At 44.9% G+C, this 283,759-nt stretch overlaps 3 protein-coding genes and 1 pseudogene across 9 annotated transcripts; all 4 read right to left on the bottom strand.

Moving 5' to 3' along the window:
- Nucleotides 1-33,327: 33,327 nt before the first annotated feature.
- LOC135527153 (uncharacterized) lies at nt 33,328-43,367 on the bottom strand (annotated as a pseudogene).
- Nucleotides 43,368-53,023: 9,656 nt separating this feature from the next.
- eif2s1a (eukaryotic translation initiation factor 2, subunit 1 alpha a) lies at nt 53,024-57,276 on the bottom strand. The gene is made up of 8 exons (XM_064953348.1): nt 57,127-57,276; nt 56,300-56,548; nt 56,125-56,204; nt 55,722-55,873; nt 55,391-55,497; nt 55,152-55,249; nt 54,796-54,939; nt 53,024-54,220 (listed from the first exon to the last, which is right to left on the bottom strand). Exons 2-8 carry the CDS (start codon nt 56,538-56,540, stop codon nt 54,095-54,097), a joined length of 948 nt encoding a protein of 315 aa, XP_064809420.1. The 5' UTR covers nt 56,541-56,548; nt 57,127-57,276; the 3' UTR covers nt 53,024-54,094.
- A 641-nt stretch (nt 57,277-57,917) lies between these two features.
- pals1a (protein associated with LIN7 1, MAGUK p55 family member a) lies at nt 57,918-113,116 on the bottom strand. The gene is given in 14 exon segments (XM_064953347.1): nt 57,918-61,461; nt 61,778-61,888; nt 62,036-62,238; nt 72,323-72,490; nt 73,790-73,933; nt 74,578-74,761; nt 76,263-76,502; nt 76,932-77,075; nt 81,546-81,623; nt 89,546-89,754; nt 91,005-91,420; nt 91,422-91,551; nt 102,491-102,622; nt 112,879-113,116. Coding segments are annotated over 12 exon segments (2,124 nt in total). The 5' UTR covers nt 91,472-91,551; nt 102,491-102,622; nt 112,879-113,116; the 3' UTR covers nt 57,918-61,284.
- Nucleotides 113,117-115,909: 2,793 nt separating this feature from the next.
- Nucleotides 115,910-250,819, bottom strand: gphna (gephyrin a). Of its 7 annotated transcripts, none has more exons than XM_064953340.1 (24): nt 250,713-250,819; nt 207,782-207,860; nt 191,345-191,402; nt 190,408-190,536; nt 187,163-187,324; nt 186,920-187,093; nt 185,531-185,698; nt 184,894-185,028; nt 183,847-183,981; nt 144,674-144,716; nt 144,341-144,478; nt 136,839-136,883; nt 129,277-129,369; nt 129,061-129,116; nt 127,937-128,056; nt 127,503-127,561; nt 124,857-125,010; nt 124,331-124,452; nt 124,009-124,096; nt 121,116-121,189; nt 120,916-120,980; nt 118,278-118,381; nt 118,058-118,154; nt 115,910-117,858 (listed from the first exon to the last, which is right to left on the bottom strand). In XM_064953340.1, exons 1-24 carry the CDS (start codon nt 250,774-250,776, stop codon nt 117,725-117,727), a joined length of 2,496 nt encoding a protein of 831 aa, XP_064809412.1. In that variant the 5' UTR covers nt 250,777-250,819; the 3' UTR covers nt 115,910-117,724. The 7 variants fall into 7 exon arrangements, with proteins under 7 accessions (XP_064809412.1, XP_064809413.1, XP_064809414.1 ...); XM_064953341.1 differs by having other exon boundaries at nt 190,444-190,536; XM_064953342.1 differs by lacking the exon at nt 136,839-136,883.
- Between the last annotated feature and the right edge of the window lie 32,940 nt (nt 250,820-283,759).

Here is a 283,759-nt window from a genome sequence, read left to right as displayed (position 1 = left end):
AGCAATTATTAGGAAATGGAAGACATACAAGAACACTGATAATCTCCCTCGATCTGGGGCTCCACGCAAGATCGCACCCCGTGGGGTGAAAATGATCACAAGAACGGTGAGCAAAAATCCCAGAACCACACGGGGGGACCTAGTGAATGACCTGCAGAGAGCTGGGACCAAAGTAACAAAGCCTACCATCAGTAACACACTACGCTGCCAGGGACTCAAATCCTGCAGTGCCAGATGTGTCCCCCTGCTTAAGCCAGTACATGTCCAGGCCCGTCTGAAGTTTGCTAGAGAGCATTTGGATGATCCAGAAGAAGATGGGGAGAATGTCATATGGTCAGATGAAACCAAAATAGAACTTTTTGGTAAAAACTCAACTTGTCGTGATTGGAGGACAAAGAATGCTGAGTTGCATCCAAAGAACACCATAACTACTGTGAAGCATGGGGGTGGAAACATCATGCTTTTTGGGGCTGTTTTTCTGCAAAGGGACCAGGACGACTGATCCGTATAAAGGAAAGAATGAATGGGGCCATATATCGTGAGATTTTGAGTGAAAACCTCCTTCCATCAGCAAGGGCATTGAAGATGAAACGTGGCTGGGTCTTTCGGCATGACAATGATCTCAAACACACCGCCCGGGCAACGAAGGAGTGGCTTCGTAAGAAGCATTTCAAGGTCCTGGAGTGGCCTAGCCAGTCTCCAGATTTCAACCCCATAGAAAATTTTTGGAGGGATTTGAAAGTCTGTGTTGCCCAGCAACAGCCCCAAAACATCACTTCTCTAGAGGAGATCTGCATGGAGGAATGGGCCAAAATACCAGCAACAGTGTGTGAAAACCTTGTAAAGACTTACAGAAAATGTTTGACCTCTGTCATTGCCAACAAAGGGTATATAACAAAGTACTGAGATCAACTTTTGTTATTGACCAAATACTTATTCTCCACCATAATTTGCAAATAAATTCATAAAAAATCCTACAATGTGATTTTATTGATTATTTTTCTCATTTTGTCTGTCATAGTTGAAGTGTACCTATGATGAAAATTACAGGCCTCTCTCATCTTTTTAAGTGGGAGAACTTGCACAATTGGTGGCTGACTAAATATTTTTTTCCCCCACTGTACTTGATGTGCAGGCTTTTGATTCAGCCCCGCTCAAACACAGAGCCAGTTTATCAAGGTGCAGTTGAGCAGCTCATTTCTAAAATGTGGTTTGTTAGAGGAGGGCTGGAATAAAGGCCTGTACATACATTAGCTCTCCTGGAGGACGGCTGACCACCCTTGATGTATAACATTGCAACCAAATATGTTTTATGACTTATGATATAATTCACTAATTTAGTACACGGAGTGTACAAATTCTTAAGGACACATGCTCTTTCCATGACATAGACTGACCAGGTAAATCCAGGTGAAAGCTATGATCCGTTATTGATGTCACTTGTTAAATCCACTTCAATCAGTGTAGATGAAAGGAAGGAGACAGGTTAAATAAGTATTTTTAAGCCTTGGGACAATTGAGACATCAATCAAATGTATTTATAAAGTCTTTTTTACATCAGCCGATGTAGCCAACAGAAACACAGCCTAAAACCCCAACAGCAAGCAATGCAGATGAAGCAGCACGGATTGTGTATGTGTGCCATTTAGAAGGTGAATGGGCAAGACAAAATATTTAAGGCGCACCGGTTTGTGTCAAGAACTGCAGCATTGCTGGGTTTTTCACACTCAACAGTTTCCCATGAGTATCAAGAATGGTCCTGTAACAATCGTTGTCCTCCTCGGATGAGGAATAGGAAGGATCAGACCAAAACACAGCGTGGAAAGTGGCCATGTTAATTTTAATAAATAAACTGAACACTGCAATAACCAAAAAACAACAAAGAGAGAGCGTGAACGAAACAAAACAGTTCTGTAAGGTGAAGACACACAAAACAACTACCTACAAACACAGGTGGGAACAGGCTACCTAAGTATGGTTCTCAATCAGAGACAACGATAGACAGCTGCCTCTGATTGGGAACCATACCAGGCCAAACACAGAAATACAAAACATAGAACAAAAACATAGAATGCCAACCCCTACTCACGCCCTGACCAAACCAAAATAGACATAAAAATGGAACTAAGGTCAGGATGTGACAGGTCCACCACCCAAAGGACATCCAGCCAACTTGACACAACTGTGGGAAGCATTGGAGTCAACATGGGCCAGCATCCCTGTGGAACGCTTTCGACACTTTGTAGAGTCCATCCCCTGAAGAATTGAGAATGTTCTGAGGGTGAAAGGAAAGGGTGCAACTCAATATTAGGAAGGTGTCCTTCATGTTTTGTACACTCAGTTTATATCAAAGTACAAATGGCTATGGTAGGCTACAAATGTTTTTATTAAGCTGAAGCAAGCCCACAAATTGTCTTCAGGAAATGTACCTTTCCTAATTCAGTCATGTTTATCTTAGCTACCTTGGAAGTATTTGCAGGCTGACTTGCATCAATTCATTTGCAATGTCCCATACATTGGATTCTCAAATCAACTGGAAGTATCTACAGCCAGATAATCCAAAAGAAAGGCTAAATCTAATATATTTTCCTAAAATTAAGATGTGTTTAAATTAATCAACTCTGTATGTCTTTTTTAAATGAATCAACTTTATATATATATATATATATACACATATACATACACATAGATATATACACACTACCGTTCAAAAGTTTAGGGTCACTTAGAAATGTTCTTGTTTTAGCCTTTTAAAATGATTAACTTGGATTAGCTAACACAACGTGCCATTGGAACACAAGCGTGATGGATGCTGATAATGGGCCTCTGTACGCCTATGTAGATATTCCATAAACAATCTGCCGTTTCCAACTACAATAGTCATTAACAACATTGACAATGTCTACACTGTGTTTCTGATCAATTTGATGTTATTTAATGTACAAAAAATGTACTTTTCTTTAAAAAACAAAGACATTTCTAAGTGAGCCCAAACTTTTGAATAGTAGTATATATATATATTATACTGTACATATAGTTTGTTTTATTGGTTCAAGTCTCTATTGAAACATGTTTATTCTGAATGAGACTAACCAGAATAAATAAAGGTTAAATCAATCAAATATTGCATTGTCGAAACCTACTCAGGAAACCCTCTCTCTCTCTCTCTCTGTGTGTAGAGCACCCTACAGAGCTCCCCACTGTGTGTGTGACAGCTAGCTATGCCCTAGAAACAGCCTGATCTACACTGACAGTCTCTGACACACAACCTGCTAGGTACACACACGGACACGCAGACACACACTGAGACACACACACACACACAGAGACACACACACACACACACGGAGACACACACACACACACACACACACACAGACACACACACACACTCACCTCCCAACCAGCAGCAGGCTACAAAGCTCTCCATTTTTCTGCAACGATATAATACGTTTCAGACCGCAAACAGTGTGTGTGTGTGTGTGTGTGTGTGTGTGTGTGTGTGTGTGTGTGTGTGTGTGTGTGTGTGTGTGTGTGTGTGTGTGTGTGTGTGTGTGTGTGTGTGTGTGTGTGTGTGTGTGTGTGTGTGTGTGTCTTGCTCAACTCCTATGCTGTAACAATTAGTGATGGGTGAGTGACAGGGTTGTGCTCCAGCCGGGTAGAGGCTTTTGGCCCTGTGCTGCGTGGTGGATTACAATTCAAAACATGAAATTGTCTTATGTAATACATAGTAGTGCAGACGATAACACACTGCTGACGACCAGCCATGGAGCAGCTGTTACGCAATCCATGTTTGACCTTGCCAAACACGCGCACACGTATGCACGCACACACGGGAAAGCGCACACACATGGGAAGCGCATGCACACACACAAAATCTAAATGTATGTCACATGCATTGGATGCAGAAGCTGGAAACAACATACACACACACACACACGACGTGGAAACATGTTGTGCATGCATACATTTTTTGGAATGGTTTGTGATTAGGGTAACATTGAGATTCATCAACGTAAACACATTTTTGTAGACAAATACAAAAAATGTTTTACATTTTGAAACACATAAAATGTTTCAGTAAATGAGTGAAGTAATAAAATGATGCGTAAAAAGAAACAGGCTTCACGATCAAACTGCTTCCAAAGTCAAGTCAACAAGCTGCAGGTAGAACATTTTAGAATGGTGAAAATGATAGCATTGATGCCTTGACAGAACAACTGTAAGACACCACATTTGTGATAGAAAACTTTGATTGTAATTGCTAGTCATTTAGATTTGGTGTTCCGTTTAAAAAACGATGACAATATACAGTATATATACAATATACAGTACCTACAGTATAACCAATATACAATATACAGTACATATACAATATACAGTACATATACAGTACATATACAGTACCTATATACAATATACAGTACATATACAATATACAGTACCTATATACAATATATAGTACATATGCTATATACAGTACACATTTGCAATATACATTACATATACAGTATAGGTTGGAGACTTAGAGACTTGTCTCGAAGACACTCCTGCATCTTGGCTGTGTGCTGAAGGTCATTGTCCTGTTGGAAGGTAAACCTTCAAACCAGTCTGAGGTCCTGAGCGCTCTGGAGAAGCTTTTCATCAAGGATCTCTCTATACTTTGTTCCGCTCATCTTTCCCTTGATCCTGACTAGTCTCCCAGTCCCTGTCACTGATAAACATCCCCACAGCATGCCTCTGCCACCACCATGCTTCACCGTAGGAGTGGTGCCAGGTTTCCTCCAGATGTGATGCTTGGCATTCAGGCCAAAGACTTCAATCTTGGTTTCATCAGACCAGAGAATCTTGTTTCTCATCGTCTGAGAGTCTTTAGGTGCCTTTTGGCAAACTCCAAGTGGGTTGTCATGTGCCTTTTACTGAGGAATGGCGTCTGGCCACTCTACCATAAAGGTCTGATTGGTGTAGTGCCGACGAGATGGTTGTCCTTCTGGAAGGTTTCCCATCTCCACAGAGGAACTCTGGAGCTCTGTCAGAGTGACCATCGGGTTCTTGGTCACCTCCTTGATCAAGGCCCTAATATATACAGGTGTGTGCTTTTTCCAAATCATGTCCAATCAACTGAACTTTCCACAGTCAGTGAGGTGACATTCAGTGAGGTGACATTCAGTGAGGTGACATTCAGTGAGCTGACATTCAGTGAGGTGACATTCAGTGAGCTGACATTCAGTGAGGTGACATTCAGTGAGCATTGCTTGCATTGCATTCAGTGAGGTCACATTCAGTGAGGTCACATTCAGTGAGGTCACATTCAGTGAGGTGACATTCAGTGCGGTGACATTCAGTGAGCTGACATTCAGTGAGCTGACATTCAGTGAGGTGACATTCAGTGAGGTGACATTCAGTGAGCTGACATTCAGTGAGGTGACATTCAGTGAGGTGACATTCAGTGAGCATTGCTTGCATTGCATTCAGTGAGCTCACATTCAGTGAGCTGACTTTCAGTGAGCTGACATTCAGTCAGGAAACATTCAGTGAGCATTGCTTGCATTGCATTCAGTGAGGTCACATTCAGTGAGGTGACATTCAGTGAGCATTACTTCAGTGAGCTGACATTCTGTGAGCTGACATTCAGTGAGCTGTCATTCAGTGAGCTGACATTCTGTGAGCTGACATTCAGTGAGCTGACATTCTGTGAGCTGACATTCAGTGCCTGTGAATAAACACTTTGAGAGTTTGCCTCAGTCTGCCTAGAGTGCCAGGTGGACGGGGTTTGCACTTTTAATTATTATTATTATTTTTTTGAACCTTTATTTAACTAGGCAAGTCAGTTAAGAACAAATTCTTATTTACAATGATGGCCTAAGAACAATGGGTTAACTGCCTGTTCAGGGGCAGAACGACAGATTTTTACCTTGTCAGCTCGGGGATTCGATCTAGCAATCTTTCAGTTACTGGCCCAATGCTCTAACCCCTGGCCTACTTGCCACACTTAATTGGACGTTTCTATTGAATCCATTGCAACAGGCAAGCTAAATCAAAAACAGAAATCGTAAAATTATTTAAATGAATTCAAATTGTATTGGAAGCCGGTCTGGTAGCTCTATGAACATCTGTTCTTACAATCTGTTTCTTTGGTGGGCTGCTTTCATAAAGATAATGTCTGTATCCCAAATGGCATCCTATATAGTGCACTACATTTGACCAGAGACTATGGGGCTTATAGACGATAAAGAGAATAGGGTGCCATTTGGGAAACAACCGGTGTGGTTTCTGTATCCGTCCTTCATCTGCAGTATTTAAAAGGCCCATCCATATTAATTTGACCATGGCCATGCATTATTACAAGTGATAAATAAAAAAACACATTATGGAACAGCGGGGACTGTGAAGCAACACAAACATTGGCACAGACACACACACACACACACACACACACACACACACACACACACACACACACACACACACACACACACACACACACACACACACACACACACACACACACACACACACACACACACACACACACACACACACACACACACGCACACACACATGCACACACGCACAACAGGGTGTTGTGAAATCTGTGAATGTATTGTAATGTTTTAAAACTGTATAAACCGCCTTAATTTTGCTGGACCCCAGGAAGAGTAGCTGCTGCTTTGGCAGCATCTAATGGGGATCCATAATAAATACAATCCCTTAGTTATTACGAAACTGTAAAATGTTAGCTTCCTTATTATCAACATACAGCTCAACTGTAACACATTTAGTCATTTAAAATATGCAATGATATGATTGGAGCGCAGATAGAGATGTCCCTTGCCAGGTCTTGTGATTAAGAACGTCTTCTGGCCCCCTAGTTACAGTGGTGGAAAAAGTAAAAGGTAAAGATACCTTAATAGAAAATGCCGCAAGTAAAAGTGAAAGTCACCAGTAAAATACTACTTGAATAAAAGTCTTAAAGTATTTGGTTTTAAATATACTTAAGTATCAAGAGTGAAAGTAAAAGTATAAATAATTTAAAAATCCTTATATTAGGCAAACCAGACAGATAGCCAGGGGGACACTCCAACATTCAGCCATAATTTACAAACTAAGCATTTGTGTTTAGTGAGTCCTCCAGATCAGAGGCAGTAGGGATGACGAGGCATGTTCTCTTGGTAAGTATTTTGAATTGGACCATTTTCCTGTCAAAATGTACTTTTGGGTGTAAGTGAAAGTGTATGGAGTAAAAAGTACATTATTTTCTTGAGGAATGATGTGAAGTAAAAGTTGTCAAAAATATAAATAGTGAAATAAAGTACAGATACTCCAAAAAAATGACTTCAGTAAAAATACTTTAAGGTACTTCTTAAGTACTTTATACCACTGCCTAGTTATTTGCTATAGGTAGGTTATGACTGAAATTCAACCTCAAATTATTGTTGTGCATAGTTGTGTACACTTGCTAGGGTTTACAAATTCTGGAAACTGAAATTGCCAGGTTTTCCAGGCATCCTGGTTGTGGGATTTCCTGATATCCTGCTTATTCCCTCCTGATTCCAGGAATCTTCCAACCAGGATTTATGGAAAGTTACCATACTTTTACCACCTTTACACTTGCTCTTTGAGCCCAGGAGTAGAGAGGCACAAGTCTTCTCACATACCACCTACAAGTAACCGTATTAAAGATGGATGATTGACATGTGAGGACACCAATGGGGCGGCATTCAGTGCGGGTTGCTGAGAACATCATTGGGTGTTCTCAGCCAGTTTGCCCACCTCCTCTGACTAAGGAGCTTTCTGTTTTCCTGCATCTTCACTTGTACATCAAACACCTGAAAAGCGTTCTTGAAACAGAGGAAGTTGCAGTCTATAAGCCCTGTGGGAGACAGACTTGTAACACTTTACTTAAAGGGGGTATACATAAGGCGTTCATAACCCTTTTATGAAACCATTCACAACACCTTTATGAGTGTCAGAGTCTTTTTCTTAGCAACATTTATAACACATGTATTCAGCATCATTCACGAGGAGTCTTCCAAATAAAAGTCCATTCGATGAGATCTTTGTTTCATCCACTGAAGATAGGATGAGATCAGTATTCAGACGGTACGAGCAGTTACCAAAGCCAGCCATTATCATGTGAATATTGGAAATTCATTTAATTCCAATTATGAGCTAAAATACCCTGAAGAATCAGACAACTTAATTTCATAACTTAAATCTCGTGTCTCATTTACGCTTGTTAGGTTAATTAACATTGAAAATAAAGGTTGAATTTATGTGCCAAATTATCAAAGCTATATCTAATTATTTCGATAGCGTTGCTCTGAATGTGCATATTTGACTATTGCCGTGAGAATTGAACGTCTTTTGAATGTCCCTGAATTTGAAGAGAAGCTAAATGTACCATTGTTGAGTGGTATTTGTCTAGAGAGTTGAAATTCTCAAAACACATAATGAAGACTTAAATATTATTTTACAACTGAAGGGAACATATTGCAGATGAAATGCATGCTTCGAAGACAACTTTTACCTCCATTCCTATTGAGTTTTTAGAGGGTAAAGTTATTTGAAACTGCAGGTGAAAACAAAGCATGACGCGACCTTCAATAATATCTTGTGTATGATTTAACCTGGTGTAAGACCACTGATGTTAATGAATACATTCAACATAATAATAATAATCTTTTTTTTTATTGAAATTGTGTGACTCATTGACAAACTGTTTGCCAGATGTACAAAGCTTCCATGCTTTTGTTCTGCTGACAACATTTATTACAGCTTTGTTTGTCCATCAAAGAGACAATGGGGGGAAGCAAAGCTGTCAATGCTAATGGAAATGTTAAAATGTGATACATCAAAAAAGTTGAAGTCCATACTGTTGAATAGAATACACACAATACGATGACAGTACTTTGCTCCCATAGATTGGGTGCCATACATCCACATGTAGTGTACCAAGAGAACACACCTATGAATGCCTATTAACTTGAAAGGAATGTATTTCAAAGAAATCCTTTTCTATTGTCACAAGGGGTGTGTCAGCTGTCTCCTAGCAGAGGAGCTGTCACAGACAGCCAAGGCTCAATCTAACCAGCAGGGAGGAATTCACAAGTTCACAACTTGAAAGAAAGCTTAGAGCCTTTGATCAGGGGTGCCAATGTAACCATACTCTACTCGTTATGAGAAAGAGAGAGAGAGATTCAAATATATACACTGTAATATCTTTATTATTTGGGAATTTCTGTAAGTGTAATGTTTACTGTTAATTTGTATTATTTATTTCACTTTTGTATATTATCTACTTCACTTGCTTTGGCAATGTTAACATATGTTTCCTATGCCAATAAAGCCCCTTGAATTAAATTGAATTGGGGGGTGAGGGGGGGGAGAAAGAGAGAGTTGGGGGAGTGAGCACAACTAGACACAACTACGACACCATAATTAACAAAAACAGGTCACAACTCCTACAGCTCTGTCGCATATGCTGGGTATGTGGTGACTCCTACGGTAGGTACACCCAGGGTTGGGAAGTAACGGATTAGATGTTATCCGTTAGATGTAAGGGATTACAACAAACGGTAACTATAACTCAGATCACAGATTCAGAAATGATGTTTGTGAGAAATATTTGTGTTTTCAATAACATTCAAATCAGCATTGAAAATGTTTAAGTTTGTTTCACTTGAGTGAGTCTGACCACAAGTTAGAGACCACTATGATGACACACCAAATGTGTTTGATGGATCGCGGGAAAAGAGCAGGAATAGGTTTTTGTAGGCTACAGTCCAAGCTACAGTACGTCTTCCAATGGTGCGACTGTTGTCGGCATCCAAAGATTATCCAACTTGAATAAACACCTGGAGGTAAGGACGACAGCAGTGGTGTAGTCTCCGAAGACACGGATATCACTTATTATTACTTATTTATATATAATTAACACATTAACGTGAATCACACTGCTGCTCTCTCATTTAGCTATTTGCGCCTTACGGATTGTGGTTGTTGTGGATGGCTGTTCACAAATCTAAATGTGTATTTGAACACAATAATGGTTGAATTTAAGCTGCCTATCAATCATTGTTTTTGAAACGAGTGGACAGCCAGTGAAAATTCGCCCTTGCAACAGCTGCACAGTGTGGATCCCAGCCTATGGAATAAAAGTGTTTTTTTTATTGCTCAATCTAATTCATGTTGAGACAAAAAAATCCATGGGCCTAATGGAACCATGCTCAAACGCACACACTTTCCATAGACTTAATTAAAGGGGCAATCTTTAGCTGCTACATCCATTTTTGGCCTTCTAAATATATATATCCATTGATTCCTGAAGAATATAACTTATAAATGCCTCATGCCTAAGTTCAACTGTCACACTCCATGAGAACCCAAAATATAAGATTGTTTTTCTCTAATGTTTGTAAACATTGTAAATGTAAAGGTATAGCCTCATAACACGGTTAAAACAGTCATTTTGATATCATGGATGGTCAGTCCTTGCATCCATAGCTCTGTCTATTAATCTGAGAGTGGTTACATTTCTCAAGGCCCATCCCTCAGCTTTTTTACCAAAACAGAGAAGGGGCTTCCGTTTGATTTTTTTTTTTACCTTGTCAGCTCGGGGATTCGATTGCAACGTTTTGGTTACTTGTCCAATGCTCTAACCACTAAGACTACCTGCCGCCCCATTTTGTTATTGTTTCATCTGTGCACTTTATACAGCTGCATATTATCAAGATATCAAAGTGTCACCAGCAAGAAGGTAAATAAGGGGCCTATAGCAAATGCAGCATATGGCATTCAACACGAAAGAGAGGTTGAACAGACTGGTAATAGGGGTTGCAACAATGGCGGCGGATCATTTTAGAAAGAGAGGGTCCAGATTGCCTAGCCCAGCTGATTTGTACTGTCCAGGTTTTGCAGCTCTTTCAGAACATCAGCTATCTGGATTTGGGTGAAGGAGAAGCTGGGGAGGCTTGGGCAAGTAGCCGTGGGGGGTATGGAGCTGTTGGCCGGGGTTGGGGTAGCCAGGAGGAAAGCATGGCCAGCTGTAGAGAAATGCTTATTGACATTTTTGATTATCATGGATTTATCGGTGGGGACCGTGTTCCCTAGCCTCAGTGCAGTGGGCAGCTGGGAGGAGGTGCTCTTGTTCTCCATGGACTTTACAGTGTCCCAGAACTTTTTGGAGTTAGAGCTACAGGATGTAAATTTCTGTTTTTATAAGCTAGCCTTTGCTTTCCTGACTGACTGCGTGTATTGGTTCCTGACTTCCCTGAACAGTTGCATATCGCGGGGGCTATTCGATGCTATTGCAGTCTGCCAAAGGATGTTTTTGTGCTGGTCAAAAGTACTCAGGTCTGGAGTGAACCAAGGGCTATATCTGTTCTTAGTTCTATGTGTTTTGAAAGGAGCATGCTTGTTTAAGATGGTGAGGAAATTACTTTTAAAGAACGACCAGGCATCCTTGACTGACGGGATGAGGTCAATATCCTTCCAGGATACCCGGGCCAGGTCGATTAGAAAAGCCTGCTGCAGAAGTATTTTAGGGAGCGTTTGACAGGGTGGTAATTTTTACCTCGAACCCATAGCGGATGCAGGCAATGAGGCAGTGATCGCTGAGATCCTGATAGAAAACATCAGAGGTGTATTTGGAGGGCAGGTTGGTCAGGATAATATCTATGAGGGTGCCCATGTTTACGGATTTAGGTTTGTACCTGGTGGGTTCCTTGATAATTTGTGTGAGATTGAGGGCATCTATCTTAGATTGTAGGACTGCTGGGATGTTAAGCATATCCCAGTTTAGGTCACCTAACAGAACGAACTCTGAAGATAGATGAGGGTGCAATCAATTTGCATATGGTGTCCAGGGCACAGCTGGGAGCTGAGGGGGGTCTATAACAGGCGGCAACAGTGGGAGACTTATTTCTGGAGAGATTCATTTTTAAATTAGAAGCTCGAACTGTTTGGGCAGAGACCTGGAAAGTATGATAGAACTTTGCAAGCTATCTCTGCAGTAGATTGCAACTCCCCCCTTTGGAAGTTCTATCTTGATGGAAAATGTTGTATTTGGGTATGGAAATCTCAGAATTTTTGGTGGCTTTCCTAAGCCAGGATTCAGACACGGCAAGGACATCAGGGTTGGCAGAGTGTGCTAAAGCAGTGAGTAAAACAAACTTAGGGAGGAGGCTTCAGGGCCTGGGTTAACCTCCACATCACCCAAGAAACAGAGGAGGAGTAGGATGAGGGTATGGCTAAAGGCTAGCAAAACAGGTCATCTAGTGCTTGGGGACAGAGAATAAAAGGAGCAGATTTCTGGCCGTGGTAGAATAGATTCAGTGCATAATGTGCAGACAGGGGTATGGTGGGGTGTGGGTACAGTAGAGGTAAGCCCAGGCACTGAGTGATGATAAGAGAAGTTGCAGCCCTGGACACGCTGGTTATACAGGGTGAGGTCACCGCATGTGTGGGAAGTGGGACATAGGAGGTATCTGTGGCATGCAGAGTGGGACTAGGGGCTCCGCAGTAAACTAGAACAATGATAACTATCCTAAACAACAGTATACAAGGCATATTGACATTTGAGAGAGACATAAAGCGAGGCATAAAGTAATCACAGGTGTTGATTGGGAGAGCTAGCTAAGACAACAACGGGTAAGACAAAAACAGCTAATCAGTTAAGACAACAACAACAGGTATAATGGTGATGAATGGGCAGAGAGGGTTGGTTAACTACACACAGGGCCTGAGTTTGGGGCAAGGGCAGACAGATAAACAAATAATCAACAAAGTGGAGTACTGTGATAAATGAACAGTCGAGCAGGCATCAGCTATGTAGCCAAGTGATCATAGGGTCCAGTGAACAGCAATAGCAACAGTAGCAACAGCAAATGACTTAAATGTAGATGGAACAGGGAAGCTGCGGGGTAGTCGTTACTATGCTAGCACCCGGGAGACACGGCGTTTAACTTCTTACATCTATGGGGGCGCTATTTCATTATTGGATAAAAAAACGTGCCCGTTTTAAGCGCAACATTTTGTCACAAAAAGATGCTCGACTATGCATATAATTGGTAGCTTTCGAAAGAAAACACTCTGACGTGTCCAGAACTACCAAGATATTTTCTGTGCGTGCCCTAGAACGTGAGCTTCAGGCAAAACCAAGATGAGACGGCATCCAGGAAATGAGCAGGATTTTTGAGGCTCTGTTTTCCATTGTCTCCTTATATGGCTGTGAATGCAAGAGGAGTGAGTCAACCCTTTCTGTCGTTTCCCCAAGGTGTCTGCAGCATTGTGACGTATTTGTAGGCAGATCATTGGAAGATTGACCATAAGAGACCACATTTACCAGGTGTCCGCCCGGTGTCCTGCGCCGAAATTGGTGCGCAAAAGTCAGCTGCCAGTATTTTTCCATGCAATTCAGAGAGGAAAGCAAGCTTCCACGAACGATATATCAATGAAGAGATATGTGAAAAAACACCTTGAGGATTGATTACAAACAATGTTTGCCATGTTTCGGTCGATATTATGTAGTTAATTCGGAAAAAGTTTTACGTTGTAGGTGACTGAATTTTCGGTTCGTTTCGGTAGCCAGATGCAATGTAGAAAACGGAACGATTTCTCCTACACACAGACGCTTTCAGGAAAAACTGCGCATTTGGTATGTAACTGAGAGTCTCCTCATTGAAAACATCAGAAGCTCTTCAAAGGTAAATGATTTTATTTATTTGGTTATCTGGTTTTTGTGAAAATGTTGCGTGCTAAATGCTACTCAAAATGCTATGCTAGCTTTGCATACTCTTACACAAATTAGTCAATTTCTATGGTTCAAAAGCATATTTTGAAAATCTGAGATGACAGTGTTGTTAAGAAAAGGCTAAGCTTGAGAGCAGACGCCTTATTTTCATTTTATTTGCGATTTTCAGAAATCGTTAACGTTGCGTTATGCTAATGAGCCTGAGGCTTTAGTCACGATCCCGGATCCGGGATGGGGAGTTCCAAGAGGTTAAAGTTAGCAGGCCAAAGTAAGTAGAACCGTCTGCTCCGACATCTGGCAAATGCCGGTTGAGAGCACAGCGGATGGAATTACTTCTGCAGAACAGTCGTGGTGGTACAGCGGGGCGCAGTGTAGACAAAGGGTCCAGGCCAGATGGCAAAAGAGGTATTGTAGTTGTAGTATTTTCGTTTGCTAGCCGGGAGATGTGCCTGGCTCGCGGCAAACTGGTGCTAGCTTCGGGGGAGGTGCCTTAGCCACTATAGCCACTCGGTAGCAGCTAGCTAGCAGCGATGATCCGATGCAAAGGTCCAGAGTTTATGGCAAGTATCCGGTGGAGTAGTGGATTCTAGCCGTGTTGGGGGTAGAGTCCGGGAGGCATCAGCTGAGTAGTTGGGTGATCACAGAGTAGGGCGGGAGGTGAGGCTGGCTCAGGGCCAGCTTTGGGGCTGGGTCACTCGGTGGAAGCTAGCTAGCTGTGATGATCAGGAGTAATGGTCCAGGGTTTACGGCTGGAATCCGGCATTGTAGCGGAGAAAAACAGTCCGAGGCTGGCAGGTATTATCCAGGCTAAAAAAACAGCTCATCAAGACTTTTGGAAGAATGTTCTATGGACAGATGAGTCCCATTACACCTGGCGAAAAACAAACATTCCACAGTAAGAACCTCATACCAACGGTCAAGTATGGTGGTGGTAGTGTGATGGTTTGGGGATGCTTTGCTGCCTCAGGATGACTTGCCTTCATAGAAGGAACCATGAATTCTGCTCTGTATCAGAGGATTCTACAGAAAAATGTCAGGCCATCCTGTGAGCTGAAACTGAAGTGCAGCTGGTTGGAGTCATTGCAGCTGAAGGTGGCACAGCCAGATATTGAGTGTAAGGGGGCACTTACTCTTTCACAAAGGCATTGGGTGTTGACTACTTAGTTTATGTAATAAATTAAATAAGTATGTAATTGTTGTGTTATTTGTTCACTCAGTTTCCTTTTATCTAATATTAGGTTTTGGTTGAAGATCTGATAACATTCAGTATCAAAAATATGCAAAAGTAGAGAAAATTAGAAAGGGGCAAATACTTTCTCGAAGCACTGTATGTCTCTGGAGACTGTCAGGCAACATTTCACTGTATGTAGTCTCTGGAGACTGTCAGGCAACATTTAACTGTATGTCTCTGGAGACTGTCAGGCAACATTTCACTGTATGTATGTCTCTGGAGACTGTCAGGCAACATTTCACTGTATGTAGTCTCTGGAGAATGTCAGGCAACATTTCACTGTATGTGGTCTCTGGAAACTGTCAGGCAACATTTAACTATAGGTCTCTGGAGACTGTCAGGCAACATTTCACTGTATGTATGTCTCTGGAGACTGTCAGGCAACATTTCACTGTATGTATGTCTCTGGAGACTGTCAGGCAACATTTCACTGTATGTAGTCTCTGGAGACTGTCAGGCAACATTTCACTGTATGTAGTCTCTAGAGACTGTCAGGCAACATTTCACTGTATGTATGTCTCTGGAGAATGTCAGGCAACATTTCACTGTATGTAGTCTCTGGAGAATGTCAGGCAACATTTCACTGTATGTTGTCTCTGGAGAATGTCAGGCAACATTTCACTGTATGTAGTCTCTGGAGACTGTCAGGCAACATTTCACTGTATGTAGTCTCTGGAGACTGTCAGGCAACATTTCACTGTATGTAGTCTCTGGAGACTGTCAGGCAACATTTCACTGTATGTAGTCTCTGGAGACTGTCAGGCAACATTTCACTGTATGTAGTCTCTGGAGAATGTCAGGCAACATTTCACTGTATGTAGTCTCTGGAGACTGTCAGGCAACATTTCACTGTATGTATGTCTCTGGAGAATGTCAGGCAACATTTCACTGTATGTAGTCTCTGGAGAATGTCAGGCAACATTTCACTGTATGTATGTCTCTGGAGAATGTCAGGCAACATTTCACTGTATGTAGTCTCTGGAGAATGTCAGGCAACATTTCACTGTATGTTGTCTCTGGAGAATGTCAGGCAACATTTCACTGTATGTAGTCTCTGGAGAATGTCAGGCAACATTTCACTGTATGTAGTCTCTGGAGAATGTCAGGCAACATTTCACTGTATATAGTCTCTGGAGAATGTCAGGCAACATTTCACTGTACCTTAATTTAATCATGATATTACGTTTTTCCAGCTGTCAATTAACACCCATCACTGTGCTCATCTTAGATCACACCACACGTTAGATGCGGACGGTTGGATTATAAATAAATGTTTTTCAGTCGTTAGTCTTTGGAACCATGTAGAGCAGCAGGAGTACTAGCATCAGCATATATTCAGTACTGTACTTGTAGATTCATGTCATGATGTGTCGTCGTAATATCTGAACTTGACATATGTGCATGTACCTCTGCTAACTCAGATCTTGGCATAAATCATGCATTGGTGTCAACGGGAGATATGCATGAAAATCACCCAATTTCCTGGAAAACCTTTTGTATCGCAGATGACACAGCTAAAGACGAGATTTGAAAAGTTAAACTTTGCGTTAGTACAGGCGCATGATGTCCAAAGGTAGGATTCATCCCTACAAAGTCACAGCACAAATCCCCTGTAAGGCTAGGGGTTCTTCTTGGGCCAGGTTCTGGTCAAAAGTAGTGCACTATGAAGTAAATAGGTGCAATTTGTGACGAAGACTGTCTCTCTCTCACCTTTACTCTTGAAGCACACCTCCCTAACTCTCTCTCACCTTTCCTCTCGAAGTGCTCCTCCCTAACTCTCTCTCACCTTTTGTCTTGAAACTCTCCTTCCTAACTCTCACCTTTTGTCTTGAAACTCTCTTCCCTAATTAGCTCTCCTCTCAGAGGAAGCAGACGAGAGCCAGGATCATTCACAACTGCAACTCATTCACAACTGCAACCTGGCCAAGATAAAGCAAAGCAGTGCGACACAAACACATGGGATAAACAAACGTACAGTCAATAAATAACACAATAGAAAAGTCTATATACAGTGTGTGCAAATGCAGTAAGATTAGGGAAGTAAGGCAATAAATAGTCCATAGTGTTAAAATAATTACAATTTAGCATTAACACTGGAGTGATAGATGTGCAGAAGATGAATGTGCAAGTAGAGATACTGGGGTGCAACAGAGGAAAAACAATACAATATGGGGATGAGGTAGTTGGGTGGGCTATTTACAGGTGCAATGATCTGTAAGCTGCTCTGACAGCTGATGCTTAACCTCTTGAAACTCCCCATCCCGGATCCGGGATTGTGACTAAGCCTCAGGCTCATTAGCATAACGCAACGTTAACGATTTCTGAAAATCGCAAATAAAATTAAAATAATGCGTTTGCTCTCAAGCTTAGCCTTTTCTTAACAACACTGTCATCTCAGATTTTCAAAATATGCTTTTGAACCATAGAAATTGACTAATTTGTGTAAGAGTATGCAAAGCTAGCATAGCATTTTGTGTAGCATGTAGCACGCAACATTTTCACAAAAGCCAGATAACCAAATAAATAAAATCATTTACCTTTGAAGAGCTTCTGATGTTTTCAATGAGGAGACTCCCAGCCACATACCAAATGCGCAGTGTTTCCTGAAAGCGTCTGTGTGTAGGAGAAATCGTTCCGTTTTCTACATTGCGCCTGGCTACCGAAACGAACCGAAAATGCAGTCACCTACAACGTGAAACTTTTTCCGGATTAACTACATAATATCGACCGAAACATGGCAAACGTTGTTTGGAATCAATCCTCAAGGTGTTTTTTCACATATCTCTTCATTGACATGCAGTTCGTGGAAGCTTGCTTCTCTCTCTGTGCCCCATGGAAAAATACTGGCAGGTGACTTTTGCGCACCAATTTCGGCGCAGGACACCGGGCGGACACGTGGTAAATGTGGTCTCTTATGGTCAATCTTCCAACGATCTGCCTACAAATACGTCACAATGCTGCAGACACCTTGGGGAAACGACAGAAAGGGCAGACTCATTCCTCTTGCGTTCACAGCCATATAAGGAGATCATGAAAGACAGAGCCTCAAAAATCCTTGTCATTTCCTGGATGCCAAGTCATCTTGGTTTTGCCTGAAGCTCACGTTAAAGGGCACGCACAGAGAAAATATTTGTATTTCTGGACACGTCAGAGTGTTTTCTTTCGAACAGTAGCAATTATATGCATAGTCGAGCATCTTTTTGTGACAAAATATCTTGTTTAAAACGGGAACGTTTTTCTTCCAAAAATGAAATAGTGCCACCATAAGTGTAAGAGGTTAAAGTTAGTGAGGGAGATATGAGTCTCCAGCTTCAGTGATTTTTGCAATTCGTTCCAGTCATTGGCAGCAGAGAACTGGAAGGAAAGATGGCCAAAGTAGGAGTTGGCTTTGGGGATGACCAGTGAAATATACCTGCTGGAGCGCGTGCTATGGATGGGTGCTGCTATGGTGACCAGTGAGCTGAGATAAGGTGGGGCTTTACCGAGCAAAGACTTCTAGATGAACTGGAGCCAGTAGTTTTGCGACAAATATGAAGCGAGGGCCAGCCAACGAGAGCATACAGGTCGCAGTGGTGGGTAGAGTATGGGGCATTGGTGACAAAATGGATGTCATTGTGATAGACTGCATCCAGTTTGTTGAGTAGAGTGTTGTAGGCTATTTTGTAAATGACATCGCCGAAGTCAAGGATCGATGAGATAGTCAGTTTTACGAGGGTTTGTTTGGCAACGTGAGTGAAGGAGGCTTTGTTGCGAGATAGGAAGCCGATTCTAGATTTAATTTTGGATTGGAGATGCTTAATGTGAATCTGGAAGGAGAGTTTACAGTCTAACCAGACACCTAGGTATTTGGAGTTGTCCACATATTCTAAGTCAGAACCGAGTAGTGATGCTCGACGGGCGGGTGGGTGGGGGTAGCGATCGGTTGAAGAGCATGCATTTAGTTTTACTTGCATTTAAGAGCAGTTGGAGGCCAAGGAAGGAGTGTTGTATGGCATTAAAGCTCATCTGGAGGTTTGTTAACACAGTGTCCAAAGAAGGGCTTGAAGTATACAGAATGGTGTCGTCTGCGTAGAGGTGGATCAGGGACTCACCAGCAGCAAGAGCGACATCATTGATGTATACAGAGAAAAGAGCCCGAGAACTGAACCCTGTTGCACAGGCTAGTAATAGGGGTTGCAGCAATTGCTGCAGATAATTTTAGAAAGAGAGGGTCCAGATTGTCTCGGCCAGCTGATTTGTAGGGGTCCAGATTTTGCAGTTATTTCAGAACATCAACTATATGGATTTGGGTGAAGGAGAAATGGGGGAGACTTAGGCAAGTTGCTGTGGGGGGGTGCAGAGCTGGTGACTGGGGTAGGGGAAGCCAGGTGGAAAGCATGGCCAGCCTTAGAAAAATGCTTATTGAAATTTGCGATTATCGTAGATTTATCAGTGATGACAGTGTTTCCTAGCCTCAGTGCAGTGGGCAGCTGGGAGGGAGTGTTCTTATTCTCCATGGACTTTACAGTGTCCCAGAACTTTTTGGAAAGAGCTTGCCTTTGCTTTCCTAACTGCCTGTGTATATTGGTTCATAACTTCCCTGAAAAGATGCATATCGCGGGGGCTATTCGATGCTGATGCAGTATGCCACAGGATGTTTTTGTGCTGGTCAAGAGCAGTCAAGTCTGGAGTGAACCAAGGGCTATATCCGTTCCTAGTTCTAAATTTTTTGAATAGGGCATGCTTGTTTAATGGTGAGGAAAGCACTTTTAAAGAATGACCAGGCATCCTCTATCGACGGAATGAGGTCAATATCCTTCCAGGATACCCGGCCAGGTTGATTAGAAAGGCCTGCTCGCAGAAGTGTGTTTACGGATTTAGAGTTGTACCTGGTAGGTTCATTGATAAATTGTGTGAGATTGAGAGCATCTAACTTAGATTGTAGGAAGGCCAGAGTGTTAAGCATATCCCAGTTTAGGTCAGCTAACAGTACAAACTCTGAAGGGAAAGAGGACAGATAATAAAAGGAGCAGATTTCTGGGGGTGGTAGAATAGATTCCAGGCATAATGTTCAGACAAGGGTATGGTAGGATGTGAGTACAGTGGAGGTAAACCTAGGCGTTGAGTGACGATGAGAGAGGTTTCGTCTCTGGAGGCACCAGTTAATAAGCAAGGTGCATCCAGAAATTAAATTTAACCCAATTTAACCTAACCCCCCTGAAGCCGAGAGGTGCGCGGGGCTGCCATAATTGACATCCACATCTTCGCCGCACTTGGTTAACTGCCTTGCTCAAGGGCAGAACAACATATTTTAACCTTGTCAGCTCAGGGATTCAATCCAGCAACCTTTCAGTTCCTGGCTCAACACTCTAACCACTAGGTTACCTACCAGCCCTGATATCAACGAAACCAAGTTGTTGTTCGTTTTAATAATGCATTCTGTTTGTGTTTTTAAATTTCCGACCAAGGAACTGTAGGAGTATTTCCATTCAATTAATATTCAATAGTTAATACCTTTAAAAAAATATATATTAACTTTTTATTTTTTATTCTGTTCAATATATAAGTATATTTCCTGTTCTTCTCTATGTTGTATTCTCTGTTGTCCCTCTGGAGACTACTCATTTTCACAGACTCATTGTCATATCAAGTATTATAATACAGTAAGAACCACAAAAATCTACTCTTTAAACATGTTTATAACTTCTGAAAGTGGGTCATTGTTGTTCGTTAGGAGAGATGATTATTTCCAGTATGGGCATCTCTGGGTAGGTGTTTGTTCCCCTGTGTGTGTGTCTCTCTCTACCCCCCTCCCCCTTGCCAAAGCAAGTAAAACAGATAATAAACAACAGTGAAATAAACAATACAAAATTAACAGTAAACATTTACACTCACAAAAGTTAAAAAATAATAAAGGCATTTGAAATATCATATATAACACATTATGTCTATATACAGTGTTGTAATGATGTGCAAATAGTACAGAAAGGAAAATAAATAAACATATAGGTTGTATTTACAATGGTGTTTCTTCTTCACTGTTTGCCCTTTTCCTGTGGCAACAGGTCACAAATCTTGCTGCTGTGATGGCACACTGTGGTATTTCAACCAATAGATACGTGAGTTTATCAAAATTGAATTTGTTTTTTGAATTCTTTGTGGGTCTATGTAATCTGAGGGAAATAGACTACCGTTCAAAAGTTTTGGGTCACTTACAAATGTCCTTGTTTTTGAAAGAAAAGCACATTTTTTGTACATTAAAATAAACTAAAATTGATTAGAAATACAATGTAGACATTGTTAATATTGTAATTGACTATTGCAGCTTGAAATGTCAAATTTTTTATGGAATATCTACACAGGTGTACAGAGGCCCATTATCAGCAACTTTTGAACGGTAGTGAATGTGTCTCTAATATGGTCATACATTGGACAGGAGGTTAGGAATTGCAGCTCAGTTTCCACCTCAATTTGTGGGCAGTGTGAACATAGCCTGTCTTCTCTTGAGAGCCAGGTCTGCCTTCTGCAGCCTTTCTCAATAGCAAGGCTATGCTCACTGAGTCTGTACATAGTCAAAGATTTCCTTCATTCTGGGCCAGTCACAGTGGTCAGATGTTCTGTCACTGTGTACTCTCTGTTCAGGGCCAAATAGCTTTCTCGTTTGCTCAGTTTAATTAGTAGATTCTTTCCAATGTGTCAAGTAATTCTGTTTCGTCTCGTCTTGTTTCGTTAACCAAAGAACAACCAGCAAAGACAGTAGCCACCCACACGTTGTTGAATACAATAGTTGCATTTTGTTTGGTTCTAAATAAACAGAGTAAAAACTAATGGACGATTAGTAAAGCTCAAACCAAGTTTATTCACTCACTGGGTCACACAGCTGCATAAGGCAAAGACATGTTCCAACCAGCACGAGCATATACTGTATACCCCACTTTAGATGGAGTCTCCTCCCTTTCTCTGAACCTTAATTGACCCCACCACATACATTCCTCCAACAGATAACCATTCACTTCTGATGTAGCAAGTATTTCAAATTACAACCCAGACCCTTCCATAGGATACCTGATGTCTAACATGTTCTGACAAAATGTAAACATTCTGCATTCCCCTCTCTCCCTCAGTACCATGAACAAGGATATTTCATATTTCAAGTTTAGAAGATTTAGAAGTACATTTTAATTTTGAATAAGTATTTTTTGGGGAGGAAGGCACTACATGTATGCCTAAACTCATTTAGGTAATTCATCGCATCTTTTCCAGAGCAACTGACAATAAGTGCAACCACATATCACCATCATTGCAAGTACAGTAAAACCTTTAAAATAGACAGTATCGGTGTAATCAGTGCGAACAAAAATAACAATTAAGGCATCCATCTTGATTTATCCACTGAGAAAGTAATGTACATACTGTAGCATCAGCAGTTATGGCCCAAATGATGTACAGATACAAATACTGTATATTCCCCCATGCATTAAAACAATGAAATACATTTCTACCTTTGTGATCCCTGCCCGCAACATATACAGATGCTGGATCAAATGGTAATAATCAAAATGAACATAAACAAACTTAACCCCAAGCTTTCGTGAGCTCTAGTAGGAAATGCATTGACATACGTTCTACAAGTTAAGAATAGCTTCTCACTGCATGTCACTGAGGGGATACAACAAGTAGTTATGATTTGTGAAAAGAGCAAAAAGATAACCTCAATCAAGAAAGACCCTTTCAAAGAATGGCCTACTTCAATGACTGATATGTGGATGTCTCCACTACTAGTTGAATGCACTGACTATTAGTCGCTCTGGATAAGAGCATCTGTTAAATGACTAAAATGTCAAATGTAATTACGAAGAAGCGGACATTCAATGTGGTGGCCAGGGGACATTTCAGTGCCATCTGAGCAGCAAGCCAAATTATTTGCATGCCAAGTTGCACACTATACCAGAGAGCTTCATTAACTAAATGAGGTGAAAAATTCTCCATTTGCTAAAACCTCTAATTAATTTTAATAACATAGCTGTTTTGTTATGGATCCCAAATAGCACTACGCAGACACGGTAGAGAAAGCAAGACGTCCCACTCCCTCATTTTTTCTGATCAGGGCGAGGCCATTCCGGTCTACTTATTGGCTCCGCCCTACTGAGGGGGCGCCCCAGAGCGAAACATCTCACTGGCAATTTGTTTCTGGTCAGGCAGGGTGGGTGTGGCGAGCGGGGAAGGACAATAAGTAGACCAGAGCCAGCAGTTCCCTCTTTCTCGTGAACATGCCAGATATTATGGCGTTACATTGGACTCATGCGGAAAAGCATGCTCACACGAGAGAGGACACATCTACTTACACAGACAGGAACATTGAATATTCTTTACAATGCTAAACGGCTTGAGTGAACTATCTTAATTTATCCACCATCTTTGGCACCCATTCCATACATAGTCTAGACTATGAAGGAGATAGAGCACCATTTGGGAAGCAGACCCCGATAATGCTGTCCAACCTCATGTTAGTAATCCCAGTATTTGGGGGAGAGCTCAATCAACTGGTCCAATGAAACCTTGAGAGCTCCTCACTCGATTTGCATAATCACTCAAACACAATTACCTACTTACAAGAAAACATACACGCACGCACGCACACATGACACACACATGCACGCACGCACGCACGCATGACACACGCACGCACGCACACACGCACGCACGCACGCACACACACACACACACACACACACACACACACACACACACACACACACACACACACACACACACACACACACACACACACACACACACACACACACACACACACACACACACACACACACACACACACAAGAAAATAAAGTATCCTAAAGCCTGCACAGTGTGCCAGTCTGATATAGCGTCAGAGCTCATTTCATCTGGAGTGGAGTTGCCCTGGGGCATAAACACAGTCAACAGCCTTCCTTAGCTCAGCCCTCCTAAGGCCTAGTGTTGCATATCTCCATCCTCTTCCATTCTGACCTACAGTGCCCAGGGACAGGCCTACATCCCCAGCAGCAGCCTCTCTGCCAGGGCACAGCAGTCCAACAGCAGACCTGGATAATATTGGGGCAACCCAGAGGGGGCTGACGTTACCACATGGCTTGTTTACTATCATCCTCTCATGGCTCAGAACTGAGTGATTTCCCCTTTTATTTTTTATTTCACCTTTAATTAAGCAGGTAGGCAAGTTGAGAACAAGTTCTCATTTACAATTGCGACCTGGCCAAGATAAAGCAAAGCAGTTCGACACATACAACGACACAGATTTACACATGGAGTAAAACAAACATACAGTCAATAATACAGTAGAAAAATGAGTCTATATACAATGTGAGCAAATTAGGTGAGATAAGGGAGGTAAAGGCAGAAAAAGGCCATGGTGGCGAAGTAAATACAATATAGCAAGTAAAAAATAAAATAAAATAAAAAATAAACACTGGAATGGTTTGCAGTGGAAGAATGTGCAAAGTAGAGATAGAAATAATGGGGTGCAAAGGAGCAAAATAAATAAATAAATACAGTAGGGGGGAGAGGTAGCTGTTTGGGCTAAATTATAGATGGGCTATGTGCAGGTGCAGTAATCTGTGAGCTGCTCTGACAGCTGGTGCTTAAAGCTAGTGAGGGGGATAAGTGTTTCCAGTTTCAGAGATGTTTGTAGTTCGTTCTAGTCATTGGCAGCAGAGAACTGGAAGGCGAGGCGGCCAAAGAAAGAATTGGTTTTGGGGGTGACCAGAGAGATATACCTGCTGGAGCGCGTGCTACAGGTGGGTGCTGCTATGGTGACCAGTGAGGTGAGATAAGGGGGGACTTTACCTAGCAGGGTCTTGTAGATGACCTGGAGCCATTGGGTTTGGCGACGAGTATGAAGCGAGGGCCAGCCAACGAGAGAGTACAGGTCGCAGTGGTGGGTAGTATATGGGGCTTTGGTGACAAAATGGACAGCACTGTGATAGACTGCATCCAATTTATTGAGTAGGGTATTGGAGGGTATTTTGTAAATGTCGTCGCCGAAGTCGAGGATCGGTAGGATGGTCAGTTTTACAAGGGTATGTTTGGCAGCATGAGTGAAGGAGGCTTTTTTGCGAGATAGGAAGCCAATTCTAGATTTAACTTTGGATTGGAGATGTTTGATGTGAGTCTGGAAGGAGAGTTTACAGTCTAACCAGACACCTAGGTATTTGTAGTTGTCCACATATTCTAAGACAGAACCGTCCAGAGTAGTGATGTTGGACGGGCGGGCAGGTGCAGGCAGCGATCGGTTGAAGAGCATGAATTTAGTTTTACCTGTACTAAGAGCAATTGGAGGCCACAGAAGGAGAGTTGTATTGCATTGAAGCTCGTCTGGAGGGTTGTTAAGTACTTTACACCACTGTAGATAGGCCAAATGCAAAAGTCAAAATTGTCTATATTGTAAAAATGCATGAAAACTAAAATTCGCTTTTGGGTCTTAATTTAAGGTTAGGGTTAGGCATTAGGGTTAGCAGTGTGGTTACGGTTAGGGTTAAGGTTTAAAAACAGATTTTATTACTTTATGGCTGTGCCAGCTAGTGACCATTCTGCAGAGCTGCCTCCAGAACAAGATTCATGCAGGCAGGACAGGACAGAGGGGTAGACTGAGGTGAGGCTAGGCCTAGTTCTCTCTGTGTGTGTGTGTGTGTGTGTGTGTGTGTGTGTGTGTGTGTGTGTGTGTGTGTGTGTGTGTGTGTGTGTGTGTGTGTGTGTGTGTGTGTGTGTGTGTGTGTGTGTGTGTGTGTGTGTGTGTGTGTGTGTGTGTGTGCACACTTGTGTTTAGGGCTAGGACTGTGAGGAAGAACAAAAGAAAGAGTAGATCACCTGCTGTTTTGGTGTTGAAGCCTTGTGAGAATTTGTCAGTAAGTGGGTAACGTGCCTCTGCATCTGTTCTATTGGCCAACGTGCAATCACCGGAGAATAAACTGGGTGAGCTCCATTCGAGACTATCCTACCAACTGGACATTAAAAACTGAAATTTCGTATGTTTCACCGAGTCGTGGCTGAATGACGACATGGAGAATATACAGTTGGCTGGGTTTTCCATACAGGACAAAACAGTTACGTCCGGTAAGACGAGGGGTGGTGATCCGGTAAGACGACGGGTGGCGATCCGGTAAGACGAGGGGTGGCGATCCGGTAAGACGCGGGGTGGCGATCCGGTAAGACAAGGGGTGGTGATCTGGTAAGACGAGGGGTGGTGACCCGGTAAGACGAGGGGTGGTGACCCGGTAAGACGAGGCGTGGTGGCGTGTGTTTATTTGTCAATAACAGCTGGTGCGCAATGCCTAATATTAAGGAAGACTCAAGATATTCCTCGCCTGAGGTAGAGCACCTCATGAGTACCCATCAATATATACAGTGCCTTGCGAAAGTATTCGGCCCCCTTGAACTTTGCGACCTTGAACTTCTGGAGAGAGTTTGCTGCACTGAAAGTAAAGGGGCTGAATAATTTTGCACGCCCAATTTTTCAGCTTTTGATTTGTTAAAAAAGTTTGATATATCCAATTAATGTCGTTCCACTTCATGATTGTGTCCCACTTGTTGTTGATTCTTCCCAAAAAAATACAGTTTTATATATTTATGTTTGAAGCCTGAAATGTGGCAAAAGGTCGCAAAGTTCAAGGGGGCCGAATACTTTCGCAAGGCACTGTACCAAGAGAGTTTTCATCTATTTTTTCGTAGCAGTCTATTTACCACCACAAACCAATCCTGGCACTAAGACCACACTCAACGAGCTGTATAAGGCCATAAGCAAACAAGAAAATGCTCATCCAGAAGCTGCGCTCCTAGTGGCCGGAGACTTTAATGCAAGCAAACTTAAATATGTTTTGCCTAATTTGTACCAGTATGTCACATGTGCAAACAGAGGGGAAAAAAACTCTAGACCATCTTTACTCCACACACACAGATGCATACAAAGCTCTCCCTTGCCTTCCATTTGGAAAATCGGACCATAATTATATCCTCTTGATTCCTGCTTATTATCAAAAACTAAAGCATGAAGTACCAGTGACTCACCCAATATGGAAATGGTCAGATGACGCGGATGCTAAGCAACAGGAGTGTTTTGCTGACACAGACTGGAATATGTTCAGGGATTCATCCAATGGCATTGAGGAGTATACCACTTCAGTCACCGGCTTCATCAGTAAGTGCAGCAGCGACCTTGCCCCCACAGTGACCATACGTGCATATTACAACCAGAAGCCATGGATTATAGGCAACATCCGCACTGAGCTAAAGTCTAGAGCTACCACTTTCACGGAGCAGGACACTAATCCCGAAGATTATAAGAAATCCCGCAATGCCCTCCGACGAACTATCAAACAGGCAAAGTGTCAATACAGGACTAAGATTGAATACTACTACACCAGCTCTGATGCTCGTCGGATGTGGCAGGGCTTGCAAACAATTATGGACTACAAAGGGAAACCCAGACGCGAGCTGCCCCGTGACGCAAGCCTACCAGATGGGCTAAATTCCTTTAATGCTCGCTTCGAGGAAAGCAGTACTGAAGCATGCATGAGAGCACCAGCTGTTCCGTACGACTGTGTGATCACGTTTTCCGTCGTCGATGTGAGAAAGACCTTTAATTAAAAGGTCAACATTTACAAGGCCTCGGGGCCAGAGGGATTACCAGGACATGTACTCAGAGCATGCGCTGACCAACTGGCAAGTGTCTTCACTGACATTTTCAACCTCTCCCTGAACGAGTCAGTAATATCTACATGTTTCAAGCAGACCACCATAGTCCCTGTGCCCAAGAAAGTGAATGTAACTTGTCTAAATGACTACGGCCCCATAACACTCACATTGGTAGCCATGAAGTGCATTGAAAGGCTGGTCATGGCTCACATCAACATCATCATCCCGGAAACCCTAGAACCACTTCAATTCGCAAACCGCCCCAACAGATCCACAGATGATGCAATCTCAATCGCACTCCACCATGCCATTACCCACCTGGACAAAAGGAACACCTATGTGAGAATGCTGTTTATGGACTACAGCTCAGCATTCAATACCATAGTGCCCACAAAGCTCATCACTAAGCTTAAGTCACTGGGACTAAACACCTCCCTCTGCAACTGGATCCTGGAATTCCTGATGGGCAGCCCCCAGGTGGTAAGGGAAGGTAACAACACATCTGCCACGCTGATCCTCAACATGGGGGCCACTGAGGTGTGTGCTTAGTCCCCTCCTGTACTCCCTGCTCACCCACGACTGCGTGGCCCTGCATGACACCAACACCATCATTAAGTTTGCCGACAAAACAACAGTTGTAGGCCTGATCACTAACAACGATGAGACAGCGTATAGGGAGGAGGTCAGAGACCTGGCTGTGTGTTGCCACGATAACAACCTCTCCCTCAATGTGATCAAGACAAAGGAGCTGATCGTGGACTACAGGAAAAGGCGGGGCCGAACAGGTCCCCATTAACATCTCCTTGGTGTCCACTTCACCAACGAACTATCATGGTCCACACACACCATGACAGTTGCGATGAGGGCACAACAATGCCTTTTCCCTAATCAGGAGACTGAAAATATTTGGCATGGGTCCCCAGATACTCAAAATGTTCTACAGCTGTCAGGATTTGGCCAGGGTTGTTCCGGGTTTTGGTCACTAGATGCCCCCATTGTGCTTTTTGACCTTATGTTTTTTCCCTTGTTCCCCATTATTATTTGCACCTGTGCCTCGTTTCCCCTGATTGTATTTAAACCCTTAGTTTCCCTCAGTTCTGTGCTCTGTGTTTGTATGTTAGCACCCAGCCCTAGTGTTCTGTGTTTTCTTGTCGATTCCGGTGGATGCTCTTGTGGAATTCTGTTTTTGTTTTTGAGTATCTCTTGAGGCTTTTTTGTGCTATTCCTACCACCTTTTGGATTTGCCATTTTTGTATTGAAGGACTTCTCCTTTTTACTTTATTAAATACACCGTCTTAAGTACTGCTGTGTCTGCCTCATCTTCTGGGTTCTGCTGACTATTCGTGGCTCAGTTGGTTAAGTGACTGTTTCTCACTCCGGAGACCCAGGTTCGTAACCGGGTCCTGACAACAGCTGCACTATCTAGAGAATCCTGATCTTTTGCATCACCACCTGGAATGGCAACTGCTCGGCAGAAGATAGTGTAAAAAATTGTCAAAGACTCCAGTCATCCAGGTCATAGATGGTTCTTTCTGCTACCGCATGGCAACCGGTACCGGAGCGCCAAGTCTAGGTCCAAAAGGCTCCTTAACAGCTTCTACCCCCAAGCCATAACACTTCTGAACAATTAATCAAGTTGCCACCGGGACTATTTACATTGACATATCCCTCCCTTTCTTTTTACACTGCTATTACTCACAGTTATTCATCTATAATTACCTCGACTAACATTGACTCGGTACCGGCACCCCCTGTATATCGCCTCATTATTGTTATTTTCTTATGTTTTCTTTTTTATATATATATATTTTCGTAACACTTTTTGAACTGCATAGTTGGTTAAGGTCTTGTAAGTAAGCATTTCACGGTAAGGTCTACACTTTTGTGACTTTGTGAATTGTGACTTGCTTTGATGTAAATCAAATCTGAGAGTGCAAAGGTGTGTTTCTTTTTTACTTGTAATGACTGTGATATGTGATTGTCTTCATTACCTTAGTGGAATGCACTAACTGTAAGTGACTGGATTAGAACGTCTGCTACTATAAATGACCTAAATGTACATTTGGTCTCTTTCCCAACATGATGTGTTTTCCCTAGGATTCTAGCGTAGTGGGGTGGGGGTTGTGTTAGTGGACGTGGCCAATGTCACAGTGTCCGGACAACATTTTCATAAGCCCTCCTCTTTGCTGCAGAGACAAGATATTGTTGTTTTAAAGCTAATTTCATACAATTCTACACATTTTCCCATGGCTTATGCAGTGTTCTTATGCTATCTCAGTGATTCAAACATAACTAAATCAATCATACCATTACTTTTTATATTTTAGATTCGCCCTGACTGTCTAGTTTTTATTTTGGTGATTGTTACTGTAGTTCTCAAAAACGTCTTAGCTCCATTATCTTAAAATAATTGAATATAGGGGAGACACTGAATATCAATAAAGGCTAGATTTAGAGATTTAGGCTAGATTTATAGAAAATAAATGTCAAAGAAGAATGCAGTCATTTGTGAGATAAATATTTTTGATGGAGTTGTACTTGTAATCATGATTTCTTCATTTCAGATTTGTTTGTGTGAGACAGAGACAGAGCTAGAAATAGAGAGTTAGAGAGAGAGAGAGAGAGAGAGAGAGAGACAGACAGACAGACGGACGGACAGACGGACGGACGGACAGAAAGATAGATAGATAGATAGCTAGAGAGAGAGAGAGAGAGGATGACTCTCTACTAAAACAGACTGGGATTTAAGATTAGGTTCTAATTAGTGTCTCAGCTGGAGTGAAATTGAACAGAGACACACAGAGTCTGAGACCAGGATTCACACACCCTCCCTCTCTTTTACCCAATATCAATAAAGGCTGGATTTAGAGAATAGAAATGTCAACACGAATGTAGTCATTCGTGAGAGTAATAATATTGATGAGGATGTGCTTGTACTCATGATTTTTTCATTTCAGACGGGTGTGTGTGTATATGTTACGGAGAGAGAGAGAGAGAGACACAGACAGACAGACAGACAGACAGACAGACAGACAGACAGACAGACACAGACAGACAGACAGACAGACAGACAGACAGACAGACAGACACAGACAGACACAGACAGACAGACAGACAGACAGACAGACAGACAGACAGACACAGACAGACAGACAGACAGACAGACAGACAGACAGACAGACAGACAGACAGACAGACAGACAGACACAGACAGACACAGACAGACAGACACAGACAGACACAGACAGACGATAACTCTACTAAAACAGACTGGGATTTCAGATTATGTTCTAATTAGTGTCTCAGCTGGAGTGAAATTGAACAGAGACACACAGATCACACAGACCAGGATTCACACACTCCCTGCCTGGGTATCTCTGAATAAGACAGAGTTCACTTTTCATCAACTTCCAGATGGAAGACAAATGATTTTGAATATACAATCCATTTTGGAGGTCGGCTATACATATACTGATGGGTCAGATTGCTCAATTGGCTTGGGTTGGGGCATATTGTTGCTGGCAACTCCAGGGTGGTGGGTTTAATGCCTGCATGGGTCCCATCTACTGTCTGTTTTGACAGTGCCTTCAGTCACTTTGAATAAAGCGTTTGCTAAATGCTCATTTTATTATCAGAATTTGGCTGGAACTGTCATGTTTCCACCTGTCACCAGAGGGCGGCAGAGACCATCCTAGAGACATTAACGACACGGAGGTGTGTCCAATTTGACTCATTATGATTTCCCTGTTAAAAGAGGTGTGTTTTCCATTGTCCTTTGCAGAAGTGTGAATTGGTTACCGTTTGCAGTCGTTTCCTGAAGTAAATGATCATCTCCTTTGATTTGTTGACGTTGAGTGAGAGGTTATTTACCTGACACCTCACTCCCAGAGCCCTCACCTCCTCCCTGTAGGCTGTCTCATCATTGTTGGTATTCAAGCCTACTAGTTTGTTGGTTTCTTAGGTGTACTGTGATCCTGCTGCTACCGTTTCTCAGGAAAGTATTATGTTTATCCTTAACCAATGATTCCTCGTCTCTTCTCTGTATCTGGGTCCAACCGTACCACCTCACAGGAACAAACCCCTGCAAAGCCTGGGGTCCCCAGGACCAGAACTACAATTCCCTGCCTTGTGCGAAGGTCTGGTTGTGACTGAGACTCAAGACAATACAATCTTTGTTGGTCCATTATATGAAGGATACAACAGAAATGTCTTCGTTTTTGCTGTCAGAGTAGCCAGTCCAACCACCCAACTTTTAAGTCACCTGTAGATGCAGGAGATGTCTCTGAGCAAGTCAACCATGTCACAGCACAGCTCGTAGGTCTGCATGTCCACAAGACTGTCTGAAGCGATATAGATCTTGCTGACACGTCAAACAGAAAGGCCTTCTCTATGCCTGAGTTCTGAAGGGACACACATTTTGGAAACCACATGATAGAGTAAAAGGATTAGAAGGTGCAGGTTGGCGTGCTATTGTCTCCGAATCAGAATACCAGCCGTAATTTTCTGTACATTTCCAGATGATTCTACGTGTTGAAATGCCACTGTTCGTCACTACGTATCAGTTGATTGCTAGCACACCACGGCCCCCCTCTGCTTATTGTTGGTCGGATCTCTGCATGACGTGGTCAGAGACATCTCCTGCATGCATCTACAGGTGACTTAGAAATTGTGTGGTTGGACTGGCTACTCTGACCACAAAAACAAACACATTTCTGTTGTTCTGCTCTGATTAAAAGGATGGCAGCTCACTTCACATTATACAGGATCAATGTTGTACACATCAATTATTACATTTGCCCTCTCAGTCTACCAGAGTCAACACAAGTTCACTGACTTACTATATCTGAAATGGAATATTTTGCCAAAAGACTGAACAAACAAATTGGACCAGGAAGGGGATAAACAATATTCATCATTTAGACCAGTGGTTCCAAACCTTTTTCGGTTACTGTACCAACAACTGAATTTTGCTCTGACAGGAGTACCCCTGAAGTACCCCCTTGTGCATTTTACTAGTAAGTCCATAGTCTCATCTGGTAAATTGAATTGATTGGAGATGATTGGGAAAGGCTCACACCCATCTATATAAGGTCCCACAGTTGACAGTGCATGTCAGAGCAAAAACCAAGCCATGAGGTCGAAGGAATTGTCCGTAGAGCTCTGAGACAGGACTGTGTTGAGGCACAGATCTGGGGAAGGGTACCAAACAATTTCTGCAGCATTGAAGGTCCCCAAGAACACAGTGGCCTCCATCATTCTTAAATGGAAGAAGTTTGGAACCACCAAGACTCTTCCTAGAGCTGGCCGCCTGGCCAAACAGACTAATCAAGGGAGAAGGGCCTTGGTCAGGGAGGTGACCAAGAACCCGATGGTAACTCTGACAAAGCTTCAGTTCTTCTGTGGAGATTGGAGAACCTTCAAGAAGGACAACCACCTCTGCAGTACTCCACCAATCAGGCCTTTATGGTAGAGTGGCCAGACAGAGGCCACTCCTCAGTAAAAGGCACATGACAGCCTGCTTGGAGTTTGCCAAAAGGCACCTAGAGAACTCAGACCATGAGAAACAAGATTCTCTGGTCTGACGAAACCAAGATTGAACTTTTTGGCCTGAATGCCAAGCATCACGTCTGGACGAAACCTGGCACCATCCCTACAGTGAAGCATGGTGGTGGCGGCATCATGCTATTGGGGTGATTTTCAGCAGCAGCAACTGGAGACGAGTCATGATCGAGGGAAAGACGAACGGAGCAAAGTACTTCTCCGGAGCGTTCAGGATCTCAGACTGGGGCGAAGGTTCACCTTCCAACAGGATAACGACACTAAGCACACCACCAAAACAACGCAAGTCTCTGAATGTCCTTGAGTGGACCAGCAGGAGCCTGGACTTGAACCCTGATCTAAAATCTCTGGAGAGACTTGAAAATAGCCATGCAGCGGTGCTCCCCCTCCAACCTGACAGAGCTTGAGAGAATCTGCAGAGAAGAATGGAAGAAATTCCCACAAAAAGGTGTGCCAAGCTTCTAGCATCACACCCAAGAAAACGTAAGGCTTTAATCACTGCCAAAGGTGCTTCAACAAAGTACTGAGTAAAGGGTCTGAATAGTTAAATAAAATAAAAACGGTTTTGCTTTGTCATTATGGGGAATTGTGTGTAGATTGAGGAGGAAAAAACTGTTTAATCAATTTTAGACTAGGGCTGTAGTAACGTAACAAAATGTGGAAAAAGTCAAGGGGTCTGAATACTTTCCGAATGCACTGTATGTGGTGTGTAGACCAATACAAGTTTCCATGTAAAGTCCAGAGATTAAAGGGATCTCATACTGTGTAGTTATTTATTTATGAACATACATATTTATGAACATACTAATGAGATACAACAAACACTTTGCTAATTACATTGGTGAAGGCTTTCAAACGTTGCCTCCTCTCAATATTCTAGGCAGATGAATAAGTATAAAAGCTCATTTAAATGTTTTTATTGTAAAGTTTAACCTTGATATTAATAATGATTTAATCTGTAAAATATGTATTTTCTCATATGTTTGTAGTTATAAACTGAGGGTGAGGGTATGAGTTGGGTTTCATCTACTGTAAGATGTTACGAACGACAACAGGTTGTCATAATAGTCCTTAAGCAATATCTCTCACGCTGTTCATTTTCTGTTTGTTTACAAAAGAGCCTTAATGAAAACAAATAAGCAATCTTCTCTTTACACGGTATATTCCTCTTTCTACACTACGATGCCTGATGCCTGACGCCTGATGCCTGACGCCTGCGATGCTTTACTTATTACTGCCACCTATTGGATGAATTTTCAAGTGTTTATAATCAACCATTTGATTCGGCAATGTCATTCACCTTTGTTTCTGTCAAACCACTTCTGCCCAAACAACCAGCCTGGTTGTTCTCTATGGGCCCTGGTCAAAAATGCTGAATTATACCCTATTACTCCTGAGGACAGTTCTGTTAATTATCATCTTAATGTTAGATGGTAGCTTGAAGAGGGCACTGGCCATCCACTAGTAATTCATGCTATGGTAGCTTCATTTGAAGACACCTCCTTATAGAATACCACAGTATGAGTCATAATACCCATAAAACCGAGCAGTCAAACAGGGAAATGCTTTCATTTGTTTTCCCACCATTCATTTTTCCCATAGGGGATTTTAGAAAGACTTAAAATAAGGGTTGTTTCGTGACGTTTTGATATCCGTGTAAATCTCTCTAAGAAAAGGGGACTTTTATCAATATATTTGCCTGTATTTACCCCCCCCCCAAAATGAAATGCCAAATTGCTGTTCATAACGAATTAAAAATGCCATGATGATCTGCCAAATTGAGGCAAAGGTAAGACTCTCTGGATTAACTATCAGCTAACTGTTAGCTAAATGTAGTCATGAATGAATTGGCCACTTTTTACAGAGGTATATTTATTGAACCTGAAAAGATTTTGTTATGGAGCCACGACAGATTTGGCCCTTCTTACTAAATTGCCGCTGACGGTATTACCTTAGATGTATCCTCTCCAAGCTGACGTCAGCCAGGTCGTCATTGGCCCATTTGTATATGACCCTGTGCTTCTAGAACTTAGCGTTGTCCGACAGCCTGTCCACCTTGTGGATAAACACCTCAAAGATGATGTCTGGGTTGACCTTGTAGGCCCTGGTTATTGTGAGGTGGAGCCGACTCAGTGCCTCCTCATCCGAGAGACAGACAAGGACAGGAAACAAAAGTATGTTTTATTTAATTGATTTAATGTGTACAAATGCAGCTAAAAACCTAATTGCAGTAGCACCTACAGGAAAACACGTAAAGCAATAAAGTGAGATACAAAAAAATGTAACTCATAAAGAGAGTTGAATCAGGAATGTAAGGTCCATCACGGTCTGAGTGGTGGAGGGAGGTTCTCACTGGTTTCATACAGCAAGTTAGCTACCTTCTGTTAAAACAGTAGAATAGCATCTAACGCTTTCTGTGCACAACCTGAGTGTAATTAATGCATTTAAATCAAATCAAATCAAATGTTATTAGTCACATACACATGGTCAGCAGATGTTAATGCGAGTGTAGCGAAATGCTTGTGCTTCTAGTTCCGACAATGCATTTATAGTGCCTTATATGGTTACTATTACACTCACAGTAGTCTCTCGTGTCTATCCTTCTAAATTTAGTTTTGTTGACAACGTGAGCGATGTCTGTGCATCCGAAGCTAAATATAGACATGCTTTAAACATTTATAATATCGTTGTATAAAAATCCACAAATCCCTTTTGATGCATTCACAATAGATAACACCATGGACTTAGTGATCTGGACCAAACTCTTCTGTAGCACATAGATGGTTCAAAGACAGCAAAGTCACCAAAAGGAATTGCTGATTGCTGATTGAAGCACCTCACAGTGAGACTCATCAAAGAGGAGTGGAACACATCTAACAACTTTGCTTTTCTACTTTCACTGTACAATAGACAGTTGTGAGAAATTCTTTGAATGTATTTGAACTGAACTGAACTTTATCAATCCCAGAAAGAATCTTGCAACCTAGAATTCTTCAACCAGGTTTTCTGGAAAACCAAGGAGTTTTCAGAAAGTTTTGGGAACTTTGCAACCCTAGCACGGACACCACAGTTTCCATGTAGTCCCCTGTGAGTTGATGATGAAGATGAGGGCCCCTGTTCCTCGGAGATCATCTTGAAAATTCTAATTTTTTGCATAGTCAACTTACACACAGCTCTGACACACACACTTACCCCACCAGACATTCCACCAGGGGTCTTTTCACAGTCCCCAAATCCAGAACAAATTCAAGAAGCCATACAGTATTATCTAGAGACATTATTGCATGGAACTCATATCGCTCAAATGAACAGTAAACCTGTTTTTTTTAACTGATAAAGCATCACCTCACAGCACAATGCCTCTCCCCAAATGTTTTTCTTTTTTGGTGTTGTTTTTTTGTAGTTTTTAACCCATTTTTCTCCCCAATTGGTAGTTTCAGTCTTGTCTCATCGCTGCAACTCCCGTACGGACTCACTAGAGGCGAAGTTTGAGAGCCATGCATCCTCTGAAATACGACCCTGCCAAGCCACACTGATTCTTGACACTGCCCGCAGTAACCCAGAAGCTAACCACAACAATGTGTCGGAGGAAACACCGTCCAACTGGCGACACGAGTCAGCGTGCATGAGCTCGCCACAAGGAGTTGCTAGAGCACAATAGGACATCCCGTCCGGCCAAACCTTCCCCTAACCCGGACGGCGCTGGGCAAATTATGTGACGCCTCATGGGTCTCCCAGTCGCGGCCGGCTGAGACACAGCCCGGGATCGAACCTGGGTCTGTAGTGACGCCTCTAGCACTGCGATGCAGTGCCTTAGACCGCTGCCCCAAACGAGAGGCCGCCTCTCGCCTATTTGACCTAGATATTTTGTGTGTATGTATTGATATGTAGACTGTGTGCTGTTTCTTTATTTATGTTGTTCTTTCCTTGAGCTGTTCTTGACTATTAATGTTCTGTATTATGTCATGTTTCATGTTTTGTGTGGGCCCGAGGAAGAGTAAACACTAAATATTCATACATTTGTTGTATAAAAATGCATAAATGCCTTTTGATGCATTCACAATAGATAACACCACGGACTCAGAAGATATCTGGCCCGAGCTCTTCTATAGCACATAGATGGTTCAAAGACAGCAAAGTCACCAAAAGGAATTGCTGATTGCTGATTGAAGCGCCTCACAGCGATACTCATCAAAGAGGAGTGGAACACATCTAACAACTTTTAGTTTCTATCACAAACCAAAGACACTTTGCTTTTCTACTTTCACTGTACAATAGACAGTTGTGAGAAATTCTTTGAATGTATTTGAACTGAACTGAACTTTATCAATCCCTGAAAGAATCCTGCAACCTGGAATTCTTCAACCAGGTTTTCTGGAAAACCAAGACGTTTTCAGAAAATGTTGGGAACTTTGCAACCCTAGCACGGACACCACAGTTTCTATATAGTTACCTGTGAGTTGATGATGATGATGAGGGCTCCTGTTCCTCTGAGATACTCTCGTAGTCGAAGGTCAGGTCGAAAGGTCGAAGAAGTCGATCTGTCCGGTTATGTCCCAGATCTGGAAGCTGACAAAGGAACTGTTGGACAGGTCCTACCTGCAGAGCTTGTTGGTTCTCACATAGGGGACATAATGTAGAAAATCACCTTAGTTAAAATAAGATTTGATTGTCTGTTTTATTTGCATTGCAGCATGGAAAACTCCTTACAAGACAAAATCATGGGTACGTCCAACCTTCTGCACCTCAGACCCATCAGGAGGATCCTGGGCTTCACCTCCCCACTGAGAGGGTCACTAATACCACCTGGGGGTGGAGAGAGACATGTATTTGGGGGCAGACAGACTGATCAATAAGATCAGTTTTTTCCGAACTCCAGTCCTCGAGTACCCCCAACAGTACACATTTTTGTTGTAGTCCCAGACAAACTCAGAGCAAACAGTGCCTTCTCTGGCCCTGGCGCTAAACTGGCCTAATAACATGCTTCCTCTGACCTTGATAGCTCCCTACTGAGGGAGGAATTACATTTATATTTTGACATTTGTCATGTAGCAGACACTGTTAACCAAAACGACTTCCAGGAGCAATTAGGGTTAAGTGCCTTGGTCGAGGGACTGTCTAGATCCCTGCTGTTTGTTGAGGTTTCCATCTTCCCTGCGACCTGCACTGTCTGGATCTGCAAGGAGTAACAGCGTAGACTACGTTGCTACCATGACAAAGATCAAAGCCGGTGGGAGTACCGTTGAACATGATAGGAACATACAGTACCATGAAAAAGTATTTGCCCCCTTTCTGATTTTCTCTATTTTTGCATATTTTTTATACTGAATGTTATCAACCAAAACATAATATTAGATAAAGGGAACCTGTGTTTTCAAATGACACAAACAATGGATACTTATTTTCTTTATTTAATTAACAGAGTTATGCAAAACTCAATTCTCCTGTGTGAAAAAGTAATTTCCCCCTTATGCTAAAGGTTGTGCCGCCTTTAGCTGAAATGACTGCAACCAAATACTTCCTGTAGTTGTTGATCAGTCTCTCACATCTCTGTGGAGGAATTTTGGCCCACTCAATCAAACTGTCCACTTAGGAAGCAACACTGATTGACAATAAATTTCATTTGCTGTTGTGCAAATGGAATAGACAACAGGTGGAAATTATAGGCAATTAGCAAGACACTACCAATAAAGGAGTGGTTCTGCAGGTGGTGACCACAGACCACTTCTCAGTTCCTATGCTTCCTGGCTGATGTTTTGGTCACTTTTGAATGCTGCCGGTGCTTTTACTCTAGTGGTAGCATGAGACGGAGTCTACAACCCACACAAGTGGCTCAGGTAGTGCAGCTCATCCAGGATGGAACATCAATGCGAGCTGTTGCAAGAAGGTTTGCTGTGTCTGTCAGCGTAGTGTCCAGAGCATGGAGGCGCTACCAGGACACAGGCCAGTACATCAGGAGACGTGGAGGAGGCCGTAGGAGGGCAACAACCCAGCAGCAGGACCGCTACCTCCGCCTTTGTGCAAGGAGGAGAAGGAGGAGCACTATCAGAGCCCTGCAAAATGACCTCCAGCAGGCCACAAATGTGCATGTGTCTGCTCAAACGGTCAGAAACAGACTCCATGAGGGTGGTATGAGGGCCCGACGTCCACAGGTGGGGGTTGTGCTTACAGCCCAACACCGTGCAGGACATTTGGCATTTGCCAGATAACACCAAGATTGGCAAATTCGCCACTGGCGCCCTGTGCTCTTCACAGATGAAAGCAGGTTCACACTGAGCACATGTGACACGTCTGGAGACGCCGTGGAGAACGTTCTGCTGCCTGCAACATCCTCCAGCATGACCGGTTTGGCGGTGGGTCAGTCATGGTGTGGGGTGGCATTTCTTTGGGGGGCCGCACAACCCTCCATGTGCCCGCCAGAGGTAGCCTGACTGCCATTAGGTACCGAGATGAGATCCTCAGACCCCTTGTGAGACCATATGCTGGTACGGTTGGCCCTGGGTTCCTCCTAATGCAAGACAATGCTAGACCTCATGTGGCTGGAATGTGTCAGCAGTTCCTGCAAGAGGAAGGCATTGATCCTATGGACTGGCCCGCCCGTTCCTCAGACCTGAATCCAATTGAGCACATCATGTCTCACTCCATCCACCAACGTCACGTTGCACCACAGACTGTCCAGGAGTTGGCGGATGCTTTAGTCCAGGTCTGGGAGGAGATCCCTCAGGAGACCATTCGCCACCTCATCAGGAGCATGCCCAGGCGTTGTAGGGAGGTCATACAGGCACGTGGAGGCCACACACACTACTGAGCCTCATTTTTACTTGTTTTAAGGACATTACATCAAAGTTGGATCAGCCTGTAGTGTGGTTTTCCACTTTAATTTTAAGTGTGACTCCAAATCCAGACCTCCATGGGTTGATAAATTTGATTTCCATTGATCATTTTTGTGTGATTTTGTTGTCAGCACATTTAACTATGTAAAGAAAAAAGTATTTAATAAGAATATTTCATTCATTCAGATCTAGAATGTGTTATTTTAGTGTTCCCTTTATTTTTTTGAGCAGTGTATGTTGCTTTTGAACCATTTTCATGCACACTTGATTGTTGATTGTGTGTTTTGGATCATTGTCTTTCTGCATGACCCAGCTGCACTTTAGCTCCAGCTCACAGACAGATGGCCTGATGTTCTCCTGTAGAATTCTCTGATACAGAGCAGAATTAATGAGCATACAGAGCAGAATTCATGGTTCCTTCTATAACTGGGCCACTCAAGCACAGTTAAAGACTTGTCCGAAGCCACTCCTGTGTTGTACTGTTGGAAGGTGAACCTTCGCCCCAGTCTGAGGTCCTGAGCACTATGGAGCAGGTTTTCATCAAGGATCTCTCTGTACTTTGCTCTGTTCATTGTTCCCTCAATCCTGACTAGTCTCCCAGTCCCTGCCGCTGAAAAACATCCCCACAGCATGAGGCTTCCACCACCATGCTTCACCGTAAAGATGGTACCTGGTTTCCTTCAGATGCGATGCATGGCATTCAGGCCAAATAGTTCAATCAGACGAGAGAATCTTGTTTCTCGTGGTCTGAAAGTCCTTTAAGTGCCTTCTGGCAAACTCCAAGCGGGCTGTCATGTGCCTTTAACTGGGGAGTGGGTTTCGTCTGGCCACTGTACCATAAAGGCCTGAATTGTGGAGTGCTGCAGTGATGGTTGTCATTCTGGAAGGTTCTCCATCTCCACATAGGAACTCTAGAACTCTGTCAAAATGACCATCGGGTTGTTGGTCACCTCCCTGACCAAGGCCCTTCTCCCCCAATTGCTCAGTTTGGCCAGGCGGCCATCTCGAGGAAGAGTCTTGATGTCTCCACCCGGCACAGCCAGAAGAGGACTGGCCACCCCTCATAGCCTGGTTCCTCTCTAGATTCCTTCATAGGTTCTGGCCTTCCTAGGGAGTTTTTGCTTCTCCACCTGCATTGCTCGCCGTTTGGGGTTTTAGGTTGGGTTTCTGTACAGCACTTTGAGATATCAGCTGATGTAAGGGCTTAATAAATCAATTTGATTTGGTTCCAAACTTCTTCCATTTAAGAATGATAGAGGCCACTGTGTTCTTGGGGACCTTTTGGGTACCTTTCCCCAGATCTGTGCCTCGACACAATCCTGTCTCTGAGTTCTGTGGACAATTCCTTCAACCTCATGGCTTGGTTTTTGCTCTGACATGTACTGTCATCTGTGGGACCTTATATAGACAGGTGTGTGCCTTTCCAGATCATGTCCAATCAATTGACATTACCACAGGTGGACTCCAACCAAGTTGTAGAAACATCTCATGGATGATCAATGGAGACAGGAGGCACCTGAGCTCAATTTCCAGTCTCAAAGCAAAGGATCTAAATAGTTATGTAAAATAAGGTGTTTCTGTTTTTTCAAAAAACCTGTTTTCACTTTGTCATTATGGGGTATTGTGATGCCATTATGGGGTATTGTGATGCCATTATGGGGTATTGTGTGTAGATTGCTGAGGATTTTATTTTATTTAATCCATGATAGAATAAGGCTGTAACGTAACAAAATATTCTACAATGTAGAAAATAGTAAAAAATAAAGAAAAACCCTACAGACACAGTATATTTTACATGAGTTATCTTTTGTTTGTTTTTAGTCCCATCCTTCAGCTCCCCTCAACTCCTCACATCCATCTCTGAACACCATCCAGTCCCACCCTTCAGCTCCACTCAACTCCTCACATCTATCTCTGAACACCATCCAGTCCCACCCTACAGCTCCACTCAACTCCTCACATCTATCTCTGAACACCATCCAGTCCCATCCTTCAGCTCCCCTCAACTCCTCACATCCATCTCTGAACACCATCCAGTCCCACCCTTCAGCTCCACTCAACTCCTCACATCTATCTCTGAACACCATCCAGTCCTATCCTTCAGCTCCATTCAACTCCTCACATCTATCTCTGAACATCATCCAGTCCCACCCTTCAGCTCCCCTCAACTCCTCACATCTATCCCTGAACACCATCCAGTCCCACCCTTCAGCTCCCCTCAACTCCTCACATCTATCTCTGAACATCATCCAGTCCCACCCTTCAGCTCCCCTCAACTCCTCACATCTATCCCTGAACACCATCCAGTCCCATCCTTCAGCTCCACTCAACTCCTCACATCTATCTCTGAACACCATCCAGTCCCACCCTTCAGCTCCACTCAACTCCTCACATCAATCTCTGAACACCATCCAGTCCCACCCTTCAGCTCCCCTCAACTCCTCACATCAATCTCTGAACACCATCCTGTCCCACCCTTCAGCTCCCCTCAACTCCTCACATCTATCTCTGAACACCATGCAGTTTTGATTTCTATTTACCATATATTTTTCAACTGTGCTGTGGTGTTTCTCATAGTTTCTACAGATGGTAAATGAAAGAAACATATTTGCTAAGAGTATTATTTTATTATTGATCTATTGACTATGACTTTTCAAATCGCCCAGCAGTGCTATTTGCAGAGTTAGCTCCAGGTAAATGTTGCAATTCTTCAGCCCTTCCTAAATTGGGACAGTACCAAAACAAATGACATAATGATTCTGTCACTTTGCAGCAAATTCTTCAGAGCTGGGATTGTTGTATCCCCCATATAAACTCAGTAAAAAAAGAAACGTCATCTCACTGTCAACTGCGTTTATTTTCAACAAACTTAACATGTGTAAATATTTATACTGTATGGACATAAGATTCAACAACTGAGACATAAACTGAACAGGTTCCACAGACATGTCACTAACAGAAATGGAATAATGTGTCCCTGAACAAATGTGGGGTCAAAATCAAAAGTAACAGTCAGTATGTGGTGTAGCCACCAGCTGCATTAAGTACTGCAGTGCATCTCCTCCTCATAGACTGCACCAGATTTGCCAGTTCTGCTGTGCCAGTTCTGCTGTGAGATGTTACCCCACTCTTCCAACAAGTCACCTGCAAGATTCTGGACATTTCTGGGGGGAATGGCCCTAGCCCTCACCCACCGATGCAACAGGTCCCAGATGTGCTCAATGGGATTGAGGTCCTTGCTCTTCGACTGGCCATTCCTGTTTTGCAGGAAATCACGCATAGAACAAGCAGTACGGCTGGTGGCATTGTCTTTCTGGAGGGTCATATCAGGACGAGCCTGCAGGAAGGGCACCACATGAGGGAGGAGGATGTCTTCCATGTAACGCACAGCGTTGAGATTGCCTGTGTCATGACGTGGCCCTCTTCGGGTATAGCGAGTGGCTTCCCCCTCTCTCCTTCCAACACCCAGGTTCTGTTATCACAGGTCGTAAATTCCTGGAGGAGACTCTCAGAAAGAGACAGAGGGAACAAAGGAACTTCTACATCACAGAACTTGAGAACTGAACAATATCCATGTTTTGGAGAATGTGTAAACGGTCGCTGGAGAAGCCAGCTAAGACCAGGTCCGGTTTGTTTCATGTTTGTGACCTCATGAAAGACAACACAGTCACATTACCATAACTCTGTTTATACAGGAGCCTCCGTTATGAGGTTTGCATCTAATTATTGTATAAAAGGAATGAGTAAAGATGAAACTATTTGTGAAATTATGTAATTATTATGTGATTTGAAACTGTTAATGTGAGAGAATTGTACTCCCTTTAAAGTTTAACTAAGTCATTGTCCCGCCTCCATGAGCACCCAACATGATCTGGCTCATGGGACAGCCCTTTTCTACTGTTAGGAATAAAACCCCACCTGAAGAAATCCTCTTGAGACCACGCGTACCTCGGTCAGCTGAGGGGGCGAAGGTTGAGCAGAGACAACAAAAACCTCAGTGTAAGCTAAGGTTGTAATGGTTGTTGAATTCCTAACCATACCACGTGGAGCATTGGCTACAGGGTTGGAAATGGTTCAACTCTAAGACTATCGATTCCAACAGAATAAGAGCAAATCTTTGATACTAATTACTAGTCTGCAGCTAGAAATTATGTCAACCTGACATGCGAAGGCCAACAACCGCCAAAACAACTATTCTATAAGAACCTTTCTGAATGGTACTCTGAAGTATCCATTCTAACCACGAAACACTCCAGGGAAGCAGAGAGACCCAGACGATTCCAACAGAAATCATGACGACACTGAGCGTAAATATATATATTGATTGCAATTATTTCCGAATGCGTGAGCGTTCATGTGCAAAGGATTAGCATTCCAATTAATATAATTATCAACTGTGTAGTGTCTCTTTGTTGTCTTTCCCGCTCTTCTCAGTGTCCACCCACTTCCCTTTGTCCGCCAAGCCGTCAAATCAGCTTAGCCCACTAGGGAACCTCATTTCCTTGTAACCATATCTACTGTTTGTTTGTTTATGCATTTCTGCGATTATTTAGTTAGTTAGTAAATAAATTATTAAGACAATAGATGTATGAATGAGTCATAGTAAAGGCTGGGTTCGGGCAGATAACCAACCATTTACGACATTTGGAATGAGACTAACGCGAGGTAAATAATATTTCATTAATTAGAAGACTAATTGATCAGATATTAAAATATCTGAAGAGTTATATTAGGAAAATTATAACTTTGTAATCTGAAGATTTTCCTTAGTGCCCCGACTCCCTAGTTAATTACATTTACATTATTAGTTTAATAATAATAATAATAATAATTACAGAGAATTGATTTGATAAAATAACAGTCTTCACTTTAATGATGCCAAAGACACGACACCTGCAATGACAACAAGCTCAGTCCGATGATGCAGTGACACACCGCCCCAGACCATGACGGATCCTCCACCTGCAAATTGATTCAGCTCCAGAGTACAGGCCTCGGAGCAACGCTCATTCTTTCGACGATAAACGAGAATCCGACCATCACCCCTGGTGAGACAAAACCACGACTCGTCAGTGAAGAGCACTTTTTGCCAGTCCTGTCTGGTCCAGCGATGGTGGGTTTGTGCCCATAGGCGACGTTGTTGACGGTGATTTCTGGTGAGGACCTGCCTTACAACAGGCCTACAAGTCGTCAGTCCAGGTTCTCTCAGCCTATAATGGACAGTCTGAGCACTGATGGAGGGATTGTGCGGATTGTGCGTTCCTGGTGTAACTCAGGAAGTTGTACCTGTCCTGCAGGTGTGATGTTCGGAAGTACCGATCCTGTGCAAGTGGAGTTACGCGTGGTCTGCCACTGCAAGGACGATCAGCTGTCCGTCCTGTCTCCCTGTAGCGCTGTCTTAGGTGTCTCAGTATGGACATTGCAATTTATTGCCCTGGCCACATCTGCAGTCCTCATGCCTCCTTGCAGCACGCCTAAGGCACGTTCATGCAGATGAGCAGGGACCCTGGGCATCTTTCTTTTGGTGTTTTTCAGAGTCAGTAGAAAGGCCTCTTTAGTGTCCTAACTTTTCATAACTGTGACCTTAATTGCCTACCGTCTGTAAGCTGTTAGTGTCTTAACTACCGTTCCACAGGTGCTTGTTCATTAATTGTTTATGGTTCATTAAACAAGCATGGGAAACGGTGTTCAAACCCTTTACAATGAAGATCTGTGAAGATATTTTGATTTTTACGAATTATCGTTGAAAGATAGGGTCCTGAAATTTTTTATTTTTTGCTGAGTTTATATTGGTTGCAAGAATGTTGTATCATTTAAATTGAAAAATACGGCGTCATTTTGTGTATCAGTTCATAAACCATGTGCCATGGAATTGGTACATCAAAAAACTATTTGCAATCTGTATGGCACAGCTGTCCATTTTTTGGTCCTTAAATATAAATGCTATACTTTTTATTAACAATGTTGGTCTTTAATGCAAGGCCGACAGACAAGTTCCTTACTTTCTCCCCCTTCCACTTGCCTCTTCCATTTTTGCAGTTTGTAATTTTGGATAGAGCATACATTTCCATATATTTTTGTTTGCTGCATGTGAGACAACTCCACCAGTCCAATTTATGATATCATTTCCAAACATATATTTTTTTAAATCCAAAAATAATGTTTTGTTTTATCAATTAGTATATTTGAGTTTAACTGCCATTTTTTTCAGTCTTTTCTTAAGTATTAAACTTAAATTGCAGCTAACTTTCTATGTCTTCCTTTAAAAATAGCAATATTTTGGAGACTATTTCATTTTCAAAAAATCAAAAGTGAGAGGTTGAAATTTGAATAAAGGGAAACACTAATCTGCTAGAGATCCCATTCAGATTCGGTCAGATGAAGCAGATGCTAAGCTACAGGACTGTTTTTCTAGCACAGACTGGAATATGTTCCGGTATTCTTCCAAAGGCAATGAGGAGTACACCACATCAGTCACTGGCTTCATCAATAAAGGCATCGATGACATCATCTCCACAGTGACCGTTTGTACATACCCCAACCAGAAGCCATGGATTACAGGCAACATCCGCACAGAGCTAAAGGAGCGGGACTCTAACCCGGAAGCTTATAAGAAATCCCGCTATGCCCTCCGATGAACCAAACAGTCAAAGCGTCAATACAAGACGAAGACTGAATCGTACTACACCGGCTCGGATGCTCGTCGGATGTGGCAGGGCTTTCAAACTATTACAGACTACAAAGGGAAGCACAGCCGCAAGCTGCCAGAGACACGAGCCTTCCAGACAAGATAAATTACTTATATGCTTGCTTCGAGGAAAGTAACGCTGAATCATGCATGAGAGCATCAGCTGTTCCCGGACAACTGCTACGCTCTCTGTAGCTGATGTGCGTAAGATGTTTAAACAGGTCAACATTCACAAGGTCGCAGGGTGAGACAGATTACCAGGACGTGTTCTACGAGCATGCGCTGACCAACTGGCAAGTGTCTTCACTGACATTTTCAACCTCTCCCTGTCTGTAATACCAACATGTTTCAAGCAGACCACCATAGTCCTTGTGCCCAAGAACACTAAGGTAACCTGCCTAAATGACTACCAACCCGTAGCACTCACTTCTGTAGCTAGGTAGTGCTTTGAAAGGCTGGTCATGGCTCACATCAACACCATTATCCCAGAAACCCTAGACCCACTCCAATTTGCATATCACCCCAACAGATCCACAGATGATGCAATCTCTATTGCACTCCACACTGCCCTTTCCAACCTGGACAAAAGTAACATCTATGTGAGAATTCTATTCATTGACGACAGCTCAGCGTTCAACACCATAGTGCCCTCAAAGCACTTCACTAAGCTAAGGATCCTGGACTTCCTGATGGGCAGCCCCAGGTGGTAACGGTAGGCAACACATCCGCCATGCTGATCCTTAACATGGGGGCCCCTCAGAGGTGTGTGCTCAGACCCCTCCTGTACACCCTGTTCACTCATGACTGTATGGCCAGGCACAACTTCAACAGCGTCATTAAGTTTGCCGATGACAACAGCTGTAAGCCTGATCACCGACAACAAAGAGACAACCTATAGGGAGGAGGCATGAGACCTGGCCGTGTGGTGCCAGGACAACAACCTCTCCCTCAACATGATCAAGACAAGGAGATGATTGTGGACTACAGAAAAATGAGGACGGAACATGCCCCCATTCTCATCGACGAGGCTGTAGTGAAGCAGGTTGAGAGCTTCAAGTTCCTTGGTGTCCACATCACCAACAAACATGGTCCAAGCACACCAAGACAGTTGTGATGAGCGCACGACAAAACCTATTCCCCCTCAGGAGACTGAAAAGATTTGGCATGGGTCCTCAGATCCTCAAAAGGTTCTACGGCTGCACCATCGAGAGCATCCTGACTGGTTGCATCACTGCCTGGTATGGCAACTGCTCGGCCTCCGACCGCAAGGCACAACAGAGGGTAGTGTGTGGGGCCTTGCTTCCTGCAATCCAGGACCTCTATACCACCCGGTGTCAGAGGAATGCCCTAAAAATTGTCAAAGACTCCAGCCACCTTAGTCATAGACTGTTCTCTCTGCTTGCACACAGCAAGAGGTACCGGAGCATCAAGTCTAGGTCCAAGAGTCCTCTAAACAGCTTCTACCCCAAAGCCATGAGACTCCTGAACATCTAATCAAATGGCTACCCAGACTATTTGCATTGCCCCCCACCCAACTATTTTACACTGCCGCTACTCTGTTAATTATCTATGCATAGTCACTTTAATAACTCTACCTATATGTACATATTACCTCAATTACCTCGAATTACCGGTGCCCCCGCAGATTGACTCTGTACCGGTACCCCCTGTAGGAGTCATCTTGAAGCCTACCATTGACTATGTACAGATCCAGTGTGTGACAGAAATGCAGGAGTTGTGACTCGTTTTTGTTGGTTGTTTTGTCGTAGTTGTGTCTAGCGGGCATGTTGGGGAGGAAATGCTGTCACCTCCAGTTGTGTGTTTGGACCCGTGTGCTGAGTGTGTCAGGTTCTTGTCCAGTTCTGGTGTTTAGGTCGTCATGGACTAGTACAACCTAGTCTGGAAATGACTGATCTCACCCTCTAGGATGAAAAATCTGTCTTCATTAAAGTATGGGGATTCTAGTGGGGGGATATAGGTAGTACACAGGAGGACATTGTTTTCTGTTGAGATAAGTTCCTTATTCATTTCTAGTCAGATGTAAAATGTTCCTGTTTTGGTTAATTTAATAGTGGGTTAGGTCTGCTCTATTCCAAATGAGCATACCCCCAGAGACGCTTCCCTCTTTCACACCTGGTAGTTTGGTGGGTGGGACTACCAGCTGTCTGTAACCTAGTGGGCAACCAGTGGATCCGTTTCCTTTATACCGTGTTTATTGTATTTCCAATTTCTTTGGTGTATCCCAGGATCAGATAGTACAAACTCTATGTTCCATAATATCTTGTTATTTGTGTGGTTAAGGGTCAGACCATTAGGTGTGAGTAGAGCATGCTGTGTACCTGGTGCATGGCTCTTAGGCTGCAGGATGGAGCTTGGGTTGGTGTAATAGTGGGGGTTGGGCTTGTTGCTCTGCTCACGGCCTGGGCATATGTGTGGAGACGGTGTTGAGAAATTCAACAGCGGATTTCATAATTCTCCCGCACAGTGTTGAACCTCGTACAATCATTCGGAAGTCTTGCGAGATTACAATCTGTTTCACTAAGCGGATTCTGAATGGACAGCGCAGCAGTTGTCAGTCTGCTAGCTACGAGGCTACACATTGTGTGGTCTGGAGTCTTATTCTGTTAAATGACCAGTCGCCACTGTATCTTACTTCTACCTTCCAAATATTCTGGGGTTTCAGAAACCCTGATACGCCATCCCATCTGGTTTGCGCTTAGTGGGGCTATCATTTGTTTTTCAACAGGACAATTACCTGCCCTCCACAATCACCTGACCTCAACACAATTGAGATAGTTTGGGATGAGTTGGACCACAGAGTGAAGGAAAAGCAGCCAACAAGTCTTTAGCGTATGTGGGAAGATGAAAAATGTTGGGAGGATATATTTCTCCCATGGGCAAAGAAATTTAAAAAGGTGTGACGATATTAATTAACAATACTTTTGATCTGAATGTGCAAATTGTCCAAACAGATCATCAAGGTAGATGGATTCTTTTAAATATCTCATTGGACCATAAATAGATTTGGCTATTTTAATCTATTCTGTCCAGATAATGATGATCCACACTTTAAAAATATATGATAATTTATCAAACCTACAAGCAATACAATACTCTATTATTATGGTGGGAGATTATATGGTTATATTTTCTTTAAAGTCAATGGACCCTAAAGAAAATCCCACTACAACCCATCAGCCTCATGCTCTTAAGGAAATCACACTACAACCCATCAGCCTCATGCTCTTAAGGAAATCCCACTACAACCTAACAGCCTCATGCTCTTAAGGAAATCCCACTACAACCCATCAGCCTCATGCTCTTAAGGAAATCCCACTCCAACCCATCAGCCTCATGCTCTTAAGGAAATCCCACTACAACCCATCAGCCTCATGCTCTTAAGGAAATCCCACTACAACCTATCAGCCTCATGCTCTTAAGGAAATCCCACTACAACCTATCAGCCTCATGCTCTTAAGGAAATCCCACTACAACCTATCAGCCTCATGCTCTTAAGGAAATCCCACTACAACCTATCAGCCTCATGCTCTTAAGGAAATCCCACTACAACCTAACAGCCTCGTGCTCTTAAGGAAATCCCACTACAACCTAACAGCCTCATGCTCTTAAGGAAATCCCACTCCAACCTATCAGCCTCATGCTCTTAAGGAAATCCCACTCCAACCCATCAGCCTCATGCTCTTAAGGAAATCCCACTACAACCAATCAGCCTCATGCTCTTAAGGAAGTCCCGATTATCATGGATATGTTGGAACTAGTGGAAATATGGAGCCTTAAATACCCTGACCTGGTGAGATATACATGGTGGAGGCTCACTCAAGCTCGTCACCTTGTCTACTTTCTTATGTCATTCTCGATGGCCCCAAAAGTTAAAAAGTGTTGATAGAGGACAGAATGCGGTCGGACCCTCAAATAATTGGCATATACATTACTCTTACAGAATTTTCACATGACAGGAGAAATTATAATGGACTTTTCCATCATCAAATAGGTGTAGCAGATCCCGTAATTGTATGGGACACTTAACTGTGCATTTAGAGGCCGTGCAATCAGTACTCATCTATAAAAAAAAAAGCAATTTAGGTCCAAAGAGTTCATATTAACAAAGGAAATAGAGAGACTAACAGTACAGATAGTTAGCAATAAAAACTGTACCATAGAGGCACAGAATAAGTTAGAGGAAAAACAAAAAGAACATATTCAAGAAAGAGTGTAAAATATAAAAATAAAGTTACCTGGATGGAATATTGGTAGAAATGCACCAAATTATTTTTTAATCTTCAACATAGAAATGCTACCAAAATGTGAGTCACCCCATGATACACCAAACAATATTTTGAAAGAGGAAGCAAAGTACTTTAAGCATATGCTTTTGTTTGTGTCCATCTCCACTTACCGAAGTTAATTGTAAGGATTTTTTTTCTATGAATAATGTAAAAGTAACAGCTGTACCGAAAGACTCATGTAAAGCTGAAATTGAGGTATACAGTGCATTCAGAAAGTATTCAGATACCTAGACTTTTTCCACATTTTGTTACGTTACAGCCTTGTACTAAAATGGATTAAATCATTTTTGTACCTCAATCTACACACAATAACCCATAATGACCTAGCAAAAAACATGTTTTTAGAAATGTGTGAAAATATATTAAAAAACAACACACATTTACATAAGTATCCAGACCCTTCGCTGTGAGACTCGATATTGAGTTCAGGTGCATCCTGTTACAATTTATCATCCTTAAGATGTTTCTAAAACTGGATTGGAGTCCACCTGTGGTACATTCTATTGATTGGACATGATTTGGATTGTAAATAATGTCATCCATTTTAGAATAAGGTGGTAATGTAACAAAAGTCAAGAGGTACGAATGCTTTCAGAACGCCCTGTATTAAACATTTTTGATGTACTCAGAGGACCGTTATTAGCATGTTTTAACCACTCCTACATAAATCATAGATTATCAGATACTCAACAAGAAACAGGACACAAGTGGTAAATATAAGGAGTCCATACATTTTTTTGGAGACCCCACTTCAGTGTTGTAATGCAAAAATTCTAGCAAAATGCATTGCGCATAGATTTAAAAAGCTATTGTCATATATCATTCATTGTAATCAGACAAGTGTTTTTCATGGACGATACATTGGAGATAATATAAGACAAGTACTGGAAACAATAGAACAGTGAAAAATCTGGGAAACCTGTTCTGATTTTCATAGCTGACTTTGAAAAGGCTTTTGATTAAGTACAAGTGGAATTTATATATACAAATGCCTGGAATAGTCCAATTTGGAAGAATCTCTTATATTGTGGGTTAACCCGAGGTGTAGAATAGTAAATAATGGCTACTTGATGACGTGGCACGCAACCATTGGTTGATGCATGCAACGCCTGAGCAGGGAAACACAACCATTGGGTTGGGAACGTCAGCAGGCCTCCCAGCATGATGGCTGCCACGTTGAGGTATTTGACTGGGAATGCCTCCCAGGCAGAGGTTGGTGGGAGGAGCAATAGGATGGACTCATTGTAATGGCTGGAATGGAATCAATGGAAAGGCGAGAAAAGTGGTTTCAATGTATTATATTCCACTCATCACAATGAGCTCGTCCTCCTATAGCTTCCCCACACTGCTCCCGGGATGCCCGACATGTTGAGGTATTGGGTTGGGCGCCACCAGAGATCTAGGCGTATAGGAAGGGGAGAGAAATATACAATTGATTGAAGGTCCACGAAGCTCCAGTTTACCGCCTCCAAGAGGGTGCTTACTAGCTAGCAATGTTGTCGCTACTGTTAATTCATTTGGCTTTAGTTTGTCAATTAAACATTTAAAACCTTCAATAGCAGTTTTGCTACAGATGCGTGGCTAGCTTAGCCTAAACAGAGATACTATAATGACGAGATGGTCTTGTCTATGCACTAACAATGGGAGTTGTTGTCCCAAAGGCAGGAAGGCAGACAGTCTGCTTATTGCTGTATCCTCACATGGACAGACATGACGTGAATGCGGCATTATCAGAAATTTGGGACCTTTCAGATAAACTTAGGTTATTTGCATAGAGCTTCCTATTGGTTGATTCTGATACTTTCCATGTGGGAAACTCGAGTGTCATCTTTCTACGAGTAAGCAAGTTCCCGACACGACGTGAACACGGCAACTACCACCAATTGCTAACAAGAAAGTGCAGACAAACTACAAATGCATTTCACATTTAGGTGGATGTCACTTTCAATCACTTCTAACCAGACAACACAAATTAATTTTAAAATATTCAACAAAAATAATAATTTGTTTAATGTTATGTGAAGAATGTAGCCCTGTAAACATAGAAATGAACCCAGAGTAAACTCCTAAAATAGCCTTATAAATGTACCCTTATAAGATCCATGCAAGTCCAGGATGAGCAGTATACTTCTCCTTTTCTCTCCAACATTTCACTTGAAAAAGAGTGAGGTGGAAAAAGACCAGAAAACCATTGTCCTTACATGGAGTTGGGGGAGAAAGATAAGGCCACTTTCAAAACGCCTCAATCCTAAAAAAATGTCCTTATTTGCTTGATATGCATATCTAATGACAAATGATATTCCCAGAATCTATCTTCAAGTGAACCTCTACTCACTCTACCTTGGTCTCATCCTGTATGTGTAACAAAGACTTGGCTACAGATCACTAAGTGTGGGACCAAGTCACCACCCCACTAATCTCAGTTAACCCAGAGCAAAAATCTGGAGTCATTTGATCAGATGTTTATGTTTACATAGTCAGTCTACACGAGACGACCACCCCACCAAACCTGGTCCTATTCTCAATTGTATCCTCACTTCCACACAGAGGAGTTGGCTACAGCACAAACAGATTGAACAAGCAGGCTAAACCTAACCCAACCGACCACACTGTTCACCTTAGAGACGCAATTCAAACAGCTAGGGTTCAGTGATAATATGAATGTGTTTATTTTGTCCATTGAGAGAATGCCAGGGGCATTTCCCAGCTCTGTGTTTGGCAGTATGATAGTTAGCACCTGTAGTCGTCTCTCTGGTTCAGTCTTCCTGAGGGTCCCTGGTACTGACCAACAGAGGCTCGTGTTCAGTTGGAGAGACGTTCTAGAATGCACGATTTGATTTGAAATTAAAGTTTGTTGGGGCCTGTATTCATGAAACACCTCAAAGTAGGATTGGTGATCTAGGATCAGTTTAGCCTTTTAAGATCATTATGAATAACATTGACATGGAGGACCTGATCCTAGATCAGCACTCCTACTCAGAGATGCTTTACTAATACTGGCCCTGGACTGTGTATAATTGGTCTTGTCGTTGTATCCAATCCGTCTGTTTTTCTAGTTTAGTCCTCTGCCTTGGCCTCCATCTCTCCATCCTCATCATCTCCGTCCACCTCAGCGTTCTCTCTCTCCAGTCGCTCCAGCTGGCGTGCCAGCTCTGTCTCATCGGTGTCTGTCACAACCTTCGCCTGGAGGGGAAGACAACACACAGGAAGACAAACAAATTGACATTAAATGCGCTATGTCCTGAACCTTCTTGTCGTTTTAATGCTGTTTTAATGTGGTATCTCTGGTAAGATTTCCAATGTATTTATTACATATATCGTCACTTGCAGTTTTCTTAAATAATTCGCCATTTATTTTCAAACAAGTTGAAATTGAAAACAAGTACTATCTCCGGGGTGACAATTTTGCCCATGCCATTTGTTTTTATATTCTCAATTTCAAATTGTAAAATTAAGTTTGCAATTAAATTGGTTCTGCAATGTTGAAAAGCCAATAAGATGTGGACAACCAATTTTTTTCAATTTCAAATTATTTTAGAAGAAATAGAGTATTATTTATGAAAAAGTACAAGAGTGACAGTATATTTGGCCACAACTGTATGACAGGGGTTTCAAGAAAGTTTCCATGAAACCTCCACCACCCCACCCCAACCAAGCTTGGTCTTTTCCATTTCCCCTCTCTTCATGTAGCATCAAAAGACAGCAAAAAATATTTCAGCTGCAAATTGGACAATAAAGTTGCATCCTATTGCACTGACGTCCATCTGGATGTTGAAGACTCCTCTCTTCTCCTCGATCTTCTCTTTGATGGCAGCCATGGCCTGGTTGAGGACAGAGAGACCCTCTGTGCGCTCCAGCGTGGTGGTAGTCATGACATAGCGCGGCGGCGCTATCAAATTAATCTGTCAGAGAGCAGAAGACACAGGTTTATAGGAGATAAATCATGTGTTGGACTATGTTGTTGTGATACACAGACGTTTTCCCGGACACAGATTAAGCCCAGTCTTTGACTATAGAAGTCACTTTTAATTCATGCTTTTTTAGTCTAGGACTATACTATGTCTAATCTGGGTTCAGAAAAACAGACTGTTGAGGGGTGTTTGTTGTTGTTGACCTTGATGGGCATGGCCTCTGTGGAGCAGCCTAGCCCCGCCCTCAATGCTTCTTTGACAGCATCAATGCCTTCATAGCCATAGCAGGCCACCTCAATGTCTGAGGGAGAGACGTGTTAGTAATATGTTAGAATAATATTTTATTCTATCATACTATATCAAAACTCATCAAGCTACTGCTATGTAAATGATGTACAAGTAGACGGGTAAGCTTTAGGTGCACTGTACAGCATGTGCATACCTGCTCTGATTTTGACAGCCTGTGGTGTGAGTCTTCTGTTGATGTTGTCAATGAGCACAGCCTTCTCCTCCTCTGTCAGGTCCAGACAATCTAAAATGGCTGGGTCCCTGTGGGCCAAAACAGACATATTAACACATTCAATCCTGGGACGTCCAGTGCAATAGCTAAATAATATGTCTATTGGTGTGGATCTGCTCTAGAACCATTTTTTCCATTTCTAGTTACAGAACTTCGCTATTTTCAATACATTGAAATTAGGAATGGAAGTAATTTTGTGGATCTCAACAAGAGAATCCCCTCCACCAACCCTGACCAGGATGTCAGTACTCACGCCACAGCCTGTTTGAAGACATCATAGGCTCCGTATCCAGGCCTCTTGTACTTCTCATCAAACACCCAGGCAGTGCGCGTGAACAGGCTCTCCAGCTGCTCCTCCTTAGTGTACTCCAGAACCTCAGCCACATGCCTCAATATGCTGTACACCTGTCATAGTAATATCAATAATATTACATATTTATATTGCGTTTTTCAAAGACCCAAAGTCGCTCATGACAGAAGACACACAGGTCTCGGTTTACCGGCAAAAATATTTGAGTACATATATATAAATCATTTGACACATTTAAAAGTACTATAAGTTAACATAACCAGCCCTTCTGCATTTTCAGCCAAAGGCAAAAGATGACATTGTACTACACTATGAACATGGAGATGTGAGGACTTAGACAGCATACCGTTTTGGATTTGGTGAATTTGTCTTCACACTTGATTGCCTCCTCGGGCGAAACTCTTCTCTTGGACAGATCAATATAACCTAAAGAGAGAGAGTAGGGAAATGAACCATCAATCCTTGGGACCAGGCTACAAGACAAGCCATCACATCCACATAGACAGGACTCTTCCTCTCACCTTTCTCCTTGTCCACTCGGATGACGACCACACACTCGTTGCGTCCAATCCTGATGAGTTTGTTGATGGAGCGGATACGTCTGCGAGACAACTCGCTCAGCAGGATCATGCCTTCGATGTTGTTGTACTCTAACAGGCTAACGTAGGCGCCCATCTCTGCGATGGAGCGCACGTTGACCATCACCACATCTTCCACCTCTGGAAACCTGTGCTGGTAGAATCTACAGCTGAATGACGGCATTCTTCACTCTGTGTGGACGAGAGGATACCATAAAATATATTGCAGAGGATAGTAGCTAGTTATTGTATTCTCATTCTGCCTGTAGCCACTACCCTATGTCATTATGCCAACTCTGAGGTCTGGACCTTTATGGCACAGGCGGTAATGCTTGAAAGAGGCAGACAATTAACGTTATACAGCAAATTATCATAGAACTTGTACCTGGCCTAGAAGCTAGCTAACTAAAGGATGAGCATACGTTAACTTGTATAAGGACAACTTGCTTGCTGCTGTAGCTAGCAACCTTATAGTAACAAAGGTTGCTAGCTACAGTAGCAAGCAAGTTAATGTTAGTTAGCTAGCCTCTAGTTCAGCTACAAGTTTTTTTTTAGCTAACGTTAGTTAGCTTCTAGTTCAGCTACATTTTTTGGTATTATTTGTTAGTTAGCACCATCAGCTAGCTACTGATAATGTATAGAAGAGGATCAGCTGGATAGGATAGCCAGATGAATATGCTAGCTAGCTAACGCCGCTTTGCTGAGTCTCATGCGTTCATCAACAGTTATTCATTCATTCAGAACATAACACTCAGACGTTAAGTACTCGCCTTATAGCTACAGATATATCCAAATCTTGATATTTAACTATATCCTTAAGTTGTTACATTAAAATTGTAGTAATTTCAAAAAGTAACAATATCAAAGATCGAATTCAACTATTTCATCAGCATGCGTGAACATGCGATCTGACCCGGAAGCGGAACTGGAAACCTTCAAAAACATTTTTTTTCTGATAGTGTTTCCACTTAAATTAGTAGTTTTCTTTTCCCCCACAAGGTGTCGCTCTGAGTGTTTTGAAGCAAGTTAATAAATACTAGACATACTGGTAGATCGATTACTCTTTCACATTGAGTTGACCACTTACATACAGTATTACACAATAAAAATGGCATGAACATGATTCAGAAAGGGGCTCCCGAGTGGCGCATCAGTCTAAGCCACTGCATCTCAGTGCTAGAGGCGTCACTAGACACCCAGGCTGTATCACAACGGGCTGTGATCGGGAGTCCCATAGGGCGGGCGGCACACAATTGGCCCAGCGCTGGCCGGGGTAGGCAGTCATTGTGAAAAAGAATGTGTTCTTAATTGACATGCCTAGTTAAATAAAGGTTAAATACAAAATGTTAGACGTCCTCCAGTGATTTGTGAAGTTTTACTGTTGCAAAGTGATATCCCAAGTATAAATACAGTAAAGTACACACATTAAAAGGGCAAACTTCAAGGAGTAGGGTATTCAAATCTTTGGTCTGATGTCATCTGCCTCCCTCTTTCCTTCCTTGAGGAACATTAGAGGAGCAATAGAGAACAGTGCTGAAGAAATGAAAGAACCAAACACTACTTCTACCAATCTGGTCTTTAATTCACATGAATAATTCCTACAAAAACAGATCTACAGGAATAAAAACTTTTTTTATAATATAGTAACCTTACATTCAACAACTCTACTTCCAATAAACAGCTCAACATCTACACAAGGTGTGTACTGCACAGACTGAAGAGATATTATAATGAATAATATTATATGGACAGGGATGACAAGGTCCTAGATCTGTTCTCCAACTCTGAGACAATGAATAAAGCCAATTGTTACAAACTCCTCTGACTATGGCATACATGACAGAAATAGTCAGAGGAGTTGGGTAGAACAAACAGATCTGGGATCAGGCTTGAATTGAGGGGATCATGGAGCCAGTACCAGCAGAACCTCAGTTCTGGTTCCAGAAGCAATATGAAGGGAGGGAAGGGTGGCAGAGTGATCATTCTACAAGTGCATTACTCTGTACATAATACATCTATTTTTAACATTACATATATATCAATGTCAAATATCTATACACCACAATATCATCAATAATAACCCAAATTAAAATGGTGTTATAATGTGTGAAACAGATCTTTGTTAAGACCGTTTCCCCATTGTGTCTACTAGAGATAATACTTGCCTGCTTTTCAGTGAGTCCTGCCTCCACACACACACACACACACACACACACACACACACACACACACACACACACACACGTGAGCTCCAACCTATGAACATACCATCACCACATTTAACAACAAACATACAAACAATTTTTATGTAATTGTAGGCTATTTTTCCCCGCATTTAGGCTTATCGGTTCGTTCAAGTTCATTTCACAGACCCATTTCAATAACACCTCTGAAAACAAAACAGAGATGTATGTCACACATTTAAAATATCACCTGTGGTGAAAACCATCAGATTAAAAATACAGCATAGATGGATCGTTCATAATGAATCTCAGTGAATTAGAAAATGCATTTAATATAATCCCACAGACAGCGGTGCTCAGATACTCTTTAGTGTTTTCTGTGAATAGAATAGTACTGGTTACATTCACTATGGTTACACTCCTACAGAGTAGCACAGGAACTATGCATGATGAATACTGAGATAAAACTAAAACTACCCCAGGAGGGTTTAGTGTCAAAACTTTTAAACACCTCTAATAATCTTTAAATCCTGTGATTCTGGACAGGACAGTTTTGTATTTAGTTATGACCAAGGGTATATTATTTACGCCGATTCTGTTGTAAAATGTTTAATCTGTTGCAAAGCACTTAGCAACAGAAACCATTTATTACAAACGGAAAACGCTTTGGAACGACAAAATGTCTATTGGACAAATTCAGGTAGGTCCCTCCCCATTTAGTACCATTTGGTTCTTTAAATGGTTTGTTGCAAAACGTAATAAATACACCCTATAGCGCTTGGGTAGAAGTGAGAGGTGGTGTTAGGGCTAGTTTATTATCCTCTAGTACTGTGCCGATCCAAAATGAGCAGAACTGGCCTGGTTATGACCCACCATAGTTTAAGACAATGCTGGAGGACAATGTGGAAAGAAAATATCAGAGCCACAGCACAGTAGTGTTGATTGGCACCATAGTTTGAAAAGGGTAGAAGGCAAGTAGATTAGAATGAGGCAGTGACTCTTAAGCACCTCTCAGATCTAATTATTGTTATGTCAAAACACCAGTTAGATAAACCTCCAGCATTGTGCTGTGCTTTAGGGTAGTGCTGACCTGGGTTCAAATAGCATTTGAAATAATTCAAATACTTTCAGGTTTTGCTTTCATGTACCTGGAGTGCCAGATGGGGGTAGGGTTTGCACTTGTGGGACTATTCTATTGTTCAATCAAGCACAGCTAAAGTATTTGAAATGATTCCAATTGTACTTGAAACCAGGGCTGCTGCAGTGGAAAGAGAGCCCAGATGCTGAGATAATGTAATCCGACACCTGGGTGTGATCACCTCACAGATAGTTTCATTAGGTGAACAAATCCCATCCATGATGATACTTGTAGTAGCCTAATCCCATTCCCATCTGCTATGTTAGAGATCAGAGGCACCTTACTGCCAACACTCACGACTATGGCTGAGTGATGTCAGTTCGACATTAGAGAACACAGACACACCTGAACTCACACACGGACAGAGCATGGGTACAACAACATCTGTGTAATTTAGGAGAGACATTCACTGACTGGATAATAATATGTCATACATAGAAGCTATGGGTTCTTCTTCTCATCTTTGAAAACTTATTTAAAATACAATATATTTACAATTATAAATAGTTATCAAAAGCAGGATAGAAGCATTAATTATATTTCTACCACAAGTGCCACGTCTTTACATACTTCCTACCTGGAATGTGAATAGTTAATTTAGTGAAGAGAAATACGGAAACAAAAAAAGGAAAAAAGGACAAATTATCAGAGCAATAATACCTCAAATTAATTTCCCCAGGCAGTCTCAGAAGTGAATAGAAGAGTTCAGTTCAGCATAATAGTGATAAGAGCTGGAACTGTTTCATTCATCTTCAGCTTGTGGTGATTGAGGATCTACCTCCAGTCTCACACAGAGACTGTGGTTGGAGAATTGAGTCAAGCCAAATCATCAGTGGTGTGTGTGTGTCAGGTAGGGCCCTATACATTTTTTAACATTTAAAAAAAAATCTGTAGGATTCCGTTTAGTTTTTCCCCAATACCGTTTTCTCCTTTTAGTTTTTCCAGATTTCTATTTCCCCTTGTTTTTTCAGGTTTTCACTTAAAATAGAAAACAACTAAATTGGATGTTCTAAGTCCACAACAATGCTCAAACCACATCTGGAGACCACTTTTGATGTCTTGGAACATTTTTTTTAAATGTTCATTTTCGGGTGTAGTTACCCTTTAATTCCAGTGCTCGCAAGAGGCCGTTGTTTAGCAGTGTTTTTGTAGCTCACATGCGATGACAGAGTTTGCAAAACAAATACCCACTGGATTGATGCAAATAATATTATTCTGCCAGGTCAGCAGAGGCTACTTGTAGTTAACATTTAAATGAAGGTTTTTGTGAAAGCCTTTCCATCTACCAGAAGACTGTTCATTAGCATCATCGCTAACAGCTACACAAAGTGGTAGACGCACTGCACACGCAGACGAGGAATTATCTTTGCTCATTCAGAAACTTGCAGGAAATAAGAATCACTGATGCATTCTGTTCATGTCTTATGATAAACTTGGGAAAATTAATACATTTAGTTGATCGCCTACAAAGTTCAATAAATGTTAGCATATTGTTGAATTATGTTTCAATGTATTGATTCTGTGATTCCGTTCACTTTCTGTGCATTGCAGATTTTACAGGGCTCTAGTCAGGTTAGCATTGTGGGTGTGTTATACTGCCCCGGCCCTTAGCGTAGCCAGGAGGAGGGGACCCATTGTGGCTCTGTGTCCAGTTTGTTGATCAGCCTCAGCAGCTCCTGATAGGCCTTGTCCTGGTCTGTGTTCACAATGGCTGCATCAAACAGGTGGCCAAAGTTCTGTTCCATCTCACGGGCCTTCTCGATGATGTCACGCAGCTCCTCTGGCTGATGGAGAGAAAGGGTTGGGGATAAGAGAAGGAACACAGCATGTTTCCCCAGGTTAGCTTGATGTTTGTCCTAGCCACTGTGCTTCTGCCTCTACATTGCTTGCTCTTTGGAGTTTTATGCTGGGTATCTGCAAAGCACTGACAACTGATGATGTAAAAAGGGCTTTAGAAAATACATTCGAATAATTATTGATTGCTAGATGTCAAGTGGATGAGCTTGACCAAGACTTAGTAAACCAATCTTACTGACAGACAGGACCCTTTGGGGTCAAAACAATGGAGGAAACAGATGTGGTGTTCGAAGGATTCAGTACCTTTGGGTTCTTGCTCTCTTTGGTCAGGAGGGCTCGCAACCGTTCTTGGGAGGGAGGAGCGATGAAGATAATGTAAGGCTTTAGATCCGAGCTACGCAGAGTCTTCAACGACTGGAGAGGGGATGGAGAGAACTCCCAGTCAGACACGGCAGAACTTATGTTCTCTTATAATACCTCTTCTTTACCCTCTCTGTCTGGCCTCCTCTCCCTCTCAACTCTCTATATTATTTCCTTCCCACCAATCACTCTCCCCCTCACCTGTGTGTGCAGACAGAGCAGGCAGATCTTGCCCATGTTGATGAGTTGGCGGACAGAGTCGGTGCTGGTTCCGTACAGGTTCTTCTCAAACTCTCCTGACTCAATGAATTTCCCCGCAGTGGCGTCCATGTCAAAGGCCTGGCGGGAGACAAAGTGGTAGTCTCTCCCACTCACCTCTACATCACGCCTGTTCCGCGTCGTGTCTGGAAGGAGCAAAAATATAACAAATGATTGACATTTTTCTTGCTAAAGAAAACAAAACAAGAACAGGAGAGTGGAAGGGATACAACAGACATTGACTGAAAAATCATATCTGGAATGGATACAAATGATCAAATTCTATACCCTCTAAATGTGTTGAGGAATATTTACTCCCTACAGTACAAACACATTCTCATTGACCAGATGGTATGCCCCTAAAACATCTAGAATCTTTACTACCTAGTACAAGGGATGCACAATATATTGGTGAACATATCAGAATCGGATGATATTAGCTAAAAATGCCAAAAACGGTATCGGCCCAATGTCTAGTTTAACGCCGATGTGCAAAACCGATGTCAAAGCTGACGTGCATATACAGTGGGGCAAAAAACTATTTAGTCAGCCACCAATTGTGCAAGTTCTCCCACTTAAAAAGATGAGGCCTGTAATTTTCATCATAGGTATACTTCAACTATGACAGACAAAATTAGAAAAGAAAATCCAGAAAATCACATTGTGTGATTTTTAATGAATTTATTTGCAAATTATGGTGGAAAATAATTATTTGGTCAACTACAAACAAGCAAGATTTCTGGCTCTCACAGACCTGTAACTTTGTGGCGAAATCTGCACGGAGCCTTCACCGTGCACTGCCACTTTAAGAGAGCATGAGCACTAAGGAAGGAGGAGATAAAGAGAGCTCATTCAGCTCTTTGGGGAGGGGCTCTTGGCTGGCGCGACAGTTTGATTGTGTTTGCTGTGCTGCAGAAGTTTTGTTTGTTTTTCAGCGTTTGTAGTTTATAAAGTATTTAACTCAATCATCGGTGTGATCGCGCCCGTTATGGATCGCATGGATTAGTAGCAACATTGTTGCGAAGCTTTACCATACAAACCAACAAACCATCGGACAGTCAGACCGTACACCGGCAGGCCTGAAGACCACAGCTAAGATCTCTCTTTTTCTCTCTCTTTCTCTTCCCTCTCGTTCCAGTGCTTTACCCTGCAACAGACTCTCTATTTTTCAAATGCACTTCCCACTGAAGTTCATTAGAGCTGGACTATTATTGCCCTGCCAGAAGTATTTTGATGGACATTTTAGTTAAAAGGGAGGTTGCTTGCAGATTGTGTATTGTTATGTGAACTGTATTGAGGTGAGGTGTACTAATGACATGTGGCCGAGAAGACTGTGGACATTTTTAAGGCCTTTGTTGTGTCGATGAACACCCCCCACATTCATACCCTCTGCACTCATCCACTAGAAAATAATACAGATTATTGCAAATCCTCTGTTGATGACTGGGTTCGTTCTTGTATGAAGTTGCTGTTTAATTGCTCTGCCATTATTAGTATTATTGTATGAGGTATTCTTGTTGGTGTTACCCCTGTGCTGTGATGTGGGTTTTATATGGTGTGTATTCTCTTTTCTCTCCACTGGCTATCTGGTAAACAGGCTACACTCTAGGCAGTCTCTTCTGCTGATGTGTGTGGGTCTGGTAGTGGTACTCTCTCTATTCTACTCTTTTCCTTTCGGCATGGTTAATACCTGCCTGGCGCCCAAACAAAATCTTTCTTTACCCCTCTCTAATAAATACCACTACAACTTCTTCATTAAGAGGCTCCACTGTCCTCCACTTGTTACCTGTATTAATGGCACCTGTTTGAACTTGTTATCAGTATAAAATACACCTGTCCACAACCTCAAACAGTCAAAATGGGGTCAAAATGATCACAAGAACGGTGAGCAAAAATCCCAGAACCACACGGGGGGACCTAGTGAATGACCTGTAGAGAGCTGGGACCAAAGTAACAAAGCCTACCATCAGTAACACACTACCCCGCCAGGGACTCAAATCCTGCAGTGCCAGACGTGTCCCCCTGCTTAAGCCAGTACATGTCCGGGCCCGTCTGAAGTTTGCTAGAGAGCATTTGGATGATCCAGAGAATGTCATATGGTCAGATGAAACCAAAATATAACTTTTTGGTAAAAACTCAACTCGCCGTGTTTGGAGGACAAAGAATGCTGAGTTGCATCCAAAGAACACCATACCTACTGTGAAGCATGAGGGTGGAAACATCATGCTTTGGGGCTGTTTTTCTGAAAAGGGACCAGGACGACTGATCCGTGTAAAGGAAAGAATGAATGGGGCCATGTATCGTGAGATTTTGAGTGAAAACCTTCCATCAGCAAGGGCATTGAAGATGAAACGTGGCTGGGTCTTTCAGCATGACAATGATCCCAAACACACCGCCCGGGCAACGAAGGAGTGGCTTCGTAAGAAGCATTTCAAGGTCCTGGAGTGGCCTAGCCAGTCTCCAGATCTCAACCCCATAGAAAATCTTTGGAGGGAGTTGAAAGTCCGTGTTGCCCAGCAACAGCCCCAAAACATCACTGCTCTAGAGGAGATCTGCATGGAGGAATGGGCCAAAATACCAGCAGTGTGTGAAAACCTTGTGAAGACTTACAGAAAACGTTTGACCTCTGTTATATACCCTTTGTTGGTAATGACAAAGTATTGAGATAAGTCAATAACAAAAGTTTATTTTCCACCATAATTTGCAAATAAATTCATTAATCCTACAATGTGATTTTCTGGATTTTTTCCCCCTCATTTTGTCTGTCATAGTTGAAGTGCACCTATGATGAAAATTACAGGCCTCTCTCATCTTTTTAAGTGGGAGAACTTGCACAATTGATGGCTGACTAAACGTTTTGCCCCACTGTACCTATATAATGTACAGTTGAAGTCAGAAGTTTACATACACTTAGGTTGGATTCATTAAAACTCATTTTTCAACTACTTCACAAATGTCTTGTTAACAAACTATAGTTTTGGCAGGTCGGTTAGGACAACTACTTTGTGCATGACACAAGTAATTTTTACAATTGCTTACAGACCTTCCAAATGGACAATGACCCAAAGCATACTTCCAAAGTTGCGTCAAAATGGCTTAAGGACAACACAAAGCCCTGACCTAAATCCGATTGAAAATTTGTGGGCAGAACTGAAAAAGCATGTGCGAGCAAGGAGGCCTACAAACCTGACTCAGTTACACCAGATCTGTCTGGAGGAATGGGCCAACATTCACCCAACTTATTGTGGGAAGCTTGTGTAAGGCTACCCGAAACATTTGCCCCAAGATAAACTATTTAAAGGCAATGCTACCAAATACTAATTGAGTGTATGTAAACTTCTGACCCACTGGGAATGTGATGAAAGAAATAAAAGCTGAAATAAATCACTCTTATTCTGACATTTCACATTATTAAAATAAAGCGGTGATCCTAACTGATCCTAAGACAGGGAATTTTTACTAGGATTAAATGTCAGGAATTGTGAAAAACTGGGTTAATGTATTTGGCTAAGGTTTTTATAAATGACGCCATGTAAAATTTTGCTCTACACTGCAACACAGCATTCCTAACCTATCGAGCAGTCAACAAGTCGAGCAGTCAACAAGTCGAGCAGTCAACAAGTCGAGCAGTCAACAAGTCGAGCAGTCAACAAGTCGAGCAGTCAACAAGTCGAGTAGTCAACAAGTCGAGTAGTCATTTGAAAGAATAAGATCATTTCAGCAAGACAACTCAAAGGCGAAATCCATTAACGGCAAGATAATGGAATTCATTGCTCTTGATAATCAACCGTTCTCTGTCGTGGGTGATGTTGGCTTTCGTGACTGGTCGAGCACCGGTACACATTAACGTTACCAAGTGCGCTGTTTTTCAAATGTTGCCCTACCAAGTTACACAGTAATAGCTTCACAACATACTATGGAAGGCCATTTGGGTCTTTGCGTGTCCAAAAATATATTTGACGAGTTAAATACGCTTTTAATTTGACACGTCAAATAGCAGTTCTATTGTAGAATGTTGTGAATTTACACGTGAAAGCCAAGCGCCACCACTACTATCAGTAGCACTGTCAAAGCTGTACAAAAACGTCTGCAAACAAGCAACCACCAGCCACGAACAATGTGTTTACAATACCGCGATGGTAATAAAGTAGTATTTGTTCGACTGCAACTTCTGGGGTAGCTAGCTAGATGTAGCTTGGTACCAAGGTAGCACCATTACAACCAGCCTGAAAACAATGACCAGTAGAAACTGCAGTCATTTTTACTATCCTGAGCAATGATTTATGAATTCTTTTGAATAAGTATTAGCTAGGTAGTCATTTGTTGTTCACCAATTGAACTTCAGTTCATGAAAATAAATAGCTAGAGTGAGGTTCTGTTATACACTATAGCCCTTACCATATCATATGTGATGAAATATTATTTGCTGTTGGCTTGTGTGGGTATATGTGTTATGCAACATAGCTGACTTGAGACATTGTTAACAGTTTCAGGGCCATGGGCTTTTCTCGTGATGGAAAAATACAGAATAACATGAAGACAGGAACTGTGTAATGAGTTGGGGGGGGGGCACATTCAGAACGTAGTGTTGCGAGAACAAACAGTCTTTTGTTAGATAACAGGAGCCAGGTGTGAGAACTGTATTGAGTGTGTGAGCGTATAGATATTCTACACAACTACAACGACTGACCGCTGAAGCGCCTAGGAGGCTGGGACCAGCTCGTGCGCCAACAATTAACGATAGGCTGGATGAGTTTAAACTACGCCCAGTCTCTACTCTGACAGGCCGGCTCGGAAGCAGGAACTACTTCTGTCAAGAGTATATTATAATAGCTTTGTCAGGAACAAGTCAGCTCTCTGTTTGCCCTGCGAGATGTGACAGAGAGCCCGTATATACAAAAATTGCATTTACCACTTATTGCTTAGCTGATAAAAAATACATAGTATAGAATTGGGTGACTCAGTGTCATACTTATCCTGATACCAGATTCGATTGACGCAACCCTTAACACTAGCCAGCCCAAAGCTAACGTTATAAGCAGCCAGCAAGCTTCATCTGGCTCGTGAGGCTTGACTGGACCGGGTTGTGAAGCTAGCCACAATAAGGATTAGGCACAATAGTGGAATTTGCAGTTCGCCTTCAAAATAAAAGTACCTATTTGAAAGTAATGCAGAAGGTTACAATTGATGGAATCATGCCATATTTAGACTAGATAATGTTAAACAAGGTTGAAATGTGAAATGGGGTAAAAGTCTACTCGGTGACACCCACAGAACACAACTGTTAAGAGTTTACGCAAATATTAGCGGTGCTGCTCTTATCGTGGGACTGTGACATTACCTCCCCAGTCAGCCTATTGGGTGTATTGACATTCATATTGCACTGTATAGCTTTACCTAATGATTGGGGAGCAATGAAATGGGGTATCAGTCTACTCAATACTCCTCCTCAGAGTTATCAGACTCAAACATCCACGCAGTATTGTTTTTCCTCAGGAATAGTTTTCAATACACATAAGTTGACAATAAATGTGTCTCAATTCACAGTTGTTTGAGTCCCACGATAAGAGCTACGATGCTAATGTTCTCTGGGTGTCACTGATCCACAAACCATAAGTAAGGCTGTACAGTGAAATAAGTATACTCCCAATGAAATTCTAAAGTATAATACATTCAGAGTAATTTAAACAGATTTTTGTCAAATTAACAAATAGTCTTTTGTTGATTTTATAGAACATTCCAACCTCATTTAGCATGATCTATTCAATTATGGCATAATTCTTCTATTTGTATTCATTTGCATCACCGACAATGACAAACTTATTTTGAAGTCCACTATTGTGGCTAATCCTTATTGTGGCTAGCTTCACATAGATGGGTACGACCACAAGAACTGTCTTATAAATTAGGGTTATTTTAGAGGACACCTAGCTATATAGTTAGCTAGCTAACTATAAGCTACTGAAACAGATTTGTTGTTTTGCTATGTTTTTGGGGAAGAACATTGTTTACATCCATTAGTTAGCTTATAATTTTTTTAATGACCAGCACTGTAGGTGTGCGAGACAACTTTACCAGCATCATAGGATAAGTATTGATGAATCGTTGTGACATATGAAATACGAGTGATAATGTAATCAATGTGTAATAACTACGTACAAAATGTATGAACGAGTTAAATTATTATGTGACGTGCAGTAATATTCAGGTCCTGATTGGTCAACAAGCTTACATGACACATCATAGTGTTATGTGACGTGCAGTCATATTCAGGTCCTGATTGGTCAGCAAGCTTACATGACACATCATAGTGTTATGTGACGTGCAGTCATATTCAGGTCCTGATTGGTCAGCAAGCTTACATGACACATCATAGTGTTATGTGACGTGCAGTCATATTCAGGTCCTGATTGGTCAACAAGCTTACATGACACATCATAGTGTTATGTGACGTGCAGTCATATTCAGGTCCTGATTGGTCAGCAAGCTTACATGACACATCATAGTGTTATGTGACATGCAGTCATATTCAGGTCCTGATTGGTCAGCAAGCTTACATGACACATCATAGTGTTATGTGACATGCAGTCATATTCAGGTCCTGATTGGTCAGCAAGCTTACATGACACATCAGTGTTATGTGACGTGCAGTCATATTCAGGTCCTGATTGGTCAACAAGCTTACATGACACATCATAGTGTTATGAGACGTGCAGTCATATTCAGGTCCTGATTGGTCAACAAGCTTACATGACACATCATAGTGTTATGTGACATGCAGTCATATTCAGGTCCTGATTGGTCAGCAAGCTTACATGACACATCATAGTGTTATGAGACGTGCAGTCATATTCAGGTCCTGATTGGTCAGCAAGCTTACATGACACATCATAGTGTTATGTGACATGCAGTCATATTCAGGTCCTGATTGGTCAACAAGCTTACATGACACATCATAGTGTTATGAGACGTGCAGTCATATTCAGGTCCTGATTGGTCAACAAGCTTACATGACACATCATAGTGTTATGTGACGTGCAGTCATATTCAGGTCCTGATTGGTCAGCAAGCTTACATGACACATCATAGTGTTATGAGACGTGCAGTCATATTCAGGTCCTGATTGGTCAGCAAGCTTACATGACACATCATAGTGTTATGTGACATGCAGTCATATTCAGGTCCTGATTGGTCAACAAGCTTACATGACACATCATAGTGTTATGAGACGTGCAGTCATATTCAGGTCCTGATTGGTCAACAAGCTTACATGACACATCATAGTGTTATGTGACGTGCAGTCATATTCAGGTCCTGATTGGTCAACAAGCTTACATGACACATCATAGTGTTATGAGACGTGTAGTCATATTCAGGTCCTGATTGGTCAACAAGCTTACATGACACATCATAGTGTTATGAGACGTGCAGTCATATTCAGGTCCTGATTGGTCAACAAGCTTACATGACACATCATAGTGTTATGAGACGTGCAGTCATATTCAGGTCCTGATTGGTCAACAAGCTTACATGACACATCATAGTGTTATGAGACGTGCAGTCATATTCAGGTCCTGATTGGTCAACAAGCTTACATGACACATCATAGTGTTATGAGACGTGCAGTCATATTCAGGTCCTGATTGGTCAACAAGCTTACATGACACATCATAGTGTTATGTGACGTGCAGTCATATTCAGGTCCTGATTGGTCAGCAAGCTTACATGACACATCATAGTGTTATGAGACGTGCAGTCATATTCAGGTCCTGATTGGTCAACAAGCTTACATGACACATCATAGTGTTATTTGACATGCAGTCATATTCAGGTCCTGATTGGTCAACAAGCTTACATGACACATCATAGTGTTATGTGACATGCAGTCATATTCAGGTCCTGATTGGTCAACAAGCTTACATGACACATCAGTGTTATGTGACATGCAGTCATATTCAGGTCCTGATTGGTCAACAAGCTTACATGACACATCATAGTGTTATGTGACATGCAGTCATATTCAGGTCCTGATTGGTCAACAAGCTTACATGACACATCAGTGTTATGTGACATGCAGTCATATTCAGGTCCTGATTGGTCAGCAAGCTTACATGACACATCATAGTGTTATGAGACGTGCAGTCATATTCAGGTCCTGATTGGTCAACAAGCTTACATGACACATCATAGTGTTATTTGACATGCAGTCATATTCAGGTCCTGATTGGTCAGCAAGCTTACATGACACATCATAGTGTTATGAGACGTGCAGTCATATTCAGGTCCTGATTGATCAGCAAGCTTACATGACACATCATAGTGTTATGAGACGTGCAGTCATATTCAGGTCCTGATTGGTCAACAAGCTTACATGACACATCATAGTGTTATGAGACGTGCAGTCATATTCAGGTCCTGATTGGTCAACAAGCTTACATGACACATCATAGTGTTATGAGACATGCATCTTTTTTTGACAGCAAAGCCCCAACCGTGTTCCATAGAAATCCTGGTTGAGAATGAAACGACTGAACAAATGAACAACGAAACAGCGCAGCAAGTAAGATAAAGAAATAGGTTTTGATTATGTTTTACTGGTAATGGGGACATACGTAATTGCTAACAAAATAACTCTTTGGTCAGTATGGTGTGTGTAACCTTTATTTAACTAGGCAAGTCAGTTATGAACAAATTCTTATTTACAATGACAGCCTACCCCGGCCAAGCCCAGACGATGTTGACCCAATTGTGCGCCACCCTATGGGACTCCCAATCACGGCCAGATGTGATACAGCCTGGATTTGAACCAGGGACTGTAGTGACACCTCTTGCACTGAGATGCAGTGCCTTAGACCACTGCGTCCATGTGTGTGTGTTAACTACACTGCTCAAAAAAATTAAGAGAACACTAAAATAACACATCCTAGATCTGAATGAATGAAATATTGTTATTAAATACTTTTTCTTTACATAGTTGAATGTGCTGACAACAAAATAACACAAAAATGATCAATGGAAATCAAATGTATCAACCCATGGAGGTCTGGATTTGGAGTCACACTCAAAATTAAAGTGGAAAACCACACTACAGGCTGATCCAACTTTGATGTAATGTCCTTAAAACAAGTCAAAATGAGGCTCAGTAGTGTGTGTGGCCTCCACGTGCCTGTATGACCTCCCTACAACGCCTGGACATGCTCCCGATGAGGTGGCGGATAGTCTCCTGAGGGATCTCCTCCCAGACCTGGACTAAAGCATCCTCCAGCTCCTGGACAGTCTGTGGTGCAACGTGGCGTTGGTGGATGGAGCGAGACATGATGTCCAAGATGTGCTCAATTGGATTCAGGTCTGGGGAACGGGCGGGCCAGTCCATAGGATCAATGCCTTCCTCTTGCAGGAACTGCTGACACACTCCAGCCACATGAGGTCTAGCATTGTCTTGCATTAGGAGGAACCCAGGGCCAACCGCACCAGCATATGGTCTCACAAGGGGTCTGAGGATCTCATCTCGGTACCTAATGGCAGTCAGGCTACCTCTGGCGAGCACCTGGAGGGCTGTGCGGCCCCCCAAAGAAATGCCACCCCACACTATGACTGACCCACCGCCAAACCGGTCATGCTGGAGGATGTTGCAGGCAGCAGAACGTTCTCCACGGCGTCTCCAGACTCTGTCACGTCTGTCACATGTGCTCAGTGCAAACCTGCTTTCATCTGTGAAGAGCACAGGGCGCCAGTGGCGAATTTGCCAATCTGACATTTATTGTCAATCAGTGTTGCTTCCTAAGTGGACAGTTTGATTTTACAGAAGTGTGATTGACTTGGAGTTACATTGTGTTGTTTAAGTGTTCCCTTTATTTTTTTGAGCGGTGTATTTAACTGTATTAGAATGCTTAAAAGGCCGCTCAAATTTTAAACGTCGGTTTTGTTTTTTTTTGTCAAGGAAAATATTGGATATTGTGTCGGCCAAAAATGTCATATGAGTGCATCATTACCTCGTACCCATTGTCTGGCGTCAGATAGTGTCACTCCTACACAAAGCTCGCCCCTCAGCCGTCACAGTTCCTGACGTTCGACAATGGACTAGTACCTACATAGATCAGCCTGATAATACATGTACAGTGAATAAGTCCAAGAGAGACTTTGAGGAAAGCCTTCAGGGAGCACTGAGGTGTGCAGTTCAAGGGGAAAGTTCACCTTTGAAAATAAACGTTTGATCAATTTGACACTTACGTGGGACTGCTCCCCCAAATCTGTCTGGCTGGCTGGACAGCAGTCTCTGTCTCAAGTCATTCTGCCCACAGTTGGGAGGACCAATCAGTGCGATGGGTCGCTTTCGATTGGCTGGCTGGTGGTAGAGCGCCATCTCTTCATAGGTCAGGATCTCCTCACTGTCGTTGTCTGGGGAGCAGCAGAGATACAGACAAAGCAGGAACAAGACAGTTTTAGTTTAATTTCAAACACTATTCCTATCTTGGTATAATGAAAAAGACTTGAGCCTGAGAAAGGTTTTTAGTTGAAACGTCAATATTTATCCTGTTCTTGTCATTTCTTTGACTATATCTTGGGGTCATTCCAACCACAGTCCATTAAAGTGAAAATACTAACTTTCATAGTACATGGTCTTTTGGCTAAAGCAAGTGATCTCTCTTTCTCAGGCCTACGACTACTAGGGCTATTTTTTGCTCAGGTTATAAAATAGTAACCCGGGGTATAAGAGATATGAGTAACAGTCAATAGTGATAAGGGAAGAGTAAGTGTGAATAACTTCACATGCATAATGCATAAGCATTAAAACAAGCACAGTCTGCACATTCCAGAACCAGAGACAAACAGCCCCCCCAGCAACCAGGACTCATATTCACCAAGAGTTTCAGAGTAGTAGTGCTGATCTAGGATCAGGTCCTCCGTTCCCAATATAATCTCATACACTATGATCTAAAATACAAAACTGATCCTAGATCAGCACTCCTACTCTGAGACACTGAATACGGGCCCAGGGTACCCATATAGGTTCATTCTACACCAGTCTGCAAACATCTCTGCGACAGCACTCTACCACGCTCTACTTCCAGCCATTTGGTGCATGGGGAGTGGGACTAAGAGACTACGCACTCCACACACGGCACCAGCCATCCTGAAACTGCAATCAAATAACTGCACGACACCTGCAATATTCACTGAGTGTACAAAACATTTCTAAAATCTTCCTAATATTGAGTTGCACCCCCCTTTTGCCCTCAGAACAGCCTCAGTTGGTCGGGCATGGACTCTACAAGGTGTGAAAAGCATTCCACAGGGATGTTGACTCCAATTCTTCCCACAGTTGCGTCAAGTTGGCTGGATGTCCTTAGTGTGGTGGACCATTCTTTATACACACAGGAAACTGTTGAGCGTGAAAAACCCAGCAGCGTTTCAGTTCTCGACACAAACCGGTGCGCCTGGCACCTACTGTCATACTCCTTTCAAAGGCACTTCAATATTTTGTCTGACCCATTAGGGTAAGAATGGCACACATACACAATCCATGTCTCAAGGCTTCAAAATCCTTCTTTAACCCGTCTCTTCCCCTTCATCCACACTGATTTGAAGTGGATTTAACAAGTGACATCAGTAAGGGATCATAACCTGATCGGTCGGTCATGGAAAAGGCATGGGGGTGTGTAATATACTTGGTGAATTCTTCTGGGCTGGCTTTACCATCATTCTGCTTGACGTTGTAAAGGAGCTTCTTCCTCTTCTTCTTGTTCTTCTTAGCACACCACAGCTTTCCTGACTTCTCTGGCTCTTTATCCTCTTCTATGGTCTGCTTCATGGCCTCTCTCTGCTGCTGGAAGCTCTTGCCTACATTTACAAAGAGAAGAGATGTTGTTAAACGGTCTGATGATCTACATTGATGACCTGAGACTGGTCCAGTTTGTTAGGAGGCATTTTATTTATCCTTTAACCAGAAAAGTCACATTCAGATAGACATATTTTTTTCAAGACAGACCTGGCCAAAAAAGCAACACACACACACACACACACACACCTAAAAATAGCATGAGATAGCTTGGAAACCTCAGAAAGTTAAGTTCTCCTTAACAGTCCTTCAATCTGTGTAGAGGCTGGGTAGCGTACCTGGTACTAGCCCGGTCAGGGGCTGGTTGGTGTCAGGGTAGCGTACCTGGTACTAGCCCGGTCAGGGGCTGGTTGGGGTCAGGGTAGCGTACCTGGTACTAGCCCGGTCAGGGGCTGGTTGGGGTCAGGGTAGCGTACCTGGTACTAGCCCAGTCAGGGGCTGGTTGGGGTCAGGGTAGCGTACCTGGTACTAACCCGTCCAGGTGCTGGTTGGGGTCAGGGTAGCGTACCTGGTACTAGCCCGGTCAGGGGCTGGTTGGGGTCAGGGTAGCGTACCTGGTACTAGCCCGGTCAGGGGCTGGTTGGGGTCAGGGTAGCGTACCTGGTACTAACCCGTCCAGGTGCTGGTTGGGGTCAGGGTAGCGTACCTGGTACTAGCCCGGCCAGGGGCTGGTTGTCCTCGTCTCCGTCCCTGTAGGCCTGCCACCAGTTGGGGTCGTCCTGGCTAATGATGTGGAGGATGTCTCCCTTCTGGAAGCACAGGCCCAGTTCCCTACACGGCACGTAGGGGTCATCAGACGGGTCGTAGTCAAAGTGAGCCTTCACATGGACCTGGTGGAAAGAGGACATTCTAGAATTACATTAAGATTCACATTTGTAAATATGGTCATGTAGCAGATGCTCTAATTAAGCAATAAGGCCATATACCACAACCCCCTGAGTTGCCTTATTACTATTATTAACTGGTTACCAACATAATTAGAGCAGTACAAATACATGTTTTGTCATACAATCTGATATACCATGGCTGTCAGCCAATCAGTATTCTGGGCTCGAACCACCCAGTTTATAATCCAAAACAATGTAGTGTTCATAAGGACATATTCAGTATGTGGTGGCCCATGTGGGAATCAAAGCAACATTGGCTATGGGTCAGAACCATGCTGTCCAACACACTAAGAACCATTGGAACTTGGAACAGTGTGAATGCTACCGACAGACGGACATCACAGCCAAGGTTTGGATAGAAGCTGAGAGGAGAGGTGGTCGGAGATGTGTCTGTACTCACCAGTCTCTGATGGACGGGGTTTTTGGTCTGTACTCCCCAGTCTCTGATGGACGGGGGTTTGGTCGGTACTCACTACAGTCTCTGATGGGCAGGGGTTTTGGTCTGTACTCACCCCAGTCTCTGATGGACAGGGTTTTGGTCTGTACTCCCCAGTCTCTGATGGACGGGGGTTTGGTTGGTACTCACTACAGTCTCTGATGGGCGGGGGTTTTGGTCTGTACTCACCACAGTCTCTGATGGGCGGGGTTTTGGTCTGTACTCACCCCAGTTTCTGATGGACGGGGTTTTGGTCTGTACTCCCCAGTCTCTGATGGGCAGGGTTTTGGTCTGTACTCCCCAGTCTCTGATGGGCGGGGTTTTGGTCTGTACTCCCCAGTCTCTGATGGACGGGGTTTTGGTCTGTACTCCCCAGTCTCTGATGGACGGGGTTTTGGTCTGTACTCCCCAGTCTCTGATGGACGGGGTTTTGGTCTGTACTCCCCAGTCTCTGATGGGCAGGGTTTTGGTCTGTACTCCCCAGTCTCTGATGGACGGGGTTTTGGTCTGTACTCCCCAGTCTCTGATGGGCAGGGTTTTGGTCTGTACTCCCCAGTCTCTGATGGGCAGGGTTTTGGTCTGTACTCCCCAGTCTCTGATGGACGGGGTTTTGGTCTGTACTCACGAGTCTCTCTGATGGACGGGGTTTGGTCTGTACTCACTACAGTCTCTCTGATGGACGGGGGTTTGGTCTGTACTCACTACAGTCTCTCTGATGATCGGGGGTTTGGTCTGTACTCACTACAGTCTCGGATGGACGGGGGTTTGGTCTGTACTCACCACAGTCTCGGATGGACGGGGGTTTGGTCTGTACTCACTACAGTCTCTGATGGACGGGGGTTTGGTCTGTACTCACCACAGTCTCGGATGGACGGGGGTTTGGTCTGTACTCACCACAGTCTCGGATGGACGGGGGTTTGGTCTGTACTCACCACAGTCTCGGATGGACGGGGGTTTGGTCTGTACTCACCACAGTCTCGGATGGACGGGGGTTTGGTCTGTACTCACCACAGTCTCTTTGATGGGCGGGGGTTTGTTCTGTGAGCTGGGGATAAGGATGAAGGTCAGGGTTCCGTGCATTTCGGCCAGGATGTCGAAGACCTCGTTGACGTCCTTCCCTCTGATCTCCACTCCGTTGATCTCCAGAACCTCGTCTCCTTCATGCAGCAGCCCGCTGCGCTCTGCCGCACCGCCCTTCACGATGCGGCTTATTACCACGCTGTCCATGTCGTTACGCACTGTCGCACCCTGCCGCACATACACAGGGTGAGGAACAGAGGTTAGTGATAGATACAGGAGGGATTCAACTTTTCTGATATGAGAGATGATGGCTTTGTCTGAAAAGTGTACATTCATTCAAATGTATTTTATAAAGCCCTTTTTACATCAGCAGTTGTCAAAAAGTTGTTTACAGATACTCAGCCTAAAACCTAAATACAAGCTGTCAAATCCTCGATTCCTCCCGTCCTTGATTCGTCGCTACACTCTCAAAGCTCATTGGGAGGGGGGATCCCGAAGGGCAGGACCTTGGAGCCTCTCCTCCAATAAGCTTTGAGGGAGGAATTGAGAAAACAAAGACTGGAAGAACCGAGGATTTGACAGCTGGGACTATTCAGACAGCCTATGTCTACTCATATGATGATTCATGACTGTTGGTGTGTTTTAAAAGAGTCTCACCAGTGGGATGTCCCTGGCCTTCTCCATGCGGACTATCTTGACAGTCTCCCCTCCCCACTGGGTGAGAGCCTCACAGGGGTCAGGGGTCAGGGGCTCCAGCTGCATCTCCTGCTCCGCAACACAGTCATGGGCCAGAAGCACCGCCTGGGGAGGGACAGGGGACATAGGGTTAGCCTTACTGGGTTAACTAACCAGACTCTAGCTGCTAGATGGTTGGATGCAGAGACACAGGTTAGACTGGCACACCAAGACACAGACTCCATACAGTACCTACTGGGGAGGTACAGGGGACATAGGGTTAGCCTTACTGGGTTAACTAACCAGACTCTAGCTGCTAGATGGTTGGATGCAGAGACACAGGTTAGACTGGCACACCAAGACACAGACTCCATACAGTACCTACTGGGGAGGGACAGGGGACATAGGGTTAGCCTTACTGGGTTAACTAACCAGACTCTAGCTGCTAGATGGTTGGATGCAGAGACACAGGTTAGACTGGCACACCAAGACACAGACTCCATACAGTACCTACTGGGGAGGTACAGGGGACATAGGGTTAGCCTTACTGGGTTAACTAACCAGACTCTAGCTGCTAGATGGTTGGATGCAGAGACACAGGTTAGACTGGCACACCAAGACACAGACTCCATACAGTACCTACTGGGGAGGGACAGGGGACATAGGGTTAGCCTTACTGGGTTAACTAACCAGACTCTAGCTGCTAGATGGTTGGATGCAGAGACACAGGTTAGACTGGCACACCAAGACACAGACTCCATACAGTCATGGGCCAGTAGTACCTACTGGGGAGGGACAGGGGACACAGGGGATGTACTGGTCAGAATTACTGGGTTAACTAGACACTTTTATAGGAAACACAACATCCCTCCCTGTCCTCTCTTCACCAAACAGTCACTGGCCAGCAACACTGAAAGGCACAGAGAGCAGTCACACATTCTGGGTTAACTACTAGACTTTTACAATATGCTCACACACCAACTCAGTGGCATTGGTGTCCGGCCTGAGGTTGGAACGTAGGGGTTCGATCCCCAGGCGAGTCACACCTCTCTGCTTGCCAGCCAGCGTTAAGGCGATGGATTGGGGGGCAAGGCCATGTGAAAGACTAGCATCATGTCTAGTGGGTGCACTTGTACATCAAGCTGCCTCACTCTACAGAAACAGGAGATATGCTCCTGCCCCTATGGGCAGTTCTGGCTCAGACAAGGCTTACTTGGAGATAACAATCAGACTTTGTAGGTTAACTTTCAGTGACTTGTAAAGCAAACACACAGGTAGAGATAGGCGCATGAACGCACACATCCACAGAGACCTGTCTTTAACAGTACTGTAGTCTTTACTTCCAGAGCCCCCTGATATTCTTCTATTTCCTGCCCTGAACCTTAGTCACTGCTCTAGCCGGCTACCACCCGGTACTCTACCCTGCAGCCTAGTGACTGTTCTAGCCGGCTACCACTCGGTACTCTACCCTGCAGCCTAGTGACTGTTCTAGCTGGCTACCACCTGGAACTCTACCCTGCAGCCTAGTGACTGCTCTAGCCGGCTACCACCCGGTACTCTACCCTGCAGCCTAGTGACTGTTCTAGCCGGCTACCACCCGGTACTCTACCCTGCAGCGTAGAGACTGTTCTAGCCGGCTACCACACGGTACTCTACCCTGCAGCGTAGAGACTGTTCTAGCCGGCTACCACACGGTACTCTACCCTGCAGCCTAGTGACTGTTCTAGATGGCTACCACCCGGTACTCTCCCCGGCAGCCTAGTGACTGTTCTAGCCGGCTACCACCCGGTACTCTCCCCTGCAGCCTCGTGTCTGTTCTAGATGGCTACCACCAGGTACTCTACCCTGCAGCCTAGAGACTGTTCTAGATGGCTACCACCCGGTACTCTACCCTGCAGCCTAGAGACTATTCTAGATGGCTACCACCCGGTACTCTACCCTGCAGCCTAGAGACTATTCTAGATGGCTACCACCCGATACTCTACCCTGCAGCCTAGAGACTGCTGTACATAGAGTCATTGAACACTGATCACTTTAATAATGTTTACATGCGGTTTCACCCACTTTATATGTATACACTGTATTCTAGTCAAGGCTCATCCTATATTTATTTTCTGGATTTTGTGTGTATTTCTATTACAAGGTACTACTGCACTGTTGGACCTAGAAACACAAGCATTTCGCTGCACCTGCACATCTGCAGATCTGTTTATGCGACAAATAAATTTGATTCATGTGGAAGGAAGAAAATCCAGGAGGAGAAACATGATATAAGAAACCTTCAGTAAGTAGTAACAGACTAACAGCCATATCATCCCCTGGGGAGAAAGGCCTGGTTAGTTACCTCACTAGGTCTACCTTCTTCCTCTCCTCCATCCTCCTGTGTGTTGGGTCATGTTCAGTAGTGCACACTGTAGTACCTCCCTTATCAATCTGTTTCAAACCGTCCCTCCCTACTGAACCTGCCCTGGTGTCTCAGAGGAGCAGCAGCATCACTGGCCTCCTGAGTGGTGCAGCGGTCTAAGGCTCTGCATTGAAGTGCTCGAGACGTCATTAGAGACCCTGGTTTGATTCCAGGCTGTCACAATCGGCCATAATCGGGAGTCCCAAAGGGTGGCACACAATTTGCTCAGCGTCGTACAGGTTAGGGGAGGGTTTGGCAGGGGTAGGCCATAATTGTAAATAATAATTTGTTCTTAACGGACTTGCCTAGTTAAATAAAATAAAAAATAAATTGTAGATGTGGGGGACAGAGACAAGTCTGAGTGTAAGGGAAAGGTAGAATTGTACAGGGCTCAGGGGAAGACAGCTTGGTCACATTGCAGAAGCAGTGTACAGGGCTCAGGGGAAGACAGCTTGGTCACATTGCAGAAGCAGTGTACAGGGCTCAGGGGAAGACAGCTTGGTCACATTGCAGAAGCAGTGTACAGGGCTCAGGGGAAGACAGCTTGGTCACATTGCAGAAGCAGTGTACAGGGCTCAGGGGAAGACAGCTTGGTCACATTGCAGAAGCAGTGTACAGGGCTCAGGGGAAGACAGCTTGGTCACATTGCAGAAGCAGTGTACAGGGCTCAGGGGAAGACAGCTTGGTCACATTGCAGAAGCAGTGTACAGGGCTCAGGGGAAGACAGCTTGGTCACATTGCAGAAGCAGTGTACAGGGCTCAGGGGAAGACAGCTTGGTCACATTGCAGAAGCAGTGTACAGGGCTCAGGGGAAGACAGCTTGGTCACATTGCAGAAGCAGTGTACAGGGCTCAGGGGAAGACAGCTTGGTCACATTGCAGAAGCAGTGTACAGGGCTCAGGGGAAGACAGCTTGGTCACATTGCAGAAGCAGTGTACAGGGCTCAGGGGAAGACAGCTTGGTCATATAGTATAAACTCAGAGCAAGGATGTAGGAGAGAGATTAGGAGCCAACAGCTGATCACAGCTGAATCAACACACTCCTGACCTGAACAAACTCCCAGGGGGATACGGGTTATGCTGAGGGGGATACGGGTTATGCTGAGGGGGATACGGGTTATGCTGAGGGGGATACGGGTTATGCTGAGGGGGATACGGGTTATGCTGAGGGGGATACGGGTTATGCTGAGGGGGATACGGGTTATGCTGAGGGGGATACGGGTTATGCTGAATGGGATACGGGTTATGCTGAGGGGGATACGGGTTATGCTGAGGGGGATACGGGTTATGCTGAGGGGGATACGGGTTATGCTGAATGGGATACGGGTTATGCTGAGGGGGATACGGGTTATGCTGAATGGGATACGGGTTATGCTGAGGGGGATACGGGTTATGCTGAATGGGATACGGGTTATGCTGAGGGGGATACGGGTTATGCTGAGGGGGATACGGGTTATGCTGAGGGGGATACGGGTTATGCTGAGGGGGATACGGGTTATGCTGAATGGGATACGGGTTATGCTGAGGGGGATACGGGTTATGCTGAATGGGATACGGGTTATGCTGAGGGGGATACGGGTTATGCTGAGGGGGATACGGGTTATGCTGAGGGGGATACGGGTTATGCTGAGGGGGATACGGGTTATGCTGAATGGGATACGGGTTATGCTGAGGGGGATACGGGTTATGCTGAATGGGATACGGGTTATGCTGAGGGGGATACGGGTTATGCTGAATGGGATACGGGTTATGCTGAGGGGGATACGGGTTATGCTGAGGGGGATACGGGTTATGCTGAGGGGGATACGGGTTATGCTGAGGGGGATACGGGTTATGCTGAATGGGATACGGGTTATGCTGAGGGGGATACGGGTTATGCTGAATGGGATACGGGTTATGCTGAGGGGGATACGGGTTATGCTGAATGGGATACGGGTTATGCTGAATGGGATACGGGTTATGCTGAGGGGGATACGGGTTATGCTGAATGGGATACGGGTTATGCTGAATGGGATACGGGTTATGCTGAGGGGGATACGGGTTATGCTGAGGGGGATACGGGTTATGCTGAGGGGGATACGGGTTATGCTGAGGGGGATACGGGTTATGCTGGGACAGAGACGCAGGTGAGACACAGCGGTTGCACAGAGACACATAATTAGTCATTCCAGTAGGAATGGATGGATGCCTCACCTGGACATGTGGTGAGGAGAGCAGAGTGTTGAGCTCCAAACCCTCCTTGTGTTGGCTGTTATGAACCATAGACTGGACCTGAAGATGAACACACAGGAAATCAAAGAAAGATGAGGGATAGCAGTCACGCCCAAAACTTGAAACACATTCATGATTTACAGCTGTTCTATCTGATCAAAGAAACGCATCAAAAAGTAACATATCTACAGAAAGGTTTGAAGTATTTAAATATTTCCACCCATTTGATACAATAGGCTACATTTGTTTACCAGATTAGAGGGCATAGGGTTTGTGTTAAAACATTAAGTTGACTGGTTTTCATTTTTTCCTTGTGGGGTGAAAGTGAATTATTCTAAAAGCTGGTGATCCATGTTCTGTTGATGGGCCTTCAAAAGCCTTTAGATTGGCCCCAGGCCCAGGCCATGCAGCCCCAGCCCATACAGGCTCAGCCCCAGGCCATGCAGCCCCAGGCCATACAGCCCCAGGCCATACAGCCCCAGGCCATACAGCCCCAGCCCCAGGCCATGCAGGCTCAGCCCCAGGCCATGCAGGCTCAGCCCCAGGCCATGCAGGCTCAGCCCCAGGCCATGCAGGCTCAGCCCCAGGCCATGCAGGCTCAGCCCCAGGCCATGCAGGCTCAGCCCCAGGCCATGCAGGCTCAGCCCCAGGCCATGCAGGCTCAGCCCCAGGCCATGCAGGCTCAGCCCCAGGCCATGCAGCCCCAGGCCATGCAGGCCCAGGCCATGCAGGCCCAGGCCATGCAGGCTCAGCCCCAGGCCATGCAGGCTCAGCCCCAGGCCATGCAGGCTCAGCCCCAGGCCATGCAGGCTCAGCCCCAGGCCATGCAGGCTCAGCCCCAGGCCATGCAGGCTCAGCCCCAGGCCATGCAGGCTCAGCCCCAGGCCATGCAGGCTCAGCCCCAGGCCATGCAGGCTCAGCCCCAGGCCATGCAGGCTCAGCCCCAGGCCATGCAGGCTCAGCCCCAGGCCATGCAGGCTCAGCCCCAGGCCATGCAGGCTCAGCCCCAGGCCATACAGCCCCAGGCCATGCAGCCCCAGGCCATGCAGCCCCAGGCCATGCAGGCCCAGGCCATGCAGGCCCAGGCCATGCAGGCCCAGGCCATGCAGGCAGAATAGTAAAATAACCACAGCCTAGGCCCCAGGTTCAGCTTGGGTTATGTTCATTAGGGCACGCAGCAGAATGATAGAATGTTTTGCAATGCTAATGAGCGTTGGTTACAGATGCCTTTTAAAGATCCTAAGCACCTAGATTCATAACATATCATACAAATTGCAGCAAAAACCTACATACAGATGTGCTCAAATGTGTTGGTACCCTTACAGCTCATTGAAATAATGCTTCATTGCTCCTGAAAAGAGATGACATTAAAAGCTATTTTATCATGTATACTTGCCTGCCTTTGGTTTGTCATAGAATAAAGCAAAGAAGCTGTGAAAAGAGATTAATTATTGCTTATTCTACAAATATATTCTAAAATGGCCTGGAAACATTTGTTGGTACCCCTTAGAAAATATAATAAATACTTGGATTATAGTGATATTTCAAACTAATTCGTATCACACACATACACATCTCCAATCTTGTAAACCAGTCATTCAGCCGATTTAAATGGACAGAAGTCGTCACTGAGCAGTTTGGTATCATTGTGTGGACCACACGGAACATAGACCAGAGAAAGGAAAGGGAGATTTGTCTGGAGAAGGCACCCATCAAACCTGAGACAGCTGGAGCAGTTTGCTCAGGAAGAGTGGGCCAAACTACCTGTTAACAGGTGCAGAAGGCATCCATCAAACCTGAGACAGCTGGAGCAGTTTGCTCAGGAAGAGTGGGCCAAACTACCTGTTAACAGGTGCAGAAGGCATCCATCAAACCTGAGACAGCTGGAGCAGTTTGCTCAGGAAGAGTGGGCCAAACTACCTGTTAACAGGTGCAGAAGGCATCCATCAAACCTGAGACAGCTGGAGCAGTTTGCTCAGGAAGAGTGGGCCAAACTACCTGTTAACAGGTGCAGAAGGCATCCATCAAACCTGAGACAGCTGGAGCAGTTTGCTCAGGAAGAGTGGGCCAAACTACCGGTTAACAGGTGCAGAAGTCTCATTGAGATCTACAGAAAACATTTGATTGCAGTGATTGCCTCTAAAGGTTGTGCAACAAAATATTAGGTTATGGGTCCCAACATTTTTGCCATGCCATTTTCATTTGTTTTATTACTTACAATATTATGTTGAATAAAAAAAATCAAAAGCAAAGTCTGATTTCTATTAAACATGGAATAAACAATGGTGGATGCAAATTGCTTTGGTCAGTTTCAAGTTATTTCTGAGAAAATTGTGCATTCTTCGTTTTTTTTTGTGGAGGGGTACCAACAAATTTGAGCCCGCCTGCCCCAAATGAAATGGATGACGTAGTACACAAAATGGGGACCACTTTTGGCTTATGAGCATCACTCTCAGAACTACTGGCTGAAATTATACAAAAGTTCAATTTTAGCCAGTCAAGACAAAATCCCTCCTTTACTGTCAACTAAGCTTAACACTAAGCCTATGGGAGGTGGGGTTTTACAAGGGTGGACACAGGCAGAAAACACCCCTCATTTAATTGGTCTCCTCCAGAGCAAGGCTAATCCCACTATGGTGTTGTTTGTGTCTCTAGTATTCTGGTGACGTGGTCCACATGAGGACTGGCCAATAGGACACTCTGTACATAGGAAACAAAAAGATAATAAACAAAAATAACTGACCAAACTGGAATGCTATTTGGCCCTTAACAGAGTACACAGTAGCAGAATATCTGACCACTGTGACTCAAAACTAAGAAAAGTTTTGACTATGTACAGACTCAGTGAGCATAGCCTTGCTAAAGGCCGCCATAGCCTGTCGTCTCTTGAGAGCCAGGTCTGCCTATGTGCACACTGCCCACAAAATGAGGTGGAAACCAAGCTGCACTTCCTAACCTCCTGCCAAATGTATGACCATAGAGACACATATTTCCCTCAGATCACACAGACAAAGATTTTAAAGCAAATTTCATCTTGAGAAAATCCCCTATCTATTGGGTGAAATACCAGTGTGCAATCACAGCAGCAAGATGTGTGACCTGTTGCCACAAGAAAAGGGCAACCAGTGGAGTACAAATACCATACCTGTAGTAAATATAATATAACCTATATTTCATACTTCAACTATTTGCACATTATAACATTTGAAATGTCTATTTTATTTAAAAACTTTTGTGAGTGTAATGTTTACTGTTAATTTCTGATTTATTTCGCTAGTCTATTTCACTTGCTTTGTCAATGTAAACATATGTTTCCCATGCCAATAAAGCCCTTTGAATTGAATTGAGAGAAAGGCAGACAGAGATACATAGTGAGAGAGTGCATGAGGCCCTATTGTGAGTTTCCCTTCTAGTCCAGGTCAGTGAGTTTGAGTTCTTGATTAGTTTGGGCTCTAATGATGGGGGGAGCGGAGTACAGGAGCTGTTCTGTGCTGCTGGCTGGGGCAGAATGAGAAGAATGAGAGGACAGGAGCTGTTCTGTGCTGCTGGCTAGGGCAGAATGAGAAGAATGAGAGGACAGGAGCTGTTCTGTGCTGCTGGCTAGGGCAGAATGAGAAGAATGAGAGGACAGGAGCTGTTCTGTGCTGCTGGCTGGGGCAGAATGAGAAGAATGAGAGGACAGGAGCTGTTCTGTGCTGCTGGCTGGGGCAGAATGAGAAGAATGAGAGGACAGGAGCTGTTCTGTGCTGCTGGCTGGGGCAGAATGAGAAGAATGAGAGGACAGGAGCTGTTCTGTGCTGCTGGCTGGGGCAGAATGAGAAGAATGAGAGGACAGGAGCTGTTCTGTGCTGCTGGCTGGGGCAGAGTGAGAAGAATGAGAGGACAGGAGCTGTTCTGTACTGCTGGCTGGGGCAGAATGAGAAGAATGAGAGGACAGGAGCTGTTCTGTGCTGCTGGCTAGGGCAGAATGAGAAGAATGAGAGGACAGGAGCTGTTCTGTGCTGCTGGCTAGGGCAGAATGAGAAGAATGAGAGGACAGGAGCTGTTCTGTGCTGCTGGCTGGGGCAGAATGAGAAGAATGAGAGGACAGGAGCTGTTCTGTGCTGCTGGCTAGGGCAGAATGAGAAGAATGAGAGGACAGGAGCTGTTCTGTGCTGCTGGCTAGGGCAGAATGAGAAGAATGAGAGGACAGGAGCTGTTCTGTGCTGCTGGCTGGGGCAGAATGTGAGGACAGGAGCTGTTCTGTGCTGCTGGCTGGGGCAGAATGAGAAGAATGAGAGGGCAGGAGCTGTTCTGTGCTGCTGGCTGGGGCAGAATGGGAAGAATGAGAGGACAGGAGGAGTTTATTATGGTGTTTCATTAACACTTCTTCACAATACAGGGATTCCAGGCAAAGAGGCTTTCTCCTCAATCAAGCTTCATTAGTGGACAAAACATACAAAAAGACATTTGAAGTACTTTGTGGAGGTTCCTGTCCATTTAAAACCTCATACACGGCACAAACTCTGCTGAACGTCAAACTCACGGCTAGTAGGCTACCTAATTCAGGAAAAAGTTTCTACAACTCATACTTGATTGCTTGTGTGCATCTTAGTATGATATATATGATATATATGATATTATATATATATATATAATATATATGATATAATATAAATATATATAAATATATATAATAATATAAATACAAAAAAAATATATATATATTTTTTTTTGTATATATATTTTGTATATATTTATATTATTATATATATTTATATTTATTTATATATATAACACACATACATACGTGAGTGTGTGTGAATGTGGTATATATTCCTGTCATTGTGACACACAGACCCTCCCCAGTCCTTGCCTCTTGGCCTCAGATCAAGTGTGTATCCCTCTCATTTCCTTCTGTTCTAGTTTCCATGAAGCCTGAGGTGGGGGCTCAGCCAAAGACCAGTGGAGCGACGCACAGGTTGATTTGGAATTGAGTATACAGGAGCACTAACCCTTACTGCCTCATTCTACCACCTTCCCCAGCCCCACACCATTCTCCCCCCCGGCCCCAAACCAACCCCCCCCAGCCCCAAACCAACCCCCCCCAGCCCCAAACCAACCTCTTTCTCCCCCAAGCCAACCTCTTTCCCCTCCCAAGCCCCAAACCAACCTCTTCCCCTCCCAAGCCCCAAACCAACCTCTTCCCCACCCCAGCCCCAAACCAATCTCTTTCCCACCCCAGCCCCAAACCCCAAACCAACCTCTTTCCCACCCAGCACCAAGGCCCAAACCAACCTCTTTCCCACCCCAGCCCCCAAACCAACCTCTTTCCCACCCCAGCCCCCAAACCAACCTCTTTCCCACCCCAGCCCCCAAACCAACCTCTTTCCCACCCCAGCCCCCAAACCAACCTCTTTCCCACCCCAGCCCCAAACCAACCTCTTTCCCACCCCAGCACCAAGGCCCAAACCAACCTCATTCACACCCCAGCCCCAAACCAACCAAGGCCCAAACCAATCTCTTTCCCACCCCAGCCCCCAAACCAACCTCTTTCCCACCCCAGCCCCCAAACCAATCTTTCCCCCCAAGCCCCAAACCAACCTCTTTCCCACCCCAGCCCCCAAACCAACCTCTTTCCCACCCCAGCCCCAAACCAACCTCATTCCCACCCCAGCACCAAGGCCCAAACCAACCTCATTCCCACCCCAGCACCAAGGCCCAAACCAACCTCTTTCCCACCCCAGCCCCAAGGCCCAAACCAACCAAGGCCCAAACCAATCTCTTTCCCACCCCACCCCAGCCCCCAAACCAACCTCTTTCCCACCCCAGCCCCCAAACCAATCTTTCCCCCAAGCCCCAAACCAACCTCTTTCCCACCCCAGCCCCAAGCCCCAAACCAACCTCTTTCCCACCCCATCCCCCAAACCAACCTCTTTCCCACCCCAGCCCCCAAACCAACCTCTTTCCCACCCCAGCCCCCAAACCAACCTCTTTCCCACCCCAGCCCCAAGGCCCAAACCAACCTCATTCACACCCCAGCACCAAGGCCCAAACCAACCTCATTCACACCCCAGCCCCAAGGCCCAAACCAACCAAGGCCCAAACCAATCTCTTTCCCACCCCAGCCCCCAAACCAACCTCTTTCCCACCCCAGCCCCCAAACCAATCTTTCCCCCCAAGCCCCCAAACCAACCTCTTTCCCACCCCAGCCCCAAGCCCCAAACCAACCTCTTTCCCACCCCAGCCCCGAAACCAACCTCTTTCCCACCCCAGCCCCCAAACCAATCTTCCCCCCCAAGCCCCAAACCAACCTCTTTCCCACCCCAGCCCCAAGGCCCAAACCAACCTCTTTCCCACCCCAGCACCAAGGCCCAAACCAACCTCATTCCCACCCCAGCACCAAGGCCCAAACCAACCTCTTTCCCACCCCAGCCCCAAGGCCCAAACCAACCAAGGCCCAAACCAATCTCTTTCCCACCCCACCCCAGCCCCCAAACCAACCTCTTTCCCACCCCAGCCCCCAAACCAATCTTTCCCCCCAAGCCCCAAACCAACCTCTTTCCCACCCCAGCCCCAAGCCCCAAACCAACCTCTTTCCCACCCCATCCCCCAAACCAACCTCTTTCCCACCCCAGCCCCCAAACCAACCTCTTTCCCACCCCAGCCCCCAAACCAACCTCTTTCCCACCCCAGCCCCAAGGCCCAAACCAACCTCATTCACACCCCAGCACCAAGGCCCAAACCAACCTCATTCACACCCCAGCCCCAAGGCCCAAACCAACCAAGGCCCAAACCAATCTCTTTCCCACCCCAGCCCCCAAACCAACCTCTTTCCCACCCCAGCCCCCAAACCAATCTTTCCCCCCAAGCCCCAAACCAACCTCTTTCCCACCCCAGCCCCAAGCCCCAAACCAACCTCTTTCCCACCCCAGCCCCGAAACCAACCTCTTTCCCACCCCAGCCCCCAAACCAATCTTCCCCCCAAGCCCCAAACCAACCTCTTTCCCACCCCAGCCCCAAGGCCCAAACCAACCTCTTTCCCACCCCAGCCCCCAGGCCCAAACCAACCTCTTTCCCACCCCAGCCCCAAGGCCCAAACCAACCTCTTTCCCACCCCAGCCCCAAGGCCCAAACCAACCTCTTTCCCACCCCAGCCCCAAGGCCCAAACCAACCTCTTTCCCACCCCAGCCCCCAAGCCAACCTCTTCCCCCCCCAAGCCAACCTCTTCCCCCCCCAAGCCAACCTCTTCCCCCCCAAGCCAACCTCTTCCCCCCCCAAGCCAACCTCTTCCCCCCCCCAAGCCAACCTCTTCCCCCAGACCTAATCAATACGCTCCAGGTACAACAGATCCTAAGGTCAGCTTACTCCTCCGGAAATCCTACCCTTAACCATTCTAATGCAAAACACAAAACTGTCTCTGGATCAGCACCCCCTCCAGAGACAGATCATGTGCTGAGCCACTTCTGGTCTGGGATCAGTTTTTTCTACGCAAACCCTACCCTTAACCCTGATGTAGTAATACCCCAAACTGACTGAGATCAGCATCTCGGTGTCATCTCCAGGCCCTGAGCGCGGTGTGTGTAGGGAATAATCAACGAGGGGCTATGCGTACTGTGGTAAATAACACACAACGTTGAAGGCGTCTGCCACATCACACTTGCTAAGATGGCTAAAATCTGCTAGTGAGCTGCTCAACAACTGTGACAAATGTATTTGAGAGACAAGTGATCATTGTGGAACTTTATGTTTTCAATAAACATTGGAAACTAAATATAGTTTACATGCTGTCAACAATCTAATCCAACCCTCACTGTTTTGTCCCATAGTTGCCCAGGTGTCAGTTTTGTTGCTAAATACCCAAGCTGTCTGTAAGAGTGGGGAAGGGTGGGCTGGTTCACGTGCTGCTGTGAGATCTGTAAGCCCTGATCGATGATCAGTTTACCCTAACCCGAACCGTTCTAATCAGAACACCCCAAACTGACTCCAGATCAGAACTCACCTCGTGTGCCAGGCCCTGAGCGCGGTCTGTGTGTGGGAAGGGCGGGCTGGGCCTGTTCATGTGCTGGGCCACAGCGTTGTGGATGTTGAAGGCCTTCTGGAAGTCAGTCTTCTGGACCAGCTGCAGCACCAGCTCCACGTCCTCCTGGCTCTGGCCATCAGACAGGCAGTGCTGCACCTGCTTCAGGGACATCAGCAGCTCCTCCAACTCTGTAAGTGATTCAGGCATTCACAGACACTGTACTGACAGGTCACCCATAGAAATACAGTACACAAAAGCCAGACACACACATGCAGAAAAACAATAACAGTGAAAAAAAAAAAGTCTGTTCCAAAACATTCTGAACCAGGCTACAAAATGGCTGCCCCAATCACTGTTCTTGCCTGCTCTACCACTCTTCCTGCCAAGTTAATATCGCGTCGTATAGCCCGCCTGGCCTAACGGGTCGCGTAGCCCGCCAAGACAGGATATTAATAGCTGGGATACAACTCCAAAATAAATCAAATTCTTCAAACTTACCAGCTCTCTCAAATCCAGACCCCTCTTTTAGGCATATCTGTCCAGTGTAAGTAATACCAAAATAAGGAGAGGGTTGGTGTGTCAAAGGGGGTATGTTATTAGGAGGCTAGTGTCATCTCATTTGATAGAGGACCTACTGTCTCTCTCCATATAGTTTTTTTTAGGCTAGGCGGGCTACGCGACCCGTTAGGCCAGGCGGGAGATGGGGCAGCCACTCAGGGAGAGAGAGCAGCCATTGTAGCCTAGTTCAGAATGTTTTGGAACAGACTTTTAATTAATGTCCCCTCACAGGGCCCTCCCCTCCCCCCGAGGATCACTCACTCACAGAGCTTTAGAACAGGAATGCACCCACCATAGGCCTACAGACTAGGGGGGGTGTTGCGTCATTCATAAGCCTACTTGGAACAGTGAACTTGGGTTAAGAGACTGAGGGAAAGCCACAGACCGACAAAGGATACATGTGTACTGAGAGAAAAGAGATCGATGATTATAAAAGCTAGAGATGTCAAGGTCAGGGCTATTAAGCTGTCATTTTAGTCTGGTTGGTGTCATGTGTCTGTCTGATACTGATGTGTTGATGCTGCAGCTTGGTCCAGGCCTCTCGAAGAGATGTTTCTCAACGAGACTAACCTGGTTAAATAATAGCTTTATGCTGTTCTGACAGCTCTAGAGGTGTATTCTGAATTCTAGATGGACCCCACCCACCCCTGTAAATCTAAAAAGATCAACTAAAGCAAAATGGCACTTCCTTCACCACACTATCTGTGCAGTAATGTTGCCATACTTACATAGTGTGGTTGATTTTAAATTCAGCAGGACACAACCACCAACTTGTTAGAACTTTATCATGGCTAGTGACCAGAGACTGATGCCAAACAACTGGCACTTAATAGAACATTTAATATTGTATATCTTTGTTCTCATATTCAGTCCTACTCACCCAGTAGAGTGGGGGCCCCCAGGTTGGGTGGCAGTCCCAGTGGCCCTCCAGGGCCCTCGATGGGGTCGAAGGTGGGGTTATCGATGCCCACCTTGGGGTTCTGAGACAGCTTCTTGAGCCGTATGGAGGCAGTCAGATCCAGCTCCTGTCTGTTCCTGCCCTCTTCCTCCTTCCTCCTCCGGTCTTCCTGGTGCTGACGGATCCTCTCCAGCTGGGCAGAGCGCCTCACAGGCAGGGTACGGGCACCCAGGTCCCCCGGGCAGTCCACCGCCATCTCCCTGTGCCACTGCTGGGGCTCCTCCTGGTTGGCCTCAACTCCTCCTCTTCCGTCTGACTCAGTCATGTGACCGTTCATATAGGATGTGGTTATCATTATCACCCTTGCTCCTTCTCCTGCTCCTCCTCCTCCGTGTGTGTGTTTGCAAGTGGTTGGCTGGGGGAAGCACTATGAGGTGTGATTTCTGCATGTCCGGGACCCAGCGGCCATGACACCCTAACTCACTACTGATGACTCGGCAGATGCTGGGATTCCAGGAGGGAAGGACACCTGCAGAACAGGAAGGGAAGAACGATTAGTATGGTACTGCAATGCGGTTGTGCACAGACAAACCACAACATAATACAGCCACACGACCTTACATTTCAATAGCAGGGATTTGTCTGCCATTGTAATCTTTGGGCAGGCCGCCTAAGCGTTTATTTTCGGGCCGCCTGAGTCCAAACAAATGGAAATACGATCTCAGTATTAACATAAAAATAAAAAAAAATAAAATCAGATAAAGTTTGGAGAGAAGTGGACATAATTCCAAAAACAATTAATTTAAAACTGCAAAAATGTCTAAGCTCCATGAAGAAATGTGTAGAATTGCAGTGTCTCTACATTGCGAAGATGGGGCCTCTAAAATGTACCTGTTCCCATTGGCCGACCACGCTCAATGCCCCGCCCACCACCTAAGCCCGTTTTTTTTATCCAGAAAAAACAAAACACCAAATGAATCCACAGAGCAGTCAGTCACTTACAGTACATCTCACCATCCAGGATTCAGCCCAAATAATTATCTTTTTACACACACACCTCCCCAGCCAACGTCTAAAACCTCTACTGGTCACGATGGCAACACCCACCCGTAGCACGCGCTCCAGCAGGTGTATCTCACTGATCATCCCTAAAGCCAACACCTCATTTGGCTGCCTTTCCTTCCAGTTCTCTGCTGCCTGTGACTGGAACGAATTGCAAAAAAACAAACAATAAATAAATAAAATAATAATAATAAAATTTAAAAAAAACCCCGCTGAAGTTGGAGACTTTTATCTCCCTAACCAACTTCAAACATCTGCTATCTGAGCAGCTAACTGATCGCTGCAGCTGTACATAGTCTATCGGTAAATAGCCCACCCAATTTACCTACCTCATCCCCATACTGTTCATATTTATTTGCTATTCTCTAAAGGTCCCTGCTATTCTCTAAAGGTCCCTCCCTCACGCCGTGGCCCCTGCTGTTCCCTACAGGTCCCTCCCTCCCTTCGTTATCCCTGCTGTTCTCTACAGCTCTCTCCGCCGTCAGTCTGTCAGCTGGTTGAGATAGACCAGAGGCCATTATCACTCAGTTAATCACCTTATATTACATACACAGACTGTTTTAAACCAAACAAATACCTCAGGCCTCACACACATTTGCAGGCACACAAACAGAGTCTCTCACAGTCAGTCAAATACCACACACACACACACACACACACACTTTTGACCCTTGACCCACAGACACACTCCCCTCTCCAATGGATCTCTCTGACAAAAGGGTCAAAGGGCACTCAGAGAAACAGCTCTGCAGTTTCACACTTCAGAAGTAAAACTTTTAGGAATGTCCCTGACAAAAAAACTAAATCCTGGTCGACCAAGTCATCTGTTCTTTCAACTGGAGGCTGACAGATTAAAAATCGGCAAACGGGTGATGATTTAACAAAAGCGCATTTGTGGGGGAAAAAAAGCACAATAGTTTCACCAATGTACCTAACCATAAAACATCAATGCCTTTCTTAAAATCAATACACAGAATTATAAATTTTTTAAACCTGCATATTTAGTTTAATTTATTTTATTTTAGCAGGCAATATTAACTAGGGAATTTGTGTCACTTCTCTTGTGTTTATTGCACGTAGAGTCAGAGTATATGCAACAGTTTGGGCCGACCTGGCTCGTGGCGAACTGTGTGAAGACCGCCATTAATTAGCCAGAATTTTACATAATTATGACATAACATGTCAATGTAACAGCAATATTTACGGTTCCGTATTTCACTGAAAGAATAAACGTTTTGTTTTCAAAATGATAGTTTCCAGATTTGATCATATTAATAATATATAATACTTTAATGACCAAAGGCTCGCATCTGTGTTAATAATATTAAAGTCTATGATAGAGCAGTCTGACTGAGCGGTGGTAGGCAGCAGCAGGCTCGTAAGCATTCATTCAAACAGCAGCTCTTAGCAATGCTTGAAGCATAGTGCTGTTTATGACTTCAAGCCTATCAACTCCCGAGATTAAGCTGACAATACTAAAGTGCCTATTAAAACATCCAATAGTCAAAAGGCATATGAAATACAAAATGGTATAGAGAGAAATAGTCGACACGTCATAATTCCTATAATAACTGCAACCTAAAACTTCTTAACTGAGAATATTGAACCACCAGCTTTCATATGTTCATGTTCTGAGCAAGGAACATAAACATTAGCTTTTTTTACATGGCACATATTGCACTTCTACTTTCTTCTCCAACACTGTGTTTTTGTATTATTTAAACCAAATTGAACAGGTTTCATTAGAGACTAAATAGATTACATTTCTGTATTATATTAAGTTAAACTGTGTTTATTCAGTATTGTTGTAATCGTCATTACTACAAAATATATATATAAAAAAAAAAAAAAAAAAAAAAAAAAAAAATTCGGCACTGGCTTTTTTTGGTCCTCCAATAATCGGTATCGGCGTTGAAAAAAATCACAATCGGTCGAATTCTACTGTCAACCAATCAATTGGACAACATTGTTAAAAGTGAAATTTTCCATATATAAAACATCCTATGTGTTTGAATCAAATCAACTATATGCACTGAGCTTGTCTGATGCTTTAACACTAGAACCGCTAAAGCAGTCATTTTAGTGGATTGGTATATTCCAATTCTAATCTCAAAATGGTATGTCCCCTATATCAGCCCACAAAATCCAAGCAGTCTTATCCGTCTACTAGGAGTACACAGTGAGAGTGTGGAGTAATTTACAAATGGCAAGAAGACCAAGAAGAATGGATGCACATGCTGCATTAGTGCAGCTACAAGATCTGAATGAAAGGTTCCCAGATGCTGGCAAGGAATTAATCATGACGTCACTGATGATTTCTCTTCTGATTCTGAGCCACAGCCTGAACCTACATATCCGTGGCCGAAGTGCAAAACAAGTCAGAACGCAGAAGCATTGAGCAGGTGTCCGCAACACCACCAAATGAAACGGTGACGAGGCTTGTGGAACCTTACGTTGGCAAGGAGAGGAATGTCATCATCATGGACAATTTCTTTACTTCACTTCCACTGGTGAATAAGTTGCCTGTGAAAAAAACTGAAACGTTGTCGGCACCATGGCCAAAGCGAGCTCCCTCCCTCTGCACAAAATAAGGCACCTGCCCAGCCGTACAATGCTGAAGAATGACAAGACAACGCTCCCACTATACCAATGCAAGGCAAGAAAGAACGTTTCTGTCGTCATAAGCACCATGCATCTGTCATCGACAGAACAAAGATATAAAACAGATACTATTACACACTACAACCAAATGCATGTCAATATTACATAATACACCACATATCAGGGTTCATCAACTAGACTGTTTAGGCTACTCATGTTTAGACTACTGATATTTTCATCATTTGGCTGCGAGTTTTGCTGACTGTGTCTTTGTGGTTAGGATATTTTGTAATATATATATACATATATATATATATATAAATTACAAAATATATATATATCTATCTATATAAAGAAGCTGTGTTCAAACACATATGGTTTCTGTTTCATAGTTAGGCACTCCACAAATAAAATGTATTGAACAGTTGAATGTGTTTTGTTTTTACATATCGCCCACAGTAGAAACCTAATGAAAATGTTATTTTGTTATTTGAAATGAAAAAATATTGTAGTATTCTAAATGTTACCTAAACACATTCATGAACACAACCAAATTATTAGTTCGGCAATAGCATATATGAAATGTATTAATTATACTGAATGTTGCAGTCAGAATGACTGCTAGTTAGCTAGATGTGAGGTCCCTCGAAGCCCAGTGGCTCCAGTGTTTAATGCACAGTTTGATTAAATAATTAAGACAAATGATTCAAGAGGGAGGGAGCCCGATGACCATGCTGTTTAAAAATGTTAAAAAAATACAAAAAAGTGCCTGTGACTGGCACATGTTGTCCCATTCTCCTTCAGTGTACAGGCACCACAGCACAGCAAGTGTTTATCACGCTGTGCTAAAACTGCAACATAATTACAGCCATTTTGTTTCTTACTCATTTCTCTGACTGAAAAGTTCTGTTACAGAAATACCTAATTTGTTGATCCCTGTTAATTTAACCCTTGCTCGCTTTACGTGAAACATGTATAGTGGGGCAAAAAAGTATTCAGTCAACCACCAATTGTGCAAGTTCTCCCGCTTAGAAAGATGAGGCCTGTAATTTTCATCATAGGTACACTTCAACTATGACAGACAAAATGAGAAAAAAAAAAAAGATCCAGAAAATCATATTGTAGGATTTTTAATGAATTTATTTGCAAATTAATGAATTTATTTGCAAATAAATTAACTGTGGGAGCAATTATTAGGAAATGGAAGACATACAAGACCACTGATAATCTCCCTCGATATGGGGCTCCACGCAAGATCGCACCCCGTAGGGTGAAAATGATCACAAGAACTGTGAGCAAAAATCCCAGAACCACACGGGGGGACCTAGTGAATGACCTGCAGAGAGCTGGGACCAAAGTAACAAAGCCTACCATCAGTAACACACTACCCCGCCAGGGACTCAAATCCTGCAGTGCCAGACGTGTCCCCCTGCTTAAGCCAGTACATGTCCAGGCCCGTCTGAAGTTTGCTAGAGAGCATTTTGATGATCCAGAAGAAGATTGGGAGAATGTCATATGGTCAGATGAAACCAAAATATAACTGTTTGGTAAAAACTCAACTTGTCGTGATTGGAGGACAAAGAATGCTGAGTTGCATCCAAAGAACACCATACCTACTGCGAAGCATGGGGGTGGAAACATCATGCTTTGGGGCTGTTTTTCTGCAAAGGGACCAGGACGACTGATCCATGTAAAGGAAAGAATGAATGGGGCCATGTATCGTGAGATTTTGAGTGAAAACCTCCTTCCATCAGCTAGGGCATTGAAGGTCTTTCAGCATGACAATGATCCCAAACACACCGCCCGGGCAACGAAGGAGTGGCTTCGTAAGAAGCATTTCAAGGTCAAGGAGTGGCCTAGCCAGTCTCCAGATCTCAACCCAATAGACTTCAGGAAACAGCAAAGGGAACACCCCCCGATCCACATCGATGGAACAGTAGTGGAGAGGGTAGTAAGTTTTAAGTTCCTCGGCATACACATCACAGACAAACTGAATTGGTCCACCCACACAGACAGCATCATGAAGAAGGAACAGCAGCGCCTCTTCAACCTCAGGAGTCTGAAGAAATTCAGCTTGTCACCAAAAGCACTCACAAACTTCAACAGATGCACAATCGAGAGCATCCTTGGCGGGCTTTTATCACCGCCTGGTACGGCAACTGCTCCGCCCACATCCGTAAGGCTCTCCAGAGGGTAGTGAGGTCTGCACAACGCATCACCGGGGGCAAACTACCTGCCCTCCAGGACACCTACACCACCTGATGTTACAGGAAGGCCATAAAGATCATCAAGGACAACAACCACCCGAGCCACTGCCTGTTCACCCTGCTATCATCCAGAAGGCGAGGTCAGTACAGGTGCATCAAAGCTGGGACCGAGAGACTGAAAAACAGCTTCTATCTCAAGGCCATCAGACTGTTAAACAGCAACCACTAACATTGAGTGGCTGCTGCCAACACACTGACTCAACTCCAGCCACTTTAATAATGGGAATTGATGGGAAATTATGTAAAATATATCACTAGCCACTTTAAACAACGCTACCTAATATAATGTTTACATACCCTACATTATTCATCTCAAAAGTATATACTGTACTCTGTATCATCTACTGCATCTTCATGTAATACATGTATCAGTAGCCACTTTAACTATGCCACTTTGTTTACATACTCATCTCATATGTATATACTGTACTCGATACCATCTACTGTATCTTGCCTATGCTGCTCTGTACCATCACTCATTCATATATCTTTATGTACATATTCTTTATCCCCTTATACACACAAGTGTAAGACAGTAGTTTTGGAATTGTTAGTTAGATTACTTGTTGGTTATTACTGCATTGTCGGAACTAGAAGCACAAGCATTTCGCTACACTCGCATTAACATCTGCTAAAACCTCTTAGAGGTGAGGGTGCATTTTTGCGACTTAAAAAAAAAAACGTGCACATTTTTAGCGTCCTGCTCCTCATGCCAGGAATATAGTATATGCATATGATTAGTATGTGTGTGTAGAAAACACTATGTATGTGTGTATAGAAAAGTTTATAGAACTGGTTGAATCATGTCTGTGACTATAACAGAACTTGTTTCGCAGGCAAAACCCAGAGGAAAAACTGCTCAGAAAAAATAAAAAAAATATCCCTCCACCAGTTCCATGTAGTGTCTCTGCCAAGGGAAAATAGATAGTGCCCTGTTTACAGTTCCTACAGCTTCCACGCGATGTCGCCAGTCTTGGGAATTGGGCTGGAGTTTATCTTTGGTGAAATAAAGAATAGGCACTTCCTGTCAGAGGTGCCACTGTGGGAAGTTGTGAAAGAGAGAAAATCGTCCATGTTTTATTGACTTGCTGCTATTGAATACAGATCGCCCTGTGATCAATTTGATCGATTATTAACGTTTACAAGTACCTAAAGTTGAATTACAAAAGTAGTTTGCAGTATTTTGTCAAAGTTTATAGGCAACTTTTATATTTTTGAAACGACGCTGCGTTTTGGAAAGCAGTTTTTTTTCTGGATCAGACGGGCTTTATAAATGGACATTTTGGGTATACATGGACGGATTTAAACGAAAACAATAACCAATTGTGATGTTTATGGGACATATAGGAGTGCCAACAAAGAAGCTCGTCAAAGGTAATGAAAGTTTTATATTTTATTTCAGCGTTTTGTGTAGCGCCGGCTACGCTAATTATTTTGTTTACGTCGCATTCATGCGTTTCGGGGGGGTGCATTCTATCAGATAATAGCTTTCATGCTTTCGCCGAAAAGCATTTTTAAAATCTGACATGTTGGCTTGATTCACAACGAGTGTAGCTTTAATTGAGTACCCTGCATGTGTGATTTAATGAAAGTTTGAGTTTTATCTCGTACTATTTCAATTCGGCGCTCTGCATTTCCCCAAGGCTGTTGGCTAGGAGAGACGCAAGCGTCTCAATACCATGTGTATGTGACAAATCAAATTTGATTTGATACACACCACCCGGGCAAGGAAGGAGTGGCTTCGTAAGAAGCATTTCAAGGTCAAGGAGTGGCCTAGCCAGTCTCCAGATCTCAACCCCATAGAAAATCTGTGGAGGGAGTTGAAAGTCCGTGTTGCCCAGCAACAGCCCCAAAACATCACTGCTCTAGAGGAGATCTGCATGGAGGAATGGGCCAAAATACCAGCAACAGTGTGTGAAAACCTGTGAAGACTTACAGAAAACGTTTGACCTCTGTCATTGCCAACAAAGGGTATATAACAAAGTATTGAGATAAACTTTTGTTATTGACCAAATACTTATTTTCAGCCATAATTTGCAAATAAATTCATTAAAAATCATACAATGTGATTTTCTGGATTTTTTTTCTTCTAATTTTGTCTGTCATAGTTGAAGCGTACCTATGATGAAAATTACAGGCCTCTCATCTTTTTATGTGGGAGAACTTGCACAATTGGTGGCTGACTAAATACTTTTTTGCCCCACTGTATGTATTGCGTGCACGTGACCAATAGGGCCTGCCCTATAGCCGCTTATCAATCATATCAATAAATTGGTTAGAACAAACTCCGGACACCACCACACGTGACAGCAAAATGGATGTGGAGGACGTGAAAAAGACACTGGAAATGGGTGAATGTTTACTGGTTGCTCAGGAGGGAAAGGGGAAGTCAGATGTGTGGAAGACATGTGACTTAGTTATAGAAACTACAGGAGATCCAGATAAAGGAGGGTATAGGAACAAGCACTGCATGAGTATAATGCGTACCAAACTGTTGCTGTTAGATTACAATATTATTTTTACTGACCATTTGGAACAGTGTAAAACACTAAATAAATTATAAAATGTACTAAGAAAAAAAGTCTGTTGTAAAGAACAAATGAATACAGTGCATTCAGAAAGTATTCAGTCCCCTGGACTTTTTCCACAGTTACGTTACAGCCTAATTCTAAAATGGAATAAATAACCCCCCCAATCTACAAACCATCATGACAAAGCGAAATCAGGTTTAGACATCTTTGCAAATGTATTACAAATAAAAAACATATATACCTTATTTACATCAGTATTCAGACCCTTTGCTATGAGAGTCTACCTGTGGTAAATTCAATTGATTGGACACAGTTCCTCTGTTGAGATAAGAGAATCTTCCAAAAGGACAACCATCTCAGCAGCACTCCACAAATCAGCCCTTTATGGTAGAGTGGCCAGACGGAAGTCACTCATCAGTAAAAGGAACATGAGAGCCCGCTTCAAGTTTTCCAAAAGGCACCTAAAGGACTCTCAGACCATGATTAACAAGATTCTCTGGTTTGATGAAAAGAAGATTGAACTCGTTGGCCTGAATGCCAAGCATCACGTCTGCAGGAAACCTGGCACCATCCCTACGGTGAAGCATGGTGGTGGCAGTATCATGCTGGGGGGATGTTTTTCAGAGGCAGGGACTGGGAAACTAGTCAGGATTGAGGGAAAGATGAACGGCGCAAAGTACAGAGAGAACCTTGATGAAAACCAGCTCCAGAGCACTCAGGACCTCAGACTGGGGCGAAGATTCACCTTCCAACAGGACAACGACCATAAGCACACAGCCAAGAGAACACAGGAGTGGTATCAGGGCAAGTCTCTGAATGTCCTTGAGTGGCCCAGCCAGAGCCCGGACTTGAACGCGATCAGAAATAGCTGTGCCGCGACGTTCCCCATCCAACCTGAGAGCTTGAAAGAATCTGCAGAAAAGAATGGGAGAAACTCCCCAAATACAGAGGGTATAGGAGAGAGAGAATAATGTGTGTGATGTAATATTTTTATGCCTGTTTGGAACAGTTTTAACACTAAATATATTCTAAGTAATACCAGAGTATATTCTATCAAACAAATATATACATTGTAAAGCCTTTATTACAGCATAGCAAAGATCAAAAACAGTTGAATTTGTGAAATTGCTTCATCAAACATTTTGAAGGTATATGGGAGGCTTGGTGCTCACGGAATCGAGAGGCTATTAAACAAACTTTCAGTGTATTTCTGTAGATGTATACAGAGTATACAAAACATTAAAACACTTGGTTTTTCCAAACCAGACTGATTAGGGGAATCCAGGTGAAAGTTCTCAATCCCTTATTGATGTCACTTTTTAAATCCACTTCAGTGTAGATGAAGGGGAGGAGTCTTGAAACAATTGAGTCATGGAATGTGTGCCATTCTGAGGGTGAATGAGCAAGACAATAGAGGTATGGCAGTAGGTGCCAGGCGCACCAGTTTGTGTCAAGAACTGCAACGCTGCTGGGTTTTTCACACAACAGTTTCCTGTGTGTATCAATATTAGATTTATTAGTGTTGCACTATTATTCTTACATAATATAAAATCACTTAGAATGTCAGTATCACATGTCTTAGAGTGATGGACTGTGCCATCTCCGTGTCCTCCACAATGGATCAGTCCACTGAGACAGGCACCAATCAGACAGGTGTTTTGCGCACCATAAAAAAATAAATAAAAAAATACATGTGCGACCTCTCGACTAAAATAATCTCGGTTATCGACCTAACAACTGAACAGTCGACTAAATGGGGTCAGCCCTAAAAAGGCTGACTGAAGTAGACCTAAAAGACAAGTTATTATGGCCCTGTCCGGGGGTGTCCTCGGATGGGGCCACAGTGTCTCCTGACCCCTCCTGTCTCAGCCTCCAGTATTTATGCTGCAGTAGTTTATGTGTCGGGGGGCTAGGGTCAGTTTGTTATATCTGGAGTACTTCTCCTGTCCTATCCGTTGTCCTGTGTGAATTTAAGTATGCTCTCTCTAATTCTCTCTTTCTCTCGGAGGACCTGAGCTCTAGGACCATGCCTCAGGACTACCTGACATGATGACTCCTTGCTGTCCCCAGTCCACCTGGCCGTGCTGCTGCTCCAGTTTCAACTGTTCTGCCTATGATTATTATTATTTGACCATGGTGGTCATTTATGAACATTTGAACATCTTGGCCATGTTCTGTTATAATCGCCACCCGGCACAGCCAGAAGAGGACTGGCCACCCCACATAGCCTGGTTCCTCTCTAGGTTTTGGCCTTTCTAGGGAGTTTTTCCTAGCCACCGTGCTTCTACACCTGCATTGCTTGCTGTTTGGGGTTTTAGGCAGGGTTTCTGTACAGCACTTTGAGATATCAGCTGATGTACGAAGGGTTATATAAATACATTTGATTTGATTATAAAAGGTGACTGTGGAGTCAGTACACATAGATGACATTTCAGTGGAACACACTTTGTTGTAATCTCAGGAAGATAACCAATATCAGCTCTCTCCAACAGGCCAGCACTGGTCACATGAAGCCGGACACCAGAATAGATAACCTTTGTCCCTCCATCCGTGGATCAACCCCTCCTCCACAGGTCCCGTCACATTCCTCTCTTCCTAGTTAGCTCCACTCCGAGCTGGACATACTCCCCAGGTCCTGCACTACTGAGCTGTGTCCCAGTGAGTCAGTGAGTGAGATTGACAGGGCACACATTCTAACCTCCTCAGCACAGCTCTGAATCTGAACAAGACCTCAATCTGCCCTCCTCCTTATCTCAAGAAATCCCTCATCTACCTCTTTTGCCTCTCTTTTTTGTCTGGGCTCTCCTCTCTTCCCGCTCCCTCCCTTTCCCTCTCTGTCAGCCTCTCTGCTGTGTGGAGATTACGTGCCTCGAAGGACCCTTATGCATCTCCATGACAACAGCTTTGTCAGCAGGCAGGAGGTAAGGAGACAACACAAAGACACACAGGGAGGACTGTAGAAAGATGGAGATGTGGGGGGGCGAGAAATAGGGTCCTCTGTCCTTACCCAGGTGTTGGTTAGTTGGTGCTCTGCTCTATAGTAGTAGCCAGGCTGAGGGCTCTCCTCTCTGTAGATTTCCCCCAGGCTGTGGATCAGTGACTCTACCCTCCTCTTCGGATCAACAGGCAGGCACTCAGTCTGCTTGCTCAGTCAGGTGGGAATGGAGAGGACTGATGCGTTATGACAGCGCAATTACACATTTCAAAACCAACATTGTTTCAGACCAGGTTGTGCTGGAAGTAACTGTACAAAATAAATAAATGTTATTTTGTGCTGGCACTGTGAAGATATGTTTTTATTCTTCAAGGTAGTAGTATGGGGAATCTACCAATTAAGATAAATGGAGGAAGTTACCTGAGGGAGAAAATATGGCAACACTAAGGCATGTCACTAATCCGAGTCAGGAAGAACATAGCACAGGCACAGTTTCTCTAAGGAGAACCTCCCCCCCACACACACACACACACACTACACTGGGCCCTGTGCTGTCTCAAAGGTCAAAGTGTTGCAGTGACAGCGGAAAATTCCCATGATGCAAATGGTAAGAATGTAAAACAGCATTCCCGAGCAGAGCATAAGAGACCTATTGCCAGTGTGTGCACGCGTGGAATCAAAGCAAACTTCCTCCCTTATTAAATATGAAGCAGAGTGCGGCAGAGGGATAGATGAAGGAAGCGTGTACTGTTTGATATCTAATAGGTTTATAATGGAAAACACTTGCTCTGAGCCCTCGGCAACAAACAGTAAACACACAGAGGGCTTAATGGGAGGAGCGGAGGTGTAAACAACAAGCCTAAGTTGGTGTAATCGTTTCTATTAGATGAGAGGATTGCCCACTCACCTGCACTAAATAAGTATGGCAAACAAACACCCATAAACATGCCGTACACAGGCTACATGTGGTCCAGTGTTGGCAAGAGGGTGGCACTAGCCTTCCCACGGTTGTGTGTATTTTGTATAGCCTATTAAATATAAAATACACATCCCATTCATTGAAATCAAACAAAATGTATTTCCAAAAGGACTAGAAAATGAACAACTGTCAGTTCACAAGGTCATACTCAATAGACAGTGCTTGTATCAATTGTCATACGAAACAGAAAACATGGATGTTTTTGAGTACAGAATAAGTAACAAAAGAATGAATGTTAAGCGTTTGAGGCTCCCTGGGTGAAAAGTGAAGGAGCCTGTTTGTCCTTGGAAACTCCGCCTCTCTCACACACACGCAGAGCAGACGCTTTGAATGAATAATGTAGTTTCTGTAAGTGACGTAGGATTAGGCTAGATGGCTGACAGTATCACTCACTGGATGAGTTGGAGATGGAGGGCAGACACACAAATTAAAATGGTTGGTGGACATATAACTGGCTATTCTAAGCACTAAGGTTAAAAGAGTAAATTAACATTGTTTCCAGAGGAAGGTGATATATTCTTTGGTGTTGAAGTGTGAATATAATGCTCTATGACAGTGGAATTTCTTTAAATGGCTAATTCTACTTCCAGTCACTCAAACTCTACATCCTGTGGGGTGTGGCCAATTCAACTGATGAGTTGAATGGAGTCAATTCCAACACATGAAGAGTGCTCAATTCAGAATTGCCTCGCTGTCAACTCATTAGTTGAAATTCAAATTGGTCACGTCCGACAGGATATACAATTAGATTTTTGTACACCAGCTTAAAAAAAAGCTAAAACACACTATTTTTGGTTATTGAAAATATAATTCACAAGCGGTTTAGATGGTACAATGATTCTCTACACTATACATGACTTGTTTTGGCACTAAATGGAGTTAGACAAACTATTTGAATTTTAGCAACCTGGAAATGGTTGGCGACCAAACAATCGAATAGGGTGTTGGTCAACAGATTTTTTGTTGTTGTCAAGCAGTGGCAAATATATATATAAAAAAAAAATGTATGGCCCACGAGACACCCGTCTGAGTGGACGAATCCATTGTGTAGGCCACGGGGGTGGCACACCATTAGTACATCTACCGTTAATTACCATAGTTTTTAAACCAATTTGTAAGTCGCTCTGGATAGAACTAGGCCTAGGCTACCTGGCCTGCGTGCAAATGTAGGCCTATAAATGTGGGATCTGATACTAGATCTGATTGAGTATCTTCACATGGATGGTGAGATGAGCCAAAGTAATATTTTCTTTGTCTCAAAAAGCAAGTAAACAAAGTCTGTTTTTACATCCACTGAGAATGAAAATAGCTCCTCAACTAAGCATATTTGTAAAATCTTTCCAACTTTCTCCCGTTCGATAACCCCTCTGACCTGATGGAAATGTCATAAAAAAGGCCTACCTGATTACTTCTCATCACTTGCGCAAAGAGCCTACAGAATATTTTATACAATGTTGCAAGTTTGCTAGTGCAAGCTTATGGCTGGACCAAGGTATATAGTTGATACAATGTTTCAACTTCCTTGCAGACAGGAAATGCATAGCATGGATTACTAATATGATTAGGATTATCATCAACTAGCATGGGCTACTAATATGATTAGGATTATCATCAACTGGCATGGATTACTAATATGATTAGGATTATCATCAACTAGCATGGGTTACTAATATGATTAGAATTATCATCAACTGGCATGGATTACTAATATGATTAGGATTATCATCAACTAGCATGGGTTACTAATATGATTAGAATTATCATCAACTGGCATGGATTACTAATATGGTTATCATCAACTAGCATGGATTACTAATATGATTAGGATTATCATCAACTAGCATGGATTACTAATATGATTAAGATTATCATCAACTAACATGGGTTACTAATATGATTAGGATTATCATCAACTAGCATGGGTTACTAATATGATTAGGATTATCATCAACTAGCATGGATTACTAATATGATTATCATCAACTAGCATGGGTTATTAATATGATTAGGATTATCATCAACTAGCATGGGTTACTAATATGAATAGGGTTATGACTAGCTACTGGACAAAATTAAGTTGATTTGAAAACTAATAGAACATGAGAATAATGCTGGTTTCAATGGCATATTAAGCATTTATAAAATAATTCCCTCAACATTTCAATGGTTGTATTTTGGCTAGCCTACTTAGAAACAAGGCAAGACATGCTTCATGAACTTACATAAGGTGGGTGATGAGCAACAGGCACTGTCCTTCACTCTCCGGGCTTGTGACCATTTCATCTGAACGAGACATGCAGTCAAAAGTTTGGACACATCTACTCATTCAAGGGTTTTTATTGATTTTTACTATTTTCTACATTGTAGAATAATAGTGAAGACATCAAAACTATGAAAAAACACATATGGAATCACGCAGTAACCAAAAGTGTTAAATCAAGATATGAGATTCTTCAAAGTAGCCACCCTTTGCCTTGATGACAGCTTTGCACACTCTTGACATTCTCTCAACCAGCTTCATGAGGTAGTCACCTGGAATGCATTTCAATTAACAGGTGTGACTTAAAAAGTTAATTTGTGGAATTTATTTCCTTCTGCGTTTGAGACAATCAGTTGGGTTGTGACAAGGTAGGATTGGTATACAGAAGATAGCTCTATTTGGTAAAAGACTGAGTACATATTTTGGCAAGAAGAGCTCAAATAAGCAAAGAGAAATGACAGTCCCTCATTATTTTAAGACATGAAGGTCAGTCAAGGCGAAACATTTCAAGAACTTTGACAGTTTCTTCAAGTGCAGTCGCAAAAACCATCAAGCGTTATGATGAAACTGGCTCTCATGAGGACCGCCACAGGTAAGGAAGACCCAGAGTTACCTCTGCTGCAGAGTTCATTAGAGTTACCAGCCTCAGAAATTGCAGCACAAATAAATGCTTCACAGAGTTCAAGTAACAGACATCTCAACATCAATGGTGCAGAGGAGACTGTGTGAATCAGGCCTTCATTATCGAATTGCTGCAAAGAAACCACTAAAAAGATAAACCACGAAAAAGAGACTTGCTTGGTCCAAGAAACACAAGCAATGGGCATTAGACCGGTGGAAACCTGTCCTTTGGTCTGAAGAGTCCAAATGTGAGATTTTTGGTTCCAACCGCCGTGTCTTTGTGAGACTCAGCGTAGGTGAACGGATTATCTCTGCATATGTGGTTCCCACCGTGAAGCATGGAGGAGGTGTGATGGTGCTTTGCTGTGACACTGTCTGTGATTTATTTAAAATTCAAGGCACACTTAACCAGCATGTCTAACACAGCTTTCTGCAGCAATACGCCATCCCATCTGTTTGCATTTAGTGGGACTATCATTTGTTTTTCAACTTTACAATGACCCAACATACCTCCAGGCTGTATAAGGGCTATTTGACCAAGGAGTGGTGCATCATATGACCTGACCTCCACAATCCCCAACCTCAACCCAATTGAGATGGACAGCAGAGTGAAGAAAAAGCAGCCAACAAGTATTCAGCATATGTGAGAACTCCTTCAAGACTGTTGGAAAAGCATTCCAGGTGAAGCTGGTTGAGAGAATGCCAAGAGTGTGCAAAGCAGTCAAGGCAAAGCGTGGCTACTTTGAAGAATATAAAATATATTGATTTGTTTAACAATCATTTGGTTGTTACGTGATTCCATACATGTTATTTCTTGTTATTGTGATGTCCTTACTATTATTCAACAACGTAAAAAAATAAATAAAGAAAAACCCTGGAATGAGTCAGTGTGTCTAAACTTTTGACTGGTTCTATGTCAAACATGACTGGAGTTTATATTTTTGTAATTAAAGGTTGGGCTACATTTTCTGGCGCCTTCAAAGGCACATCACTACACTGACATGCAAGCCTGTTTATTTATTTAGACCTACATGAAAATTAGACACTGTTTGATGGTGATATTTATTTTTACTCTTCAATCTATTATTATTATTTTTTCTTTTTTTTTTTACTTGTCTGGACAAGCGTTAATGTCGAGCCCTGGCATGTATATAACGACATGATTGATGTTTTATGTACAAGATGTATGTTTGTACAGACTTCACCTATTATAGAATAGAATAGGCATTTCAATTTCATTTAACTCAATTGTATTTCCTTTCATTCAAATTCTGTACCCTGTTCACTACTTCAATTAAAATATTATATTCAAATTCAAGAAATGAATTGGAATTTATGGAGGCAAATGACACACACAAGGATTTTTCAAGATATGAATGCACACACACACACACACACACACACACACACACTTCAGTGGCCAATATAGTCTATATATTTTATGTCCTTGAGTATCCTGTTGCCCCTTGTGTGTTGCTACAACAATTTTGCAGAACACAGTGTATGGATAAGGTTTCCCCACCATATTGTGAGTGTCAGACTGACTCGTGTTGATACTGATGCCTCTGTTGTGTTCAGTGGACACAATTTACATGAGGTGGCCAGAGAAGAACACCTTATTGTCCATGTTCCTTACGGAGTCATGCAAACCAGCACGGACTTCATTCCCAGCCTCTCAAAGTCCATCCTGTTACCATTTCAAGAGCATCAATGCAGGTGAAGACCATAAAATAAGATTACAATAGTGGTTGAAAGCAAGCATGCATCGCTTAAAGTATGAACTATGTGCAGCCTAAACAAAAATGGACATTCTAAAAACCTCTTTGGGTTCAGTTTCCATTTGCTCTAAAATTACAACTCTCTAATTAAGCAATAAGGCCCGAGGACTGGTGGTATATGGCCAATATACCACGGATAAGGGCTGTTCTTAGGCACAACGCATGGCGAGTGCATGAACACAGGCATTAGCCGTGGTATATTGGCCGTACATCACAAACCACTGAGGTAAACTCGTTTCCAACATAATTCGAACAGTAAAAATAAATGTTTTGTCATACCTGTAGTATACAGTCTGATATACCATGGCTGTCAGCCAACCAGCATCCAGGGTTCGAACCACACAGTTTATAACGTCACAGGAGACGTGCTATAAGTAGCTATTTCAGTTATGCCCTGGGCTGTGTATTGATTAACTACGGAAGGTCAAGCCTGAAGATTGTGTCTCTCCAGTAAGCTCCAGGCCAGCCTGACATCTTATAAAAGCACACCTGACAAACCCGAGGAGTGATATTTTAGGGCAATCAACCAGTCACTCTGTTGCTCCCTTTTAAAACAACAGTAATAGCATGGTTATTCATGAGAAGGATGAGTGTATATTTGTTTATGAGAGGGAGTGGGAAGTCAGATCTGAATTGGAAGTCTAGAGAATACAGTGGTAGTTAAGTTCAGTGGTGCACACTACTCAACCATTTTCACACCAGGCACCTCAAATTAACTACACACATACAAATGGCAGCCTGACACATTCCATCTCCAGATCTTGAGATAATTTAGTATGACAGACCTTCCCCTCCCCCTAGAAGAGCTGTGTCCGTAAGGAGGACAAATGACACACCCAGGCTCGAGACTAGTATTTTCTCATCACTGTACAAGAATCATCCCGAAGTGCAATTTCAACCAAATAGCAACCATCTCAAATAAAACCAAAAATGTAACAACAATATTAATAAATATTTTTTATTAAAACACGTCACAATTATTATGACAATAAGGGTCTAGGACCTAGGTAATTGACAGTGATTTAAAAGTAGGCCTACTATTGAAATAGATAAATGAGGCTGTCAACCAAGTATCCTGGAAGGATATTGACCTCATCCTGTCAGTAGAGGATGCCTTGTCGTTATTAAATAAGCATTCCCCTTTCAAAAAATGTAGAACTAAGAAAATATATAGCCCTTGGTTCAATCCAGACCTGACTGCCCTCGACCAGAACAAAAACTTCCTGTGGCGGACTACACTAGCATTGAATAGTCCCCGCGATATGCAACTTTTCAGGGAAGTCAGGTACCAATACACACAGTCAGTTAGGAAAGCAAAGGCTAGCTTTTTCAACCAGAAATGTGCATCCTTTAGCTCTAACTCCAAAAAGTTTTGGGACACAGTAAAGTCCATGGAGAATAAGAGCACTTCCACCCAGCTGCCCACTGCACTGAGGCTAGGAAACACTGTCACCACCGATAAATCCACGAAGATCGAGAATTTCAATAAGCATTTCTCTACGGCTGGCCATGCTTTCCTCCTGGCTACCCCAACCCCGGCCAACAGCTCCACACCCTTCGCAGCTACTTGCCCGAGCCTCCCCAGCTTCTCCTTCACCCAACTAGCAGATGTTCTGAAATAACTGCAAAACCTGGACCCGTATAAATCAGCTGGGCTAGACAATCTGGACCCTCTGTCTAAAATTATCCGCTGCCATTGTTAATAGCGGTTGCAACAGTCTGTTCAACATCTCTTTCGTATTGTCTGAGGTGCCTAAAGATTGGAAAGCTGCCGCAGTCATCCCCATCTTCAAAGGGGGTGACACTCCAGACCCAAACTATTACAGACCTATATCCATCCTGCCCTGCCTTTCCAAAGTCTTCAAAAGCCAAGTTAATAAACAGATGACCGACCATTTCGAATCCTACCGTACGTTCTCCGTTGTGCATTCCGGTTTCCGGGCTGGTCATCAGCAGACAGGTCATCGGCAGACTCAACCGCCTTGGTTTCTCAAATGACTGCCTCGCCTGGTTCACCAACTACTTCTCAGATAGAGTTCAGTGTGTCAAATCGGAGGGCCTGTTGTCCGGACCTCTGGCAGTCTCTATGGTGGTGCAACAGGGTTCAGTTCTCGGGCCAACTCTTTTCTCTGTATACATCAATTATGTCGCTCTTGCTGGTGATTCTCTGATCCACCTCTACACAGACGACATCATTCTGTATACTTTTGGCCCTTCTTTGGACACAGTGTTAACAAACCTCCAAACGAGCTTTAATGCCATACAACTCTCCTTCCGTGGCCTCCAACTGCTCTTAAACGCGAGTAAAACTATATGCATGCTTTTCAACCAATCGCTGCCTGCACCCGCCCGCCCAACTAGCATCACCACTCTGGACGGTTCTGACTTAGAATATGTGGACAACTACAAGTACCTAGGTGTCTGGCTAGACTGTAAACTCTCCTTCCAGACTCATATTAAACATCTCCAATCCAAAGTTAAATCTAGAGTCAGCTTCCTATTTTGCAGCAAAGCCTCCTTCAATCACGCCACCAAACACATTCTTATAAAACTGACTATCCTACCAATCCTCGACGATGTAATTTACAATATAGCCTCCAACACTCTACTCAGCAAACTGGATACAGTCTATCACAGTCCCATCTGTTTTGTGCATTTTAGAAAATGTGTTTTCCCGCAATTTGCAATTTGGAACATTTGCACGTAGGCCTGCCGCCGTGTGCACATTGTTGCAATTAAAATATGAAATAATAGTTATCAAAATTTTAAGCAAAACATTCCTTTGGATGCAACAGTGGTTGTATAATTTTTGGATCTATCGTCCCGGGACTGTGCCAAAGTCTGTTTTGAACCGTCTTAGACATCTTTTTAAAGTCCTCGAGATGAAGAAACGCCCTCAATTTCAAGCCCTGCACACACTGGGCCCTTTGAGTGGACCATCTGCTGCTGTGTGACTTAGCTAAGCACCCTGGTGGAGACAAAGTGGTCATCCTCCTGGTCCTCTCAACCACTGGGCTAACTGAACTGACTGATGAACAGACAGCTATACACAATGGGCCTGGTAAAAGCTGCAGAAACCTTCCTAAACAACTCATTACACATATCAACCAAACGTATATGATAATACTATTTCTACATCAGCAGCCACCATCAGCAGCCTGGCCTAAACCCCAAAGACTAAGCAGCAGAATATAAACTACAATGTGAGAGCGAAGGCAGATGGAACAGGTTCATTACCTGTGGGTAAGGGAGGAGGGGTCAGTGTGTGTGTGTAGGTGTTTTGTTTTTAAGGGGAAGCAGCAGGAGTAGCAGGTCCTAGGCTGTGGGTGTGACCTAAACTTTCAGATTAAAGCAGGGTGAGAGGAACAAACCTACTGGACCTGAAGAGTAAACAACTTCCCCGAACAGTGTTTACTTCTGCACCTGTCTGTCTGATATATAGAGATCCAATTAACTTACTATGAATTATTCTAATTCTATGGTCTTATGTCATATTTTCACCAATGGCGCACGCACACAAACACACTAAACAGTGGACAGCACCTGGAAATGACTACTTTAACTAAGAATGTATGACCCAGTCAGTACGTGCTTGAATTGCCTGAACAGAATGGCAACAAAAAAAAGATACACTTGGGAGGTAACAAAACAAAGAGAGACAATTTGACCACTGTCTTCTCCCCCAAACATACCACACCTGGTCCAGGCTACATCACTGTCTTCTCCCCCAAACATACCACACCTGTTCCAGGCTACATCACTGTCTTCTCCCCCAAACATACCACACCTGGTCCAGGCTACATCACTGTCTTCTCCCCCAAACATACCACACCTGGTCCAGGCTACATCACTGTCTTCTCCCCCAAACATACCACACCTGGTCCAGGCTACATCACTGTCTTCTCCCCCAAACATACCACACCTGTTCCAGGCTACATCACTGTCTTCTCCCCCAAACATACCACACCTGGTCCAGGCTACATCACTGTCTTCTCCCCCAAACATACCACACCTGTTCCAGGCTACATCACTGTCTTCTCCCCCAAACATACCACACCTGGTCCAGGCTACATCACTGTCTTCTCCCCCAAACATACCACACCTGGTCCAGGCTACATCACTGTCTTCTCCTCCAAACATACCACACCTGGTCCAGGCTACATCACTGTCTTCTCCTCCAAACATACCACACCTGGTCCAGGCTACATCACTGTCTTCTCCTCCAAACATACCACACCTTGTCCAGGCTACATCACTGTCTTCTCCCCCAAACATACCACACCTTGTCCGGGCTACATCACTGTCTTCTCCTCCAAACATACCACACCTTGTCCGGGCTACATCACTGTCTTCTCCTCCAAACATACCACACCTGGTCCAGGCTAAATCTGATTTACAGACTAACACTGCAAACAGCATGGTAACATCATGGTGGTGTTTGGGGTGAGGTTGGTCTGTCCGTGTCCTGACCGGTCCTGGTGGTGTGTAGCCATAAACAACACTAGAATGTCATATACTACCCTCGAGGCTTGTTGATGGCGAGGTTATACGAGGTGAATCACACATGGTCCTGCTAGCACTGCAGGTGTCATCTCTACAGGACAGACCTGTCCTACCGTGGGCAAGAAGCAGCTTGTCACCGGCACATAAAACCAGCCCACTTGACAACCTTATTCTTTTATTTAACTAGGCAAGTCAGTTAAGAAGGAATTCTTATTTACAATGACAGCCTACCCCGGCCAAACCCTCCCCTAACCAGGATGACACTGGGCCAATTGTGCACCACCCTATGAGTCAGATGTGATACAGCCTGGATTTGAACCTGTAGTGTAGTGACACCTCTTGTATTGAGATGCAGTGCCTTAGACCGCTGTGCCACTCGGGAGCTCTTAAAGGGTGGTGTCTGTCTGGTCTTTCCTGGTCTAGCCTTCTGAGACCACAGATGGGGTTGAGAAGCCCTCCTCCTCCAGCCCACTGTCCTGAGCCAAACCAAATATAAACAACACTGGGCAGAGTCTAACATTCCACTCAAGATATTTTCATTCCCACACGCTGCTTTTATTCTCACTTCTTGGCTCACATTTAAAGGAGAGAAATATAGGCTAGGAAAAGCAACTAGGCCTGTGAACTTATTTCTTCTGATTACATGGAATCAGAGAGTCCCCAATGACACCTCAGCTGTGGGTCAGTGTATCCTATCCTCCCTTAGCCTGTCACTGTGGAGGAGAAACAGACCAGGATTCTGATCTTCTCCAGAACTCTCACTCCACATTCCAACACTCCACACACAGAATAATGAACATTCCAGATTCCAGGGAAGAGGAAATGAGAGATCATGTAACATACAGAACCACCTCATAACAGGGTTTTAAATAAAGGTGAAATAAAAAACAAACAGCACCAGGGTGGTAGAGAGGGGGCAGAGAGACGGGATGCATAAAGGTGGAGAGAACGACAGAGGGGCCTATGACAGTCTCTAGTCCATATAAGACAATGGCATTTATAGTAAGTGTTACATTTTGATAGCTGTTGAGTGTACTTCTGCAACATATTATCAAACTCCTCAAAAATTAAAGTGGAGTGGTTTCAGCTTTTCTACCTGCTCAAAACTGGACAATGACCTTCAACGTGGCAGTGGACATAAACGGAAACGAAGGCAGCTTAGTTAATTTCTAAACCAAACTTCTTTTAATGTGAACTTTTTACTACTATATGGGCAACATTCTGCCAGTCACAACAAAACATTCATACTTTGATAAATAGAAGGCTCGCTCTCTCTGGCTACTTCAACCATGACTATGGGGGTGGCCTAGCCAAGGTCGACAGCAGGGCTGGGGGAGACTTCACATCAGTTAGGGGCTGTTTTAGTTTAGGCTTGGCTGCTAACAAATGAGGTGAAGTATCTGAGATACCAGCACCTGAATACCTTGATGACGAACTTGTCAAATTAAGGGGAAAACTCTTGGTTGCCGTGCATTCTGTAGCTCGTCATCAGCACAGGCGAATTTGAGAATTCAAGCCTTATTGTTGACAATACAACACTGTGATATCAGTGGCAACCATTGTGTTTTTAAGCAAGGTCAGTGGGGTCCTTCCCAGCAATTTTAGGTCAGTGATTGGAGGCACACCACCTAAAAAGGAGGGAACCCACTTATCTGTGAATAGTAGAACAGTCATGTGATTATGGAGACTATGGAGACTGATAAGATTGTTATTTTTTACCATTATAGTGTCAGGCTGGGCAGTAGGTGATAAGCACCCAGTGTGTGGTTGCTGCTTGATTAGATTTGAGTTATCTACGATAAATGGATGTGGGATTCATTAATTTATTTTTTATTTAACTAGTTAAGAACAAATTCTTATTTTCAATGACGGCCTAGGAACAGTGCCTGTTCAGGGGCAGAACGACAGCTCGGGGATTTGAACTTGCAACCTTCAGGTTACTAGTCCAACGCTCTAACCACTAGCTGTGGGTCAGTGTATCCTATCCTCCCTTAGCCTGTCACTTGAATAGTTGTTAGTCACTGATGCTTTTGTCAGACAGCCATTGAAGGGAGTAGTTGATCACAATACGGGCATAACCTCGTTGTCAGACATCCGTGCTGATGTTCATGTTGACACAGGCCATATGGTGACCAAACGAAGAACACCGTCATCCTTATGTTGATTGATGAGAACTTTCTGGTCAGACTTTATTGCATTACTGTCAAAAACAGACTATCATCCATCTGTACTGGATTGGTAAATTAGTTAAATATAATGTTTTGAGACATGGGTGTCCTGGCTGGAATACTATCATGTTTTAGATGCACGAGCCCTTTTCATAGCTAGAATTACACCTTGCGAGCTAGCTAGTAGCAGACAGTTCTAGATTCTAGTCTGCTTTTTACAAATACCTATCCACCTAGATAGTTATGGACAAACATGCAACAAATCTTATTCAAAAGACTTGGACGAACTAAATATCTGTCTAAACAGTGCATCGATTAGCGCACCCACACCTCACGCACGCAACAGGTTGGGCAAAAGTACCTAGTCCGCCTTTCTAGCTTGTAGCAGTTGCTAGCCATTGCGTTGCGACATTCTCTGCTATGCCATTGGATGGAAAGTGACATTCGGTGACCATTTTACCCAAGTAAATACACCATTTCGTTGTTATCACACGAAGTTGAAACAACCGCTTTAGTTCAACCTGATGTGAGATGTTCATCAGGTAGAACAAACTTTAAAAGATCGCGCTAGCTAACTAGCTCTTCCCTGGCAACGCGTCGCAGACAATGACACTCCAAAATACATAGGAAATGGAAGAGAACTACTCACTTTATTCCCGCAATCCTGTCGAGAATATATTCTTCATTTACATGTCCAACATTACTCCACTGTTTTTTGTATCAGTTGAGTTTTTTAAAAAAACACAAAAAACTTTGCTAACTTTGTGCCACAATATCAGTCCAGATCCTCTGCCGTAGCCGTGCGTTAGGAGTCATTTCCAACTCGAGAGTTGTTCAGACGTGAAGGGTCTCCCTTTTGCTCTACAGCGCCCAGTAAATTCGCATGAAACAACGTTCGCGATTGGACAATGATGCTCACAGGACCCGAAACAATTCTATTTTGTCCAATGAAAGACGACTTTACATATATACAGTCTATGCTTTACGTCTGTAAGTGACAGGGTTGATTTAGATGTTGTTTTTTTACCCAGGACAAGCTTTTGCTGAAATCAAGGACCAATGCTGTAGAAATAAATATATTTTGATGTACTCACGATGTAGCATAGAATACAATATAATCGTTTTATATTTCCAATTGGACACGTCAGTTTATAAATAAGAGACTGAAGAAATTGTTTTACATAATGATCAAGGATGTTTAATTTTTCATTAGTTTCATCAATATTACAGAAAACGTTTATAGTACAGAGTTCTATATCTCCCCATTGCTTCATTAAGTTAGTCAGGATTGCTGGTCACCATAATCTGTACAATATCACTCTTTTGTTTTCATGTATTTTTCTGTACATTGTTTGAATAGTTGTTAAAAAGGCAGTCAGCACTTTAAATAAGCTGTTTCTTCCTTCTGAAATTAAACAAATAAAAGACTACGTTTCCTCCCTCCTCCAGTTCCCTCACATATCTGTACTAGTATGTGTGAGGTGAGCAGTCCTGGAGGGGTGAGGGTGGGAGGCCGTGTTGGTAAAGTAGAAGGTCAGGGGACAGGGTGGGACCAGAGGCACATATTTAGATATGTGGAAGAATACACGTCTCTGGGTGGGACTTCAGGACCAGGTCAGACTATGAAGAAGCTAGTGGGCCTGTGGGGCAGCGAGGGGGAACGATCATCCTGGAAGGAAGTTAGTGGGCCTGGGGGTAGCTAGGGGAAACGATCAGCCTGGAAGGAAGTTAGTGGGCCTGGGGGGTAGCTAGTGGGCATGGGGGGCAGCTAGGGGGAACGATCAGCCTGGAAGGAAGTTAGTGGGCCTGGGGGGTAGCTAGGGTGCAGCTTGTGGGCCTGGAGGGGAAGCTACAGTAGTGGGCCTGGGGGGCAGCTGGGGGAAATAGTCAGCCTAGGGGGCACTGGCAGGCCACTCGCTGCCTTTCTCCACCTTCAAGGCCTGTAATCATAAAGGAGTAGGAGTGCTGATCTAGGATCAGTTTATCATAATGAATAAGATTATATAGACGGGGGGACCTGGTCCGAGATCACTACTTCGAGCCACTTTATGAATACAGGCCCAGGTCTCATCATGATGACCCTATGACTTTTGGCCCAATATACCCACCACTTTTGGCAACTGCACACAAACACGACTCACAAGAAAAACAACAAGCAAAGCTGTGTGTGAAGCCATTATGAGGCATTATAAAGCCTATATAATGAGGCATAGAAGAGAAGAAGAATACTAAAGGGAGGGGAAAGATAGCTAAAGGCACCCTCAGGACCCTGAAAACACTCCTAATAAGACAGAGCACCAAGGCTACATCCTGATTCTTCACTCTATTCCTGCATGGATCTAGTAATGGTGGAAACTCCCTCCAGTCAATGCCTACCTTCACCAATCCAATGCCTTTAAAAATGACGGGGAGTGTGCAAGTGTACACTTCAGGAGAAGGGTAGAGAATCAGGACGTTCCCCAAGAGGGACTTCTGACATTATCTCAAAAGGGTTTCCGTTGTTCAAAAAGAAGATATGTATTTACTATAATTTTTTTGTGAGATAAGAAAATAGTATTTTATTTGTAATTTTTTTTGAGCACCTACAGCTTGTTATTGAAATGCTACTGCTATCTATCTATAAGGTCTAGGGTTGAACACACAAAGCAATTGCAAGGATGAAAGAGAAACAGAGTTGCTTAATATGACAATATAATATTAATAATTATAATTATAATAATATAATACAGAATAAATCTCTTATTTTTTTCACTTTTAAAAGGTATAACATTGTCTTTCTTTGAAATACAATGATCTTTTCAAATTCAGATTTCATGATCAATGTACGAACTTCATTTACTTTGTGTTCGAGATGTTGGTTAATTATACTTGATGAACTTTATTATCCAAATCAACAAAAACTAGCTGTGCCATTGCATATTACAGAATAGTTATGATATGTGGACATGCACCACTTTCTCTCCCTGTCTATCTATCTGTCCCCGTAAGATGACATCATCATAGTCGTCCTATGACCATCACGTCCACAACCTCTCCTTTATGCAGCTCCACGTATTGCTCTGTTTTAGGAGGCAACATCAGAAGCCCGTTGGCACTCCTCATGCTCATCAGTCGACTACTCATCTGATTTCCTTTAGGGGGGAGAGAGACAGAGAGAGAAAGAGTGAGCGAGATAAAGAAGGAGAGTGTTGTCAGAGAGGGATAGAGAGAGGGAGACAGAGAGAGAGCCAATAACATGACAAGGATCAACTTTTTGATACACACTTTCCCTTGTCCATTTTTGACATACAAATGTGCTGATGACAAAGTATTGTGTGTATGAGATAATACCTGTGCTCTGTGCCCATGGCAGAGGCTCCTGGTGGTGCCACGTCAGGATGCAGCGGTGGTACTCTGGACGAGGGTCCAACTTTACATCACAGGAAAGCTGTTTACACACACAGGAGAAAGCAGGGCACAGAATGATGACATCACACTCAACTTTAAACCCCAATGTATTTGCATTAAGCTATGTGTAAAAAAAAAAATAATAACTCTGTTGTTAACTTACCCTGGCTTTGATGATGGTGGGCCGAGGGTCCAGGATCCCCTGCATCTTCCTTAGAGCAGGGATGACGAAGAGGTTACAGGTGACGACCGCAGACACTGGGTTACCTGACCAACAGAAAGAAAGGGGCTGAGGATGAGAAGGAGAAAAGGACGGGACATTACCACTGTTCAGAGGGCTAAGGCGGGAGATGACAGGATAGGCCAGAGAAGGTTTGGGGTGTAGGAGCATTGTTGTTATTGACATGCTCCAGCTGGCATCCCCTGTAGGACAGGATAAAGGCTCAGTGCAGAGTGGTTCTCTTCTCACCCCACTGGCCTGTCAGTATGGGGCCGGGCTGGGCCGGGGGACCAAGCTGGGGGCCTTGGCTGTGCAGAGGGACTTGGGCTGGGGGCCGGGCTGGGCCGGGGGGATGAGGAGGCAGACAGTTCAGACAGGTACGCTTCTGACTTTTTAAGGTTGCACAGAAGAGGGATTGGAGGGGTGCACTCTTTAGGGGAGTGGGAGAAGTGGGTGAGCGCTCTTTAGGAGAGTGGGAGAAGTGGGTGAGCGCTCTTTAGGGGAGTGGGAGAAGTGGGTGAGCGCTCTTTAGGGAGTGGGAGAAGTGGGTGAGCGCTCTTTAGGGGAGTGGGAAAAGTGGGTGAGCGCTCTTTCGGGGAGTGGGAGGAGTGGGTGAACGCTCTTTAGGGGAGTGGGAGAAGTGGGTGAGCGCTCTTTCGGGGAGTGGGAGAAGTGGGTGAGCGCTCTTTAGGGGAGTGGGAGGAGTGGGTGAGCGCTCTTTAGGGGAGTGGGAGGAGTGGGTGAGCGCTCTTTAGGGGAGTGGGAGGAGTGGGTGAGCGCTCTTTAGGGGAGTGGGAGGAGTGGGTGAGCGCTCTTTAGGGGAGTGGGAGAAGTGGGTGAGCGCTCTTTAGGGGAGTGGGAGAAGTGGGTGAGCGCTCTTTAGGGGAGTGGGAGAAGTGGGTGAGCGCTCTTTAGGGAGTGGGAGAAGTGGGTGAGCGCTCTTTAGGGGAGTGGGAGGAGTGGGTGAGCGCTCTTTAGGGGAGTGGGAGGAGTGGGTGAGCGCTCTTTAGGGGAGTGGGAGAAGTGGGTGAGCGCTCTTTAGGGGAGTGGGAGAAGTGGGTGAGCGCTCTTTAGGGGAGTGGGAGAAGTGGGTGAGCGCTCTTTAGGGGAGTGGGAGAAGTGGGTGAGCGCTCTTTGGGGAGAGTGGGAAAAGTCTTTACACCAACCAGCAGCAGTGATGGGAGGTGTCAAAAAAGGTCAAATGAAATGAAACAACAGGGGAAGGGTGATTAGCGCTCTCAAATCACAACAACAAGCAACAGCATGGAATGATGGGATACCCGCAGGGGCTCGGGACGACACTGAGAAACAGAACGAGGCGCCACAGAACCAACAGCAACGCCACAGAAACAAAACAATATATCTCTCTCAGAAAACCGAACAGAAAATCACATAAGAAAATAAAAACTCTATATTTTATGTGAACATTTTTTGTTAAGATTCAAGTTTGGGTTTACTTAAAAGTTGTAGTGATCTTATTTTGCTTAATCACTACTAAAAAAAAAAAAAAAATGCCCCCAAACATGCCCAAACTGAGTTTGGGAGATAAAAAGTTCATTTGGCCTCAAGTTTGCATTTTGTGATCATTTTAAGCTCATATCATTTGAGTTTGGGCCAAGTTTCAGTTTAGCACTTAAAGCAAATAAAAAATATTTCCCATTTTCAGTTTAAATTCCGTTTTCTGAGCTCATTTGAAGTAAGCTTGCTTTCCGGTAGAGAGCAGTGAGCACACTGAACGGTACGGTCAACCACGGTGGTAGCACCTACTTCCGCGCGGTGGCACAGGCACCCTGCTTGCCTCACTGTCGGGGACATGGTCGATGAAAATGGCGCCTGTATCCCTGAAGGTGAAATTACCTTAAAGGGGGAATATAAAAACAGTGGCAGTCACCACAGCCACAGACTAGCCCTCCGAACATACGTAGGACGGGCAGAGGCAAGGCAGGGGGGCTGGGGAAGGCAATAGGACAGGCAGAGGCAAGGGGGCCTGCTGGGGGCAATGGAGAGGTCAAGGTGCGGGGGGGGGGGGGGGTGGGCTAGGAAAGTAGAGGGACAAGAGGTTGTTGTCAGCAGGGCTGGTTGGGTGGGTCAAATAGGGGTCCAATTTTAGGTTTGGTGTGGATGAGGGGGCTGGCTGAGGTTTGATGTTTAGAGCTGGGTGGGTCTTAGGTAAACTCTAGGAACACGGTTTTGGAGGGCTGTTATAAAACATTCCCTCACACAAACATATTTATAATACAAACAACAACTCAAATACAAAATGTAAATGATCAATCGGGGAAAAAATTGCTACTGTGGATGGAAGGCTGTTTTGTTCCAGGATGCTGTAGGAACTGAAAGGGGGGTGTAATTAAAGAGAAACATTACCTCTGTCTGAGGGCATGCTGCTGGATTAATACAACATGTTTCTCAGGGAAACGTATATTTGGTTGTTAAATGGTGGCGTTTTGGACTCAGAGCAGTCAAGGCCGGCGATCCCCTGCCAGTCCTGAGACTCAACAACATCATTTACGGATCTACACACAAACAACAGATACTGTACACACAGTACATACGACTTGCACAGCTCATAAACACATACCTGGTAGGGCAAATATCAGTTTCCGTGCCCCGTCAATGTCCACAGTGGCGAACGTGGTGGGAAGACTAAGAGAAGAAAACAGAAGATGAACCAACTAAGACCTTCCGTGATTCACTATCCATCTCACCTAAACCATCCTCACTTGATTAATTAACAAGGCATATACCTCTAAACTATAAAATAAATTTTTTTTGTCTTACCCTGGCTTCATAAAGACGCGTCCAAAATGGATCTGGGCGTGGAGATCAATGTCAAGCACCTGCTTCAGATAGTCCTGAAACATAAAAATATATATTGTATATTATTGTGTTTTTTTTACAGTGTATTTCATGCCTATAAAGTTAATTGAATTATATTAAGAATTATATTCATTGAATTATAAAATAAATGTTATTATATTGACATTGAGGAATAAGTTGTCATAGGACAGTGTTAAACTTCTTATCAAGTCAGTGGGTTTAAACGGAGACTTTGATTATCTCTACTGACTTGTTTCCATGTCTGACAGATGGTGTGGTGTACACGTTTCTATGTGACAGATGGTGAGGTGTACACGTTTCTATGTCTGACAGATGGTGAGGTGTACACGTTTCCATGTCTGACAGATGGTGAGGTGTACACGTTTCCATGTCTGACAGATGGTGAGGTGTACACGTTTCCATGTCTGACAGATGGTGTGGTGTACACGTTTCTATGTCTGACAGATGGTGTGGTGTACACGTTTCTATGTCTGACAGATGGTGAGGTATACACGTTTCTATGTCTGACAGATGGTGAGGTGTACACGTTTCTATGTCTGACAGAGGGTTCTGAGGAGTACAGAACAGCAGGAGTAACAGCAGGATCAGAACAGCAGGAGTAACAGCTGGATCAGAACAGCAGGAGTAACAGCTGGATCAGAACAGCAGGAGTAACAGCAGGAGTAACAGCTGGAACAGAACAGCAGGAGTAACAGCTGGATCAGAACAGCAGGAGTAACAGCTGGATCAGAACAGCAGGATGAGAACAGCAGGAGTAACAGAAGGATGAGAACAGCAGGATGAGAACAGCAGGAGTAACAGCTGGAACAGAACAGCAGGATCAGAACAGCAGGAGTAACAGCAGGATGAGAACAGCAGGAGTGACAGCCGGAACAGAACAGCAGGAGTAACAGCAGGATGAGAACAGCAGGAGTAACAGCCGGAACAGAACAGCAGGAGTACCAGCTGGAACAGAACAGCAGGAGTAACAGCTGGATCAGAACACCTGGAATAACAGCTGGATCAGAACAGCAAGAGTAACAGCTGGATCAGAACAGGTGGATCAGAACAGCAGGAATAACAGCTGGATCAGAACAGCAGGAGTAACAGCTGGAACAGAACAGCAGGAGTAACAGCTGGATCAGAACAGGTGGATCAGAACAGCAGGAATAACAGCTGGATCAGAACAGCAGGAGTAACAGCTGGAACAGAACAGCAGGAGTAACAGCTGGATTAGAGCAGCAGGAATAACAGCTGGATCAGAACAGCAGGAGTAACAGCTGGAACAGAACAGCAGGAGTAACAGCTGGAACAGAACAGCAGGAGTAACAGCTGGAACAGAACAGCAGGAGTAACAGCTGGAACAGAACAGCAGGAGTAACAGCTGGATCAGAACAGCAGATGCACAGTACTCGAGGTTCAACATAGAGACCAAACTCCATTGTCTCAACTGCGTGTAACATTAGAATGATGCCATCTGACAAAGGACAATGCCCCTAGCCCCTACTCCCTAGCCATTTCATTTGCTCTCACAAACACAGTGACCTCATAAAAATACATCTAAATAAGCACACTGCCTCACCACTCATTTGTTATTTAACCTTTATTTAACTAGGTAAATCAGTTAACTTCTTCGATATAGGGGGCGCTCTTTTCATTTTTGGATAGAAAAACGTTCCCGTTTTAAACAAGATATTTTGTCACGAAAAGATGCTCGACTCTGCATATAATTGACAGCTTTGGAAAGAAAACACTCTGACGTTTCCAAAACTGCAAAGATATTGTCTGTGAGTGCCCCAGAACGAAACCAAGATGAAATTTCATACAGGAAATGCCCCAGATTTTGAATGCGCTGTGTTCCAATGTCTCCTTATATGGCTGTGAATGCGCCAGGAATGAGCCTACACTTTCTGTCGTTTCCCCAAGGTGTCTGCAGCATTGTGACGTATTTGTAGGCATAACATTGGAAGATTGACCATAAGAGACTACATTTACCAGCTGTCCGCTTGGTGTCCTCCGTCAAAATTATTGCGCAATCTCCAGCTGCATCCACTTTTCCATTTGGTTCAGAGGAGAAAGGCAACTGCCACGAATGATTTATCATCGAATAGATATGTGAAAAACACCTTGAGGATTGATTCTAAACAGCGTTTGCCATGTTTCTGTCGATATTATGGAGTTAATTTGGAAAAACGTTTGGCGTTGTAATGACTGAATTTTCTGGGGGTTTTCTTAGCCAAACGTGATGAACAAAACAGAGCGATTTCTCCTACACAAATAATCTTTTTGGAAAAACTGAACATTTGCTATCTAACTGAGAGTCTCCTCATTGAAAACATCAAAAGTTCTTCAAAGGTAAATGATTTTATTTGAATGCTTTTCTTGTTTTTGTGAAAATGTTGCCTGCTGAATGCTAGGCTTAATGCTATGCTAGCTATCAATACTCTTACACAAATGCTTGTGTAGCTATGGTTGAAAAGCATATTTTGAAAATCTGAGATGACAGTGTTGTTAACAAAAGGCTAAGCTTGTGAGCCAATATATTTATTTAATTTCATTTGCGATTTTCATGAATAGTTAACGTTGCGTTATGCTAATGAGCTTTAGGCTATGATTACGCTCCCGGATACGGGATTGCTCGACGCTAGAGGTTAAGAACGAATAAAAATGTACAATGATGGCCTACCCCAGCCTCCCATAACCCCGGACAACACTGGACCAATTGTACGCCGCCCTATGGGACTCCCGATCACGGCCATTTGTGATACAGCCCGGGATCAAACCAGGGTCTGCAGTGATGCTTATTTAGATGTATTTTTATGAGGTCACTGTTTAAAAAGAACAGTAATCTTACCTTCTCTCCCATGGACACACCTCCTGAGGTGATGATGACGTCAGCACGGCTGATCCCCTCGTTCAGGGCATTAAGGAGGTCGTCTGGGCTGTAGTAGAAAGGTCACAGGTCACAGTTCATACCCTCCCATCTTTCTGATAGTAGATGAATCTATAGCTTTCCAGACACAGATTTTAGCCTTGTGTTTTCAGATTCACCATCGAGCATGCTTTTTAGTCCAGGACTAGGATTAATGTGTGTCCAGGAAACCAGCACAATATTTTCTAGGAGGGTAGATGAAGCCATTGTTACTGAGGCTTATGATTGAGTGTTGTTGACTGACTTGTCTCCGACGATGCCCAAGTTGATGGTAGGGTAGCCATGTTCCTGAATGGTGGCCAGCAGTGTAGATCTGTTACTGTCCCTGATCTTCCCTGGGTGCAGGTCATCCTCTGGGTTCAACAGCTACACACGAGCACACACGCACACACACACACGAGCACACACGCGCACACACGCACACACACACACGCACGCACACACGCACACACACGCACACACGCACACACGCACACACGCACACACGCACACACACACACACACACACACACACACACACACACACACACACACACACACACACGCACACACGCACACACAAGGTTACTTTATTGTTCATATTCTACAGGAAACCATCTCACATCCTGCAATATTTTCCTGTCAGAACCTGGGATTCAAACAGGCAATCGGTTGATGTCTTACCCACCTCTCTAACCTCTAGGCTACCTGCCACTGCAATCCCAGGTATTAAAGATACCATGAACGATGGCAAAATATGTGTGCATGGATATGTGTGTTTGTGTGTTCACCTCGTTGCCAGTTGACATGACAGCCACCACTGGGAACTTCTGCACCTCCACCTCAGTGACTCCTACGGTGGCCAGCAGGCCAATTTCAGAAGGGCCCATGTGGGTACCCTTGGACAGGACACATTCCCCACGCTTTATATCATGACCTATAGGCCTGGAGGGAGGGGAGACAGAGGGGGCTGGGTGAGTGGCAGAGACAATACTGGTACTACGGTCACGTGGAATTTCACTGCCTTCATGATTCGTGGCCGCCGGTGTGGCATCCCTAGTAGTACCTCAAGATTTATATCATGACCTATAGGCCTGGATGAAGGAACAGAGGGAGCTGGGTGAGTGGCAGGCACTCAGATACTGTAGACATGGCTGTGTAATACATAGTGTTGAGCTATTAGTGCTTTTTGAAGTCGGTTCGGTTAAAAAATGATCACAGTATCTAGACTATGTGTCACATGGAATGACGCTGGAGAGGCGAAGCAGGTATGGGGAGTCAAACATTTCATGTGGAACGGACATGGAACGAGATAGGAACAGTGTCAGCAAACGAGTAACACAAACAAAAGACAATCAATGCAGCAGGGGGGAACAGAGCAAGGGAACTGACAAATATAGGGGAGGAAATAAAGCGAGGTGAAACCTAAAGATAGGTTAGTTCACAGACAATAGGGGAAAGTAAATGAGTTAAATGAGTAGTCAGTAATTATAACAGTCTTATTGTTAAAGAGGAGAATTGGGAACCGTGATTATATATAAATGACTCGTACTTGACTCCCTTCTCCCTTTTACTAGCTTGGACTTTGCTGCTTTATTGAGGATAAATGTACTTACTACGACTGTGATACAGAGCCTTCAGAAAGGATTCACGTTCCTTGACATTTTCCACATTTTGTTGTGTTACAGCCTGAATTTAAAATGGATAACATTTTGATTTTTGGGTCACTGGCCTACACACATATTTAACCTTTATATTTAACCTTTTATTTAACTAGGCAAGTCAGCTAAGAACAAATTTGGGCTCCCAATCACGGCCAACTTATTCAGAAAGACTCACTACTGTACCGCTGCCAAAGGTGAATCTAACATGTATTGACTCAGAAGTGAGAATACTTATGTAAATGAGATATTTCTGTATTTAATTTTCAACAAATTTGCTAACATTTCTAAAAACATGTTTCACTTCGTCATTATAGGGTATTGTGTGTAGATGGGCGAGAGAAAAAAGGCTGTAACATAACAAAATGTGGAATAAGTCAAGCAATATGAATAATTTATTGAACTGTATGTGGTTGTCCCACCTAGCTATTTTAACTGTAAGTTGTTCTGTCTACGAGTGTCTGCTAAATGATAAAAATGTACATGTAAAATGATTTTAGAGCTTTTAACATTCAATTGCCAAAATATTTAAAATATTCCATTGTCTTTGTAAGGTTCACATTCGGTAGAAATTACTATGAAAAAATAAAATACTACAGTTGTGTATATTACTTTTTTATGCTTTAATTATGTTTCACTCCTTAAAGTCATCATCTCATCTCTGCTCAGGCAGTAACAGTCAGCCAGACAGACAACATTATCTCTGTTCTCTCCATACTGTACTGTCTTCAGTCATCCTATTTAACAAGACTAGCCTGCCTAAGTATGCTGCAGAGCTGTCTGACAAAATCATTTTACTAGTTCTTCAAAGTAGATATGGTATACTTTCACAAACGGTCTCTATCCCTCTCTCTCGTCCTTGTGCTGTGTACATTCCTCTCTCATGCAGTCTATGCAGTCTATGTGTATCTAACTTAACATAGCAGGCGTAAAGGTTGTATCCATTGCTGTCCGAGCTGGAAGGAACAGGTGAAAGAAAGAACAGGCACAATGGATTATAGTCACTGGCTGCCTGTGAGTTTATAATTCATTTTTAGATTATTCTATTGGTTGTTAAATCAATCCACGTTGGTGCACCCCAATACATGTCAGACATGCTTTAAGTCATGTACCCAGTAGGTCCCTCAGGTCCTCTGGCCTTTAACTATCCCAAAGTCTAGGACCAAGAGTCGTAGAGAGGCAGCCTTTAGTTACTATACCCCCAGCCTCTGGAATAGTCTGCCAGAGATCCTGAGGGGGATGAAACTGTTGACATATTTAGAAGAGATGGTAAAAGATATTTTTAGCTTTGCTTTACCTCGGGGTGCTTTTCAGTCTTTATTGTTGCTGTTTTTTTATCCTCATGTTTGTTGTGTAGTAAATATTTCAGCTTTTATTTTCATTGTTCAAAAAAACAATCCTGTGAAGCACATTGCGTCTCATTCCATGTCTGAGATGTGCTGTATAAAGAAAACTGGATTTGATTTGATGATTGTAGTTCATCACCACGTTTCTGCGCTGAACTAAATTGAATATTTGCTTCGTGAAAACTAGAACTCCCTTCCGCTCAGCGTCCCACATGGTTCTTAACTTGATTTCTCTTGTGAATGATTTGATTTCTCTCTAGAGAAACGGCGCGTTGGGGAAATGGTTAATCTCTCAGCACTAGAGGTAGAGTTCTGTGACAGAAAAGTGTTGAGTAAAACTGGAATTTCAGTTTACTTCCTGATTTAACTGGATTTGAATGAAATCGAGCCCACCAGTCCTGACTGGTACAACCTTAAACTTGTCACTCACCTGATGTCCTGTCCAGGGCGTGCCTGTACCAAGATCCGCACCTCCAGCTCTTCTGTGCCCTGCAACGACAAACAGAGCGGTTAATGAAGAAGATTACATTCCGTACTATTGGCAGGAAGAGGTTTATGGCAGATGAGGAAGTCTACATGTACAATACAGAAAGGCTGTCTGTTTGTGGAGAGGAGATACTGGAGACAGAGGAGAAAGGATTGAGGGAAAGTTGCGAAACAGAGAGGCGAGAGACATATTGTATGTTATTGTAAAGTATTTGTATAGTATATTCCATGTGGATAAAGTTCATTGAAATAAATTGAGAGGGGGTCAGGAAGTTGCCACAGGAGATGGGAGAGGGAGAGTGCTAGTTGACTCACGTCTTCAGAGAGAGAGAGAGGGAAGAAGGACGAAAGAAGGAGAGAAGTCGGGTGTTGACTCACGTCGTCAGACTCTCGAAGCAGCTCTGTGTCCTCCACCTGCACTACAGCATCCGCCCCACAGGGGACAGGAGCCCCCGTTGTCACCCTCATCACCTGGCCCGGCATCACTGTGTGGGTCGGCTACAGAGACACACATGCAGGTTGGACATTATAAAGGTGCTAAACATGCTTATAACACATATTGCAAGGCATTATAACTGCATCATAACTACCGGCATGAAGTAGTGTTATCGACATTTCAATTGGGAAGTTGAATTATCAGAAATCGACTATATACAATTTTCACAAGATATACTTATGAACATGAGCATCAATAGTGGAAGCTGTGTGTCCGTAGTGGAGGCTGTGTGTCCGTAGCAGCGGAGGCTGTGTGTCCGTAGTGGAGGCTGTGTGAGAATTCTAAAATGTACTATTTAAATGTATTATTATGGATTTAACCCAGAAAGCAGAGTGGAGTGTTGTAGAGAGAGAGACAGGGTCTGTGTAGACAGAGAGACAAGGTCTGTGTAGAGTAGAGAGAGAGAGAGACAGGGTCTGTGTAGAGTAGAGAGAGAGTCAGGGTCTGTGTAGAGTAGAGAGAGAGAGAGGGTCTGTGTAGAGTAGAGAGAGAGACAGGGTCTGTGTAGAGTAGTGAGAGAGAGACGGGGTCTGTGTAGAGTAGAGAGAGAGACGGGGTCTGTAGAGTAGAGAGAGGGAGACGGGGTCTGTGTAGAGTAGAGAGAGACAGGGTCTGTCTCTGTGTAGAGGTAGAGAGAGACGGGGTCTGTCTCTGTGTAGAAGTAGAGAGAGAGACGGGGTCTGTCTCTGTGTAGAGGTAGAGAGAGAAACAGGGTCTGTCTCTGTGTAGAGGTAGAGAGAGACAGGGTCTGTCTCTGTGTAGAGGTAGAGAGAGACGGGGTCTGTCTCTGTGTAGAAGTAGAGAAAGAAACGGGGTCTGTCTCTGTGTAGAGGTAGAGAGAGAGACGGGGTCTGTCTCTGTGGATTATCTTGTAATCACAGTGAGCCAGTGACCTGTGTAACTCCACATGGCAGGATAGCCCATGGGAATACACTGAAATACAGAGAGGGATGGAGGGAGGGAGGGATACTCCAAAATGTCAGGGCTCAAACAGTAAGGAGCTCACCTGCTGTCCTGCCTGTGACTCCCCAATGATGAAGCGATCTCCAGGACCGTCGGCCGCTGAGAGGAACAGAGAGAGGGATGAGAGAAAGAGAGAGAACAGTAATGCCTCTATATCTGAAAAAAAGCTGCAAGGGTCAAACTCACACAAAAACAAGCATGAAAAGTTTGTAATCTCTCAAACTACAGAACTCTACACCCACTAAAACTGGCGTCTCACCTCGCACGGCGTAACCATCTTTGACTGATGCAGGGAACGGAGGCAGGTTGTCTTTGGCATAGACGTCCTGAGCTAAGACTCGACCCATCCCATCTAGAGTAGGATAGAATAGGATAAAGAAAGGAGAGAAAGAGAGAGAAACAGAGAGAGGAGAAAAAAGGTTGTAATTTCACACATACATTAAGGAGTACACAGGATGTGATATGCATGCTGGTGGGATAAGCTGTGTCCCTCGGCAGGGGAGGCAGAGTCCCTCTATGTTTTGGTTAATGTGCGTGTGTGTGTGTGTGTGTTTGTGTGCGCAGTGCAGTGAGGATGGGGCAGAGAAGTTATAACCATGCTGTCACAATCTGTTGACAACAGCACAGAGACAGATGATGGTAGGACAAGACAGTGTTGAGTAGCTGTTGTTGAATGTGAAGAGGACAAAAGCCAGACACACAGAAAGGCCTACATCACTTTGCTATATGTGAGTGACAGAGAAAGGGGTGACGCTAGCTAGCTCTGACGCTTACGCAAGAGGAGCTATTTATTACAGCCTCTCCTACACACACACAGAGGCAAGCAGAGACAATCACCTCTAGGGAGAGAGTGAGGAGATCACTCACAAAGGCAAGAAGAAAAAACAGAGCCAGGAATAACAGAAAAAGAGAAAAAAAGAGAACAATAGAAAGAGAGAGAAAGACAGAGAAAGAGAGAGAGAGAGAGAGAGCTAAATAAAGAGAGAGAGAAAGAAAGAGAGAAATAGAGAGAAAGAAAGAGAGAGACAGAAAGAGAGAAAGACAGATAGAAAGAGAGAAAGAAAGACAGAAATAAAGAGAGAGAAAGAAAGAGAGAGAGAAAGAGCTGAAAACAGAGAGAAATGAATAGAGAGAAAGAAAGATAGTGTGAGTGTGACTGAGTGTGACTAAGTGTGTGTGTGTGTGTGTGTGCGCGCGCTTTTGGGTTAACTATCCTTGTGGGGACCAGAAGGATAGTAAAACAAGGACGGGTTAGGGTTAGAATTAGGGTTAGGTATGAGGTATAAGGTTTTGAATGGGAATCAATCGTTTGGTCCCCAAAAATATAGTAAAACAAACATGTGTGTGTGTTTGAGACAGTGAGCAAGAGAGAGTGAGGGAGGGAGAGAGTGGGTGGGAGAGGAGATAATGAAGAGAGAGAACTAAAGATAGAGGGAGAGAAAGAGAGAGCGAGAGTGCAGGCTTCTCCTCTGTTGAAGGCTGATTAGAGGAGACTTAATGCTCTAAAATACCACATCTGATGAGCAGCTAAATATAGATCATCCCTTTTATACAAACAGATGAATACAGAGGTATCTATGGAAACAGAGGAATACACAGAATATACAGGGAGCGGAGCGCCACAACACCTTCGCCTCACCACCGCCAAACTGACTGAGAAGACATCCAAACTGTAGACTCCATCAGCTAAGAAAGACTATTAGCTAAGAAAGACTATTAGCTAAGAAAGACTATTAGCTAAGAAAGACTCTCCATTGGCTAAGAATATTAGCTAAGAAAGACTGTATTAGCTGAGAAATAGACTATCAGCTAAGCCTATTAGCTAAGAAAGACTATTAGCTAAGAAAGACTACTAGCTAAGAAAGACTACTAGCTAAGAAAGACTACTAGCTAAGAAAGACTCTCCATTGGCTAAGACTATTAGCTAAGAAAGACTACTAGCTAAGAAAGACTATTAGCTAAGAAAGACTCTCCATTGGCTAAGACTATTAGCTAAGAAAGACTATTAGCTAAGAAAGACTATTAGCTAAGAAAGACTATTAGCTAAGAAAGACTCTCCATTGGCTAAGAATATTAGCTAAGAAAGACTATTAGCTAAGAAAGACTATTAGCTAAGAAAGACTATTAGCTAAAAAAGACTATTAGCTAAAAAAGACTATTAGCTAAAAAAGACTATTAGCTACAAAAAAGACAATTCGCTAAGAAAGAAAATTAGCTAAGAAAGACTCTCCATTGGCTAAGAATATTAGCTAAGAAAGTCTATTTCTCAGCTAATACAGTCTATCAGCTAAGCCTATTAGCTAAGAAAGACTATTAGCTAAGAAAGACTACTAGCTAAGAAAGACTACTAGCTAAGAAAGACTACTAGCTAAGAAAGACTATTAGCTAAGAAAGACTATTAGCTAAAAAAGACTATTAGCTACAAAAAAGACAATTAGCTAAGAAAAAGAATATTACCTAAGAAAAATACTATTTGCTAAGAAAGACAATCAGCTAAGAACATTTGCTAAAAAAGACTATTAGCTAAGAAAGACTCTTAGCTAAGAAAGACTCTTAGCTAAGAAAGACTCTTATGCATGGTGTACACTGGCCCTGTTGAAGACAGACAGATGCACGGTGTACACTGGCCCTGTTGAAGACAGATGCACAGTGTACACTGGCCCTGTTGGAGACAGATGCACGGTGTACACTGGCCCTGTTGAAGACAGACAGATGCATGGTGTACACTGGCCCTGTTGAAGACCAACAGAGCCAGTGTACACCGTGCATCTGTCTGTCTTCAACAGGGCCAGTGTACACAGTGCATCTGTCTAAGACAGACAGATGCATGGTGTACACTGGCCCTGTTGAAGACAGACAGATGCACGGTGTACACTGGCCCTGTTGAAGACAGACAGATGCACGGTGTACACTGGCCCTGTTGAAGACAGACAGATGCATGGTGTACACTGGCCCTGTTGAAGACAGACAGATGCATGGTGTACACTGGCCCTGTTGAAGACAGATAGATGCACGGTGTACACTGGCCCTGTTGAAGACAGACAGGTGAATGGTGTACACTGGCCCTGTTGAAGACAGACAGATGCATGGTGTACACTGGCCCTGTTGAAGACAGACAGATGCACGGTGTACACTGGCCATGTTGAAGACAGACAGATGCATGGTGTACACTGGCCCTGTTGAAGACAGACAGATGCACGGTGTACACTGGCCCTGTTGAAGACAGACAGATGCACTACACTGGCCCTGTTGAAGACAGACAGATGCAAGGTGTACACTGGCCAGTTAAAGAGTTACATAAAAGTTGGGTTTTTAAAGGACAGTGGGTGGATTCAAACTGCTAGACCACCCCAGGCGACCTACAACAACTGTTGATCAGGGTCATACAGTAAGTCTACTGGTGAGGTCAAAGTGTCACTTTGAAGACCTTTGGTTTTAACATTTTTTATTTCACCAGGTAGGCCAGTTGAGAACAAGTTCTCATTTACAACTGCGACCTGGCTGTTAAGTGAATAATTGTATTGTCACCTCCCTAAATGTTTTTTTGTTTTGTTACGTTAGTGAGGTAAGTGTCCCTGTCACAAAGAGTGTTTGTTGCTTCCTGCCCGTTGCTCGCTCGATCCTGATTGCTTGGCTGCCCCCAGTGTCGGACTGCGTCCCGGCGTCGGGCGGATGTGGCATAAGCAGATGACGGAGAATGGAACATGACAACACAGCCAGTCACTCACACCAACAGAGAGAAAGAGAGTGAATGAGAGGGAGAGAGAAAGCGAGAACTATGTCTCTAAGCACCTGAAGTTGGTCTATGTGAAGTCAAAACCTGGACCCATCAATGTGAGGTCTAGGGGATTTGCCCAAAGGTTTGGATGGTTGGGAGGTGATTAAGAGGTGTGTGCTGTTCAATAATCAATTACATAAATGTTTACATTACAAACTCCTGGGTTCTTCTAACATGGTGCAGAAACTGGGCATGGACTGAACTGCTAAGGACATCAGGGTGAAACTTCCTCCATAAATGTAGAATACTAATGTAATATGAGGAGAAGGAGCATAGTGGGTGGGTGGGTGTTGCTAGCAAATCAAAAGAGAACTATGGTGCTCTCCCAGAACTTGGCTGGGGCGAAAAACCCACCAATTCACAGAAACAAAAAAGGTGTAATGGGTTCGCACTCCCAAACACTTTGCATAAAGGTTACGTCATTATTCAATGTTTTTGGAATATTTTCACTGCATCTGGGATAGAATACACAGTTATTTCAGCTTCACAGACATCTTCAGTGTGAAGGTACAATTTTCTTTTTAATTCAAAACAGCATTTGTAAAGAACAACGGATGAGCAGCCAGGGTGATGCTAGAAGCCAGGTCATGCAACAGATTCAGAAGCAATGGCAACATCAGGACTAGTAACAGTAGCAGCACATGGGCCAGGCCTGAGGTCTTCTATCGCTCCTTAGCGGTCAGGAGGTGAACTGACCCGGTGGAGTGAAGAGAGAGGACGCTGGAGCCCCTCCTGTGTCCCCTGGTTGTGTATCCCCAAGACACCCAACAGAGACTATGTCTGCCACAGCCTGGGCAGTGGAAATCTGGGCAAGCAGTGGGGAGGTGGGTTTTATTTCATTGGGGTGGTGTTTTTTTTGCATTTTTTTCAGTGGGGTGGTGTTGTTTTTCAGTGGGGCGGCGTTGTTGTTTTCTCAGTGGGGCGGCGTTGTTGTTTTCTCAGTGGGGCGGCGTTGTTGTTTTCTCAGTGGGGCGGCGGTGTTGTTTTTCAGTGGGGCGGCGGTGTTGTTTTCTCAGTGGGGCGGTGTTGTTGTTTTCTCAGTGGGGCGGTGTTGTTGTTTTCTCAGTGGGGCGGTGTTGTTGTTTTCTCAGTGGGGCGGTGTTGTTGTTTTCTCAGTGGGGCGGCGTTGTCGGTTTTCTCAGTGGGGCGGCGTTGTCGGTTTTCTCAGTGGGGCGGCGTTGTCGTCTTTTCAGTGGGGCGGCGTTGTCGTTTTTTCAGTGGGGCGGCGTTGTCGTCTTTTCAGTGGGGCGGCGTTGTCGTTTTTTCAGTGGGGCGGCGTTGTCGTTTTTTCAGTGGGGCGGTGTTGTTTTTTCAGTGGGGCGGTGTTGTTTTTTCAGTGGGGCGGTGTTGTTTTTTCAGTGGGGCGGTGTTGTTTTTTCAGTGGGGCGGTGTTGTTTTTTCAGTGGGGCGGTGTTGTTGTTTTCTCAGTGGGGCGGCGTTGTTGTTTCTCAGTGGGGCGGCGTTGTTGTTTTCTCAGTGGGGCGGTGTTGTTGTTTTTTCAGTGGGGCGGTGTTGTTGTTTTTCAGTGGGGCGGTGTTGTTGTTTTCTCAGTGGGGCGGTGTTGTTGTTTTCTCAGTGGGGCGGTGGTGTTGTTTTCTCAGTGGGGCGGTGGTGTTGTTTTCTCAGTGGGGCGGTGTTGTTGTTTTCTCAGTGGGGCGGTGTTGTTGTTTTCTCAGTGGGGCGGTGTTGTTGTTTTCTCAGTGGGGCGGCGGTGTTGTTTTCTCAGTGGGGCGGTGTTGTTGTTTTCTCAGTGGGGCGGTGTTGTTGTTTTCTCAGTGGGGCGGCGTTGTCGTTTTTTCAGTGGGGCGGTGTTGTTTTTTCAGTGAGGCGGTGTTGTTTTTTCAGTGAGGCGGTGTTGTTGTTTTGCTTTTTGTCAGTGGGGTGGTGTTGTTTTTGTGTTTGTTTTCGGTGGGTTGGTGGTGTTTTTTTGTTTTGTTTTCAGTAGGATGGTGGTGTCGAGTTGGAGAGGAGGGAGGCATGGCATCACCCATGACATCACTGACCTGTGTGATGCCAGGGTGGCAGGGAGGAGGAGGCATTAACATGATTGGTACCCAGGACCCCAGCCAAGCCCCCGGCTCTCCTCTCCTGCTTTGGCGCTCCTCTTGTGGCTGTGGCAGAGATAAAGTAAGGGGGCTTTTTACAGTCCGCGCCACTCAGGGGCCAAACGGGCTTAACGGAGTCTGCTCCACCTAGGCCTGCTGGGGGCTGCGCAGGTTAGGGTCCGTTGTTGTTGCTCATACACGTGCTACATTTCCTCAACCACCCCCAATACAGTGCCTTTGGAAAGTATTCAGACCCCATTTGCTTTGTCATTTTGGGGTATTGTGTGTAGATTGCTGAGATTATTTATTTACTTAATACAATTTAGAATAAGGCTCAACAAAATGTAGAAAAAGTCAAGGGGTCTGAATACTTTCCGAAGGCACTAGCCAGCCATACTGTAGCACTGTACACCCCCTTCCATAGACACAGAACAGATAGACACAGAACAGAAGCCACAGACACAGAACAGAAGCCACAGACACAGAACAGAAGCCACAGACACAGAACAGAAGCCACAGACACAGAACAGAAGCCACAGACACAGAAAAGAAGCCACAGACACAGAACAGAAGCCACAGAACAGAAGCCACAGAACAGAAGCCACAGAACAGAAGCCACAGACACAGAACAGAAGCCACAGACACAGAACAGAAGCCATATATATACCCAACAGTAACACACTGGAGGCAGCAAGGGGAATTTGGCCATGATAGTCATTCAAGATGCAAAGATGCTCTCAGTCAGTGTAGCACAGAAAAGAACAAGATGGATGGAAACAGAAATACATTATGGACCTGGTTATTATTCTGGACTTATGTATTGGTGATAATGTTCCCTGTTCTAGAGAGCCATGATAATGTTATGTATGGGTGATAATGTTCCCTGTTCTAGAGAGCCATGATAATGTTATGTATGGGTGATAATGTTCCCTCTTCTAGAGAGCCATGATAATGTTATGTATGGGTGATAATGTTCCCTGTTCTAGAGAGCGATGATAATGTTATGTATGGGTAATAATGCCCACTCTTCAGAGAGCCATGATAATGTTATGTATGGGTGATAATGTTCCCTCTTCTAGAGAGCCATGATGATGTTATTTATGGTTGATAACGTTCCCTGTTCTAGAGAGCCATGATAATGTAATTTATGGTTGATAACGTTCCCTCTTCTAGAGAGCCATGATAATGTAATTTATGGTTGATAATGTTCCCTTTTCTAGAGAGCCATGATAATGTTATTTATGGTTGATAACGTTCCCTCTTCTAGAGAGCCATGATAATGTTATGTATGGGTGATAATGCCCGCTCTTCAGAGAGCCATGATAATGTTATGTATGGGTGATAATGTTCCCTCTTCTAGAGAGCCATGATGATGTTATTTATGGTTGATAACGTTCCCTCTTCTAGAGAGCCATGATAATGTTATTTATGGTTGATAACGTTCCCTCTTCTAGAGAGCCATGATAATGTTATTTATGGTTGATAACATTCCCTATTCAAGAAAGCCTTTTTTTTACCTTTAACTTGGCAAGTCAGTTAAGAACAAATTCTTATTTACAATGACGACCTAAGAACAATGGGTCAACTGCCTTGTTCAGGGGCAGAAAGACATTTTTACCTTGTCAGCTCAGGGATTCGATCTAGCAACCTTTTGGTTACTAGTCCAATGTTCTAACCACTAGACTAATGCTATCTGAAGCTAGTTTACAGACATATATTTATGGTGTAAAATGTACTGGCAAGTATTTCTTTATAAACTACAGCTCACTTGGTGTAAACAAGCAGCCTAAGCACCTGAAGTTGACCTATGTGAAGTCAATACCTGGACCATCAATGTGGGGTCTGGGGGACTCCCTTGCCCAAAGGTTTGGATGGTTAGGTGGTGTGTGCTGTTAATTGGCTTGCTACGTAACAATCAAGAGGTGTGTGCAGTCAATAAACAATCAAGCCAATAAGAGATGAAAACAGGCAGGTAGGTAGGCGGGGACTCAGACAGACCGATAGACAGGGTGGAATGGAGAGCATCTGGGTCAGGTGGAACAGCTGTAGGAACAGAAACATCATGGGCTCACCACACATATGATACAGACAGACAGACAGACAGACAGACAGACAGACAGACAGACAGACAGACAGACAGACAGACAGACAGACAGACAGACAGACAGACAGACAGACAGCACTAGACAGACATAACTACAGACATCCAGACAGACAGTACTACAGACTGATAGACAGACATAACTACAGACTGATAGACAGACAGAGACAAACACAGACAGACATTACTTCCGATTATACAGACATACAGTACTACAGACAGAGACAGACAGACAGTATTACAGACAGACAGACAGCACTAGACTGATAGACAGACATAACTACAGACATCCAGACAGACAGTACTACAGACTGATAGACAGACATAACTACAGACTGATCGACAAACGTAACTACAGACTGATAGACAGACAGAGACAAACACAGACAGACATTACTTCAGATTATACAGACATACAGTACTACAGACAGACAGACAGACAGACAGACAGACAGACAGACAGACAGACAGATAGACAGACAGACAGACAGTACTACATTTACATTTAAGTCAGTACTACAGACAGACAGATAGACAGACATACCTACAGACAGCCAGACAGACAGTACTACAGACAGACAGACAGACAGACAGACAGACAGACAGACAGACAGATAGACAGACAGACAGACAGACAGTACTACATTTACATTTAAGTCATTTAGCAGACGCTCTTATCCAGAGCGACTACAGACAGATAGACAGTACTTCAGATTATACAGACAGACAGAGACAGACAGACAGACAGGCAGTACTACAGACAGACAGGCAGTACTACAGACTGGTAGACAGACAGACAGACATACCTACAGACAGACAGCCAGACAGTACTACAGACTGATATACAGACATACAGACATAACTACAGACTGATAGACAGACATAACTACAGACTGATAGACAGACAGACATTACTTCAGATTATACACAGACAGACAGACAGACAGACAGACAGACAGTACTACAGACTGATAGACAGACAGGCATACCTACAGACAGAAAGCCAGACAGTACTACAGACAGACAGATAGACAGACATACCTACAGACAGCCAGACAGACAGTACTACAGACTGATAGACAGACATACCTACAGACAGACAGACAGACAGTACTACAGACTGATAGACAGACAGACAGGCAGACAGACTGACTTATAGACAGACAGACAGACAGACAGACAGACAGACAGACAGACAGATATTACTTCAGATTATACACAGACAGACAGACAGACAGACAGACAGACAGACAGACAGACAGACAGACAGACAGTACTACAGACTGGTAGACAGACAGACATACCTACAGACAGACAGCACTACAGACTGATAGACAGATATACAGTACGACAGACAGAGACAGACAGACAGTACTACAAATAGACAGACAGACAGTATTACAGACAGACAGTACGAAAGAGACAGACAGACACAGACATTACTACAGACTGATAGACAGACATACAGACAGATATAACTACCGACTGATAGACAGACAGAACTTCTGACTTATAGACAGTCATACAGACAGACAGGCAGTACTACAGACAGACAGACAGACAGGCAGTGCTACAGACAGACAGACAGGCAGTACTACAGACAGACAGACAGACAGACAAACAGTACTATAGACAGACAGTACTACAGACTGATAGATAGACAGACAGGCAGTACTACAGATAGACAGACAGGCAGTACTACAGACAGACAGACAGATAGACAGACAGTACTACAGACTGATAGCCAGACATACAGACAGAAATAACTACAGACTGATAGACAGACATACATACATATCTATAGACAGAACTTCAGACTTAGACAGACATACAGACAGATATACAATACTACAGACAGAGACAGACAGACAGTACTACAAACAGACAGACAGTACTACAGACAGTACTACAGACAGACAGACAGCACTACAGACAGACAGACAGACAGACAGACAGTATGACAGACAGACAGAACGTCAGACTTATAGACAGACATAGAGACAGAGACAGACAGTACTACAGACAGACAGACAGCACTACAGACAGAGAGACAGACAGTTCTACAAACAGACAGTACGACAGACAGAACGTCAGACTTAGACAGACATACAGACAGACAGTACTACAGACAGACAGACAGACAGCACTACAGACAGAGAGACAGACAGTACTACAGACAGACAGTACTACAGATAGACAGACAGAAAGTCAGACTTATAGACAGACATACAGAACTACCGACAGAGACAGACAGTACTACAGACAGACAGCACTACAGACAGACAGACAGTACTACAGACAGACAGTACTACAGACAGACAGACAGCACTACAGACAGAGACAGTACTACAGACAGAGAGACAGACAGTACTACAGACAGAGAGACAGACAGTACTACAGACAGACAGACAGCACTACAGACAGAGAGACAGGCAGTACTACAGACAGACAGACAGCACTACAGACAGAGAGACAGACAGTACTACAGACCGACAGTACTACAGACAGTAGTGAAGGCCCAGTGTGCGGTATGACTGATGTTAGGGGGTGGAAAGGAAGGCGTGTCCAGTGATGCGTGTATGACTGATGTTAGGGGGTGGAAAGGAAGGCGTGTCCAGTGTGCGGTATGACTGATGTTAGGGGGTGGAAAGGAAGGCGTGTCCAGTGTGCGGTATGACTGATGTTAGGGGGTGGAAAGGAAGGCGTGTCCAGTGTGCGGTATGACTGATGTTAGGGGTGGAAAGGAAGGCGTGTCCAGTGATGTGGGTATGACTGATGTTAGGGGTGGAAAGGAAGGCGTGTCCAGTGATGTGGGTATGACTGATGTTAGGGGTGGAAAGGAAGGCGTGTCCAGTGATGTGGGTATGACTGATGTTAGGGGGTGGAAAGGAAGGCGTGTCCAGTGATGTGGGTATGACTGATGTTAGGGGGTGGAAAGGAAGGCGTGTCCAGTGATGTGGGTATGACTGATGTTAGGGGTGGAAAGGAAGGCGTGCCCAGTGATGCGGGTATGACTGATGTTAGGGGGTGGAAAGGAAGGCGTGTCCAGTGATGTGGGTATGACTGATGTTAGGGGGTGGAAAGGAAGGCGTGTCCAGTGATGTGGGTATGACTGATGTTAGGGGGTGGAAAGGAAGGCGTGTCCAGTGATGTGGGTATGACTGATGTTAGGGGGTGGAAAGGAAGGCGTGTCCAGTGTGCGGTATGACTGATGTTAGGGGGTGGAAAGGAAGGCGTGTCCAGTGATGCGGGTATGACTGATGTTAGAGGGTGGAAAGGAAGGCGTGTCCAGTGTGCGGTATGACTGATGTTAGGGGGTGGAAAGGAAGGCGTGTCCAGTGATGTGGGTATGACTGATGTTAGAGGGTGGAAAGGAAGGCGTGTCCAGTGATGTGGGTATGACTGATGTTAGGGGTGGAAAGGAAGGCGTGTCCAGTGATGTGGGTATGACTGATGTTAGGGGGTGGAAAGGAAGGCGTGTCCAGTGATGTGGGTATGACTGATGTTAGGGGGTGGAAAGGAAGGCGTATCCAGTGATGTGGGTATGACTGATGTTAGGGGGTGGAAAGGAAGGCGTGTCCAGTGATGTGGGTATGACTGATGTTAGAGGGTGGAAAGGAAGGCGTGTCCAGTATGACTGATGTTAGGGGGTGGAAAGGAAGGCGTGTCCAGTGATGTGGGTATGACTGATGTTAGGGGGTGGAAAGGAAGGCGTGTCCAGTGTGCGGTATGACTGATGTTAGGGGTGGAAAGGAAGGCGTGTCCAGTGATGTGGGTATGACTGATGTTAGGGGGTGGAAAGGAAGGCGTGTCCAGTGATGTGGGTATGACTGATGTTAGGGGGTGGAAAGGAAGGCGTGTCCAGTGATGTGGGTATGACTGATGTTAGGGGGTGGAAAGGAAGGCGTGTCCAGTGTGCGGTATGACTGATGTTAGAGGGTGGAAAGGAAGGCGTGTCCAGTGATGTGGGTATGACTGATGTTAGAGGGTGGAAAGGAAGGCGTGTCCAGTGATGTGGGTATGACTGATGTTAGGGGGTGGAAAGGAAGGCGTGTCCAGTGTGCGGTATGACTGATGTTAGGGGGTGGAAAGGAAGGCGTGTCCAGTGATGTGGGTATGACTGATGTTAGGGGGTGGAAAGGAAGGCGTGTCCAGTGTGCGGTATGACTGATGTTAGGGGGTGGAAAGGAAGGCGTGTCCAGTGATGTGGGTATGACTGATGTTAGGGGTGGAAAGGAAGGCGTGTCCAGTGATGTGGGTATGACTGATGTTAGGGGGTGGAAAGGAAGGCGTGTCCAGTGATGTGGGTATGACTGATGTTAGAGGGTGGAAAGGAAGGCGTGTCCAGTGTGCGGTATGACTGATGTTAGGGGTGGAAAGGAAGGCGTGTCCAGTGATGTGGGTATGACTGATGTTAGGGGTGGAAAGGAAGGCGTGTCCAGTGTGCGGTATGACTGATGTTAGGGGGTGGAAAGGAAGGCGTGTCCAGTGATGTGGGTATGACTGATGTTAGAGGGTGGAAAGGAAGGCGTGTCCAGTGTGCGGTATGACTGATGTTAGGGGGTGGAAAGGAAGGCGTGTCCAGTGATGTGGGTATGACTGATGTTAGGGGTGGAAAGGAAGGCGTGTCCAGTGTGCGGTATGACTGATGTTAGGGGGTGGAAAGGAAGGCGTGTCCAGTGATGTGGGTATGACTGATGTTAGGGGGTGGAAAGGAAGGCGTGTCCAGTGATGTGGGTATGACTGATGTTAGGGGGTGGAAAGGAAGGCGTGTCCAGTGATGTGGGTATGACTGATGTTAGGGGTGGAAAGGAAGGCGTGTCCAGTGTGCGGTATGACTGATGTTAGGGGGTGGAAAGGAAGGCGTGTCCAGTGATGTGGGTATGACTGATGTTAGAGGGTGGAAAGGAAGGCGTGTCCAGTGATGTGGGTATGACTGATGTTAGGGGGTGGAAAGGAAGGCGTGTCCAGTGATGCGTGTATGACTGATGTTAGGGGGTGGAAAGGAAGGCGTGTCCAGTGATGTGGGTATGACTGATGTTATGGGGTGGAAAGGAAGGCGTGTCCAGTGATGTGGGTATGACTGATGTTAGAGGGTGGAAAGGAAGGCGTGTCCAGTGATGTGGGTATGACTGATGTTAGGGGGTGGAAAGGAAGGCGTGTCCAGTGATGTGGGTATGACTGATGTTAGGGGGTGGAAAGGAAGGCGTGTCCAGTGATGTGGGTATGACTGATGTTAGGGGGTGGAAAGGAAGGCGTGTCCAGTGATGTGGGTATGACTGATGTTAGGGGGTGGAAAGGAAGGCGTGTCCAGTGATGTGGGTATGACTGATGTTAGGGGTGGAAAGGAAGGCGTGTCCAGTGATGTGGGTATGACTGATGTTAGGGGGTGGAAAGGAAGGCGTGTCCAGTGATGTGGGTATGACTGATGTTAGGGGGTGGAAAGGAAGGCGTGTCCAGTGATGTGGGTATGACTGATGTTAGGGGGTGGAAAGGAAGGCGTGTCCAGTGATGTAGGTATGACTGATGTTAGGGGGTGGAAAGGAAGGCGTGTCCAGTGTGCGGTATGACTGATGTTAGAGGGTGGAAAGGAAGGCGTGTCCAGTGATGTGGGTATGACTGATGTTAGAGGGTGGAAAGGAAGGCGTGTCCAGTGTGCGGTATGACTGATGTTAGGGGTGGAAAGGAAGGCGTGTCCAGTGATGTGGGTATGACTGATGTTAGGGGTGGAAAGGAAGGCGTGTCCAGTGATGTGGGTATGACTGATGTTAGGGGGTGGAAAGGAAGGCGTGTCCAGTGATGTGGGTATGACTGATGTTAGGGGTGGAAAGGAAGGCGTGTCCAGTGATGTGGGTATGACTGATGTTAGGGGGTGGAAAGGAAGGCGTGTCCAGTGTGCGGTATGACTGATGTTAGAGGGTGGAAAGGAAGGCGTGTCCAGTGATGTGGGTATGACTGATGTTAGGGGGTGGAAAGGAAGGCGTGTCCAGTGTGCGGTATGACTGATGTTAGGGGGTGGAAAGGAAGGCGTGTCCAGTGATGTGGGTATGACTGATGTTAGGGGGTGGAAAGGAAGGCGTGTCCAGTGATGTGGGTATGACTGATGTTAGGGGGTGGAAAGGAAGGCGTGTCCAGTGATGTGGGTATGACTGATGTTAGGGGGTGGAAAGGAAGGCGTGTCCAGTGTGCGGTATGACTGATGTTAGAGGGTGGAAAGGAAGGCGTGTCCAGTGATGTGGGTATGACTGATGTTAGGGGTGGAAAGGAAGGCGTGTCCAGTGTGCGGTATGACTGATGTTAGGGGGTGGAAAGGAAGGCGTGTCCAGTGATGTGGGTATGACTGATGTTAGGGGTGGAAAGGAAGGCGTGTCCAGTGATGTGGGTATGACTGATGTTAGGGGGTGGAAAGGAAGGCGTGTCCAGTGATGTGGGTATGACTGATGTTAGGGGGTGGAAAGGAAGGCGTGTCCAGTGATGTGGGTATGACTGATGTTAGGGGGTGGAAAGGAAGGCGTGTCCAGTGATGTGGGTATGACTGATGTTAGGGGGTGGAAAGGAAGGCGTGTCCAGTATGACTGATGTTAGGGGGTGGAAAGGAAGGCGTGTCCAGTGATGTGGGTATGACTGATGTTAGGGGGTGGAAAGGAAGGCATGTCCAGTGATGTGGGTATGACTGATGTTAGGGGTGGAAAGGAAGGCGTGTCCAGTGATGTGGGTATGACTGATGTTAGGGGGTGGAAAGGAAGGCGTGTCCAGTGATGCGGGTATGACTGATGTTAGGGGGTGGAAAGGAAGGCGTGTCCAGTGATGTGGGTATGACTGATGTTAGAGGGTGGAAAGGAAGGCGTGTCCAGTGATGTGGGTATGACTGATGTTAGGGGGCGGAAAGGAAGGCGTGTCCAGTGATGCGGGTATGACTGATGTTAGAGGGTGGAAAGGAAGGCGTGTCCAGTGATGCGGGTATGACTGATGTTAGGGGGCGGAAAGGAAGGCGTGTCCAGTGATGCGGGTATGACTGATGTTAGGGGGCGGAAAGGAAGGCGTGTCCAGTGATGTGGGTATGACTGATGTTAGGGGGTGGAAAGGAAGGCGTGTCCAGTGATGCGGGTATGACTGATGTTAGGGGGCGGAAAGGAAGGCGTGTCCAGTGATGCGGGTATGACTGATGTTAGGGGGCGGAAAGGAAGGCGTGTCCAGTGATGCGGGTATGACTGATGTTAGGGGGCGGAAAGGAAGGCGTGTCCAGTGATGCGGGTATGACTGATGTTAGGGGGCGGAAAGGAAGGCGTGTCCAGTGATGCGGGTATGACTGAGCTTCCGGTTCGTCTGTTTGTCTGTCTGCCTCTCTGTCCCTCCGTCTGTCTCTCAGTCAGTCAGTCAGTCAATCTTTCCGACCCACCTCTGTAGTTGATGATCTCAGTGCCGAGCACAGGGGTCATCTCCAGTACAGTGATGAAGGCCTTATCCATGGAGGTGAGGGGGAAGGGAGACATGCGGTGCCGGCGAGCCACCTTGGTGATGTCCACTGCACTGTGACCTGATGGACAGAGTGAGAGACAGGAGGAGTGTGACGGAGAGAATACATGTCTTTGACATTCACACAAACACGTATGTGAGCATTCACTCTCTCTCACACACACACACACACACACACACACACACACACACACACACACACACACACACACACACACACACACACACAGAGAAAACTGTCAATAAAATAACTTACTGGCTCTAAGGATGTTCTCTTTGCTGCCACACCGCGACTGAACCTACAGACAGATAGAGAAAGAAGAAATGGAGGAAGACGAGAGAAAGACATGGTTGAGGTGAAACCACAATAGATCAAATCATTCTGGCTCCAACAGATTGGAATGGTCATCTACACATCCAGCTACTAATGCAGAACATAAAGACAACCACAATCAAACAATCTTCAGAACATGAATGGCAATTAATAATAGATGAGATGAGGATCTCAAGCCAAGGATAGTGGTTTAGTGTGGCCGAGCAGAGCATGTGTATGGGGTGCGAGGCAGCGAGGTGGGGATGGTTAGGGTGGGGGTTAGATCCCAGGGTTTCAGGCTTGGCTTACAGTTGGTTTTGGAGGTGTAATTCGCTTCACATCTCAGTAGTAAGGCTGTACTAATTCATTTATGTAAGACTGTCCTAATCCATGTGCCTCTGTCCCCATAGGTCAGTAGCATATAACACTGCAGTATTATTTATTTTACATTTACATTTAAGTCATTTAGCAGACGCTCTTATCCAGAGCGACTTACAAATTTTACCTTTATTTAACTAGGCAAGTCAGTTAAGAAAGAATTCTTATTTTCAATGACGGCCTGGGAACAATGGGTTAACTGCCTGTTCAGGGGCAGAACGACCTAGTTTTTTTTTTACCTTGTCAGCTCAGGGATTCGATCTAGCAACCTTTCGGTTACTAGTCCAATGCTCTAACCACTAGGCTACATGCCACCCCAAAGTATGTAGGAACCCCTAGCTGGAACCTCTGACACCCAATGCCCCTGGCCTAGAGGACAGCGGCACATGGGCTAGCTAGGGTCTGGTGCAACAGACAGTATGAGATCCTCTCTACGACAGTATATACCGCATGACCAAGATCCAACAACCAACTAACTAACCACAAATCAAAAAGGACCAGCACTACTGACACACCAACAGTCAGAAACAGAAATTCACTGCATCTAAATGGAGAAAAGAACAGAGGATACACTGCATCTAAATGGAGAAAAGAACAGAGGATACACTGCATCTAAATGGAGAAAAGAACAGAGGATACACTGCATCTAAATGGAGAAAAGAACAGAGGATACACTGCATCTAAATGGAGAAAAGAACAGAGGATACACTGCATCTAAATGGAGAAAAGAACAGAGTATACACTGCATCTAAATGGAGAAAAGAACAGAGGATACACTGCATCTAAATGGAGAAAAGAACAGAGTATGAGCAGAGAGAAAAAGATGACTAGAGAACAGACCGGAACATCTCCAGAATCCACCAGCACACCATACAGCTTCTCAAATGAGAACATGTACGTTATAAGAATACATAGAATGCAACTGAAAGAGTGAGTGATAGATTGAGAGAGAGAGATAGAGGGAGAGGTTGTAGGTCCTGCTATGGCCTCTGTGGTCAATGTTGAGCCCCATCCTAGAGTGGAGCTACAGTACAGTAATATATGGACAGAACAGCACAGAGTCAAGAGATTTACAACAGACAGGCAGAGTAGAGGAATGCTAGGAGACAGTAGTATAGCTAGAAGTTATCAACATGAGCATTTTAATAGGTAACCCACCAGAGTTGAATGAAACAAAGATCTATGACTGGACAAGAGGTCGTTGAGAAGTGAACAGCTGTACCAGAGGTCAAAATCGAGGTAGGGGGATGAAGTGAAGAAAAGAACGAGAGAATACAGAATTAAGTGGGCTCTGGGAAAAGGAGAACGGATCACCAGCAGCTGGCATGATGTAGTGTAACAGTGTTACTGAGCTTAACACAGATGAACAGTACCACATTGAGCAGTTCTGACCCGGGTGGTAGTGGGTATATCTAGCATACTGAAGTCAAAACGCAAGACAAATATTTTACTGATTTACTGTTCATATGAGGAAATCAGTCAATTTAAATAAATTAATTAGGACCAAATCTATGAACTTCACATGACTGGGAATACAGATATGCTTCTGTTGGTCACAGATACCTTAATAAAAGGTAGAGGCGTGGATCAGAAAACCAGTCAGTATCTGGGAACTGGAAACCGCTGCTGCAAAGGTCGACCCCAGAGCATCCCAAACATGCCCAGTGGGTGACATGTCTGCTGTGTATGTATACCATGGAAGAACTGTGACATGTCGACCCAGAGCATCCCAAACATGCCCAGTGGGTGACATGTCTGCTGTGTATGTATACCATGGAAGAACTGTGACATGTCGACCCAGAGCATCCCAAACATGCCCAGTGGGTGACATGTCTGCTGTGTATGTATACCATGGAAGAACTGTGACATGTCGACCCAGAGCATCCCAAACATGCCCAGTGGGTGACATGTCTGGTGAGTATGCAGACCATGGAAGAACTGTGACATGTCGACCCAGAGCATCCCAAACATGCCCAGTGGGTGACATGTCTGGTGAGTATGTATACCATGGAAGAACTGTGACATGTCGACCCAGAGCATCCCAAACATGCCCAGTGGGTGACATGTCTGGTGAGTATGCAGACCATGGAAGAACTGGGACATGTCGACCCAGAGCATCCCAAACATGCTCAATGGGTGACATGTCTGGTGAGTATGCAGACCATGGAAGAACTGTGACATGTCGACCCAGAGCATCCCAAACATGCCCAGTGGGTGACATGTCTGCTGTGTATGTATACCATGGAAGAACTGTGACATGTCGACCCAGAGCATCCCAAACATGCTCAATGGGTGACATGTCTGGTGAGTATGCAGACCATGGAAGAACTGGGACATGTCGACCCAGAGCATCCCAAACATGCTCAATGGGTGACATGTCTGGTGAGTATGCAGACCATGGAAGAACTGGGACATGTCGACCCAGAGCATCCCAAACATGCCCAGTGGGTGACATGTCTGGTGAGTATGTATACCATGGAAGAACTGTGACATGTCGACCCAGAGCATCCCAAACATGCCCAGTGGGTGACATGTCTGGTGAGTATGTATACCATGGAAGAACTGGGACATGTCGACCCAGAGCATCCCAAACATGCCCAGTGGGTGACATGTCTGCTGTGTATGTATACCATGGAAGAACTGTGACATGTCGACCCAGAGCATCCCAAACATGCTCAATGGGTGACATGTCTGGTGAGTATGCAGACCATGGAAGAACTGGGACATGTCGACCCAGAGCATCCCAAACATGCCCAGTGGGTGACATGTCTGGTGAGTATGTATACCATGGAAGAACTGTGACATGTCGACCCAGAGCATCCCAAACATGCCCAGTGGGTGACATGTCTGGTGAGTATGTATACCATGGAAGAACTGGGACATGTCGTCCCAGAGCATCCCAAACATGCTCAATGGGTGACATGTCTGGTGAGTATGCAGACCATGGAAGAACTGTGACATGTCGACCCAGAGCATCCCAAACATGCCCAGTGGGTGACATGTCTGGTGAGTATGCAGACCATGGAAGAACTGGGACATGTCGACCCAGAGCATCCCAAACATGCCCAGTGGGTGACATGTCTGGTGAGTATGTATACCATGGAAGAACTGTGACATGTCGACCCAGAGCATCCCAAACATGCCCAGTGGGTGACATGTCTGCTGTGTATGTATACCATGGAAGAACTGTGACATGTCGACCCAGAGCATCCCAAACATGCTCAATGGGTGACATGTCTGGTGAGTATGTATACCATGGAAGAACTGGGACATGTCGACCCAGAGCATCCCAAACATGCTCAGTGGGTGACATGTCTGGTGAGTATGTATACCATGGAAGAACTGGGACATTTTCAGCTTCCAGTAATTGTGTACAGATCCTTGCGACATGGAGCCGTGCATTATCATGCTGAAACATGAGGTGATGGTGGTGGAGGAATGGCACAATGGGCCTCAGAATCTCATCACGGAATCTCTGTGCATTCAAATTGCCATCGATAAAATGCAATTGTGTCCACTGTCCGTAGCTTATGGCCGCCTATACCATAGCCCCAAGGGGCACTCTGTTCACAACGTTGACATCAGCAAACTGCTCACCCACACAACGCCACACACGTATTCTGCAGTCATGAGGCCGGTTGGACATACTGACAAATGATCTAAAACAGTGTTGGAGGTGGCTTATGGAAGAGAAATTAACATTCAATTCTCTGGCAACAACTCTGGTGGACATTCCTGCTGTCAGCATGCCAACTGCACGCTCCCTCAAAACTTGACACTCCTTTCCTGAGGACGGCTCACCTCTCACAGTCCTGGGCGACTTTAACCTCCCCACGTCTACCTTTGACTCATTCCTCTCTGCCTCCTTCTTTCCACTCCTCTCCTCTTTTCACCTCACCCTCTCACCTTCCCCCCCTACTCACAAGGCAGGCAATACGCTCGACCTCATCTTTACTAGATGCTGTTCTTCCACTAACCTCATTGCAACTCCCCTCCAAGTCTCCGACCACTACCTTGTATCCTTTTCCCTCTCGCTCTCATCCAACACTTCCCACACTGCCCCTACTCGGATGGTATCGCGCCGTCCCAACCTTCGCTCTCTCTCCCCCGCTACTCTCTCCTCTTCCATCCTATCATCTCTTCCCTCTGCTCATACCTTCTCCAACCTATCTCCTGATTCTGCCTCCTCAACCCTCCTCTCTTCCCTTTCTGCATCCTTTGACTCTCTATGTCCCCTATCCTCCAGGCCGGCTCGGTCCTCCCCTCCCGCTCCGTGGCTCGACGACTCATTGCGAGCTCACAGAACAGTGCTCCGGGCAGCCGAGCGGAAATGGAGGAAAACTCGCCTCCCTGCGGACCTGGCATCCTTTCACTCCCTCCTCTCTACATTTTCCTCCTCTGTCTCTGCTGCTAAAGCCACTTTCTACCACTCTAAATTCCAAGCATCTGCCTCTAACCCTAGGAAGCTCTTTGCCACCTTCTCCTCCCTCCTGAATCCTCCCCCCCTCCTCCCTCTCTGCAGATGACTTCGTCAACCATTTTGAAAAGAAGGTCGACGACATCCGATCCTCGTTTGCTAAGTCAAACGACACCGCTGGTTCTGCTCAAACTGCCCTACCCTGTGCTCTGACCTCTTTCTCCCCTCTCTCTCCAGATGAAATCTCGCTTCGTGTGACGGCCGGCCGCCCAACAACCTGCCCGCTTGACCCTATCCCCTCCTCTCTTCTCCAGGCCATTTCCGGAGACCTTCTCCCTTACCTCACCTCGCTCATCAACTCATCCCTGACCGCTGGCTACGTCCCTTCCGTCTTCAAGAGAGCAAGAGTTGCACCCCTTCTGAAAAAACCTACACTCGATCCCTCCGATGTCAACAACTACAGACCAGTATCCCTTCTTTCTTTTCTCTCCAAAACTCTTGAACGTGCCATCCTTGGCCAGCTCTCCCGCTATCTCTCTCAGAATGACCTTCTTGATCCAAATCAGTCAGGTTTCAAGACTAGTCATTCAACTGAGACTGCTCTTCTCTGTATCACGGAGGCGCTCCGCACTGCTAAAGCTAACTCTCTCCTCTGCTCTCATCCTTCTAGACCTATCGGCTGCCTTCGATACTGTGAACCATCAGATCCTCCTCTCCACCCTCTCCGAGTTGGGCATCTCCGGCGCGGCCCACGCTTGGATTGCGTCCTACCTGACAGGTCGCTCCTACCAGGTGGCGTGGCGAGAATCTGTCTCCTCGCCACGCGCTCTCACCACTGGGGTCCCCAGGGCTCTGTTCTAGGCCCTCTCCTATTCTCGCTATACACCAAGTCACTTGGCTCTGTCATAACCTCACATGGTCTCTCCTATCATTGCTATGCAGACGACACACAATTAATCTTCTCCTTTCCCCTTTCTGATGACCAGGTGGCGAATCGCATCTCTGCATGTCTGGCAGACATATCAGTGTGGATGACGGATCACCACCTCAAGCTGAACCTCGACAAGACGGAGCTGCTCCTCCTCCCGGGGAAGGACTGCCCGTTCCATGATCTCGCCATCACGGTTGACAACTCCATTGTGTCCTCCTCCCAGAGCGCTAAGAACCTTGGCGTGATCCTGGACAACACCCTGTCGTTCTCAACTAACATCAAGGCGGTGGCCCGTTCCTGTAGGTTCATGCTCTACAACATCCGCAGAGTACGACCCTGCCTCACACAGGAAGCGGCACAGGTCCTAATCCAGGCACTTGTCATCTCCCGTCTGGATTACTGCAACTCGCTGTTGGCTGGGCTCCCTGCCTGTGCCATTAAACCCCTACAACTCATCCAGAACGCCGCAGCCCGTCTGGTGTTCAACCTTCCCAAGTTCTCTCACGTCACCCCGCTCCTCCGCTCTCTCCACTGGCTTCCAGTTGAAGCTCGCATCCGCTACAAGACCATGGTGCTTGCCTACGGAGCTGTGAGGGGAACGGCACCCCAGTACCTCCAGGCTCTGATCAGGCCCTACACCCAAACAAGGGCACTGCGTTCATCCACCTCTGGCCTGCTCGCCTCCCTACCACTGAGAAAGTACAGTTCCCGCTCAGCCCAGTCAAAACTGTTCGCTGCTCTGGCCCCCCAATGGTGGAACAAACTCCCTCACGACGCCAGGACAGCGGAGTCAATCACCACCTTCCGGAGACACCTGAAACCCCACCTCTTCAAGGAATACCTAGGATAGGATAAAGCAATCCTTCTCACCCCCCTTAATGATTTAGATGCACTATTGTAAAGTGGCTGTTCCACTGGATGTCAGAAGGTGAATTCACCAATTTGTAAGTCGCTCTGGATAAGAGCGTCTGCTAAATGACTTAAATGTAAATGTAATGTAAATGTGACAAAATTGCACATTTTAGAGTTGCCTCCATTGTCCCCAGCACAATTGTACTTGTGTAATGATCATACTAATCAGCTTTTTAACCTTTATTTAACTTGGCAAGTCAGTTAAGAACAAATTCTTATTTACAATGACGGCCTATCCCGGCCAAACCCTAACTTGGACGACGCTGGGCCAATTGTGCTGCCCTATGGCGACTCCCAATCACAGCCAGTTGTGATACAGCCTGGAATCGAACCAGGTCTGTAGTGACGCCTCTAGGACTGAGATGCAGTGGCTTAGACCACTGCACCACTCGGGAGCCCAGGGATGTAAACAAATTTGTGGAGAAATAAGATTTTTGTGCGTATGGAAAATGTCTGGGATCTTTTATTTCATGAAAAATGGGACCAACACTTTACATGTTCTGTTTATATTTTTGCTCAGTGTAGAACCACCTGGCCTGACATCTTGGTGTGTACACTCTCAGTACCATAGGTGCTGCAGGATATGGTCGTGCAGGTAACAAAGGCTAGCAGTGATTTGAAAAATCCTGTCAACATGGGCCTTCTGTAATACTACTGTGAAACATCCCTAACCACAAGAGTTTAAACAACACGTCTCTTCATCTCTCCCTATGAATCTATCCACCTAGGCTGGAGATGAACACTCTGTACTACATTAAGGATAGTAGGACAGGAGGTCAGCCTCCTCAAGCACTCAACCTAAACACTAACGACATTACAATAGTCAAACAACAGGCACGGATGAATGATCATCACAATAGCGAGGACACAACAAGACTGGAGGGAAAATATCTGAGAGGAGACACAGCTGCCTGTGGGATATGTTATGTACAGCAGGCTTGACTGCCTTTACCATGACAACGGGCTCATGGGAACATGACAAGAGGAGAGGAGGACTGTCATCGTAAGAACATAGTGACTTTCTTCACTGTATGGTCGCTGATGCTGTCCATCTGCCAGCACTCTCTCTATAACTTTCTCTTCTCACTCTCCTCTCCCCCTTTCTCCCTTACTTTCTACTCTCTCACTTTCTCCTCTCTTCCCCACTTTCTTCTCTTCCTCCCGTCCTCCTCTCTCTTCCTAACATTCTCCTCTGTATCTCTCCCTCCCTTTCTCCTCTCTCCCTCCCTATCTCTCCTCATCTCTCCCTCCCTATCTCTCCTCATCTCTCCCTCCCTATCTCTCCTCATCTCTCCCTCCCTATCTCTCCTCATCTCTCCCTCCCTATCTCTCCTCATCTCTCCCTCCCTATCTCTCCTCATCTCTCCCTCCCTATCTCTCCTTATCTCTCCCTCCATATCTCTCCTCATCTCTCCCTCCCTATCTCTCCTCATCTCTCCCTCCCTATCTCTCCTCATCTCTCCCTCCCTATCTCTCCTCATCTCTCACTCACTTTCGTCTCTCCCCCCCACCCCTTTCTCCTCTCTCTCCCTTCCTCCCACAACAGAGGTCATGAATGAAAGTGAGGCAAACAGAGAAGGGAAGGATTGGATGAATAATTGAATGAATAAACAAGTGAACGCACACACACACACACACACACACACACACACACACACACACACACACACACACACAAACACACACAAAGTCATCAAGATGAGATGAGGGTCAAGCAGAAACAGATGAGTCAGCATGTTGATGAATGTCAATAAGGACTCTGATTACCTTTGGACTAAAAGAAAGACAGGACTGTCAGGCCCAATCAAAAAAAATACTTACTAGGAGATGACCCAATCAGAGGGATTGATCAGCGCCTGTGGGCCAGGATTCCAATAGTGTTAACAGGACAACATGTCAAGTCCTCTAGTGATAAAGTGAGCCTGTCACAGACCTGAGATGACAGGAAGACTTGCTGATGGCCCTGAGCGTGATGTGTGTGTAACCATTTACCTGGTCCAAGGTAGAGTACCTAGACCGGAGCGTGATGACCTCATCCAGGTGAGCCCTGAACTCTCTCCGTACAGCCTGGAGAAAGCCACAGGACAGTCACTCGCCTGGACCACACACACACACGCCAAAATGGCACATACAAATTAGGCTCATCTGTGCACAAAAACACAGGTATGTCTCAAGCACACACACACACACAACCACAGGTAACGCGTACACACACACAACCACAGGTAACGCGTACACACACACAACCACAGGTAACGCGTACACACACACACAACCACAGGTAACGCGTACACACACACAACCACAGGTAACGCGTACACACACACAACCACAGGTAACGCGTACACACACACAACCACAGGTAACGCGTACACACACACAACCACAGGTAACGCGTACACACACACAACCACAGGTAACGCGTACACACACACAACCACAGGTAACGCGTACACACACACAACCACAGGTAACGCGTACACACACACACAACCACAGGTAACGCGTACACACACACAACCACAGGTAACGCGTACACACACACAACCACAGGTAACGCGTACACACACACAACCACAGGTAACGCGTACACACACACACAACCACATGTAACGCGTACACACACACACAACCACAGGTAACGCGTACACACACACACAACCACAGGTAACGCGTACACACACAACCACAGGTAACGCGTACACACACACACAACCACAGGTAACGCGTACACACACACACAACCACAGGTAACGCGTACACACACACACACCCACAGGTAACGCGTACACACACACAACCACAGGTAACGCGTACACACACACAACCACAGGTAACGCGTACACACACACACAACCACAGGTAACGCGTACACACACACACAACCACAGGTAACGCGTACACACACACAACCACAGGTAACGCGTACACACACACAACCACAGGTAACGCGTACACACACACAACCACAGGTAACGCGTACACACACACACAACCACAGGTAACGCGTACACACACACACAACCACAGGTAACGCGTACACACACACACAACCACAGGTAACGCGTACACACACACAACCACAGGTAACGCGTACACACACACACAACCACAGGTAACGCGTACACACACACACAACCACAGGTAACGCGTACACACACACAACCACAGGTAACGCGTACACACACACACAACCACAGGTAACGCGTACACACACACACAACCACAGGTAACGCGTACACACACACACAACCACAGGTAACGCGTACACACACAACCACAGGTAACGCGTACACACACACAACCACAGGTAATGCGTACACACACACAACCACAGGTAACGCGTACACACACAACCACAGGTAACGCGTACACACACAACCACAGATAACGCGTACACACACAACCACAGGTAACGCGTACACACACAACCACAGGTAACGCGTACACACACAAGCACACTACCCACCAATTCCCAATTGTCCTGACACACACTGGCCAAACACACTACAAAGCAAGTACGCCTGCAGGGACTGGTATGGGATGGAGACTGCAGACATTTAGCCAAACAAATGGAGCCAAATCAAATATGGAAAAAAAACTCAAACCGCACTGAACCACATGGATATGAATATGGCTCTACAATTTCTACATTCACTTTTATTGACTCAATCTGAAAATCCAAAGGGCAAGGAACCCAAACTGTTTCTAAACACAAACAAAGCAAACGGTCATGGTTACCATGGTTATAATGATACCGTGACGATTAGGACGGGAGGAGATTTTTAAAGGCATCGTTCTGAGAGTGGATTAGATTTAATGCCTGAGGAATGAGTGTGAGAAAGAGAGAGAGGATTATAATTAAAGCCTGAGGAATGTGTGTGTGTGAGAGAGAGAGAGTAAACACACATCATTTATCCAGTAAACTTAAAAACTCAAGAAATAGCTTACAACAACGCAACAAATAATAGTGTAGAGTATCTCCAGATTTCTAATCTCTTTGGTCACCAGTAAGATGCATGTCTAGTTGAGAAGTTTGGGGGTCACAGTGCTGCAGTGAGGGAAGGGGAGAAGGGGGGCGGATGGAAGGATAGGGGGAGGGGAGTTGGAGGAGGGGAGGGGAGGAGGAGGAGGTGAGGGGAGAGGAGGACAGTGGAGAGGAGGGAAGGTGAGGAGAGGAGGGGGGCAGGTGTAAGGATAGAGGGGAGAGGAGGTGAGGGAAGGTGATGTGAGGAGTGGAGTGGAGTGGAGTGGGAAAGGTGGTAGGATAGAAAATAGGGAGGAAAGGACTGTGGAAGGGCCTCTAAGGAGGCGGGACTAGGAAATTTGACGGAGGAAGAGTGATAGAAGAGAGGACAGGGTGGTGATGGGGTGATTGCCATGGCAATGCAGGTAGATTGACACATGCGGAGGTACCTCTGAGACACTATAAGTGGATGAGCAGGAGGGGAGCCGGGCCTTGGGACGGTGCCGTGGGAGAGAAAGAGGGGGAGGGAGAAGGGGGAGGAGAAGAGATCAGAGAGGTAGGGGAAGGGAGGGAGAAGAGAACAGGGTTAACACAGCAGCCAGTGGCAGCTGTCTGCAGGAGAGGAAAGACAAAATAGTGCCCCTAGTGGGCTGGATGATTGCATCTCACACTAAATACAAGGCAGGAAGGGGAAGGCACAGTTCAAATGTCAAACTACTACTGGGACATGAGTGTTGTCCTATAGATACTCCATCTCAACAAGACAGAGACCTATAGCAGGACATGAGTGTTGTCCTATAGATACTCCATCTCAACAAGACCTATAGCAGGACATGAGTGTTGTCCTATAGATACTACATCTCAACAAGACCTATAGTAGGACATGAGTGTTGTCCTATAGATACTCCATCTCAACAAGACCTATAGCAGGACATGAGTGTTGTCCTATAGATACTCAATCTCAACAAGACCTATAGCAGGACATGAGTGTTGTCCTATAGATACTACATCTCAACAAGACCTATAGTAGGACATGAGTGTTGTCCTATAGATACTACATCTCAACAAGACCTATAGCAGGACATGAGTGCTGTCCTATAGATACTACATCTCAACAAGACCTATAGCAGGACATGAGTGCTGTCCTATAGATACTACATCTCAACAAGACCTATAGTAGGACATGAGTGTTGTCCTATAGATACTACATCTCAACAAGACCTATAGTAGGACATGAGTGTTGTCCTATAGATACTCCATCTTAACAAGACCTATAGCAGGACATGAGTGTTGTCCTTTAGATACTCAATCTCAACAAGACCTATAGCAGGACATGAGTGTTGTCCTATAGATACTACATCTCAACAAGACCTATAGTAGGACATGAGTGTTGTCCTATAGATACTCCATCTCAACAAGACCTATAGCAGGACATGAGTGTTGTCCTATAGATACTCAATCTCAACAAGACCTATAGCAGGACATGAGTGTTGTCCTATAGATACTACATCTCAACAAGACCTATAGCAGGACATGAGTGTTGTCCTATAGATACTACATCTCAACAAGACCTATAGTAGGACATGAGTGTTGTCCTATAGATACTACATCTCAACAAAACCTATAGCAGGACATGAGTGTTGTCCTATAGATACTCAATCTCAACAAGACCTATAGCAGGACATGAGTGTTGTCCTATAGATACTACATCTCAACAAGACCTATAGCAGGACATGAGTGTTGTCCTATAGATACTCAATCTCAACAAGACCTATAGCAGGACATGAGTGTTGTCCTATAGATACTACATCTCAACAAGACCTATAGTAGGACATGAGTGTTGTCCTATAGATACTCCACCTCAACAAGACCTATAGTAGGACATGAGTGTTGTCCTATAGATACTCCACCTCAACAAGACAGAAACCTATAGTAGGACATGAGTGTTGTCCTATAGATACTCCACCTCAACAAGACAGAGACCTATAGCAGGACATGAGTGTTGTCCTATAGATACTCAATCTCAACAAGACCTATAGTAGGACATGAGTGTTGTCCTATAGATACTCCATCTCAACAAGACCTATAGCAGGACATGAGTGTTGTCCTATAGATACTCAATCTCAACAAGACCTATAGCAGGACATGAGTGTTGTCCTATAGATACTACATCTCAACAAGACCTATAGTAGGACATGAGTGTTGTCCTATAGATACTCCACCTCAACAAGACCTATAGTAGGACATGAGTGTTGTCCTATAGATACTCCACCTCAACAAGACAGAAACCTATAGTAGGACATGAGTGTTGTCCTATAGATACTACATCTCAACAAGACAGAGACCTATAGCAGGACATGAGTGTTGTCCTATAGATACTACATCTCAACAAGACAGAGACCTATAGTAGGACATGAGTGTTGTCCTATAGATACTCCACCTCAACAAGACCTATAGCAGGACATGAGTGTTGTCCTATAGATACTCCATCTCAACAAGACCTATAGCAGGACATGAGTGTTGTCCTATAGATACTCCACCTCAACAAGACAGAGACCTATAGCAGGACATGAGTGTTGTCCTATAGATACTCCATCTCAACAAGACAGAGACCTATAGTAGGACATAAGTGTTGTCCTATAGATACTCCACCTCAACAAGACCTATAGTAGGACATGAGTGTTGTCCTATAGATACTCCACCTCAACAAGACAGAAACCTATAGTAGGACATGAGTGTTGTCCTATAGATACTCCATCTCAACAAGACAGAGACCTATAGTAGGACATAAGTGTTGTCCTATAGATACTCCACCTCAACAAGACAGAAACCTATAGTAGGACATGAGTGTTGTCCTATAGATACTACATCTCAACAAGACAGAGACCTATAGCAGGACATGAGTGTTGTCCTATAGATACTACATCTCAACAAGACAGAGACCTATAGTAGGACATGAGTGTTGTCCTATAGATACTCCACCTCAACAAGACCTATAGCAGGACATGAGTGTTGTCCTATAGATACTCCATCTCAACAAGACCTATAGCAGGACATGAGTGTTGTCCTATAGATACTCCACCTCAACAAGACAGAGACCTATAGCAGGACATGAGTGTTGTCCTATAGATACTCCATCTCAACAAGACAGAGACCTATAGTAGGACATAAGTGTTGTCCTATAGATACTCCACCTCAACAAGACCTATAGTAGGACATGAGTGTTGTCCTATAGATACTCCATCTCAACAAGACAGAGACCTATAGTAGGACATGAGTGTCCAATGGTTATATAGGATCATCAGATCGTGATATTTTGCTCTTTCACACCGAGGCTTGGTGATTCTCCAGGCCGGGAGTGTTGGAAAGATTTTTCAAATACTGAGGAACTATCATTTGCAATGGATGTTAAAAAAACAGACTTTGTTGACTTGTGTGAGGCGATGAAAACATGAGTGGTATACGTGGTGAGTTAAGACAACCAGAAATAAGAGCGCCGAATGGGCACTTTCCTAGATGCATGTATTCTGTGAGAAGCACCATATCTTCGCCACACCCCCCTCCCCTTATTCTTGATGCAACATTTGAAATTATGCTCAAGACATTATCATCACACATATTTGACACCCTTTTCACTGACAGCCACAACTCGGTCAGCTCGACCTATTGCAAAGCGTGCTACTCAAGTTGCGGCCTTCCCAAACACACTTGTGAATTGAAACAATCCACCATTTTTTTAAAGAAGCTACTGATCCTCTGTGGCTGAGGCATGCTCTCTGGTGAAGTATTTTGAATTATTTTATTTAGACAGGAGTAAGTATATACTTTTTGGTGAAACATCAATTTACTTTAGGGCAATCCAGCAGCTTAACAGCGCACTGTGTACCCGCCCCCTTTCCACTTCACAAGAGGTTGAAACCAGAGTGCTGTATATAATGAGGAGATGCTCATGTCTCAGCCCTAACAACGCTCAGATAATTTAGCTGAGATTGATGCGTCTTTCTGTCTGCGTGTGTCTCGGTCAAATAAATGATCAGTATTTTACTTGAAGGTACAGTAGGGCGGGTCAGTCCCCTTAAGGCTGGTCCATAACGCCGGCTCTGGTCATGCGACTGCTGCTCAATACTAACTGTTAATGTTACACACGAACACACACACACACACAACAACAACAACAACACTGGCACAGACCACACACACGGATGCACACACGCACCATTCTCCATGCAGGCAGACATGTACGCAAAAACATACCAGCCAAGGTTAATTAATACCATGGCTGTTGTTTTGTGCAATTATTACATGGTACTTCAACATGAGGGAAACAAAGGCATGGGAAATGGATACTATCGCACAGATAATTCATCTGCAGTACTGTACAGTCGCCAGGTGTGTGTGTTTGGTATGCATGTGTGTGTGTGTGTGTGTTTGGTATGCGTGTGTGTGTGTTTGGTATGCGTGTGTGTGTGTGTGTGTGTGTGTGTGTGTGTTTGGTATGCGTGTGTGTGTGTGTGTGTTTGGTATGTGTGTGTGCGTGTGGTATGCATGTGTGTGTGTGTGTGTGGTATGCATGTGTGTGTGCGTGTGTGCGTGTGGTATGCATGTGTGTGTGTGCGTGTGGTATGCATGTGTGTGTGTGTGTGTGTGTGTGTGTGTGTGTGTATGTGTGTGTGTGTGTGTGTGTGTGTTTGGTATGCATGTGTGTGTGTGTGTGTGTTTGGTATGCATGTGTATGTGTGTGTGGTATGCATGTGTGTGTGTGTGTGTTTGGTATGCATGCGTTTGGTATGCGTGTGTGTGTGTGTGTGTGTGTGTGTGTGTGTGTGTGTGTGTGTTTGGTATGCATGTGTGTGTGTGTGTGTGGTATGCGCGCGTGTGTGTGTGTGTGGTATGCGCGTGTGTGTGTGTGTGTGGTATGCGCGCGCGTGTGTGTGTGTTCAGCTCCCCTCCAGGGCTGTAGTGTTCAGACTCATAAGCAGCCGCCTGTCCGCCCACTGTTCCCCATCCCCAGAAGGTACCACTCTGGAGGCCCGCAGAACCTCTCCTCACCCCTCCTCACCCAATCTCAACCAGCCTCACCCCACTTCACCCCTCCTAACCCAGCCTCACCCCTCCTTACCCACTCAAACCCTCTAGCCTCAGTGCTCCTCACCTTGCCTGTGTGTGCCTCCCAGTCATGTTGTTCTCCATCCAGTGAGTCTAACCACATCCAGGAGAGCAGCCTAGGGCACTGTGGTGATGCACCATGCTAGTTAAACCTAATGTGATAGAAAATGTCAATGACATGGTGCAATGTACAAACTCCCAGCAACTAAAAAAAAAAAAAAAAAAAAAAAAGGAAGAAATGTTTTGGAGTATCGGAATGTGATGGCTAATCCTAGGAAGGAGTTGTCAGCAGAACAGCTCTATAGGAATGTGATGGCTAATCCTAGGAAGGAGTTGTCAGCAGAACAGCTCTATAGGAATGTGATGGCTAATCCTAGGAAGGAGTTGTCAGCAGAACAGCTCTATAGGAATGTGATGGCTAATCCTAGGAAGGAGTTGTCAGCAGAACAGCTCTATAGGAATGTGATGGCTAATCTCTATAGGAATGGAGTTGTCAGCAGAACAGCTCTATAGGAATGTGATGGCTAATCCTAGGAAGGAGTTGTCAGCAGAACAGCTCTATAGGAATGTGATGGCTAATCCTAGGAAGGAGTTGTCAGCAGAACAGCTCTATAGGAATGTGATGGCTAATCCTAGGAAGGAGTTGTCAGCAGAACAGCTCTATAGGAATGTGATGGCTAATCCTAGGAAGGAGTTGTCAGCAGAACAGCTCTATAGGAATGTGATGGCTAATCCTAGGAAGGAGTTGTCAGCAGAACAGCTCTAATCCTAGGAAGGAGTTGTCAGCAGAACAGCTCTATAGGAATGTGATGGCTAATCCTAGGAAGGAGTTGTCAGCAGAACAGCTCTATAGGAATGTGATGGCTAATCTAGGAAGGAGTTGTCAGCAGAACAGCTCTATAGGAATGTGATGGCTAATCCTAGGAAGGAGTTGTCAGCAGAACAGCTCTATAGGAATGTGATGGCTAATCCTAGGAAGGAGTTGTCAGCAGAACAGCTCTATAGGAATGTGATGGCTAATCCTAGGAAGGAGTTGTCAGCAGAACAGCTCTATAGGAATGTGATGGCTAATCCTAGGAAGGAGTTGTCAGCAGAACAGCTCTATAGGAATGTGATGGCTAATCCTAGGAAGGAGTTGTCAGCAGAACAGCTCTATAGGAATGTGATGGCTAATCCTAGGAAGGAGTTGTCAGCAGAACAGCTCTATAGGAATGTGATGGCTAATCCTAGGAAGGAGTTGTCAGCAGAACAGCTCTATAGGAATGTGATGGCTAATCCTAGGAAGGAGTTGTCAGCAGAACAGCTCTATAGGAATGTGATGGCTAATCCTAGGAAGGAGTTGTCAGCAGAACAGCTCTATAGGAATGTGATATAGGAAATGTGAATGGCTAATCCTAGGAAGGAGTTGTCAGCAGAACAGCTCTATAGGAATGTGATGGCTAATCCTAGGAAGGAGTTGTCAGCAGAACAGCTCTATAGGAATGTGATGGCTAATCCTAGGAAGGAGTTGTCAGCAGAACAGCTCTATAGGAATGTGATGGCTAATCCTAGGAAGGAGTTGTCAGCAGAACAGCTCTATAGGAATGTGATGGCTAATCCTAGGAAGGAGTTGTCAGCAGAACAGCTCTATAGGAATGTGATGGCTAATCCTAGGAAGGAGTTGTCAGCAGAACAGGAATGTGATGGCTAATCCTAGGAAGGAGTTGTCAGCAGAACAGCTCTATAGGAATGTGATGGCTAATCCTAGGAAGGAGTTGTCAGCAGAACAGCTCTATAGGAATGTGATGGCTAATCCTAGGAAGGAGTTGTCAGCAGAACAGCTCTATAGGAATGTGATGGCTAATCCTAGAAAGGAGTTGTCAGCAGAACAGCTCTATAGGAATGTGATGGCTAATCCTAGGAAGGAGTTGTCAGCAGAATAGTTGTATAGGATCAATGGAAAGCTACAACGGCTGTGTTTAGCCTACAAGGACAGGCAGGGCTCTCCACTCCACAGTAGAAAGAGCTGCTACAGCTTGAGGAAGAGGGCAGACACACACACACACACACACACACCGCGCGCTGGAGTCAACCAGAGCCCAACAACCCTCTACCACTGTAACTGTACTGAGAGTGAATTAAAAACATTATGAAACAGTCCTTGAGTGTTGTTGTGCTGAATATGGGTGACGCTGTCTAACTCTCGCTCCATGTTACAGAGGAGAAACTATGTTGTTGACCATTCAGGTATCACATCCATGAGCGAGAGAGGGACAATTCAGTTGCTCTGACGAGTAAACAACGTTGCACAATAGCCATCCCTTACTGGGTGGTAATGGGGGGCTGAAAATCAATACAGTTATACATCACAATATAATTTTGGACAATATTATGTTGATGCTTTGACTTCAAGTATTGATATGTAAAAATATTTCATCCTGTAGCTTGTTCTAATATTTTTTTAAATAGTAAGCCAACATGTTTTCAGCACTTATTTCCATGACTGATTAAAATTAATTCTCTCTCTCGTTTCTCTGGAGCAGACATATATTGAGTAATACTATATGTTTGGAACATCAAATCGCAATAAAATCGCAGTATCGAATCGCAATATGCCTTCGGAAAGTATTGACTTTTTCCAAATTTTGTTGCGTTACAGCCTTATTCTAAAATTGGTCAAATAGTTTTTTTCCCTCATCAATCTACACCCAATAACCCATAACGACAAAGTTAAAACAGGTTTTTAAATGTTTGCTAATTTAAATAAATTTACAAAAGTATTCAGACTCTTTACTCAGTACATTGTTGAAACCCCTTTGGCAGCGATTAAGTCTTCTTGGGTAGATGTTTGATCAGGTTCAAGTCCGGGCGAGACTTGTCCCAAAGCCACTCCAGCGTTGTCTTGGCTGTGTGCTTAGGGTCGTTGTCCTGTTGGAAGGCAAACCTTTGCCCCAGTCTGAGGTCCTGAACGCTCTGGAGCAGGTTTTCATCAAGGATCTCTTTGTATTTTGCTTCATTCATCTTTCCCTTGATCCTGACTAGTCTCCCAGTCCCTGCCACAGAGAAACATCACCACAGCATGATGCTGCCACCACCATGCTTCACCGTAAGGATGGTGCCAGGTTTCCTCCAGACGTGACGCTTGGCATTCAGGCCAAAGAGTTCAATATTGGTTTCATCAGACCAGATAATCTAGTTTTTAGGTGCCTTTTGGCAATCTCCAAGCAGGCTGTCATGTGCCTTTAACTGAGGAGTGGCTTGATTGATAAAGGCCTGATTGGTGGAGTGCTCCAGAGATGGTTGGCCTTCTGGAAGGTTCTCCCATCTCCACAGAGGAACTCTAGAACTCTGTCAGAGTGACCATCAGGTTCTTGGTCACCTCCCTGACCAAGGCCCTTCTCCCCCGATTGCTCAGCTCTAGGAAGAGTCTTGGTGGTTCCAAACTTCTTCCATTTAAGAATGACGGAGGCCACTGTGTTCTTGGGAACCTTCAATGCTGCAGAAATGTTTTGGTACCCTTCCCCAGATCTGTGCCTCGACACAATCCTGTTTCGGTGCTCTACGGAAAATTCCTACGACCTCAGGGCTTGGATTTTGCTCTGACATGCACTGTTAACTGTGAGACCTTATATAGACAGGTGTATGTCTTTCCAAATCATGTCCAACCAATTTAAATTGTCTCAAGGATGATTAATGGAAACAGGATGCAACTGAGCTCAATTTCGAGTCTCATAGCAAAGGGTCCGAATGCTTATGTAAATAAGGTATTTCTGGTTTGACCTTTTAATACATTTGCAAAAATGTATAAAAACCTGTTTTTGCTTTGTCATTGTGGGGTATTGTGTGTAGATTGGTGAGGATTTTAATTTATTTAGAATTTTATTTTATTTACTTATTTTAGAATAAGGCTGTAATGTAACAAAATGTGGAAAGACTCAAGGGGTCTGAATACACTGTATTGTATCGACACCTAAGTACAATGATAATATTGTACCCTGGCAATTCCCAGCCCTACTACTTAATCAGTATTTAACTGCTTTCAACAGCACTGACAAGATCCTCATCTTTAGGCTGCCAGTACAAAGCACCATTTACCCAGAGCAAATCACCAACTACACTATATCGGGATGAAGCTTCAGTACAGAAGAATCTAAGGCCTGGCATTCTGCCAACACCACATCCAGAAACTGCAGTAAGACAGCACTATCATCTGTGGATAACATCTGAGACCATGTCACCTAAAACCTCTTTATCTAATACAGTTCTCTCAGCCTATTATTCTCCTATGAATCTATTCAGATTCAAAACTCAAACAGACATTTTGTGAGGTATCTAGCTACAGGTTTTAGAAAGCCCAGATTAACAACGCTACGGTGTGTTACTATACCCCAGGAAGAGTAGCTTCTGCATGAGCAACAGCCTACACTGGGGATCCTAATGAATAAATAACAACATAGATGAAGATGTGAGTGGTAGCTAGATAATTGATTACAGTATTGTACAAACTGAGCTATAACAAAATACATAATGGGATAATGCACTTTTGACACAGTCACATAACACAAACTTACACACACACACACACACACACACACACACACACACACAAAGAGCCACAATCTCCCATCCCCTTCTAATGCACACAAAAACAATGACCCCCTTTGCCGCCTAACATGTGCAACGAGAGCTAGCAAAACACAAAACACCAGTCAGTCCGTCAGGAGAGAAGATGAGGCAGGATGCTTACCATGCTTTATCCTGCTTCTGAGTAAGAAGATGTAGTCTCCCACTGGCACACACACACACAGACAGGCTCAGAGAGGAAGGGACTGACAGTGAGAGAGAGGAGGGAGCATAGAAGGCAGAGAGAGCACAAGAGGCGAAGTGAGAGAAAGTGTGGGATGGGGTGAAAAAAAGGAGTGAGGGAGGGTGGAGAATAGAGAGAACAACAGCAAGAAAAAAATAGCGAGAGAGAGAGAGAGAGAAAGAGAGAAAGAGAAAGGGAGAGAGGAGAGAGAGAGAGAGAGAGAGAGAGAGAAAGTGAAAGAGAGAGAGAGAGAGAGAGAGAGAGAGAGAGAGAGAGAGAGAGAGGAGTAGAATATCCTAATATTTTATATGATTTGATATGGTTCTCTTTTAGTCCTCATTTGGACTAATCTTCCAACAGTCGTTAAACATGAAAATACTATTTATAATCTGAACACATTTTCACATATATCACACTGTTACAAACAGACATAATACACTAACATATTGACCAGATAAATAACTGTCTAAAAAGAGATATTGATTCTTCATCTAGTATAGTCCAGCACAACTTTCCTATGTATTCTATTTAAATGGTATTAAAGTACTGTTTGGATGGTTAGATGGTGGACAACCTATTCTTAGTTGACTGAATGTCTGTCTTTTACCAACTGAATACTGTTGTGAATAGAGTTTGGCCGTTTTAAATGGTGTATATTATGAAATAAATAAGCATGTTTTTTTTCACTTATCTTGTTGATTGATGACCAACCAAGAGCATTGAGCATGACTACAACAGAAAAAAACATATCTCCACCTTAAAACAATCCTTGCTGCTTTGTTCTGTGCAATCTGCAGCCTCCTAATGTCACTTGCTGATGCATTTCCTCAAACCACAGAACAGTAGTTCACCTGACTCCCAATTCATACTTGGGTTGTTTGCTTAAGTATCTTTCCTGGTAAATATGTAGCTATCCTTCTGATCCTGCATGCTGTTTTAATAATATTTTCACATAGATGAGTTATTTGAGACGACCATGATAAGCAGTTGTCTAACTGCACTCCTAGTAGTTTGGTTTCTGCCACTTCTTCAATTTGAACTCCTCCCATACTTAATTGTATCTCACACTGTGTTGGCCTTTTCCTAGTTGAACAGACCAACATAACCTTGGTTTTCTTGGTGTTCAACAAAACAAGATTGTTCCAGCAAACCCACTCCTGATATTTTCCAAATCTACTTGTAGAGCTTGCTGTACCTGTTGAACCGATTGTCTTGCTGTATAAATGGTAGGATCATCTGCAAATACAGTAGCTTGAGCTTCAGATAAGCTATAAGGAAGGTTGTTGGTATATATTAAGTAAAGAAGTGGCCCAAGGCAACTTCCCTGCGGTATTCCACAGTTTGAAGCATGAAGGGAAGAAAGTTAACTATTGATATAGGTAGACTGTTTCCTGTCAGTTAGATATGACTGTTCCAAATTCAATGCTACCTCCTGAAAACCATAATGCATTACTTTTGTCAAAATTATTTCATGACCAACTAAATAAAAAGCAGCACTAAAATATAAAAATAGTACACCCACAAACCTGCCATTATCCACAGCATTGAGCCACTGATCAGTCATGTCAATGTTACCCCACTCTTCCACAAAGGCACCTGCAAGTTCCCGGACATGTCTGGGGGAATGGCCATAGCCCGCACCCTCCGATCCAACAGGTCCCAGACGTGCTCAATAGGATTGAGATCCGGGCTCCTCACTGGCCATGGCAGAACACTGACATTCCTGTCTTGCAGGATAATCACTCACCGAACGAGCAGTGTGACTGGTGGCGTTGTCATGCTGGAGGGTCATGTCAGGAGGAGCCTGCAGGAAGGGTGCCACATGAGGGAGGAGGATGTCTTCCCTGTAATGCACAGCGTTGAGATTGCCTACAATAACAACAAGCTCAGTCCCATGATGCTGTGACTGACACACCACCCCAGACCATGACAGACCCTCCACCTCCAAATCGATCCCACTCCAGAGTACAGGCCTCGTTGTAACGCTCCTTCAACAATAAACGCAAATCCGACCATCACCCCTGGTGAGAGAAAATCGCGACTCGTCAGTGAAGAGCACTTTTTGCCAGTCCTGTCTGGTCCAGCGACGGTGGGTTTGTACCCATAGGCGATGTTGTTGCCGATGATGTCTGGTGAGGACCTGCCTTACAACAGGCCTACAAGCCATCAGTCCAGTCTCTCTCAGCCTATTGCAGACAGTTTGAGCACTGATGGAGGGATTGTGCATTCCTGGTGTAACTCAGGCAGTTGTTGTTGCCATCCTGTACCTGTCCTGCAGGTGTGATGTTCGGATGTACTGATCCTGTGCAGGTGTTGTTACACGTGGTCTGCCACTGCAATTTATTGCCCTGGCCACATCTGCAGTCCTCATGCCTCCCTGCAGCATGCCTAAGGCACATTCACGCAGATGAGCAGGGACCCTGGGCATCTTTCTTTTGGAGTTTTTCAGAGTCAGTAGAAAGTTTTCTTAACTGTGACCTTAATTGCCTACTGTCGGTAAGCTGTTAGTGACCTAACGACCATTCCACGGGTGCATGTTCATGAATTGTTTATGGTTCATTGAACAAGCAGGGGAAACAGAGTTTAAACCCTTTACAATGAAGATCTGTGAAGTTATTTGGATTTTTACGAATTATTTTTGAAAGACTGCTGAAAAAGGGACGTTTCTTTTTTTGCAGAGTTTAGATATATGTAGAGAAACCGATGCCAGGGATTCTCTTCTTCCCATATACAGTAGCACTGAGGACTATTCACCTCTATCCCAGCCTCCATTAAGCACTGAGGACTATTCCCCTCTATCCCAGCCTCCATTAAGCACTGAGGACTATTCCCCTCTATCCCAGCCTCCATTAAGCACTGAGGACTATTCCCCTCTATCCCAGCCTCCATTAAGCACTGAGGACTATTCCCCTCTATCCCAGCCTTCATTAAGCACTGAGGACTATTCACCTCTATTCCAGCCTCCATTAAGCACTGAGGACTATTCACCTCTATTCCAGCCTTCATTAAGCACTGAGGACTATTCCCCTCTATCCCAGCCTTCATTAAGCACTGAGGACTATTCACCTCTATTCCAGCCTTCATTAAGCACTGAGGACTATTCCCCTCTATCCCAGCCTTCATTAAGCACTGAGGACTATTCACCTCTATCCCAGCCTCCATTAAGCACTGAGGACTATTCCCCTCTATCCCAGCCTTCATTAAGCACTGAGGACTATTCCCCTCTATCCCAGCCTTCATTAAGCACTGAGGACTATTCACCTCTATCCCAGCCTCCATTAAGCACTGAGGACTATTTCCCACCAAGTGGACCAGCTGGCTAACACACACACAGGTGTTTTATGAGACAGTGTGTGATAGAGTATCAGATGTGTGCGTAGGAGTGTTAAGGTCTACAAGGGTCTGTGGCTGCACAAGGCTAATACTCTAAATATGTAGAATATAAACTCTTTAATCACAGGGACTGTTTCAGAGTGGAAGACCTTGTCCCTCTTTGTCATGCTCATATGTCTTTTCTCTCACTCATATCTCTCCCGCTCTCAAATCCCCCTCTCTCTCCCTTATATATCTCTCCCTCATCTCTGTTTCTCTTTCTCCTCCACATGCCTCTCTTTCTCTCTATATAATTTGTTGGCATGCCGAATCTACCGCTGTACATTATACTATATACACACACACACACACACACACACACACACACACACACACACATACACACACACATACACACACACATACACACACACACACACACACTATATAAATGTTCTTGCCAAACACAGGTGAGAGAAGGAGTTTTACGGGCTGCCCTTGAGCAGACAAACCATCCAACACGCTCTGCATACAGTATTTCTTGTTTCACCCCTGGTTCCCACGAGACCAGACTTCTCTTTTCCCAGTGTCTCCCTGTGTCTCTCACCGTTGACAGCCTCTGTTTAAAAAACACCATGTCAGAGAAGCTAGAGACAGGGTTAGGGCTACTGTAGGAAAGGGTTAGGGCTACTGTAGGACAGGGTTAGGGCTACTGTAGGACAGGGTTAGGGCTACTGTAGGACAGGGTTAGGGCTACTGTAGGAAAGGGTTAGGGCTACTGTAGGAAAGGGTTAGGGCTACTGTAGGACAGGGTTAGGGCTACTGTAGGACAGGGTTAGGGCTACTGTAGGAAAGGGTTAGGGCTACTGTAGGACAGGGTTAGGGCTACTGTAGGACAGGGTTAGGGCTACTGTAGGACAGGGTTAGGGCTACTGTAGGACAGGGTTAGGGCTACTGTAGGACAGGGTTAGGGCTACTGTAGGAAAGGGTTAGGGCTACTGTAGGACAGGGTTAGGGCTACGGTAGGACAGGGTTAGGGCTACGGTAGGACAGGGTTAGGGCTACTGTCGGACAGGTTTAGGGCTACTGTCGGACAAGGTTAGGGCTACTGTCGGACAGGGCTAGGGCTACTGTAGGACAGGGTTAGGGCTACTGTAGGACAGGGTTAGGGCTACTGTAGGACAAGGTTAGGGTTAGGGCAACTATAGGACAGGGTTAGGGTTAGAGCTACTGTAGGACAGGGTTAGGGCTACTGTAGGACAGGATTAGGGTTAGGGCTACTGTAGGACAAGGTTAGGGCTACTGTAGGACAGGGTTGAGGTCATCACAGAATCACTAAATACTCAGGGATCTAACAGTCAGTCTGTCTCTCTTCTGTAGCCACTGACTGACTGACCAGGGTCAGCCGAGGCAACCAAGGACTCGTTTGCTTCAACAACTTACTTGTTTCAGCAAGGAGCAAGTATGTTTCGAGCTTTGTAAAAAGTCCATGTTAACGCCGGAAACAGACTCAACCGCATGAACGCCCGCCTTCAGTCAGCTGTTTGTTTAAAAAAACGTTTATGCAGGTTATTTTATCTTCATGACGGTGTTCATCCACAATTGTTAGTTACAGGACTATACGGTAATTGTGCCAGCCCGACATAAATGTGACAATATCTTTTAAGCATACCATAGGGTGCAATACACACGTTGGAAGACTGCACCATTGAGAGCATCTTGACTGGCTGCATCAGCGCCTGGTATAGCAACTGCTTGGCATCCGACCGCAAGGCGCTACAGAGTGTAGTGCACACGGTCCCGGACATCACCTCTATACCAGGCGGTGTCAGGGGAAGGCCCTACAAATGGTCAAAGATACCAGGCACCCATGTCATAGACTGTTCTCTCTGCTACCGCTGGCAAGCGGTACCAATGCACCAAGTCTGGCACCAACAGGACCCTAAACAGCTTCTACCCCGATGCCATAAGACTGCTAAATAGTTGACCAAATAGCTACCCGGACTATCTGCATTGACCCCTCTTTTGAATCATCACATACGCTGCTACTACTGTTTATTATCTATCCTGTTTGCCTAATTACTTCACCCCTACCTATATGTACATATCTACCTTATTACCTTGTAACCCTGCACATCAACTCAGTACTGGCCCCCGTGTATATAGCCAAGTTATTATCACTCATCATGGACTTATTCCTGGTGTTGTTATTTTTCTCTCTGCATTGTTGGGAAGGGCCTGCAAGCATTTCACAGTTAGCGTACGTACACCTGTTGTTTATGAAGCATGTGACAAATAAAATGTTATTTGATTAATACACACATTATCGTTCATACCGAGATGATAGCCTTCCCCTAAGGAACACCTCACCATGTAGAGACAGATACAGCCTTCCCCTAAGGAACACCTCACCATGTAGAGACAGATACAGCCTTCCCCTAAGGAACACCTCACCATGTGGAGACAGATACAGCCTTCCCCTAAGGAACACCTCACCAGGTGGAGACAGATACAGCCTTCCCCTATAGAACACCTCACCATGTGGAGACAGATACAGCCTTCCCCTAAGGAACACCTCACCATGTGGAGACAGATACAGCCTTCCCCTAAGGAACACCTCACCAGGTGGAGACAGCAACAGCCTTCCCCTAAGGAACACCTCACCATGTGGAGACAGATACAGCCTTCCCCTAAGGAACACCTCACAATGTGGAGACAGATACAGCCTTCCCCTAAGGAACACCTCACCATGTGGAGACAGATACAGCCTTCCCCTAAGGAACACATCACCAGGTGGAGACAGATACAGCCTTCCCCTAAGGAACACCTCACCAGGTGGAGACAGATACAGCCTTCCCCTAAGGAACACCTCACCAGGTGGAGACAGATACAGCCTTCCCCTAAGGAACACCTCACCATGTGGAGACAGATACAGCCTTCCCCTAAGGAACACCTCACCATGTGGAGACAGATACAGCCTTCCCCTAAGGAACACCTCACCATGTGGAGACAGATACAGCCTTCCCCTAAGGAACACCTCACCATGTGGAGACAGATACAGCCTTCCCCTAAGGAACACCTCACCATGTGGAGACAGATACAGCCTTCCCCTAAGGAACACCTCACCATGTGGAGACAGATACAGCCTTCCCCTAAGGAACACCTCACCAGGTGGAGACAGATACAGCCTTCCCCTAAGGAACACCTCACCATGTAAAGACAGATACAGCCTTCCCCTAAGGAACACCTCACCAGGTGGAGACAGATACAGCCTTCCCCTAAGGAACACCTCACCAGGTGGAGACAGATACAGCCTTCCCCTATGGAACACCTCACCAGGTGGAGACAGATACAGCCTTCCCCTATAGAACACCTCACCATGTAGAGACAGACACAGCCTTCCCCTATAGAACACCTCACCATGTGGAGACAGATACAGCCTTCCCCTATAGAACACCTCACCATGTGGAGACAGATACAGCCTTCCCCTATAGAACACCTCACCATGTGGAGACAGATACAGCCTTCCCCTATAGAACACCTCACCAGGTGGAGACAGATACAGCCTTCCCTAAGGAACACCTCACCAGGTGGAGACAGATACAGCCTTCCCCTAAGGAACACCTCACCAGGTGGAGACAGATACAGCCTTCCCCTAAGGAACACCTCACCATGTAGAGACAGATACAGCCTTCCCCTATGGAACACCTCACCATGTAGAGACAGATACAGACTTCCCCTATGGAACACCTCACCATGTAGAGACAGATACAGCCTTCCCCTAAGGAACACCTCACCATGTAGAGACAGATACAGCCTTCCCCTATAGAACACCTCACCATGTGGAGACAGATACAGCCTTCCGCTAAGGAACACCTCACCATGTGGAGACAGATACAGCCTTCCCCTATAGAACACCTCACCATGTAGAGACAGATACAGCCTTCCCCTATAGAACACCTCACCATGTGGAGACAGATACAGCCTTCCCCTAAGGAACACCTCACCAGGTGGAGACAGATACAGCCTTCCCCTAAGGAACACCTCACCATGTAGAGACAGATACAGCCTTCCCCTATGGAACACCTCACCATGAAGAGACAGATACAGCCTTCCCCTATGGAACACCTCACCATGTAGAGACAGATACAGCCTTCCCCTAAGGAACACCTCACCATGTAGAGACAGATACAGCCTTCCCCTATAGAACACCTCACCATGTGGAGACAGATACAGCCTTCTCCTAAGGAACACCTCACCATGTGGAGACAGATACAGCCTTCCCCTAAGGAACACCTCACCATGTAGAGACAGATACAGCCTTCCCCTATAGAACACCTCACCATGTGGAGACAGATACAGCCTTCCCCTATAGAACACCTCACCATGTGGAGACAGATACAGCCTTCCCCTATAGAACACCTCACCATGTGGAGACAGATACAGCCTTCCCCTATAGAACACCTCACCATGTGGAGACAGATACAGCCTTCCCCTATAGAACACCTCACCATGTGGAGACAGATACAGCCGTCCCCTGTAGAACACCTCACCATGTGGAGACAGATACAGCCTTCCCCTAAAGAACACCTCACCATGTAGAGACAGATACAGCCTTCCACTATAGAACACCTCACCATGTGGAGACAAATACAGCCTTCCCCTAAGGAACACCTCACCATGTAGAGACAGATACAGCCTTCCCCTAAGGAACACCTCACCATGTGGAGACAGATACAGCCTTCCCCTATGGAACACCTCACCAGGTGGAGACAGATACAGCCTTCCCCTAAGGAACACCTCACCATGTGGAGACAGATACAGCCTTCCCCTAAGGAACACCTCAGCATGTGGAGACAGATACAGCCTTCCCCTAAGGAACACCTCACCATGTGGAGACAGATACAGCCTTCCCCTAAGGAACACCTCACCATGTGGAGACAGATACAGCCTTCCCCTAAGGAACACCTCACCAGGTGGAGACAGATACAGCCTTCCCCTAAGGAACACCTCACCATGTAAAGACAGATACAGCCTTCCCCTAAGGAACACCTCACCAGGTGGAGACAGATACAGCCTTCCCCTAAGGAACACCTCACCAGGTGGAGACAGATACAGCCTTCCCCTATGGAACACCTCACCAGGTGGAGACAGATACAGCCTTCCCCTATGGAACACCTCACCAGGTGGAGACAGATACAGCCTTCCCCTAAGGAACACCTCACCATGTAGAGACAGATACAGCCTTCCCCTATAGAACACCTCACCATGTGGAGACAGATACAGCCTTCCCCTAAGGAACACCTCACCATGTGGAGACAGATACAGCCTTCCCCTATAGAACACCTCACCATGTAGAGACAGATACAGCCTTCCCCTATAGAACACCTCACCATGTGGAGACAGATACAGCCTTCCCCTATAGAACACCTCACCATGTGGAGACAGATACAGCCTTCCCCTATAGAACACCTCACCATGTGGAGACAGATACAGCCTTCCCCTATAGAACACCTCACCAGGTGGAGACAGATACAGCCTTCCCTAAGGAACACCTCACCAGGTGGAGACAGATACAGCCTTCCCCTAAGGAACACCTCACCAGGTGGAGACAGATACAGCCTTCCCCTAAGGAACACCTCACCATGTAGAGACAGATACAGCCTTCCCCTATGGAACACCTCACCATGTAGAGACAGATACAGACTTCCCCTATGGAACACCTCACCATGTAGAGACCGATACAGCCTTCCCCTAAGGAACACCTCACCATGTAGAGACAGATACAGCCTTCCCCTATAGAACACCTCACCATGTGGAGACAGATACAGCCTTCCCCTAAGGAACACCTCACCATGTGGAGACAGATACAGCCTTCCCCTATAGAACACCTCACCATGTAGAGACAGATACAGCCTTCCCCTATAGAACACCTCACCATGTGGAGACAGATACAGCCTTCCCCTAAGGAACACCTCACCATGTGGAGACAGATACAGCCTTCCCCTAAGGAACACCTCACCATGTAGAGACAGATACAGCCTTCCCCTATAGAACACCTCACCATGTGGAGACAGATACAGCCTTCCCCTAAGGAACACCTCACCATGTGGAGACAGATACAGCCTTCCCCTAAGGAACACCTCACCATGTAGAGACAGATACAGCCTTCCCCTATAGAACACCTCACCATGTGAAGACAGATACAGCCTTCCCCTATAGAACACCTCACCATGTAGAGACAGATACAGCCTTCCCCTATAGAACCCCTCACCATGTGGAGACAGATACAGCCTTCCCCTATAGAACACCTCACCATGTGGAGACAGATACAGCCTTCTCCTAAAGAACACCTCACCATGTGGAGACAGATACAGCCTTCCCCTATAGAACACCTCACCATGTGGAGACAGATACAGCCTTCCCCTATAGAACACCTCACCATGTGGAGACAGATACAGCCGTCCCCTGTAGAACACCTCACCATGTGGAGACAAATACAGCCTTCCCCTAAGGAACACCTCACCATGTAGAGACAGATACAGCCTTCCCCTAAGGAACACCTCACCAGGTGGAGACAGATACAGCCTTCCCCTAAGGAACACCTCACCAGGTGGAGACAGATACAGCCTTCCCCTAAGGAACACCTCACCAGGTGGAGACAGATACAGCCTTCCCCTAAGGAACACCTCACCATGTAGAGACAGATACAGCCTTCCCCTATGGAACACCTCACCATGTAGAGACAGATACAGCCTTCCCCTATGGAACACCTCACCATGTAGAGACAGATACAGCCTTCCCCTAAGGAACACCTCACCATGTAGAGACAGATACAGCCTTCCCCTATAGAACACCTCACCATGTGGAGACAGATACAGCCTTCCCCTAAGGAACACCTCACCATGTGGAGACAGATACAGCCTTCCCCTATAGAACACCTCACCATGTAGAGACAGATACAGCCTTCCCCTATAGAACACCTCACCATGTGAAGACAGATACAGCCTTCCCCTATAGAACACCTCACCATGTGAAGACAGATACAGCCTTCCCCTATAGAACACCTCACCATGTAGAGACAGATACAGCCTTCCCCTATAGAACACCTCACCATGTGGAGACAGATACAGCCTTCCCCTATAGAACACCTCACCATGTGGAGACAGATACAGCCTTCTCCTAAAGAACACCTCACCATGTGGAGACAGATACAGCCTTCCCCTAAGGAACACCTCACCAGGTGGAGACAGATACAGCCTTCCCCTATAGAACACCTCACCATGTGGAGACAAATACAGCCTTCCCCTAAGGAACACCTCACCATGTAGAGACAGATACAGCCTTCCCCTAAGGAACACCTCACCAGGTGGAGACAGATACAGCCTTCCCCTAAGGAACACCTCACCAGGTGGAGACAGATACAGCCTTCCCCTAAGGAACACCTCACCAGGTGGAGACAGATACAGCCTTCCCCTAAGGAACACCTCACCATGTAGAGACAGATACAGCCTTCCCCTATGGAACACCTCACCATGTAGAGACAGATACAGCCTTCCCCTATGGAACACCTCACCATGTAGAGACAGATACAGCCTTCCCCTAAGGAACACCTCACCATGTAGAGACAGATACAGCCTTCCCCTATAGAACACCTCACCATGTGGAGACAGATACAGCCTTCCCCTAAGGAACACCTCACCATGTGGAGACAGATACAGCCTTACCCTATAGAACACCTCACCATGTAGAGACAGATACAGCCTTCCCCTATAGAACACCTCACCATGTGAAGACAGATACAGCCTTCCCCTATAGAACACCTCACCATGTAGAGACAGATACAGCCTTCCCCTATAGAACACCTCACCATGTGGAGACAGATACAGCCTTCCCCTATAGAACACCTCACCATGTGGAGACAGATACAGCCTTCTCCTAAAGAACACCTCACCATGTGGAGACAGATACAGCCTTCCCCTAAGGAACACCTCACCAGGTGGAGACAGATACAGCCGTCCCCTAAGGAACACCTCACCATGTAGAGACAGATACAGCCTTCCCCTAAGGAACACCTCACCAGGTGGAGACAGATACAGCCTTCCCCTAAGGAACACCTCACCATGTGGACAGATACAGCCTTCCCCTAAGGAACACCTCACCATGTGGAGACAGATACAGCCTTCCCCTAAGGAACACCTCACCATGTGGAGACAGATACAGCCTTCCCCTAAGGAACACCTCACCATGTAGAGACAGATACAGCCTTCCCCTAAGGAACACCTCACCATGTAGAGACAGATACAGCCTTCCCCTAAGGAACACCTCACCATGTGGATACAGATACAGCCTTCCCCTATAGAACACCTCACCATGTGGAGACAGATACAGCCTTCCCCTAAGGAACACCTCACCATGTAGAGACAGATACAGCCTTCCCCTATAGAATACCTCACCATGTGGAGACAGATACAGCCTTCCCCTATAGAACACCTCACCAGGTGGAGACAGATACAGCCTTCCCCTATAGAACACCTCACCAGGTGGAGACAGATACAGCCTTCCCCTATAGAACACCTCACCATGTAGAGACAGATACAGCCTTCCCCTATAAAACACCTCACCATGTAGAGACAGATACAGCCTTCCCCTGTAGAACACCTCACCATGTGGAGACAGATACAGCCTTTCCCTATAGAACACCTCACCATGTAGAGACAGATACAGCCTTCCCCTATAGAAGACCTCACCATGTGGAGACAGATACAGCCTTCCCCTAAGGAACACCTCACCATGTAGAGACAGATACAGCCTTCCCCTATAGAACACCTCACCATGTAGAGACAGATACAGCCTTCCCCTATAGAACACCTCACCATGTAGAGACAGATACAGCCTTCCCCTATAAAACACCTCACCATGTAGAGACAGATACAGCCTTCCCCTGTAGAACACCTCACCATGTAGAGACAGATACAGCCTTCCCCTAAGGAACACCTCACCATGTAGAGACAGATACAGCCTTCCCCTAAGGAACACCTCACCATGTAGACAGATACAGCCTTCCCCTAAGGAACACCTCACCATGTGGATACAGATACAGCCTTCCCCTATAGAACACCTCACCATGTGGAGACAGATACAGCCTTCCCCTATAGAACACCTCACCATGTAGAGACAGATACAGCCTTCCCCTATAGAACACCTCACCATGTGGAGACAGATACAGCCTTCCCCTATAGAACACCTCACCATGTAGAGACAGATACAGCCTTCCCCTATAGAACACCTCACCAGGTGGAGACAGATACAGCCTTCCCCTATAGAACACCTCACCATGTGGATACAGATACAGCCTTCCCCTAAGGAACACCTCACCATGTAGAGACAGATACAGCCTTCCCCTAAGGAACACCTCACCATGTGGAGACAGATACAGCCTTCCCCTAAGGAACACCTCACCATGTAGAGACAGATACAGCCTTCCCCTATAGAACACCTCACCAGGTGGAGACAGATACAGCCTTCCCCTATAGAACACCTCACCATGTGGATACAGATACAGCCTTCCCCTATGGAACACCTTACCATGTGGAGACAGATACAGCCTTCCCCTAAGGAACACCTCACCATGTAGAGACAGATACAGCCTTCCCCTATAGAACACCTCACCATGTGGAGACAGATACAGCCTTCCCCTAAGGAACACCTCACCATGTAGAGACAGATACAGCCTTCCCCTAAGGAACACCTCACCATGTAGAGACAGATACAGCCTTCCCCTATAGAACACCTCACCATGTAGAGACAGATACAGCCTTCCCCTATAGAACACCTCACCATGTAGAGACAGATACAGCCTTCCCCTATAGAACACCTCACCATGTAGAGACAGATACAGCCTTCCCCTATGGAACACCTCACCATGTAGAGACAGATACAGCCTTCCCCTAAGGAACACCTCACCATGTAGAGACAGATACAGCCTTCCCCTATAGAACACCTCACCATGTAGAGACAGATACAGCCTTCCCCTATAAAACACCTCACCATGTAGAGACAGATACAGCCTTCCCCTGTAGAACACCTCACCATGTAGAGACAGATACAGCCTTCCCCTAAGGAACACCTCACCATGTAGAGACAGATACAGCCTTCCCCTAAGGAACACCTCACCATGTAGAGACAGATACAGCCTTCCCCTAAGGAACACCTCACCATGTGGATACAGATACAGCCTTCCCCTATAGAACACCTCACCATGTGGAGACAGATACAGCCTTCCCCTATAGAACACCTCACCATGTAGAGACAGATACAGCCTTCCCCTATAGAACACCTCACCATGTGGAGACAGATACAGCCTTCCCCTATAGAACACCTCACCATGTGGAGACAGATACAGCCTTCCCCTAAGGAACACCTCACCATGTAGAGACAGATACAGCCTTCCCCTAAGGAACACCTCACCATGTAGAGACAGATACAGCCTTCCCCTATAGAACACCTCACCATGTAGAGACAGATACAGCCTTCCCCTATAGAACACCTCACCATGTAGAGACAGATACAGCCTTCCCCTATAGAACACCTCACCATGTAGAGACAGATACAGCCTTCCCCTATAGAACACCTCACCATGTAGAGACAGATACAGCCTTCCCCTATAGAACACCTCACCATGTAGAGACAGATACAGCCTTCCCCTAAGGAACACCTCACCATGTAGAGACTGACTCAACACAAGTTCAAGACGTAAAGAGAAATGGAGGTACGGAGGTATGGAATGATCACAGTGGCTGCAAAGCCACAATCCTCCAAAGAAATAGACCTAGCTGCTAAAATCACGACATGATGAGAATGGGTTTGGTGGTGAAAGACAAAGTATTACCATCCAGTCTGATCTAGTCAAGTTATACCTCCTCTCCTCTCACTAGTCTGATCTAGTCAAGTTATACCTCCTCTCCTCTCACCAGTCTGATCTAGTCAAGTTATACCTCCTCTCCTCTCACCAGTCTGATCTAGTCAAGTTATACCTCCTCCCACCAGTCTGATCTCGTTAAGTTACACCTCCTCTCCTCTCACTAGTCTGATCTAGTCAAGTTACACCTCCTCTCCTCTCACTAGTCTGATCTAGTCAAGTTATACCTCCTCTCCTATCACTAGTCTGATCTAGTCAAGTTATACCTCCTCTCCTCTCACTAGTCTGATCTAGTCAAGTTATACCTCCTCTCCTCTCACTAGTCTGATCTAGTCAAGTTATACCTCCTCTCCTCTCACTAGTCTGATCTAGTCAAGTTATACCTCCTCTCCTCTCACTAGTCTGATCTAGTCAAGTTATACCTCCTCTCCTCTCACAAGTCTGATCTAGTCAAGTTACACCTCCTCTCCTCTCACTAGTCTGATCTAGTCAAGTTATACCTCCTCTCCTCCCACCAGTCTGATCTAGTCAAGTTACACCTCCTCCCACCAGTCTGATCTAGTCAAGTTATACCTCCTCTCCTCTCACTAGTCTGATCTAGTCAAGTTACACCTCCTCTCCTCTCACTAGTCTGATCTAGTCAAGTTACACCTCCTCCCACCAGTCTGATCTCGTCAAGTTAAACCTCTTCTCCTCCCACCAGTCTGATCTAGTCAAGTTATACCTCCTCTCCTCCCACCAGTCTGAACTAGTCAAGTTACACCTCCTCTCTCCAGTCTGATCTTGTCAAGTTACACCTCCTCTCTCCAGTCTGATCTAGTCAAGTTACACCTCCTCACCCTAGTCTGATCTAGTCAAGTTACACCTCCTCCCACCAGTCTGATCTCGTCAAGTTACACCTCCTCCCACCAGTCTGATCTCGTCAAGTAATACCTCTTCTCCTCCCACCTGTCTGATCTAGTCAAGTTACACCTCCTCCCACCAGTCTGATCTCGTCAAGTTATACCTCCTCCCACCAGTCTGATCTAGTCAAGTTATACCTCCTCCCACCAGTCTGATCTAGTCAAGTTACACCTCCTCCCACCAGTCTGAATCTCGTCAAGTTATACCTCCTCCCACCAGTCTGATCTAGTCAAGTTATACCTCCTCTCCTCCCACCAGTCTGATCTAGTCAAGTTATACCTCCTCTCCTCCCACCAGTCTGATCTAGTCAAGTTATACCTCCTCTCCTCCCACCAGTCTGAACTAGTCAAGTTATACCTCCTCCCACCAGTCTGATCTAGTCAAGTTACACCTCCTCCCACCAGTCTGATCTAGTCAAGTTACACCTCCTCCCACCAGTCTGATCTAGTCAAGTTATACCTCCTCTCCTCCCACCAGTCTGAACTAGTCAAGTTATACCTCCTCTCCTCCCACCAGTCTGAACTAGTCAAGTTATACCTCCTCCCACCAGTCTGATCTAGTCAAGTTATACCTCCTCTCCTCCCACCAGTCTGATCTAGTCAAGTTATACCTCCTCCCACCAGTCTGATCTCGTCAAGTTATACCTCCTCCCACCAGTCTGATCTAGTCAAGTTACACCTCCTCCCACCAGTCTGATCTAGTCAAGTTACACCTCCTCCCACCAGTCTGATCTAGTCAAGTTATACCTCCTCTCCTCTCACTAGTCTGATCTAGTCAAGTTACACCTCCTCTCCTCTCACTAGTCTGATCTAGTCAAGTTACACCTCCTCCCACCAGTCTGATCTCGTCAAGTTAAACCTCTTCTCCTCCCACCTGTCTGATCTAGTCAAGTTATACCTCTTCTCCTCCCACCAGTCTGATCTAGTCAAGTTATACCTCCTCTCCTCCCACCAGTCTGAACTAGTCAAGTTACACCTCCTCTCTCCAGTCTGATCTTGTCAAGTTACACCTCCTCTCTCCAGTCTGATCTAGTCAAGTTACACCTCCTCTCTCCAGTCTGATCTAGTCAAGTTACACCTCCTCCCACCAGTCTGATCTAGTCAAGTTACACCTCCTCCCACCAGTCTGATCTAGTCAAGTTACACCTCCTCCCACCAGTCTGATCTCGTCAAGTAATACCTCTTCTCCTCCCACCTGTCTGATCTAGTCAAGTTACACCTCCTCCCACCAGTCTGATCTCGTCAAGTTATACCTCCTCCCACCAGTCTGATCTAGTCAAGTTACACCTCCTCCCACCAGTCTGATCTAGTCAAGTTACACCTCCTCCCACCAGTCTGATCTCGTCAAGTTATACCTCCTCCCACCAGTCTGATCTAGTCAAGTTATACCTCCTCTCCTCCCACCAGTATGATCTAGTCAAGTTATACCTCCTCTCCTCCCACCAGTCTGAACTAGTCAAGTTATACCTCCTCCCACCAGTCTGATCTAGTCAAGTTACACCTCCTCCCACCAGTCTGATCTAGTCAAGTTACACCTCCTCCCACCAGTCTGATCTAGTCAAGTTATACCTCCTCTCCTCCCACCAGTCTGAACTAGTCAAGTTATACCTCCTCTCCTCCCACCAGTCTGAACTAGTCAAGTTATACCTCCTCCCACCAGTCTGATCTAGTCAAGTTATACCTCCTCTCCTCCCACCAGTCTGATCTAGTCAAGTTATACCTCCTCCCACCAGTCTGATCTCGTCAAGTTATACCTCCTCCCACCAGTCTGATCTAGTCAAGTTACACCTCCTCCCACCAGTCTGATCTAGTCAAGTTATACCTCCTCCCACCAGTCTGATCTAGTCAAGTTATACCTCCTCCCACCAGTCTGATCTAGTCAAGTTATACCTCCTCCCACCAGTCTGATCTAGTCAAGTTATACCTCCTCTCCTCCCACCAGTCTGAACTTGTCAAGTTACACCTCCTCTCTCTAGTCTGATCTAGTCAAGTTACACCTCCTCTCTCCAGTCTGATCTTGTCAAGTTACACCTCCTCTCTCCAGTCTGATCTAGTTAAGTTACACCTCCTCTCTCTAGTATGATCTAGTCAAGTTACACCTCCTCTCTCCAGTCTGATCTAGTCAAGTTACACCTACTCCCACCAGTCTGATCTAGTCAAGTTACACCTACTCCCACCAGTCTGATCTAGTCAAGTTACACCTCCTCTCTCCAGTCTGATCTAGTCAAGTTACACCTCCTCCCACCAGTCTGATCTAGTCAAGTTACACCTCCTCCCACCAGTCTGATCTAGTCAAGTTACACCTCCTCCCACCAGTCTGATCTAGTCAAGTTACACCTCCTCCCACCAGTCTGATCTAGTCAAGTTACACCTCCTCTCTCCAGTCTGATCTTGTCAAGTTACACCTCCTCTCTCCAGTCTGATCTAGTTAAGTTACACCTCCTCTCTCTAGTATGATCTAGTCAAGTTACACCTCCTCTCTCCAGTCTGATCTAGTCAAGTTACACCTACTCCCACCAGTCTGATCTAGTCAAGTTACACCTACTCCCACCAGTCTGATCTAGTCAAGTTACACCTACTCCCACCAGTCTGATCTAGTCAAGTTACACCTCCTCTCTCCAGTCTGATCTAGTCAAGTTACACCTCCTCTCTCCAGTCTGATCTAGTCAAGTTACACCTCCTCTCTCCAGTCTGATCTAGTCAAGTTACACCTCCTCTCTCCAGTCTGATCTAGTCAAGTTACACCTCCTCTCTCCAGTCTGATCTAGTCAAGTTATACCTCCTCTCCTCCCACCAGTCTGATCTAGTCAAGTTACACCTCCTCTCTCCAGTCTGATCTAGTCAAGTTATACCTCCTCTCCTCTTTCTCCTATCACTCCCCCTCTCTGTTCGCTCAGCAACATTGTGAGGAATAGAACACAGGTAGTGTTAGGACATGAACAGCAGCACTATGTATGTCTGGTTTGTTTGTTTCCATGGCCACAGTGCAGTTTGAAACTGATATAAACAACCTGTCAATCAAAAGACTGAACGGGACACTCCAGCAGAGGTCATTCGTCCGCCCCTCTGAGTGCTGTGACCAATCACAGGACGTTTCTACAGTCAGGAAATAAAATGTTCAAATGTTAAAGTATGGGAATAGGATGGAATCGAGGTTAGGAGGAGGAGCCTGTAATTCCACCCAATTAACGGACAACATACTGGATATGATCTCAGAGTTACAGAACCAAAGGGATGCAATAAATGACCTCCCCTAAAACCATGGAGGAGGGGAGAGGGAGGGAGTCAAGAAGCAATAGGCCTCCACCTCCAAGCCTTGATGGGTCAGAGTGAGGGGGAGGCAGCAGCCAGGTGGAAGGAGGGAGGGTAGTGTTAAGATGTGAGAGGACTGGGCATAGCCGGGTGAGTGGCAGGGGGAGGTGGAGGGGTAGATGGATGGGCAGTGGGGTAGGTTTAAGAATAGTTACAGGAGGAGGTGTCTTACTTTGGGTGTGGGGCAGGAGGCAGTGGAGAGGCGCGAGGTGGCCTGGGCACGTGGCGACTCGGAGGGCGTGGTGCTCAGAGAAGTTGTGTCTCTGGGAAGAACCTGCACACCCCTAGAGATTATGCTGTCTGGGATCTATGAAGAGAGAAGTTATATCTAGTTATATTTACTACTACACACACACACACACACACACACACACACACACACACACAGAGAAAAAGAGAGCGGGTAAGCAATATCTACAACACACACAAGTAGTTATCTTATCCTCACACAGTACATGAGAGGAAAGCTGTGTGTACAAAAAGCACTGTAATCTCTACTGTAACACACACAGATAAAAGACACCTCGAAAGCACACACAGATTGGTCAGTCAGTCTGGCCAGTCAGTCATCTGTTTTCTGATTGGCCAGGTAGACTTTTGTAATAACTGTAACAATATAAATACTTTCTAAACATCATTAAACACTAGTTCCAGATGCATGTTAAACCCTGTGTGTGTGTGTGTGTGTGTGTGTGTGTGTGTGTGTGTGTGTGTGTGTGTGTGTGTGGCTGCAGTGCGAGTGTGAGCCTGAGTGTGAGCCTGTGAGGAGACAGACAGGCCAGGCAGGCCCACAGTTTCCCCCCATGGCTGCTGCTGTGGATGTGTGGATCTGTGACTGTGATCCGCACGGCTCATTTGAGTGGTGCTAGTGGGCTAGTGGGTGCTAGTTACACAATAACCCCACTCCGCTAATTAGCAACACAGGCTAACTCAGCTAGCGCTAATAACACTGTCCGGGCTACACCTAGCGATACACCACCAGTCATGACCTATACAAGATGGAGTGAATCTCAAAAGTCCTTCTTCATTCCAAGAGACCTCACCTCCTAAGATTCCTCTCCTCGGGGAGAGAACGGGATCGAGCACTTTTGAGATACATGGTGTTCAAGTTTGCAGGGAGGAATTATGGGATGGGTGGGGTGCAGAGTACAGTGGTATGTGGTGTAGGAGCGACGTGTGACATGAGGATGGGTGGGTGGGCAGATTTGAGGGGTCTTACCGTTACCGGCTGGTCTCCAGAGCAGGAGCAGGTGTAATGAGGTGGGGCAGGGGGGAGGTTAGATACCAGACCAGGTAGATAGTGGCTACCTTTAGCCATGACAACAGCATGGTTATGGTGCTGGGGCTTCCCCTTCTGGTGATGGATGGTCAACACAGGATGAAACATGAATACACACATAATAGGCACGCACACACGCATATACACACAGGCATATACACACACACACACACACACACACACACACACACACACACACACACACACACACACACACACACACACACACACGACAGGTAAACACACACACTGACGTACTGATGTATCAAAATGAAGACTCAGCACACGTGCAGTAATGCAGTGAACAGGGAGATCGGTTTCTAATGCAACAAACACAATACATGTATTCTGAGACCTAGCTCCATTCTTCCTCTCTTATCCCTCACTCTCCATTTTCCTCTCCACCCATTCATCTTCCTCTTTTCCTCTTCCTCTATTTCTGCTAGATCTCCCTTCTTTTCTCTGGGTCAAATGATCATAATTCATTTTATAAAGAACTTCTGGGCTGAAATATCCATGTTGAAGTTAACTTGAGGATTCTAACTTGAGAAACAGCAACAGGCCATTGTGTGTTTACCTTGGCAGCGATGGCGGCGGCGGTGATGTGTGAGTTGTGTCCGTGGGAGTGGGAGTGGGTGTGGTGGTGGTGGTGGGCGTGGTGGTCCTCGGTGGACACCAAGCATCTGTCCTTCATCTTCTCATCATCCTCATCATCATCATCATCATCATCCTCACACTGCACACCCTTATAATAATAATAGACTTTATTAAGAAAACACCACAACTCACGATGCTGTATGTCATAACATATGGATCAAATAACCACTGTGAAAGCAGCTACAGCTATTAATTAAGATAAAAGTTAAGTACTGCTACAAACAGAGACTTCTGGGTGTGGAAATGATGTGATTATGGTGCAGGAAATAAGCATTGTGAAGCAGTTTTACTTCATGTATGGTCCTCCTCTCATTAGAATGTAGGGACCTCCTCTCATTAGCATGTAGGGACCTCCTCTCATTAGCATGTAGGGACCTCGTCTCATTAGCATGTAGGGACCTCGTCTCATTAGCATGTAGGGACCTCCTCTCATTAGCATGTAGGGACCTCCTCTCATTAGCATGTAGGAACCTCCTCTCATTAGCATGTAGGAACCTCCTCTCATTAGCATGTAGGAACCTCCTCTCATTAGCATGTAGGAACCTCCTCTCATTAGCATGTAGGAACCTCCTCTCATTAGCATGTAGGAACCTCCTCTCATTAGCATGTAGGAACCTCCTCTCATTAGCATGTAGGAACCTCCTCTCATTAGCATGTAGGAACCTCCTCTCATTATCTTGTAGGGACCTCCTCTCATTATCTTGAGAGGAGGTCCCTCATCATTTCATTTAGGAACCTCCTCTCATTAAGAGTAGGGACCTGTCATTATCAGTAGGGACCTCTCAATATATAATGTATGACCTCCTGTTAATATCATGTAGGACCTCCTCTCATTACCATGTAGGGCCCTAAATTATCATGCAGGGTCCTGTCATTATCATGGGAGGGACATAGGGACATCCTCTCATTATCATGTATGGGTGTCCTCTCATTATCATGAATGAGAGCATTATCATGTAGGAACATCTCATTATCCTTTAGGGTCCTCTCATTATCATGTAGGAACTCTCATTATCCTGTAGGGTCCTCTCATTATCATGTAGTAACATCTCATTATCCTGTAGGGTCCTGTCGTCATCATGTAAGGCCCTCTTATTATCATGTAGGGTCCTCTCATTATCATGTAGGAATATCTCATTATCATGTAGGAATATCTCATTATCATGTAGGAATATCTCATTATCCTGTAGGGTCCTCTCATCATCATGTAAGGCCCTCTCATTATCATGTGGTGTGGGATGTGTATATCACCCTCTTTTTCTTAAAAAAAAAAATACAAACGCAATGGAGGAGAGTCAAAGAGTGTCACCTTGTCCTCTGTCTGGGTGCAGGCAATGCTGTTGAGGGTGAGGGGTGGGGAGAGGGGCGGTGGGGGTGAGGGCAGGTCCTCCAGAGCCTCATGGACGTCCTTCACCTTCACAACCGCATCCCTCAGCAGGTCAATGGCGTGGGGCAGAGCTGGAAGGATGAACTGGAAACACTCCTGTAGGAAGAGAGTTAGGGGTCAGAGGTCAATGAGAGTACACACACACACACACACACCAGATTTTACCTGTGAGCCCTTCTTGCTGCCAGGTAGGTTGATGATGAGGGTTTTGCCTCGGATTCCACAGACAGGCCTGGAGAGCATGCCCAGAGGTGTGACCTGAAGGGAGCCCATCAGCATAGCCAGGGCCATCCCTGGAGCCTCGCGCTCTATCACCTCTTTGGTGGCCTGCAGCATCGGGAAGTAGGAAGGGACAGAGTGAAAGGGAACACTGGTTACAGTACTGAACAAATATTACATTCACCTTCAGCAGGGTCAGGGATGGGCAACAAGGTCTAAGGCCAGGGCTGAGATTACAGCCTAACTGGCAACAAGGTCTAAGGCCAGGGCTGAGATTACAGCCTAACTGGAAACAAGGTCTAAGGCCAGGGCTGAGATTACAGCCTAACTGGAAACAAGGTCTAAGGCCAGGGCTGAGATTACAGCCTAACTGGAAACGAGGTCTAAAGCCAGGGCTGAGATTACAGCCTAACTGGAAACAAGGTCTAAGGCCAGGGCTGAGATTACAGTGCGAGTGATGTTGTTGCATGTGTGTTTGTCTGACTCTCCTACCATGGCCTGCTGGAACTATACAGTGGCTTGCGAAAGTATTCACTCCCCTTGGCATTTTTCCTATTTTGTTGCCTTACAAACTGGATTTAAAATAGATTTTTGGGGGGTTTGTATCATTTGATTTACACAACATGCCTACCACTTTGAAGATGCAAAACATTTTGTATTGTGAAACAAACAAGAAATACAACTAAAAAAACAGAAAAATTGAGCATGCATAACTATAAACCTCCCCCAAGGTCAAAATGAACACATCCATCTTTAAGTCATACCACAGATTCTCAATTAGATTGAGGTCTGGGCTTTGACTAGGCCATTCCAAGACATTCCAAGACAAGATGTTCAAAATTTCTGATATTTTTTTTAATCACCCAACCCTGATCAGTACTTCTCCACAACTTTGTCCCTGACTTGTTTGGAGAGCTCTTTGGTCTTCACGGTGCCGCTTGCTTGGTGGTACCCCCCTGCTTAGTGGTGTTGCAGAACAGGTGCATATACACAGAGATCATGTGACAGATGATGTGACACTTAAATAAAGTACATCTGTGTGCAGTCTAACTAATCATGTGACTTCTGAAGGTAATTGGTTGCACCAGATCTTATTCAGGGGCTTCATAGCAAATGGGGTGAACACACGCACCCACCACTTCTATGTTTTTTATTTTTTAGAAATATGACTTTTTTATGTTACTTCACCAATTTGGACTATTTTGTTTATGTCCGTTACATGAAGTCCAAATAAAAATCTATTTAAATTACAGGTTGTAATGCAACAAAATAGGAAAACCGCCAAGGGGAATGAATTCTGTCATGTCTTGTTATGTCTGTTCCTGTCCTTTCTCTTCACTCTGTCTCTCTCTGCTGGTCTTTTTAGGTTACCTTCTCTGTCTCTCATTCCTCAGCTGTTCTACATCTTCCCTAACTAGCTCATTCACTCGTTCCCACCTGTTCTCTCTTCCCCCTCTGATTAGGTCTCTATTTCTCTCTCTGTTCCTGCTACTTTCAGTGTCTGATTCTTGTTTGTGTTTTTTGATGCCAGAAGCAAGCTGTCGTCTCGTTTGCTTCCACCTTGTCCTGTCCTGTCGGAGTCTGCCTGGCAGGTGCATCCTGCACTATACTAACGTTCTTTTTGTTCCGCTGACAACGTTGGAAGAGGATTTATGCCATTCCTGTTTTTTCATTAAAGAACTCTGTTTTCTGTTAAAACCGCTTTTGGGTCTTCACTCAAGTTCATAACAGAATTAATTTTGCATGGCACTGTATATGTGAGTGAGTGAGATGTTAGTAAAATTCCTGAACCAAATGTTTCCATTATTATAGATTGCAGCCGGGAGCAACAAGAGGAAGTGATGCGATGTGTGTGGACCCAAGAAGGACAGGAAGACACAGAACACATACATCAAGTGCAAGAAATACATTTGCAGCACACACAGTAAAACTCTGTCCCTCTTGGTGTGTAGACCGGTCTTAATTTGTGTTCAATGGGGCTCATTTATCATTTCCATAAGATACTGTATGTAAAATTGGTCCTTCCAATTTGTTCAGTTCAAAGCAATAAACATCAATATAGATGAAAACCTTGTTTCATTTATATTTGTTCAAGATAAACATGAATAGAGATGAAAACATTGTTTCATTCATATTTGTTCAAGATAAGCATGATTTATTCCACCCATGTCAAAACAACAAATAGCTGCTTTATCGATAAATGTGATCTAGCAGGTAAATGGCAAATATTAACCATGTATGCTGTCTATAATGCTTGTAATTGGTATCAACTTACGTAATAAGTATTTATGTGTAAATTGTTATGGCTGTATTGTTTTAAAAACCCAAGTATGTTGTGGGTCCATCAGATCTGCGAACATTGGGTGAATAACAAAAACATGAACATCACACAAGGTTTAAGAGAAGTGATGTTGTGTGCCCTTGAGATGAATGACAAGTCAAACATGCACATTATTAAAAAAGAAGAAAAAGATAAGGACATATCAAAGAGGGGGAAGAATGAGAGAGGGAGGGGGAGAGAGAGGGAAGAATGAGAAAGGGAAGAATGAGAGAGGGAGGGAGAGAGAGAGAGGGAAGAATGAGAGAGGGAGGGAGAGAGAGGGAGGGGAGAGAGAGAGAGGGGAGAGAGAAAGAGGGAAGAATGAGAGAGGGAAGAATGAGAGAGGGAGGGGAGAGAGAGAGGGAAGAATGAGAGAGGGAGAGAGAGAGAGAGAGAGAGAGAGAGAGAGAGAGAGAGAGAGAGAGAGAGAGAGAGAGAGAGTGAGTGAGTGAGAGTGAGTGAGAGTGGGGGGGGGGGGGGAGTCAACGTCCACAGCCAGCAGTAATCTCCAGGGAGTCACAAGCGCTTTCTCCCCAACTCATGCACACACTTACACACAAGCAAATGAACATGCACTCATACACATACACAGAGTCAAACATAAAATAAAACACTCTCTCAACCCTAAAATATGACACACACATTGACAACGTATGCAAAATACATCATATAGAAAATAACATAATGGAACAAAAACATGTATTTATCCGTACTGTGAAAAACCTGACAAAACACAAGATAATCTATGGTTTGACAAACACAACTCTCACATAAACATGCACATTGACCATGCAGGTGCCAACCAACACACACATGTGCACACATAGCTAACAGCTTACACTAGATCTAGGGTCAACAGTCATCCACTCACATGGACACAAACACAAACTTTGGGGTCCCCATGTACCTCGGGCGTGACATCACGGGGGGCGAACCCTGTTCCTCCGGTGGTCAGAATCAAGTTCAGCTCCTTCTCATCACACCAGTCCACCAATGTCTCCTGAGGACAGAGTGCAGAGAGACACACCATTGGCAGGCAGCAGTGTCAATCACAGAGGTGACCACTCCATTAGCTGGAAGCAGCGTCAATCATATAGACAACAACAGACACGGGTTCAGGATAGAATACTAAAGCGCTGGGTGAAACTCAATTGTCTTTCCTTGATTCCTAGCATCCTCCCTTTTCTCAAATGGCATTGGAGGAGAAGATCAGAGGGGACAAACCTTGGATCTTGTCCTCTAATGTGCCTGAAAAAGGAGGCAAGGAGAGAGGACGCAAGAAATCAAAGAAAGACCATTAAAATTCACCCACTGTGTGGACAACAGTTTCCAAGACAGAAGGGTCTAACAATAACAACTCCTTAATGTAGGCCTTGTGAGAGAATACATGTGAGAATCCAAAATACTGTCACCTTTGAACTATAGCCTGCGGTGGGCTCTAGGGGGCAGCATGCAGTTAGAGTAGAGACAGCGAGAGAGAGAGACAGCGAGAGAGAGAGACAGCGAGAGAGAGAGACAGCGAGAGAGAGAGACAGCGAGAGAGAGAGACAGCAAGAGAGAGAGACAGCGAGAGAGCGAGACAGCGAGAGAGGGAGAGGAAGGGAGAGAGAGATCAGGAGAGAGAGAGAACGCAAGATGGAGAGACGAAGAGGAAGAGAGAGAGCGAGAGAGAGCGAGAGAGAGAGAGAGCGAGAGAGAGAGAGAGAGAGAGGGAGAGAGAGAGAGGGAGGGAGAGGAAGAGAGAGAGAGCGAGAGAGAGAGAGAGAGAGGGAGAGAGAGAGCAATAGAGCAAGGAGAGAGATATTTACCTTAATCTCATCAATCTCATCTGGGACTATTTTGTAGGAAGATATGACGCCTCCAAGCCTGTGGATAAGAACCAGAAAACAACAACAAGATCATAGTTAGTTCATATTCAGTCTCAACAAACTCACTGGAGACGGAAAGAGAGAGGGAGGGAAGAGGCAAACCAAACGGGGAGTGGAGAAATATGGATCAAAAGACAGTAAGTAGGAGTGGGAGTAAAAGGAGAAGTGGTAAACTGAGAGGAAGGAGAAGGGGGGTATCCTGAACTGGACTCTAAGTTAGGAGCCATCTGCAGGTCAGAGACAACGGACTCTCCAAAACAGACATCAAACACAAAAACGATAAGTAGTCAGTATTAGCTATTTTTAGAGAGTGATAAGTGATTCACTGAGAAAATGCCATGAGACTGTTAGTTCAAGTCAAATCATGTCCACTGGCGCCTACCAGTGGAATATGTATTTACCACAACAGGGCAAGAACGACACAGTAAAGCCCAGTATGAAGTCTTCTCCTCAGAACTATAGTCAGACAAAAATATCATTTTTCTCAGCTTTAAATCATAAAATTGTGAAAACCACAATACACGGAAATATTGAACACAATGAACATACAACCATAAAAACCTAATTCTAGAGGGAATTCAGTCCACTGTCAAAAGGAAATCCATCCAAAGTGGGTCACAGCATGCTAAATTGAGACATTCGAAAATGAGAATTTGTTCAACAAAACTAATCAGGATTTCCTTAATCCAGTTGTCAGAGCAACCACTTGTGTTGTGTGTGTGGATTGTGTGTTATGTGTTGGGGTGAGGTACGCAGCGACTCAGGAGCTTCTAGGGAAAGTAGACACACACAAAAAGGTGGAATTCCAAGATGCAGACGTGGTTTGTTGTCATCTCGTTTACTTTTTGTATATATTTATTATTCAATCTCTTTTTCCATTTTAAATTATATATACCTTCCGGTAACCCGCCTCACTCAATGTGACACGGATCCGCTATTGTTTTAGACCCTATAGCCAAAACTTTCATCAGAAGGTAGCCAGATAATTAGCAAAGTTAATAGCCATTTAGTCATTGTTAGCCACTGCTAGCGGACTTTACCCTCTGCTCAGGCACCAGCCGTTTATTTAGCCTGGATAATACCTGCCAGCCTCGGACTGTTTTTCTCCACGACAAAGCCAGATTCCTGCCGACCATTGATCATCACAGCTAGCAATCTTCAACTGAGTGACCCAGCCCCGAAGCTAGCCCTGAGCCAGGCGCATCTCCCGGCTAGCAAACGAAATTTCCATAACTACAATACCTCTTTTGCTATTTGGCCAGTTCCCTTCGTCGACAAGGTGCCACGCCGTACCACCACAACTGACTCGCAGACGTAATTCCATCAGGTGTGCCCTCAACCGGAGCAGACGCTTCTCCTTACCCCGGACTGCTAACTTTAACCGCCGTGTCTCCGGGGTGCTAGCGTAGTAACGACGACCCCGCAGCCTCCCTGTTCCATCTATTGCTGTACACTGGACCCTATGATCAATTGGCTACATAGCTGATGCCTGCTGGACAGTTCATTTATCACGATACTCCACTTTGTTTACCTTTGTTTATCTGTCTGCCCTACCCCCGAACTCAGGCCCTGTGTGTAGTTAACCGACACTGTCTGCCCATTCATCGCCATTTTACCTGTTGTTGTTGTTGTTGTCTTACCCGATTAGCTGTTGTTGTCTTACCCGTTGTTGTCTTAGCTAGCTCACCCAATCAACACCTGTGATTGCTTTATGCCTCGTTTTATGTCTCTCTCAAATGTCAATATGCCTTGAATACGGTTGTTTAGGATAATTGGCATTGTTTTAGGTTACTGCAGAGCCCCTAGTCCCACTGTACATGCCTTAGATACCTCATTTGTCCCACCTCCCACACATGCAGTGACCTCACCCTGAAAAAACAACCAGCATGTCCAGAGATGCAACCTCTCTTATCATCACTCAGTGCCTGGGCTTATCTCCGCTGTACCTGCACCCCACCATACCCGTCTGCACATTATGCCCTGAATCTATTTTAACACGCCCAGAAATCTGCTCCTTTTATTCTCCGTCCCAAACGCACCAGACGACCAGTTTTGCTTTAGTCGTACCCTCATCCTACTCCTCCGCTGTTCCTCGGGTGATGTGGAGGCTAACCCAGGCCCCCCGTGTCCCCAGGCACTCTCATTTGTTGACTTCTGTGAATGAAAGAGCCTTGGTTTCATGCATGTTTACATCAGAAGCCTCCTCCCTAAGTTTGTTTTACTCACTGTTTAGCACACTCCACCAACCCTGATGTCCTTGCCGTGTCTGAATCCTGGCTTAGGAAGCCCACCAAAAATTCTGAGATTTTCATACCCAACTACAACATTTTCCATCAAGATAGAACTGCCAGGGCCTGGCACAGTGGTTAAGGGTGCTGTACTGCAGCACCAGCTGTGCCATCAGAGACTCTGGGTTCATGCCCAGGCTCTGTTGTAACTGGCTGCGCCCGGGAGGTCTGTGGGGCGACGCACAATTGGCCTAGCGTTGTCCGGGTTAGGGATGGCTTGGTCGGTAGGGATGTCCTTGTCTCATCGTGCACCAGCGACTCCTGTGGTGGGACACAGAGCGCGCTAACCAAGGTTGCCAGGTACACAGTGTTTCCTCCGGCACATTGGTGCGGCTGGCTTCCGGGTTGGATGTGCTCTGTGTTAAGAAGCAGCGTGGCTGGTTGGGTTGTGTATCGGAGGATGCATGACTTTCAACCTTCGTCTCTCCTGAGCCTGTATGGGAGTTGTAGCGATGAGACAAGATAGTAGCTACTACAACAATTGGATACCAAGAAATTGGGGAGAAAAAGGGGTAAAAATTAAAATATATATATATATATATTTTTAAGATAGAACTGCCAAAGGGGGAGGAGTTACAATCTACTGCAGAGATAGCTTGAAAAGTTCTGTCACACTTTCCAGGTCTATGCCCAAACAGTTCGAGCTTTTAAAAATGAATTTCTCCAGAAATAAGTCTCACTGTAGCCGCCTGTTATAGACCCCCCTCAGCTCCCAGCTGTGCCCTGGACACCATATGTGAATTGATTGCCCCCCATCTATCTTCAGTGTTCGTTCTGTTAGTGGACCTAAACTGGGATATGCTTAACATCCCAGCAGGCCTACAATCTAAGATAGATGGCCTCAATCTCACTCAAATTATCAAGGAACCCACCAGGTACAACCCTAAATCCGTAAACATGGGCACCCTCATAGATATTATCCTGACCATCTTGCCCTCCAAATACACCTCTGCTGTTTTCAATCATGATCTCAGCGATTACTGCCTCATTGCTTGCATCCGCGATGGGTCCGCGGCCAAACAACCACCCCTCATTACTGTTAAACGCTCCCTAAAACACTTCTGCGAGCAGGCCTTTCTAATCGACCTGGCCCAGGTATCCTGGAAGGATATTGACCTCATAACGTCAGTCACCTTCTTAAATAAGCATGCCCCTTTCAAAAAATGTAGAACTAAGAACAGATATAGCCCTTGGTTCACTCCAGACCTGACTGCCCTTGACCAGCACAAAAACATCCTATGACAGACTGCAATAGCATCAAATAGTCACTGCGATATTTTTTAAAATTTTTATTTTACCTTTATTTTACTAGGCAAGTCAGTTAAGAACAAATTCTTATTTTCAATGACAGCCTAGGAACAGTGGGTTAACTGCCTGTTCAGGGGCAGAATGACAGATTTGTACCTTGTCAGCTCGGGGATTTGAACTTGCAACCTTTACGGTTACTAGACCAACGCTCTAACCACTAGGCTACCCTGCTGCCCCAGATATGCAACTGTTCAGGGAAGTCAGGAACCAATACACACAGACAGTCAGGAAAGCATTTTCAAACAGATATTTGCATCCTGTAGCTCTAACTCCAAAAAGTTTTGGGACACTGTAAAGTCCATGGAGAACTAGAACACCTCCTCCCAGCTGCCCACTGCACTGAGGCTCGGTGACACGGTCACCACCGATAAATCCATGATAATTGAAAATTTCAATAAGCATTTCTCTACGTCTGGCCATGCTTTCCTCCTGGCTACCACAACCCCAGCCAAAAGCTCCGCACCCCTCGCGGCTTCTTGCCCGAGCCTCCCCAGCTTCTCCTTCACCCAAATCCAGATCGCAAATGTTCTGAAAGAGCTGCAAAACCTGGACCCGTACAAATCAGCTAGACAATCTGGACCCTCTCTTTCTAAAATGATCTGCCGCCATTGTTGCAACCTCTATTCATTTAGTCCGAGATCCCCAAAGGTTGGAAAGCTGCCGCGGTCATGCCCCTCTTCAAAGGGGGTGACACTCTAGACCCAAACTGTTACAGACCTATATCCATCCTGCACTGCCTTTCTGAAGTCTTTGAAAGCCAAGTTAATAAACAGATCACCGACCATTTCGAACCCCACTGTACCTTCTCCGTTGTACAATCTGGTTTCCGAGCTGGTCATGGGTGAACCTCAGCCACGCTCAAGGTACTAAACGATATCATAACCGCCATCGATAAAAGACAGTACTGTGCAGCAGTCTTCATCGACCTGGCCAAGGCTTTTGACTCTGTCAATCACCATATTCTTATCGGCAGACTCAATAGCCTTGGTTTCTCAAACGACTGCCTCACCTGGTTCACCAACTACTTCGCAGATAGAGTTCAGTGTGTAAAATCGGAGGGCCTGTTGTCCGGACCTCTAGCAGTCGCTATGGGGGTACCACAGGGTTCAATTCTCGGGCTGACTCTTTTCTCTCTATATATCAACGATGTCGCTCTTGCTGCGGGTGATTCCCTGATCCACCTCTACGCAGACGACACCATTCTGTATACATCTGGCCCTTCTTTGGACAACGTGTTAACTAACCTCCAAATGAGCTTCAATGCCATACAACACTCCTTCCGTGGCCTCCAACTGCTCTTACACGCTAGCAAAACCAAATGCATGCTTTTCAACCGTTCGCTGCCCGCACCCACCTGCTTTACCAGCAACACTACTCTGGATGGTTCTGACCTTGAATACGTGGACAACTACAAATACTTATTTTCCACCATATTTTGCAAATAAATTCATTAAAAATCCTACAATGTGATTTTCTTGATTTTTTTTCTAATTTTGTCTGTCATAGTTGAAGTGTACCTATGATGAAAATTACAGGCCTCTCTCATCTTATTAAGTGGGAGAACTTGCACAATTGGTGGCTGACTAAATACTTTTTTGCCCCACTGTAGGTGTCTGGCTCGACTGTAAACTCTCCTTCCAGACTCATATCAAACATCTCCAATCCAAAATCAAATCTAGAATCGGCTTTCTATTTTGCAACAAAGCCTCCTCTACTCACGTCGCCAAACTTACCCTAGCAAAACTGACTACTCTACCGATCCTAGACTTCGATGTCATCTACAAAGTAGCTTCCAGTACTCTACTCAGCAAACTGGATGCAGTCTATCACAGTGCCATCCGTTTTGTTACCAAAGCGCCTTATACCACCCACCACTGCAACCTGTATGCTCTAGGCGGCTGGCCCTCGCTACATATTCGTCGCCAGACCAACTGGCTCCAGGTCATCTACAAGTCTATGCTAGGTAAAGCTCCGCCTTATTACAGCTCAATGGTCACGATAATAACACCCACCCGTAGCACGTGCTCCAGCAAGTATCTCACTGGTCATCCCCAACACCTCCTTTGGCCGCCTTTCCTTCCAGTTCTCTGCTGCCAGTGACTGGAACGAATTGCAAAAATCGCTGAAGCTGGAGACTTACATTTCCCTCACTAACTTTAAACATCAGCTATCTGAGCAGCTCACCGATCGCTGCAGCTGTACATAGTCCATCTGTAAATAGCCCACGCAATCTAACTACCTCATCCCCATATTGTTTTTATTTACTTTGCTGCTCTTTTGCACACCAGTATCACTACTTACACACCATCATCTGCTCATCATCATCTGCTCATCTATCACTCCAGTGTTAACCTTCTAAATTGTCATTCCTTTGCTACTATGGCCTATTAATTGCCGTACCTCCTCATGCCATTTGCACACACTGTATATAGACTTTCTTTTTTTCTATTGTGTTGAATGTATGCTTGTTTATTCCATGTAACTCTGTGTTGTTGTTTCTGTCCCACTGCTGTGCTTTATCTTGGCCAGGTCGCAGTTGTAAATGAGAACTTGTTCTCAATTAGCAAACCTGGTTACATAAAGATGAAATATATATACTTTTTAAATAAAATAAACACGCACACATGGAATGACCCGTTCAGCAGTAGTAAAGTTGTGTTAAAAGAGAAGCTGGTATCATCTCATCTGTTTGTCTATAACAGCAGTGATGCTTGTCAAAATGCCCTCCTGGTTTGATTGGGGGAATGTTACTCCCAAAACTCCAGATTATTCTGGCCTAAGGAGATAGAGAAGGAGGAGGCCATTCGGAACAGCTGGAGAAAAGTAATGACAGAAGACGGGAAGAGGGGGAGAAAGAGGGAGGGACAGAAAGAGATTGGTGTGTTTTATATTTACATAAGGTTGAGCGGTGTGTGTGTGTGTGTGTGTGTGTGTGTGTGTGTGTGTGTGTGTGTGTGTGTGTGTGTGTGTGTGTGTGTGTGTGTGTGTGTGTGTGTGTGTTAGCCGCTGTTCCTGTCTACAGCTGCTGAGTCCCAGCTGTGCAGATCTGCTCTGTTCTGAGACAGCTACATTAATAAATTCAATCTACTAGGCACTCTCTCTCCTCTTCCTCCTCTCCCTCCCTCCCCCTCTATCTCATTAACTACTCTGTCAGGCCAGCTAAAAGCTACACTTGAACAAGTCTCTCAAGTGTGCAGAAGTACAGATACATTAACTACCCTTTCTATCTCCCCATTGCTCTGTAATTGTCCCTCTTCATCCATCTCTTTATCTCCATCCCTTGTGATGGACTCTAACCCATCAGTGTCCGGAGCAGAGAACAGGTATCTCGCTCCAAGTCATTCATGTGAAGGAGATGTAAAAGTCATTAGTGTGAGCGTGGTTGATCCCCCATCTATTCTCATCTGCTCTCATTAGCGAGAGAGAGAGGGGTGAGGAGAGAGATAGAGACAGAGGTTGCCAGGACCCTGTGAGTGAGTGAAGCAGGTTTAAAGGGTGATGTATCAAGAGCCATCCTCCCTCCCTCTGTCCGATCCTATTTCTGTCTATCCCTGCCAACACTCATTAGCGACTCAGAGCATTCTGTCCCTTGATCACAACACCGCCACACACGGTCACTCACTGTCACTCACACTACACTGACACACTACATACGCATTATTTTTTTGGTGCAATTAACTTAACTTTCTGACTGCATTGTTGGGAAAGGGCTCGTAAGTAAGCATTTCATGGTAAAGTGTAATGTAATTTAGTTAAATGTTTCTTTTTATTTTTACCTTTATTTAACTAGGCAAGTCAGTTAAGAACTTAAGAACAAATTCTTATTTGCAATGACGGCCTAGGAACAGTGGGTTAACTGCCTGTTCAGGGGCAGAACGACAGATTTGTACCTTGTCAGCTCATGGGTTTGAACTTGCAACCTTCCGGTTACTAGTCCAACGCTCTAACCACTAGGCTACCCTGCCACTACTTTTTGCAGGGCCACACTGTGTGTGGGTAGTGTTTGTCTCTCTCTGTGTGTGTGTGCATATCTGTGTGTGTGTCTCTCTATTTCTGTGTGTGTGCTTGTGTGTGTATCCAAGTTTATGAGTGTCTTTAACTGGTGTACTAGTGTACAGCCCCAGACTGTGTATGTGTGTAGTAGTCAGGTGTTGGTACAGTGGATGGATCCCAGTGTACAGCCAGAGACTGTGTATGTGTGTAGTTGTCAGGTGTTGGTACATCCTGCATGGACATCCTTGCAGTCTGGGCATTAGAAACCACTTAGCTAGCCTTGCCTTTAGCTAGCATTACAGTCTAGGCACGGGGAGCGAGGTGTCATGGAGTCATCTATCACAGCCATCCTCTGGTGCCTCAATGGTCCACAACACACACAGATGCCTCAACGGTCCACAACACTATGACACACACACACGGTGCCTCAATGGTCCGTTCCACAACACACACAGGTCCCTCAACGGTCCACAACACCAGGACACACACACACAGGTGCCTCAAAGGTCCACAACACGATGCTGCCTTCGTGATATCAATTGTGGCACCAGAATAATTGGACCGAGATTATTCGATTATTTAAATGGCACGTTACACACTGGTACCTGACCCTTAACTCTGCGAGGATAGAAGGAGGGAGGTTGACATGGCTGGATGGAGGATGAGAGAGAGAGAGATGCAGAGGGAAGGAGGGAGAGGGATGAGGAAGAGCGAGAGAGACAAGATGATTGTGGACTTCAGGAATCAGCAGAAGGAGCACCCCCTATCCACATCGACGGGACCACAGTGGAGAAGGTGGAAAGCTTCAAGTTCCTCGGCGTACACGGGAGGCTAAAGAAATTTGGCTTGGCACCTAAAATCCTCACAAACTTTTATAGACGTACAATTGAGAGCATCTTGTCGGGCTGTATCAACACCTAGGACAGCAACTGCACAGGCCACAACCGCAGGGCTCTCCAGAGGGTGGTGTGGTCTGCACAACGCCTCACCGGGGGCAAACTACCTGCCTTCCAGGACACCTACAGCTTCCGATGTCACAGGAAGGACAAACAGATCATCAAGGACAACAACCACCGGAGCCACTGCCTGTTCACCCTGCTATCATCCATAAAGCAAAGTCAGTACAGGGGCAACAAAGCTGGGACGAAGAGACTGAAAAACAGCTTCTATCTCAAGGCCATCAGACTATTAAATAGCCACCTCTAGCACATTAGAGGCTGCTGCCCCATATACAGTGGGGCAAAAAAGTATTTAGTCAGCCAACAAGTGTGCAAGTTTTCCCACTTAAAAAGATGAGAGAGGCCTGTAATTTTCATCCTACGGTCACTTCAACTATGACAGACAAAATGAGAAAAAAAATCACATTGTAGGATTTTTAATTAATTTATTTGCAAATTTTCAACCACTCCACAAATGTCTTGTTAACAAACTATAGTTTTGGCAGGTCGGTTAGGACAACTACAATTTTTCCAGGACGACTCGTAAGGCTGTCTTTAAAGATTTGATCTCTCGCTCCAAAATGAGGAGCTCCTGGAGGGTTAAATTTGAATGAGATTTGTTGGTTCATCAGCTGATTCTGGAGGCTGGGTCTATGGCTTTGAAGGCTTCCTCCAACCCAACTTCTCTTGCCTTGAAGTTTGTGCCCCTGTCAGCCAGGATCTCGTAAGGTTTCCTCCGTCGGGAGATAAATTGTCATAGGGCCATGAGGAAGGTTTCAGTATCCAAACTCTCCAGTATGTCCAGGTGGACACATCTAGTTGTCAAACACTTGAATAGAATGCCCCTGCGCTTTTCCACTCGACGACCTAGCTTGATTGTCAAGGGGACAAAGCAATCTACTCCTGTTGACCAGAAAGGTGGTTTGAGGAGGCGCAAGCGAGCAGGGGGGGTAAATCTGCAATTTTGGGCACAGTGACTCTGGCCTGCCATCTCTGACATTCCTCAAAGGCGTATTTGTGCATACAAATGGCTCCTCGTACTCCAAGTATCCAGTACTTACGCCTCATGTCCCCATACTCTCTCTGGCCCTGGGTGGAGATGCCTCTCATCATAACTCTTGATGAGTGGGCTGGTGATAGGGTGTCTGGAGTCAAGTATAATTGGGTTGGATAGCATTGGGATCCAAGACTTCTGCTTGGCGCAGCCTCCCTCCGACTCTGATCACTCCGAGGATTTGGTCATATTCTGGGGCAAGAGAGAGAAGACGGCTGTCCTTAGCCACTTCCCTACCGGCTTTCAGAGATTTTAGCTCCTCAGGGAAGCTAACAGCTTGTGCATGGTGGAGGAGTATTGTCTCTGCTGCGAGGGAGGTGGCTATTATGGAAGCCACCCCGTCTGAGGTCTGGTTTGTGGCGGCGATCACATCCGGCAGTGTTTGTGCTAGGTCAGGGAGAGCTGTTGCTGGTTCCGTAGAGATGCTGTAGCATTGGGCGGACTTCTTTAACTCAATAGCTTCAGTTGGTTGCGGAGGGGCCGCACGACTGGGGGTTGTCGGCCACTCGTTCCCTGGTTGGGACAAGAATGGTGGTCCCAAGCTCCAGCGAAAGGGTTGAGCCAGTTCCTTAACTTCTTGATGCACCCATCCCGTTAGCGGGATCATTTTCGTCAACATCCGCTAAATTGTAGAGCGCCAAATTCAAATTAAATTACTAAAAATATTTAATTTTCATGAAATCAGTGCAATATAGCAAAACACAGCTTAGCGTGTTAATCCACCTGGTGTGTCAGATTTCAAAAAAGCTTTTTGGCGAAAGCATACCAAGCGTTTATATAAGGACATCTCTCTCAGCAGACAAAACATTACAAACAGCTAGCAGCAAAGTAGATTGGTCACGAAAGTCAGAAAAGCAATAAAATTAATCCCTTACCTTTGATGATCTTTGGATGTTTGCACTCACGAGACTCCCTGATACACAATAAATGTTCCTTTTGTTCCATAAAGATTATTTTTATATCCAAAATACCTCCATTTGGTTGGCGTGTTATGTTCAGAAATCCACAGGCTCTAGCGGTCACGACGGGGCCGACGAAAATTCCAAACGTTTTTTTATAATCAATCTTCAGGTTGTTTTTACAATATATAATCAATAATATTTCAACCTGACTGTAGCTTCTTCAATAGGAGAGAGAGAGAAAATGTCTGCTCCACTCTGTTGGCGCATGCAAAACGCTGCTGGCACCCAGCCATCCAATGACGCAATGTTATCTTTCTCGCTCATTTATCAAAATAAAAGCCTGAAACTACGTCTAAAGACTGTTCACACCACGTGGAAGCCATAGGAAAAAGAATCTGGTTGATATCCCTTTAACTGGAGGGAAGGCATGCAATGGAACAGAGAGCTTTCAGGAAAAACAGCACTTCCTGGTTGGATTTTCCTCAGGTTTTTGCCTGCAATATCAGTTCTGACTCACAGACAATATTTTAACATTTTTGGAAACTTGAGTTTTTTTATATACTAATCTGACAATTATATGCATATTCTAGATTCTGGGCCTGAGAAATAGGCAGTTTCATTTGGGTAAATTTTTCATCTAAACATCAAAGTACAGCCCCCTACACTCAAGGGTTTTACCACGAGTAACGTCATCAGCAGGATTGTTTACGCTGTCAACATACCTCCAGTCCTGGACTTCTGTTAGGTCTTGGATTTCCGCAATGCGAGTTCTGACAAACACCTTATACCTGCACGACTTGAGCCAGGTCAATACAGTGGTCGAATCACTCCAGTAGAAGACCCTTTGAGCTCGGTTCGCAAGGTAGAGGCCAACTGGGCTCCGGAAAGGACAGCGCTGAGGTCCAGCCTAGGCATTGACAACTGCTTCTTGGGTGGACCTGGCCATGACAAAGGAAACATGGGTGTGGCCTGCCTTATCCTCCATTCTTAGATCGGAGCAAGCTTATGTGGCGGTTTCCTACGTGTCACAGAACACATGCAGTTCTGGGCATGATCCCAGTTGGTCAGCACAGGGTGGTACATAACATCTTTTCATTTGGACTTCAGCGAGCTCTGATAACTCTTTCCCAACAGATCCATTGTTCCACTAGGTCAGCCGACTGAATTGGTCCATCCCAGTCCCTCCTGGTCTGCCACAGGTCCTGGACTAAAACTTTGGCCCGGTTGTATATGGCAGGATATACCCAAGGGGTTCATATTGACTGGCCAGGGTCCAATAGATGGTGCGCAGAGTGGGGGTATTGGTACTCAGGGCTGAGCGGTGCTTCTACCCCAGGGTGTCCGGTATGCAGCTCCATCTCAGTCCTAGAGTGGGCTCGTGGGTTAGCACCAGACTGCGATAGCCATAGTTCACTGCTACTGGACCTGGCTTGTGCGGAAGGTGCTGGATAACCTCCGCTCTGTTACTTGCCCACTGTCGGACCTCAAATCCCCCTTTGGACAGGAGATTCCGTACATTATCAAGTAGTGCTTTTTCTTCAGCCATAGATGGGACAATCTGAAAGCAGATATCCACATAGAAGGCATTGTCCACTGAATCCCATACTTCTGGGTCACTGTCTGGGTGCTCCCCCGCGTGTCTCTGCAGAGTGTATATGGCACAGCAAGGACTGCGGGTGGTGCCAAATGCGAGTACTTGCCATTCATAGTTCCATATCTCACCACATGAACCAGAGCAGTGTAGTGTCGGAAGGCATCAGACGAATCTGATGAAACATGGCTTTGATGTCTCCACTGTTGGCTGTGGAGTGCTGCTGGAACCGGAGAAGGACACCGAGCAAGGAAAGACCAAAGGTTGGTCTGGGGAGTAGACAGTCATTCAGGCTTTGACCAGCAGCTTGGAATGAAACGTTGAAGACAAGTCTGTACTTTCCACCGTGTTGATGGATAACATGGTGAGGGAAATACCAGGATTCGCTGAGTGAGTTTCCCTCTTCATGCGCTGTCAATTTGGTGACATAGCCTGCCGTCACATGAATCGCTCGGTTACGAACTTCAACAAGCTCAGGATTCTTCACAAGGCGTCACTCCTTTCCACGCAGTAGGGGGAGTACAGCCTGTGTTGTGGTTGCCAGAGGAGGATGGTTTGGCACCCGTAGCAGTGGGGTCGCGTACCTCTGAACGCCATCCATTTCAGTGGTGGTGGTGTGCTTTCCAAAAGGTCTAATGCATAGGAGTCATGTTTTGAGTGGGTGACCTCCTGTAGCTTCAGGTTGGAGAAGGTGTCCATCTTCCAGAGCATCTCCACATTCCGAATGAGGTCAGTGGCTGGACAGGGGGATGGAGCTGGTTTGCTTCTGGTGAAGAGGACTTGCTGTGACTGTATAGCTTGGGTGGAGAGAAGTAGATGGGCTGGACCTTGCACAGCCCAACCTAAGGATGTATGGACAGCAACGGGCCCAACTTCTGGTCCAGCTCGTATAGGCTTCGTCGGGGTGACGAGATGTGTGTGTGGTCTTACCCAATCAGGATGAGTGGCGCAACCCTGGTCAGGTTAGGAAGAGGCAATCCTCGGAGATGAGGACATTGTTTCTGTAGAACACTTACCAGGTAGGAGTGCTCTGTGAGATTCAGGCCATCTGCCGTGAAGGCATTGGTGATGTTATAGGCCACGTCCCTGTTTCCTGAAGGTGAAACGCTGAAGGTCACAGCAGAGCCTTTCACTTGGATAACATCATGTCGCACTGTTCTGAGATTAAGGATCTCGGGGGTCCCCTCCAGGTTGAGAGAGGTCTTATTCCCGGTTCCGCCCTGGATTAACTATTCAAGTACTAGTAGTGGGATTTGGCCTTTTCTGTCCCTCCTGACATTCAAACTCCTTCCTTCCTTCCCCCGATCGTGGCCTGGTGAGCGATGCTCTTTGCCCACGCCTTCACCTGCAACCATGCGGCAGTGTATGGTGTTGCAGAGTGCATAAAGGATTTGGCCAGCTAGTATGCACTGGGAAACCGCAAGTGATCCATCAGTACTTGGTATTTGTAGCATTCTGACAGATGACTGTGAATACCCAGTAGGCTCTCCAATACCATTTCCAAAAGGACAAATTCACTCTCCTTTCGCCTCTCAAAGTATGGCAGTTTGGGTCTGATAATTCCATAGGCTGAGGCTATTAGCAGTTTCATAATGTTGGCTCCCTCTTCTGGTTGCGTGAAGGATAAACTCGGGACTGCTGATGAGCTCACTGTGGACTCGGTGGCAGCTGGAATTGGGTGAGAGCCCACCTGATGGTTGATGACTGGCCTGGCCCAGGCCCTAGACGAGAGGAACGTTTGCTGTGGTTGGTAATTGGCAAAAAGGCGAAGGAGTGGTGCTTAGTCTAGATTAAGGAGGAATGCTAACTTGTGTCACTGGTATAGAGGGTGTTGGCGGAGCGGCCTGTCCCCCGTGCTGGCTGTTGAACCCGGAGCCTTCAGGGACTGTGTGCGATGCTGTACCAGAAGAGGAGATTGGGAAAGAAAGGCAGACAGGTCAGGTCCATGTGGAGAGGTGGTCAGGTGAACTCCCTGGTTGTTCCTCTCCAGGAAGGATGAGACCATCCGTGCCTCCTCCAATTCCCTTCTTGCTTGACAGTGCCATCGCTGCTGTGCCAGGTCCTTGGCAATGAATTCCCGTTCCCATAGAGCTCTACGGGCCTGCACATCCAATAGGTGACATCGTTCGTCTTTCCTCCTCAATCTGAAGCTCATTTTCCTCCACCGCTAGTAGTTTCATCCTCTCGTAGGACAGCGGTCTGTGAATCGCTGAGGGCTAGTGAATGGCGGCTGCTATGGCCACTTCCAAAGGGGTATTCAGTGGTCGAACTCACTCCGTCTTTAGTGCCTCGATGATTTCCCATTAGTTAAGGGATGAGCGGAGCCTGCCTCAGGAAGCTGGTCGACCGTTGCGGTGGGAGTTACCTCCCCCATGGATTTTTCCTGTAGATCACTTTCCCGTCCCAAAGCAGTTTCTGGTCCTTGGCTTGAAGGGGATGATTGATGGCTGAAACATACAATTAATCCATCGCACTTTGAGCTCTGGTGGGCTTGACCTTTGATGTGGGAAACTCGACCACATAATCCTTAAGATAACCAGGTGTTTGTCTGGTTCTTCTGGTGCTGCTGGTGTTTGAGGATGAAGCCTTCTTTGTTGGTTTAGGCTTAGCTCCTGGATCTTATATTTGTTCCAAGACCTTTCCCGCAGCTGCTTTTTTCTCCTCTCTTCTTCCTTCCAGTGGAGATAATTCTTCCTTCTCCTCCTCCATTTCCTTTTCACCCGTATTTGGTTCAGTCATTATCCGGCTCGAAGGACCATTGAAAGATTAGTGGAATCAGTGTGGGTAGCTGGACAGGTAGGATGACTGACTGTGAAGGTGAACATGTGGTCACAGGCCAGGTGACAGATGAATGGATGAGACTGAGACAGGAATTCCTTTATCATAAAGTGGTATATTTACTGGGTAGTGTGGATTCATGGACGCACAGAACTTCTGGATTAGACAGAGTTAAGGGAGAGAAAGCAGCGAGATCGGGCGATGGTGATTTCCTCCTTTTATGGAGTTGAGATCTGTCAGACATTTCTACCTGACCTAATTAAAGCACCCCTGGCCCAGCTGAGCAAGTGGCCATGAATTAAATGATTCTTCCACCAACTCCATGGGCCTTTTCTACAGTCAATGTCAAGAACGTTGAAAGTTTCTTCAAGTGCAGTTGCAAAAACCATCAAGTGCTATGATGAAACTGGCTCTCATGAAGACCGCCACAGGTAAGGAAGACCCAGAGTTACCTCTGCTGCAGAGGATAAGTTCATTTGAGTTAACTGCACCTCAGATTGCAGCACAAATAAATGCTTCAGAGTTCAAGTAACAGACATCTCAACATCAACTTTTCAAAGGAGACTGTGTGAATCAGGCCTCCATGGTCGAATTGCTGCAAAGAAACCACTACTAAAGGACACCAATAAGAAAAAGAGACTTGCTTGGTCCAAGAAACACAAGCAATGGGCATTAGACCGGTGGAAACCTGTCCTTTGGTCTGAAGAGTCCAAATGTGAAATGTTTGGTTCCAACCGCCGTGTCTTTGTGAGACTCAGCGTAGATGAACGGATTATCTCTGCATGTGTGGTTCCCACCGTGAAGCATGGAGGAGGTGTGATGGTGCTTTGCTGTGACACTGTCTGTGATTTATTTAGAATTCAAGGCACACTTAACGAGCATGGCTACCACAGCATTCTGTAGTTATACGCCATCCCATCTGGTTTGTGCTTGGTGGGACTATCATTTGTTTTTCAACAGGACAAATAACCCAAAACACACCTCCATCCTGTGTAAGGTCTATTTGACCAGGAAGGAGAGTGACGGAGTGCTGCATCAGATGACCTGGCCTCCACAATCACCCGACCTCAACGCAATTGAGATGGTTTGGGATGAGTTGGATCGCAGAGTGATGGAAAAGCAGCCAACAAGTGCTCAGCATATGTGGGAACTCCTTCAAGACTGTTGGAAAAGCATTTCTCGTGAAGCTGGTTGAGAGAATGCCAAGAGTGTTCAAGGCAAATGGTGGCTACTTTGAAGATTCTAAAATATAGAATATTTTTTGATTTGTTTCACACTTTTTTGGTTACTACACATTTCCATTGGGGTTATTTCGTAGTTTTGATGTCTTCACTATTATTCAACAATGTAAAAAATAGTAAAAATAAACAAAACACTTGAATGAGTAGGTGTCCAAACTTTTAACTGGTCCTGTATATATACTTTGTTAAATGGACTCATTCTGACATTCTACAGCACTGTTGGATAAGCATTTCGCTGCACCTGGCATAACACCTGCAAAGTCTGTGTGCGTGTGTGTACTCACAGTGATGGGTCGTGGACCAGATCTTTGAGGTTTACTCCACTGCGGTCCTCAGCCAGGTTCCTGAAGCAGCTGTCACTCACTGTAGAGATAAATAGAAAGGGTGAGACAGAGAGAGAAAGAGAGAGAGAGACAAAGATATAGAGAGAATGTGCGGTTAAAATTGGCAAAAACACAAGGCCGTGGGGTGAGACAGGGACACAGCTTGAGCCGCACCCTCTTCTACACATATATACATATATATATATATATATATATATATATATATATATATATATATGCAAAAATGTTCTCTGTGTACAACGTAAAACACCAAATAATGCATGCAGAGCTGAATTAGGCCAATACCCGCTAATGATCAAAATTAAATTCTACAACCACCTAAAAGGAAACGATTCCCAAACCTTCCAAAACAAAGCCATCACCTACAGAGATTTGAGCATGGATAAATTGTTTTTTTAAATTCTATTGGAAGGCTTGAATCATTTGCAATTATGTCAACTTACGACCAGGTAAAAGGTTTATGTTTCTGTCTCCATATGATATGGTAAATATATAAAACTCTACATTGAAATGGTATTAATATTAATTTGCATATATTTCCATTAATTTCCATTAATTCCCATATATTTCCGTTAATTTCCATGGAATGTTTCCACCTCTGACTATTCCCCAAAATGTGCATCCCAAGCTGTGACATCACACCTTGTCTCTATCATCACTCTTTTGTCAAGGATGTGAGAGAGAGAATGAAAAAAAGGAGAGAAATAGGCATGAGGACAAAGATGAGAAAAGGATAAGCTAAATATAGTAAAGTGCAGACGATATGAGAGAGACAGAAATATATATATATATATATATATATATAGAGAGAGAGAGAGATAGAGAGCGAGATATAGAGAGCGAGATATAGAGAGGGAGAGAGATATATATAGAGAGAGAGATATATATAGAGATATATATATATATAGAGAGAGAGATGAGGACTAAAAGAGAACCATATCAAATCATATAAAAATATTAGGATATTCTCTCTCTCTCTCTCTCTCTCTCTCTCTCTCATATATATAAAGAGAGAGAGATATATGAGAGAGAGCGAGATTTATATATAGAGAGAGAAAGAGCGAGAGATAGAGATAAATATACATACAGAGCGAGAGAGATATATAGAGAGCGCGAGATATATATAGAGAGAGAGATAGAGAGAGAGAGATAGATAGAGAGAGAGAGATATATGAGAGAGAGAGAGAGAGCGAGATATATATATAGAGCGAGAAAGAGCGATAGATAGAGAGAGCGATATATATATATATATATACATATAGAGCGATCGAGAGCGAGAGAGAGAGATATATACATAGAGAGCGAGAGAGATATGTAGAGAGCGAGAGAGATATATAGAGAGCGAGAGAGAGAGCGAGAGAGCGCGAGAGAGAGAGAGCGAGAGCGATAGAGAGAGCGAGAGATATATATAGAGAGCGCGAGAGAGCGAGAGAGAGAGCGAGAGCGATAGAGAGAGCGCGAGAGATATATATATATATATATATAGAGAGAGAGAGAGATATATAGAGAGAGATAGAGAGAGAGCGAGACCGAGAGATAGAGAGATATATAGTGATATATATATATACAGTGCTTTATAATTTTGCACGCCCAATTTTTCAGTTTTTGATTTGTTAAAAAAGTTTGAAATATCCAATAAATGTTGTTCCACTTTATGATTGTGTCCCACTTGTTGTTGATTCTTCGCAAAAAAATACAGTTTTATATCTTTATGTTTGAAGCCTAAAATGTGGCAAAAGGTCGCAAAGTTCAAGGGGGCCGAATACTTTCGTGTGATGGTTGTGGCAGTGTGATGGCACCATGGCCGTGTGGTCTGTCTTGGAGAACTCGCCTGTAGCCTGGTAAATAAATTATAAAGCACTGACAATTCAACCAGCAACACTGAACGGCCTCATGTTTTCTCTCTCTACTCTCCTGCTTCATCCTCTGCTCTGCTCCACATCAGAGAGATAGAGATACAAAGAGACAGAGACAGCGAGAAAGAGAGAGAGAGGGGGCGAGAGAGAGTAGGGAAGGCAGAGTGGTGTAAGACTTGCTTCATAATTGCAGTATTCCCAGTTACCCGCTTATTCCCTTATACCCAAACGTTTTCACTCTCTCTCAATGCCCAGTGCTCTCCCCTACTTAGAAACTATTCCTCTTACACTCTTCTTCCCCACTCTCACTCCTTCACTCGTTCTTCTCCCTTCTACTCTCCCTCTCACCCCTTCTCCCCCTCTCCCCTCCAAACCCTTGATCCATAGGCCACAATTCCCTGTCGCTCTCTCTCCTTCTCTCTTTCTGTGCTCCAACTGAGGTCCATGCGGTTCAAAATGTGTTGGAGGGTAGAGTAGCCAATACAGAATAGGGTAGAATAGTCAGAGGGGACGGTCAGAAGTAGCAAGGTGATAGTGAGATTCCCACATCTCTCTCTGGTGAGATGCCCATGTGCCACAGCTCCAGGAAACAGCGAGAGAGAAAGAGCGAGAGAGAGGAAGGAGCATTATGACTGTGTTGTAGTGACTAGATTAGTAGTGAGTGAGTGAGTAACCCAAGCGATGTACAGGGTCATACGCCCATTCCCTCATTAACCCTTTCCTCTTCTGTATCTCATCTCTCAATCTTTCTTACCATCTCTCCTTTCACACCAACAGTACAAGGCCCTTTGTGACACGGGCATTTCCATTGAAAAGGACCCATGAGTACCAACGTGTGAAGTCATAGGAGAATATCAAATTGAAAAAATATAGATATTTTGGGGAAATGAAAGCCTAGATCCATTTTTCAACCATTTTCCATCTTAAAAATGAGGCTGAAGTAAAGGCTTTGATTTCTTTGATGCCTTGACGTTAACGTCCACAGACTTACCGGACTGGACCAAACCTGAACCTGGCCACAAACCCCCATCCCTAGTGCCTGGCCACAAACCCCCATCCCTAGTGCCTGGCCACAAACCCACATCCCTAGTGCCTGGCCACAAACCCCCATCCCTAGTGCCTGGCCACAAACCCCCATCCCTAGTGCCTGGCCACAAACCCCCATCCCTAGTGCCTGGCCACAAACCCCCATCCCTAGTGCCTGGCCACAAACCCCAATCCCTAGTGCCTGGCCACAAACCCCCATCCCTAGTGCCTGGCCACACCTCCATCCCCAGTGTCTGGTCACACCTCCATCCCTAGTGTCTGGTCACACCCCCATCCCTAGTGTCTGGTCACACCTCCAGCCCTAGTGCCTGGTCACACCTCCATCCCAAGTGCCTGGCCACACCTCCATCCCTAGTTTCTGGCCACACCCCCATCCCTAGTGTCTGGTCACACCTCCATCCCTAGTGCCTGGCCACACCTCCATCCCTTGTGTCTGGCCACACCCCCATCCCTAGTGTCTGGTCACACCTCCATCCCTAGTGCCTGGCCACACCTCCATCCCTTGTGTCTGGCCACACCCCCATCCCTAGTGTCTGGCCACACCCCCATCCCTAGTGCCTGCGTTATTGATTGCCAAAAACGGGACCATTTTGTTTCTCTTAGTATCTAACGCACTTTCAAAATTTCTATAAAAAAATCATTGTGTTAATGATGGCGGATTGATTGATTTCCAAGTTTTCAGTATATGTTTTTTCAAGTTGAGAAGAGAATCGTCCAGCCCATTGTGTATCTCACGACACCCCAAACAGTATATGCCATGCCTTGAAATACAGTTGAAGTCGAAGTTTACATACACCTTAGCCAAATACATTTACACTCCGTTTTTGGCAATTCCTGACATTTTAATCTTAGTAGAAATTCCCTGTCTTGCGTCAGTTAGGATCACCACTATATTTCAGAATGTGACATGTCAGAATAATAGAGAAAATTATTTCTTTCAGCTTTTATTTCTTTCATCACATTCCCAGTGGGTCAGAAGTTTACATACACTCAATTAGTATTTGGTAGCATTGCCATTAAATTGTTTAACTTGGTCAAACATTTCAGGTAGCCTTCCCACAAAACGTTGGGTGAATTTTGGCCCATTCCTCCTGACAAAGCTGGTGTAACTGGGTCAGTTTGTAGGCCTCCTTGCTCGCACACACTTCCAGTTCTGCCCACAAATGTTCTATAGGATTGAGGTCAAGGCTTTGTGATGGCCACTCCAATACCTTGACTTTGTTGTCCTTAAGCCATTTTGACACAACTTTGGAAGTATGCTTGGGGTCATTATTAATTTGGAAGTATGCTTGGGGTCATTGTTCATTTGGAAGTATGCTTGGGGTCATTGTTCATTTGGAAGTATGCTTGGGGTCATTGTTCATTTGGAAGTATGCTTGGGGTCATTGTTCATTTGGAAGTATGCTTGGGGTCATTGTTCATTTGGAAGTATGCTTGGGGTCATTGTTCATTTGGAAGTATGCTTGGGGTCATTGTTCATTTGGAAGTATGCTTGGGGTCATTATTAATTTGGAAGTATGCTTGGGGTCATTATTAACTTGGAAGTGTGCTTGGGGTCATTATTAATTTGGAAGTGTGCTTGGGGTCATTATTAATTTGGAAGTATGCTTGGGGTCATTATTAATTTGGAAGTATGCTTGGGGTCATTATTAAATTTGGAAGTATGCTTGGGGTCATTTTTAATTTGGAAGTATGCTTGGGGTCATTTTTAATTTGGAAGTGTGCTTGGGGTCATTATTAATTTGGAAGTGTGCTTGGGGTCATTATTAATTTGGAAGTATGCTTGGGGTCAGTATTAATTTGGAAGTATGCTTGGGGTCATTATTAATTTGGAAGTATGCTTGGGGTCATTATTAATTTGGAAGTATGCTTGGGGTCATTATTCATTTGGAAGTATGCTTGGGGTCAGTATTAATTTGGAAGTATGCTTGGGGTCATTATTAATTTGGAAGTATGCTTGGGGTCATTATTAATTTGGAAGTATGCTTGGGGTCATTTTTAATTTGGAAGTATGCTTGGGGTCATTATTAATTTGGAAGTATGCTTGGGGTCATTATTAATTTGGAAGTATGCTTGGGGTCATTATTAATTTGGAAGTATGCTTGGGGTCATTATTAATTTGGAAGACCCATTTGTGACCACGCTTTAACTTCCTGACTGATATCTTGAGATGTTGCTTCAATATATCCACAAAATTATCATTCCTCATGATGCCATCTATTTTGTGAAGTGCACCAGTCCCTCCTGCAGCAAAGCACCCCCACAACATGATGCTGCCACCCCCGTGTTTCACGTTGGGATGGTGCTCTTCGGCTTGCAAGCCTCCCCCTTTTTCCTCCAATCGTAATGATGGTCATTATGGCCAAACAGTTCTATTTTTGTTTCATCACACTAAAGGACATTTCTCCAAAAAAAATGTTTGTCCCCATGTGCAGTTGCAAACCGTAGTCTGGCTGTTTTGGAGCAGTGGCTTCTTCCTTGCAGATCGGCCTTTCAGATTATGTCGCTATAGGACTCGTTTTACTGTGGATATACCTGTACCCGTTTCCTCCAGAATCTTCACAAGGTCCTTTGCTGCTGTTCTGGGATTGATTTGCACTTTTAGCACCAAAGTACGTTCAACTCTAGGAGACAGAATGCATCTCCTTCCTGAGCGGTATGATGGCTGCGTGGTCCCATGGTGTTCATACTTGTGTACTATTGTTTGTACAGGTGGACGTGGTAAATTCTTGGGGTTTGGAAATGCTCCAAAGGATGAACCAGACTTGTGGAGGTCTACAATGTTTTTTTTCTGAGGTCTGGCTGATTTCTTTTGATTTTACCATGATGTCAAGCAAAGAGGCACTGTGTTTGAAGGTAGGCCTTGAAATGCATCCACAGGTACACCTCCAATTGACTCAAATTATGTCAATTAGCCTATCAGAAGCTTCTAAAGCAATTACATAATTTTCTGGAATTTTCCAAGCTTTTTAAAGGCACAGTCAACTTAGTGTATATTATCTTCTGACCCACTGGAATTGTGATACAGTGAATTATAAGTTAAATAATCTGTCTGTAAACAATTGTTGGAAAAATTACTTGTTTCATGCACAAAGTAGATGTCCTAACCAACTTGCAAAAACTATAGTTTGTTAACAAGATATTTTTGGAGTGGTTGAAAAATGAGTTTTAATGACTCCAGCCAAAGTCTATGTAAACTAGTTTTAATGGCTCCAACCTAAGTCTATGTAAACTAGTTTTAATGGCTCCAACCTAAGTCTATGTAAACTAGTTTTAATGGCTCCAACCTAAGTCTATGTAAACTAGTTTTAATGGCTCCAACCTAAGTCTATGTAAACTAGTTTTAATGGCTCCAACCTAAGTGTATGTAAACTAGTTTTAATGGCTCCAACCTAAGTCTATGTAAACTAGTTTTAATGGCTCCAACCTAAGTCTATGTAAACTAGTTTTAATGGCTCCAACCTAAGTCTATGTAAACTAGTTTTAATGGCTCCAACCTAAGTGTATGTAAACTAGTTTTAATGGCTCCAACCTAAGTGTATGTAAACTAGTTTTAATGGCTCCAACCTAAGTGTATGTAAACTAGTTTTAATGGCTCCAACCTAAGTGTATGTAAACTAGTTTTAATGGCTCCAACCTAAGTCTATGTAAACTAGTTTTAATGGCTCCAACCTAAGTCTATGTAAACTAGTTTTAATGGCTCCAACCTAAGTCTATGTAAACTAGTTTTAATGGCTCCAACCTAAGTCTATGTAAACTAGTTTTAATGGCTCCAACCTAAGTCTATGTAAACTAGTTTTAATGGCTCCAACCTAAGTGTATGTAAACTAGTTTTAATGGCTCTAACCTAAGTCTATGTAAACTTCAGACTTCAACTGTATGCAGACAGAAGGATTAAATGTATGTTAACATTGTAATATTCTGATAGCCAACTTTCTAGCTCTAGGACTTCGTAGAATTCCCAGAAAGCATGGATTATTGAATCATTATAAATTTCACATTTGAGACATGACTGCCGTTGTGCTGTCGAATGGGAATTTTGACACTTGTATAATCAATTAATCAAATTGATTTATAAAGGCCTTTTTACAAAGTGCTATACAGAAACCCAGCCTAAAAGCCCAAACAGCAAGCAATGCAGAAGCACAGTGGTTAGGAAAAACTATACATGAGTTTATATGGATTAAGCACACATTTGTAATTTTCGTTAGTTATTCAACTTTCCCTCCATGCCGACATCAGTTCTTTTAAAGTCGTTGTTCCAATAGTTTATATTATTTTCCAAGAGATTGTCAGTTGGATATTCTCTCTAGAAGGTTTGTATATCTTACCCATCATATGCACATTATTTCCTGACCCAAATATGATTCCCTCAAGGTTGCTCTGATGTCCAGGAGATTTCAAATCTACATTTGGTGATATGTCACTTTTAAGTTGCATGTATTTGAAACTATTTTGAAAACTACTCTTTAAATTATGTCATGGAAATAAATGTATTTCCTGTAACTAAGTCAATTTCAGTTGCTATGCCTTTAGTTTTCCATGTGGCCCAATGTGTCTGAATTTAAATTGGGAACAGATATTTAACAGAGATGTTATCATCATTCTGTTACCAAAGTTTGCATCTGCAGTTCTTCCAGTAAATATTGTTTTGTAAAATGTTCAGTGTAAATTGTTAAAAGTAGTCCCTGTGCATAGAGTTGTATGGTTTGTTAAACTTTGAAATAAATGTTATTTGTTTGGAATACATTTTAAAACTGAGTTAAAGCATAATTCCGTTTCAATGGAATATCCCACACACATTACTTACAGAAAGAATAGGGTAGAGAGGGATAAGAACAACAGCTTCAACCTCTACCTCAGCTCCAGCCTTGACCAAAACCTCTACCTCAGCTCCAGCCTTAACCAAAACCTCTACCTCAGCTCCAGCCTTGACCAAAACCTCTACCTCAGCTCCAGCCTTAAACAAAACCTCTACCTCAGCTCCAGCCTTGACCAAAACCTCTACCTCAGCTCCAGCCTTGACCAAAACCTCTACCTCAGCTCCAGCCTTAACCAAAACCTCTACCTCAGCTCCAGCCTTAACCAAAACCTCTACCTCAGCTCCAGCCTTAACCAAAACCTCTACCTCAGCTCCAGCCTTAACCAAAACCTCTACCTCAGCTCCAGCCTTAACCAAAACCTCTACCTCAGCTCCAGCCTTAACCAAAACCTCTACCTCAGCTCCAGCCTTAACCCAAACCTCTACCTCAGCTCCAGCATTAACCAAAACCTCTACCTCAGCTCCAGCCTTAACCAAAACCTCTACCTCAGCTCCAGCCTTAACCAAAACCTCTACCTCAGCTCCAGCCTTAACCAAAACCTCTACCTCAGCTCCAGCCTTAACCAAAACCTCTACCTCAGCTCCAGCCTTAACCAAAACCTCTACCTCAGCTCCAGCCTTAACCAAAACCTCTACCTCAGCTCCAGCCTTAACCAAAACCTCTACCTCAGCTCCAGCCTTAACCAAAACCTCTACCTCAGCTCCAGCCTTAACCAAAACCTCAACCTCAGCTCCAGCCTTAACCAAAACCTCAACCTCAGCTCCAGCCTTAACCAAAACCTCAACACCAGCCTTAGCCTTAGCCCAAAACTCAGTCCCAGCCCTATACCCCAGGCCGTCTCAATCCCTGCCCAGGTCCAGCCCTATACCCCAGCCCCAGTCTCAATCCCAGACCTATACCCCAGCCCCAGTCTCAATCCCAGCCCTATACCCCAGCCCTATACCCCAGCCCCAGTCTCAATCCCAGCCCTATACCCCAGCCCCAGTCTCAATCCCAGCCCTATACCCCACCCCAGCCTCAATCCCAGCCCTATTCCCCAGCCCCAGTCTCAATCCCAGCCCTATACCCCAGCCCCAGTCTCAATCCCAGCCCTATACCCCAGTCTCAATCCCAGCCCTATACCCCAGCCCCAGTCTCAATCCCAGCCCTATTCCCCAGCCCCAATCCCAGCCCTATACCCCAGCCCTATACCCCAGCCCCAGTCTCAATCCCAGCCCTATTCCCCAGCCCCAATCCCAGCCCTATACCCCAGCCCCAGTCTCAATCCCAGCCCTATTCCCCAGCCCCAGTCTCAATCCCAGCCCTATTCCCCAGCCCTATACCCCAGCCCCAGTCTCAATCCCAGCCCTATACCCCAGCCCCAGTCTCAATCCCAGCCCTATACCCCAGCCCCAGTCTCAATCCCAGCCCTATTCCCCAGCCCCAGTCTCAATCCCAGCCCTATACCCCAGCCCCAGTCTCAATCCCAGCCCTATTCCCCAGCCCCAGTCTCAATCCCAGCCCTATACCCCAGCCCCAGTCTCAATCCCAGCCCTATACCCCAGCCCCAGTCTCAATCCCAGCCCTATACCCCAGCCCCAGTCTCAATCCCAGCCCTATTCCCCAGCCCCAGTCTCAATCCCAGCCCTATACCCCAGCCCCAGTCTCAATCCCAGCCCTATACCCCAGCCCCAGTCTCAATCCCAGCCCTATACCCCAACCCCAGTCTCAATCCCAGCCCTATACCCCAGCCCCAGTCTCAATCCCAGACCTATACCCCAGCCCCAAGCTCAATCCCAGCCCTATACCCCAGCCCCAGTCTCAATCCCAGCCCTATACCCCAGCCCCAGTCTCAATCCCAGCCCTATACCCCAGCCCCAGTCTCAATCCCAGCCCTATACCCCAGCCCCAATCCCAGCCCTATACCCCAGCCCCAGTCCCAATCCCAGCCCTATACCCCAGCCCCAGTCCCAGCCCTGTACCCCAACCCCAGTCTCAATCCCAGCCCTATACCCCAGCCCCAGTCTCAATCCCAGCCCTATACCCCAGCCCCAGTCTCAATCCCAGCCCTATACCCCAGCCCCAGTCTCAATCCAAGCCCTATACCCCAGCCCCAGTCTCAATCCAAGCCCTATACCCCAGCCCCAGTCTCAATCCCAGCCCTATACCCCTGCCCCAGCCCCAGGCCGGTTCTTCATTCATTTGAAGTGGGAGGATCAAAACGAGGTGATAGTTATATAACAAGACACAGAGGATGATTCTCTCTCTAGTCTCTACCTGCTAGGAAATACAAGCTGGCTGGGGGAGAACATAATACTATTAGAAAGAGAGAATGAGAGAGTGAGGAAGGGAAAGAGAGATTAGACCAACCTCTGGAATATCCACTACCCTGCAATGCAGCTGTTCCCCCTCTCTCTTTACATCTCACTCTGTGTGTTTTCCCACCCTCCATCTCAGTGACTCTCATTCTGACCGGAATATAACCACCACAGCCAGGACAGCCATACCATATATTAAACATCACTGAATTATCTTGGCAAATGAGAAATGATAACGAAAAGGGATATAAACAAATTTGTGTCCAACATTGTAGAGAAATAAGCTTTGTGTGTATAGAACATTTCTGGAATCTTTTATTTCAATTCATGAAACATGGGACCTACACCTTACATGTTGCGTTTATATATTTGTTCAGTATAATATTATCTCCTGCAGAACAAAGCAGTTCTTGCAGTGAAATGATAAACCAAATGTACATGTTTAAATCGGGAACAGGAGAGGAGAAATATGATTTATTTATTTCAGGCATCTTGATAGAATGAATGAGCAGTTAGGGACTGTCTGTAAAGGTGCTATCTTTAAAAGCTGATATTATTTCAACCACATAGCATTTCACTTTGGCTTAAATACATATGTTATCAGAAATATGTTGGGCTGTTTTCACAGCTTTTAATTCCCTTAAAACCGGTCAAACTGATGTAATATGGACATTTTGCACGGAAAACCTATCCCATTTTTTAAAAATATAATTGCATTTTCTCCCTGGTACCTAAACATCTTCGCTGTGCGAGAGAAGCAGAGATGAAAGATAACTCTACCGATGTCAACTACATTGAAGCATTCATTTTACTGACTTATGTTATGACATATTTTCTGGTGAGCAAGGGTTTATTTATACTTTCAGGTCAACAAGTAATGTAGCTAGGCTAATTTATAAACAAGTTGATCAACAAATAGCCTAGAAATTAGAAGCAGGAACACATCTATATGGAACAAAAAAATAAAATGCAACATGTGAAGAGTTGCACTGCATGAAGCAAATGGTGCTCACACCAGATACTGACTGGTTTTCTGATCCACGCCTCTAGCTTTTTTTAAAGGTATCCGTGACCAACAGAAGCATAACTGTATTCCCAGTCATGTGACATCCATAGATTAGGGCCTAATGCATTTATTTAAATTGACAGATTTTCTTAAATTAACTGTAACTCAGTACAATCTTTGAAATTGTTGCATGTTGCATTTATATTTTTTGTTCAGTATAAATTAGGTTAAAAAAATCATATCCTGTACCCCCCCGTAAAACAAAAAAATGTACAGCGCATTAACTATAATAGTGGATTAGGGTTGGGTGCAGGCATCAGATTTTCAATTTGTCACACATAGATCGGGCAGTTGCAGATGGGTTATTAACAATTATGGGCAGGTGCAGGTGAACAAACAGCTGACCCGTGCATCACTAACACACACAACATAGATACATTCTACACTACTGATGACAGAGGGAGAAAGCTAGAGAGAGATGTTTTATTGTAGACAGAGATGGTTAAAAAGAGAGAGAGAGAAAGAGCGAAAGCGTTATCACCTGGAGTTTCTTCATTTTAATTAGTTTGAAATAATTACATTATGCAGCAGCAGAGTCCTGGGGTTGCATCCCAAATGGTACCCTATCCTCTATATAGTGCACTACTTTTGACCAGAATCTTATGGGCCCAGGGCAAAAGTAGTGCACTACATAGGGAATCGGGTGCTATTGGGACATAGAAAAGAGTCCTGGAGTCTTGCAGTAACAGCTCTATGTAAAGGGCATCTCCTCCTTTATTGAGGTTTTATAAATATTGAATAGATGCTTCTTACTAATAAAACAGCTCAATGCAGAATTTGAGGGGGAAAAAATGAGGTTTTACAGGAAAGGAGAATTGGAGAGATTATTCATACGTTTTTCCCTCCTTCCATCCTCGACTGACTCAATCCTACCTTAACCCTCTTTTCCATCCCCCTGATCATCCCTTCTTTCCCCCATCAACCTGCACTGGGTAGAAATATAGCAAAACTGGTGAAAGAAAAGAGGAAGGGAAGAGACAGGGGAAGAAAAATGAAGGGAAAAATGGAAAGCAAGGGACATTGTAAGGAGGGATGGAGTGAGTAAGAGATGGGCGAGGAGAGGACATGAGAATACAAAGGATGTAAAGATGAAAGGATGAACAAAGAGGAGAGGAGATGAATGGTGAGGAGGGCCAAAACATACATCTTAGATTGACAGGTCTAGTCGGAGCGAGGGAGAGGAGAGCAGAGCAGAGGATGATAATGTGGGAAGGAGAGGAGAGGGCAGGATGATAATGAGGAGAGGATGATAATGAGGGAAGGATGATAATGAGGGGAAGAGAGGGTAGGATGATAATTAGGAAAGGAGAGGAAAGGATGATAATGAGGCAAGCAACAGAGAGATTTAGATTTATAGAGGGGAGTGTTGCGAGTCCTGCCACTGGCTGCCTGCTCCTGTGAATGAAAACACACACTTCCATTCCCCTGTGGTGAGAAGGCATAGTAATTACCCAAAAGCCTTCACACTGATGACCTCCGTCATTGGCTGAGCCTACTGGACACACACCTACTGTGGACAAGGGTGGCATGTCATTACCATAACCCTGCTCCATCAGATCAACACCATAACACTACAGTTTCAGCAAGCACTATACATGATGACATAGATGCGGTGAGGGCAATCCAACTCGGCCAAAACAATGCAATTGACATGAAAAAGTGTGGGGGAAAGATCCCAAACCTCCTCATTGTCTCCCATCAAAATGATCCTACATTTAGGCTATTGTTTATGTATGTGTATTTCACACCACGTTGAGATCAAAATCGGAGTACAATGCTTGTATGGATGTCAACCCCAAAACATGTTCATGTCATCTTAGCCAATCAACTGCATTACAGTTAAAAATGGCTTTGACTACCACCACTGATTTCTGCATGCCAGCTATGCTAACGAACGGGAGTTAGCATTCAGCAGTCACTTCTTCTAAACCTGAAAAGGGACAACTTCTAAATGTTACGCAGCAAAAACTGCCAAATATATCAACATCGGACATAAGTTACCACATTGTGGGCCTGGTACAATACATAAATCATTAAGGATTTTGGGGAATATCCACTTTGATTGGTGCACATTCAACAAATCTGACCGAACTAGTCAATAGAACAGTCTGCGTTCCAATGACTCCTTTAACACTAATGTACTACTGCATAGGATATGCACACTGGAGCTGGCTTCCTGGACCCAGATTCTCCTTTGAAAGTGCTTGTAACCCCCTAGAGTTGAAGTTACGTAACAAACAATGTCAACTGATATCTCTAGATGAAACCTTTTTGCATTGGACACGGCTCAGTCCACTGCAACCAGTGTCGCACTTCCACTTGTGAGCTAGAGCGGCGTTTGTCAGACTGTGAGACATCCCGAGAACGAGAATTGGCCTTCTCAGGAAAACGTCTTTAGTATACCAGTCTATGGAAAGGGGAGACTCTCACAATGGTGTTCTCTGTTTTGTTCTACATCCTCCAAAAGTGTCAGGGGACTCGTCTGAAGTCAATATCGTCGATGTGCCAACTTCTGTTTGTAGCGTCCGAACCATTTGGGCTACAAACTAATGTGACTAACCCCACTGTGGAAAGGGGACATTCTCACAAACACGATGGTGTTCTCCGTTTTGCACTACGAGCCCCACAAGTGTCGCGGGACCAGTACCGGTTTCAAAAATTGTATGAAGGGTGTTTTGTGCCTACCCCCCAAAAAAGGTAACCTCTTTAGGATAGGGGACGGTTGCGTCCCACTTGGGCAAAAAAACAGGGAAAATGCAGTGAGGCAAATATCCTGTATCATTAAAAAAAATGATATAAAAATCTAACTTTCATTAAATCACACATGTAAGATACTCAATTAAATCTACACTCGTTGTGAATCCAGCCAACATGTCAGATTTTAAAAAGGCTTTTCAGCAAAAGCATAAGCTATATGATGATAGCACAATAGTAAAACAAAGAGTAGCATATTTCAACCCTGCAGGCCCTAACCCTATTTCAACCCTGCAGGCCCTACACAAAACGCAAAAATAAAATATAAAACATGTATTACATTTGACAAGCTTCTTTTGTTGGCACTCCAATATGTCCCATAAACATCACAATTGGTACTTTTGTTCGATTAATACCGTCCATATATATCCAAATGTCCATTTATTTGTCACTAGAAAATATTTCAAAAGTTGCCAATAAACTTTGCCAAAATATTATTTTGAACTACTTTTGTAATACAACTTTAGGTATTTTTAAACATTAATAATCGATCAAATTGTAGACGGGTCTGTGTTCAATACAGGAAGACAACAAACCATGCTACTTTTTAGGTCTTGCACACTCTCAACAGTGTTACCCAGTTCCTAGATGGCCTACTTCTTTTTGCACAAATGAATAACCTCAACCACATTCCAAAGACTGGTGACATCCAGTGGAAGCGGTGGGAACTGAAAACAGGTTCCTAAGAAATATCATTTGCCAATGAGAACTCAGTGAACAGACAGAGACCAAAAAAATAAAAAAATTCTGAACGGGGTTTTGCCTGCTACATAAATTCTGTTATACTCACAGACATGATTCAAACAGTTTTAGAAACTGTTTTTTATCCAAATCTACTAATAACATGCAGATCTTATATTCCAAATTCTATATTTTAACAAATATATATATTTTTTTTGATACCTAAAGTAAAACAAATTCAAAACCACATAGCTAAATTATACATACTATGACCATCTTAAAACATTTTTTTTTAAACTTATAACCCCCCCACCACCACGTCTTACATGCTGACCACACCGCTCGAGTCGCATGCGAGAGCTTTGCAAAATACATTTAAACATACGTTATTCTATTATTGCACCCACGCTGCTCGCTCGCGCCAACGAGCGTCTGCGTTGCCAAGCACTAAAATATAAGTCAGTTCTATTTGTGATGCTGAACGCGGTGCAAGTCCTGCCTCTCCCATCTCCTCATTGGTTTATAAAAGCAGATACCCACGTGCCATCTCCTGATTGGTTATACCCACGTGGGTGATTGAAAGATAAACTGAGTTTGGTCGGTCGTCGTGTTAACTATGATGGAGGCAGGTAGCCTAGTGGTTAGAGCGTTGGACTAGTAACTGAAAGGTAGAAAGATCGAATCCCTGAGATGACAAAGTAAAAATCTGTCGTTCTGCCCCTGAACAAGGCAGTTAACCCACTGTTCCTAGGCCGTTACTGACAATAAGAAATTGTTCTTAACTGACTTGCTAAGTTAAAAATCTAAAAAATAAAATAAAATAAAAAAACTGATGCCATATATAGTCATATAAAGTCCAAAGAATAAAAAGACTGGAAGGGGGGGAGATGACTAGAAACGATTTGCTTGACCATTTTATGTGTGGTTTAACCTCTCTTGAAAAAGCCAAACCTTGACCCAGAAAATATAAAAAACTATCGGCCTATATCGAATCTTTCATTCCTCTCAAAAATCTTAGAAAAGGCTGTTGCGCAGCAACTCACTGCCTTCCTGAAGACAAACAATGTATACGAAATGTTTCAGTCTGGTTTTAGACCCCATCGTAGCACTGAGACGGCACTTGTGAAGGTGGTAAATTACATTTTAATGGCATCGGACCGAGGCACTCGTGCTCCTAGACCTTAGTGCTGCTTTTGATACCATCGATCACCACATTCTTTTGGAGAGATTGGAAACCCAAATAGGTCTACACGGACAAGTTCTGGCCTGGTTTAGATCTTATCTGTCGGAAAGATATCAGTTTGTCTCTGTGAATGGTTTGTCCTCTGACAAATCAACTGTAAATTTCGGTGTTCCTCAAGGTTCCGTTTTAGGACCACTATTGTTTTCACTATATATTTTACCTCTTGGGGATGTTATTCGAAAACATAATGTTAACTTTCACTGCTATGCGGATGACACACAGCTGTACATTTCAATGAAACATGGTGAAGCCCCAAAATTGCCCTTGCTAGAAGCATGTGTTTCAGACATAAGGAAGTGGATGGCTGCAAACTTTCTACTTTTAAACTCGGACAAAACAGAGATGCTTGTTCTAGGTCCCAAGAAACAAAGAGATCTTCTGTTGAATCTGACAATTAATCTTAATGGTTGTACAGTCGTCTCAAATAAAACTGTGAAGGACCTTGGCGTTACTCTGGACCCTGATCTCTCTTTTGAAGAACATATCAAGACGATTTCAAGGACAGCTTTTTTCCATCTACGTAACATTGCAAAAATCAGAAACTTTCTGTCCAAAACTGATGCAGAAAAATTAATCCATGCTTTTGTCACTTCTAGGTTAGACTACTGCAATGCTCTACTTTCCGGCTACCCGGATAAAGCACTAAATAAACTTCAGTTAGTGCTAAATACGGCTGCTAGAATCCTGACTAGAACCAAAAAATTTGATCATATTACTCCAGTGCTAGCCTCCCTACACTGGCTTCCTGTCAAAGCAAGGGCTGATTTCAAGGTTTTACTGCTAACCTACAAAGCATTACATGGGCTTGCTCCTACCTATCTCTCTGATTTGGTCCTGCCGTACATACCTACACGTACGCTACGGTCACAAGACGCAGGCCTCCAAATTGTCCCTAGAATTTCTAAGCAAACAGCTGGAGGCAGGGCTTTCTCCTATAGATCTCCATTTTTATGGAACGGTCTGCCTACCCATGTCAGAGACGCAAACTCGGTCTCAACCTTCAAGTCTTTACTGAAGACTCATCTCTTCAGTGGGTCATATGATTGAGTGTAGTCTGGCCCAGGAGTGGGAGGGTGAAAGGAAAGGCTCTGGAGCAACGAACCACCCTTGCTGTCTCTGCCTGGCCGGTTTCCCCTCTTTCCACTGGGATTCTCTGCCTCTAACCCTATTACAGGGGCTGAGTCACTGGCTTACTGGGGCTCTCTCATGCCGTCCCTGGAGGGGGTGCGTCACCTGAGTGGGTTGATTCACTGATGTGGTCATCCTGTCTGGGTTGGCACCCCCCCTTGGGTTGTGCCATGGCGGAGATCTTTGCGGGCTATACTCAGCTTTGTCTCAGGATGGTAAGTTGGTGGTTGAAGTATCCCTCTAGTGTTGTGGGGGCTGTGCTTTGGCAAAGTGGTTGGGGTTATATCCTTCCTGTTTGGCCCTGTCCAGGGGTGTCCTCGGATGGGGCCACAGTGTCTCCTGACCCCTCCTGTCTCAGCCTCCAGTATTTATGCTGCAGTAGTTTATGTGTCGGGGGGCTGGGGTCAGTTTGTTATATCTAGAGTACTTCTCCTGTCCAATTCTGTGTCCGGTGTGAATCTAAGTGTGCGTTCTCTAATTCTCTCCTTCTCTCTCTCGGAGGACCTGAGCCCTAGGACCATGCCCCAGGACTACCTGACATGACGACTCCTTGCTGTCCCCAGTCCACCTGGCCGTGCTGCTGCTCCAGTTTCAACTGTTCTGCCTTATTATTATTCGACCATGCTGGTCATTTATGAACATTTAAACATCTTGGCCATGTTCTGTTATAATCTCTACCCGGCACAGCCAGAAGAGGACTGGCCACCCCACATTGCCTGGTTCCTCTCTAGGTTTCTTCCTAGCTTTTGGCCTTTCTAGGGAGTTTTTCCTAACCACCGTGCTTCTACACCTGCATTGCTTGCTGTTTGGGGTTTTAGGCTGGGTTTCTGTACAGCACTTTGAGATATCAGCTGATGTACGAAGGGCTATATAAGTAAATTTGATTTGATTTGAATTGTCGGAGTAGAGGACTTTGAATTTCAGGTAAAATAACTCAATGCTTATATCCAAGGACAAATTAGCTTGCAACAGCAAGCTAGCTAGCTAATTTGCCATAAATGTTTAATGCTTTTTGACGTGTCCCCAAATTAATATAATTGTTTCAAAGTTTGTTTTGATATTTCAACCTGCGTGTCGTGATCTCGTTTGGTGTGGGCGACAAAATCAATTTGCGCAAGATGGCACACAGCCGGTTTGGGTACGATGTTAGACTCCAGAGATTAAGTCCAGGAATAGGAAGACACACTGAATGCCACCAGGGCTCCAGAGTGGCTCAGCAGCCTAAAGCACCACATCTCAGTGCAAGAGGTGTCACTACATACACCTTGGTTCGAATCCAGGCTGTATCACAACAGACCATGATAGGGAGTTCCATACGGCGGTGCAAAATTGGCCCAGCGTCGCCTGGGTTTGGCCGGTGTGGACCGTCATTGTAAATAAAAATGTGTTCTTCACTGACTTGCCTAGTTAAATAAATGTTACATTTGTTTTGTTTTTTTAAACCTATGAATCCCCTATGATGCCTACTATGGTCAGGATAAATGTGTCAGTGCTTTTACCCTGCTGAGGTAGACCGGCTGTAGATGTGCTTAATTAACAGGCCCACAACCACTCTGTCACTGCTGCTTACGGTCTCTCAGTGAACAGGATGTAATTCCCATTGCATGTCATTCCCGTAACTCTGCGGCACTAAAGACTAAACAGGCTAAGAGACTAGACGTGACACTGCCACATCACATATCTCCATACATTAATTGGCTGCCTGGCAGCCCTGCAGATAGCAAAAGGCCAAGGGATACATTACAGTAACTACAGCACTAAACAGGCTGACAGCATGTCATTCCAGTAGCCCTGCCGTACTAAACCTGTCTCATACCTCCTATAGGCTATACTGTATGTGCTGACATGCAGATGGCAAAATGCCAAGGGATGCATACTATAATGTAATCTCTATTCAACATAATCTGATGATCTCATCCATAGAAGGGGCTGAATGTAGGGATGTGTCCCAAATGGCACTCCTAATTCCCTTCATATACACAAACAGGGATCACGGTACCATTTGGGACGGAAGCCTATGTATGTCAGTCTGTTACTATAGAAATGTCACGTGTCCCTGCTGCTTGCATGAGTGAACGATTGTGAATAAAAGAGTAGACATTATTAGCTATCTGTGTATTTGAGTGAGTGCAATTGTGTGTGCACTAAGACCACACTCAGCAAGCTGTATAGGGCTAGAAGAAAACAATAAAATGCTCATCTAGGAGATGGAGTTCCTAGTGGTCAGTGATTTTAATGCAGGGAAACTGAAATCCATTTCAATTATAATTGATTGCAACATGTCACCTATGTAACAAGAGGCTAAAACACTCTAGATCCCCAATACTCCACAGAGAGACGCATACAAAGCTCTCCCTCGCCCTCCATTTGGCAAACCTGACCATAACTCCATCCTCCTGATTCCTGCTTATAAGCAAAACCTCTTACAGGAAGTACCAGTGTCACGCTCAGTACGGAAGTAGTCTGATGAAGAGGATGCTAAGCTACAGGACTGTTTCACAGCACAACAGGTGTGGACTAATAGTGAAATACTTCCTCACAGGCCCTTCCCAACAATGCAGAGAAAGAAAATAGAAAAATAATAGAAAAGTAAAACAAGTAATACAAGTAACAATAGATACACAATGAGTAATGATAGCTTCACTATCTACAAGGGTTGCGGGTACTTTAGATAATCTGTCAGGCAGAGAGAGCTTGCATCTCCCAAACAGCTGGTGCGTGGAGCGAAAACCGACAGCGGTAGGAGAGATGTTCCAAGTTATGATATCTACTAGAAAATGTTAAGGCAAGAATGGGTATGAAAACCAGGAATTCAACAAATTCAAAGTCTTGGTTGAATATTTGCCATGCGGAATTCAATCATCATGGAATAGCCTCCCTTAAAAATCAGACATTTCCTCTAGGCTCTTAAGTCCTTGAAAAGTTATTGAAGTTATGATGGCCGATTAAGATGTTCTACTGCTCCAATATAATTATTGTATGATATAATTTCTGATCAGTTTTAATGAGAGACCTCGTCGCTGTCATTTGTTTCCCGCCATTTCAATTGAAGGGGGTTGAATGTTCGCTTCAACTTTCTATTACATACAAAGCATTCCGATTGCAAAGCATTCCGATAGCAAAGCATTCCGATTGCAAAGCAAACACGGTTATTGGTCATTTTCTCTTTTTAAAACATGACATTAACTCTTCAACATCTGACCAGCTACCTGATGGACAGACTTCATTAGTGTGTTTCAGTTAGGAGCATGCTGTCAATTTAGTCAGGCAACGCCCACATTATTCTGACATACAGTGCATTCAGAAAGTATTCAGACCCCTTCCCTTTTTCCACATTTTGTTGTTACGTTACAGCCTTATTCTAATATTAATTTTTTTTTTTAAATGCCCTCAATCTACACACAATACCCCATAACGACATCACAATACCCCATAACGACATCACAATACCCCATAACGACATCACAGTACCCCATAACGACAAAGCAAAAACAGGTTAAGAATGTTTTGCTAATCTATCAAATAAAATTAACTGAAATATAACATTTACATAAGTATTCAGACCCTTTGCTGAGTACTTTGTTGAAGCACCTTTGGCAGCAATTACAGCATTGAGTCTTCTTGGGAATGACGTTACAAGCTTGGCACACCTGTTAAGTTTCTCCCATTCTTCTCTGCAGATCCTCTCAAGCTGTGTCAGGGTAGATGGGGAGCGTTGCTGCACAGCTATAATTCAAGTCCAGGTTCTAGCTAGGCCACTCAAGGTCATTCAGAGACTTGTCCTAAAGCCACTCTTGCATTGTCTTGGCTGTGTGCTTAGGGTCGTGTCCTGTTGGAAGGTGAACTTTCGCCCCAGTCTGAGGTCCTGAGTGCTCTGGAGCAGGTTTTCATCAAGGATGTCTCATTCATGATGGTTCATTTTTGCCTGGATTCTGACTAGTCTCCCAGTCCCTGCCACTGAAAAACATCCCCACAGCATGATGCTGCCACCATCATGCTTCACCGTAGGGATGGTGCCAGGTTTCCTCCAGATTTGAGGCTTGGCATTCAGGCCAAAGAGTTCAATCTTGGTTTCATCAGACCAGACAATCTTGTTTCTCATGGTCTGAGTCTTTAGGTGCCTTCTGGCAAACTCTAAGCAGGCTGTCATGTACATTTTACTGAGGAGTGGCTTTTGTCTGGCCACTCTACCATAAAGACCTGATTGGTGGATTGCTGCAGAGATGGTTGCCCTTCTAGAAGTTTCTCCCATCTCCACAGAGGAACTCTAGAGCTCTGTCAGAGTGACCATTGGGTTCTTGGTCACCTCCCTGACCAAGGCCCTTCTACCCAGATTGCTTAGTTTTGATGGGAAGCCAGCTCTAGGATGAGTCATGGTGGTTCCAGACTCCTTCCATTTAAGAATGATGGAAGCCACTGTGTTCTTGGGGATCTTCAATGCTGCAGAAATGTTTAGGTACCCTTCCCCAGATCTGTGCCTGGACACAATCCTGTCTCGGAGCTCTATAGACAATTCCTTCCACCTCATGGCTTGGTTATAGCTCTGACATGCACTGTCAACTGTGGGACCTTATATAGACAGGTGTGAGCCTTTCCAAATCATGTCCAATCAATTTACCACATTTACCAACTTTGCAAACATTTCTAAAAACCTGGTTTCACTTTGTCAATTATGACAAATTTAATTAATAACTTTGTCATTAATTAGTGCAAACAAATCATGTGCTGGTGCCACCAACTGAAAAAGTGTAGAACCCGACAGGGTCTCGGCAGCATCAAGTCAGAAGGAAACATACTCTCCACATGGTCCAGTGTTCAGCTCAGTGCTCAACTCCTGAATGTCATAGACTCTCACCACATTAGTCATGTTGAATGAAAAACTCATTATATACAGTACAGCTAAAGCATATCTGACTGACTGTGACCTCGTCCTACTTCCCCCATCCATAACGGTTTAGTAATAATAATAAACAGGGGTATTACTAAGCTCTGTGTGTGTGGGGGGGAGGGGGGGGGGTTAAAGCAGAGGAAAGCAGCAGCAGAAAACAGAAGAATTCTTCTTTCCTTGCTTCAATCATCACACACACACATCCTGTATGGAGAGAGGTCAGCTCATTGGGTTGGAGGATATAGATTAATGCTGGCTGAGGATTTTGACCCCGATGCCCTTTTGGTGTTTCTCTCGTCCGTCCGTCCGTCCGTCCGTCCGTCCGTGTGTGTGTGTGTAACCTATGTGTCGATGGGCAACCGGCGGGTGCATGTGACACATCTAGTACAGTAGTGCCAAGGTAGAGGTTAGTTGCTTGCCTGCTTACCACATGCTTGCATACTCTTGCTTACAGCTCGCTGCCACCGTCTAGCCCTTGTGGTGAATTGGGGAGCAGCTTCATGCACAAGTCTCCCCTTGCCGGTACAAACCCTCTCCATAACCAAGAATCCTGTCGGGCCTCCTCGCAGCTGCACACATTAACTGGTTGTCTTGAAACGCCAGGCTAACCCGGCAGGGGGTCTTAGAGCAGCAGTGGGCCCCAGAGACGTCTGTACGGCAGGGGGTCTTAGAGCAGCAGTGGGCCCCAGAGATGTGTCTGTACGGCAGGGGGTCTTAGAGCAGCAGCGGGCCCCAGAGATATCTGTACGGCAGGGGATCTTAGAGCAGCAGTGGGCCCCAGAGACGTGTCTGTACAGCAGGGGGTCTTAGAGCAGCAGTGGGCCCCATAGATGTGTCTGTATGGCAGGGGGTCTTAGTGCAGCAGTGGGCCCCAGAGATGTGTCTGTACGGCAGGGGATCTTAGAGCAGCAGTGGGCCCCAGAGATGTGTCTGTACGGCAGGGGATCTTAGTGCAGCAGTGGGCCCCAGAGACGTGTCTGTACGGCAGGGGATCTTAGAGCAGCAGTGGGCCCCAGAGATGTGTCTGTACGGCAGGGGATCTTAGAGCAGCAGTGGGCCCCAGAGATGTGTCTGTACGGCAGGGGATCTTAGTACGGCAGGGGATCTTAGAGCAGCAGTGGGCCCCAGAGATGTGTCTGTACGGCAGGGGATCTTAGTACGGCAGGGGATCTTAGTGCAGCAGTGGGCCCCAGAGATGTGTCTGTACGGCAGGGGATCTTAGAGCAGCAGTGGGCCCCAGAGATGTGTCTGTACGGCAGGGGGTCTTAGTGCAACAGTGGGCCCCAGAGATGTGTCTGTACGGCAGGGGATCTTAGTACGGCAGGGGATCTTAGTGCAGCAGTGGGCCCCAGAGACGTGTCTGTACGGCAGGGGATCTTAGAGCAGCAGTGGGCCCCAGAGATGTGTCTGTACGGCAGGGGATCTTAGAGCAGCAGTGGGCCCCAGAGATGTGTCTGTACGGCAGGGGATCTTAGAGCAGCAGTGGGCCCCAGAGATGTCTGTACGGCAGGGGGTCTTTGTGCAGCAGTGGGCCCCAGAGATGTCTGTACGGCAGGGGGTCTTTGTGCAGCAGTGGGCCCCAGAGATGTGTCTGTACGGCAGGGGGTCTTTGTGCAGCAGTGGGCCCCAGAGATGTCTGTACGGCAGGGGATCTTAGTACGGCAGGGGATCTTAGAGCAGCAGTGGGCCCCAGAGATGTGTCTGTACGGCAGGGGATCTTAGAGCAGCAGTGGGCCCCAGAGATGTGTCTGTACGGCAGGGGATCTTAGTACGGCAGGGGATCTTAGTGCAGCAGTGGGCCCCAGAGACGTGTCTGTACGGCAGGGGATCTTAGAGCAGCAGTGGGCCCCAGAGATGTCTGTACGGCAGGGGGTCTTTGTGCAGCAGTGGGCCCCAGAGATGTCTGTACGGCAGGGGATCTTAGTGCAGCAGTGTGCCCCAGAGATGTGTCTGTACGGCAGGGGATCTTAGAGCAGCAGTGTGCCCCAGAGATGTGTCTGTACGGTAGGGGATCTTAGTGCAGCAGTGGGCCCCAGAGATGTGTCTGTACGGCAGGGGATCTTAGAGCAGCAGTGGGCCCCAGAGATGTCTGTACGGCAGGGGGTCTTTGTGCAGCAGTGGGCCCCAGAGATGTCTGTACGGCAGGGGATCTTAGTGCAGCAGTGTGCCCCAGAGATGTGTCTGTACGGCAGGGGATCTTAGAGCAGCAGTGTGCCCCAGAGATGTCTGTACGGCAGGGGATCTTAGTGCAGCAGTGTGCCCCAGAGATGTGTCTGTACGGCAGGGGATCTTAGTGCAGCAGTGGGCCCCAGAGATGTGTCTGTACGGCAGGGGATCTTAGTACGGCAGGGGATCTTAGAGCAGCAGTGGGCCCCAGAGATGTGTCTGTACGGCAGGGGGTCTTAGTGCAACAGTGGGCCCCAGAGATGTGTCTGTACGGCAGGGGATCTTAGTACGGCAGGGGATCTTAGTGCAGCAGTGGGCCCCAGAGATGTGTCTGTACGGCAGGGGATCTTAGTGCAGCAGTGGGCCCCAGAGATGTGTCTGTACTGCAGGGGATCTTAGTGCAGCAGTGGGCCCCAGAGATGTGTCTGTACTGCAGGGGATCTTAGTGCAGCAGTGGGACCCAGAGATGTGTCTGTACAGGTTCACCTCTGTGTGGACACGTCCTGGCAGCCATCAGCCACTCTCTCGCTATCTTGTGGGTTCGTCTGGTACGACCAAGGCTAGGGTAGCACACCCTGAGAGAAAAGCAGCGCGCGGTAGGCAGACACCGACAGACTGGGGTTCAGGAAGCCTCCTGCAGTGGAAGGTACTGGGTTTCCCCCCTTGCCACTGGAATTTCAACCTTCCTACAGTGAAGTAGTGCTGTTGGGGATTGCGCAGCCTCAGCAGAACTTTAAATAACTTCCTTTGCGCAGGTATCCACTTCTGACCTCGGTGAAGTCAATCAATCGGAAACCGGACTAATTGTCTAGCGCTGTTGAGATGTCTGGTGACGGGGGAAGCAGGCACAGGGCTATTATGGTCGCCAGCAGGCACAGGGCTATTATGGTCGCCAGCAGTTGGGACTTGAGTGGCAGCTACTCTCTGCAAACCCGCGTGACTGAACAGTTATCTACCCAGCCTCACCGAAACACCTGTCAGCATAAGTGAAAGACTCATGTCTCTCCGTATCCTCCTAGCCAAGATAAGTTATGCTGCTCTTCTCAACGTTACCATCTGAAAATGAGGCAAAGCACTGCTTCTATCAGAATTCTGACACCATCACAAAATTACTGGACACAAAGCGCACAGGACAGCCCCACATCTGCTACCCTCAGCAAGCAAAAGCATGCATCGTGCAAGGAAGTGCAAACAACCTTGTATACTCTGCAGAACGAATGTTGGATAAGGCACAGGAAATTCAAATTGAAAAACGACATGCCCAATTTCTACAGCTTTAGTTGAGTTATGGCCCTAAAAGTCACTCCATCACCCCCATGAAAACAGCTGATGGCACTGACAACATCCCAGCAGAGATCCTTAAGAAGGTAGGTTATTTCAGCACCAGAACATCACTGAGGTTTGGGACTGGGAGATCGTCCCCCAACAGTGACGGGATGCAAACATTGTCACCATCTATAAGAACAAGGGTGACAAGTCCATCTGCAGCAACAGCCGAGGGATATCCACTCTTGCTGTTGCCGGCAAGGTCCAGGCCCATGTGATGCTACACAGGCTGGTAAACAACATCACAGAGGAACTGCAGCCAGAGTCCAAATGCGGCTTCAGAAAGAACAGGAGTACAGTCGACATGATATTCACGGCACGGCAACTCCAGAAGAAGTACGGTGAACAACAGCCTTTCCAAGGCCTTCGACACTGAGAGCATGGAACTACTATGGGGTCTTCTACTCAAATGTGTCTGTCCAGACAATTTTGTTAACATCCTTAGCCGGTTCCATGATGGGATGATGGCTTGGGTGGCCATAGAAGGGTAGGAGTCAATTCCCTTTGGAGTAAGCATCAGTGTGATGCAGGGGTGTAGGCTGGCACCTGTAATCTAACATCTTCCTCTTATTTGTCACCCAACTACCCCACAAGGAGCATGAGGAAAGCAGCGGGGTTGCGATGGACTTCAGGCTGGATGGTTAACCTACTCAACAACAGCAGGCTCCAAGCAATCACCAAGGTTTTGATAGAGCGGGTTCTTGAGCTGCAGTATGCTGATGACTGCTCTCGTGGCCTACACTCCGGAAGACCGTCAGTCTGTCCTTGTAGCGGCTGTGATGGTCTATAGCAGGATGGGGCTTTCTATCAACACCACCAAGACAGAGGTGGTTTGACAGAGATGGTTTGCCAATGGAGATCCAGCCCTCCACCCACCACACCTGTCTTCCCCATTGAACACAAATTACAGGAAATAGTCATGTTATTCAAATACCTGGGAAGCATCCTCTCGGAGGACTGCAACATCGTCCTCAAAAATCAAATTAGGATCAAGCATCAGCTACCTTTGGGAAACTCAGACGCAGGGTCTTCCAAAACAGGGATCGCCACCTCCACACCAACGTCTCCGTCTATCAAGCCATCTGCATCATCACACTTCTTTACAGCTGCGAAGCCTGGGTCACTTAGTCGCCACAAGCAGCTTGAGCGATTCCACATAAGTTGCAGCGCATCCTGGGAATCACCTGGTGCAACTGTGTGTCCCATACAGAAATACTTGCTAAGACCAACTGCAAGAGTATGGAGACTATGGTCACCCAACACCAACTGCACTGGCTTGGGCATGTCATTAGAATGTCTCAGGAGTGCTTGCCGTGGAAGATCCTGTAGGGCAAGCTACACCGTGGCCAGCGGCCTGAAGGGGGGCAGATGAAGCGCTAGAACCGGCTAAAAATAACTGTTGAAGAAGTGCAACATCAAACCCACAGGCCTAGAGGATGCTGCTTTGGCTTGCAAGCCTCCCTTTTTTTCCTCCAAACATAAAAATGGTCATTATGGCCAAACAGTTCTATTTTTGTTTCATCAGACAAAAGGACATTTTTCCAAATAGTACAATCTTTGTCCCCATGTGCATTTGCAAACCATAGTCTGGCTTTTCATGGCATTTGTGGAGCAGTGGCTTCTTCCTTGCTGAGCAGCCTTTCAGGTTATGTTGATATAGGACTCGTTTTACTGTGGATACAGTGGGCAAAAAAAGTATTTAGTCAGCCACCAATTGTGCAAGTTCTCCCACTTAAAAAGATGAGGCCTGTAATTTTCATAGGTACACTTCAACTATGACAGACAAAATGAGAAGAAAAAAATCCAGAAAATCACATTGTAGAATTTAATGAATTTATTTGCAAATTATGGTGGAAAATAAGTATTTGGTCAATAACAAAAGTTTATCTCAATACTTTGTTATATACCCTTTGTTGGCAATGACAGAGGTCAAACATTTTCTGTAAGTCTTCACAAGGTTTTCACACACTGTTGCTGGTATTTTGGCCCATTCCACCATGCAGATCTCCTCTAGAGCAGTGATGTTTTGGGGCTGTTGCTGGACAACACGGACTTTCAACTCCCTCCAAAGATGTTCTATGGGGTTGAGATCTGGAGACTGGCTAGGCCACTCCAGGACCTTGAAATGCTTCTTACGAAGCCACTCCTTCGTTGCCCGGGCGGTGTGTTTGGGATCATTGTCATGCTGAAAGACCCAGCCACGTTTCATCTTCAATGCCCTTGCTGAGGGAAGGAGGCTTTCACTCAAAATCTCACAATACATGGCCCCATTCACTCTTTCCTTTACACGGATGAGTCGTCCTGGTCCCTTTGCAGAAAACCAGCCCCAAAGCATGATGTTTCCACCCCCATGCTTCACAGTAGGTATGGTGTTCTTTGGATGCAACTCAGCATTCTTTGTCCTCCAAACACGAAGAGTTGAGTTACCAAATATATTTTGGTTTTATCTGACCATATGACATTTTCCCAATCTTCTTCTGGATCATCCAAATGCTCTCTAGCAAACTTCAGACGGGCCTGGACATGTACTGGCTTAAGCAGGGGGACACGTCTGGCACTGCAGGATTTGAGTCCCTGGCTGCATAGTGTGTTGCTTATGGTAGGCTTTGTTACTTTGGTCCCAGCTCTCTGCAGGTCATTCACTAGGTCCTGTTGTTGTTCACCGTACTTCTTCTGGAGTTGCCGTGCCGTGAATATCATGTCGACTGTACTCCTGTTCTTTCTGAAGCCGCATTTGGACTCTGGCTGCAGTTCCTCTGTGATGTTGTTTACCAGCCTGTGTAGCATCAAAGTAGATGTCCTAACAGGCTTAATAAAACTATAGTTTGTTAACAAGGAATTTGTGGAGTGGTTGAAAAACAAGTTAATGATTCCAACCTAAGTCTATGTAAACTTCCGACTTCAACTGTATGTTCAACTATGTGTTGTAAAATATACTATATCCTATTCAGAGCTGTGTGCTTGTGTGTCTGTCACATGCTAAAATCAGACACAAAGGGCTGATTCAGATCAGATTCCTAAGGTAGCAGAGTACACAGACATATTATTTATCCCCAAAGACGGGCCTGTGAAAGCTCATACTCAGCACTACAGAGAAACTCAAAGCTGGCCCAGCGGGCATTCTAGAACATATTCCAACCACCAACACAAACACTGATGAGGAACTGAGCCCCAAGTAAAAGTACTGTATTAGTGATGCACCGATATGACATTTTTGGCCGATACCGATATCCAATATTTTCCTTGCCAAAAAACCCGATACCAATAAACAATATTAAACATTTTAGTACCCTCTTAAGCATTCTAGTACAGTAAAATAGTTAACACACGGACACAGCAGTCTAAGGCACTGCATCTCAGTGCAAGAGGCGTCACTACAGTTCCTGGTTCGAATCCAAGCTGTATCACATCCGACCGTGATTGAGAGTCTCACAGGGTGGCGCACAATTGGCCAGGGTAGGCTGTCACTGTAGATTAGAATTTGTTCTTAACTGACTTGCCTAGTTAAATAAAGGTTACACAGACACCACACTGACCAAAAAGTTATTGTTGGCATTTACGTGTGTCCCCGTTACCAGTAAAACATCATCAAAACCTATTTCTTTCACTTACTTGTTGTTTCGTGGTTCATTTGTTCAGTCGTTTCAGTCACAACCAGGATTTCATCATACGTGTCAAGCAGTGAAGTTTCAGTTCGGTCTGTCCGTGGCCTCTCTTCCTCGGTGCGCACCGTCACTGTGTACATTTTCATCTTGTCCAGCTGTGTATGTAATATTTCAGGTAAACCCTGTTTCTTGTCTGCAACGAAGTAACGATCTTCTACCTAGCATCGAGCATGGTGGCAACACATTAAAGAGAGAATGCCACCGAATCGCTTGTTCACAGCCTGTGTCGGCAGTTTTGTTGAGCAGGAGTTTCAATGCTATGACAGAGGGTATCACTTCTGCTGCCTACACAGTTGATGAGCTTATTTCTCGAGTCAGTTGTTCGAATGGAGTTAGCAATGTGTTCATGTTTCCAAGTTCCAAACATGTTCTCAAATGCCATTGAAATGGCAGCAGTGGTATGACAACCAGCACATTCATGAGCAATACGACTTTCCTCAATACGTATTCCGACGACCCACTGTGCTGTCAGACTCGGCATGCTCACGGGGCTGATATCGCTGGTCCAAATGTCAGTCGTGAAGCTAATAGCAGTGACGCCATTACTGTGTAACTCCGGAAGGGCAACATCTGAAAAATAGCGCACTTGGTAGTGTGTACCGGTGCTCGACCAGTCGGTGAAAGCCAACATCACCCACGACAGAGAACGGTTGATTGTCAAGGGCAATGATTTCATTAGCTTGAAGTTAATGGATTTCGCCTTTAAGTTGTTGCGCTGAAATTCTTATTCTTTCAAATAACTGCTGTACTTGTTGACTGTTCGATCCACACAGCAGACATCGTGGGTGAGGTTAGGAATGCTGTGTTGCACCTGTAACGCTAAATTTTACGTGGCGTTATTATGTCATGTAACTACATTATATAGGTATTAGTGATGTAACGGACAGTAGTTTATCCGTACGGATCACCCCCCACGGTTCGGCACGCATGTGAACCGCGAATCAATTGCAAAGTTGAACCATTATAGTGTGAAATACAGTTTCACCAACGCTGTTCCTTTTTAAAGTAATAATGCTCTAAATCTCAATGCAGAGTTGCAGTGAAAAGATGAAGACAAGACAGATGCTGTGTTTTTCTCTGAAGCCTGAAGGTTGACTTGATTTTTTTTAAGCAGTTGTGTGTACTGTTCACGTGCACGGGGCATGTTGAATCCCAAAGAATCAAACCTGGAGGCTCGCGCTGCAAAAATCTAAGAAGAAAAGAGCGGTGACAGACATGGAGGAGCTGAATAACTGGAAAAGCCTCCCGCTTCATTTAAGTCTCATGTATGGGAGCATGTTAGCTTCCCTGTCAAATATGATGACGTAAGAAGGGTGGTGGACAAACACCATTACGGTGTGTGGGCATTGTGCCACAAGAAAGCCATATGATCATGGAAATACATTGAGCGTGGCCACACGTGTCATCACCCTGGTGTGTCAGTGACGGGAGCCAACTCAGCCCAGAGACAACTTCTCACCGCGACCTATAACCTGTTGATGCTCTGGGGGCGCTATTTCATTTTTGGATGAAAAACGTTCCCGTTTTAAACAAGATATTTTGTCACAAAAAGATGCTCGACTATGCATATAATTGATAGCTTTCGAAAGAAAACACTCTGACGTGTCCAGAACTACCAAGATATTTTCTGTGCGTGCCCTAGAACGTGAGCTTCAGGCAAAACCAAGATGAGACGGCATCCAGGAAATGAGCAGGATTTTTGAGGCTCTGTTTTCCATTGTCTCCTTATATGGCTGTGAATGCGAGAGGAATGAGCCTGCCCTTTCTGTCGTTTCCCCAAGGTGTCTGCAGCAGTGTGACGTATTTGTAGGCAGATCATTGGAAGATTGACCATAAGAGACCACATTTACCAGGTGTCCGCCCGGTGTCCTGCGCCGAAATTGGTGCGCAAAAGCCAGCTGCCAGTATTTTTCCATGGGATACAGAGAGGAAAGCAAGCTTCCACGAACTGCATATCAATGAAGAGATATGTGAAAAAACACCTTGAGGATTGATTCCAAACAACGTTTGCCATGTTTCGGTCGATATTATGTAGTTAATTCGGAAAAGGTTTTACGTTGTAGGTGACTGAATTTTCGGTTCGTTTCGGTAGCCAGACGCAATGTAGAAAACGGAACGATTTCTCCTACACACAGACGCTTTCAGGAAAAACTGCGCATTTGGTATGTAACTGAGAGTCTCCTCATTGAAAACATCAGAAGCTCTTCAAAGGTAAATGATTTTATTTATTTGGTTATCTGGTTTTTGTGAAAATGTTGCGTGCTAAATGCTACTCAAAATGCTATGCTAGCTTTGCATACTCTTACACAAATTAGTCCATTTCTATGGTTCAAAAGCATATTTTGAAAATCTGAGATGACAGTGTTGTTAAGAAAAGGCTAAGCTTGAGAGCAGACGCATTATTTTCATTTTATTTGCGATTTTCAGAAATCGTTAACGTTGCGTTATGCTAATGAGCCTGAGGCTTTAGTCACGATCCCGGATCCGGGATGGGGAGTTCCAAGAGGTTTTGGCCTTTTTGCTGCAGAATCAGACCGAGCTAAAGCCATCACCAAATCTATTGGGATGTTTATCGCTGCAGACATGAGGCCATACTCTGTTGTGGAAAACAAAAGGGTTTCAAAATATGGTGAAAGTGCTTAAGACACACTACGAAATCCCCTGGCGCACCCACTTCAGTATGAAGATTATGCCAGATCTTTATAAACAGGAAAATATCTAAATTGTCAACAAATTATCCAAGGCCTCCTCTGTTGCCCTCACCACAGACGGCTGGACCTCCAGGGCAACGGAAAGCTACATGACGGTGACTGCTCACTACAGCACAGAGGAGTGGACCTCCAGGGCAACAAAAAGCTACATGACGGTGACTGCTCACTACAGCACAGAGGAGTGGACCTCCAGGGCAACGGAAAGCTACATGACGGTGACTGCTCACTACAGCACAGAGGAGTGGACCTCCAGGGCAACAAAAAGCTACATGACGGTGACTGCTCACTACAGCACAGAGGAGTGGACCTCCAGGGCAACAAAAAGCTACATGACGGTGACTGCTCACTACACCACAGAGGAGTGGACCTCCAGGGTAATGGAAAGCTACATGACTGTGGCTGCTCACTACACCACAGAGGAGTGGACCTCCAGGGTAACAGAAAGCTACGTGACTGACTGCTCACTACACCACAGAGGAGTGGACCTCCAGGGTAACAGAAAGCTACGTGACTGACTGCTCACTACACCACAGAGGAGTGGACCTCCAGGGTTACAGAAAGCTACGTGACTGTGACTGCTCACTACACCAGAGAGGAGTGGGAGATGTGAAGTCCGGTGCTACAGACACACCCCCTCTATGAGAGTCACACGGGCACAACTCTGGCGCAGGTACTGCTAGGAGCAGTAGCAGAGTGAAAGCTAGAGAGGCCCAATAACAATATCCCAATCACCACAGATAATGCCAAGAACCAAGTAAATGCAGTGATAGAGGCTGGACTGGAGCCACAGGTAGCTTGCTTTGCACTTGTGATCAAATTAGGATCCCAAAGGGGAATCTCAGGTAACCAGATGGACCGCCTCCTTGGGAGGATCAAGAAGGGGGTTTTCTTTTTCTACCGAAGAACAGCCGCCACTCATGTGCTTAAGACCAAGCAGGAAATGTTACAGCTACCGACCCACAAGCTCATACACCATGTCACAACAACATGGAATTTCACTTTGACATGTTGGAGCTCCATCTTGAGCAGCAGACAGCTGTATACACTGCACTGACAGACAAGACCCTGAAAAAACATAAAGACATCGTCACCTTGTCTGTTAATGACGTGAAAGTGACAGAGGAGGTCCTCCAGGTGTTCAAACCCCTCAAAACAGTTAAACCTAGTGAGCACTGAAACTCCACTGTCTGTGTCCATGATCCTACCTCTGAAAACAAGGATTCTGCAATCCATGGCCCCAAGTGAGGAAGACCGCACCATCACTAGAGATGCCAAGGCTGCCATTAGAGAGGACCTGAACCCCAGATACCCCCCTAACGTACAGGACTACCTTCATAGATCTATTGCACTGGATCCAAGGTTCGAGTCCCTGCCTGTTCGAGTCCCTGCACTACGCCGGAGGACAAACAGTGATGTTACCACTGAAATTGTGGCCACTGAAGAGGTAAAAAAAAAAGATAAGTCAATAACTTCAATAATAAATATAGTGCAGTCTAATGTTAATCTATGCATACAGTCCCCCCGACTGTATGTAATGAAACCTAAGATTACCTGGGGTACCAATGTAAAAAATAACAAAAAAAATAAATACTGCATAGTTTCCTGGGAACGCGAAGCGAGGTGGCCATCTCTGTCGGCGCCGGAAGTAGAAACATGACCGAATACAAACAGTGTAGCTATTCCCTCCGCAAGGCAATCAAACTAGCTAAGTGTCAGTATAGAGACAACGTAGAGTCGCAATTCAACGGCTCAGACACAAGAGGTATGTGGCAGGGTCTACAGTCAATCACGGACTACAAAAAGAAAACCAGCCCCGTCGCGGACCAGGATGTCTTGCTCCCAGACAGACTAAATTACTTTTTTTGCTCGCTTTGAGGACAATACAGTGACACGGCCCGCTAACAAAACATGCAGACTCTCCTTCACTGCAGCCGACGTGAGTAAAACATTTAAACATGTTAAACATTTACATTTACATTTAAGTCATTTAGCAGACGCTCTTATCCAGAGCGACTTACAAGTTGGTGAATTCACCTTCTGACATCCAGTGGAACAGCCACTTTACAATAGTGCATCTAAGTCATTGAGGGGGGGGGGGGGGGGGTGAGAAGGATTACTTATCCTATCCTAGGTATTCCTTGAAGAGGTGGGGTTTCAGGTGTCTCCGGAAGGTGGTGATTGACTCCGCTGTCCTGGCGTCGTGAGGGAGTTTGTTCCACCATTGGGGGGCCAGAGCAGCGAACAGTTTTGACTGGGCTGAGCGGGAACTGTACTTCCTCAATGGTAGGGAGGCGAGCAGGCCAGAGGTGGATGAACGCAGTGCCCTTGCTTGGGTGTAGGGCCTGATCAGAGCCTGGAGGTACTGCGGTGCCGTTCCCCTCACAGCTCCGTAGGCAAGCACCATGGTCTTGTAGCGGATGCGAGCTTCAACTGGAAGCCAGTGGAGAGAGCGGAGGAGCGGGGTGACGTGAGAGAACTTGGGAAGGTTGAACACCAGACGGGCTGCGGCGTTCTGGATGAGTTGTAGGGGTTTAATGGCACAGGCAGGGAGCCCAGCCAACAGCGAGTTGCAGTAATCCAGACGGGAGATGACAAGTGCCTGGATTAGGACCTGCGCCGCTTCCTGTGTGAGGCAGGGTCGTACTCTGCGGATGTTGTAGAGCATGAACCTACAGGAACGGGCCACCGCCATGATGTTGGTTGAGAACGACAGGGTGTTGTCCAGGATCACGCCAAGGTTCTTAGCGCTCTGGGAGGAGGACACAATGGAGTTGTCAACCGTGATGGCGAGATCATGGAACGGGCAGTCCTTCCCCGGGAGGAAGAGCAGCTCCGTCTTGCCGAGGTTCAGCTTGAGGTGGTGATCCGTCATCCACACTGATATGTCTGCCAGACATGCAGAGATGCGATTCGCCACCTGGTCATCAGAAGGGGGAAAGGAGAAGATTAATTGTGTGTCGTCTGCATAGCAATGATAGGAGAGACCATGTGAGGTTATGACAGAGCCAAGTGACTTGGTGTATAGCGAGAATAGGAGAGGGCCTAGAACAGAGCCCTGGGGGACACCAGTGGTGAGAGCGCGTGGCGAGGAGACAGATTCTCGCCACGCCACCTGGTAGGAGCGACCTGTCAGGTAGGACGCAATCCAAGCGTGGGCCGCGCCGGAGATGCCCAACTCGGAGAGGGTGGAGAGGAGGATCTGATGGTTCACAGTATCGAAGGCAGCCGATAGGTCTAGAAGGATGAGAGCAGAGGAGAGAGAGTTAGCTTTAGCAGTGCGGAGCGCCTCCGTGATGCAGAGAAGAGCAGTCTCAGTTGAATGACTAGTCTTGAAACCTGACTGATTTGGATCAAGAAGGTCATTCTGAGAGAGATAGAGGGAGAGCTGGCCAAGGACGGCACGTTCAAGAGTTTTGGAGAGAAAAGAAAGAAGGGATACTGGTCTGTAGTTGTTGACATCGGAGGGATCGAGTGTAGGTTTCTTCAGAAGGGGTGCAACTCTCGCTCTCTTGAAGACGGAAGGGACGTAGCCAGCGGTCAGGGATGAGTTGATGAGCGAGGTGAGGTAAGGGAGAAGGTCCCCGGAAATGGTCTGGAGGAGAGAGGAGGGGATAGGGTCGAGCGGGCAGGTTGTTGGGCGGCCGGCCGTCACAAGAAGCGAGATTTCATCTGGAGAGAGAGGGGAGAAAGAGGTCAGAGCACAGGGTAGGGCAGTGTGAGCAGAACCAGCGGTGTCGTTTGACTTAGCAAACGAGGATCGGATGTCGTCGACCTTCTTTTCAAAATGGTTGACGAAGTCATCTGCAGAGAGGGAGGAGGGGGGAGGGGGAGGAGGATTCAGAAGGGAGGAGAAGGTGGCAAAGAGCTTCCTAGGGTTAGAGGCAGATGCTTGGAATTTAGAGTGGTAGAAAGTGGCTTTAGCAGCAGAGACAGAGGAGGAAAATGTAGAGAGGAGGGAGTGAAAGGATGCCAGGTCCGCAGGGAGGCGAGTTTTCCTCCATTTCCGCTCGGCTGCCCGGAGCTCTGTTCTGTGAGCTCGCAATGAGTCATCGAGCCACGGAGCGGGAGGGGAGGACCGAGCCGGCCTGGAGGATAGGGGACATAGAGAGTCAAAGGATGCAGAAAGGGAAGAGAGGAGGGTTGAGGAGGCAGAGTCAGGAGAAAGGTTGGAGAAGGTATGAGCAGAGGGAAGAGATGAAAGGATGGAAGAGGAAAGAGTAGCGGGGGAGAGAGAGCGAAGGTTGGGACGGCGCGATACCATCCGAGTAGGGGCAGTGTGGGAAGTGTTGGATGAGAGCGAGAGGGAAAAGGATACAAGGTAGTGGTCGGAGACTTGGAGGGGAGTTGCAGTGAGGTTAGTGGAAGAACAGCATCTAGTAAAGATGAGGTCGAGCGTATTGCCTGCCTTGTGAGTAGGGGGAAGGTGAGAGGGTGAGGTCAAAAGAGGAGAGGAGTGGAAAGAAGGAGGCAGAGAGGAATGAGTCAAAGGTAGACGTGGGGAGGTTAAAGTCGCCCAGGACTGTGAGAGGTGAGCCGTCCTCAGGAAAGGAGCTTATCAAGGCATCAAGCTCATTGATGAACTCTCCGAGGGAACCTGGAGGGCGATAAATGATAAGAATGTTAAGCTTGAAAGGGCTGGTAACTGTGACAGCATGGAATTCAAAGGAGGCGATAGATAGATGGGTAAGGGGAGAGAGAGAGAATGACCACTTGGGAGAGATGAGGATCCCGGTGCCACCACCCCGCTGACCAGAAGCTCTCGGGTGTGCGAGAACACGTGGGCGGACGAAGAGAGAGCAGTAGGAGTAGCAGTGTTATCTGTGGTGATCCATGTTTCCGTCAGTGCCAGGAAGTCGAGGGACTGGAGGGAGGCATAGGCTGAGATGAACTCTGCCTTGTTGGCCGCAGATCGGCAGTTCCAGAGGCTACCGGAGACCAGGAACTCCACGTGGGTCGTGCGCGCTGGGACCACCAGATTAGGGTGGCCGCGGCCACGCGGTGTGGAGCGTTTGTATGGTCTGTGCAGAGAGGAGAGAACAGGATTAGATAGACACATAGTTAACAGGGTACAGAAGAGGCTACGCTAATGCAAAGGAGATTGGAATGACAAGTGGACTACACGTCTCGAATGTTCAGAAAGTTAAGCTTACGTAGCAAGAATCTTATTGACTAAAATGATTGAAATGAAACAGTACTGCTGGAGTAGGCTAGCTGGTAGTGGCTGCGATGTTGACACTACACTAATCAAGTCGTTCCGTCGAGTGTAATAGTTTCTACAGTGCTGCTATTCGGGGGCTAGCTGGCTAGCTAGCAAGGTTGATTGCGTTCCGTTACTTAAAAGAACGACAATAGCTGGCTGGCTAACCTAGAAAATCGCTCTAGGCTACACAATTGTCTTAGATACAAAGACGGCTATGTAGCTAGCTAGCTACGATCAAACAAAACAAACCGTTGTACTGTAATAGTTACTACAGTGCTGCTATTCGGGGGCTAGCTGGCTAGCTACGTTAGAAGAACGACAATAGCTGGCCAGCTAACCTAGAAAATCGCTCTAGACTACACAATTGTCTTAGATACAAAGACGGCTATGTAGCTGGCTAGCTACGATCAAACAAATCAAACCGTTGTACTGTAATGAAGTGAAATGAAAATGTGATACTACCTGTGGAACGACGCGGAATGTTGACCGGGTAGTTGGAGTTCAATTCGGTAGAGGTTGGCTAGCTGTTGGCTAGCTAGCTAGCAGCATTTCCTACGTTAAGGACGACAAATAGCTGGCTAGCTAACCTCGGTAAATTAAGATAATCACTCTAAGTCTACACACTCTAAACTGCACAATTATCTTGGATACGAAGACAACTATGTAGCTAGCTGACACTACGCTAATCGAGTCGTTCAGTTGAGTGTAATAGTTTCTACAGTGCTAGTGGACAGTGGATGTTAGCTAGCTGCTTAGCTGCTTAGCTAGCTGCTTAGCTAGCTGCTGGGCAGATACGTTAGGACGACGAAATACGATAATTATGCAATTGTCGTTGATACAAAGACGGCTATGTAGCTGGCTAAGAAGAAAACCTCGCAAGGCTGCAGGCCCAGACGGCATCCCCAGCCGCATCTTCAGAGCATGCGCAGACCAGCTGGCTGGTGTGTTTACGGACATATTCAATCAATCCCTATCCCAGTCTGCTGTTCCAACATGCTTCAAGAGGGCCACCATTGTTCCTGTTCCCAAGAAAGCTAAGGTAACTGAGCTAAACGATTACCGCCCCGTGGCACTCACTTCTGTCATCATGAAGTGCTTTGAGAGACTAGTCAAGGACCATATCATCTCCAGCATACCTGACACCCTTTGCTTACCGCCCCAATAGGTCCACAGATTACGCAATCGCAACCACACTGCACTAACCCATCTGGAAGACCTATGTGAGAATCTGTCTGTTCATCGACTCCAGCTCAGCATTTAACACCATAGCACCCTCCAAACTCATCATCAAGCTCGAGACCCTGGGTCGCGACCCCACCCTGTGCAACTGGGTACTGGACATCCTGACGGGCCGCCCCCAGGTGGTGAGGGCATGTAACAACATCTCCACCCCGCTGATCCTCAACACTGGGGCCCCACAAGGGTGCGTTCTGAGCCCTCTCCTGTACTCACTGTTCACCCACGACTGCGTGGCCATGCACGCCTCCAACTCAATCAAGTTTGTGGACGACACTACAGTGGTAGGCTTGATTACCAACAACAACGAGATGGCCTACAGGGAGGAGGTGAGGGCCCTCGGAGTGTGGTGTCAGGAAAATAACACACTCAACGTCAACAAAACAAAGGAGATGATTGTGGACTTCAGGAAACAGCAGAGGGAGCACCCCCTATCCACAGCGACGGGACAGTAGTGGAGAGAGTAGAAAAATTCAAGTTCCTCGGCGTACACATCACGGACAAACTGAATTGGTACACCCACACAGACAGCGTTGTGAAGAAGGCGCAGCAGCCTCTTCAACCTCAGGAGGCTGAAGAAATTCGGCTTGTCACCAAAAGCACTCACAAAACTTCTACAGATGCACAATCGAGAGCATCCTGTCAGGCTGTATCACCGCCTGGTACGGCAACTGCTCTGCCCACAACCGTAAGGTTTTCCAGAGGGTAGTGAGTTCTGCACAACGCATCACCGGGGGCAAACTAAATGCCCTCCAGGACACCTACACCACCCGATGTCACAGGAAGGCCAAAAAGATCAAGGACAACAACCACCCGAGCCACTGCCTGTTCACCCCGCTATCATCCAGAAGGAGAGGTCAGTACAGGTTCATCAAAGCAGGGAACGAGAGACTGAAAAACAGCTTCTATCTCAAGGCCATCAGACTGTTAAACAGCCATCACTAACATTGAGTGGCTGCTACCAACACACTGACACAAATATCTAGCCACTTTAATAATTAAAAATTGGATGTAATAAATGTATCACTTGTCACTTAAACAATACCACTTTATATAATGTTTACATACCCTACATTACTCATCTCATATGTATATACTGTACTCTATACCATCTACTGCATCTTGCCTATGCCGTTCGGCCATCGCTCATTCATATATCTTTATGTACATATTCTTATTCATTCCTTTACACTTGTGTGTATAAGGTAGTTGTTGTGAAATTGTTAGATTACTTGTTCGATATTACTGCATGGTCGGAACTAGAAGCATAAGCATTTCGCTACACTCGCATTAACATGTGCTAACCATGTGTATGTGACCAATAAAATTTGATTTACATATAAAGTGGGTAAACCAGTATGTAAACATTATTAAAGTGACCAGTGTTCAATGACTATGGGGCATGAGTTACAGATGGAATTAGCTGTCTGCCTTCCTTCACTGACAGTCAGGTCTTATAGGTGTTACAATATCTGATCACAGATCAGCCAACAAAAGGCTTTAGAGAGGTTATACACAATTACAGATCTGTGGAGTGTTGAATATCCAGACAAGATGCCACACACGTCCCCTCACCTCATCAACACGTCCTCTCACCTCACCCCCTCACCTCATCAACACTCACCTCATCAACACTCACCTCATCAACACGTCCCCTCACCTCATCAACACGTCCCCATACCTCATCAACACGTCCCCTCACCTCATCAACACTCACCTCATCAACACTCACCTCATCAACACTCACCTCATCAACACTCACCTCATCAACACTCACCTCATCAACACGTCCCCTCACCTCATCAACACCTCACCTCACCTCACCTCATCAACACGTCCCCTCACCTCATCAACACCTCACCTCATCAACACCTCACCTCATCAACACGTCCCCTCACCTCATCCCCTCACCTCATCAACACGTCCCCTCACCTCATCAACACGTCCCCTCACCTCATCAACACGTCCCCTCACCTCATCAACACGTCCCCTCACCTCATCAACACGTTCAAACTTCTTTCATTGCTGGCAGACAGACATGGGTTGGTTGTTCAAGGTCATTTGTCTGAAAAGTCTCAACAAGCTAATAGTCTTTGTAAAAGGTTGAACGCAGACAAAACTCTTCTGCTACTTACACACATGGGAGATATGGTGATATCAACACGCAACTGAGGCTGTTATGCAAAGGCAGGCGGGGGGAGAGAAAGCGGAGACTGAGCATGTAGCATTGCATCAGGTTGTGATCATTGCTTTGAACAGCAAAGAGACAGGGGCTGTCAGGCAGACGGTCTACTCTACTCATCCTGGAAGAATCTTTGATGCCAAACGCAGCTCCTTCAGATGGAACGTTAAGAACCAGAAGACTTTTTGAAAGGTTTTTATTTTTGGTTTCTCACTCCAAGTTGTTTTTTTATTTTGTTTATTAAGGATAATACCGACACAAAATTCTAAATAACTCAGACAAACTGCATTTTAACTCGCTGGACTATAGGAGGCTAAACATAAAATATGACAGACAGATCAGGTGGACAGGACAGAGAGACAGATCGGGTGAGGCTCAGATCAGAAGGACAGACAGAACATAGAACAGGTCAGCTGGATCGACAGACAGACAGCACAATTTCTTAGGCTACTACTAAAGTCCCATCACATACTGCATATCGCTGACCAACACAAATGAAGCACACCACTCACCTTAAACACACACATACCTGCAAGGACAATTAGCATAGCTGCCACTACACACACACCTGACAAGGCCCATTATCATAGCTGCCAGCCACTAGACACACAGCAGGTTTTGGTTTCACTACACCACAGGAGCTGTCTCTGCCACAGTTAAACACAGAGATACTGTACTGTCAGGCTGGTAGGATATATGGTGCTTTCACCTGCCCAATACACACAGACAGGCCCAATAACACACACACACACACTTTGTAATAATAAAGCATAGTCATAGTAAATTCCAGGACTACTGTATGTCTAATCGAGAACATACAGGAGACAGACTATACTAATACAGTAACATCAGAAGCCCCGGCCACACACACAGTTCTGACAGGCTCAGTTTGCCTGTTATAGAAATGGGTAAGAAAATGTGTAGTCTGCCACTGAACCCTTCCATTGCCATTTCCCAGTGAGAGGCTTCACAGAGGGAATCCTGAGATCTATGTTTGAGGAAAGACCATACGGAGAGCAGACAGGACCGATGGCATTTAATGATGGGAGAAAACAGCCCTTTTAGCTAAGAGCTAGTGTTCACCTCTTCAGGTAGGCTTGTAGACACTATCACTATCATTCACATTAGTCATCAAAAGTAAAATACTGACCTACTAGTCAAATTAGTAGCCTATATTAGTATTTTCTATTTGCATACAAAAGCCACAATCTTAACAGCTCATAATAACTACAAGACTCATTGGACTGAGAAGGTCAAAGGTAAAACCAATGTATTTCAGTCTCTCTGAAGCAGACATGTTGGGGGGGGGGGCAGCATTCTGGCTTACAAATGGTCAAGCACTGCTTACTTTCCACAGATAAGCATCTGCTTCAGCAAGATGTCATAAATAAAGCTGAAGAACTCTTTCGACTGAAGGTAGAAAGAGTACCTATGCCTAATGATGAACGCCGCTAAAAGAGCGATAGCGGTACATGTAATTTGGGAAAACCCCTACGCCCCACCCATCGTATCACAATAAAAAAAATCCTTAGATATTTCTTGAATAAACCGCTGCCCTGATACGCTCCATTTCAGCACCACAATTCAATGGGCAGCGCCTAACCTGAATCTTGGGGGCGGGGTGGGGTACTCGTGTGTGATAGCAATCTGACTACCGCGGAGGACTATAGTTAAGAACGTGTGTGTGTCACGAAGCATGACAGGCACGTTACTTTTGTGCACAGAGGCAGTGGAATGCCAATGTTGTCCAACGGAGTCATCTTTTACATATTATTCTTGCCATATAAAGAGGGTCCGGTGAGTGGGACAGGGATAGCAAGCTCAGTAGCCAGACTCTTGCCTTTGGATTTTTTTAAAAGCGATTATACTCCACGGCTGGCTATAGGGACTACAGCTGCACCAAAATACAGCTCCATTTTGTCATGCATCCAAATTAAATATATTTCAACAGTCATCTGTATTGTTTGGTGGGGCTATATATAACTAGCAATCCGAATGAAAATGACACGCTCGAGAACAAATTACGTCGCAACCTTCCCACACTACAACTGATGCAATCTGAAATATTAGCTTATTTTCCATATGAATAGCAATACTAACTTGGTAAACACATAATTCGGTAACAGTATAGCTTAGCAATCATGCTGAAAATAAGCTAATGTAAGAATTCATTCTCATTATGCAGATCTCATATTCGAGTCCGTGACACTGGCATAACCTGGCTCGTGCTGCTCTGCTTTGCCAGGCTAGTTGCTTTTACCTTGCGTACAATACATGAATTATTCAAATCACTAAACAGTTTTCACCTTCATGGATATATCGTGTTTCTTGCGTATGAAAACCACTGAAAGGATGCACATTTTAGAATATATAGAGACAAACCTTTGTAAATCACCAGCGATACAGAAGTCAAGAACACGGTCAAGCAGTGAGTGGCAGCAAGTTAACCGTTTGACAGGCTCGAGAAGCCGATACAAGATAGCCACAGCTCAGCTAGCTGGCCACAACCCGGTGGAGAGCAAGACAGCAAAGACAATCATATACAATTAACACACAAGGGTAGCCGGAGGTGGCAAACGTTTTAGACAGATTTGGAAATTACCCGTTAGAATTCCAACTCGTATTTGGTGGTCGTGGTTGGTTAAAATCATCCCTTCCGACGCCATGTTTACCACCGCTCTCGCCAGTACTGAGGATCCAGAGATAATCAATGGCAGAGCGCATCGAACGAGGGGGAGGCGGATGGAGGAATATCAGAGAGGAAAAGGCAAAGCGAGAGGATTTACTCCACCCAAAATCTGTCCTCGTGAGATAAGCCTTTTTTTGTATGGAGGTCTATGAGAGTGTCGAATTACGCCAGACTTATTTGATCAAATAGATGTTTTGTAATGTTTAGGCTGTTACAAATGTACTGACAAGTGGATGCACGTGGCATTCCGGCAACTTTAAGTTTGCCTGTTGTCTGCCCTCACGTTGGCTAGAACTGTCCCACCTGATCTCGCCTGTCTTCCATCGTTGAAGACAATATTTTCATTGTTAGAGGGGTTACTCGAATATCTTGTCAATATCAGATATACTTTTGGGGAACATAATGGGAGCTAGGCTAGAGAAGCCGAGCTCAGATCATGCAGAAGGACGATGTTCATAGACACATTTATATTTAGAATCAACCATGTTCTTTACTGTGCGTGGGCAGTCAGAAAGGACTCTTTGTACAGATATGTGAATGCATGCATTCCTGTGGAAACCCTTACAAGTAGTCTGGATCCAAAATGGGAGGTGCTTACAGGCCTACTGCCCATAATTGAATTATCTTAGTGGTGTTTTCTTTGCATGTAGGTCTACTAATGTCTCTTCTAAGATGCGCAGGTTTGTATGGCACAGGGAGTCAGTACTTGCTGTAACCTCAACATCGCTGGTTAAAGCTCCGTGATGGAGCTGTTCACTCTCAGCCGCTACACTGGTGGCAGAAGTGGGATTGTCCCAGTGGTTTTGGGCCATTTGTGTGGGACACCTCTAAAATAGCTAAATAATAATAGATTCTAAATACTATTTTGTCACACTTTATTTGGATAGTCTGTATACGAGCTGTTGATAATCAACTGCTTGCTAAGGTTACGGTTAGGTTAGAGTTAGGGCTAGGGTTAAGGTTAGTAGATAGTTGAAACATTACTGATCATCTGTAGATAGTCTGTTAAGCATCTACAAATGGACTATCCAAATATCAATCAAATCAAATGTATTTATAAAGCCCTTTTTACATCAGCAGATGTCAAAGTCCTATACAGAAACCCAGCCTAAAACCCCAAACAGCAAGCAATGCAGATGTAGAAGCACAATGGCTAGGAAAAACTCTAGAAAGGCAGGAACCCAGGAAGACACCTAGAGAGGAACCAGGCTCTGAGGGGTGGCCAGTTGTCTTCTGGCTATGCTGGGTGGAGATTATGGCCATTTAAGGCGTTCTAACGTTCATAGATGACAAAATAAAGTGTTACCTACTGTTTTATACCATGCTGTAATATAAAGTGTTACTGTAATAAGATCAATGGATTCTCAGAAAAATACAGCCATTAGTATGACCTCCTTGATGCTGCTGCCAAAAAACAGGTTATTTAAGATGGGTTAACCTGATTATAGATCAGACCAGTGAGCCTCTATGGTGGCTACTCCTGTTCAGGCCCCAGATCAGAGGGGACTAATAGAGACAGTCTGTAGAGAAGCAAGGGTTTTCAGTCTGCTAGGAAGAGAAGGCGTCAGAGTCCTGCTTTCTTTCTTTTCACAAACACACACAGAGAGAGAGGAGAGAAAAGGTGAGAGAGAAACACACTGTTTGGAGCCTGCCAAGAAACAGGGAATTTATCATTTAGTATGACCAGCCAGACATATCCTCCTGGGTCACAGGAACAAGGCCATCTATAGTCTCTGAAGTCACTATGCAACTTAAATGACAGCGTTTCTTTGATGCTATGCTCTGTCCCTAGTTTGTTGCTCTAGGGAGATGACACATGGGATGTTACAGGGCCAACATGTTTTTTTGTGCTATACTTTTTAAAACGATGGCAGGACACTGAAGGCTCTTACCATACAGAGGAGACACATGTAGATAACCATTGACATGTTCCTGTCTTGTTATATTTTCTACTCTATCTAGCTGCATAATTATCACCAGTGCAATGTTATACGTAAAGTCAGCTAAGGGTCTCCCAGGACAGCTACAGGGCTCCCGTGGGTCATTACTTCACCCCTCTAAAAGGCCAAAATGTAGTAGCGTCCCAAATGACACCCTGTTCCCTATATAGTGCTCTATTTATGTAGTGCACTACGTAGGGAATAGGGTACTACCAGAGCTGCAGCCATAGGCAGCCATCTTCTGCTGCCAGTGGGCACAAATCACCATATGCTGATGTCAGAGGGATTGTGGGTACTGGCCAGTCGGGCTATCTAGCCTCATGCTAGCTTAAACTCCATCCCTGGCCACAGCCATTGCATCCAGTAAGAAAAGGGATAGTCCCTTTGCCTAACATAATGGATTTTACTACAGAATAAAATCATCTCTTTCATGATTCAAAGATCAAGCAGTCAGACTATCTTATCACATGAAATCCATGTAGAATTGAGAGGTCAAAGGCCAGATTTGATGTCACATGGTTTTCACACCTAATAACCAGTCCTGTGTGTGGACAAAATACCACACTTTCCTCACATGGCAGCCATGCAAATCTCTTACCATGTGACCCTAACAGCCACTCCTCCACTTTGAAACCACAAACTGAAAAACCTTAATTCACAGAAATTCCTCAAGAGTTGAGCTATAAATGAACATAGAGTGTGTTTCCAGTGGTCTGTTCCGGGGCCAGATTACATTATTCTACTATTCACAAACATCTGAATCTGAACAACCCTGCAGTTAATCTGACTACCGAGGTGGCCATGCTGCTTTGCTGCCAGAACTATCTCTCTCCGCTTCTCTTTCTCATTTCTTCTTCTGCTCTCTCTCTCTCCTCCTCTTAATACAGAAGTTGTTCCCTTCTCCTGTCGTTGTGCTTTTAACCATCTCCAATCCAAATCGATGAGTATTTGAGCCTTTACACAAATAACACTAAAAAATATATGCCATTGGCTAACAGCTTGAGGAAAATGTTTGAAACAATATGCATTTCATCAGCCCATCCCCTGCCCCGCCCCTTAGTAGCTCTCGTATATTACACAGAGAAATTAGAGTTGTGGAGTTTGGAGAGGCTGTCTGAAATACATGTATTAACTTAACTTTTTTTGCTAATATAAGCCATTTAATTCCACGCATCGCTGAAATTTACATTTAAATTAAATTGGCTTGGGGCCAGTAGATGAGCGTGAGTCCCCAGACACAATGTGGTGGGCGCTGCTGTGGTTCTTATTTACTGATCTGTCGTCTCACACGCTGTCCCAAATGGTACTTTATTCCCTATATAGTGCACTATTTTTATCCAGATCCGTATTGGGCCCTAGAAACCACTCGTTTCTGCAAATAGGTTGGGTAATGCAAGATGTCTGGCAGACAAATATGGCAAGGGAACTCCTCACTCGGTGCAAAAGTAGATTTAATATCTTTCTGAATATTCTCTGGTTTTTGGAGCACCACCAGCAACTGGACACAGACGTTCATAAAACACCGGTGCCTTCTGAATTGAAAACAAAGAAAGTATCGCCAAGTAAAGGTTGGTCAAAAATAAGCTGATTACAGCTAAACAGGAGCCTCTTATCAACAGCTAATTAAATGAATAAGCTAACACCGAGAGTTGTTTGATTTAAATTGGCTACACCGTGACAGGCTGTGGGTTCATAGTTATGTCAAACGTACAGGTACAGTAATTGCCAAAATAAAGGAAACACTTGAGTAAATGAGGGATACGACGTACAGTGGGGCAAAAAAGTATTAAGTCAGCCAGCAATTGTGCAAGTTCTGCCACATAAAAAGATGAGAGGCCTGTAATTTTCATCATAGGTACACTTCAACTATGACAGACAAAATGAGAAGAAAAAAATCCAGAAAATCACATTGTAGGATTTTTTATTTATTTATTTGCAAATTATGGTGGAAAATAAGTATTTGGTCAATAACAAAAGTTTATCTCAATACTTTGTTATATATCCTTTGCTGGCAATGACAGAGGTCAAATGGTTTCTGTAAGTCTTCACAAGGTTTTCACACACTGTTGCTGGTATTTTGGCCCATTCCTCCATGCAGATCTCCTCTAGAGCAGTGATGTTTTGGGGCTGTTGCTGGGCAACACGGACTTTCAACTCCCTCCAAAGATTTTCTATGGGGTTGAGATCTGGAAACTGGCTAGGCCACTCCAGGACCTTGAAATGCTTCTTACGAAGCCACTCCTTCGTTGCCCGGGTGGTGTGTTTGGGATCATTGTCATGCTGAAAGACCCAGCCACGTTTCATCTTCAATGCCCTTGCTGAGGGAAGGAGGTTTTCACTCAAAATCTCACGATACATGGCCCCATTCATTCTTTCCTTTACACGGACCAGTCGTCCTGGTCCCTTTGCAGAAAAACAGCCCCAAGGCATGATGTTTCCACCCCCATGCTTCACAGTAGGTATGGTGTTATTTGGATGCAACTCAGCATTCTTTGTCCTCCAAACACGACGAGTTGAGTTTTTACCAAAAAGTTATATTTTGGTTTCATCTGACCATATGACTTTCTCCCAATCTTCTTCTGGATCATCCAAATGCTCTCTAGCAAACTTCAGACAGGCCTGGACATGTACTGGCTTAACCTGTTGAAACTCTGGGGGCGCTATATCATTTTTGGATAAAAAGACGTGCCCGTTTTAAGCGCAATATTTTGTCACAAAAAGATGCTCGACTATGCATATAATTGGTAGCTTTGGAAAGAAAACACTCTGTCGTGTCCAGAACTGCAAAGATATTCTCTGTGCGTGCCCTAGAACGTGAGCTACAGGCAAAACCAAGATGAGACGGCATCCAGGAAATGAGCAGGATTTTTGAGGCTCCGTTTTCCATTGTCTCCTTATATGGCTGTGAATGCGAGAGGAACGAGCCTGCCCTTTCTGTCGTTTCCCCAAGGTGTCTGCAGCATTGTGACGTATTTGTAGGCATATCATTGGAAGATTGGCCATAAGAGACCACATTTACCAGGTGTCCGCCCGGTGTCCTGCGCCGAAATTGGTGCGCAAAACTCATTCGCAAGTATTTTTCCATGGAATTTAGAGAAGAAAGCAGGCTTCCACGAACGATATATCAATGAAGAGATATGTGAAAAAACACCTTGAGGATTGATTCCAAACAACGTTTGCCATGTTTCGGTCGATATTATGGAGTTAATTCGGAAAAAGTTTGACGTTGTAGGTGACTGAATTTTCGGTTCGTTTCGGTAGCCAAATGTGATGTACAAAACGGAGCGATTTCTCCTACACAAAGACGCTTTCAGGAAAAACTGCACATTTGCTATGTAACTGAGAGTCTCCTCATTGAAAACATCCGAAGCTCTTCAAAGGTAAATGATTTTATTTATTTGGTTATCTGGTTTTTGTGAAAATGTTGCGTGCTAAATGCTACTCAAAATGCTAAGCTAGCTTAGCATACTCTTACACAAATTAGTGAATTGCTATGGTTCAAAAGCATATTTTGAAAATCTGAGATGACAGTGTTGTTAAGAAAAGGCTAAGCTTGAGAGTAGGCGCATTATTTTCATTTTATTTGCGATTTTCAGAAATCGTTAACGTTACATTATGCTAATGAGCTTGAGGCTATAACTGTATACAGGTTTTTTTCATAGCCAAACGTGAACAATACGGAGCGATTTGTCCTACACAAATAATATTTTTTTGAAAAACTGCACATTTGCTATGTAACTGAGATTCTCCTCATTGAAAACATCCGAAGCTCTTCAAATGTAAATTATTTTATTTATTTGGTTATCTGGTTTGTGAAAATGTTGCGTGCTAAATGCCACTCAAAATGCTAAGCTAGCTTAGCATACTCTTACACAAATTAGTGAATTGCTATGGTTCAAAAGCATATTTTGAAAATCTGAGATGACAGTGTTGTTAAGAAAAGGCTAAGCTTGAGAGTAGGCGCATTATTTTCATTTTATTTGCGATTTTCAGAAATCGTTAACGTTGCATTATGCTAATGAGCCTGAGGCCTTAGTCACGATCCCGGATCCGGGATGGGGAGTTTCAAGAAGTTAAGGAGGGGGACACGCCTGGCACTGCAGGATTTGAGTCCCTGGCTGCGTAGTGTGTTACTGATGGTAGGCTTTGTTACTTTGGTCCCAGCTCTCTGCAGGTCATTCACTAGGTCCCCCCGTGTGGTTCAGGGATTTTTGCTCACCGTCCTTGTGATCATTTTGACCCCACGGGGTAAGATCTTGCGTGGAGCCCCAGCTCGAGGGAGTTTATCAGTGGTCTTGTATGTCTTCCATTTCCTAATAATTGCTCCCACACTTGATTTCTTCATACCAAGCTGCTTACCTATTGCAGATTCAGTCTTCCCAGCCTGGTGCAGGTCTACAATTTTGTTTCTGGTGTCCTTTGCCAGCTCTTTGGTCTTGGCCATAGTAGAGTTTGGAATGTGACTGTTTGAGGTTGTGGACAGGTGTCTTTTATACTGATAAGTTCAAACAGGTGCCATTAATACAGATAACGAGTGGAGTACAGAGGAGCCTCTTAAAGAAGAAGTTACAGGTCTGTGAGAACCAGAAATCTTGCTTGTTTGTAGGTGACCAAATGCTATATTTTCCACCATAATTTGCAGATAAATTCATGAAAAATCCTACAATGTGATTTTCTGGATTTTTTTTCTTCTCATTTTGTCTGTCATAGTTGAAGTGTAACTATGATGAAAATTACAGGCCTCTCATCTTTTTAAGTGGGAGAACTTACACAATTGGTGGCTGACTAAATACTTTTTTGCACCACTGTATATTAAAAGCAGGTGCTGCCATACAGGTGTAGTTCCTGAGTTAATTAAGCAATTAACATCCTTAGGGTCATGTATGAAAATTCCCAGTTGCCCATTATTTTGGCTACCATGGCTAGAAGAAGAGATCTCAGTGACTTTGAATGATCTCAAAGGTCTCAAAGGAGCATAGAGAGTTTAAAGTGTGTGTGTGTGTGTGTGTGTGTGTGTGTGTGTGTGTGTGTGTGTGTGTGTGTGTGTGTGTGTGTGTGTGTGTGTGTGTGTGTGTCTCAGTCAGCTGATCTGAACACTTATTAGAACACTTATTGGAGATTCTGGAGTTGCGCCTGAGACAGAGTTTTCCACCCCCATCAACAAAACACCAAATTATTGAATTTCTCCCTCCAATGGAGTTCCAGACACTTGTAGAATCTATGCCAGGGTGCATTGAAGCTGTTCTAGCTTGTGGTGGCCCAACGCCCTATTAACACACTTTAGGTTGGTGTTTCCTTTATTCTGGCAGTTACCTGTAGGCTATAATAAAAAATGTATATAGCCTATAATAGAGGTATAAATGTTCATCGTAGATTACAAATGCATGTTAGGGTCTGAGTAAAGCAGAATATTTAATGAATGAGTGAGCTGTAACTCATGCGCATGCACAATTTAACTGAGTTATTAAGCTTTGTGGATAATTATGGGGTTACGGTAGGTTATTAGATGGCGACATGGTGTGGTGTGGGTCTAGAGAGGTGCCTTGGAAAAGTTTTCATCCCCCTTGGCGTTTTCCTACTTTGTTGCATTACAACCTGGAATTTAAATGGATTTTTATTTGGATTTCATGTAACGAACATACACAAAATAGTCCAAATTGGTGAAGTGAAATTTAAAAAAATAACTTGTTTAAAATTTAAAAAAATAAAAAAACAGAAATGTGGTGTGTACATATGTATTCTCCCCTTTGCTATGAAGCCCCGAAATAAGATCTGGTGCAAACAATTACCTTCAGAAGTCACATAATTAGTTAAATAAAGTCCACCTGTATGCAATCTAAGTGTCACATGATCTGTCACATGATCTCAGTATATATACACCTGTTCTGAAAGGCCCCAGAGTCTGCAACACCACTAAGCAAGTGGCACCACCAAGCAAGCGATACCATGAAGACCAAGGAGCGCTCCAACCAGGTCAAAAGTTGTGGAGAAGAACAGATCAGGGTTGGGTAATAAAAAAATATCAGAAACTTTGAACATCCCACGGAGCAACATTAAATCCATGATTGAAACATGTAAAGAATATGGCACCACAACAAACCTGCCAAGAGTGGACCACCCACAGACCAGGCAAGGAGGGCATTAATCAGAGAGGCAACAAAGAGACCAAAGATAACCCTGAAGGATCGGCAAAGCTCCACAGCGGAGATTGGAGAATCTGTCCATTGGACCACTTTAAGCCGTTTCACTCCACAGTGCTGGGCTTCTACAGAAGAGTGGCCAGAAAAAAGCCATTGCTTTTAAAAGTTCTTATGGCTGCAGGGGCACTATTGAGTAGCTTGGATGAAAGGTTCCCAGAGTAAACGGCCTGCTCCTCAGTCTCAGTTGCTAATATACGCATATTATTATTAGTATTGGATAGAAAACACTCTGACGTTTCTAAAACTGTTTGAATGATGTCTGTGAGTATAACAGAACTCATATGGCAGGCAAAAACCTGAAGAAATCCAAACAGGAAGTGAGAAATCTGAGGTTGGTATATTTTCAACCCATTCCCTATTGAAATTATATTGGGATATGAATGAAGATTCCACTAGATGTCAGCTGTCTATAGAAACTTGAATGTGGCTTCTACTGTGTTGTGGAACTGAATAAGAGGGGAATGAGTCAGGCTACTGGCAGAGAGCCATTTCCCGATCACCCGCATACCAGATGATATCTTCCTGTGTTCCGTTCCTCCTCAAGACCCAAATGAATTCTCCGGTTGAAACTTTATTGAAGATTTATAATAAAAACGCCCTAATGATTGATTCTGTACTTAGTTTGAAATGTTTCTTCGACCTGTAGTATAACTTTTTGAAGTTTTTGTCCGAAGAAATGGTCGACCAGCACCAGCGTTTGGATAGGTGTACCAAACGCGCTAACAAAAGTAGCTAATTGGACATAAATAACGGACATTATGAACAAAGACTCCAAAATGGCAGCTATTTGTATTATATTTCTGAGCGCCATCTCAGATTATTGCATGTTTTGCTCTTTCCGTAAAGTTGTAAAAAAAATCTGACACAGCGGTTGCATTAAGGAGAGGTATATCTATAATTCCATGTGTATGACTTGTATTATCATCTACATTTATGATGAGTATTTCTGTTGAATCGATGCAAAATCACTGGATGTTTTTGGAACTAGTGAATTTAACGTGCCAATGTAAACTCAGATTTTTGGATATAAATATGAACTTTATCAAACAAAACATACATGTATTGCGTAACATATGAGTGTCATCTGATGAAGATCATCAAAAGTTAGTGATTAATTTTATCTCTATTTGTGCTTTTTGTGACTCCTCTCTTTGGCTGGAAAAATGGCTGTGTTTATTCTGTGTTTGGTGGTGACCTAACACAATGGTTTGTGGTGCTTTTGCTGAAAAGCATATTTGAAATTGGACACTGTGGTAGGATTAACAGCAAGATTACCTTTAAAACGGTATAAGATACATGTATGTTTGAGGAATTTTAATTATGAGATTTCTGTTGTTTTGAATTTGGCGCCCTGCACTTTCACTGGCTGTTGTCATATCAATCCCGTTAACGGGATTGCAGCCCAAAGAGGTTTTTAAAGTGTTCACCAAAAGGCATGTGGGAGACTCCACAAAATATGGAAGAAGGTACTCTGGTGAGATGAGACTAAAATTGAGCTTTTTGGCCATCAAGATAAGCACTAAATGTCTGGCGCAAACCCAACACCTCACATCACCCCGAGAATACCATGTTTTTCATTGGCAGGGACTGGGAAACTGGTCAAAATTGAAGGAATGATGGATGGCGCATTATACAGGGAAATTCTTGAGGGAAACCTGTTTCAGTCTTCCAGAGATTTAAGACTGGGACGGAGGTTCACCTTCCAATGATTCTAAGCATACTGCTAACGCAACACTCGAGTGGTTTATGGGGAAACATTTAAATGTCTTGGAATGGCCTAGTCAAAGCCCAGACCTCAATCCAATTGAGAATCTGTGGTATGATTTAGATTGCTCTACACCAGCGGAACCCATCCAACAGGAAGGAGCTGGAGCAGTTTTGCCTTGAAGAATGAGCAAAAATCCCAGTGGCTAGATGTGCCAAACTTATAGAGACATATCCCAAGAGATTTGCAGCTGAAATTGCTGCAAAAGGAGGCTCTACAAAGTATTGTTAGAGGGGTGAATAGTTGCACACAAGTTTTCTGTTTTTTTGTGTCTTATTTCTTGCTTGTTTCACAAGAAAAATATTTTGCATCTTCAAAGTGGTAGGCATGTTGTGTAAATCAAATGATACAAACCCCCCAAATGTTTTTATTTCAGGTTGTAAGGCAACAAAATAGGAAAAATGCCAAGGGGAGTCAATATCTTCACAAGCCACTGTACACAGGCGACAGTAGACTGTTTCAGACACCAAGAGTTCACAGCACCAGACAGCAGTCCTGTGTGGAAACAGCAAGGTTCAGCAAGGTTCAGCAAGGTTCAGTTCCTGCAGATATCACATACTGTACACAGAAAATATATACATGCACTGAACTGTAAGTTGCTTTGTATAAAAAGTGTTTTCTACTGTAAATGGCATTTTGGATTGTTCAGATATCCCAGTACAGGCAATAAAGTTAAGACACCTTTAGTTTTCTCACTAACTGGTTCCCGTCTCAGCGGTTGAACTAATACAGCTAGTTTATCCCCATCTTGTGTTCATTTGGAGAATTATCTCACACTCCATCCCAGGCTGGTTGGCTGCTTGAAACAGTCCTCTTCCTCTTCATATGTCTGTCAGTTGAAGGTATTGTGGTAACATCCATAGAGTTATAGTCTTGTGAGTCTGACTTCAGTTACCTGATCAGGAAGAATTGTGTGTTAGGTAGAGCCTTGCTTCCGAAAAGTGGCACTAGGCGGCAGAGGTGGGCTGAATGTAAGCTAATTGACAATAGTGATTGAAATATGTTCAGATACATAATCTCAACAGAACTTATCTGAAACATATGGTAGCTCAGTTGACAGTGGGTTTGATTCCCAGGACCACCTGTGCGTAAAATGTACGCACACATGACTGTAAGTAACTTTGAATAAAGAAGTCTGCTAAATGGAATATACACTGAGTGTATAAAACATTAGGAACACCTTTTCAATATTGAGTTACACCCTATTCTACCCTCCGAACAACCTCAATTCGACCGGGGCATGGACTACAAAGTGTCGAAAGCGCTCTACAGAGATGCTGGCCCATCTTGACTCCAATCCTTCCCACAGTTGTGTCAAGTTGGCTGGATATCCTTTGGGTGTTTGATCATTCTTAATACACACAGGAAACTGTTGAGCACCTTAACTCAAATCAGTGCACCTGGCACCTACTACCATACCCCTTTCAAAGGCACTTAAATCTTTTGTCTTGCCCATTCACCCTCTGAATGTCACATATAAACATAAACATCTTTCTTTAACCTGTCTCCTCCCCTTCATCTACACTGATTAAAGTGGATTTAACAAGTGACCTCAATAAGGGATCATAGACTGTCCAGTTGAAAACTATGTCATGGAAAGAGCCGGTGTTCTTAATGTTTTGTACACTCAGAGTATAGGCAATATTAATTTCTGGCCACTGCCGATACACAGACATGTCTGGCTTGTTTCTTCATAAGTTATTCACCCTGGTGTACTACAGTGAAATATGTCCTGTTATGACTGAATCTACACTAATAACTACAAGGTTACAAACAGTAGACTGATTTCTGAAGGAGTGCTATTATCCCACTGCCCACAATAATTTTAAATCATAGTGATCAAATTAAACTGAAGCATAAATAAACTGAAGCATAAATGGGTTATTGCAATTGTACATTGTGACATCCTGAAAGCGAAAGGGAAGGAAACAGGTGGTGTGATAGCGGGAAGTGGGATTGGGACCATGGGGAGTTGTGGTGACATGATTACCTCACCAGTTCAGTCAGCTTGGAGAGGAGGATGACTGTGAAGAGGAAGAAAAATAGACAAAAGAGAGAAAGGGAGAACAGCGCGCCTAACAACAGAGGGTGTGCCTAACAGAGGGAACAGAGAACGTGGGTGGATTTTGTACAGGTTCATCGTTAAACATGTTGACATTTCAAATGACAGAAGAAAAAAGCATATGGCCACTTAAGCCTAGCTGTTTGTCAGTGGGCTGGTTGCTAGAAAACACCTCTTTTAATGGTTGTTTTCTTCTCTTCATCCCCACAGTGTATGTGTGTAGTGTATAACACCTCAGCTTTAAATAGCCCAGAGCTAATTAGACTAAACACTCAGTCCAAAGTCTGGGAGAAGAAAAATAACAGCATTATATGACCGCCATTGAAAAATATTAGTTAGTCGTTGGTTCCTGTTAGTGTGTGTGTGTGTGTGTGTGTGTGTGTGTGTGTGTGTGTGTGTGTGTGTGTGTGTGTGTGTTCGTGCACCTGCATGTAGGCAGGTAGCCTGGCGTGTAGGAAAATTGGGCCAGTAACCAACAAACTTTTGGATCGAATCCCCGAAATCTGTCGTTCTGCCCCTGACCAAGGCAATTAACCCCCAAGAACAACTGCTCCCTGAGCGCCAATGAAGTGGATGTCCGTTAAGGCACCTCTCCGATTCTGAGGTGTTGGGTTATTAAATGAGGAAAACAGATTTGAGTTGAATGCAGTCAGTTGTAGAACTGACTAGGTATCGCTATCCTTCCAATCTCTGACTCTCCTCCCTCCAATTCCTGGAGGGTTGTTGAGCTGACTGTGTCTGAGCTGTGGATCTGTCTCTATTGTTACAGGAGGGTTGTTGAGCTGACTGTGTCTGAGCTGTGGATCTGTCTCTGTTGTTCCAGGAAGGATGTTGAGCTGACTGAGTCTGAGCTGTGGATCTGTCTCTGTTGTTACAGGAAGGATGTTGAGCTGACTGTGTCTGAGCTGTGGATCTGTCTCTGTTGTTACAGGAAGGATGTTGAGCTGACTGTGTCTGAGCTGTGGATCTGTCTCTGTTGTTACAGGAAGGATGTTGAGCTGACTGTGTCTGAGCTGTGGATCTGTCTCTGTTGTTACAGGAAGGATGTTGAGCTGTCTCTGCTGTACCATAAATCTGAGGGTCATGGTGTTGGTTCATCTCCAAAGTTATTTGTCACCCGGACACACACACACACACACACACACACACACACACACACACTGAGTGGGACTCAATTCCTCCTCTTCCTCGACCCCGTGCTGATTACCTCTCAGCGCAGTTTAGGGAATAGGGTGTCTTTTGGGACACATAACAGAATCAATATATATGACCAATAAATTCAGTGGGCTCTGCCACAGCCTCAGAGTCACTCTACTCCCTAACTTTTCTCATAGCTGCCTGTTCTGTGTGTTTAACGGGCCAAGGGACTGACTTGCTGAACACTACCTGATGACAGAGAGGAGATGAGGGGAGTGGAAGAGTTAGCATCGGATCCTAGATTCCCAGATCTGTTTGTGCTATCTTGCCAAATCCTATGACATTGTAACCAAGGCTAGGGAGTAGTGGGGGAGAGGAACAAAACACAGAGCCAGTTACAAACCTCTCTGGGATATGTGGGACGCTAGCGTCCTCGCCGACAGCCAGTGAAATTGCAGGGCGCCAAATTCAAAACAACAAAAATCCCATAATTAAAATTCCTCAAACATACAAGTATTTTACACCCTTTTAAAGATACACTTGTTGTAAATCCAGCCACAGTGTCCGATTTCAAAAAGGTTTTACGACGAAAGCACACCAAATGATTGTTAGGTCAGTACTTAGTCACAGAACACTGACATTTTTCCATCCAAAGAGAGGAGTCACAAAAAGCAGAAATAGAGATAAAATTAATCACTAACCTTTGATCTTCATCAGATGACACTCATAGACATTTCCATTACATTTAAGTCATTTAGCAGACGCTCTTATCCAGAGCGACTTACAAATTGGTGAATTCACCTTCTGACATCCAGTGGAACAGCCACTTTACAATAGTGCATCTAAATCATTTAAGGGGGTGGGGGTGAGAAGGATTACTTTATCCTATCCTAGGTATTCCTTGAAGAGGTGGGGTTTCAGGTGTCTCCGGAAGGTGGTGATTGACTCCGCTGTCCTGGCGTCGTGAGGGAGTTTGTTCCACCATTGGGGGGCCAGAGCAGCAAACAGTTTTGACTGGGCTGAGCGGGAACTGTACTTCCTCAGTGGTAGGGAGGCGAGCAGGCCAGAGGTGGATGAACGCAGTGCCCTTGTTTGGGTGTAGGGCCTGATCAGAGCCTGGAGGTACTGGGGTGCCGTTCCCCTCACAGCTCCGTAGGCAAGCACCATGGTCTTGTAGCGGATGCGAGCTTCAACTGGAAGCCAGTGGAGAGAGCGGAGGAGCGGGGTGACGTGAGAGAACTTGGGAAGGTTGAACACCAGACGGGCTGCGGCGTTCTGGATGAGTTGTAGGGGTTTAATGGCACAGGCAGGGAGCCCAGCCAACAGCGAGTTGCAGTAATCCAGACGGGAGATGACAAGTGCCTGGATTAGGACCTGCGCCGCTTCCTGTGTGAGGCAGGGTCGTACTCTGCGGATGTTGTAGAGCATGAACCTACAGGAACGGGCCACCGCCTTGATGTTAGTTGAGAACGACAGGGTGTTGTCCAGGATCACGCCAAGGTTCTTAGCGCTCTGGGAGGAGGACACAATGGAGTTGTCAACCGTGATGGCGAGATCATGGAACGGGCAGTCCTTCCCCGGGAGGAGGAGCAGCTCCGTCTTGTCGAGGTTCAGCTTGAGGTGGTGATCCGTCATCCACACTGATATGTCTGCCAGACATGCAGAGATGCGATTCGCCACCTGGTCATCAGAAGGGGGAAAGGAGAAGATTAATTGTGTGTCGTCTGCATAGCAATGATAGGAGAGACCATGTGAGGTGATGACAGAGCCAAGTGACTTGGTGTATAGCGAGAATAGGAGAGGGCCTAGAACAGAGCCCTGGGGGACCCCAGTGGTGAGAGCGCGTGGCGAGGAGACAGATTCTCGCCACGCCACCTGGTAGGAGCGACCTGTCAGGTAGGACGCAATCCAAGCGTGGGCCGCGCCGGAGATGCCCAACTCGGAGAGGGTGGAGAGGAGGATCTGATGGTTCACAGTATCAAAGGCAGCCGATAGGTCTAGAAGGATGAGAGCAGAGGAGAGAGAGTTAGCTTTAGCAGTGCGGAGCGCCTCCATGATACAGAGAAGAGCAGTCTCAGTTGAATGACTAGTCTTGAAACCTGAATGATTTGGATCAAGAAGGTCATTCTGAGAGAGATAGCGGGAGAGCTGGCCAAGGACGGCACGTTCAAGAGTTTTGGAGAGAAAAGAAAGAAGGGATACTGGTCTGTAGTTGTTGACATCGGAGGGATCGAGTGTAGGTTTTTTCAGAAGGGGTGCAACTCTCGCTCTCTTGAAGATGGAAGGGACGTAGCCAGCGGTCAGGGATGAGTTGATGAGCGAGGTGAGGTAAGGGAGAAGGTCTCCGGAAATGGTCTGGAGAAGAGAGGAGGGGATAGGGTCAAGCGGGCAGGTTGTTGGGCGGCCGGCCGTCACAAGAAGCGAGATTTCATCTGGAGAGAGAGGGGAGAAAGAGGTCAGAGCACAGGGTAGGGCAGTGTGAGCAGAACCAGCGGTGTCGTTTGACTTAGCAAACGAGGATCGGATGTCGTCGACCTTCTTTTCAAAATGGTTGACGAAGTCATCTGCAGAGAGGGAGGAGGGGGGGAGGGGGAGGAGGATTCAGGAGGGAGGAGAAGGTGGCAAAGAGCTTCCTAGGGTTAGAGGCAGATGCTTGGAATTTAGAGTGGTAGAAAGTGGCTTTAGCAGCAGAGACAGAGGAGGAAAATGTAGAGAGGAGGGAGTGAAAGGATGCCAGGTCCGCAGGGAGGCGAGTTTTCCTCCATTTCCGCTCGGCTGCCCGGAGCACTGTTCTGTGAGCTCGCAATGAGTCGTCGAGCCACGGAGCGGGAGGGGAGGACCGAGCCGGCCTGGAGGATAGGGGACATAGAGAGTCAAAGGATGCAGAAAGGGAAGAGAGGAGGGTTGAGGAGGCAGAATCAGGAGATAGGTTGGAGAAGGTATGAGCAGAGGGAAGAGATGATAGGATGGAAGAGGAGAGAGTAGCGGGGGAGAGAGAGCGAAGGTTGGGACGGCGCGATACCATCCGAGTAGGGGCAGTGTGGGAAGTGTTGGATGAGAGCGAGAGGGAAAAGATACAAGGTAGTGGTCGGAGACTTGGAGGGGAGTTGCAGTGAGGTTAGTGGAAGAACAGCATCTAGTAAAGATGAGGTCGAGCGTATTGCCTGCCTTGTTACACAATACATGTAAGTTTTGTTCGATGAAGTTCATATTTGTATCCAAAAATTTCAGTTTACATTGGCGCGTTATGTTCAGTAGTTCCAAAACATCCGGTGATTTTGCAGAGAGCCACATCAATTTACAGACAAACTCACAATAAACATTGCTAAAAGATACAACTGTTATACATGGAATTTTAGATCCACTTCTCCTTAATGCAACCGCTGTGTCAGATTTCAAAAAACTTTACGGAAGCACACCATGCAATCATCCAAGTACAACGCTCAGACACAAAAACAAGCCATACAGATATCCGCCATGTTGTGGAGTCAACAGGAGTCAGAAATAACATTATAAATATTCACTAACCTTTGATCTTCATCAGAATGCACTCCCAGGAATCTCTGTTCCCCAAAAAATGTTTGTTTTGTTCGATAAAGTACATCATCTATGTCCAAATACCTCCTTTTTGTTCGCCCGTTTAGCCCAGTAATCCAAATTCAGTAGGCGTGAGCACTAGGTCCAGACGTAAAGTTCAGTTACAGTTCGTAGAAACATGTCAAACAATGAATAGAATCAATCTTTTTACTTCTGGCGCCGACAGAGATGGTCATCTCGCTTCGCATTCCTAGGATACTATGCAGTATTTTGTTTTTTTACGTGTTATTTCTTACATTGGTATCCCAGGTAATCTTCGGTTTCGTTACATACAGTCGGGAGGAACTACTGAATATAAGAGCAACGTCAACTCACCATCATTGCAACCAGGAATATGACTTTCCCGAAGTGGATCCTGTGTGTTGCCCACCACCCAGGACAATGGATCGGATCCCAGCCGGCGAACCAAAACACATCGCCGTAAAAGGGGCAAATGAAGCAGTCTTCTGGTCAGGCTCCGGAGATGGGCACATCGCGCACCGCTGCCCAGCATACTACTCGCCAATGTCCAGTCTCTTGACAACAAGGTTGATGAAATCCGAAAAAGGGTAGCATTCCAGAGAGACGTAAGAGACTGTAATGTTCTTTTCTTCACGGAAACATGGCTCACTCGAGACACGCTATCGGAGTCGGTACAGCCAGCTGGTTTCTTCACGCATCGCGCTGACAGAAACAAGCATCTTTCTGGTAAGAAGAGGGGCGGGGGGTATGCCTTATGATTAACGAGATGTGGTGTGATCATAACAACATACAGGAACTCAAGTCCTTCTCTTCACCTGACTTAGGATTCTCACAATCAAATGTCGACTGCATTATCCACCAAGAGAATTCACTTCGATTATAATCACAGCCGTATATATTCCCCCCCAAGCAGACACATCAATGGCCCTGAACGAACTTCCTTGAACTCTATGTAAACTGGAAACCACATATCCTAAGGCTGCATTCATTGTAGCTGGGGATTTTAACAAGGCTAATCTAAAAACAAGACAAACCCCTAAACAAAACCCTAAATTCTATCAGCATGTCGATTGTGCAACCAGGGCTGGTAAAACCCTGGATCATTGTTATTCTAACTTCCACAACGCATATAAGGCCCTCCCCCTCTGCCCTCCTTTCGGAAAAGCTGACCACGACTCCTATAGACAGACTAAAATAGGAAGCTCCCGTGCTCAGGTCTGTTCAACGCTGGTCCAATCAATCTGATTCCAAGCTTCAAAACTGCTTCGATCACGTGGATTGGGATATGTTCCGCATTGCCAACAACAACATTGACGAATATACTGATTCGGTGAGCGAGTTCATAAGCAAGTGCATCAGCGATGTCGTACCCACAGATACTATTAAAAACATTCCTAAACCAGAAACCGTGGATTGATGGCAGCAATCACTCAACTGAAAGCGCGAACCATTGCTTTTAACCCGGAAACATGACCGAATACAAACAGTGTAGCTATTCCCTCTGCAAGGCAATCAAACAAGCTAAGCGTCGTCATAGAGACAAAGTAGAGTCGCAATTCAACGGCCCAGACACAAGAGGTATGTGGCAGGGTCTACAGTCAATCACGGATTACAAAATTAAAACCAGCCCCGTCGCGGACCAGGATGTCTTGCTCCCAGACAGACTAAATAACTTCTTTGCTCGCTTTGAGGACAATACAGTGCCATTGACACGGCCCGCTTCCAAAACCTGCGGACTCTCCTTCACTGCAGCCGACGTGAGTAAAACATTTAAATGTGTTAACCCTCCCAAGGCTGCAGGCCCAGACGGCATCCCCAGCCGCGTCCTCAGAGCATGCGCAGACCAGCTGGCTGGTGTGTTTACGGACATATTCAATCAATCCTTATCCCAGTCTGCTGTCCCCACATGCATCAAGAGGGCCACCATTGTTCCTGTTCCCAAGAAAGCTAAGGTAACTGAGCTAAATGGCCTTTCGATAATCCGTACATAACCTGGACGTACCATCAGGTTTAGGAACCAGAATGCAAGGAGAACTCCAAGGGCTGGAACTTGGCGTAGCCAGGTCATTCTCCAACAAATATTTCTCCTCATCCCTCATTATCTTCCTCTTGGAAGCGTTGATACGATATGGGTGTTGCTTGATAGGTGTTTCCAACATTAATGTCATGTTCCAACACGTTTGTGCGAGTAGGAACATTAACCTCTTGAAACTCTGGGGGCGCTATTTCATTTTTGGATGAAAAACGTTCCCGTTTTAAACAAGATATTTTGTCACAAAAAGATGCTCGACTATGCATATAATTGATAGCTTTGGAAAGAAAACACTCTGAATTTTCCAGAACTGCAAAGATATTGTCTGTGGGTGCCCTAGAATGGGAGCTACAGGCAAAACCAAGATGAAACGGCAACCAGGAAACCAGCAGGATTTTTGAGGCTCCGTTTTCCATTGTCTCCTTATATGGCTGTGAATGCGAGAGGAATGAGCCTGCCCTTTCTGTCGTTTCCCCAAGGTGTCTGCAGCATTGTGACGTATTTGTAGGCATATCATTGGAAGATTGACCATAAGAGACTACATTTTCCAGGTGTCCGCCCGGTGTCCTCCGTCGAAATTGGTGCGTCTTTTTCAGCTGCTGGTATTTTTCCATGCGATTCTGAGGGGAAAGCAGGCTTCCACGAACTGCATATCAATGAAGAGATATGTGAAAAAACACCTTGAGGATTGATTCTAAACAACGTTTGCCATGTTTCGGTCGATATTATGGAGTTAATTCGGAAAAAGTTTGACGTTTTGGTGACTGAATTTTCGGTTCGTTTCGGTAGCCAAATGTGATGTACAAAACGGAGCGATTTCTCCTACACAAAGATTCTTTCAGGAAAAACTGAACATTTGCTATGTAACTGAGTCTCCTCATTGAAAACATCTGAAGCTCTTCAAAGGTAAATGATTTTATTTATTTGGTTATCTGGTTTTTGTGAAAATGTTGCGTGCTAAATGCTACTCAAAATGCTAAGCTAGCTTAGCATACTCTTACACAAATTAGTGATTTGCTATGGTTCAAAAGCATATTTTGAAAATCTGAGATGACAGTGTTGTTAAGAAAAGGCTAAGCTTGAGAGCAGACGCATTATTTTCATTTTATTTGCGATTTTCAGAAATCGTCATTGCGTTATGCTAATGAGCCTGAGGCTTTATTCACGATCCCGGATCCGGGATGGGGAGTATCAAGAGGTTACAGAGACATGGAAAACTGTGTAGTAGCCTCACAATCTCATTGGCCTGTCCATCCGTTAAATGAACCAGACCTGACTGGATAGACAGCAGCATTTCTGAGTTGGGCAATCTAACACACTGCTGTTGAGCATTGCGCAACTCCAATCCATCAACATCATCAATATGACAGTCCACTATGATCGCAGTAGTAGCAGAGGAGACAGCAGTACCTTCCTCTGTTTTTGAACTATCTAACTGTGTGATGGGTCAGGTGTGATAAGCTTTCAACATGTTAATGTGACACACACGAGATTGGCATTGTGTATCAGGAGTTTGAAGCACATAGTCAGTTTCACTTATTTTCTTTTCAATTAAATAAGGACCAGAGAAATGAGCTGACAGTGAAGATCCTTTGCAGAGGAATGGCCTCGGGGTATCTTGTAGCCATACACATAATCGTTAAACAAAACTGGTTACCCGATTTTGTCTAACGGTCCGACACAATCAACCACCACATGCTCGAATGGTTCACCTATGACAGGTATGGGACAAAGAGGAGCGGGAGGAATAACCTGATTTGGTTTTCCTGTTATCTGACATGTGTGGCATGTCCAACAGAACTGAGCCACATCTTGTTTTAAACCCGGCCAAAAGAAATGTTGAAGGATCCGATCATAAGTCTTTGTGATTCCTAAATGACCAGACCACTGGTGATCATGAGCAAGGGATAACACATTTTGTCGAAAGGCTGTAGGAATCACTATTTGATAAACAGCATTCCAATCTCCACACGCGTCAACATGGGATTTCCATTTACGCATGAGGAGAGTACCATCAATGAAGTAAGCCACGTTCTTCTTCTTCACATCTTCCAATGAGACAACACTAGAAAAACATTTAGCAAGCTTGTTGTCAACCTTTTGGTAAGCAATCAGCTGCTCACGAGTGACTGGTAACTGTTTTGCATCAGCAATAAGTTCAACGTTCTTTGATTCTTTCCTGTGCTGTTTGTCAGAGGTTCTCAGAGGTATCACACAATCCATCCTCTTGATCATCCTCTTTGAACAGAACAGTGTTCGACAAATCTATCACGTCACCCTCTTGTCGTGCCTGAGCACGAGTGACAGCACAAGCGGGGAACACATGTGGATAACTCTGTACCAGCTCATTCGGGAGAGAGTGGTCACTTTTATCCAATACTTCCAATACGGGTACTACCTTTCCTCCGGCAATATAGTTACCCATTATAAAGGTCACACCTTTCACTGGCAACATAGGACGTACCCCCACTCTGAATATTCCACTGATTAACTCAGTGTACTTTCACAAAGTGCAATGGCACTGGGACAAAACCCATTTCAATACCCTGCACTAACACACTGGAACCACAGTATGTATCGTCAGATAAGGGCAACACATCAGACAATATAAACGACTGCGCCGCACCAGTATCTCTAAGGATTTTAACCGGACGCTGAGACGCTTCGTCATTCGTTAGGGACACAAACCCCTCGAAAATGAATGGTTCATAACTGCGGTCGGGGACTGAGACTTTCAAACTACAGTTACCCTGAGGCACCTGTTTTGTTGCAGACCTAACAACCATACGAATTAGACCAACACCTGTTGGCGGCTTGGCACGAAGAGGCATCCCTTGTTTGCGTTTAAGCATGAAGCAATCATTAATCATATGTCCCACTTTATGACAATAGAAACAGGGACGCTCATTTTTCTGGCGTGCTTGATATACTACTGCTGGCCGACTAGGGCTAAAGGTAGGGAACTCAGTGGCCCTACTCTCAGTATGAGCCGAAAACACACTCTTGTGCGTCAACACAAACTCGTCTGCCAACACAGATGCTTCTGCCAGGGAGGATACTTTCTGTTCGTTTAGGTAAACTACAATGCGTACAGGTAAGCAATTTTTAAACTCTTCCAACAAGATTAACTCCCGGAGAGAGTTGAAATCAGTTACCTTACTAGCAGCATGCCATTTATCAAACAGATGTCTCTTGTCTCTAGCAAATTCCACATAAGTCTTACTAGAAGACTTTCTATGAGACCTAAATCTCTGTCGGCATGCCTCAGGCACAAGCTCATAGGCATGAAGAACAGTAGCTTTGACCACTTCATAATTCAAACTGTCCTCCAGAGGTAGCACTGACAAAACCTCTTGGGCTTTACCAGTTAATTTACACTGAAGTAATAGACACCAAACCTCTTCAGGCCATTTCAATGCTACGGCTATACGCTCAAATACACAAAAATAGGAGTCAACCTCCGACTCTCTGAACAAAGGTACTAAGGCAATCTGCCTACTAATGTCAAACGTGTTTGAGGACACAGCTGGTGGGGACGGCTCACAAACAGTGACAGTAGGAACGAAGGCTAGCCTTGCTGTCTCTGCCTCCAGTTCCATCTGGCGCATTTTGAACTCCAACTGCCTTTGTTCTCTGTCTGCCTCAATTTTACACATCTCCAACTGGAGTGTCTCTCGCCTAATTTGGGCTCTCTCTTCCGCCTCCAGTTGGAACTGTGCTAAATGGACATCCCTCCTGGCATCACCGTTTGACAGTGGGGAGAGTGGATCAAAACGGGACAATGTGGCTGGGTGTTTTAGCCTCGCCCTCATTATCAGACACCAATGGGCTTACAGGAGCAGCAACATCCCCTACAGGGGTAGTAGGCTCAGGCAGCGGTAACACAAGCACCTGCTCTTCCAACAATACATTTAACACTAGCTGTTTAACCTCCGCCTTAACTAAACTCTGCGGAATCGATATTGAATAATGGTCAGCCAAGGTCATTAAGTCAACTCTACATTTGTCAAAAACCTCCCACGAAGTGTTATCCAAAAAGGACTTCAACTCAAAAGTAGCCATCTTAAACTACTTCACAAGAGCCAACGAAAATAGCAAACACTAATTCTACAGCAGCTATGACGCTCAACACTGAACTATACCACTACAACAATCTACATGAGCGGCATGGGTGTCAGTTATGACAGATCCCGGATGAGCCCCCACTTATGTTACGAATCCCTTTTGGCCCGACAGTCTAAGGGGGATGGTAATGAGACCCGTAACATAACTCATACAAATTCTAATAGTGACAAAGTAAAAGTGAGAACGAAATAACTAGGACAACTGAAATCTACCGTCAAACTCAGGGTTTATTAATAAACACACGGTAATAGGGGGGAGCAGGAAAAGGGGTGCTCAAACAAAAGAGGTCAATACATAAAGAGAGTGTGAAACAGAGAGACCTACAGACATGGCATTTACAGAGAGATTGAGCTCTAGAGCAAACAAATGACAGGGTTTTTAAACAAAGGGAAAGGAACGGTGATTGGGTAGGAAACAGGAGGTGTGTCCTCTGATTGATGATTGGTGACTGATTGGGGAGTGATGATTTTCACCTGTGAGGGGAGAAGGAGAGAAAAGAAACACACACACAGGATCCACACAGGATACTTGTATCCGTAACAAAGGCCATAAAGATCATCAAGGACAACAACCACCCAAGCCACTGCCTGTTCACCCCGCTATCATCCAGAATGCGAGGTCAGTACAGGTGCATCATATCTGGGACCGAGAGACTGAAAAACAGCTTCTATCTCAAGGCCAACAGACTGTTAAACAGCCACCACTAACATTGAGTGGCTGCTGCCAACATACTGACTCAACTCCAGCCACTTTAATAATGGCAATTGATATAATTTTTTTTTATCACTAGCCACTTTAAACAATGCCACTTAATATAATGTTTACATACCCTACTCATATATATATATATACTGTACTCTATACCATCTACTGCTTCTTGCCATCTTTATGTAATACATGTATCACTAGCCAGTTTAAACAATGCCACTTATGTTTACATACCCTACATTACACATCTCATATGTATATACTGTACTCGATACCATCTACTGCATCTTGCCTATGCCGTTCTGTTCCATCGCTCATTCATATATCTTTATGTACATATTCTTTATCCCTTTACACGTGTGTGTATAAGGTAGTAGTTGTGGAATTGTTAGGTCAGATTACTCGTTGGTTATTACTGCATTGCCGGAACTAGAAGCACAAGCATTTCGCTACACTCGCATTAACTTCTGCTAACCATGTATTTGTGACAAAAAAAATTGATTTGATAAAGGATGTTTTTAACATTATTCTTCAATAATGTTCCAACTGAAGAATTCCTTTGTCTTTAGAATTGCAATGGAACGCAGGTTGCTCTCATGGGAGCGCGCCTGAACGAGCTCATGGCACTCTGCCAGACACCTGGTTGAAACAGTTCTCATTCCCTCCTCCTTCATAGCGGAAGCCTAAAACAAGGTTCTAAAGATTGTTGACATCTAGTGGAAGCCTTAGGAAGTGCAATATGATCCCATAGACACTGTATATTCAATAGGCAATGACTTGAAAAACTACCAACCTCAGATTTCCCACTTCCTGGTTGGATTTTTCTCAGGTTTTTGCCTGCCATATGAGTTCTGTTATACTCACAGACATCCTTCAAACAGTTTTAGGAACTTCAGAGTGTTTTCTATCCAAATATACAATATGCATATTCTAGATTTTAGGCCTGAGTAGCAGGAGTTTTCTCTGGGCACCTTTTAATCCAAGCTACACAATACTACCCCCCAGTCCCAAAGAAGTTAAAGTTGTCCATTGGAACTGGAAGGAAACTGGAAGATGTTCTGGATACATGATAAAGCGTCTCCTCTAAGTGCTCCTCAAAGTGCTCTGTGCTCTCTGCTAATCCATCCTGTTCTTATTAAATCATTCTGATTCATTCAGAAGTCTATGATTCACATACTAACTCCCTCACACACAAGCTTGGATTCAATCCCATTGCACTTTGTCAGCAATGTATGGTTTAAAAGCAATTTTCCCATGTTTGAGGAGACCTGTAAACGCTGCATATGTCAGCTCAATCAGAAATGACCTTTAAATGGGGCATTGTCCAAATCCTCTCTCTCTCTCTCTCTCTCTCTGTCATATACATTAATCCTGTCAGTCAGTATTATGGTTTCCTCCCTCCACTCCATCCAGCGGTAGCTGTCACAGCAGACACAGCAATCTCTGATCCTTCTTTAATAATAAAAGGCCACTGCTCCATCTCTCTGTTGAGCCAAGCCAACCACAGGAAGCCAGCCACACAGCATCTGTGCATTCCTACAGAGCAGCGTCAACAACAGACATAGGGTACATTTGACCAGAGACCAATAGGCCCTGACCTATTCCCTACAGCCCCATAGGGCGCTGGTCTAAAGTAATGCATTAAATAGAGGATAGGGTGCCATTTAGGACGAAAGGCATTACGTTCTCAAATCTCTACTGTACATTAACAGTACCATCATTCTGGATTTAGATGTGCCTTAGTTTTTCTGGGTCAGTGGTATTGCAGCCAGGTCACTCCATATCCAAGGAGATATTCGACTTAGTCCAGGTCCCCAGCAGCGTCAGGGGAAGCCTTCAAAACTGGAAACTAGGGGCAACGGGGAGCCCTATTAGCATCAAGTAGGCTTTCTAGGGCGCTATAGAGGACTGGCATAAGCCAATAGCTTCAGCTCTTAGGGACGCTTAGACAATAGTTTTAACCCTTACCTTAACCCTTCAATCGTTTTAACCCTATGCCAAACATTAACCCTTACCTTAACCCTTCGATCGTTTTTGTAAGGACAGACGCTGGAGACTTGAAACAAGTACAGGGAGTGAACATTTAATGAAACACGGACAAGAACCGAATACGAACAGCGTCTGGACAGGGGAAAACAAAACGACAATAATGCTGACACAGGGATCTAACCGAGGAACAGACAGATATAGAGGGGCAATCAACAAAGTGAAGGAGTCCAGGTGAGTCCAATGAGCGTTGATGCACGTAGTGATGGTGACAGGTGTGTGTAATGATGGGCAGCCTGGCGCCCTCGAGCGCCTCAGAGGGGCAGTGGGAGCAGGCGTGACAGTTTTAACCCTATGCAAACCGAGACCCTTACCTTAACCCTTAACCTTGACCCTTATCTTAACCCTTACCTTAACTCTTACCTTAACCCTTACCTTAACCTCTTACCTTAACCATTACCTTAACCCTTACCTTAACCCTTACCTTAACCCTTACCTTAACCCTTACCTTAACCTCTTAATTAACCTCTTACCTTAACTCTTACCTTAACCTCTTACCTTAACTCTTACCTTAACCTCTTACCTTAACCTCTTACCTTAACCTCTTACCTTAACCCTTACCTTAACCCTTACCTTAACCCTTACCTTAACCCTTACCTTAAACCCTTACCTTAACCCCTTACCTTAACCCCTTACCTTAACCCCTTACCTTAACCTCTTACCTTAACCCTTACCTTAACCCTTACCTTAACCCTTACCTTAACCCTTACCTTAACCCTTACCTTAACCCTTACCTTAAGCCTTATCTTAACTCTTACCTTAACCATTACCTTAACTCTTACCTTAACCATTCGGAATTAATGCGTAAACTTAACTGTTTACATTTACTTCAAATCGAATACTGAGGTCAAATTGTGCCAAACCGCGAGATCTTTTTGCAGCATTGATGATGCTTCTTGAGTAAAATTGTTGTTGTTGTGCAGAGGGTTCCTGGTTCAAGCCCAGATCGGGACAGGGACTGAATCTACTATGGAACATAGAATCAACCTCATTCCAACACACCTCCCTTTAAAAGCCTCAATAACTCCAAAACAAACATAAATCAACTCAACCAACATAACCTTTCCAAAATACATCACAGTTTAATCTCTTTTGAAAGAGCAAGATGCACACCCTGAGTCACACCTTTTGTTCACGTCCTTGTACCTCACCTGGCCCTGAGGCCTGGACTCTCAGGGTGCATCCCAAATGGCACCCTATTCAATGCACTATGGACTCTGGTCTAAAGTACTGTACTGCACTATATAGGGAATTAGGCTCTGGTCTAAAGTGCTGTACTGCACTATATAGGGAATTAGGCTCTGGTCTAAAGTACTGTACTGCACTATATAGGGAATTGGGCTTTGGTCTAAAGTGCTGTACTGCACTATATAGGGAATTAGGCTTTGGTCTAAAGTACTGTACTGCACTATATAGGGAATTAGGCTCTGGTCTAAAGTACTGTACTGCACTATATAGGGAATTGGGCTTTGGTCTAAAGTGCTGTACTGCACTATATAGGGAATTAGGCTCTGGTCTAAAGTACTGTACTGCACTATATAGGGAATTGGGCTCTGGTCTAAAGTACTGTACTGCACTATATAGGGAATTGGGCTCCATTTGGGAAGCATCCTCTCTCAGGGAAGAAAAGCCTATTTACTAGAATAATTCATGCAGCTTTGCCTGGCTAATGTAGACATTCATGTGTGGTCCTGCCATGCCCTTTATGCACATAGTTGTTATTGTATTACACAGACAATGCGGTTGTAACCTACTGTATTGAGGTACCTGCTGTAATTATGAAGGCTTTCTTCCCAGATTTATTTTTCTTCTTCTCCCTGTGTTCTTTATTGCTTTTCAATTTGATGAAGAGAGACTGACTGGCTCTCCCCACTGACACTATGATCTCTCACTCTCTTTCTCTCTCTGTTTCTCTCTGGTTCTTTCTCTCTCTTTCTCTCTCTGTTTCTCTCTGGTTCTTCCTCTCTCTGTTTCTCTCTGGTTCTTCCTCTCTCTGTTTCTCTCTGGTTCTTTCTCTCTCTGTTTCTCTCTGGTTCTTTCTCTCTGTTTCTTTCTCTCTCTGGTTCTTTCTCTCTGGTTCTTTCTCTCTGGTTCTTTCTCTCTCTGTTTCTCTCTCGTTCTCTCTCTCTTGTTCTCTCTCTCTCGTTCTCGCTCTCTCGTTCTCTCTCGTTCTCTCTCGTTCTCTCTCGTTCTCTCTCGTTCTCTCTCTTTCTCTCTCGTTCTCTCTTTCTCTCTCGTTCTCTCGTTCTCTCTCGTTCTCTCTCTCTCTCGTTCTCTCTCGTTCTCTCTCTCTCTCTCTCTCAAGAGTAAAAGAAAAAAGGGGTAGAGGCAGACTCAAAGCAGTACAATACTCATCAACAATCTCCCTGTACCATAAACGATGAACCAGATGTGTAATGTAATTCTGTTACTGTGCTCTGTGTGAAGTATGTTACTATGGAGACAACCACAGCTGAGGACAGAAGGCGTTCAGTCTGAGTTTGGGCTGTTGCCATTGACATGACCCCCTCAACAGAGGGCAGAGGTCATGTTCATCTCACCTGACCATGTCCAGTGGTGACCCTGGTGTGGTCAGTGCACATCTGACTGACTGGAAGGAAGACTGTCTCCCAGCTGCCCACTTGCAACTCAACGGTAGTCTCTTCCTCTCTACATGACCTCCGTTAATTGTTTTTTTGGAAGTTTCTTATTTACAGTGACGGCCTACAGTGCCTCTTTGCTTGACATCATGGGAATATCAAAAGAAATCAGCCAAGACCTCAGAAAAAAATATTGTTAACCTTCACAAGTCTGGTTCATCCTTGGGAGCAATTTCCAAACGCCTCAAGGTACCATGTTAATCTGTACAAACGATAGTACGCAAGGATAAACACCATGGGACACCATGGGACCACACAGCCGTCATACCACTCAGGAAGGAGATGCATTCTGTCTCCTAGAGATTAACGTAATTTGGTGCAAAAAGTGCAAATTGATCCCAGAACAACAGCAAAGGACCTTGTGAAGATGCTGGAGGAAACGGGTACAAAAGTATCTATATCCACAGTAAAATGAGTCCTATATCGTCTTAACCTGAAAGGCTGCTCAGCAAGGAAGAAGCCACTGCTCCAAAACCGCCATAAAACAGCCAGACTATAGTTTGTAACTGCGCATGGGGACAAAGATTGTCCTTTTTGGAGAAATGTCCTCTGGTCTGATGAAAAAAAAATAGAACCGTTTGGCCATAATGACCATCGTTATGTTTGGAGGAAAAAGGGGGATGCTTGCAAGCTGAAGAACACCATCCCAACCGTGAAGCACGGGGGTGGCAGCATCATGCTGTGGGGGTGCTTTGCTGCAGGAGGGACTGGTGCACTTCACAAAATAGATGGCATCATGAGAGAGGAAAATTATGTGGGTATTTTGAAGCAACATCTCAAGACCTCAGTTAGGAAGTTAAAGCTTGGTCGCAAATGGGTCTTCCAAATGGACAAAGACCCCAAGCATACTTCCAAAGTCTCCCAGACGCCCACTTGCAACTCAACGGTAGTCTCTTCCTCTCTACATGACCTCCGTTAATTGTTTTATGGAAGTTTCTTATTTACAGTGACAGCCTACAGTACCCTGGCCAAACCCAGACAACACTGGGCCAACTGTGCACTGCCCAATGGGACTCCCAATCACAGCCTGGATTCGAACCAGGCTGATACAGGCTTTTGCACTGAACTGCAGCGACTTAGACTGCTGCACCACTCGGGAGCTGGTTCCCTAATTACAGTAATTGACTGGAGAGAGGGGTGAGATGGGGAGAGAGGGGTGAGATGGGGAGAGAGGGCAAACTTTGACACCCACATGAAAAAGTACTATATCATACTTAAGCAATAAGGCCCAAGGGGGTATGGTATATGGCCAATATACCACGGCTATGGGATGTTGTTGTGCACTATACAGCCCTTAGCTGTGGTATATTGGCCATAAACCACAAACCCCCAAGATGCCTTATTGCTATTATAAACTGGTATCTAACATAAATAGAACAGTAAACAAGTATTTGTGCATCATACCCATGGTATATTTTATGATAGACACACGACTGAAATGCGGTTTCAGCCAATCAGCATCTGGTACTCAAACTACCCGGTTTATGATATGGTATGAATACTGTATTATTTCACTATATTCACTGCTATGTTTTTGCGAACACTGCTGTAGTATTTACTATGGTATTCTACAGTATACTACAGAATTCTATAGTAAGTACAGTAGTATTCTATAGTAAACTGTCGGATGTTTTAATGTGGGCACCGTTACTGGTTTTCCACTTGGCTGCTGGTGGAAAACGTTTATCTCTCCCCGTCTGTCGTGTGCCTCTGCTGGTTTCCAGCCAGAAGACTGCTGGTTTCCAGCCAGAGGACAGCTGGTTTCCAGCCAGAGGACAGAGACAGTGAGATTAGCCTCTGCTGGTTTCCAGTCAGAAGACAGAGACAGTGAGATTAGCCTCTGCTGGTTTCCAGCCAGAGGACAGAGACAGTGGGATTAGCCTCTGCTGGTTTCCAGCCAGAGGACAGAGACAGTGAGATTAGCCTCTGCTGGTTTCCAGTCAGAGGACAGAGACGGTGAGATTAGCCTCTGCTGGTTTCCAGCCAGAGGACAGAGACAGTGAGATTAGCCTCTGCTGGTTTCCAGTCAGAGGACAGAGACGGTGAGATTAGCCTCTGCTGGTTTCCAGCCAGAGGACAGAGACAGTGAGATTAGCCTCTGCTGGTTTCCAGTCAGAGGACAGAGACAGTGAGATTAGCCTCTGCTGGTTTCCAGCCAGAGGACAGAGACAGTGAGATTAGCCTCTGCTGGTTTCCAGCCAGAGGACAGAGACAGTGGGATTAGCCTCTGCTGGTTTCCAGTCAGAGGACAGAGACGGTGAGATTAGATCACAGTTTTACCACTGGAGAGTGTTAGCCTCACTGACAGACAACAGTGTGATCCTTGTGTGGTCTGTGTCGGTGAGGCCAGTAGAAGCTCAGGTTCCTTCTCCAGGTGATTTAATATTGGTCTAATGACAGCATGGTATACTCTGATAAATGTCAGCTGCTTTCCTTCCTCAGTTTGGGACATTAGAGTTGCGTCATTGCTTTCTCTGATGTATGTGCATATCTGAACACACACACACACACACACACACACACACACACACACACACCACTCAGGAGAGAAATGTCCAATTAAACTTCAAAGGTTGGAGGAAATGGGAACGTTTTTGAAGAGATCACCTCTGGGTCACCTTACAGCTCCTCACATCTCTCCTTCTCCCTTCATCTCTCTCTCCCTCATCACCCTGTCATCTCTCTCTCTCTCTCCCTCTGTTTCTCTCTCTTACACACTCACACACATCATGCATGCACTTACACACACACACACACACACACACACACACACACACACACACACACACACACACACACACACACACACACACACACACAGAGAGAGAAGTCTATAAATGTCAGTGCTTCCTGCATCTCTTTGGGATTAGCCTAGCCCTAGCTGCTATTTTAAAGTTTAAACTATACTCACTCACTATCTGCTAACCGAAAACAGTTAGGAACATCTTTATCGCAGTCGTTTGAGTATCAAAATAAGACCAGACAGCGGTTTCCTGATTCCTGCACGCAAATTTTTGACCACTAAATGCAAAACTGTGGTTGCAGATCAGCCGTGACACTGTCACATCTGCACCCACTACTCCCTCTGGTGTCCATCCGATGTCGTCCTAACTTGCAGTGGTCTTGTCTGTCTGTCTGTCTGTCTGTCTGTCTGTCTGTCTGTCTGTCTGTCTGTCTGTCTGTCTGTCTGTCTGTCTGGATCCCTACCAGCTGCACATCGTCCCATAAATCAAGACCTCTACATATACTCTTTCCTGCCACCTCCACGCTGCCAGATCGTAATCTCTGCTCAGTCAGTATCAGTCTAGCCTTTTGTCTATTTTCAAGATCCTGTTGCTCTGCTTTGCTCGTTTTCCTGCCTTACACCATTTTTGTCCTGTCCTTGCAGATTCCGCTCTGGCTCCTGTCTCCTGTTCCACATCTCACCACCAACCACCTTCCTCTGGATATCACTCTTACCTTGGATTCCCCTCAGGACCTGTTCCCCTGTTCTACTCAGCCAACTCCAACCTCACTCTACACTCCTGGTTTTTGCAACTCATCTGAGCTACCACGGTTCTGCACTCCCCATTTCTCTGGAATCAATAAACCTTTTTGTGCATTCATCCCGGCTTCCTCTTCCGCTCTTGGGTTCCCCCCTTCGCTCATCGTAACAGACACTACAGCATGTCCACTTGGAAATCAGATTAGATGAAAAAAGATGATATCCCATTTGGAATACTACACATTACAGCTAGCAAATTGGTCAGTTCTTCCACCATAGTGAAAAGCATTTTTTAAAATCCTGATTTCGAGGACTTACTTTGGACAGAGTACGCTGCAAGGGTTTTGGAGAAGCTCCCGTCTTCATAACGCTTTAACAGACTTAATCAGCTTCCAGGAAATGGCCACGTCAATCTGTACCTGAGCGCCAAGTCTGCGACCAAAAGGCTCCTTAACAGCTTCTACCCCCCAGCCATGAGACCATGAACAGCCTCTACCCCCCCAGCCATGAGAACATGAACAGCCTCTACCCCCCCAGCCATGAGGCCATGAACAGCTTCTACCCCCCAGCCATGAGACCATGAACAGCCTCTACCCCCCCAGCCATGAGACCATGAACAGCCTCTACCCCCAGCCATGAGACCATGAACAGCCTCTACCCCCCAGCCATGAGACCATGAACAGCCTCTACCCCCCAGCCATGAGACCATGAACAGCTTCTACCCCCAGCCATGAGACCATGAACAGCCTCTACCCCCCAGCCATGAGACCATGAACAGCCTCTACCCCCAGCCATGAGACCATGAACAGCCTCTACCCCCCAGCCATGAGACCATGAACAGCCTCTACCCCCAGCCATGAGACCATGAACAGCCTCTACCCCCAGCCATGAGACCATGAACAGCCTCTACCCCCCAGCCATGAGACCATGAACAGCCTCTACCCCCAGCCATGAGACCATGAACAGCCTCTACCCCCCAGCCATGAGACCATGAACAGCCTCTACCCCCCAGCCATGAGACCATGAACAGCCTCTACCCCCAGCCATGAGACCATGAACAGCCTCTACCCCCCAGCCATGAGACCATGAACAGCCTCTACCCCCCCAGCCATGAGACCATGAACAGTCTGTTCTCCAGGACTATTTCTGGCACTGACTCTTGTATTGTCTCTATGCACCAAATCTATTACACCCATACTCACTGGATTCGACCCATACACTCACACACTACACACACACATACTGTACACGTGCATATTGACGC

This window comes from Oncorhynchus masou, chromosome 32 (genome assembly GCF_036934945.1).
Source record: "Oncorhynchus masou masou isolate Uvic2021 chromosome 32, UVic_Omas_1.1, whole genome shotgun sequence".
In the NCBI taxonomy this organism is placed as follows: Eukaryota; Metazoa; Chordata; class Actinopteri; order Salmoniformes; family Salmonidae; genus Oncorhynchus; species Oncorhynchus masou.
The sequence above is the reverse complement of the archived record's forward strand: the minus strand, read 5'-3'. Positions and strand labels throughout refer to the sequence as shown.

Coding starts and splice junctions, on each gene's coding strand:
- eif2s1a (XM_064953348.1), bottom strand. CDS start 56,540: ATGCCGTCATTCAGCTGTAGATTCTACCAGCACAGGTTTCCAGAGGTG. Junction 55,874..56,124: donor AATTCACCAAATCCAAAACG/GTATGCTGTCTA, acceptor TTACTATGACAG/GTGTACAGCATATTGAGGCA. Junction 54,221..54,795: donor TCTTCAACATCCAGATGGAC/GTCAGTGCAATA, acceptor CTTCCCCTCCAG/GCGAAGGTTGTGACAGACAC.
- gphna (XM_064953340.1), bottom strand. CDS start 250,776: ATGGCGTCGGAAGGGATGATTTTAACCAACCACGACCACCAAATACGA. Junction 185,699..186,919: donor GCACCCAGACAGAGGACAAG/GTGACACTCTTT, acceptor TATTATTATAAG/GGTGTGCAGTGTGAGGATGA. Junction 129,117..129,276: donor AGATGGTTACGCCGTGCGAG/GTGAGACGCCAG, acceptor TGTTCCTCTCAG/CGGCCGACGGTCCTGGAGAT.